Source organism: Esox lucius, chromosome 2, assembly GCF_011004845.1.
Source record: "Esox lucius isolate fEsoLuc1 chromosome 2, fEsoLuc1.pri, whole genome shotgun sequence".
Classification (NCBI taxonomy): domain Eukaryota; kingdom Metazoa; phylum Chordata; class Actinopteri; order Esociformes; family Esocidae; genus Esox; species Esox lucius.
The window spans coordinates 24,835,174-25,078,966 of NC_047570.1; the positions used below are offsets into that span (position 1 = coordinate 24,835,174).

General features: G+C 42.1%; 3 protein-coding genes across 14 annotated transcripts; all 3 read right to left on the reverse strand.

Moving 5' to 3' along the window:
- Positions 1 to 110,927: 110,927 nt before the first annotated feature.
- Positions 110,928 to 132,181, reverse strand: LOC105023450 (retinoblastoma-like protein 2). Of its 4 annotated transcripts, none has more exons than XM_013137739.4 (14): positions 131,978 to 132,177; positions 119,997 to 120,144; positions 119,744 to 119,856; positions 119,198 to 119,301; positions 117,955 to 118,098; positions 116,254 to 116,418; positions 115,778 to 116,075; positions 115,483 to 115,649; positions 115,204 to 115,380; positions 114,248 to 114,307; positions 114,054 to 114,129; positions 113,741 to 113,931; positions 112,450 to 112,626; positions 110,928 to 112,219 (listed from the first exon to the last, which is right to left on the reverse strand). In XM_013137739.4, the coding sequence occupies exons 2-14, from the start codon at positions 120,068 to 120,070 to the stop codon at positions 111,992 to 111,994; spliced, it is 1,974 nt and encodes a 657-aa protein (XP_012993193.2). In that variant the 5' UTR covers positions 120,071 to 120,144; positions 131,978 to 132,177; the 3' UTR covers positions 110,928 to 111,991. The 4 variants fall into 4 exon arrangements, with proteins under 4 accessions (XP_012993193.2, XP_012993190.2, XP_012993195.2 ...); XM_013137736.4 differs by having other exon boundaries at positions 114,236 to 114,307; XM_013137741.4 differs by lacking the exon at positions 114,248 to 114,307 and having other exon boundaries at positions 131,978 to 132,176.
- Positions 132,182 to 132,638: 457 nt separating this feature from the next.
- Positions 132,639 to 218,409, reverse strand: chd9 (chromodomain helicase DNA binding protein 9). 9 transcript variants are annotated; one of them, XM_034297656.1, is made up of 41 exons: positions 218,285 to 218,395; positions 217,479 to 217,793; positions 208,720 to 210,436; positions 187,611 to 188,044; positions 168,088 to 168,196; positions 166,245 to 166,394; positions 165,805 to 165,873; positions 165,614 to 165,669; positions 164,852 to 164,969; positions 164,513 to 164,599; positions 164,002 to 164,139; positions 163,216 to 163,337; positions 160,849 to 161,092; positions 158,855 to 159,031; positions 158,547 to 158,690; positions 157,723 to 157,821; positions 155,962 to 156,118; positions 154,520 to 154,730; positions 153,035 to 153,230; positions 152,510 to 152,683; positions 151,676 to 151,861; positions 151,337 to 151,447; positions 150,961 to 151,157; positions 150,559 to 150,758; positions 150,178 to 150,337; positions 146,880 to 146,969; positions 145,925 to 146,028; positions 145,164 to 145,281; positions 144,811 to 144,868; positions 144,561 to 144,609; positions 143,969 to 144,212; positions 143,623 to 143,828; positions 142,381 to 143,256; positions 142,103 to 142,269; positions 141,700 to 141,960; positions 139,937 to 140,138; positions 139,550 to 139,698; positions 139,103 to 139,336; positions 138,508 to 138,657; positions 138,297 to 138,401; positions 132,639 to 137,684 (listed from the first exon to the last, which is right to left on the reverse strand). In XM_034297656.1, exons 3-41 carry the CDS (start codon positions 210,310 to 210,312, stop codon positions 136,647 to 136,649), a joined length of 9,183 nt encoding a protein of 3,060 aa, XP_034153547.1. In that variant the 5' UTR covers positions 210,313 to 210,436; positions 217,479 to 217,793; positions 218,285 to 218,395; the 3' UTR covers positions 132,639 to 136,646. The 9 variants fall into 9 exon arrangements, with proteins under 9 accessions (XP_034153547.1, XP_034153551.1, XP_010890962.3 ...); XM_034297660.1 differs by lacking the exon at positions 217,479 to 217,793 and having other exon boundaries at positions 164,002 to 164,136; positions 218,285 to 218,409; XM_010892660.5 differs by lacking the exon at positions 217,479 to 217,793 and having other exon boundaries at positions 139,937 to 140,120; positions 141,751 to 141,960; positions 218,285 to 218,409.
- Positions 218,410 to 218,945: 536 nt separating this feature from the next.
- aktip (akt interacting protein) lies at positions 218,946 to 228,728 on the reverse strand. The gene is made up of 10 exons (XM_010892663.5): positions 228,539 to 228,728; positions 227,588 to 227,712; positions 224,142 to 224,362; positions 223,950 to 224,014; positions 223,116 to 223,216; positions 222,871 to 222,959; positions 221,563 to 221,661; positions 220,842 to 220,949; positions 220,670 to 220,730; positions 218,946 to 220,499 (listed from the first exon to the last, which is right to left on the reverse strand). Exons 2-10 carry the CDS (start codon positions 227,633 to 227,635, stop codon positions 220,392 to 220,394), a joined length of 900 nt encoding a protein of 299 aa, XP_010890965.2. The 5' UTR covers positions 227,636 to 227,712; positions 228,539 to 228,728; the 3' UTR covers positions 218,946 to 220,391.
- Between the last annotated feature and the right edge of the window lie 15,065 nt (positions 228,729 to 243,793).

A 243,793-nucleotide genomic window follows, 5' to 3' on the forward strand; every position in this document is an offset into this window, starting at 1 on the left:
CCAGTATCATTTATGCTTGCTCTTCATTTCAACAGAGAGAAAAATTGGTATGCCTTGTATTTCTTTGGGCAATAAATGATTGCTTAAGGGACCACAAAGCATGTCTATTGATACAAATATTTTCTCAATTTTACCCTACCAATGCTACTCAGTCAATAAGGAGTCACCACTGCTTTTTGGATAGCCCCATTAAAAACAAGGGTTGTCAACATTATCACAAAAATAGATGGGGTATTTTGTTGCATTATGCTTTTAAATAAAACAATGAAGTGATATAGAAGAGCAATGTTTTTCGTGTTTGAACAACATGTGGAGAGGGAAGAAGGACGTTGATCACCCGGAGCATGTGGGAGGTCCACAGCTCTTCTCGCATATGGCCAATGACAGACATGTATTTATCAGCCAACAATACAATTCTGTAAAACTTATGATAAAATGCAAAATGTAGTAATTATAGTCAATTGGGCTCTGCATTTTCCATAAAGAATGTGGGTACTGTTAATTATTAACAAGCGTAAGGAAAGTTTCTGGAAATTGTCTGATGTGATCCACAACCAGAACTGTTGACAAGCAACTCTATTAGCAAAGTCATGTCAGTTTCATACAACTCTATTAGCAAAACCATGAATAAGTCTTACTGTAACCCAACCAAATACATCCTAAAATGTATACTAATTTGTTGCTTGTGAATTGCAGGACAAATACATTTTCAATGCAATAAATCAGTGTTAGGTCAGCAAAATGTGGTGTTAAATTATTTGTGTCCAGTAATATGTTTCACTTGTAAGGTATTTTATCATTTTTCGGAAGATTTATTGATATGATGAGGGCTTACTTTTCTGCCCACCCAAATTTCCGCAGGCACATCCACCAACACATTTCTGGTGACTCTGGTATAGCTTCCCATAGCATTAGGAATTAGAACACTATGGTCTCTATGAGTCTGCAATCAAACGTCACAACAGTGAAACCATTATTAAGAATATAGCACTTACCTCAAAACAGTTGGCCGCAGTAGTTCAATTCTACTTACCACTACACAGTCATTTCAAAGCTAAATTCAGATAAATGTACATACGTTCTAGTATCTAAATGTCATTCATAACGCTAAGTTTGAAAATGATCTGCTAGCTAGAAGATAATCCTTTCAACATTATTCATTAAGAATATGAATAATAGGCCTTTCGACATCATTCATAAGGATTCACAACTACTACTACACAATGACTATGTAATGAAACCATGAAAGTAGTGCACCTAATGTGAAATTGGTTGTTTGTTGGGTTTTTTAATGTAAGTTTCATTATACGATATACAAAAAGTGTTTTAAATCAGAGTACATGTACTCTAAAACAGCCAAAGCGGTAAATCAGTCTGAATTTTGGTGTGTGTTTATGAGAGTGTTGCGAAAAAACAGCATAGAAACAGCAAAATGTGTCTCTTATTCAATAAAATTGTGCCAATGGTTAAAGCCTTTGATTGATGATAAGTGCATGTGGACAATATTTTCTCTACCTCAGTGCAGACTGTTATCTTCAATATGAGCGTATATTCATCCAAATTGGGCTAAACCATTTAGAAAGGACAGTGCGTTATGTACATAGTCTCCCAATTTTAAGGTGACAAACGTTAGGATGAAGTCACAAATGTCAAAATCATAAAAAACACCTGTCCACACAATTCCTCCTTAAAAAAATGCCTCTTACTGGAATCAAACTTGCAACCACCCTTTACTGAAAGTTGGTTGCAGAAATGCTCACCCACCATCCCTGACCACAAAGTTTTTCTGGTTTTGTAACCTGCAGTCCAGGCTCTGTTTGTCAGCTGTTGAAATCTTCTGAGCATGGTAGTGGCTGACATCCATAATTACATCCTGGAGAATGTTCCTGATCGGTCAGACAGTTGCGTTTCTTCTTCCGTATAATGAGCATTCTTTGGTTATCAATCAATCAATCAAATTTATATATAAAGCCCTTTTTACAGCAGCAGTTGTAAAAAGTGCTTTACAGAGACACCCGGCCTTAAACCCAAGGAGCAAACAACAGTAGTGTTGAATTTCAGTGGCTAGGAAAAACTCCTTAAGAAGGCCGAATTTTAGGAAGAAACATAGAGAGGACCCAGGCTCAGAGGGGTGACCAGTCCTCTTCTGGCTGTGCCGGGTGAGATATTAAGAGTCCAATTGGAATAAATAATAAATTCCTCTGGGCTAAATCCAGAGTCTATTTGATTTTAGACTAGGTCAAAAGTATGACCAGGTGGACAAGGACAGGGACAGCAACAAGCCCCCCCAAACCAGGTACTCCGCAGGTGTGGACCAGGACCTCATGTCCTCTTAAAGTTTAAAACTGGAGGAGACTGAGAAAAGTTAGAAAGTGCATTCCTCATATCCCCCAGCACAATAGTATAGCAGCGTAACACCGTATAGCAGCGTAACACCTATCCACTGTGGAGATCCTCCTTGGTCTGCCCGGTCGTTTTCCATTGCTGTGCTCACCCAGTGCTGTCTTTCTTCCTAAAGGGTCTGTATACTTTTTTCCTCTGCAGTTTTTTCAGAATTTTCTTCCTCTGCAGTTTTTCAACCTACTGGCATACACTTAATCCTCATTAAAATGAATAACACTTTGATGTCAAACAATCGCAAAAGGCAACTGTCAAAAAACAGCAGTGAATCAATGTGCACGTTACTAGTCTTTAGACTACTAATTTTGACTCAGAACTAGTAACAACTTTGGTCAAATTTGGCTAATAATGGTTAGACCTGATTGACATTTTTTAAAGTCAGTGGCATAGGTTTCATTGTACATGAATGGGACATGAATTTTTGAAAATTGCATTTTGCCCCTCCCACTTTTTATCAACAGAACTCTGTTATAGGAGAGGCTCCTCTTTTTAAATGGTGCGGAGGCAGGACAGTAAACAATAGCATAATTCCAAATGTGTCATTCAGACTGGCGTTAGGACCACATGCAGGCGTTAGGGCAACAGAAAAACGTAAAACTGTAATAATTTACATACTGGGATCAGGCTAGATAATCTGTAAATAAGCACCAGGTTCAAATATATCAATCATATTCTTTAAGTTAAACATACTAGTGTTTTTTTATGTGTAAAGACAAATTGAGTTCTACAGCTAGCTAGCTTTGAGACATTAGAAGATATTGCTAGCTAACTAACTAGCTTAAATAGTTGATCTCTTGAAATGTTAGCTAACATTTCATGCAGCTCCCTACACGGGTAGCTGCATTGGACATTTCAACCTTATGTGGATCTTATAGATCAAACATTGCCATCAGGTTCTGCAGGCATCAATCTAGATCAAGCTGTTCATGTCATATTCTGTACTGCATTTTAGCAGGATCAAATGGTGACCATGACAGAGTTCCCTGTCACAGCAGGATCAGATAGCCTGGGAGAAAAGGTCAACCGTGGAGCTGAGGTGAAATGTTTATACATAGCAGTAGTCTATGAAATACATGTAAAATTATTTATGTTAGATATGTGTAGACCATATCTTGAAAAATATTTTTTATTAACTAAACCAGGAGGAGCTTGGGAGGTGAGGGTGTCAAATGTAAGTACAGTACAGTCAAAATGTACAGTTGTGCTCATAAGTTTGCATACCCTGGCATTGATTTTGAAAATAAGACTGATCATGCAAAGAAAATTAAAAATTAAGAATAATGATCATTTGAAGCCATTTATTATTACGTAGTTGTTTGGCTCCTTTTTATATCATAATTATAAAATAAATCACCCAAATGGCCCTGATCAAAAGTTAACATACCAATATTTGCCCTTGTTACAGACACACAAGGTGACACACACAGGTGAAAATGGCAATTAAAGGTGAATTTCCCACACCTGTGGCTTTTTAAATTGCAATTACTGTCTGTGTATACATTGTTATTGAGTTTGTTAGATTCAGGGATCTCTTGATACCAAGCCAAGGTCAGGTAGACCAAGAAGGATTTCAGCCAAAACTGCCAGAAGAAATGTTCGTGATACAAAGAAAAACCCATAGATATGCTCAGAGGAAATACAGGCTTCTCTGGAAGAAGACTGCCTAGTTGTTTCAAGGAGCACATTACGACGATACTTGAACAAAAATGAGCTGCATGGTCGAGTTGCCAGAAAGAAGCCTTTACTGCACCAGTGCCACAAAAAAGCCTGGTTACAACATGCCCGACAACACATTGACACACCTCACAGTCTCTGTCACACCGTATTTGGAATTTGGAGTGACAAGACCAAAATAGAGCTTTATGGTCACAACCATAAGCGCTATGTTTGGAGAGGGGTCAACAAGGCCTATAGTGAACAGAATACCATCGCCAGTGTGAAGCAAGGTTTTGGGGGTGTGTGAGTTCTAAAGGCACAGGGAATCTTGTAAAAAATTGATGGCAAGTTGAATGCAGCATGTTGTCAGAAAATATAAGAAAACAATTTGAATTCTTCTGCACGTAAGCTGCACATGGGACGCTCTTGAACTTTCCAGCACGACAATGACCCTAAGCACTTGACCCTAAGGCCAAGTTGACCCTCCAGTGGTTACAGCAGAAAAAGGTGAATATTCTGGAGTGGCCATCACAGTCTCCTGACCTTAACGTCATCGAGCCACTCTGGAGAGATCTCAAACGTGCGGTTCATGCAAGACGACCAAAGACTTTTCATGACCTGGAGGCATTTTGCCAAGACGAATGGGCAGCTATACCACCTGCAAGAATTCAGGGGCCTCATAGACAACTATTACAAAAGACTGCACACTGTCATTGATGCTAAAGGGGTAAATACACAGAATTAAGAACTAAGGGTATGCAGACTTCAGTTCATTTTTTTCTTTGTTGCCATGTTTTGTTTCATGATTGTGCCATTCTGATGTGACCTCTAAATGTACAGTTGTACAGTTACAGTTGAATGTGAATCCCATATGAAATAAAAGACATGTTTTGCCTGCTCAATCATGTTTTCTTTACAAATGGTACATATAATTCCAATTATCCAAGGGTATGCAAACTTTTGAGCACAACGGTTTGTGTAGATCACATCATTAGCCACACACATTGAAATAAAGAGGTCTGCGTAGTAGCTCTTCACTAAGCACACATCACAGACATTATCTTAATTTAGTCATTTTACATTAGATGGCAGAAGGCAGTATTTTTCATATTCTAGCAGAATCAAAGAGATGTTGTGGTCACCAGTGCACATACATCATAATGGCCAAAGTGTGTGGACCCTCACCCATCACACCTATATGAGCTTGTAGGACATCTAATTTGCAAAACATATTTGTCCCCCTCACATCTGAAATCAAACCTATGCCCCTGTTAAAACTGCTACCGTGTCAGTAACACAAATGTCAGACGAATTTGTGGCATGATATACAACATAATTTGCAATAGGTGAAGAATGTTTTAATTGGTGAGCAACACTGTTTTATAGGTCCATGTTTTGATCACACTTAACAAGATCACAGACGTGTATTCCTTGTGTTGGTTAGAGCAGAAAGTCCTTTAAAGTAACAAACTTTTAGATTTCGGCGTGCAATATCGGGGGACCATGTACAAATCTTGCTGTAGTTTCTTAATGGTTTATCCAATATGACTACAAATAAACTCTGTAGTCAGTGTATCGTTTTCAAATATGAAGTGCTGGAGCCAGAACAAGAAAACATTGTCAGTGTGCAAATACCACTAATTGTTTGAAAACAATATAATGTTTCAGTAACTATTGAGGCCACCCCTACAATTGAAGAAAGGCATATTTCCAAACCTATGGAGTTGACACACTCATCCAATGACAGTTACTCAATTAAAAATGTTCTGTGACCAATTCATTTTAGCTTTGTTGTATAATGAATGGAAGAAATTGCATGCAAAACAACACCATCTACTAGACGGTGAGCCCTGCATCACAAGACTCCCATATGTATATAGACATGCTGATAGCCAGACTTAAATAACCACTTTAAACATTTACCCTCAATGTCCAACATTTTCAATGTCAGCTTCAATAATTCATGGACTAGGAAGGACAGATATACTTTCAACTTAGAAATATTTCCACGTTGTTCAGAGTTAAAGTTAAGTCTGTTTGGCTTATAGAAGACTCCTGGGGCAACATGTGTTGGATGTATTAGTAACAAACTTCCTTCACCATTACCTTCCTTATAATGTTATTCCACATTTTATGAGATTGTTGACCTGACTGAGACCCAGTGGAAATGTGGAAGCCTCTGGGGTGAGATTGACTTGCACAAGCACTTTTCCCATTAGTATGGCGAAGGGCAAGTGGAATTTGTGCAGACCCATTCCTATATACATTTATAGAATAAAAAAGAATCTGAAATGGTCCAGTAGTAAAGAACTAATCCAATGTGGTACAGTATAATATCCATAACTGAATATTGCGGGAGCGTCTTTTCCCACTGTACAACATACAAAATGACACAATGTTCTTGGGAAATAATTACATGAAAGCTACGTGTGTGTTGGCTGTCTGTGGAATAAAGGAATGGAGATGTCCCCCCCCCCCCCAACCTCTCCAACACACTAATTTTCTCATGCTTAATTGAACAGAATAGTTTAGCATGCAATTAATTATGATGTGTTGAAATGATGTATGAGCCTGACAGGGCATTGTGGGTAATAATAAGAGAGATTTATTTATTTATTAATGAATACACTTTTTAGATACAAATTATGGAGGAAAATAGGCAGGAAATGTTGTCGGACGGTACACACACCTACAGTACTTCCATATACACACACACCAACAGGGAGGGAGTGAATCAATGTTTTTCTAGTACGGAAACTGTTATCGTAAAATGGCAGAAGTAGTAAATGTAGAGTATCATGTGACAGAATGGTGACTTATGACAGGTGGGCGGGACATCCAGTTTGTATGGTGGGACGTCCTGTATGACGTGTGTTAGGGTGGGACTTCCTGTATGACGTGTGTTCGGGCGGGACTTCTAGTGTGACGTATGCGTGTCCGGTGACTTTGTCATTTATGATTACATTGATGTGTCCGTGTTTGATGTTTTACAACGCCCAATGAGCAAACCAGACTAGTGTTATAACAGGTGGGTTATGTTTGCTGATTGACAAATGGGACTTAGGGTTCCGTAATGTTAAATTCCCAGGCAATAAATGAGTGTTGTGTCATCGGTAAGGTGTTTGGTGTTTAACAAATGGTGTTCGGCAAATCTATAACCCCTGGGATTTTATCTTCTGACAAGTGGTGCAACAGATGGCCTACAACCGGTGGTTGTTAACCTTTCATGTTTTATGGGACAATTGGCGTGGTCTGTGTATTTAAACCACGCAGACATCGATGATGGTCATTCAGTCTTGCCTGAGTGAACTTACCTACACAATACAAAACATGGAGGATTGTGCTGCGATCAACGTTTTGGTTGAAACACCATTGAAAGTTAACGCAGCTCACCGATTTGGTAAGAAATTACAAATGGACCGCAGAGATGCAATCAAGATGCCAGCCCTGAAGAAACTGATGCAGAGTTACCCCGAATCCATCAACTACACCAGGATATGTTGGCACAGGAATGGAAATTGGACGATGGTCGGATCGGTGGATACATCTTTAACCCAGAGCAACCGGAGGTGGCATTTTATGAATTACCTGAAGGCCAAGTGTTTAAGGCTGGTGTGACTGATCAAATGGTTTTTAATGCCGGATTATGGGGCACCTTTCGAAAAGTGTTTTATTTGGGGCCAAAACAAGGCCCACATAATACGGTAGATGTACTGTTTAAAGTTGTTGAGGGGCTGAAAGAGTATGACTCTGTTAGATTAACACAGTCCTCAACACAGCATAAAAACAGACAGACCGCGTGTGACTATCAAGCAGTCGGAAGAATTTACAAAACATGTCTCAAGATTACAACCAAGCAGTGATTGAAGAACCCAAGGCTGAGGACTGGCTGTGTGATGCTTGGGATGACAACGCTGAAGCCTTCTACGGAACCCCTGACCCTGACAGCTCGATTCCTCCGGCATACCCAGCAAGAAACTACCACTGGATTGACCGGATTGGTGATCAGCTAGGTCCTCTTAATCTGTCATACCTTTCAAAACACAAAATGGACAAACACCTTGCACCAAAAGTTTTAAAGATCATCAAAGCAACATTGGGTATTCTGGGTATTGGGTATTTTGTTTGGGCTATTCTTCACAAAGCATGCATCAGATGTGAAGTGGACCACCCAAGCCAGACAAGACATTCTTGTCTCGATCCGCCTGATAATGTTTTTGAGACCTATTATGATGACATTGTGGAGACAGTTTTAACACTGCGACTGAAACATGTTGGTCAAGGCTTTGAACGCATCGGGTTTTCACGCACTGATGACTGATGTTCACGCGGCCGCTGAGAACTTTCTGCATGAGCTCAAGTTAGAGCCGAACATCACACAGAGACTGAGTGAGAACTGGGATGAATACATGGACACTTTTAATGAGGATGCTGTATGCGATGCAGTGGCATCATGGTGCGACGAAAGCGAAGTCTGTTGTCTAAGGCCGGGTAACTTCAGTTCTCATGTTAACATGTATATATACAAACCCTATGAGAAATCTGAATGTTTGTGTAACTTTTCTGAATATCTTGGGTGTGTAATTTCGAAAACTCAAATAATTTTTTTTTTTAAATGTATTACTTCTCATTATTGCTCGAATGCTCTACGATGTTTGAACAGGTTATGAAAAGTATTTACTACGACCCGGCAAACCCTGGTGCTTATGTGGGTCGAGAGGGTTTGAAAAGAGCATACTTGGAGAAAAAAATGGCGTGGCCAATGACTGGCTGCTTGCCCAGGATACATACACGCTACACAGGCCTGTAGCCATACATTTGTATTGTATACATACATTTTCAAAGAAATAGAGTTATTGTTCATGATATAAATTCACAATTCTAGCTGGATTTGGTAGACATGAGTGCTTACAGTGTGGAAAACGATAACATTACATTTATGTTAACATACATAGATGTATTAAGCAAATACGCATGGATTCACGTGCTTAGAAATAAAAGCGATATCGAGGTAAAGCGAGCATTTGAAGACATATTAAAAGAAGGAAGAACACCACAACAAGTCCAAACAGACAAGGGGAAGGAGTTTTTTAATTCACAAATGTTAATGAAGAAGTACAACATAAAACATTTTGCAGGAAGCCTGCTGACGTTTGTGAAGAAAATGTTGGATTAGTTCTCAAGAACCTGTATGGTACAACAATAATGAGAAATGGTAATCCAAGCTTCCAGGTTGGGGAGGCTACATTTGAAATGATTGGCCCTGTTCATAGTGATATCTTCTTTCAAGAGAAACTCATGTTAAACGGTGACATAAAGTTTAGGATGGTCCACGGTAAAGATGAGTTCTGCTTATGGGGGCTGGGGATGTGCGTTATTGTTTGCATATATTATCTGCGTCACTATTTGTTTCGCCAGCCATGAAACTTGGACACGCTCAAGCGCTACTCTCAACCAATTACTCTCAACCAATTCCAAGTTCCCAATTGTAAGAGTGTGTATGAAGACATGTAGTTCACCGGCTGGGGGTCGCGTTTGCAACCAGGAAAACCAATTTTTAGGACCTATGCCAAAATGTGTTGTCATTGGTGGTTACATTATAATTTAATTTCAAACATTATAATTTACAGTTTATGGCTATGTATGTACAAATCCGATTCCAAAAAAGTTGGGACACTGTACAATTGTGAATAAAAACAGAATGCAATGATGTGGAAGTTTCAAATTTCAATATTTTATTCAGAATACAACATTGATGACATATCAAATGTTTAAACTGTGAAAATGTATCACTTTAAGGGAAAAATAAGTTGATTTTAAATATCATGGCATCAACACATCTCAAAGAAGTTGGGACAAAGCCATGTTTACCACTGTGTGGCATCCCTTCTTTTTATAACAGACTGCAAACGTCTGGGGACTGAGGAGACAAGTTGCTCAAGTTTATGAATAGGAATGTTGTCCCATTCTTGTCTAATACAGGCTTCTAGTTGCTCAACTGTCTTAGGTATTCTTTGTCGCACCTTCCTCTTTATGATGCGCCAAATGTTTTCTATGGGTGAAAGATCTGGACTGCAGGCTGGCCATTTCAGTACACAGATCCTTCTTCTATGCAGCCATGACATTGTAATTGATGCAGTATGTGGTCTGGCATTGTCATGTTGGAAAATGCAAGGTCTTCCCTGAAAGAGACAACATCTGGATGGGAGCATATGTTGTTCTAGAACTTGGATATAACTGTCAGCATTGATGGTGCCTTTCCAGATGTGTAGGCTGCCCAAGCCACACGCACTCATGCAACCCCATACCATCAGAGATGCAGGCTTCTGAACTGAGCGCTGATAACAACTTGGGTTGTGCTTGTCCTCTTTAGTCCGGATGACATGGCGTCCCAGTTTTCCAAAATGAACTTCAAATTTTGATTTGTCTGACCACAGAACACTTTTCCACTTTGCCACAGTCCATTTTAAATTAACCTTGGCCCAGAGAAAACGCCTGCGCTCCTGGATCCTGTTTTGATCCAGCTTCTTTTTTGACCTATAGAGTTTTAGCCGGCAACAGTGAATGGCAGTGGATTGTGTTCACCGACAATGTTTTCTGGAAGTATTCCTGAGCCCATGTTGTGATTTCCATTACAGTATCATTCCTGCATGTGATGCAGTGCCGTCTGAGGGCCCGAAGATCACGGGCATCCAGTATGTAGCTAAAGATGGCCTAGCACTGTTTACAACAATGTTTTCCTTGTCAAGCTGCACACCCTCCTTCTCATGATATTCACAGATATACTGGTCTTTAGCCTCATCGTCAACCACAGATGGCGGGAAGCCGCTAGCTTCTTGCCTGTTCTTCTGGAATGTTCTCATGTAATCTGCAAAAAGATCATCTGATCATGTAATTAAACTTAGACAGCTCAATAGAAACCCAGGTACCGGTTAAAGATCTTTCTGAATCAGTATGTGAACAATCAGTTACCTGGTTTTCAGACTCTGCACATAATCTACACAAGGGAAAGAACAGCTTACCACTGGCCCTGTGTGGTAAAACAAGGTGATAAAGGCCTTTCAGTGGACATACCTTAGCCTTAACAATACCAAAGTAGGTGTCTAACGGTTTGAAATCTCGAAGGATTATGTCTGGATGCCCAATCGGATAAGTCTTTGTCTTGTTGCAGAATTTAAGACTACAGACATCGTTATACTGAATAGTCTCCCCTTCTCGAGCTGTAAACTTCAAAGGAATTGCGTTGGTACAACTGCCATAAAGAGCATCCCGAGGATCAAGGTTCTCTGGAGCATCAAAGGTCTTCAAGAAAGCTTTGACATCTGCGGATGTGTTTTCAAGCAGATTCCACTCACACTCCCATATGTATTGAACATGTACGTTGTGTTGTATTTTTTAAAGCCTCTGGCTTTGTCAGCCATTGCTGGTGCATCAACCCGTACTGAATCTTTGTCACTGGATTGATGCTTGCTGAACAATGACACTTTGGGTGACCGTGCCAGACACAGCATAGAAATTCATAGACCGTGCTCAACCCATCGCGTTCAGCATATCCATCAACGTAGTAGGCACCGATTTTCACTTAACCCCTGTTCAGGTCATGCTGTATTGATATATTCTCATCGGAGGCCACATATTCAAGCCACTGGATTGAGCTGTTTGAGAATGTCTTCTGACAACGGTTGTAGTTGTCTGAGGGGACCAATGCAATGGTGTCCTTGGTGAGGAATCTGCTGCAAAAGACTTTCATGCAAGCCGAAGCAATCGTAATTGACCAGAATGGGTCAACACCACCACACTCCAGGAACTTGAGTCTGTAGAGCATACAACCCTCTCTCAAGATGACCACATCATTCACGCAGTAAGCCTTTTTTTCATCCTGCATGACAAAGGGGTCTGCGGAAACAGTTGCATACCATTGCAAAAACTCATCTTTTTTTTTTGCCATCATGGTATTCACACCGTAGTAATGCGGTTCCGGTGAGGGGCCAACATAGTTCTCATTCTGCTTGTTGTTAAACTTGTAAGGAAAGTAGCCTTTTTTCAAATCCTTAAAACCCATAGCACGTGGCAAGGCCGACAGCTTCATCGGTAGGAAGCAATGACTGTCAATATATCTTTGATTGAATGTGCTGCCTGTAAAAATCCTTAGCTTGCTACAATTGGCAATAAGTGTCATGCCAATACCATTGTTAGCAATGTACTGCATCAAGATGTAACCATCGAAAACTTTAAAGTTGTGTCCTATAAATGTAATTATATTTGGGTTGCCCAAAATTTTGGAAAAAATCTGCGACACAACCATCTCCGGCTGAACACCATGTCTCGTAATCAAAGCTTATTGCACAGACAAAATTTGCAGTGTGTACACCATTCACCGGATTGGCAATTGTCTCAAAATCATAACATATGTAGCGCTCACTGGGGTCCTCGGGTATGGAGGGTTTTATAAAAGACTGATGATTCATTTCAATCGCCAGATCCACGTTACAATTGGGACACATGTTAGCCGTGCACCTGTGCGCTTTATAGTTGGTAATGCTAACATTGTAATAACGGCCGAAATCGACACAATATTTCTTCTGGTCACACCTGCTAACCCAACGATCCACACTTTTGTGGTGCTTCAAGCGTTTATGCTGGATTTAACAAAAACCTGAATAACATATCCGTTTACAGTCAGGGCACTGCCTTGTGTTACGGGGTTGGGTATGACAATCTTCAGACACTACAGCTATGTTTACATCCATGATCACCACGGGTGTTGAAACCGGTATAGCACCAGTCACAGACATAAGACACACCCAGAAAACCCTTCAGATTCATGATGCCATAGAAATGGTTATTGTGTAAGTACATAAAGACGGTTCTAGGGTGGGTGTCCTCACTGTTTGGAAACTTGGTAAAGTGACCATCCTGTGTTCGGTGAAAGACAACAATTTTACACCCTGTCATTCCTTCAAACCGAACAATATCTGTGAATGCCACACAATCATCTAACGCTAAACCAGCGCCCTTATGTAACTCACAACCATTACCAGGGCCTCAGGATATGTGTACTGCGGGTTCAACATACCCATCAAACAAACAGAAAAACATGTAGAATCATTATTCACAGCCACATATAAATGCCTTATTTTTTTTATTGATAATCTGCTCTATCAACAGTGTTTGAGCTTTACGTCGCGGGGCACCACCCTCACGGTTTTTGACAATTTGTACCACCAGTTCTAGTGATTCATCAATCATAATCTCAGCACTACTCTGCATAACACTTTCAAGTAAATTACCAAACGTGCGTTCATTATATTCATCCGCTCTCATGGTCACATGTACAGGGTCTATCAGAGATTCATCATGAATGATATGGCACAACCTATCTTTCTTATTTGCATGGTAATATTATGTGAATTTACAGATTGACATGAACTGTTTTGACAATGAGACAGCGGTTTCCAATAAGCTATCATCTCTTCCCTAGCCAGACTTATTGCTTAACATTCACTAACTACAGACAAAAGGAAATGGACATTTATCGTCAGGGTGCCATTCAGACTGGGTACTTCTGGATCAACCAATGTCCAACTCTATACAGTAATAACTCTGATAAGGTCCAGTGCCTCCCTCTACTCAATACCCATCATATCTGCAAATGGTTTGTGATCAATGTCAGTATGGTGCAAAGTCAGGCTGATAGTGCTTTGTGGATAAATTAATATGGCATAAAGCTTGCAATGCCAGTGTTTTTGCATTTGATTCCCCCGGGGGACCAGTAAAACAAGAAAAGTTTAAACTATTTTAAGTTACTCTGTAAAAGGCTTGGAGACATTGATCCGTAGAGAATTTAATAAAGTGAAAGAAGGATCAATTACACTTGGGGAACACAGTGTTTGTTGAGTTAGATCTGACACTTTGTTCATGATAAATTTTGGACTCTGAATCTGAATTACATCAACTTTTTGAGCTACAGAATTTCTGAATGTCAGGTAAACCATTCCTACTGTTTAAATGACCCACAATTGACAGCCTGGGTTGCTGTGGAGAAAGTTGGATTGTGATTAACTTGTGATTAATGTGTTTAAAAAGAGAGGTTTAGCTAGCGTCACTAACTTTAGCTAGGCCATTGGAGTTGGTTGCAGACAAGAACTGACAATGTCATTCATTACAATGATTACATGTAGATATGATTGCAAAAATATATATATGCGGTTAGCGCATCCAATGGAACTGCAACGATCTGGCATTTTGAAGTATAACTAGTGAAAGTTGTGGAGTTGTCGATAGAGGGCAATGGAAGAAGAGTTTTGCTCGCCAAGTGGGCGTTCCCCTATGCCGTGATGACACGTGAAAACTGTCAATACAGACCATTAGGGCTGTATACAAGGGGTTAGCAGACCTTATGTACGTTTTTTTTGTGACCGTTTAACTTATTTTTTATTCACATACTTGTCTCCTTTTTTCAGATCATAGCTGCCTCTGTTAGTTCTCGTCGTAAGTTCCTAAACAGCCCTGAGACAAAGCGAGAGTATCCTGTAGCTCAAGTGTCAGATCTAAGCGTCAGATCTAACTCAACAATAATTGTGTTCCCCAGTGCAATACAATTTTGCCTATTCCGAGGGTAAGCTGTAAAGAAAAAACTTGACGTTCTAGTAGAAAACTGACTATATTTTTTAAATCAGCATACCAATTTTAGTCTAAATCAAGTGAAAAATCCAACTCAACAGAAATTATGAATTGTTCCCTAGTGTTATGATTGGAAGTTTACTGCTTTTTTGAATTGGCTAACTGATCAGTATGCTCATGAAATGTTTATCTCACTGTACCTTTTTGTCTGTGAAAATGGATGGACATTTTCTCGGATAAGGAAGAGTAATCGCTGTCCATCAGTAAACAAAATCACAGATAAGGTCATGGTGCCAGTGTAGGAAGCCCAATTATTTATTTTTTATTTCAATTCAAAACGTCATGTGAATGTTATATGGCCATTGCTCCCTGTTTAGTAAAGAACAAAAGTCCACATGACATGCATAAAATAACAGCAAATCCAATACCAGAGAGGGATAATTAGTTATTGTGATGGTAAAGGTTGGGATGTAATAACTTTGAGCAAAAGGACATTTTATTTCTGATTATTTTAAATGTTTGTATGGTTTCAAAGTTTACTTTTTTAGTGTGATTTGTCATATATTTCAATTGGATATTTTAGTTTAAAGTGAATTTCCTCCCTAGCAGTTCTCTTGCAGCATTTCCCTGTATTTTGCTCCATGCATTCTTCCTTCAATTCTAACACAATGCCTTGTTCCTGCAGATGAGAGGCAACCCCATGGCATGATGCTGCTACCACTATGCTTTACTGTAGGGATGTTGTGTGTTGAAGCATGGGCAATTTTAGGTTTGCTGCACAAATATTGTTTTTGAGTTTTGCCCAGAAAACTCTATCTTGATGTCATCTGATCAAAGTAGGTCATATTTTGCTTTCTGGAAAAATCCAGATGTGCTTTTAGATGGTACTTTTTGAGAAACAGCTTCTTTCTTGTAACCCTCCACAGTAGGTCAATTTTAGTGCACCATTACTCTACTCCTGGCCACTGAACTCTCTAGCTCCTAATTGATTGTTGGCCTCCACCTCCTTGTTTGATAACTGAGTTTTGAGGGACAGCCTTTTTGTGGAACTGCCTAGGTGGTGTCATGCAGCTTCCACTTCTTGATTATTGATCCAACTTTGCTCACTTGGATATCCAAACACAGATACACTGCTCAACCAATGGTCCTTTAACAGTGAGGACTTTATCCATAAACATTGACAGCTACTTTATCGGTTCACCGGAGTCCAATGGTAAGTTAATTGTGTCTTTGTTACGGACATTTCTTTTATCTGTGTTAACTGGGAGCTTATGCAGCACAGGGTTGAATAAAATATTTTTTATGATATTGACATGATCACTAAGCACCTGATCATTTGATTAGCTAAAAATAGGGATTCTATTGCCTGGAAGGACAATAAGAAGGCATTGTTCATTTTGAATACACCATTTCGGAGAGGGTAAACGTTGGTGGTGTCTGTAGTCTCCATAAATCACCTCTTTAAAACTGATAAAAGCGATATAAAAATACTATGTATTAAATACAGAGTGATGGGTTGTCTGTGATTTCATCCTCACAGTCGAATACAGTACAGTATTTTTATCAGCATCACATACCGTATGTCTGTGAAAGATCTGACAGAGGGTAGAGCTGTTTAGTAAAAGCTGTAAGGATCTAAGTGTTGATTATTCCCCTTTTCTAATATTTCTTCTGACACATTTTTATATTCAGTCTCTGAACCACTCACTCAATCTCTCTCTCTCTCTTTTTAGCTGTCTCAATCTCTCTTTCTCTCTCCCTCTCTTGCTCACTCTTCTCTCCATTTTTTAAAAGCTCCTTACTCCTTGACAAGCTCTTTGCCTTTACTTAGGGGGAGGGTACAGTGGCATAGTAAACCATATATACAGTATTAATAATGGGAACGTAGATATGGTCAATTTCAAATGTTCTCAAATTCATCGAATTTTTTAAGTTCAAAAGGCACTTGTCAAATTCCCATACCAATATCCAATGCCCAAAATAAATAAAATAAAACCTCACAAAAATAAGTCAGTCTTCCAAAAATACTGGTGAACGGTAGGCCTACATGCAAATAAGCAATTTGGTACGCAAGCCTTATCTTTCACTTTCAGCTGAAATATGTGATTAATTGTGCACTTTTAGACAATTACAAACAACTTGTAAAATACACTAAACATACCTGTTATATTTTGATACATGTATTTAAGTCCTGAACATACCAGTCCTGATCAAACAATACATTTTGTTGTTTAGTTTGTTTTGTTTTCATTAGGCTATTTATTTCATCATAAATAGCATTGCCAATGACCCATAAAAAAATAGCTGGAACTGGAAGTATGTTGAGTTTCTACTTTTGAAACCATCAGAAAGATGTCCAAACTACTTAGATACTGTAGTGCTTCTACACAATGCATTTGAGGAGTTACCAGAACAGTGTGACTGTCTGAGATGACTGGGGTTCTATACATAGCATTAGCCATGGGGTAGCTAATGCAAATGTTTGCTAAAGAATATCATGGCTGCAAAGTTAACTGAATACTCTCTTTTTACCTTTTAATGCATGTGTATTTCAGTTTAACGCAAACAAATTATGAATACCACCACTGTCACTAAATCAATTACTTTTGTAAAGATTCATGTTTGTTTTGATTTACGGATGTTATTCTTTTGTTGGATTTATCAAGATCAACTGCTAGACATAGATAGAATGCACATCAACAATCTTTTCAACTTCCACATTAACACGGGTGCATTTACATGCTAGAGTTTGTTTGAGATTATTTTGTTAACAATCCATCAAGCCTCCAAATTACTAATGAAAGCCTCCTTAGTATATTCCTTGTTTTTCCATGTTTAGCAATGCAATACTGAACTTTGTTGCTCCTCTATGTATACTGATTTAGTTTTTTACATGTAGATTCTTGAACCCATTATTTTCTTACAAAGCCCTGCTAATTTCCTCAGCTTTTTCTACCTCTGTTTTTCTAATGTGTCCTTTCAAAATGACGCTGTATGAAGCCAAACAGCCTGGCCCTAGTAAAAAAATCTGTATTCTTTGGTTCAAGTAGCAATAAATGAGCTGACATTTCTTTTCTATGCTGATGCCATTTTGGCGCTGAACTTAATAAAACAATGAAATAAGGTTTGCCAGCTGCTAGCAATGTGTAAGCTTGACAGCCCAGTTTAGTTTCAAATTTAGTGGAGAGTTTTGAATTTAGCAGGGAAGGAAGAGACAGGTTGAGTGGAACCAATTACTCCAACATCATAAAAATGCATCTCAATCAAGACAGACATTTTGTGGGAACTACAGGTGGTAGACAATATAACCGAAACACCACATGGAAAAGGACTGCTACTTTGAAGTAACCAAATCACACTTACAAACGCAGCTGCAGAGGTCACATTATGTTGATTGCCAATCAGCAGTACATGTGTCAGCTATAAAATAGGTCTGACAATTAGGTCTGAAAATTTGCACTTTGATATTTGAGTTTTCAAAGCAAAATGAAGCAACTAACAGAGATTCAAAGAGACCAAATAGTCGGTGTCTGAATTGCAGGTGCATCGTTCAAATAAATTGTCAAGTTATTGAATGTGTCAAGGGGAACAGTGCAAATATCATGACAACATTTGCCGAACATGGACAAATTGCATCCGCAAAGAGGAACAGTGAGGAGATGAATGGGGCCAGTGTTATCATTGGAGAATGGTTCAGGACCTTTTGTTTGTAATCACAAAAAAGACAAAGCAGAGAGCAATTTTGTGAGATGTTGGGGTCCTGCGAATTCAAAGTGTGGAGTGTCGAGTTCACCAGCGCCTCTCCTCTCTGCCAGATGAGGTCGGGCCGCACAGAGCTTCATCAACAGAATGTTCCAGACCAAAGGGAGTGTTCAAGATGAGCTTGGGGAAGGTCTAGAATATTCCAGTGGGAGCTGGGAGTGTCAGGCCCAGGCCTAATACACTGTCTCATGATTTGTGTATTCTGGCACCCACTGCTGTCACCCCACCTTATTGTTCATGTCCTTGTCCACCTGTCATGCAGCTGACTTGGATTCTATTTATAGACTCTGCCAGAAGTGGACTGGTCACCCCTCAGAGTCTGGTTCCTCTCTGGGTTTCATCCTAAGTTCTGACTTACTAGGGAGTTTTTCCTAGCCACTGCATCAACTCAGTTGCTTGATGTTTGGGGTTTCAGGCTGGGTATCTGTAAAAGTGCTGATGTAAAAAGGGCTTTAGAAAATAGATTTGATTGATTGATAATGGGTCAGCAGCTAGGAATCCTATTTTGTTTATACTTTTTTGTTTGTGTTCAATAATATCCTTCGGACACCTTTTGTCTGCCCAATCTCCGGTGCTGTGCTTCCACTCACTACAACAATTGAATAAATATTGTCATAAAAGCTACTGTGTTGCTATAAAAGTTGACTATAGAGAAGAAATGACAACCACTGTTGAGAATTACACCAATAAGCCATAACAGCCCTGACCCATCGAGGCATGGACTCCACTAGACCTCTGAAGGTGTGCTGTGGTATCTGATACCAAGTCAGTCATTAGCAGCAGATCCTTTAAGTCCTGTAAGATGCGAGGTGGGGCCTCCATGGATTGAACGTGTTTGTCCAGCACATCCCACAGATGCTCGATTGGATTGAGATCTGGGGAATTTGGAGGCCAAGTCAACAAATTGAACTCGTTGTTGTGTTCTTCAAACCATTCCTGAACCAGTTTTTGCTTCATGGCAGGACGCATTATCCTGCTGAAAGAGGCCAATGCCTTCAGGGAATACCATTGCCATGAAAGGGTGCACATGGCCTGCAACAATGCTTAGGTAGGTGGTACATGAATGTCAGGACCCAAGGTTTCCCAGCAGAACATTGTCCAAAGCATCACACTGCTTCTGCCGGCTTGCCTTCTTCCCACAGTGCATCCTGGTGCCATTTGTTCTCCAGGTAAGTGACGCATATGCACCTGGCCATCCATGTGATATAAAAGGAAACATGATTCATCAGACCAGGACACCTTCTTCCATTGCTCCATGATCCAGTTCTGATGCTCACGTGCCCATTGTAGTTGGTTTCAGCTGTTGACAGGGGTCCTCATGGGCACCCTGACTGGTCTGCGGCTACGCAGCCCCATATGCAACAAACTTAGATGCACTATGTGTTCTGATACCTTTTTATCAGTACCAGCATTAACTTGTTCAGAAATTTGAGCTACAGTAGCTCGTCTGTTGGATCGGACCACACGAGCCAGCGTTCACTCCCCACGTGCATCAGTGAGCCTTGGCTGCCCATGACCCAGTTGCCGATTTACCCCTTTTACTTCCTGGGACCACTTTTGATAGTTACTGAACGCTGCAGACCGGGAACACCCCACAAAGGCTGCAGGTTTGGAGATGCTCTGACCCAGTCGTCTAGCCACCACAATTTGTCTCTTGTCAAAGTCGCTCAGATCCTTACGCTTGCCCATTTTCCCTGCTTTTGACACATCGACTTTGAGGACAGAATGTTCACTTGCTGCCTAATATATCCCACCCACTGACAGATGCCGTAATAACCAGATTGTCAGTGTTATTCTCTTCACCGGTCAGTGGTCATAATGTTACGGCTGATCGGTGTATAACCACTGATCTACAGTATAATAACCTCATTGTACAGGCCCAATGAATATTATTTGTTTCGATATTGCAGTTGGATACTAACAATATGAAATCCAGAATGTTCTCTCTATGTTTGCCCTTTATAATTAACATTATTTTGAATCCCAGTTGTAAAATTTTGTTTTGATAGTTTGATATCGTGATTTATCCATTGACAATCAAAGAAACTTTAAAGAAGACTTAATCATTTAAGGCTGCTCCTGCATCAAAAAGAATTTCCAAGTTGACACTTTGACATGACAGAAAGAAAGGAGAAGACCTACAAAATTGGAGATGACAGGACATATCTTGATGATGTCTTTTGTTGTTTTAGCTTGTTACTGTTGCAAAGCAGCATGAGTTTTGGCAAGGACTATGGTCACTATTTCAACCTTAACTACTTCTCCGCTTGCCTAATCAAGTCAGGGGTTCAATGAAGACAGACTGTTCCTTCCCAAGAACATTTAAAGCCAAAAAGAAAAACGTGGTTAAGCACTCTCTCACTATTATTTTACAAAAAGTCTGTTGGAATAATCAAACCTTGCTTGCTTGCCACTACTGTGGACTTTTAACTTCAAGAGGTTTATATTGTATACCATTTCATCTAAAAACTCAAATTCTTCATTATAATATATAGCTGAACCAAGGCCTGAAAACTTGAGAGAGAGGCAGAATAGAATCACAAGGTTGCAATTTGGAGTACACTGGAGAAATAACTGCGTGTTTACCAGTGTACTTTCATGGTAATCTTTCAGTTTTATGTTGTAAATGCCAGTTGCTCTCCTGTTTTATTGGGTATTACTTTTGTTTTATGGAGCAATTTCCTCCATGCTGCCCAAATGATAGTGGCCTGCCTCCAATACAATACCAGACAGAGGCAGGGAGAGAGATAGAGAGGAGACAAAGAGAACGAAAGAGAGAGGAGTGGCGAGCTGATGAACACACAGCATGAAGGGGTGATTATGGAGTGCTAACCTAATGATTGGCGATGAGAAGCTGTTCCTGCCACTAGAACAGATTCATTTCTCTGTCACTATGGCTTAATGGCTCATTTTAAGTAAGATGAAATCTAGTCACCAGGGAACACCTTCCTAGAGGACTGAAGGTAGCTTTCCTAGCCTGCTAAATTTGATCTCTAATCCTTGTTATAACAATATCCTCTTGCATATGGAAGCAGAAATACATTTATGTACATAATTGGTAGTGCACTGTGGCAGAGATGGGCAATATTATTCTGTATATGTGTTTTAATTAATGTTGAGTCTTTTACTTCTCTGGTTTGAAAATGCAACATGTTTAATAGAAGATTAAAATACATTCCTTAAAAGGTTTACAAAATTGGGTTTACCTGACCTTTAAATACCACCCATAGGATGAAAATGTAAATACCAGGGAAATCAACGCGTGAGTGAAAAAACGTAGCAAAGACGGCAACACAAAAACTAGAAAAGGCGCAGTGATTTTCAGATTGTTAGCAGGCACAAGTGTGCCTGTAACAGTCGATACAAAATGGCTTTGAACGCTGCCCAGCATTCAGGATCCTAATGACCAGTTTTATAAAGCCAATACAAAAAAATCCAAATGTGTCTATTATTTAAAGATGAATACATTCAATGCAATCTTGGTGTGACTCTAATGGTCTCTGCCCCAAACAAGGTGACATTTAATTAAAATGTAATAATATCAAATATGTGTCTAAACTAACTGCATACCTGTCTGTCAAAGTGCAGATAATTTCATTCAGGGAGAGTGACATAGAGCTGCAGTGAGGCTTACGACACAACGCCTTTCAGCTTCTCCCACTGAAGTGCTCAATAAGGCTTGGTGGAATGACAAAAATACTTTCTGTCACAGCAGAAAACTAAAATGTTGAAGCCCAATAAATTATGATTAATGGCATAGACCATTTTCAGGGATGTAGAACTGAGTCACGGATTCATTATAGCTATTGATGTTTGACTGCTCAGTAAAATGATACATAATGATGCAGGTTTTTCAAAAACAAGGAAGATGCTGAATGTTATTTGCTCAATTCTTAGCAGCTGGATTTTATTTTTGTACAATTTTCCTTCAATTCCGGAAGAACCCATCTACAAAACCAAACTGGTATTGGAAAGCCATTGGGGTAGAATACAATATCCATCACTGTTAACTATATTGGGATTTATGGAACATTTCAAGGTGGCTATTCGGCATGTCAACAGCATGTGAATATTAAATCTATTCTCAAAAAAAAAATATTCAGAGCCCACAACGTCTAATGCTTTTAAAGGCCACATTCAGCAGCCCTGAGCATTCTAGAAGAAGGATGTTAGACATAAAAAGTAAATTATTCTAATCGTTCAAAAATAATGGACCAAAACTCTGTGAGACATCAATCCCCCAAAACCTATATGTGAATAAAGACTAAGGGCTCTAATGTACTATTTTAAGTTTATTTACATTATTTTTATACATTTCGGTCATTTAGCAGACGCCTTTATCCACAGGAACTTAGAGGAGTAATTTGGGTTTAGTGCCTCAAAAGAGGGTTCAACTTTAAAGATTAAGGAGCTGAACCAGCAACCTTTCCGTTATTGGTCAAATGCTAATCACTAAGATATTTATCCAATTACGTCAAACTGGTCTAGTGTACTGTAATCAAACCTACAACTTCTACCAATGGGCTTCCCCACTTGATGTATGGGGTGAATGTCATGGGGTGAATATTGTTGATACAAACACTGTGTAAACATTGCTATGGTGGTTGGAATAAATCTCAAGGTCTGTGTAGTCCTCCAAGATCAGTGTCAGTGATTAAGTAGGGGAGTGAGTTTCCTAAGACCATCTTTTTGTATTCATTATGCCTGTAGTGATCACTGGGTTCATATTACAGCAGCCTTTTTTATTCACTGCACTCTTAGGCTCCTAAACCACAGTGCTGGAGCATATTTAGTGCATAAAGTGCTGGGTAGACATTTATTAATGATGCAGGATGGTACTGTACAGTGAATCACTAAAATTGCAGGTTATGTTTTTTTTTTTCTGGACTGTGAATCTCTGACTTCTCCAAGAACTCACACTACTTGATTCTCTGTATGGCAAGTTTAGGGAGTTTGTTTAGTTATGTGTGGTAAACTTCATGTTCAAGTGTATTGATGTGGGTTACTACACTAAAGTTGAAAAGTGAAAGAAATTGGACCAGATGTACAGTATCTCACAAAAGGGAATTCACCCCTCACATTTTTGTAAATATTTGATTATATATTTTCATGTCAAAACACTGAAGAAATGACACTTTGCTACAATGTAAAGTAGTGAGTGTATTGCTGTCCCCTCAAAATAACTCAACACACAGCCATTAATGTCTAAACCGATGGCAACAAAAATGAGTACACCCTTTAGTGAAAATGTCAAAATCGGGCCCAATTAGCAATTTTCCCTCCCCGGTGTCATGTGACTCGTTAGTGTTACAAGATCTCAAGTGTGAATGGGGAGCAGGTGTGTTAAATTTGGTGTCATCGCTCTCACACTCCCTCATACTGGCACCTCATGGCAAAGAACTCTCTGAGGATCTGGAAAAAATTTTTTTGCTCTACATGAAGGTGGCCTAGGCTATAAGATTGCCAAGACCCTGAAACTGAGCTGCAGCACGGTGGCCAAGACCATACAGTGGTTTAACAGGACAGGTTCCACAGGCCTCGCCATGGTCGACCAAAGAAGTTGAGTGCACTTGCTCAGCGTCATATCCAGAGGATGTCTTTGGGAAATAGACGTATGAGTGCTGCCAGCATTGCTGCAGAGTTGAAGGGGTGGGGTGTCAGCACTCGGACCATACACCGCACACTCCATAAAATGTTTCTGCATGGCTGTCTTCCCAGAAGGAAGCCTCTTCTAAAGATGATGCACACAAAAGCCCATAAACTTGCTGAAGACAAGCAAACTAAGGAAATTGATTACTTGGAACCATGTCCTGTGGTCTGATGAGACCAAGATTAACTTTTTTTGGTCCAGATGATGTCAAGCGTGTGTGGCGGCAACCAGTTAAGGAGTACAAAGACAAGTGTGTCTTGCCTACAATCAAGCATGGTAGTGGGAGTGTCATGGTCTGGGGCTGCATGAGTGCTACCAACACTGGGGAGCTACAGTTCATTGAGGGAACCATGAATGCCAACATGTACTGTGACATACTGAATCAGAGCATGATCCCCTCCCTTCGGAGACTGGGCCGCAGGGCAGTATTCCAACATGATAACGACCCCAAAAAGACCTCCAAGACGACCATTGCCTTGCTAAAGTATCTGAGTGTAAAGGTGATGGACTGGCCAAGCATGTCTTCAGACATAAACCCTCATGAGCATCTTTGGGGCATCCTCAAACGGAAGGTGGAGGGTCGCAAGGTCTCTAACATCCACCAGCTCCGTGATGTCGTCATGGAGGAGTGTAAGAGGACTCCAGTGGCAACCTGTGAAGCTCTGGTGAACTCCATGCCCAAGAGGGTTAAGGCAGTGCTGGAACATGATGGTGGCCACACAAAATATTGACACTTTGGGCCCAATTTTGACATTTTCACTTAGGGGTGTACTCACTTTTGTTGCCAGCGGGGAGGGACAGCAAATTTACACTGTTATACAAGCTGTACACTCACTATTTTACATTGTAGCAAAGTGTCATTTCTTCAGTGTTGTGACATGAAAAGATATAATCAAATATTTACAAAAATGTATGGGGTGTACTCACTTTTGTGAGTACACCCCAAACATTGTGATTGTTACGGCCAATTACATTTTTAAAATGTGAAAGATACGGCCCAAGGAAATGTAAGAACAATTCTTTTACATGGACCTGAAAGAAGGCTAAATTGTGCTCTGCTTTTACGAATTGTTGATATCCTGTACTGTATGCTAGCTGAAATGTTAATGACAGCTGATTGGCAAGAGTAAAGGATCAGTAACCTCTTTATCCTGTTTGTCAATTACCCTACTTTAATAGTTCACAGCAGTTGATCAAGCAGGACTCAATTTAATAAAGTATGCCATGGGCCTAAACAAAAATAAATCTACATAACATCTGTTCTTTAGATCTCTTTCCACTGACAAGATGTGGTATTTGGAATTGCAAAGACCTAAAAACCTTTCCAGTCCTATGATCTACTCATTAGTATGATGAAAACACCTCTACACTGGTTACTCTTCAGTAATTCCATCATACACATATTATGGTAGAACTTTATAGTCTTTCTACATTATTTATTGCCTCTATACTGCCTGTGTAGCTACAGTGTCAGGGATTCACTCACTCATTACCAGAATAGCTGCACACTTTCAAGCCTTGAAGCAGCACTGATGCTTAGATCCCAAAAGACATGTAGTGCAATATATGATACATTATTAACAAGTATTGATCTCTTTTATTTAAACAATCATATGATGGAAGTAGGACAGAAATAACTGCTGCTGATCATATGGAAGCATGAAAGCCTTGCCTTGATTCGCTAGCTTGGAGTCCTCTCCTCTGTGACTCTGTTTGAAGTGTTGAGTTTTCAGGAGTACATCCGTTGATCAAAGGCAGAGCAAAGCCACTGAGATGGAAGGTATCGGTGGATGAATGGAGAAATTCCTATGAAGGGATTATTCTAAGGTCCTATAGTATCAAAGGGCAAGATGGGAAGATATGGGGACGTGCTCCCCAATGTTACAGTAGTCGTCACTGCCAAGGCTATTTAAACAAGAGATACCTTGATTTCTATAATATTGTCTAACTTACACCAAAAGACAAATTGTGGGTCTGAAATAAAAATAGGTGGTTACTGAATTTTATGTGGTACCCAACTTTCTGGCACCCAGTGCTTCTGAGTAATTGCAGTGGGGAGGAAAGTGAGAGATATGTACCATTTAGCATTCAAGCACTTGGATTCTATGAAAAGTGCTATACGGTAGAAGCTTAATGAATAATTACTGTATTTTTATAATTATTTTGTTCAATTTCTCAGGGGTAATTTCGGTCATGTAAAACAAGGCAGTATATAACTCAAGTGCAATCTGAACTCAAGGTGGGGAGGTTTCTGTCATACAAATATCTCCCATTTTAATAATCATATCTTTCATAATAATATGAAACCTTATTAAGGCCTAAAACAATCCCTGAAATGGGCATAAATACTATATAGGTTCTGTGGATTTACACCAGATCTGAGAAGTTACACAGTGAAGTTTCAAACCAGCAGAAAACAGCAGATACACGGATGTAGTGTCTTTAATGTAAGATGCAGTTGTTAGCTATCTTTATTTACAACATATTTAAAAAAGGGGAGTGGACACTCACAGTCCTTTCCTATGCAAAATGTTTATTGACAGTAAGAATGAGAGGAAGACAGGTAAAGTGGAGACAGAAAGATGAAGGTTGGAGACGGTGATCTCAATCTGGCACACTGCAGTGGGCTCCTTGTATAAAAGGACCACTATGCTTGTCATAAGCATAAACGATGTCTGATTTTGGACAGATAAAACATGATGAACAGATATAATGTTTCCTTAAATTGATGCACAGTCATTCGGTGGCAAAAACAGGTCATGCACAACCCTACTGTAGAGAGATCAACTTTAAACAGAATACATTGTCTATCATGGTGTCACCCTGACATGGTTTTCTTATTATTGTTTAGACATTCAATATGTGAACTCTCAGCAGACTCTAGGTCAAGATCTGAAGATAGACTTGATTTTACCTTATGTTTTTAGGAACAGAGAAATGTCATGTATTGTTTTCCGTAAAATATACTATTTCTCTCCCAATATTACGGCATCCTTTACAGCCAATTTGAAAAACATGTTGGCACTGACATTTATCAAAATCAAGAGAATTTAAAATGTGAAACATATTGTAGTTGTCAGATTTTGGCCATATCACCCCACCTTAGTGTGTGTTGCTCTCCATACAAGCACCCAAGAATATAGAATATAGACTGTATCTTCCCCAAGGCCACACTCACACAAGTACACACATATCCAGTTATTATGAGATTTGTACCACTGCCTACCTCACAGAGAGAACGGTCGAACTATACAGTATTGATCCAAATCTATCTATGGAAAATGCTTTATAAATTCTCTCTCTTGCGGTTTCTCAATTTCTCTTTCTCTCATTCAGTCTGGTGGCTAATGTTAAATATCTTTCTCGTGTCTGTACATACAGTGGGGAGAACAAGTATTTGATACACTGACGATTTTGCAGGTTTTCCTACTTACAAAGCATGTTGAAGCATCATAGGTACACTTCAACTGTGAGAGATGGAATCTAAAACAAAAATCCTGAAAATCACATCGTATGATTTTTAAATATTTTATTAGCATTTTATTGCATGACATAAGTATTTGATCACCTACCAACCAGTAAAAATTCTGGCTCTCACCGACCTGTTTTTCTTTAAGAAGCCCTCCTGTTCTCCACTTATTACCTGTTTGAACTAGTTACCTGTATAAAAGACACCTGTCCACACACTCAATCAAACAGACTCCAACCTCTCCACAATGGCCAAGACCAGAGAGCTGTGTAAGGACATCAGGGATAAAATTGTAGACCTGCACAAGGCTGGGATGGGCTACAGGACAATAGGCAAGCAGCTTGATGAGAAGGCAACAACTGTTGGCGCAATTATTAGAAAATGGAAGAAGTTCAAGATGACGGTCAATCTCCCTCGGTCTGGGGCTCCATGCAAGATCTCACCTCGTGGGGCATCAATGATCATGAGGAAGGTGAGGGATCAGCCAGAACTACACGGCAGGACCTGGTCAATGACCTGAAGAGAGCTGGGACCACAGTCTCAATGAAAACCATTAGTAACACACTATGCCGTCATGGATTAAAATCCTGCAGCGCACGCAAGGTCCCCCTGCTCAAGCCAGAGCATGTCCAGGTCCCGTCTGAAGTTTGCCAATGACCATCTGGATGATCCAGAGGAGGAATGGGAGAAGGTCATGTGGTCTGATGAGACAAAAATAGAGCTTTGAACTCCACTCGCTGTGTTTAGAGGAAGAAGAAGGATGAGTACAACCCCAAGAACACCATCCCAACCGTGAAGCATGGAGGTGGAAACATCATTGTTTGGGGATGCTTTTCTGCAAAGGGGACAGGACGACTGAACCATATTGAGGGGAGGATGGATGGGGCCATGTATTGCGAGATCTTGGCCAACAACCTCCTTCCCTCAGTAAGAGCATTGAAGATGGGTTGTGGCTTGGTCTTCCAGCATGACAACGACCTGAAACACACAGCCAGGGCAACTAAGGAGTGGCTCCGTAAGAAGCATCTCAAGGTCCTGGAGTGGCCTAGCCAGTCTCCAGACCTTAACCCAATAGAAAATCTTTGGAGGGAGCTCCACTCACATTTGAAGAGTAGCTATGATAAAAATTACGGACTTCTACATGCTTTGTAAGTAGGAAAACCTGCAAAATCGGCAGTGCATCCAATACTTGTTCTCCCCACTGTACATTTTATTAAAAATACATTTGTCGATAGGAAATGATAGTATGAATTCATTTTTAGTGAATATTTTTAGTGAATCAATTCAGTGAGTTTCAGTTCAGTTTCAGTAATCACTCTTAATTTCTTAGCATGTGCCTTTACAGAAGCCCACCTTCTCACATCATTTGCATAGATTTACTAGCACACACCCATGCTGCCCCTCAAACTCACTGTGTCAGGACACCACATATCTTCTGTTCAGACCCTCTTCTATAGCAACATGACTCATAGCCAAAAGACTATGACCAACGTACAGCGCCTCTAGAAAGTATTCACCCCCCTTGGATTTTTATACATTATATTTGATTATTGCATATTATTTGGATAAGTCAATTAGATTTGTAATTCATTTAGATTTTATTTTGCACTTCACTTTTGATCAGTGGCAAAAACTCAAAATGTATCAATTTAACACACTAAAATTTGTAAAAGTCCACATGGGGTGAATATACCACTGCATATTGGCTCTAGGGCAAGTTGTGGCGCTTTTGCCCCACGAGGCATTCACCCCACAAACCCCCACCCATATTTCGTTTGGAGAGGGAGGAATCAGGAAAACTGAGAACATTTACCAGTACAGGAATGGAACATTGCTGGCCAATGGAAAGTGGGTTCACAGCAGAGATGGGGGCAGGACTTTCGAGGCAGCCGGGCGAGGCTGTACCATCGTCACACACCTGCCTCTCGTGAGGGATGACTCAGGACTCACACAAGAAAGACAAGGGTAGAACTAACGTCTGTCTGTCTGTTTTTTATGTTTGTGTTTCTTTTCCAGACTGTTGAGCTCCACCGCTCCCGGAACCCACAGGACGAGAGAACTCCTCTGCCCGAGTTGTTTAGTCGTTTGTTTTTACCTTTGTTTTTTGTTTATGTTACCAGATATTTCCCCTTAGTGTTGGTAGATTTTTGTTTGGTTCTCTGTGTGCACAATAAACGCAACCACCGCCCTACACCTGCCCTCTGTGTCCCTGTTCTGCCCGTTACACTTTTATTCCTAGTAAATATAGTTTTTTTGCTTCATATATTTCTACTAAGAATATCAAATAATTAAATAGTATTAACATTATTTATTGCTAACTCAAAATTGTGCAAGCACACGCAAATGAATAAAATAGCAGTCATGGAAGACCTCAGGCAGGTTTTAATCAACTTCAATTTCAAAAAGATTTTCTCTGCGACAGCCACTGTGAGAGGGAGAGAGATCCTGTGGGATACCCACATATGACGATAGATTTCCTTCTAAATCTTCTCCTGAAGAAAACCAAGGAGCTGAAGATTGGTCTTGTTGGTTGATGGCAAATTAGGAAAATTCTTCAGTTCCAGGGCTAGTTCCTTTCAATCCAAATCTGTCTGCCTGCCACAGCATACTGTGCCGCAAAGCTCAGTCAGATCATCATCATTTGAGGAGCTTATGAAGTTGACCAGCACTCCAAACTTGTCACTTACATCCCCTAAGGTAGCGGTTCCCAATTAGGGGTACTGGGACCCCATGGGGTTACTTGGTTATCCACAGGGGCTACTTGTGGCAGTCCATGAGGCCACAGAGTTACTGATAAAATGAACATGAGTGTTTACTTCAGGTGTATTCCAGGCAGTGCCAAATTCTGTGCCCTAAAACGGTTGGGAACCACTCAAGGTCTTGAACCTGTCTTCAAGGGATGCCAGGGCAACATCCATCACTACACTGATGAATCTAGTCTCCTTTTCCTCAATGCTTCGCTGACTGCCTCATGGGCATGAAAACTGCCTTCAGTACAGCCACATTTATCTCTTCACCCTTGTACCGCTGCAAAGCCAACATATCTGTAGCTGGTTAGGAAGGCTATTGTTCTCCTGAACAGCCCAGTTGTTACATCTAACTTCATTGTAACAGATCACAGGAGTTTGCTCACCTGTTGGACACTGGTTAGGATGTCGTACAAGCCCATGTGCAGATCTAACTTCCTCTGCCAAAGACTGAGCTCTAGTACAGGATCTGTAGCTGTTGTATGCTATGTCATAGCAGATGCACATACAGTACATAAAAAGAGCCACTGCAGTGGCTGATCTATTTATGATATCATTGCCTGTAAATTGCAATAGTAATTATCTTGCCTGTGCAATGCTGGCTGCTGAGTAGCTGCAGACAATGTCCACGCAGACAATGGACTCATTGCCCATCTTCGGGTATGATCATTCAGGCACTGTAAAGGCAAGCGCTCGACTCGCGAGGAAGGGTGATCATTTATCCAGATTGCACCCAAGGCGACCACCTTATTTGCCGGTGCCAGCTGCCGGCCCTGACTGGTGCACATAATGTAACTGAACCTTGCATTATTAACCCGGCGGGTTCCAACGCTGAATGCTGATTGACTGAAAGCCATGTATGAGACTGTGCGTCACGTCTACATGACATCTCTTCTATTTGCCAATATACCACGGTTAAGTGCTGCATCCAGACACTCGACACGATGTGTCACACCTGAAAACAGCCCGTAACCATACCCCACCACATCCTTGTCCTAACAATGGTTTTACAACAAGTAAGTCTCCGTCACAAACACTCTTTTATTTGTCTCTGGACAACTACATAACACAGTCAACAACCAAACAGATGATCTCCTTACTTGATGCTGATGTGGCTATTGGGGGGCAAGGAGTGTCATTGCCTTTATCAGGTCCTACATAGGAATGAACCTTCTCACCTCAAGAGGCCCTAGGCCCAGATATGTGTACTTTGATGCTCCCTTATGAGGGATGACCGGAGTACTGAACCAGGCGAATGACCCACATGGATGGTGGACTAACCAAGCTCTGTCCTCTTTTACATCATTTTTATTTGGTCTGTTTGATCTTCACAGTTAATTTGCCTGTAGGTAATACAGAGAGGACTGTTTGGGTTTAATACACCAATCTTTGAGGTAGGATTCAATTTCCTGTGAATTCAGATGAATGCCATTGTCTGAAAACAGATATTTTGGATTAGCAGTTGACTGATTGATCGGCCTGGCTGATTAGTCTGGGCTGATCAGAGGCTTTGAAACCAATCTGTAATTTCTGTTATGATTGCTGATGATGGACAATACTTTTTTGGGAGGGAAGAAATTAACCCTCTCTTTTTCTTCCTATGTTTCGACCCTGCTAGATGTTTTTCACTAGCCACTGTTGTTGTTGCTTGCCCTTTGGGATTTGAGGTTTGATATCTGTGTAAGCACTTTGTGACAACTTATTATGTAAGAAGGGCTTTATAAAATAAATGTGTTTGATTAAATAGCATGTATCAGTAGCTAGCTACACAGCTAGTATGCATATAACAAAAAATGCAGTGCTTGTTACTTAATCATCAGATACCTGCTAAATCATTACAACTTTGCCAAAGGAGTGCTGGTTCAAAAGAACTGTTAGAAAACAGGCTGCATTGCAGTGTAGAGAGTATGAGTGAGACATAATTCATTAATTCATCATTTCCACCGCAGAATGCATAACAACCCAGGGTAATGGTGATAAAAAATTAAATTTTGACCTGTGATAGAAAACAAGAAAACGAACCAGGCAAGCCTAGTTTGGCTGGCCAGCGATTAGAAGGGATACATGTTGCCCTCACTGCATTAAAACCTGAGTCTCCTATGTGAGAGGCTCTGTCTTTAACCACTACGCCACAAAGCTATACGTATGCCACGAGTCAGTATAGCATCTCGACATTAAATCATTTTGTCACACATTAAAACTTTGAATATTTCACCACATACCATTACGCATTGTGTTAAACTGACTAACGTTTCTTCAGTTTACTTCCACCACAAATAGCATCTATGACATTATTAGCCAGTAATAGGCTTACTAGTAACTACTATTTTACTACTTGGAATAGTCATAAGAATTGAGCAATTGCTAACAAGAAGATTAACTTTACACTGCCAAAGCTATTTCATTGCATGGCACAACAAAACTTATTTTTCTTTCATTCGTCAATGACACAGTATAGGTGACGATAACTGAAAACCTTTCGTAAAGTGGAAAGACGAGAGAATTGTGGAAAACCCTCCTCTTTTACTGTCCAAGGGGTTGTGATCTAGCCTATATTACCTCAAAAAGCATGCATGAACGCGTACTTTGAAAATCCACCAGAAATAGTGGCAATATAACCACAAACTGTTTTATTTTAGGGTTGCCATAACGTAGCTACTGAAGGTTGTAGCCAGCAATTTTTTTCTCTATCCTGAACAAATACTATTGCATAATTTATTTTGACTGTGATGAGGTTCGAACACAGGTCCTTTTGCTTGGCAGTCTGTGTCTCTAACCACTCAGAGACATTCGCTCTTCTCAGCCGGCTCTGCTAATTCGGCAAAAAGCAGTGGCTCAAGGATTGCAACGATCATGCATGCACATTCACGAGTATAATCACGAACACAGCACAATCGCTGTGCAAATGTAACTATTTGTCATCCATCATAATCGGTCATCCTCTATTTTGGACTGCATGCAACTTGAAAACGCCCTTTTTTTAAAAACTGAATAGATGAGGGAATGGTCGCAAACCAATCCTTTTCCGTTGCACAAGGGTGTGGTCAATATTATCATACACGGTAGCATACTATGAAAATGGACTGTAAATAGTAGAGCATCTAGGCAATTTTGGAATACTGTTTTCAATGCCCTATGTTTTGGGACATACTAATCTTCCTCTGACATCCTATACAGTTGAGATTGAGCCTTAGTTTCCATATAGAGAGGTTTTTCTAAGTAAAAGTGTTGTGCCACTGTTTGCCAACATCCTTGCTCACATTATTTGGAAAAAGATGGATCATATACCCTGCACGTGTGCTGTATGGCACTGTCCTGCGACTGTCCACTGCCAATGGACGTGTTTACTGGTGTCCTGATGTGCTTCACTTGATTTATGTTTTCAAAGCTCAGAGGCAAAGAAATCAAGCTGTACACTGGCACACCACTGAACAAGGAGGAATTTTACGTGCAGACATCTTTAATCGATGGCAAAAGAGTAAAGGGATTGCTGAATCCTTTTGTAATATGTTGTAAGGCTAGAAATATTACTGTAACTTAACTGATGGTAGTAAGAATTAAATAGTAAGGGAAAATGTGTTTCTGTTTTGACACATTATGGCAGATAATGTTCACTCCAATTTCAACAGATTTTCACTGAATATTATAATAAATCTAAAGTCTACTTGCACTTATTGCACTGTGAATATTGTAATATAATCAGTCAGTCATTTTTATATAACACAATACCAATGATTTATTTCCGTCTCTAATGGCATGTACAACAGGGGATACATTTCTTTTTTTCCCAAATGGGAGTAAAAAAGTGTAATGATTTGCACCAGCTAGCATCATTTTAATTATAGATTTCCCCTCTACATGATCGATCTGAAGAAACCCATAGTAATACAAGTTATACGTTCTTCTGTATTAAATATTTGATATCCATTAAATTTTCATGATTAATGTCCTGGAAATAATCTGTTTCTCTAAGTCCTTTAGTTTTATTGCTGACTAAATTATGGTTTTGCTTCTCTTATGCCAAGAGATATAGCCATGTATTGCTCTAAAGGTGTGTCTACTCTGTGAAATGAAGCAATTTTATATTGATTTTGGGAGAATTTTAGATGGAAAGAATACCTAAAAGAAACTGATAAAGGGTCTATTTCATAGGCTACAGAGGACAAACTCCTGTGGCCAAATGTTACAATGATATCATAACTGTTTAACATTTACCTTATGATTAAACAATAGTACTCTTGACTGCCTGTTTCTATAATTTTTTGTTTACCAATTCATTATTGTTTTTTTAATACCCACTGGTAATGTCATTAAAATAATTAAATTCAATGTGTTTTAGAAAAGTCTTGTAGAAGTATACAGTTGCACTACATATTATTCTGCATTAGATATCCTGCCTTAGATTTTCTTTCGAACAATTCAGACAGTATAATATGAAAACCCCTAACCAATATTATTTCAAATTAAGGCTATAAAGTGAAATTGCATGCAACGCACACTGAGATTGAGTCATTCATGCCGGTCCATAACATACAGTGAACAGAGAAAATCCTAGATCATTACTCTAGTTATAATCATAGAAACCAGCACTGCGGCTCATTGCCTTGGTCTCTGAATTCTTGTGCATCACACTGCATTGAGAGATATGGAGAGATAATGTAGCAGTGAAGGAATTGTGGTCCTGTGTGAGAATATTGAGTTGCCAAGCTCTATTGCTTCACTAGTGCTAAATCATAATGATTTGAACTCATGTTCAACAGATTAGGCACTTTTATTTCCCACAATGCAGCATGTCGCAAATATTGGAGCTATTGGAATTCCCCCCTCATCCTCATCGTAGCAGTAAGATCTGTGTTTGCTGTCTAATCAGGAAAGGATAATTACACCAATTCAGTGCCTTTAAAGAAATGTAACTACATTTCACCAAATGTTAACATTCTGTCATAAAGATCACATGTTCATTTTTAGCTATACCCCTTAATTTTTCAATTGGGTTTTGGTTAGGGGACTGGGATGGCCATTTCAAGAATTTTCTGTGTGTATCTGGAAGAATTCTTCAGATCATTGTCATGCTTGACTGTAAAACCTACTCTCAGGGTTGTTTTGCTATCCAAAGGCTTACAGTTGTGCTCATAGGTCGTTAACATCGGTCGTTAATTAACGAGTGCTCCAGACCACTCGTTTGTCCATCTTAACCTATCTTAACAGGCATTGTACTGGTTTTGTGAAACAGCGCCCCCCTCAACATGAAAGGAATGATCGCAAACAGTTAATATCAAGGCAATAGAACGAATAAAAACGTATATAAATGTACCTTTAATTTTCACCTGTGTGTGTCACCTTGTGTGTCTGTAACAAGGCCAAACATTCACGGGTATGTAAACTTTTGATTACATAGCCTTAAGTGGGACTTTACGACGGACCTACGCCTGTTTCCCAAACCACCACGTAAGTCGCTCTTTATAAAATACATCATAAGTGCCACGTTACGGCCGTTTGGAATAGAATTAGGCCATCTTTGGGGCTTGGAATGTAATGATGCCATGAATATGTTGAAAATATGTTGAAAAAATATATGAAATATAGCCTATTGCATTTCAATAGCACTTGCTTACTTATCAAAACCATCTAAAATCGCTGGCGAGTTATTCAACTACTGCTAGGCTTGAATAAGAACATGTAAAACTCAAAGAAGTAGTGACATTTATGGTGGACGAAACTGTTATTTGCAACCAATGGGGTGGACTCCAGCCAATCAAAATCATATCTCCGGAAATCAATCATGTGACATCCAATTATCAGTTCCACCGGTAGCTATATAGAATATATGTTACTAAAATCACATAGCAATCAACACATGATTGATCCACTTTTTAATAAGTGATTTTGCAAGGCTTTCGAAATCTTTTTATTTCCTTTTCCATCTTTATAAAGTTCCATTACCTTGTTACACAGGTCTTTTGACAGTTCTTTTCTAGGGAGTTTTATAAAGACACCATTACAATTTAGACAGTTTAGACCGCAAATATTTTAGGTCCTACCAGTGCTTCTCTCTCTATGATCATCAGAAAGCTTTTGCCAATAGCCTATAGTATAGAATGTTGAATAGCTGCTGCAAGCAATGACCTTGGATTTTGCATCAGTCGGCTTACATTGATGGGATAGTCAAGAGACCACAGACCAGTCAGAGCATGTTTCCTTGAGGCCTGTCAGTCAGGAAATGTACAGATTCACTGACAGATGGAGATGTTCACGTTCATTTGGGAGAATTTGTCCTGTAGTAGTTCTGGGATGATGGTATTCTATTTCTTTGTGTTGTCAATGTGTTGGAGGTTGTAGTGGAGGCCCACTATTGATATCATCGTACACAGACCGGTTGGCTCTGTATGTAAACTTTAGTGAATTGGGAGAGCATCTGTGATGGTTTTGAGATGGGACTGAACTAAAACAGGGTTGAATGTCTTGTCTCCTCAATACTCACTGGATTATAATGTTCCCTCCCACCTTCTTATCCAATGGGTTTTATGAAAGAGGCAAATAGAAAGACCATGAGCAATCAACCAAAAGCAATTTAATTTTTGACCTTGTTTCCTCTGTTTCTCACCTTCCTGTTAAAGCACTTTGGGATAGAGGAGTGAAGGTTCCTCCCCTCAGGCTTCAATTCACTTTTATTGAGAGGCAAGGTGTGGAAGAAACAAGGACATAGGAAAATTGTTTAGAGGGCTTGAATGGTTGATTAATTATTTTCATTTCATTATTGATAATTTCAGTATAGACTAAAAGGAAGATGGTTAGTTATGGACGTTTTCCCTTATATTTAAACAAAAAACCATTAGACATTCATATTTTGTGTCATACGCCATCTGTTTTAACATTGCAGGTATGCTGTAGGTGACACAACCTAATACATATCTCATTTTGTTTGAATTTAATATTTCTGTAAATTGTCAAATGCAGACATAGACAAACAAAACACACTAAATTAGGTCTATCCAATAAGCCACTTCATCTTTTGGTTTCTGCATCGCTGACAAAATATTTATCTCACCTCTGCACAAGCAGTACAGAAATGTAAATTGCATTTTTATGTTGTTTTATTGAAAGGAGTGGCAAGGGACAACAGTGCTATTCCACAAAATCTTACTCTTGTACATTTATTACTTGCTAGGGATTTTTCACCAGATTCTTTTTTATTATGACTCTCGTGATATCTCACAATGCAACATTTTCCTGTACTGCAAGTTCATTATCATCAATAAGTCAAATATATTCCATCTTTCATCATCACATCATCCATTCCCGACCACAGCACCTGTTCTGCAATGTAAACCCAATTTACTATTTTTCTCTCCATTGCAGATAGTATTAAACAATGCCCTAAGAGTACAAGGCTGTCTGAATGGGAATGATTTATTACAAAGAGAGAAGTCTTTGCGTCGGTTTGCAGAGCTCTGCAGTGTAAAATAACCTAATTTATATTCCATATTGCCACGGCTGCCTCACTTAATATTCCTGTCAGCAGCTCTTATACCATGCCTTCTGTTGGGTTTAGCTGCAATAAAGCCAGTCCCTTTGAATAGTGTACACACAATATTAAAAACATTTCATCAGATTTACCGTAATGCATCAAGAACACCTCGGATTCAAAAGAACAGGTCAAGTGTTGCCATGAAGGCTGTTGTATGACAGAGAGTGAGGTGTTGTAACCTTGAATTGCAGGCATGCACTATCAGTGTTGTGTTAATATTTCAATAGCAACAAACGGGAATGTTACCTGCTATTGTGACACCTGTGTTTAATTTTAGAAGGACTGTTAGAATGAGAACATGTCTTTAAAAGGACATTTCACCCTGAGGGACACTTCAGTGGTTTGTATGATGTTTGAGTGATTTCTAGATCAGAGAGATTTGTTTCACACAGAATTGGCCAGAAAAAAGTATTGGTAATGGCCTCTCTGTGCTAAGCATCACACTGTAGATGGTCAAAAGGTGTATTTCAAGGGTAAGCGAGATCTGAAAAATGAATGTAATCATGTTTTGTTTTATTTAGCAAAACCTGATACAGAAAACAGCACTACATGCTGTTTTGTGTGTTGTCGCAGTTGTAGTTGTTTGTTAGAGTCATTGGATATCTTTCAGCAATGTTCTAATCAGGAGATATATTGAGAAATATACAAAATGGTCCATTTATTTCCATTATCTAAAATTCTACAACTCTAGGGCAGTGCTTCCTGCTCTGGCTCAGTCACATCCCATTCTTATCCTCTGTAGGTAGGTATCTAACTAAGTTTTCATTTAACAAATATTACCCTTTCATCAAGAATACGATCAGATTAAGAGTTTTTCTATGTTCCTTGGCAGAACAATACATGGAGTATTCTAAAGAGGATTTCTGAAAGCAGGCGCCAAGATGGGGAACTTGAATTTGTGGTGAATCTCCAGTTAAACCAACAAGGAATGACATATTAGCTGCAATAAATGAGATCGTGGACAGGACTTACTTGGAAGGGTCAATGGTAGCATGACTGATGACTATGCATTTTAGTGCACATCAATTAGAAAAGGCAACCGATGCCAGCAACAGGTCAAAAATGGCAAAAATAACTTCATTTTATTGATTTGTGCTTTCCTTAGTGCATAACAAATACCCTGTGTCTCAGGGTACATCTTCTCTAGGGAAATGCATTGGCATGCAGTTATTAAGCAACACAGAATGCCACAGCATACAGATACTAAGCAACACACAGAATGCCACAGGGGCTAATGTACATTTGCAATGAATGCTGAACCTTGTGGTATTCTATTCTAACAGACACATACAAAGGAAGTCGATACTGCTGTATTCTACCACAAAATGCTCATACCTGATTATGTTGAGGAGAGTGTATCATTGCTAACATTAGTAAACTGTACATTAGGTACCTCAGGGATGGTTAAATTCCTTGTTAAAAAGTATTTAAGATAATCCCATGTAGGCATTTAAGATAATCCCATGTAACACATGGATTTGCGGTAGTATCCACATAAGAAATCCCAATACAAAACATGTTTCTGACTATTGTTTTTTCAAGTTATTTCAAACAACTGAATTCCCGAAGCTTGCAAAAAGCCATATAGAGGTGCTAGCCATCACAGTCCCTCCAGTGTAAACTGAAATATCAAATGAACCAAATGGTATTCAGTTATTAATACTAGTTTTAAAAAAAAGTCATTCAAGCAAAAAACTTTATGAATCTGCTTTCAGAAATTGCTATATAGCCTGCTTGCGTATGGGGCTTTGCGTGCTAAACAAAGCATTCTAGTGTGTCAGAAAATGTACTGTAGGCTATCAAGATCTGAAAAACTAAATGGTAGTTTTGTTTCATTTTGCAAAGCCTTCATGTACTACTGATCATGCTACAAGTCAATTAATATGTACTCAGAGTTGTCGTTGTTGATAGAGCCATTGGATGACTTTCAATTAGGTTCCTATCAACAGATACAGTACCTCACAAAAGTGAGTACACCCCTCACATTTCTTCAAATATTTGTTTATATCTTTTCATGTGACAACACTGAAGAAATGACACTTTGCCACAATGTAAATTAATGAGTGTACAGCTTGTATAACAGGGTAAATTTGCTGTCCCCTCAAAATAACACAACACACAGCCATTAATGTCTAAACCGCTGGCAACAAAAGTGAGTACACCCCTAAGGGAAAATGTCAAAATTGGGCCCAGTGTCAATATTTTGTGTGGCCACCATCATGTTCCAGAACTGCCTTAACCCTCTTGGGCATGGAGTTCACCAGAGCTTCATAGGTTGCCACTGAAGTCCTCTTACACTCCTCCATTACGACATCACAGACATGGTGGATGTTAGAGACCTTGCGCTCTTCCATCTTCCGTTTGAGGATGCCCCACAGAGGCTCAATAGGGTTTAGGTCTGGAAACATGCTTGGCCAGTCCATCACCTTTAAGCTCATGTTCTTTAGCAAGGCAGTGGTCGTCTTGGAGGTGTGTTTGGGGTCGTTATTATGTTGGAATACTGTCCTGAGGCCCAGTCTCCGAAGGAAGGGGATCATGCTCTGATTCAGCATGTCACAGTACTTGTTGGCATTCATGGTTCCCTCAATGAACTGTAGCTCCCCAGTGCCGGCAGCACTCATGCAGCCCCAGACCATGACACTCCCACCACCATGCTTGACTGTAGGCAAGACATACTTGTCTTTGTACTCCTCACCTGGTTGCCGCCACACATGCTTGACACCATCTGAACCAAATAAGTTGATCTTGGTCTCATCAGACCACAGGAAATGGTTCCAGTAATCCATGTCCTTAGTCTGCTTGTCTTCAGCAAACAGTTTGCGGGCTTTCGTGTGCATCATCTTTAGAAGAGGCTTCCTTCTGGGATGACAGCCATGCAGACCAATTTGATGCAGTGTGCGGCAGAAATGCTGGCAGCACTCATACGTCTATTTCCCAAAGACATATATGAAGCCTAGCACGTGCACTCAACTTCTTTGGTCGACCATGGCGAGGCCTGTTCTGAGTAGAACCTGTCCTGTTAAACCGCTGAATGGTCTTGGCCACCGGGCTGCAGCTCAGTTTCAGGGTCAAGGCAATCTTCTAATAGCCTAGGCCATCTTTATGTAGAGCAACAATTCTTTTTTCCAGATCCTCAGAGAGTTCTTTGGCATTGTAGCAAAGTGTAATTTCTTCAGTGTTGTCACATGAAAAGATATAAACAAATATTTGAAGAAATGTGAGGGGTGTACTCACTTTTGTGAGATACTGTATCTGTTGATAAGAACCTAATTGAAAGTCATCCAATGGCTCTATCAACAACGAGTACATATTAAATGACTTGTAGCATGATCAGTAGTACATGAAGGCTTTGCAAAATGAAACAAAACTACATTTATTTTTCAGATCTTGATAGCCTACAGTACATTTTCTGACACACTAGAATGCTTTGTTCAGCACGCAACACCCCATACACAATTTTTTGCAAAAATGTGAGTGGTGTACTCACTTTTGTGAGATACTGTATATAGACAAATGTACAAGGTGTTTACATTTTTCTAATAAAACGCTAGACCTCTGCAGGGGCAGTGCTTCCTGCACTAGCTCAGTCCATTCCCTAAAATGGCAAATTAGAATGTCCTCTTTTTTGTTAGTTGGTTTTTATCCTCAGCAAATAGCTAGCTAGCTAAATATCTTCAGGGAACACAATGGCTTATCGTCAAGCCTGATGATATGCCATTGTAACATTGAACCATACATGCTTAAACCAGAGTTGCCTAATAAAGAGGTTTTGAGAGACAGTGGAAACTGCATCAGCTGAATCTTCCTGGTGAAATATGAATTGAAGATTGCATTCATTAATCACAATTGGACCACAACAGTTTCATCAGGGCGAAGATGGCAAATAAGTAAGTTAATTCTATCGAGTTGTGCCTTGCTTCTTGCTAAACAAATAGTGTCTGTGGGAATTAACTTACTGCTTCTTTCAGCTAGGTTAAGAAGAAGATCTGCTGCTAGCATACTGTAAAATAAATAGTCTTCTCTTAGGTATGGCGTTTCATTAAAACACCAATTGTAAAAAGTTTGGGAATAAGCCTTACATGTTGCCTGTGGGAATTAACTACTGAGGAATCTTTACTACAAAATGTCAACTCTTTTTAGATATTGCAAAACTCCTTAAAATGGCATCTAATTTGAACTTTGATGGAAACAGTGTCTGTGGTGGGAATTAACATCTGAGACCCCTGGCTAGCGATCTTTACTTGAAATGTATTTTTAGCTATGGATACTGTTGTGAAAACAGCAGGTTTATTGGCATTAGAGGAAACTAGCAAACCACTGGTGATGAATAGGGACTTGTGGGTCCATCTACTGTATAATGTATATGAGGGCTGTTAGTCCTGAAATAATGTAATTTATTTTTCATTTAATTCCTTTTCAGTGATTCCAGCTGAACAATAACGATGTTCAAAGTGCATAAACACGGATGTTGTGTTCACACACTGATTATGGATTAATGGTGTTCGAAGTGTTGTTACAGCAACGGTCACCTCTCTGTGGTACACTGTTAACTTTAAAACATTTCCCTCTCTATGTCCATTTCCAAATTATGACCATGTCTCATTGAAGAAATCTGCAGGTGCAGGTGATCCAAAGACATACGTCCTGCAAGTCACAATTTGTCAAGACATTATGTTTCCTATTACACTGCATGCTTGACCAGCATCGTCGCAGAAGGACAGCACATTTCCAGCCAACAATTATGATCGAGCTTGCCGGTAGGTTTCTTGTTACAGGTCATGTCTTTAACGTTATTCTTATCACAGTTATTATAATTATTATTTATTATCTTATACAATTGAAGCCAATAATACAAACACGTTTTGGCTAGAGAGGCCTACTGTTTTTGTCTCTTCCTGAACTTCTCTACTGTACTAAGTGTAAAGTCAGAACAATTCATCCATCACAAACCACACATTATTTTAAATGTTAAAGCAAGCCTCGGTGAATTTGTAGTTCAAATCTAGTATACGTTTTATAAATTACTAAAGTTATGATAATTACAAAAACAAATGAGGACTCCAGTACTTTTTGGTAAATGACCAGAATTCTGCAATCCTAGTAGACCCAAAATACCTCACCAGTAATTAACCTTATTTAGGCACAAAGCTGACCGAAGCTAGTTTAAAATAGCATAGCAGGGCAGAAATGTGGGGGATAACAGTCTTGCGGTCAGGCTTATAGTGTAGAACACCTTCCCTGTCATGACCGCCACAGTTCTTACATCTCATCAATCTTCTTCCTTAATTAGCAAAGTCAGATGAGGCTAATTGCTCTTTATGAACTACAAGGTTGTCATTGACAACACCCTCCCACACACACACAAACACACACATACACACACTCACACAACAACACTCTCCCACTTACATACAAATGAATTATTGTGGTTACAGTGGAACGTTTTATAATATTGATTTATTGTTGCAGATTGGGTTAGAGGAGTGAAATAGTACAAGGTCAGGAAGTTCTTCTCTTTCCCCTATGGATTGTCTGACAAAAAATAGAAGTAGTACATTTGGAAAGCATGCAGTCGATTTACAATTCCTGATGAATTTTTATCTTATGCAAATAGATACCCGTATAATGGTTCACAGCGTTGTTTGTGGGGTTCACTTGTGTTTCAGACCTAGCACCTGGCTGACAGGTGATGTGGTTGAGTGGCCTCAGAGGCAGCTGGCCAATCATAGCACAATGGTACTGTTAAGAATCAGGCAACTCAAGGAAGTTTCATTCATTCAAAAGTACACAATCCGAGGCAGGCCACTCCAGACATGTAAAAACAAATCAATGCAACCATGGTTTTGCAACTCCTCCTTTTGCAGTGCACTTCAATTTGTTCAAGGCTTGTAGGACCCAAACCAAGCAGATTATTTTTGTGTTAGTGCCATCACTCAATTACAAGGGAAAAATCTACTATAGACTTGGGGACATTTCTGAAGGGAATTGAACAAAGCCTACAATACAGTAACAAATCTGCCCTCAATAGAATGGAACAGTATTATTTGTTATCTCTGTTTCCCTCCTGTATGTTCCCATGGTTAGCATTACAATACACTTTAATTGACATACTAAATAAGGAAATCAGGGGAAGTAGCAGGAGTTTTAGTGAAGTAGTGTGTTTTGTGTTTGGCTGGGCCCTGATGTAGTTGCACTGTTCTCTTAATCAGACATGAATGCGTGACTGGGATAGAGGACCCCTCTAATTGGCTCTGTGTGTGTGTGTGTGTGTGTGTGTGTGTGTCTGTGTGTGTGTGTGTGCTTGCTTGCCAGGTGCAGAAGTGAGTCCTGCAGCTCTGTGCCAGAACATATTAATTTACCTATGTACAAACCAGTTATAACCACCGTTTGTTAATGCAATAATGGTCTAATGGTACACTTCTGATAGCATTGGATTTGATGTGCAAAACATCTACTTTTAAACAGGCACACAACGATGCAGTGCCTATGAGGCATTCTTAGTTCCCATGGTTGTTGGGGATACTTGGCCAGATTTCACAGAGCATGGGTGTCCGCTGTCACAACATGAATGGAAACAATTCTATACTCACAAACCTTCAGCAAAACTCTAGACACTAAACTGTTGCTGGGGAAAATCTCCTCCAGGGATCCATAGAGTGGTGGTTATATTTTACTGTGGCATTGTTTTCAGCAAAGGTTTGTGATAGGAGATCATTTTATAACCTTGCCCCTGACATACACGAAAAAGAACCTAAGAAATGTCCCTAAATCCAAGGATTACCCAGCTGAGGTGACAGCATCATCTCTAACTAGATTGAGACACAACTACACTTAGTTCGAAACATCCTCCAGAAACTCAAACATTCACTTGCACCATAGAAGTGTGCCGGAAGAAATGGGCATTCCTATGGTGACAAAATTAAGGCCATTCTAATTATTCTCAGCAATACTGCATATCCCAGCCTTCCACCCATTTCCAGTGCTTTTGCTGAAGTGCTTCACAAATGCCAAGCCCTGTCTGTTAACATTGGCCAGCTGCATTGCACCTTGCAATCCATTGTTGGCTTGCCTCTAAAGCTAAACAGGGTGGTTCCTGGTCTGCGGCGGATATGAGATCAGATGTTGGAAGTGGTGTTGCTGGGACAGTAGAGGACACGCTTCCCTTTGTCGTTAAAATCCCAATGCCCCATAGCAGTGGAGGGGAAACTGCTGACACACTGTAGGGTGCCATCATTCAGGTGAGACGTTCTGACTCTGTGTTCACTAAATATATTACGGCACCTAAATCTCAAGTGTAAGTGTGCTCTCCAATCAAGACATGATACCCTTATGGCCACCTCATCATCCCCAGCGTTCAAAACTATCCACAGCTTGCTATTGGCTAATTTAAAAAAATTAAATGAGTTTACCACTGATCAAGTCTCATTTGGTGTAAACCTGTGGAAATGGTACAACCACACTATTTCCCAGAGAGATCAGATTTCAACTCTGTCGAGGTAGAATACATTTATCTTGTCTCCAAAGACATTCAAGCACGTGATGTCACCTTTGAGATCTTAAAAATCACAAGGCCCCCAGTCCTTCCAAGCCTTCATACTTTCTATGCATGCCTGATTAACAGAATGGTACCTGACTCTTAGAAAGGGTATCGTAGAATGATCTCAAAAACACAACATTCCACATGATCCATCTACTGTAAATAGAGAGACATTTTACTCTATCCCTTTGTCTACAAAGAATTTATGAAATTCTACATACTCACTGGACATGTCACCCATTGAGCATGTTTGGGATGCTCTGGATCGGCGTATACGACAGCGTGTTCCAGGTCCTGCCAATATCCAGCAACTTGGCACAGCTATTGAAGAGGAGTGGACCAACATTCCACAGGCCACAATCAACAACCTGATCAACTCTATGCAAAGGAGATGTGTTGCACCGTGTGAGGCAAATGGGGGTCACACCAGATACTGACTAGTTTTCAGACTCCCCCGGACCCCCCCAATACAGTGAAACTGCACATTTTAGATTGGCCTTTTATTGTGGCCAGCTTAAGGCCCACCTGTGCAATAATCATGCTGTCTAATCAGCATCTTGATATGCCACACTTGTGAGGTGGATGGATTATCTCGGCAAAGGAGAAGTCTTCACTAACACAGATTTAGACAGATTTGTGAACAATATTTGAGAGAAATAGGCCTTTTGTGTACATAGCGAAAGTCTTAGATCTTTGAGTTCTGCTCATGATAAATGGGGGCAAAAACAAAAGTGTTGCGTTCATAATTTTGGTCAGTGTATATGTATTACTAATGTATGGCCAAATATTTCATGCATATATATACATATTCGATTTTGGCCATTTTCAAATATGTTTTAAAATGTCTTAAATACGTAAATATATTTACATAAATGTCAAAATTATAGTTGGTAATATGCATTTACTGTGAACATCTAACTGATATATTTCCATACTTGTATTGTTTCCTGTCATGTGTTTATTATGTTATCTAGTCGTTTCTTTGAAGTACTTTTACAGAGAGGAATGGCATTCATGATACTGTGTTAAAATGTATGAATAGTGTTTTCATATTGAGTCTTTTTTTAAATGTAAACTTGTAGTACAAAGTGGTTCATTATCTTGAAACTGAAAAAGGTGTTTCATGCTGCTTGACAGTGACTAAAGTCAAAACTTTGGTGTATTTCCTAAACATTTATCATTTTGTTGTGACAGAATGGCAGTTATATGATACTGTGAATAAAGGTCCTTATTAAATTAAGATGACTGACCAACCAGTTGTTTCTTTACTTGCATTTACAATGTATTTTATAACAATGATGGTAAATACATACTGTACAATTTACAAATCACCTCTTGTTTGTAAAAGATAATAATTGTCTTTTCACAGTAATTCATGTAATGCATTGAGGCCTAGACTGGTGGTTATGTTGGTTTGCTACCCATAGTTAAACTCAGTATAACAAGGAGATTCTCTGGAAAATAATGTGTTGAAGGTTGATTACATGATGTGTTGTTGATAAATGCTTAAAGTACTGGATATTCATATATTTCATTATTTTAACATAATATTTAACGTTAAACTATATGACATGCAATGTATTATGATATTTTGAGCATTTGTTATATATTTCATGAACACATTCAGGGCACATTTGTAAATACATCTCCGGAAAATATTATGTGACCACTGCACCTTTTTCTGCACCTGTTTCTCACTCAAAACTTTCCTTTTCAACTTTTTTGGAAAGGAAAAAAAAAAGGTGCAGTGGTCTCTTATTTTTTTCCGGAGCTGTATATGTTGAGAAATCCTCTACATATATGTGCATATACTCTTTGCATGAGTTTTTTGTGTGGGTGGTTACAATTTCTCAAGATCCAGGAATTTGTTTTCCTAAACAAATGAGTTATACAGGGCATGAATGAGCATTCTTTTTGCCCAACACCTGGAATAGATTAATCATAAATATACACTATGTTTTGGTACTTGCCTTTGGAGATGCCTTTGATACTATCACATAGTGTGATAATCAGTGCACCTGAGGAGCCTTATGTACATTATATCCAGTGTCTACAAAGGATAATTTCTCCTTGTTGTCATATGGTAATGAGTTAGCTAAAAAAAATCCTACTCTAGTTTGACATAAAAACAGACACATAGTCTATGAAAGATGCAGCGGAGGCCCCCGAAAAATACAATAATGAATAAAAGAAAACTAGTGTACTTTAGTCACAAACCATACAGCTCTCTTGGACATACATTTAATGTAAGTGGCATTCAAACTAGGTGCATAATAAGTTAATGGATAGTGAGGTAAGACAAAAAGTCTTACCAGCAGCAAACATCCTCAAATATTCCTTTGCAAGAGGAAGTTGGTTTAATGGGATGACGGTGTTGAACTGTGTACATAATATATGCTGTTGTTGTGGGACGAGGTCAAATGGAAGAGCTCATTCTGGAATTCTGGTGACAAATTATTTAAGTATTAGTCTCTCAAGCATGTGATACTGATATTCACTAGTCTGGGCCACATTTTACAGGTTATCAGTACAAGGTCCTCAGTTTGCAGGCTAACAGTAACTCAGTGGGGAAGTATGTAGTGAGGTACTGGTTAAATTCAGAGGTCAGGGGCAGCCTCATTGTATAGAGAAGAAGCTATTATTTATATCCCTGTGTGGATGCAAATAAAGACCTTGGGAATTTTATTATCCTACTTGAATGTAGGATGTATGTTTTGATTTGTGGATTCAAATAATGTAGTTAGTGTGTGTGTGTGTGTGCGTGTGTTTGAGTGTCTGTGTTTGTCTGCCGCGGGCTTCATCTACTTCATGGACCCTGCAGCATCCTACTGGTCTGCACCTGTGGGCAGAGTTTGCTATTTTTAAAGTGATGCACAAAACCATTAGTGAGAGATGCTAGTTTCTTTTCCATTTCCTTAGCAAAGGGGAATCTCTCTCACTGTTTTCACTGGGCTGGACCTGACCTTTCCTAGGCATGTCAAATGTCCCCAGAGCACCATTGTTTTTTTTTGTTTTTTTATAGAAAAGACACCTTGGAAATGTTTTGCTGTTAACAACTCAAATGGTAGCCCCCGGCGGTTGTGGCTTTCATATCAGTAATGGTTGTTTTACTGGCCCTGTATTGTGTTTTGCTGTCTTAGTTTTTTTGTAGAACAATAAAAATTAAAAAGAATTGTAAATTTTTCTCCCCAATTTCATTATATCCAATTTGTGATTAAGGCCCTACTTCATTGTAGCAACTCTCAGCACACTCAGGACAGTCAATGTTGAGATATTTGTCTTCCAAGTACATTCTAATGCCATTCTCTCAGCACTCCACCAGGAATCTCACCACCCTTCATGGGCCCCCCTTAACTAATCCATGAGCAGTTTACTGTGAGGCAGTGACTTTTCCACTGCCCAGGATTTATCTATTTAATAAATGTAATCTATTTTTCTATGTAATTGGAAACTTTGGGTGAAACGTGATAGCAAACCCAATTTGTTGTATGTGTGTTCAATCTTTTATAGAAAATATAAGCAAAATCATCAAATTTCAGTTAATTATTGATATTATCCCTTTGTATCCTATCAGTTTAATTGCAATGAAATGAACTCCACGTTCTAAATCAAAATGGTTCCAAGTATCAGAGTAGCTCTAATAGGGTTATATATTAGATGGTTAATGAGAATTGGAAAATATATATTCTCACAGATTTACTGACGCATAGTGTAACTGAACTACTCATAACCTAATCAAAGGGTGTACAACACATTCAGCATAATACGCATAGTCCCCATATCATACCGTGTAAAGAGACATTTTATAATTAAGGACCAAAGATTTCAGCATTTGTTTAAACAAAATGTCCTACTGACATTTTCAGCATGCTTTTTTTCTATGTCCCATAGAGTGGGTTAGAGGTGCTACAGTAGGTCCACTGGGGGTAGTTGGTCTATCCACAATGGGTACAGAAAAATTATTGGGAGACCGTAGGCTTACTGGTAAAATGCTTTAGGGTTCTTTTGGGGTACTCTGGGTAGAGCAATATTTGGTTGGTGGTACAATAATTGAATTAGGTTTGGTATCACTGGGTTAGAGGCTGGATCCCCATTAGGGATGCAGAGGTTTAGTTACAGCTCTGGAAAAAATGTTGAGACCACTGCACCTTTTTCTTTCCTTTCCAAAAAAGTTGAAAAGGAAAGTTTTGAGTGAATAACAGGGCATGACCAGACCCTGGCATTCAGGGCTCTAGCCCCAGATGTTTTTGCTCATTTGTGAGCTATTAATAATGCAGTTGGGATAATGCGCAATGAGAGCCAACAAGTTCTTTGTTTTCACGGTTATCACTTTGTTAAAGAAAAGGTTCATTTATCTGGAACTTTTTTCTGATTATCTGGCATAATCCTGGACTCTAGAAACATTTATTTGGAATTATTAACATTTTGATGTAAAAGAATGAGAAATTTTTTGTGTCCTATAACGTCAACAATTCAATTGAAAAACAAACTGAAATCTTTGAGGGGGAAAAATAAGAAACTCACAATAACCTGGTTGCATAAGTGTGCACACCCTTAAACTAAAACTTTGTTGAAGCACTTTTTGATTTTATTACAGCACTCAGTCTTTTTGGGTAGGAGTCTAATAGCATGGCACAGCTTGATGTGGCAATATTTGCCAACTCTTCTTTGCAAAAGCGCTCCAAATCTTTCTGATTGCGAGGACATCTCCTCTGCCAGCCCTCTTCAGATCACCCCACAGATGTTCAATTGGATTCAGGTCTGGGCTCTGGCTGGGCCATTCCAAAACATTAATCTACTTCTGGTGAAGCCATGCTTTTTTGGATTTGGATGTGTGCTTGGGGTCATTATCTTGCTGAAAGGTTAACTTCATATTCAGCTTTCTAACGGACGCCAGAAGGTTTTGTGCCAAAATTGCCTGGTATTTGGAACTGTTCATAATTCCCTCCACCCTGACTAAGGCCCCGGTTCCGGGCTGAAGAAAAACAGCCCCAAAGCATGATGCTGCCACCAACATGCTTCACTGTGGGTATGGTGTTATTTGGGTGATGTGCAGGGTTGTTTTTGCACCAAACATACCTTTTGGAACTATGGGCAAAAAGTTCAACCTTGGTTTCATCAGACCATAACACATTTTCCAACATGTTTTTGGGGGACTTGATGTTTGTTTTTGCAAACTTCAGCCCGGCTTGGATGTTTTTTTTTTGTAAGAAAAGGCTTCCATCTTGCCACCCTACACTATAGCCCATTCATATGAAGAATACAGGAGATTGTTGTCACATGTAGCGCACAGCAAGTACTTGCCAGAAATTCCAGCAGTTCCTTTAGTGTTGCTGTAGTTCTCTTGGAAGCCTCCCTGATCAGTATTCTTCTCGTCTTTTTATAAATTTTGGAGGGACATCCAGTTCTTGGTAAGGTCTCTGTTGTGCTATATTCTCTCCACTTGATGACTGTCTTCACTGTGTTCCATGGTATATCTAATGCTTTGAAAATTATCTTGTATTCTCCTGACTGATATCTTTCAACAATGAGATCCCTCTGATGCTTTGGAAGCTCTCTGCGGACCATTGCTTTTGCTCTGAGATGCAACTAAAATAATTTCAGGAAAATCCTACTAGAACAGCTGAACAGAGTCACTTTAAATGATGTGAGGTGTGTAATGACTTCTATTTAACATGAGTTTGAATGTGATTGGTTAATTCTGAACAAAGCCACATCCCCAGTTATAATAGGGTGTGCACACTTATGCAACCAGGTTATTGTAAGGTTTTTATTTTTCATTGTTCCCCATCGAAGAACACTGTATCTCTGTGGTGTACCACCCCAGACCCCCTGGACCTCCCCAATACAGTGAAACTGCACATTTTAGAGTGGCCTTTTATTGTGGCCAGGTTAAGACACACCTGTGTAATAATCATGCTGTCTAATCAGCATCTTGATATGCCACACCTGTGGTGTAAAGAATGCAGTGTTGCGGGAGCAAGGAACCAGGTTGCAGGCAGAGGTAGTTGGTGTAGTTCTTTTTATTTGAACAAACAAACACGAGCACAAAAACACAATGAAAGAAAAGGGCTGACTAAAGCAGCAAAACGACAGTACACGAAGCTCTAAAGAAACTTACGTTCAACAGCAACACATACCAAGACATCCACTGACAACAACAACAATGATCCACACTGTGGGGAGCAGAGGGGAAACATTTAAACACATACAAATGAGTAGATAGGGACCTGGTGTGCATGATGATTGAAGACATGTGACACAGAAGAAGTCTGGGATGCGTTCGTGTGATGATTGGAACTGAAGGTGTATGGAACGGTGGCAAAAAATTTGCATTTATAATTTTGTTTAGTGTAGGTCACATAAAAAGTTCTGATATGATTTATCTTTGTCTCATTCTTTTACATCACAAAAACCTGGCATTTTCCCAGGGGTGTGTAGACTTTTTATATCCACTGTAGACAAATGCCAAAAAGTTGTATTACAGGAGCTGCTGGTAAACCAACACGAATCTCTCTGCAAGGAGGATTTACCCGGCAACTGGCTTTGTTTACAAAACTGTAGATATTATTAGCTAGTATAGACTACTAGCTCAAAGACAAATACCAACAAGTTATATTAGCTGATGGTAAACTGACGCGATTCTGTATACGAGGACGATTTATCTAGCAACCGGCATTGTTTACAAAATTGTAGCTCACTTTAGGAGTGGGATTAATTGCTACCTAATGACATCAAGAACCTTGATGTGTCCGTGGATGAGCCTGAATTGGCTCCAGCGTGTGCAACAGATGGCATTGACTTTAAAGTTCTTATCAATCGGGCAGTTTTGGAAACCTTCCACGTCCCCAAAGAAACTGAAAGAAGAGGCAGAGGCCGGAGGGGCCAAACAGAAAACTCTCAAATCTGTAAATAGGTACTGAAATTATTACTACTATAGATCATTGGCATGATTTTGATACTGTTGGGAATAGCCATGTCAGTTATTTTCTCTGACTGATAATATTCCAGAATGACGGCCTGTCTTTTAGACAATTAGCTAGATTTAATTTTATTAACACAATAGGGGATTCTCAAAACATTTAGATAATTTGTGCATGTTCCTAGCTAGTAAACTATGATGAAGTCAGCACTGTAGTTCAGCTGTTTTGGAACAGCACTCTGTTTGCTCGAGTGCGGAAGTTTACAGATGTTATGTGGTAATGCATTCTCTACAAATAAAATAGTTTGGCTTCACATAGAACATAACCATTGATAAAATGCTTGTTTTGGCACAATTTTTTCAGGAGAACATACAGAGACCTATATCAATACAACGTGGCTTTCCCATTTAGGAAAACCGAATGTATCATATATTTTCGAACGTTACATCGGTTGCTCCATTCAGTTCCATTTTAGCCCAGCGAGACGCTCAAATGCATGAAAAATCTGAGAAACTCAAAACTGAAATAATTTACAAACAATAATGTCTCTATGAACTTGGATAATCAACTAGATAATCTGTACATAGGCCCCAGTTTAAAAAATAGCTAACTTTTCCTTTACAATCACGCAGCGTTTGTACAACAATATAATATTTCCTGAAAAACTGATTATTTGAACATCTACAAATGTTGTGGCATAGGCAAGGTGTTATTTTAAATTAGCCTAGCGTTCATATATCTGTTAGTGCCACCCACAAATGTATTTAGTTAATTTAGTACATTTCCAATTTATTAAAATAAGCGATGTGCATTGGCCATTTGAGCTGTCATTATTGTTTTTAAACTACCAGCATGTTTTGATTCAGTAAAAGAACATCAGAATCCCAATGAAAAATGTTCCTAATGATGGAGCAATAATGCACAGAGGAAGTATAGGCTTTGCTGTACTTAAAACAAACACACTTTAAAACTTACGTCCAGGTTTTCCAATCATGAGTATATCTGATGTGACATGAGAATCATGTGTGACAAACGGATATGATTACGAATACGACTATGAGATTAATTATAAATGGATTCATTTATCCATTTAATTCACTTTATGTGGATGTGTGTATCTGTGGGGAGATAGCATCAGATCTGAAAAGGGGAAGTTCAGAAGAGCCTGTGAGTAGTTGAATGATGTCTGCGTTTTTCAAAGGAGGCATGGTCGATCTGTCTGTCAAATTACTAAATTACTAAAATATAAAATATTTTAAATTCTATGAAATACAGTACATTTTGTATTCTCATTAAGCATGATCATATTATTATCTTATTTTGGGTAATATATTACAATAAGTCTTTGTTTAATATATTAAAGAAATATTTCAAGAAATGTATTGAATAGGAATGCCATGCCATAGGCAAGGGCCTGTATATAACTATTTCTGCTAGAAAGGTGAGTTGGAGACCTTTATGGAACAGGATATTGTTTCCAATCTATTATCTACATTTTTTAATTTAATTACAATTACAATATTGGTTCTGTCAAACTAAAAATGGGTAATGTCTATCACAATAAATGTCAAACTTTGTAAAAAGTATAGATACACGGTCGCATATGGTAAAATAAGTAGGCCCTCATGATGCCCTTGTGGATGACCCTGTTAAAATGCCAGGTGTTTGTGATGTAAAAGGATAAAATCATGTCAGAACTTTTTTCACTTTGAATGTTATAATGTGAACAATTCAAGTGAAAGTTCAATTGAAAAACAAACTGAAATATTCGAGGGGGGAAAAGGAAAAAGAAAAACCTTAGAATAACCTAATTGCATAAGTGTGCACACCCTCTTATAACTGGGGATGTGTCTGTATTCAGAATTAACCAATCACATTCAAACTCATGTTAAACAGAAGTCATTACACACCTCACATCATTTAAAGTGACTCTAATTAATCACAAAAAAAGTTCAGCTGTTCTATTTTCTTAGTTGCATCTCAGAGCAAAAGCCATGGTCCGCAGAGAGCTTCCAGCGCACCAGAAGGATCCCATTGTTGAAAGATATCAGTCAGGAGAAGGGTACAAGATAATTTCCAAAGCATTAGATATACCATGGAACACAGTGAAGACAGTCGTCATCAAGTGGAGAAAATATGGCACAACAGAGAACTTACCAAGAACTGGACGTCCATCCAAAATTGATGAAAAGAAGAAAAGAAAACTGGTCAGGTAGGCTTCCAAGAGAACTACAGCAACACTAAAGGAATTGCAGGAATTTCTGGCAAGTACTGGCTGTGTGCTACATGTGACAACAATCTCCAGTATTCTTCATATGAATGGGCTATAGAGTAGAGTGGCAAGACGGAAGCCTTTTCTTACAAAAAAAACATCCAAGCCTGGCTGAAGTTTGCAAAAACAAACATCAAGTCCCCCAAAAGCACATTGGAAAATGTGTTATGGTCTGATGAAACCAAGGTAGAAATTTTTGCCCATAGTTCCAAAAGGTATGTTTGGTGCAAAAACAACCCTGCACATCACCCAAAGAACACCATACCCACAGTGAAGCATGGTGGCAGCATCATGCTTTGGGCTGTTTTTCTTCACATGGAACCGTCAGGGTGGAGGGAATTATGAACAGTTCCAAATACCAGGCAATTTTGGCACAAAACCTTCTGGCGTCCATTAGAAAGACGAAGAGGAAGTTAACCTTTCAGCATGACAACGACCCAAAGCACACATCCAAATCCACAAAAGCATGGCTTCACCAGCCAGAGCCTAGACCTGAATCCAATTGAACATCTTTGGGGTGATCTGAAGAGGGCTGTGCACAGGAGATGTCCTCGCAATCTGATAGATTTGGAGCGCTTTTGCAAAGAAGAGTTGGCAAATAGACTCCTACCCAGAAAGACTGAGTGCTGTAATAAAATCAAAATATGTTTCAACAAAGTTTTACTTTAAGGGCGTGCACTCTTATGCAACCAGGTTATTGTGAGTTAATTAATTTTTTATTTTTCCCCCTCAAATATTTCAGTTTGTTTTTCAATTGAATTGTTCACATTAAAGGTGGAAAAGGTTCTGACATGATTTATATTGGTCTCAGTCTTTTACATCACAAGAACCTGACATTTTATCAAGGCTGTGTAGACTTTTTATATCCACTGTAGCTTATAGATTTAACCAGGGTCCCAGGCGAATCTGTTTCCTGATGAATATCTGTAAGAGAACGAGTTGTCCATTTTATGTAATGTTCCACATTGAACTAGTTGATTAATACAGAATTCAAGGACAACCTAACCTACAACACAGACTCATTCATTCACTCTCTCTACAATAACATTTTACTGCTGTGAAGCCTTAGTCTACCCTAAGATACTTAATGGCTCAGTGCAATGATTTAATGTTTTGAATTTACATTCAGGACTGACAGTGTTCCATAAATTGTGACTTATATCATGGGAAATCATCAAGAGACTGCCAATATCCTAACAATTCCATTTAAAGTTCACAAATGGATTTTTTTGAAGGATTATCAATCCTTGACCTTTCGATTGCTATATGTATATTTTGGAATTGGAGCTCAGTCTTTTAGTCTCTGTAATAAAGGTCAGTGCTTTTATAAAAATGTAACATGCACTAACTTCTGCGTCTACCCACTGCAGGCCAGAGTAAACGGAGCAACCAATCCCTTTTCCAATCTACTGAGTCAATGTTCACTGGGTTGTTTTTTTTCACTGGCTTCCTGTAGATTAGCTCAAAGAAAACACCACTCCAGTTTTTTTTGGATCAAGACTTCTAGTCACGTAGGTCATGTAAGATCAAGGTTTTACGTCTTACTGACCTTCTCAACCCTGGTGAAGCCTTTTCTGTTCTGTCATACAGTTTCTGAACTTTCACACAGTCTTAAAACGTCAATCAATCACATTTATTTGATTTGCATCAGCAGTTGTCGCAAAGTGCTCATAGAAATACCTCACCTGGAAATCCCTGATGGCATAAAAAACAAGATATCGATGCGCAACGGCTAGGAAAAACTCTCTGGTACGGTCGGAACCTTGGAAGGAGCTAAGAGGCGTCCTCTCCCGGGTTTAGGCTAGAGGACAGTCCTTCCTGCAAAACACATCAACCCCCAGACTACACTTAATCATAAACCCTACTGAAGATGCTAAAAGGCTGAGACCGAGTCTGCTTCTCTCATGCATTTCTCTCAGGTCAATTCACAGTAACTGAGCTCTATGGGAGAAAGCCTTGCCTCCAGCTGTTTGTTTGGAAATTCTAGGTGCAGAAACGAGGTACTCCATCTTTGTCAGGATATTTTGTGCATGGTTACTGGTTATTCTCCGTGATGCTGAGAATGCACTTGTGAAATAAAAGACTTGATGAGGCTGTCTTAGCTGTCAGTCAAATAGCAGAGTGTCCTGTAGTCCATGTGGAATAGGCAGCCACATGCCACACTTGGTGCCCCAGTACCGGAGAAGATATAAGGATGTCCTGCCCTGGCCCATGACAGTGGGGTAGTACCCTATCAGCAGCCTATCACAAGCCTTGATCAATCATCTCCCAGCTCACCACTTGCAATATGGAGCCGTTTGATTATCTCTTTCAGGTTTGGAAGAGGGATTAGATCTGGGCTTGTGAAGGACGTTGGTATTGACCTGGTCCTGCAGCTCTGAGGTCTCTGAAGAACACCAAGCACACTGTTCTATCTAATTCTGTTTGTAAATCCATTTAAGGAGGCATGTTAGGTTAATAAAAAAACAACAGCAACGGAAACAGGACAAAAGGAAAGAGCTTTACTGTGAGAAAATCCCCTCTCTCGTTTCTGCTTCCTCTGTCTTGAAGGCAGAAAGGAGTCTTGTCTCTTAATTCAATAGAACCAGGCAGACGCAGTTGTTTTCATGAGGTTTATACCACAAAACCTGGTACAGTAACTTGGTCCCAAAAAATATTTGATTCCACCAAATGTTAACATTCTACCATAAAGATTACATCTTCAACTTCCTACATTTATTTCCGAAGGTTAAATAAGCATTTCTAGCTTGTCATTCTACGGGTTATAGCACTGATGTTATGCTTGACCCAGTTGTGTTTTCCCACAGTAAAAACCTGCTTTTATACTATGATTTGATTATTCAGTGTTCCGTGTTACTTAAAAATAACAGTTTTATTGACATGACAAAGTCCAACTTAAATGCATTAATAATGAAAAGCAAGACTTCATTCATATACAACCATTTATTTATTGACTTTAATCTTAAACAGCACTTCATTTAATATAAGAGGCTTTTTACATTCAGTATTGTAGCACCATTTCTACTTAAAAACACAAAAGGCACACGTTTTTTGCGGAACGATCCATAGAAGCAGCATATACTCGTAAAGAAATAGAAGATAATCATGATCTCTGTGTCAAATGGTCTTAACAACCCAGGATAGAAGCAGTAATGCATTTGCTCATCAGCTGCAATCCCACTAAAGACACTCTATATGTCAAATGGAAGAAATGTGTTTCATGAATGTGCTACACTGTATTTGCAGTGAGATCTCAATTCAAACTACATAATTCCTGTAATGTTCTGAATCTCTTGCATTCTGCCTTCCCTCCCCTTTCCCCCACCTTCTGTTTTTCTATCTTTCTTTGCGTTCCCTTCCCCTCTCTCCCATCCCTTTTCGCCCACCCTCTCTCTCTCTCTCTCTCTCTCTCTCTCTCTCTCTCTTTCTTTCTCTCTCTCTCTCTCTCTCTCTCTCTCTACTTATATATTTAATTCTCAAAAACCCAGATGAGATCAACGACACATAATGGCATGGCCCATACAGTTGTCTCACCATCTCAAAAGAAATTAAGAGATGGTATATTTAAAACATTGCTATACATTATGAACATGAATCATACAACCTGTGCTGCTGATATACACTGCAATGTTGAGATGCAGCCATGTTCTTTAGAGAGAGAGAGAGAGACAGACTGTATCTAGTTAGTTGCCTCTAGATCTATGCTTCACATATTGTGGCAGAATAATAAGTATCAGTACACAAAGAAAAAGACAGATAAAGGAAAGACAATAAACAATTTGACATCTCTTGGGTGTAACCAGGAGCACTTGCCTTGTTGTATTTGGCTTGCATTGCCAGTTCTATGATGATTTGGCTCAAAAAAGAGAAGCAAGAGCTCAGTTAGGGGTGTGTGTGTGTGTGTGGGGGGGGGGGTTGGGTACTCACAGATCCTGAGGGTAGATGTTGATTTGAAGGGAGAAAAGATAGAATAATAGGCTTTGATGTGAAGAAATAAAAGCAACCGCTTCTCTGCTTTGATGGTCGAATGTCAGGAAACAGCAGACTAATTGGTGCTGTAATCTCCAAGGAAACACAGGCAACTGAGAGGGCTGAGGCTTTGTAACCCAGATCCACTAGTTTAAGGGCTGATAGGTGTCTATATACCCCACATTTGGGATGACAATATTCTCCATAAACTCTGTTGCTGAAGTATCCCAAGTGAAGTACAATTAGTACTGCGAATTCACTTGAGGATACTTGTCTAACATATACTTCACATTCTGGTTGAAGGTGCAACCAGCTACCACCATCTGCCTAACTACAGTAGCAAACATCTGGGCAAATGTAAGATATGATGTTACATGGCTCTGTTGCAACTGTTTTCATTTATTCACAGTGCCACATGCTTTACAATTTCTACTATGTTCACTTCATAGTAGAAACTTGGGAAGGTAGTTCACTAAAGTCGCATCCAAGACAGACTTTAGTACAGGAGTCAGAACATTGTTAAAACAAGCTGAATTTGTCAGGTCAATGCTTTTGACTTGAACAGATTGAACAGATTGATTTAAAACACAGACGTTTCACAACAGTCTACTTGTATATACTTTTCCTGAGCTGTACCTTTATGATAAAATGAATTATTTACAATTCAGATCATATAAAAAATGCAACCCAGCAACAACACAACTTCTCTCTCGCTGCTAAAATATTTATTTCAGCTTTTACAAACACCAATTCAAAACGAAAGCATCACCTGAAGAGACTGAACTTGCAACCAGGCAGACAGGGAGGAAGGGAAAAGCTGGTTGATTTGCACCACTCAGTGAGAGACAGGAGAGTAATAAAAACAAATTGATCAATTTCTATGCAGAAATTTAGATACTATAAGAAATTAAGTGTCTCTGTATTATCAAAACATTGATAGTAGTAATGAAATAAGCAATGTTACCACTGAGGCCTTGGACTCCAGGACAAGAGCTTGGAGAGTAATTGTAAATGAGGAGCCAGTTGTGTTATCCTAAATTCCATTAAAATTTCATCACCCCTTCACATTTCCCATGAATGGCATTATTCAAATTATGTTGAATCACGTCAGCTAGCTTGCTTGGCAATGCAAAGTTTCAAGTAACAATGAATGAGGCAGGATTTCTTGAAGTCAAGTATGGGCTGTATGTCATTTATTACTTAGTACTTCATATTCAGAGCACAAAATACACTGGTAATGCTTGGCCTTGGGCCTTCATGTATTTGTAGTAGCATAGAGAAAATTGACCATAGAAATTCATTATAAGACCTACCATCCTTTTCATTATCCTTCTAAGACAAACATTTCTTACTAGAAATGTCGTAATCACAATGGCAGATCAGGAATATTGTATTTACATTATTGTTCCATCCTCCACTGTCACCTGCTCTAATCAGTGAACAAAATCAATGATGCTGCATTCAAATATTTGGACAACCTATGAGTACAGATTGAATGCATTCCTGTCTGTAAATCCATTTGGATGAAACTGTCTCCTAAAAGGTATATATTCAAATAATTAGGAGTAAAGAGATGTGGTATATTAGCCCTTTGTCAAGCCTAGGAACAGCCCTGGAATATTGGTCACACGTTGCCAGTGTACCATGGATAAGTGTTAAATCAAAGCATTCCAAAATGCATGGTATAACAGCCATGTAACACATCCTGTCGTGTTCTGTTGCTTAAATGTCCCACACCTTTCAGCCAATGAGCATCCAGGACCCAAACTGCCCGGATTATTATAATATTATTATCCGCCATATAAAACATACACCTCCAATGCCCTTAATCTATTGCTACTAAGTACTGGGCACTTGAATGATCTATCAGAAGATATCAATGCCAGAAAAAGTCATATCAGATGTAGGGCCAGCTTTAACATTTGATCCAGCCCTCCAGCTTTGCTATGCACTGTACAGCCCATAGGCGCTGCATGTCCTAACCCTGGTCACGGGAATATCACTAGGATTTTAGTTAGTGTGATTTCATGATACTTGGCCATTAATAATGTATGATAAATAGCAGTGAGGAGGGAACAAAGCAGTGTGTAATATTAGGTGACCCCATATTATTAGTGCTGAGAGAAACCATTAGTGAGTTGCTTTAACCTGTTTTAATGAGGTCTCTGCTCAGGGAGAGAGAAGGGCTGATTCGTGCATATGTTAAAGGAGCCAGCAGACACAGCTCAGGCATGTTTAATGTAGTACTAATGTCTAGTAACAATATGGCCTCTGTCTCTGTGTCTCTGCTACTTTATTGCTATTTCAACCCACATCATGGAAACACGGAAATCATGGGTGTCTAAGATTAGATTTTAAGAGGACCAAAACTGTTGCTTGTCTCTATGTGAAACAGGGCTGGTTTCAAGTGCTATTTAGTGTATTTTGAGAAATTCTGTGATATGAACCTGAATGTATTGGAGCCCAAATAGCCAGCTGTTGAAGAAAGTAACAACTCATGCTACTACACTGTTTATATTCAACCTGCAGTACCAGAATTAATTCAGCACTGTTTCACAATGTCCTCACACTACACAGTCTGCATACTACTCCATGCCACTCTCTGTTGGTTAAGACAGCATTGAATAGATGATGCTTTATGGTTTAACAGAGTCGTTATTGTCAGCGAAACGATACAGCGTTTTAAATACAGTATGCAGACAGAAGCTATAAAGTTAATTAAGTGCGCCAAGTTAATTAACAGTGTGGCCCCATGTTATGGTTGTGTTTAAATGAGTGGCAGGGGGACAGGGAAAGACTGGCTGATGGAAATGGATGAGGTAGTGTGGTAGACTGATGCTATAACAGAATGTCCAGCAGTGGGCCAATTGGCTGAAGTGACAGCGTACATGAAAGATGTCTTACAAACTGTGTGCTGAATGAATGTGCAGAATGTGCATGTGTGTGCATATGAGTTTGTTTTTTTGTGTTTATCTGGGTCTGAACATGCACCCCTCAGTAGTTCTGAGTATGTGTGCACATACACTCACCTAAAGGATTATTAGGAACACCATACTAATACTGTGTTTGACCCCCTTTCGCCTTCAGAACTGCCTTAATTCTACTTGACATTGATTCAACAAGGTGCTGAAAGCATTCTTTAGAAATGTTGGCCCATACTGATAGGATAGCATCTTGCAGTTAATGGAGATTTGTGGGATGCACATCCAGGGCACGAAGCTCCCGTTCCACCTCATCCCAAAGATGCTCTATTGGGTTGAGATCTGGTGACTGTGGGGGCCATTTCAGTACAGTGAACCCATTGTCATGTTCAAGAAACCAATTTGAAATGATTCAAGCTTTGTGACATGGTGCATTATCCTGCTGGAAGTAGCCATCAGAGGATGGGTACATGGTGGTCATAAAGGGATGGACATGGTCAGAAACAATGCTCAGGTAGGCCGTGGCATTTAAACGATGCCCAATTGGCACTAAGGGGCCTAAAGTGTGCCAAGAAAACATCCCCCACACCATTACACCACCACCACCAGCCTGCACAGTGGTTACAAGGCATGATGGATCCATGTTCTCATTCTGTTTACGCCAAATTCTGACTCTACCAGCTAAATGTCTCAACAGAAATCGAGACTCATCAGACCAGGCAACATTCTTCCAGTCTTCAACTGTCCAATTTTTATGAGCTCGTGCAAATTGTAGCCTCTTTTTCCTATTTGTAGTGGAGATGAGTGGTACCCGGTGGGGTCTTCTGCTGTTGTAGCCCATCCACCTCAAGGTTGTGCGTGTTGTGGCTTCACAAATGCTTTGCTGCATACCTCGGTTGTAACGAGTGGTTATTTCAGTCAAAGTTGCTATTCTATCAGCTTGAATCAGTCGGCCCATTCTCCTCTGACCTCAAGCATCAACAAGGCATTTTCGCCCACAGGACTGCCGCATACTGGATGTTTTTCCCTTTTCACACCATTCTTTGTAAACCCTAGAAATGGTTGTGCGTGAAAATCCCAGTAACTGAGCAGATTGTGAAATACTCAGACCGGCCCATCTGGCACCAACAACCGTGCCACGCTCAAAATTGCTTAAATCACCTTTCTTTCCCATTCTGACATTCAGTTTGGAGTTCAGGAGATTGTCTTGACCAGGACCACACCCCTAAATGCATTGAATCAACTGTCATGTGATTGGTTGATTAGATAATTGCATTAATGAGAAATTAATGCAGGTGTTCCTAATAATCCTTTAGGTGAGTGTATTGCATAGGTACAGTAAGTGTGTAGGCTTTACACTAGGAAAAAGGGGTTGGAGGTAAAGTGTATGGACATGGATCTTACAGGGACTGGGTTGCCTTGTCATGAAGGAGAACACACACTTGACATTATACGACGGCATGCCCATGTGATCAACGCATAGCGTTTTATCTAAACAAATACGTTTTGGTAGCCACACAAAATCACTGCCTCCAACTTGCCTGTACAGCTATATCCAACGCTTTCCAAGCATGTTACAAGGGGCTGCTATTTAAGAAGCTTGTCAGCTAATGCCTGCTTGTTAGGGGTGTTGTGATAGGCCAGTATTGACGATAACCATTATATTTAAAAAAATTAAACATTGATATAATGTTAACAATACACATATACCATCATATTCACTAGGCGAAAATTATATTGTATTTTACGAAAAACTCCTATGTACTGGCTTTGAAATCAACTCGTTAGCCCCACTAGAACTAGTAAACAGCATGCACACACAGCCTTGGATTTCTATTTTTGTGGGGATCAGAAAACAAGAAATCCAAATCGTAACCTTAACTTTAATCTAACCCTAATCTTAACCATAATAGCCTAACATTTATGCCTAAGATTAAACTTGCCCTAATGTGTAAGCGTAACTCTAAACTTAACCTGTAACACCTAAACTTAAAAGTTACACCAAGTTTAACCCTAAAGCTAACCCTTAAACGAGAAATGTACTTTGTCCTACTAGGGACCTGCAAAAAGTCCTAATAAGGACAGATGTTCTTTATTATCATTATAAGGGCTTCTGGTACTAATCTGATCAGTGAAACGAAAACTCATACAGGCATACACACACCAATAAAGCAGAGTGTTAATTGCATTGGGCTGACAGCTGCTTAGGGAAGTTACTTGTACATGGTGAGACTGTAGACACCCAAATTACAGTTTATACACAACACCACAGTGATCTTTTATATGGCATCACTAAAAAGTTGTGATTATTAGCTCATACTTGGCTAATAATCGCACATATACAGTACCTCTCCCACAAATAAAGGCTTCAGCATGGAACAGAATGCTCAATGTCCTTTGATATCTAATTATTTTTTTTATTTACCACAAATTACATAAATGTCGATGTCACCCTAAATTGTATATTTAGGACAGTGTATATCTTTCCTGCAAGTAAGAATTCAGTTGTGTAGTTTATCGTGTGTATTCTATAAATATTATACTTAAAATCGCTAAAACAGGTCAACACACATTTTACACATTACCAGTGGGACATTCCAATTTACTAGCCCCAATAGTTTCTACAATGCATACTAAGAGCCTATTTAGACTACATCAATTGTCGTGAACCCAATGTCATTTAAATAACATTGACACAAAATGTAATTACAATCTTCAACTCACACTAGCGTGGAGTAATTCTTGCTGCACCACAAGGTGTTACACTTGCGCGTGCAGCGCTTGACCAGACCCCTGACCTGTAAGGCACTGACAATGTTGTTTACAAGTGCTGTTGCTGGCGCCAATGTAAGATAAAAACATTTGTTGGGAAAAATATATATTTATGATTCTGTTTATAGAGTTGGAAGGGCTTACCGAACCAGAGTTTCTACATCACCACTCATTCCACTCCATTACACAGTGAGACATAGTCTTTTGAACTCAGTAGACACAGGGCATATCGGTGGAAAAGGTGGCACTTGTTACCTCAGAAGTTGACATGTAACGATCGCCATTTTCATCTGTTTACACTATAAAAAAACTTAGCTCCAATGCAAATCTTGCTAATCGTATTCATCAAAATAAAACGATTGTAACGTAAAAAAGACATAACAGATGTTTTTCAGTATTAAGGCATTACATCTATTTTGTTACATTGAAGCTAAATAACATAAATTGTAATTACAACTGAACAGTTATTGACAACACAGTACACTGTTGTTTTTTTTTACACTGAATTAATAAGTATTTAAACAAAAACAAAGATACAAAGAAAAACTTAGTGTATAATAGAATAAGGGCTTTAGGAAGAGAATAGGTGCTATGATACCCATTGTGGCATGTCCGGTAGTGTATGAATGCCTATTTTTCATGTGCATGTAAACATTATACAGGTGGTTAGAGTTTCTGTAATGGACAATGCAGGCTGCTCTGTTTAAAGGCAGTAACAGTGTTGCTAGGTTTTTGCTTCACAGGACCATGTTACAGGACATTAATTAAGATGTGTATAGACCAGAGGACATTTCAACCAGTAGTACAGCTGATATGTGTGTGAAAAATGTAGAACATCTTTTTCAAAAGACATACCTCTCCCCATTTCCATAATAACTTTGTAAATATGACATGACCATGATAACTCACCATTGAAGGAGTTAATTTCAACATGCTCAATGGTCACAAAACCTAAGTTCTTAGCAAATGTTTTATACAAAAAATATTGCTCTTTTATCTGGGAGCTTAAATAATCCCCATACTCTACAAGGAACTGTTATAATTGAAGATAATTTACAGAAAGTCTAAATAATATTTTTTTTTTGAAAATGTCAGTTGGAGAACAGCACATTGTTACTCACTGTTACTCAACTCAAAATGTAAGGAACACACAATAATTATCTGTCAGATCCAAGTTCAGCTGGAAAAAAGTTACATGACAAGGTATCAGCAGTTAAAAAAAAGGTTGTGCTGTTCGCCATGTTCCCTGTAGGTGCATAATGCACTTTCCATAAAGCCAACCAGTAAAACAAACAGCCGTCTCTCTACATCCATAGTGCACAGACATCTATACTATCACTTCTACTACCACTCCTATCTACTACCAGTGTTGTCATTCTCTGGTGTGTGAGTGCATTCAGGGCACAGTAGACTAAAGCTATTTGTTAGTTTTAGTGCAGCCATTGTTCACTGACACAAAAAAGCTGTCTGGCTTTTCAGGCCGGCAGGACTCCAGAACACTTTAATGGCTGCCAAATGTTTATCATTGTTTTGACAGCACATTGGATAAGACAACATGAGGTAGGTATACCTATAGATTCTGGGAGAGGGAGGGAGGGCCTCTCCTTCGGCACATCTCTCTATGTCTATTTAATGTGCAAAACGGGCTTGTGGCTATAACTAGAACCCGTGTTTTCACTCTTATGTGTTTATGCGGTTTTGCATTCTCTCTCTGTCTCCTCCTCTCTCTGTCTCCTTCTCCCTATTTGCAGCATGTGACATAATCTCAATGCCTTTACTACTGAGTCTGACTTTGGCTGAAAAGCATCAGCATCATACGGCAGACATGAGAAGTGCTAGGCTCAGGCTTCAGTAGGCTGATAATAACCCTGATATCATGTTCCTCCCTTTATCCCTGCTCTTTTACTCTCCTACGTATGCAAAAAAAAAAGAATTCTCATCCTCTAGCCTCTGTCTCGCTTTCTGTCTCTCTCTCTTCTTACGCTTTTCCTACTCCCTCTTTTTCTCGATGTCTTTACCCGTTTTGTCTTTCCTCTATGGCAGTATGTGCAGCCAGGACAGTTCTGCTTCATTCTAATTGCATCCTTTCGATTAAAAAAGCTTGTTTTCCTTGATTACTTTGATGTTGAAATGGGAGCAAGGGAGCAATTCACATTCACTCTGCAGTATGTTTCCCCCCCTCCACTCTTTTGTGCTAACAGCAGAATTCCTATTCATATATTGGCACTGGAACTAAATTACTGCAAACATCTCTGTGTGCCAGCCATGCAGAACGGATCGGGATGGGACTGCAACAAGTCAGTGCCCCCTGCTGTTCACCACTGGAACAGCTTCATGCCCTGTCATTCCGAGCACGTATGGCATGACGGCCAAAAGAAACACATTGGAATGGGTTCCAGGAATCTTTGCCAAATAAATTCCTCATGGCTAGATTCTTGACTGTGATCTCAAGACATCACACATTTGTGCTCTGATATTCACTGAGAAGTGGAGGGGTGTGAATGTCAACGAAGCCCCAGCAGAAGAGTAAACTGCCAGGGTATAAGAAGTCAAAAACAATATAAAGATTAGAAAGTTTGGATTCAGCTCCAAATATGTCAGAGGCAGTATCCATATACAGTATTGTACAGTTAACCATTTGGTCAAACTGGATCTAGATTGAGACACTCTATTGCGCTCTTGCTTTTGAGAGGTGGACTGGCCTCTTTGAGGGGTCTCTTCTAGAGATGATCTGAAGGACAAAGAATCAGATGTCCTTCTTCAATGACACTCTATTACAGTGGAGAGGAGAAGCATGTCACACTGCAGCCTCGCTGCCTGCTGTTGTGCACCCTACTGGGATCTGAGAGCATCTCCCCAGCCTCTACCCAGTCTTATCACACACTGGTAACAACACAGGAACACATCAAGGATATTCTTTACCGTTAGCAGGGTCTCCATTTCCCCAATACTGAATTTTATGAGCCGTTTTCTGCAGCCCAATGTCAACTGTGTGGAGAGTGTACTGTATAACTGTACACAAAATAAAACAAACACTTTGGCTAATTAGGCTTTTAGCATTCAGATATGGGTCAATTCAGGGTTTGGTGCTGCTGCTGAATGCCCAGCTGGAGCCAAAGCCCAGAGATAAAAGCAAAGATAAAAAGGCCCCTTTCCCCATGTATCTGGGGCTCAAGAGGAAATCACAGCATACATCACGCTGTTACAACGATTCTATTACACAAGAGTAAAGCTGTGCTAGACTGTGATACAACCTACACTATTGCTCAGTGTAACTGACAGTGCAGAAGCCAATGGTTAAAGCCAATATAACTATGATATGAGCCACAGCACCCGGGGAACATTTTAGTTTTATTAGTATGCCATCCTGTGTTCTTTCCAGTGTCGTGTTGTTTCACCCAGTTGAGATCCCCCACGGTCTGCTCAGTTCAGTTCAGCCTAGCGAAAGGCCACAGAAAACAACAGTATGTAGGTCATGGTTTAATCGTTGTCATGGTATCTCTGCCACTTTACGAGGTGTTTGTTTTCTATTAGCCTGGGTGAATTGCGGAATGGGGGATGGGGGAGGGGGGGGTGGAGCAGCTGGTATGGCACCAAACTGCTGTCTGCTGTGAGAATACTAGTACTGTACTAGGACAGCAGGTTTCCCAGGAGCTCCCTGCACACCTGGATGGACTGTACGTTCTCAGACAACTCAGTGGTTCCTGTTGTACAGAACACAACACAATATGAAGACATCCTGGCCTGACAGGAACATGTTCCCTTAATCTCTCTGTGATTTACTTTCATCTAAATGTCACTGCCAAAGCTAAACATGTCCGACCAAATTGTGTTATTGATACTGCATTGCACTTTCCTCAACCTTAAAGGCATATACTGTAAAGATACTTAAACCTTTATACACACAAATATATACACATACAGTCAAATAGGTCTACAAACAGGTGTGCAACACATAAGCCAACACACACTATGCACCAGTGTGCACAGAAACATGCACGCATATAGACGCACACACATACACACCAACAGTAATACCTTCAGTAATATCCGAATTGGATTAACCTTTATTATGGCTTCATCCGTGAAGCAGATGAAGATAGGAGGTCTGCATAATCATTTAGCGTTGCCTACTTGATTCCGCCTGCTGCTGAATATAACTAATTAAGTGAAAATGTATGCATAACCATTATACAATGTGACCTCTAATTAAACCAATAGTGAAATTGTTTCATATAGACTTCATTCAGATGTACTACAACTCAGTCATGAAAAAAGAATACATCAGGTATTGTCAGCAGTTTAATGATTTTCCACTTTCCTATGGGGCTGTATCTGTTCTCCTTCCTTTCATCAAAACCGACTGTAGGTAGTTTGCTACTGTTCTGCTCCCCACATAGAATTCATAGTGATTAGCATTTGTGATTTAAGCTTATTCGTAATTAACCTTGTTCTTAATTCTTTCTTCAGCTAATTTTGATAGGAGACAATAGAGATACTGCACTGAAGGCTCATGGGATTGCCCATCCCATCATTACCACTAGCTGAGTGATAGCAAGACAATGTGTCTTTATTTTCCATGGAGTAAGTCTGCATACTGTAGCACATTATGGCATTGCTTAAAGTGCAGTCTTGTACAAACTACAAAGGATCAAGTATGTGATCACAAAGAATATGCAATAGGCCTGGTAATGTCACTTAATTTAATATATTTATTATATATATATATTTTTTTCAACCATCCCAATTACATAGTGTCCAGTTTCTGATTGTTGCCATGAGGTTTGTTTATCTAAAGAAGGGATGGGCAACTTGGATGGTGGTGGGGGCCAGAGAATGGATGTACTGCTCATCAGGGAGCCGCAGATTAACCCTTTGAACACTATAGGTTTTTTGGCTGTTTTCACTACTTTGATGTTTTGGCTTGTATAGATACTTCTGTAATCGGTAATTGGTTCAAACATTAGCACAGTGTTTTATGGCTCAAACATTAGCACACTACACTTAGAATGACATCACAACAGCTTTCTGAGACCCAGAAATTACTGTTTTATGTGTAAACATGCAAATAAGATTTGAAGTCTATTTCATGTTTTGTTTCTAGCATAGATTTTGGTTCCAAAACTAGTTGTACATTAAATCTAAGGTTTAACGTGATATACATATTTCTTTGTATATATGCTTTTACTGTTTTCTAAATTCATCTAAGGGCATCACAAAGAGAGGGTGGGGTACGCATGCGGCCGGTGAGCCGCCAGATGCCCATGCCTGATCTTAAGCAAACATTAAACACAGTACCATCTTTAACATACATTTGATCAGCACACCTTTAAAAACAATATATTGTTGTAGCTTATTTTATATTTATTTTACCAAGCAAGTCAATATTGTTTTTATGAACCCCAGGCACTCATTAAGAATGTTTTGGAGAGCTTATACTTGAATCTAACATACTGTGGGAATGTTAGATTAGTCTACATGAACTATAATATACAATAAATTACTATGGTACACACAAGTCGGTAGCCTATACTGATCATGGAATCGTGTGTCAGGTCTCTGCTTCGTAAGAATTTCATTAACTATGTGTGTGTTTTTTTAAAGTATGATCAACCATTATTACTGATCCTCAGCAAAAACCACGCTACAGTGTTAGCATTCAAAGAGAAAATAGATAAAGGTATAACAAAGCAATGGAATAAATGTAAAATATGAAATGTAGTCTACCTTAAACAGGACATTTCTGTGGCCTAATTTTCTCTCTTTTCGTGCTTGTATCTTGATACCAAGAAAAGTATTTTTTCTTCCTATGTTGTTTTGTTACTGAGAAAATTGGTTGTCACATTTACTGAGTCATCACTTTGAGTACATTGCATTATGAAAATGTGTTTACAGTATGCTGTAAAACACTCCAACCAAATAATTTTATATAAGAATCTCATTTTCGATCATCATTTTGCACTCAATGTTTTCCCAAATGTGCAATAAATACATGGTTCATTCATGCAGCTAAATACAACAGTACTAATATACAAATAGTGGATTTTATTTGCTACAAAAAACATTTGTACACAGTATGGGTTTTGTGATGCTTTGCATCATTATTATCACATGCCCTAGGCTGCAGTGTGAATTTACCCCTTCATAACTAAGTTTCACTAAAGCATTGTAATATGTTTATATGCTTCACATTGCTGCCATGTGACTGGTTTCACAGTTTTATCCAGCGATAAGGTGAAAAAGATCTAATACAACTGTAATTTATTTTTGCATTCCCCCTATCCATGCAGATTACTAATTTACCTAGCTTTTAGCAATATTTCTAGTCAATTTGTAAATTATGTATCTATAATGGATCTACCGATAAAATTGGTAGGTGTTGTTTCACCTTCCAATGACAAATTTCTAAACATTATCGTTTCATCAGGCATGAAGATGGTGGAATTATGAGGTTCAGTCAAGGTCAGAATACAGAATATCTGTATAAACACTTCTACCTCACTAACATCTCCACTCCAAATTAATTACGGTCTAAAATATGTCCTACCTAATTTCTACATTCAATGTCACAATATGGTTAGAGATAAAAATGAATAAAAAGGAATGTTACATTTTTGCAAAAACAGGGTCTGAATCGGCACCTACAATTTTGTCAGAACAAACTATATTTCAATGTGAGAAGCAAGAAGAGAAAAGGATGATTCTATAGCCCCATTTTTTATTTGCAGTGTGTTCCTTATTATAAATGATAAATTACTGATATGAATTACATTATAAATATTATAAATGTTTTGCATACATTTTTCCTAAGAGTAGTCAATCAATCCTAATGATACCCACTGAACCTCTGTACTGTATGAGATCTATACTCACATCATTTACATCAGCCACCTGTTTTTTCTCTGGACATGCTTGTTCTCTTTACCCAGATAGAAGAAAGATGGAGGAGTGAGGCAGGTCCAGTTAAACCCAACGTGTAATTACTTTCAGAGTCTCAAATGGCACCCTATTTATCTCCATAGATATAGGGTTAGTAGTACATTACATAGGATAAAGGGTTGTGTTTGGGATAGAGTCAGTGAGTGTTATTTCAGCAGGCCTGCTGGCCAGAGGCAGAGGCCACAGAATTAGGTCATCCTATTTACCAAGCTGCAGTGTATTCCTTCATGCCCCCAGAGATCCACTGAGCTAATATTGTTGTCCAGAGAGGGGGGCAGACTGAGAGGACCATAGACACCAGACATCATGTACCAGCTACCACTCAGGATCCCACTACACAGGCCTTTCAAATAGACCTTGTGACATGAATCCCATTCACTTTATGTAGTGTACCACATTCCTTTTTGGCTGATAACATATTTCACCCTAAATGTAATTACATGCTCTAAATGGTGATGATGACTGATCAGTCACTGATTTCTAGTATAAGAGTTTTCATATGCCTCCTTATTAGGAGCACAAATACTAGCCTACAGGTAAACCAGCATGCAAAAGCCGTCATTAAGGTGCAATGATGATAGAATGATGATGCAATGATGCGCTCACATCCCTTCAGGCAGGAGTTTGTTCTCCAGCAGTTTATTTTCTTTCTTTGGATATATGCACTTATCCTAGGCTTTCCAGGTAAATGTATGGTAAGTATTGAAAACAAGCAAATTTGCTATCAGTCATGTTGTTAGTTACACAGAGCCAAAGTAAACCACTTACGGTATAAATCATGTTGGTGCTACATAGCTTAAATAAGAAAGACATTAACCTGTCTAGTGCAGGAAAAAGTGTGAATATTTGCAATTGTTAACATCCTAAAATTATTTGCATAAATTTCCTTTTGACATTAAATTACTCACATACAAGGGCGTAGGAGCCGAGGGTGAAGCGGGGACATGTCCCTATCAATATTAGAAACGGGTTAAAGTGCCCGTTTATTTAGAAATAAATACACCTTGTCATGTCTCCGTCACGGCCGAATCCAACATTCTCATTCATTCTTTCATGACGAGCAGTGTGTATAGGCTAGCTAAGTGGATTACTGTAGCTATACGTTTTGTTTTCACAGTAAGTACAACGTGTATAAACGTCATTACACTTACATAGCTATAGAACGAACAAATGTGATAAAATATAAGCTTTCTTCTGGCTAAAACATAGTTAAGGCGTAGTTAGCTAGCTATCTTTATTTTAAGTTTTAATCCAACAAACGTTATAGTACTAGTAGTTTGCTTTCTAGATAACACAGTTCCTATGGCTGTGTGAAAAAGTGATAGTGAATGATTTGAAAGGAAGAACGCCTGCTAAAATGATTTGCACAATCTGTCTTAGTCTTCACCATAGGGTCTGCAAGTAGCTAGCTAAGTAATGGACGTGCCACCAAGAATGGAGTGTAAGTAGCTAAAGTTCTTGGTAACAATCTCCACACAACAGCTGGCAATTGTTTTAGAATCATCTAGATATAGCTAAAGTGTGTTCAGTTTTTTAAAAATTAGGTTTATGCTATGTATGATCGTGGCAGGAAAGTGATAGACATTAACAAACTGGCACAAACCAACAGGTAAATCAAGTGCCCCGCCAAGACAGACTGCTGATCTGTTATCATGTAAATCAATCAGTCATTGAATAGGATCTCTTATAAAAGGAAAGCAACTGAATTTAGGATTGTACCATACTGTTTGTGTTTACTTTATGCAGAAGAGAGGCTGTCATAACAATAACACTGGTCAGAAAGGTAGCCAGAGTGTGGGAGAGATAGAGGCCACAAACCAACAGGTTGGAAAACTTAAAGCTGGACTAACATGCCTGACTGAGATGTTACCAACATCACTGTAGTATTAGTTTTTTTAAAAGATGCTACTCTGGTTACATTATCATCTATCTGAAATGACTTTCCAGCTGAAAAGTCCCACCTTGCAAAAACATCTCTGTACAGAAAGACAACATTATTTGGTCTAACTATCCACTTGCTACACCCTTTCCAGACATAATGATGTTGTTGAAACAATGATCATCCCCAGTATTTTCAACCAGACTACCTCAGAGCGAAACTGTGTCGGTCGTATTGGTCCTATTCACACTTCATTGGTTAATCATGCCAATGACTTTTTTAAGCAGAGCATGTCTATATCTAACATAGTCATGGACAAAGAGAATCAAACTAGAAGTGTATTCTAGAAGTGGAAAAACACATAGAACTACATATTAAATAGACATTTTGGTAAATACAATAACATTCCCACTGTAGTCAAATGTGTCCCCCCCAATATCAGAGTCACTCCTACGGCCTTGGCTGATAGAGAACTACTTAGAATTCATAGAGACCTGGTCATTCATTTTAATGGCCCAAAGTGATCCATTAACACAGTGATGTGCGAGTCATGTGATGAAATCCCTAGTATCTCATTGGTGCAGCCCTCAGCCATAGGCAAGCAATTGATATGGGTGTTTGACCCATATAAATATATCAGTTAGATGGGGGTTCGACCCAACCAGAACTGCTGCTGGCAGTAACACAAGTGGGTCTCTTCCCATAACTGCTGTAGTGCCACTTGGCTTTTGCATGCCATGCATATTTGGTGTATGCCACGTTTGAGAAAAAAATGTGTTTATTATTTCGTATGTCAAGTTATGGAACACTCCATATGGGTCTCCATGGGACATTAAAAAGTGCCTTTTGACACATTAAACAAGCCTATTGGACTAAATTACGACTGCATGGCACTTGATAATGTAATTTGTCCTTTCAGCCCTTAAGGGGCTCTGTAGAAATGAATAATGACATAAGAAATTTAAATCTTAAAAAAGAGTGTGCCCGTAAATATTGCTTAGAACTAATATGCATACGTGGATGTATGTATGCCCATGTGATTACGACCATGTGTGTTTCTCACTGTAAAGGTGCTGATTATTCATATTAGAAATGTGTTGTGTTCAGGGCACTGTAACAGCACAACAAGCAATGTCATCTGCCAATGTCATTTCACGCTTGGTCAAGTGTGAATCAATTTCATTCCGGGGAACAATTACTCAAGATTGCAAGAGTTTTTTTTTTCTTCACTACAATCACAATCAAATAATTTTGCATAACTTTAACATACAGTGTCAGGTTGGGAACAATCAGGCCAGACACAGTGCTTTGAAAATATAACCATGACAGTTCATTTCCACACCGCCAGAATTTGCAGAATTTTGTGTCTCAATGTCATTTCTTTATTTGTCTTTAATCTGTAGTGGCAGTGAAATATATATATGTTTAAATGTTTTACTTTTCTCTGGCCAAATAAATAAACACCAATCGTGACCCATGTGAACTCTGAGATTCCTGCAACTTACATTGTGGAGGCAGGCTATTCAAACAGTACATTGGATAGCTGGAAGATAAAGGCTCTCATTTTCTTCCATAACTCAAAGGAAGAATAGTAGCCTCCAACTTAGGCAGACAAGAAAGGCTGGGGGTTAAGTCACAAATATACTCTGCATTTATAGTCTGCTTCTTTTGACTAGCGCATGGGTGAAAAAGCTCCAAAAATGTATGCAGTACATAAAGGAATTGGGGGATTTTTGGGAGTTATCTGCCTTCCTTCAGCTTTTAAATAAAAATTATATAGCAGAATTCTACACAGAGAACAAAATGCTTATGCAGATAGAGAAGTTGATCGGTTAGAGGATATATGATGATTGGTTGCTAACCTGAGGTTCTTAGTGCTATTGAGCAAAGGTCCATTCACGGATCAGTCTACTCCACCACTGGGCTATGCAATTAGATATGTGGTCAATACATTTCTGACACATTTGAGACATGTCATTGCTTGTGGTTGGACATGGATGGAGACTCCAGTAGCTGAAAATGTTACCCCAGTAGCTGAAAAAAATGCCCCTTTCTTAAAAAAAACATTTTATTAAATGCAAATGAATCTGTCAACTGTTGCCATTTATTTTACTGTATAATCCATTACCCTAAGCATAGCCGTCTTCAACATACAAAAATTCACTTTACTCTTCTTAAATAGACATTGATCTTGGGGGGGGGGGTGATGTCCCATGTTACCCTACAATACAAATGAACACCCGCAAAGCGCCTAATGCGGGTAGATCTTGTGTTTTAGGCAGACGGGAAAAAATAGAGCAGTTGTCTCTTTTTTTTCCTTCTCCATCACGGAAAACCAATCAGAGCACAACGCAAAACCAATAGGAAAGCTTGTAGGAAGTACTACAATACTTAATAGTCCATAACATGAGTTGGGGAGTTACATGTAACGGATTACAAAAAAAACAGTAACTGTAACCAAACAACAGTCCTTTACCAAGACGGATATTGTAAACGATTACAGATACTTTAAAAAATATATATGACTATTTTGGATTACTTTAATTGAAAAAGAATATTTTCGCGAAATAATTATGACACGTTGTATGTTTGAGTTTATTATTTAATGTTACAAAAACATTGTTATTTGAAATGTGAATTGCGTGCTTCAGTTGTGTGTGATCATCATGCGCGCAAAGGTGGACCTGCATAACCAGTTTAGTGACGGAGGAAGCGCCAGTTTAAATTTCTCCTGTTTTGTTTTGTTGGATGGCTGGCTGGAAAAACAGAGTGGGGGTCATTCTGGGTCAGTTGTAACATACCCTGGGGTGAAATGTAACATTATAATATATCCTGGGGTGAGTTGTAACAATATACAAATATAATTCTGACAAAAAAATTATATTGAAAGCTTTTTATAAAATAATTGGTGTGTGTGTGTGTGTGTGTGTGTGTGTGTGTGTGAAGTATGTTAGTTACTGTCGGTCATATTAGTGAGCCATTTGAACATAACACATTTGAACAACATGAGCATTACTGAATATTAGTTTGTGTGTTTGTGCTTGTTTGTTACAGTCAGTCTAGTCATAATGAAATTCAAAGAAAACTACATATATAGGCCTACCATAAAAAATGTGCATATAGTAGGTTGTAACATTTTAATTGTTGTTATAACTAACCCAGACTCTTGTTGTTACAACTAACCCAGACTACTATTGTCATGAACTAGCTTACCTTACAGCTAACAGGTAAACATTATCACTAACAACTTGCATGAAAGATATCTAGATAGACACACAATAAACATGATTTAAGTTTGAAGAATTTAATTACATAGCTGGCAATACTATCACAAAAATTTGTTTTTGTGATAGTATTACCTCAAAATTAGTTTTTTGATGATTCGTAACTTGTTCCTAATTAGAGAAATTGGAAATGTTACAACTAACCTGTGTTACAACCATCCCCTATATCTTCGATAATATTAGCAGAGTCATATAAAATTTTATTTAGTTATCTACTCGACACATGATTCTCAGAACAATGAAAGGCAATAGGCCTACCTGGTGTTTTATCTTATTCCAGTGGCATTTTTATATGTAAAAAATTGGTGGGCCACAAACCATTTTAAAATATAGGATCCATACCAGTAAAGCTACAAAACTCCCTCTTGCTACTGATGTGTTTATTTAACACATCAACAAACCACGTGGCTCCACAAAACACTTTTAACGACAGAGCGGCTTGTTTATACCAGGTGTTGTAGTACACATACTGGAGAGAGAGACCTTCTTGTTTAATTGCTCTCCTTATCTCTCACACACATGTAAAATTACCTCTGTCACATTTACAAACCTAAATTAGGAACGCAACCAAGCTCAGAACCAATGTGCCTACAGGGCCATACGCGAACCGCAATGTGCTCAACACCACTGAATTCCACAACGAAGCGGATATTTAGGGATACAGATCCATTCTAAGACAACAACATTAATAGATAAGCATGGACACACTGACACTCGTCACCATATATATCAATCGATCCAGCACAAAAATATGATCAATGCACGGACCAGCAACACAAAGGTAGGATGATAAAATATGTTTTCACTCACCAAGGCTGAGGGCTCACTTGAAGATAAAGGTGGCACAGCGGTTCTTCCTCTGGGCAAACTTTTCGATGACTTTGGGAATGAAGTCATGTAGCTGCTGAATCAGCTGGCTTTCGATGGACAACATGGCCAATGCATTGAGTCGCGGCTGTCCCATTTGTGAGTGAAGGTTTTTACCCTCTTCAAGATGGAAAAGTTCCTCTCTGACTCGGATGTCGTCATAGGTGCTGTTATGATAATTTTCAGCAGAGTGACGGTCTCAGCAAAAGCCTTCTGTAGGTTGTTCTCATGGATCGATCTTAACAGAGACAGGGCCGTCTTTCCAGTGTGAAGCTTAGTGTGGCGGTACAGTGTTCAGCTCAGACTTCAACTTTTCCTAATTTTCTAGAGGCCATAGTTTCACTGCACAGTCAAGCTCAGATAAAGGGAATGACAGGACAAATTGTGGGAATAGCAAGCTATCAACCAGCTTGGCAGCGATCAGATGGTCACTTTGTGAAAACCTTTGCTCCACCTGGGAGATGACCGTGTCGCATGCCTCCTTCATCACCGGCACTGTGTTGGTTACTCCACGGCCTGGCTTGTCTATTCCATCGTGAACGGTGGCAGCCCATTCATCAGTTTGCTTCCGCATATTCTGGACATTCTCCTTGAAACGGGTGAGCACACTGCTAATCCCAGATGCATCAATGCTCTGTTTTTGCAGTGTTGTATAAAACATCAACTTATGGCATAAGGAAGAAGAAAAAAACCTTTTAATGATGGACAACATTTTGAGGGCCGTGACGTCGCCCGGTATGGCGCAGCCGTAGCCCCACCCTGGAGCCAGGCCCGGGGTTGGGGCTCATATGCGAGCACCTGGTGGTCGGGCCTTTCCCCACGGGGTCCGGCCGGGCTCAGCCCGAAGGAGCGATGTGGGGCCGCCTTCCCGTGGGCTCACCACCTACAGGAGGGACCATAAGGGGTCGGTGCATAGAGGATCGGGCAGCACTCGAAGGCGGGGGCCTTGACAACCCGATCCCTGGACACGAAAACTAGTTCTAGGGACGTGGAACGTCACCTCGCTGGCGGGGAATGAGCCTGAGATTGTGCGTGAGGTTGAGAGGTTCCGACTAGAGATAGTCGGGATCACCTCTACGCACGGCTTGGGCTCTGGAACCACACTCCTTGAGAGAGGATGGACTCTTCACCACTCTGGAGTTGCCAATGGTGAGAGGCGGCGGGCTGGTGTGGGTTTGCTTATAGCCCCCCAGCTCTGCCGCCATGTGTTGGAGTTTACCCCGGTGAACAAGAGGGTCATTTCCCTGCGCCTACGGGTCGGGGATAGGTCTCTCACTGTTGTTTGTGCCTACGAGCCAAACGGCAGTGCAGAGTACCCAACCTTCTTGGAGTCTCTGGGTGGGGTGCTGGAAAGTGCTCCGACTGGGGACTCCATCATTCTACTGGGGGACTTCAACGCCCACGTGGGCAACGACAGTGACACCTGGAGGGCCGTGATTGGGAGGTACAGCCCCCCTGATTTGAACCCGAGCGGTGTTCAGTTATTGGACTTCTGTGCTAGTCACAGTTTGTCCATAACGAACACTATGTTCAAGCATCAGTGCACCTGGCACCAGGACACCCTAGGCTGTAGGTCGATGATCAATTTTGTTGTCATTTTATCTGACCTGCGGCCATATGTCTTGGAGCTGTCAACTGATCACCACCTGGTGGTGAGTTGGATCTAATGGCGGGGGAGGAAGCTGGACAGACTCGGCAGACCCAAGCGTACTGTAAGGGTCTGCTGGGAACGTCTGGCTGAGTCTCCTGTCAGAGAGATCTTTAACTCCCACCTCCGGCAGAGCTTCGACTGGATCCCAAGGGAGGCTGGAGATATTGAGTCCGAGTGGACCATGTTCTCCACCTCCATTGTCGAAGCGGCTGCTTGGGGCTGTGGCCGTAACGTCTCTGGTGCCTGTCGAGGCGGCAATCCCCGAACCCGGTGGTGGACACCGGAAGTAAGAGATGCCGTCAAGCTGAAGAAGGAGTCCTATCGGGCCTGGTTGGCTTGTGGGACTCCTGAGGCAGCTGACGGGTACCGGCAGGCCAAGCGGACTGCAGCCCGGGTGGTTGTGGAGGCAAAAACTCGGGCCTGGGAGGAGTTCGGTGAAGCCATGGAGAAGGACTATCGGCTGGCCTCGAAGAGATTCTGGCAAACCGTCTGGTGCCTCAGGAGAGGGAAACAGTGCCCTACCAACGCTGTTTACAGTGGAGGTGGGCAGCTGTTGACCTCCAATAGGGCTGTCGTCGGGCAGAAGGAGTACTTCAAGGATCTCCTCAATCCCGCCGTCACATCTTCCATTGAGAAAGCAGAGGCTGAGGGCTCAGAGGTGGACTCGTCCATCACCCGGGCTGAAGTCACAGAGGTAGTCAAGAAACTCCTCAGTGGCAAGGCACCGGGGGTGGATAAGATCTGCCCTGAGTACCTCAAGTCTCTGGATGTTGTGGGGCTGTCTTGGTTGACACGCCTCTGCAGCATCGCGTGGCGGTCGGGGACAGTGCCTCTGGGATGGCAGACCGGGGTGGTGGTCCCTCTTTTTAAGGGGGACCGGAGGGTGTGTTCCAACTACAGGGGGATCACACTTCTCAGCATCCCCAGGAAAGTATATGCCAGGGTACTGGAGAGGAGTATACGGCCGATAGTAGAACATCGGATTCAGGAGGAACAGTGTGGTATTCGTCCGGGCCGTGGAACACTGGACCAGCTCTATACCCTCTGCAGGGTGCTGGAGGGTTCATGGGAGTTTGCCCAACCAATCCACATGTGTTTTGTGGATTTGGAGAAGGCATTCGACTGTGTCCCTCACGGCATCCTGTGGAGGGTGCTTCGGGAGTATGGGGTAATGGGTCCTTTGCTAAGGGCTGTCAGGTCCCTGTATGACCGCAGCAGGAGCTTGGTTCACATTGCCGGCAGTAAGTCAGACTTGTTCCCTGTGTATGTTGGACTCCGGCAGGGCTGCCCTTTGTCGCTGGTTCTGTTCATTATTTTTATGGACAGAATTTCTACGCGCAGCCAGGAGCCGGAGGGTGTCAGGTTTGGGGACCACACTATTTCGCCTCTGCTCTTTGCAGATGATTTTGTCGTGTTGGCCCCTTCATACCAGGACCTTCAGCATGCACTGGAACGGTTTGCAGCCGAGTGTGAAGCGGTTGGGATGAAAATCAGTACCTCCAAATCCGAGGCCATGGTCCTCAATCGGAAAAGGGTGGCTTGCCCACTTCAGGTTGGTGCAGAGTTCCTGCCTCAAGTGGAGGAGTTTAAGTATCTAAGGGTCTTGTTCACGAGTGAGGGAAGGATGGAACGGGAGATTGACAGACGGACCGGTGCAGCTTCTGCAGTAATGCGGTCGATGTATCGGTCTGTCATGGTGAAGAAAGAGCTGAGCCGTAAGGCGAAGCTCTCGATTTACCGGTCAATCTACGTCCCTACTCTCACCTATGGTCATGAGCTTTGGGTCATGACCAAAAGGACAAGATCCCGGATACAGGTGGCCGAAATGAGCTTTCTCTGCAGGGTGGCTGGGCGATCCCTTAGAGATAAGGTGAGAAGCTCGGTCACCCGGGAGGAGCTCAGAGTAGAGCCGCTGCTCCTCCACATCGAGAGGGGTCAGCTGAGGTGGCTTGAGCATCTGTTCCGGATGTCTCCTGGACCGCTTCCCGGGAAGACGGAGGGGGAAGTCTGGGCATCTCTGCTTAGACTGCTGCCCCCGCGACCCGGCCCCGGATAAGTGGAAGAAGATGGATGGATGGATGGACGTACAGCGGGTGGCCTTGGAATGCATCTCTGTGTTGCTTCAGCAGGTGCCGCAACACGTTTTGGAGCCCCAGAGAAAAAGGTGGCAAAAGCAGTTAAATCTGTACAACACACCTTCAGGATGCTCATCCTTACTGAACAAAGTTGCTGCAAGGTCCTGTTCAGCTGGTGAGCACAGCAATGAACAAACTGGGCATGTGCGTCTGTACCCCTCAGACGTTTCCACTCATTACAGCCGCACCATCATAAGTCTGAGCGATCAGCTTTTCTCCCAGCTTCAGTGGTTCCAGCACACCCCTTGATGCTTTTAGAGAGGCCAAGTCCAGTTTTATCTTTGACTTCCAAAAACTCCAAAAACCTCTCTGTCACTGTATTGTCAGGCAACATGTATCACAACACAACCACCATTTGTGATGTGCAGGAGACATCAGTTGTCTCATCTTCCTGTATGGCAACAAATTATGTCTCGTCCACTTGCTTGGCTATCTCCTCCCTGTACACTTCATACATACAGTCTAACAGTTCGTTTTGTACAGTGCTAGATGTCCCTTTGAAGATGGGCTGAGCGTCATAGTGCCGCTGAAGTCTGGAATTGCCCTCACACATGTATCTGAATATTCCAGGATTCAGGGAGTCCACCGCAGTGCGATTTCACATTTTCCACACAGTTTAGTACATATTATGATCCGACAGAGAAGGTACCTGTTTTCATCCACCTGTTGTTATGCTGCTCAATGTATTACCTGTATGCACTGTAGTGGGGCTACTGGCTTTCAGCCCCACTTGGCATCAGATTTGTGTGATCTACATTGATCACACTAACATTCTGAGCATGCGTATTAATATTTTCACACGTACAATGCACATTGCATTGTGAGAGAGGTGCAAGCCCCACATTCACGCTTAGCCAATGGCCTACTACTGCGAACTTGAATCGGCAGAACGCAGTCTGAAGCAGCAAGGCAGGGACCAATGAACATTAAATAAAATCCTAAGACAAATTATATGCTATTTAGGAAGATGCTATATTCATAGATAATAAATTATAGGAAGTAATCTTCGAGAAATAAAAATAAAATAATTTTGTTGCAGTTCTTTCTGTTGACAACAGGTGTGCCCCACCTGCACCTAATGACCAGTCATCCTGTCTTTTTCAAGTTTCAAAGTTTATTTGTCAAATGCACCGAACAACATATCCAGGAAGAGTTGCACCGAATAACTTTTACAGGAATAGTTTAATAAATTAGACAACTATTTGATAGATAGCTGTAACATGGCATTGCTTCAAGATGAAACATTTGGAATTTACCACGACATTTGAAGAGAAAAGGTGTGTTGGGAAGCACTCTGCCAAAGGATGATTATTTGCATTTGACGTGGCCACATCAACTGCATCCAAACAGGTAGGCCATGTGATTCTGCTTGCTTTGCATCTCTGAAAATTGTGTTCATTGGTTATCATTGGCTGCTGACGTAATTTACTTTAAGCTAAGAGTGCAGGTTTATAATAACAGATTATTTCTTTCATTTGTGTTTTGAAAATCCATCACCAGTGGTAATATAATAATCGCAGTTTCTGTTCACGCTGGGTAAATCTTATTTCTATGTTCACAATTGCAAACTTGCATTCCCGTGCCGGGGGTTTCAGCAACATTTTGACAATTTTAGATGTTGAGCAAATCATCAGACTACTGCAGATTTAGTTTATGCGCGAAAAGCTACGGATATCTTAATTTTTATATACAACAATGTCAATACCCTTTTTCGAGTAATTGCCATTTATTTTTCAACAATGTTTTGAAGCAAATAAAAACATGAATAAAACACAAATAACAGAACAGGCTTAAACATCATTAGATTTTGGGTTATGTTCAGATAAAAAGTCAGATTCTGGAAGATCGAGTTTTATTGGATTAATTGGAATGACCATTTGTTTTCCAATGCCTCTTAAAATTAAAGTAATCAGATTATGTTACTGAGTTTGAGTAATCAAAGATATATTACTGATTACAAATGTGGACAGGTAACTTGTAACTGTAAAGGATTATATTTAAAAAGTAACCTACCCAACCCTGTCCATGACCTAATCAACACGTCGGTCAACAGCTAATTTTACTAGTACAAGAACAGGAGGAAATCTATAACGTCACACTTAAGGTCTATCCAGACTATATAAAAAACAATATAGAGTGGCCAAGGATCACTCAGAATCTTGGACCTATATGGTGGCAAATGGGTGTCACACCAGATACTGACTGGTTTTCGGACCCCCCCGGACCCACCCAATACAGTAAAACTGCACATTTTACAGTGGCCTTTTATTGTGGCCAGACTAAGGCACACCTGTGCAATAATCATGCTGTCTAATCGGCATCTTGATATACCACACCTGTGAGGTGGATGGATTTTCTTGGCAAAGGAGAAGTGCTCACTAACACAGATTTAGACAGATTTGTGAACAATATTTGAGAGAAATAGGCCTTTTGTGTACATAGAGAAAGTCTGAGATCTTTGAGATCAGCTCATGATAAATGGGGGCAAAAACAAAAGTGCTACGTTTATAATTTTGTTCAATGTACATTGGGGTGAATATAACCCTATAGCTGGGTATATAATGACCCAGTTTCAATATTATTAAGTTTCTTCTATGCAAAATGTCCCCCCAAAAATGTATGACCCTTTCTTAACAGAGCTAACATACATAAATGTTACCCCATTTAGCTCAATTGGGGTAGAGCATGGACCTTTTATTTTCTTATAGACTTGTAGACTTAGTTTATAATTGAGTACAAAAGAACCATAATGACAAAGCAAGAAAATAAAAATAATGTTGTTTTATTTTAATCAAACTGAAGCATATTCAGCTGTGCAAAGCTGGTAGAGGCATACCCAAGAAGATTGGAGTCTGTGATCGCTGCCAAAGGACCTTTTATAAAGTACTAAGTAAAGGGTCTGAAAACTTATGTACATGAGAAGTTTTTCTTTTTCAGTAAATTAACAAAAAATTAGTCATTATGGGCTAATGTGTTTTATTGCTTTATAAATTATAAGTTAAGTGTCAAAAATAACAAAATGTAGAACATGGAACGGCATCTGAATACTTTCTAAAAGTGTAGTTTTAACTTCAGTTTAATGCCCTTGTCTCCTGAAATAATTAGGTAAAATAAATCTGTAAACTATTGTCATTTACATTTCCAACTTCTTATCCAAACAAATAAGACACCCTACTTACTGTGCATTGTGTTGCCACAGAAATATTTCTATTTATCATTGAAGACAGCTCAACAAATAGATGAAGTACAACAACATCACATTTTCTGTACTTCAATTACTTTGCAGGGCTGGGCCACATGGGTTAAAAACCAACAAACCATAACTTTCCCTGACACTTCCTCCCTCCATGGTGACCACTGATGGATTCTCCCTGACAAAGCATTCATTATGGTACAGAACAGAAAGTGCACTAAAATCTCTTCTCCTTTTTTCACTTTCCTCTATCCTCGAGCTCGCTGTCCAAATCGAGATTAACTCTGTCTGGTTGTAAATTGCAGAGGATTCACTGTACCATCCCAGAAAACCGTTCTGACACTAGTCCAATATAATGGATATTCTATGATAATCTGGGAATGATATTTCATTGCAGTAGCTACCATCATTACATTTTTTATGCTGCATGGCCAGTAGTACAGATGAAATGGAAAGAACTGCTGAGTGTCAGTTAAGATGTTATCACGCTAAAATGGGAGAGGCTGCTATGGAAATGAGCATGAGGGGGCATGATTCTGTGCTATTGCAGATTAGGCACTTTAACAATCTGGATAGATTTAACAATCCATCTCTGAATTCAATGCTCGGGGTCTGAATGGTATCGTGACACACACATTAGCTCAATACATAGCAGGGAACACACCTATCAATTGATCAGACATTGGTTGAGCCAGTTCGAAGACATCATGAAAGAAAGAAATCATGTGAGAAAATAAACATAATTTTTTTTTGCTTTATAAACACTTAAATCACACGTTGGGTATCGATGAAGGAAATTTGGTAAAAACCTTTACTCTACATATATAATTGTATAATTCGTTGTAAACAAAATGACTTAACAACAATTAATGGAAACCAAAATCACCATCCGTTTGTGGGCTGGATTCAAAATCTAATTAAACAATTGAAATCACAGGCTGTTCCAAATTACGTGAATTTCATCACGGCAACTCATAATGTGACTCAGTAGTGTGTATGGCCCCCACGTGCCTGTATGCACTCCCGACCACGTCTGGGCATGCTCCTGATAAGACGGCAGATCAGGGCATCAGTGAGCACCTGGACAATCTGTGGCGCAACTCAGCGGCATTGGATACACCGATACATAATGTCCCAGAGGTTCTCAATTGGATTCAGGTCTGAGGAACGTGAGGGCCAGTCAATGGCATCTATGCCTTTGTCATCCAGGAACTGCCTACACACACTGGCTATACACTCTGGCCACATGAGGCCAGGCATTGTCCTGCACCAGCAGGAACCCAGGACCCACTGCACCAGCGTAAGGTCTGGCGATGGGTCTGAGGATTTCATCCCGATACCTAACAGCAGTCAGGGTACCATTGGCTAGCACTTGGTGGTCTGTGTGACCCTCCAAGGATATGCCTCCCTAGATCATCACTGGCCCACCGCCAAACCAGTTATGGTGGATGCGGTTGCATGCAGCATAACTCTTTCACGTCTGTCATGTGCTCAGTGTGAAGCTGCTCTCAACTGTGAAGAGAACGGGGCGCCAATGGCAGACCTGCTAATTCTGGTGTTCTCTGGTGATTGCCAATCGAACTGCACAGTGCTGGGCTGTGAGCACAGGTCCCACTAGAGAATGTTGGACTCTCAAGCCACCCTAACAGAGTCTGTTGCTGGACTACTTGTGCAACCTGAATGGGCTGCAGATACCGCCTCATGCTACCAGTAGTGAGAAGGACAATGCAAAACTACAGAAGAATCAATCAGGAAGGATAAGCAGAGAGCAATGTCTGTGACCAACACCTGAAAAACCATTCCCTTTTTGGGGGTTGTCTTGCTGTTGCCTCTCCAGTGCACATGTTGTCACTTTCATTTGCACCCAACAGGTGACATTGATTCACAATTGTTTATGCTTTCTAACTGGACAGATTGATATCCCTGAAGTTTAATTGACTTGGTGTTATACTTTGTTGATGATGTGCTTTTTTTTAGCAGTGTTTTCGTAAGGAATCGGTCATGACATTTAATTTAATAATTACTGCAGTGCCTTTTTTCCCAAGGACCTTAGTTTTATATGGTTTCACTAACATTCATAAAAAAGTTAACTGTGGTTGCATCATGTCTGTTCATAGTTAATAGAAACATATTTCCACATAAAGAACAACAAAACTTGTTAATAGCCTGATTGGAAAAAGTAATTATGTTCGTCTGAATACAGTTCACTTGAAACCTTCCTAGTGTACAAACACACTTTCAAGCTATCACATACTGTATACTAGCGACAGAAGTATTTCAGAATTGAGTTCTTGCCAAACATTCCTGACTGAAAGAGCCAGAGTAGGAATCAAACCTACTTCAAGAGCTTCACGTTGCAGAGAGAATTGTCCTAGATCATTCCTTCACTATTGAACAGCTAATAAATAAAATAGCATGTCTGTGGCAGTAACAAGCCTGCTAAGTATGGCTATGTTTTACAGGTTAAAGGATGGTTATACCTTGCAAACCAGTATTGCGTGCTTTACAAGGCCCGGAGTGAAGTGAGTTTGTCCAGCAGAGTTAAGTTATGAAGTGTCAGATCTGGATGTGGATTTTACAGTTAGGTCCGGAAATATTTGGACACCGACACAATTTTCATATTTTTGGCTCTGTACGCCACCACAATAGATTCAAAAAGTGCATACTTGCAGGTTTTATTCAAGGGGCTGAACAAAAATATCATATGAAATGTTTAGGAATTGTATCCATTTTCATACACAGTCGCATTATTTCGAGGGCTCAAATGTAATGGACAAATTAACCCAATCATAAATAAAATGTAAATTTTTAATACTTTGTCGAGAATCCTTTGGAGGCAATGACTGCTTGATGTCTGGAAAATAAGGACATCACCAAATGTTGGGTAACTTCCTTTGTCATGCTTTGCCAGGCCTTTACTGCAGCTGTCTTCAGTTGTTGTTTGTTCGTGGGTCTTTCTGTTTTAAGTTTTGTCTTCAGCAAGTGAAATGCCTGCTCGATTAGGTTGGGATTAGGTGATTGACTAGGCTTCTTTGCCTTAACAAAAACTCCTGAGTTGCTTTCGCAGTATGTTTTGGTTCATTGTCCATCTGTAAAGTGATGTGCCATCCAATCAAGTTTGCTGAATTTGGCTGAATCTGAGCAGACAATATATCCCTATACACTCAGAATTCATCCGGCTGCTTCTGTCTTCTGTCACATCATTAATAAACACTAGTGACCCAGTACCATTGGAAGCCATGCATGGCCATGCCATTACACTGCCTCAACTGGGTTTTACAGATGATGTGATATGCTTCGGATCATGAGCCGTTCCAAGCCTTCTCCATACTTTTTTCTTCCCATAATTCTGGCGCAGATTTATCTTATTTTCATCTCTCCAAATAATGCTGTTCCCCAACTGGAACAAAATCTAATCTGGCCTTTCTTTTCTTGAAGCTTATGAATGGTTTGCACCTTCTGGTAAACCCTCTGTATTTGCTCTTATGAAGTCTTCTCTTCATGGTACACTTGGAGAGTGTTCTTCACTTTGCTTGATGTGGTGAAGTGGTTTTTCTTTTCCATGGAAAGGATCCTACGATCATCCACCAGTGTTGTCTTCTGTGGACATCCAGGCCTTTTTGTGTTGCAGAGCTCACCAGTGCGTTCTTTTTTCCCTCAATATATACCAAACTGTTGATTTGGCCACTCCTAATGTTCTCTCTGGTGGATTTTATTCATGCAGTCTAAGGATGGTCTGTTTCACTTGCATTGAGGGCTCCTTTGACCACATGTGGGTTCACAGCAAAAGCTTCCAAATGTGAATGGCACACCTGGAATCAACTCCAGATCTTTTACCTGCTAAATTAATGAAGAAATAACAAATGAATAGCCCACAACTGTCCATGAAACAGTCTTTGAGTCAATTGTCCAATTAAAGCTGAGAGACTGCACTTTAAGCCTATATTCATTACTTAACTTGAAAATATTTTGGTAAATTGCCAAAACAACAAAACTTGGTGTCCAATTATTTATTGTCCAAAACTCAGTGTCCAATTATTTCTGGACCTAACTGTAAGTATGTACTTAAGTATTCAGACCCATTAACATGACATTCAAAATAAAGGTCAGATGCATCATGTCTTTTTATCATCAGAAAGATATTTCTAGAACTTGTTTGGTGCTGAAAGAGGTTTGGAACCACCAAGACTCTTCTTGGAGTTGGCCACTCAGCCAAACTAAGTAAATGGCAAGAACTGCTTTGGTCAGGGAGGTGACCATGAACCCAATTGCTACTCTAACATAGCTTCAGAGTTTCTCTGCAGAGATAGTATAACTGCCAGAAGGACAAGGATAACTATCTATCAGGCCTTTATGGTAAAGTGGTTACACTGTTGAGTAAAAGGCATGCATCCTGATGTAATCTGAGAGCATCGTGAAAAAAATTGACTGGTCTGAATGCCAAAAAAAAATTGTGCCGATCATTACCTGACTAATCCCATCCCTAAAGTGAATTTGGGCTGCACGATTTGGATGAATTATTGAATACAGATTTTTATACAAATAATACAATTACGGTTATGGTTTGCGATTTTCAAACATGGGTGTAAAGGACGTAGATAATCTCACTAAAATAGATCATAGTCTACATAGTGTGCTATTAAAGTTCAGTGTTTTCCATTTTACACTTACCACCATTTTAAAGGTGCAGCCTGTGTCGAACTATTAATTTAACTGCTCATTTTATGCAATGGCGTTTGCAGCACTTGCTATGTTTGTGCCATTGCCATAACTGGTTGGCAACATTTCTCAACCCTTGAGGTATGCTTTCTTCCATATTAAGTATATTTGTAGGCACCGACATTGAAGCGAAAACTTTTAATAACCATGCTTTTGTGTATGTGGGACAATATCTTGGTGTCACTTGCTAGCTTGAAGCAGACATTTTTGCTAGCAGTTGCAGTGTTAACTCAAACTAACATTGAAAAACCATCATGTATTTAAACACATTTTGAAAATGATGGACACACAATGTGTGCCTGTAGCCCCGCGAGACGCGCATCTCATTCACGTTTTTTGGGAGCTGTTAACCTGCGTAAATTGGTACATGTCAATATCACAATTTCAATTGTAATTTGATTCATCGTGCAAGCCCTACAGTGAAGTATGGTGGTGGAAGCATCATGCTACGGGGATGCTTCTCAGTGGTAAATACTGGTCAGCACTGAGGGAAAAAGGAACAGTGCTTCATACAAAGAGGTCCATAAACAACCTGATTCAGAGCGCACTGGACCTCAGACTGGTCATCTTTCAGCACAACAACACAACAATGCACACATTATTAAAGTATTAATGTAAAATGCGCTTTGCATAATAGTATTATTATAATGGATTTAAAATTTGTCATGGATTAGGCATTGTTAACAGTGATTTATCAAACATCAAACAATCGATAGCATCCCAAATCATGTAATTGATCAAATTCATTATATACGCTTTGTAAATAAAAAAAACTGTGTAAGAAGCAAAAAAAGTCATCTAAAAAGAAAAAGTCATACATCCAAGACAATAACAGAACCAAAAGCAAAGATGATCCATAGATATCGCTTGTCACACAGAACTTACATACTGTCCCTCTGCTCACTGTATTACAAGGCTTATTTTACCAAATGCATAGGAACAACAACGCAATCATGTCGACCTAACTCACAGTCCTCAATTACCAGGAGCCGCTCAGCAGCCAAAACACTGGCTTCATCATGTCAACGTTACCCTTCCATAGTCCACTGAGATTGGATTCGCCAATGCACAACACAAATATAAACACATTAGACTTAATTAGATCATGGCCAGTGCTTTGACTCAATCAAATCTCATTCATATTACGTTGGATTTAATCCAGTTCGTTGCTATGGTGTTGTTGCAATGTGTGGGGATTGAGGCAATAAGGGAATGCTGTACTGCGGTGCTAACAGCTGGGCTGAGCTTTGCTTGTGTCTGTCTGGTCGTGATGCAGCCCTTGCTTGGTGTGCGTGTGTGTGAGTGATCTTGCGTGCACATACATGTACATATGTCACTGTGAACATATGCTCCTCACCAACTCTCCTCTTAACTATTTTGAACAGTGACCTCTACATTAGAACATGGCATAATGTGAGTTGATCTAAGGGGACACCCCTGGGCTGGGTCCCAGAGCTAAGGGTGATGGGTGAGAGTCCTCAGGGGGCTGTCACAGGTTACTCTATCTCCCTCCTCTCTCAGCCAGACGATAGAGCTGTATTTAGTTGACACCATAAGGAGAACAGACGAGAGGGGAGATCACCATCACTAGTGACAACATACGTAGGACTAATTCACACCAATCGCCACTCCCTGCGTGTGACTGCCAGTGTCATGCCAGCGTTAACTTTGCGTGACACCATGGACCACTCACAGGCTTCAGTGGTAGTGCTCCTGACAGAGATCAGCAATCATCTTCTCCCATTAGAACAGCAGGCCGAAACCAGGCACCTCTGTGTCCAGACCATGGATTCATTTAGACACCTCAGTCTGCCATGGCACCGGGCCAGGTCCAGAACAATAACACATCATCTTCCCCATCAAATCATTATTGACATCTGGAGCTTGGACTGGAGGGGAGCGGAGCGGAGTGGAGCACAATAATGATCGACGTGACAGTGATTTCACTAGCTACACTAGTTGGACACCGTTTCAGAGGCCAATAGTTCATCCTTCCCGTGTTATCTTCGTGGACCTGCTTGGCCTTTCTCACCTTGAATAAGAGCGAGGTGTATCTGCTGCTGGTAATCTGACCAGAGCTGGAGGCCGGCTGTCCTCTTTCCCACACTGTGAAACCAATCAAATGTCACAGCCGCTCCCTTAGCAGCTCCCTGGCCAACAGACACAATGAGTGACGTTAAGAGGCCCATTGCAGTAATGTGCAAACATCAGTGTTTGGCTGGCCCCAGCCATTCTTTCCCCCCAGAAGGATTCTCTGAGCAGAGCAGGACCCAAAGCTGTGTGCAGTTACACATCTCTAATCCTGTAATTACTTGCCCATCAGCCCCTTGTAAAACCATAATTGGAAACAGCTGTCTTTTTGTTTTTCCTCTTCCTCCTCCAATCTGCAGCCATGACCAATCTGACATTTGCTAACGCCTATTGGACCTCCAGTAGAGGGGTTGGGGTTCTGAGATCCGGTCCAAATTACACTTGGCCGAGTCTGCATGCCAAGGAAGGTGTGTGCAACCTCAAGAAGTGCAGCCGTTGTACTTGAACATTCTATTCCATAGGGCAATGTTAGCTGGAGTCAGCTATATGATTCAGCTGCAGAATGAGCTCTGAGAATGCGGATTATTAGACTAAGCTGAATGAAGGAGAAACAAAGCTAGACAGACAGACGGACAGACGGAGAGGCAGACAGACGGACAGGCAGACAGACACAGATAGATTGATGGTGTGGTATCCCAGGGGCACTGCTAGACCCATATAATCAACAGAGACAGTCTAACTTCATTCTGTTCAGTTTTTTTTCTCTGAGAAGGTCATTGTTTGCTTTTCTCTCTCTGTATATGTTACATTTCACAGTCTATTGCTTCACTCTCACATGATGACTTGCAGGCTTCTCCATCTCATTTGCAAGAAATAAGAGCAGACATGACAGACCAAATGACTTCAATTCAGCTCCGAAGTAAGAAACACATTACACAAGTAGAGCATATAAATAACAAACTGAAAAGCAGACAAAATCATCAAGAAACATCCAATCAAAAAGTAATAAAACCAAGTAATACAATCAGACTACAGAGAAATTACAAGATCACAGTTGTTTGTGAAACCAGAATGGATTTTTCTTTGTCTCAAATAGTTTTTCTGCGATATTTCGTAAGTAATTCTGCACGTGGCCCTCATGTCAACGGATTTTATGCTTACATAAAGGTACTGTAATACACCTAAAAAAGATAATGACATCCAGTAATGTATAGATTCCATGTACTGTACCCTGTTTTAGGCTACTACAGCCTACCTTATCCAACATTGCCTCTGGGTTCTTATTTCAAATGCTACAAATGTTCTGGCAACACAGGATCATTTAATGGGTTTCATTCCTGCCAATCCCCAGGAGTCAGCGCCAGACTGAGACAGGAGAGAGGCAGGTATTCTAATGTGCTTCTTGTGCTCGGCTCTCTGTCTTCACTCTGCTGTAGCAACACTGATAGAAATGATGTTTTTTTTTATATGTATCTCTCTGAGTGGCAGCAGATGTTTCACCATTCTACCAGCAGCTCTCTTTTCCAGAGGGAAATCAGGGAAAACTACACACTATAAAATTAAACCACTGACACTTCATCAGCCCTGAAAGCAAATGGGCCTGCAGCATCGGCAGGCAGCAAACTGGAGCAAATCCATCATTTCTCATTTTAGAGCTGCTTCTCCACTCCCATCTGCAGCTAACATTCATTAACATTGTCAGGATCAACAGTGGACTTTTAACATATACACTTGGTCCATTGTATATGATATCCCAAAATAACATACTGTATCATATATATATATATATTCCAAGATGGGAATCCTGGCAGCTGCACACTGTACACACACACACTGACTATTTGCATTAGCTGGTGCCACAGCTGATTTGCTGCTTCTATACCCAAAGGCAGTTGTGTTTAACATCCGTGCGTTCCAGTTCAAATCAGATGTTCCCTGGCTCTGAACATGTTGGATTGTCATTATACAGTTACTAATGCTGTAAAACTCTTTGAAGATGTGGGTTTTTATAATACCACAAACAATTGCACAAACCTAGTCTAATACTTAGTCTACAGGAGACTATTTTCTGGCTAAAAAGAAACTCCTGTCAACCCAAATCGCGGTCTGACATTTTGCCAACCAATAATTCACAACTCTGCCTCTGTTGTTGATTTTAAAAGATACAAATGCTCTTGGTCAGAATGATATATGTCAGTGGCATTTTTATGTTTATATGTATTGTATTTTCTGTTATTACAACAACATATTAAAAATATTTTGGCCAAGGGATCCTTTGAATAACAATACAATACATTTATATTAAACAAATCAGAGATATTTGTATCTATATCACTCCATGTTATTGAGTACTGTAGATACTTAATTCTCTCTGACCCATCACAAAATGTGTAGAATTTCTGGAAATCAACTTGAATACTTCAACATTTCTCTTCTATGCCAAGGGGGAGGCATTTCAAATATACCTTCATGGGGCTTAACTCTTGGTTCATTCATTCATGCACTGCCAAAGTCGCAAGAAAAGTCCTGCTATTTATATCTCACTCAAGTTGGGTTGTGATGAATTTGCTATCATAAAAGTGGCCCTCATCTAGGTGAACATGGGACTGAGAACATCAAAGGAATGAATCCTTTATCACAGACACAGATCACACAGAGGTGTCTCACAACATTGTCACCCACCACCAGTAAACAGTTTTAATCATTGAAGACATTCTCAGTCATAAACGTTTATTTATATAGTCAAACTCACGCTATGATTAGATTTTCAATCAGCTATCAAACAGCTGCTCGTGGTTAACCGGCCTCGAGGATGCTCCTGTTTTAATCAGTAACACTGGTAAAACATATTTGTCAAATATCCTTAACTTGAGGTTTAGTATTTTATACAGTTTGGTTAAGTAAACGGTTTTTACCCTCAAAACCATGTAATATAGATAACTTTGTGAAAATGACATTTGCTTTACTTTCATTTGATTGATATAATCTATTCAAATTCATGAAAACACCTTTTTTTTATGTATCTTGCAATTATCATAGCAGGTCAGGATGCATTAAATCCCAATTCTAAAATATTTTGGCGTGTCATATACAGGCAGAAACATAACTATTGCTGGGTAATACTAAAAACGTGTTTGGGCATGAGCCAGTTAAAATTTAAATAACATTTGCATAGTATGTAAATACACATTTCTATTTACATTTGCAAGATGAATGTATTTGAAAGCTCGGCAAGAAGCAATAAATGTGCGTGCGCCGCCTTTCCCTGTCAAAATATAATCTGTTGCTTTGGGCACATAGCTTGCTTGTTTAACTTATTATCTTTTTAGTTATTTTTATGAACTGTAGTTAGATTTCATTAGAACAACAAGTGACTATAATAATTTCTAATCATACAATATTCCCTGAAAGTAAGTAATTAAGGCATGCAGCCAACCAGTTTAGCCCATTTCATGTTATTACAGTAAATATTCCATAAAAGATAGCTAACTAGCTGCTGTTTCTAAGGTATTAGCTAGCTAGGCTGGCAAATGTTTGTTTTCATGAATTAGCAATTGACTCCCACAAGCTGCTGCAATGTGCACATCTCATCAAAATGAGCTGGTGGTGAAACTTGCTGACGTATAGACATACCGATATGTGGTCATGTTTAGGGCGTTAGCCAGTTGGCTAAACTTATGTTACCAGGAAGCATCTTTGACCTCCTAATCCATTACTCTCATGTCTACAGACTGTGATCCATTGTGTTCAAACTGAAGTGGTGTCTTTGGGGAAAGTGTCACATACTAACTCATAAGATGAAGGCACACAATCTACATTTGAACCTGTTAATTTTAGTTAATTTTTTTTAAATACAGTTGAACCACAGTCATGTTGATCTAAATAAAAATGCAGTAGTGTAAACAGGCCCTTCGATCCTATCCCCATTCATATACATGGTATGGACAAAATAACGCCAACACCCAACTTTGTATTAATGTTAAGGAACACTGTCAAACAAGTACTGAACTATGTGTAGTGGGATATTGCACCTATTCTTCAAGACAAAAGTGAAAATGTACTTCAGAACTTGATGTTCAGATCTGGTGATTAGGGAGGCTGTGGAAGGTGTTTAATGTCATCCTGATGTTTGTAAAACCACTCTTGAATTCGTTTAGCAGTTTGTATGGGGGCATTATCATCCTGGAATATTGGAACCTTATGAAGAAACTGTGTTTGCCCCACAGGGTGCACCTGGTCCTGTAAAATGGCTTCACATTCCTTGGCCATTATACGACCATTCAGAGCAACCATCAGACCCAACGACTCCCATGAGATGGCTGCACATACCATTACGGATCCTCTGGGTCACAGAAGTGTTGATTCAGTTCTGTGGTCATTTTTGTGGCTGTGCTTTTGGGGCATTGAGCAACTATCCTGTTAAGTCTTTGTCTAACCCTGTCATCAACTTTGATTAGGGACCACTGTTCCTCTTTGCCAATATAACTTTTCTATGTTCGGCATATGCAGTCATAATTGTTGAGACTTGAATTATTTTGCTCCCATTCAATTATTTGGCAGTTTATGTGACCGACGCACCTGCAATTCAGGCACAGAATATTTGGCCTTGTTTTGCTTTGAAAACTCAGAAGTTTAGAGCTGACACATATGTACTGCTAACTGGCAATCATACTTATGTGACCTGTGCAGCTACGTTTGTAATTGTGATTGTGTTACTTCAAAATAACTGTCCTTTTCCATGTGCTGTTTCCGTTATTTTGTCCACCCCACATAGTTTCATTATCCTAATAGTATTATAGTAACCCCCTACGTTCTGAACAAAACTGTTCAATAGATACTCTATACATAGATACTCTAGCATTCATTTGAGAGGATATCAGATCATATCAACTGACTGATTATTATTATTCCCTCCACTCCCCCACTACCCTGGTTCTCATTTGAACCTTGATAAAGGGATTAGACTGAAGGCACAATGTAAATACTCCACATCAGAAGAGGCACAGTAATGGCCATGCTGTTCACATAGGTAAAGGAGTGGAACAAAGCATTTTAATTACCCTTTTAATTGCCCTTTTAACTCTACGAATTAGCATTTTAATGATGGCTATGTAATTAGGGGTGAAAATGGCTGTGAGAGGTAGCTTCAGGCAGCTATTACTGCCTCTCGTTCCCTCGCTCTCTTTCTCAGCCCAGAGATCCCAGTTACCACTAAAAAGATGGTATTTCTCTCTCTGCCCAGAGATCACAATTAGCACTCAGCAACAGGAGCCTAGAGCCTACAGCAATCCGAACTGTTTGACAACACACACACCTGCAGTGCTCAAAGATGACTCACTTTGCCCCTGGAACACACAGCTCCGTTACTATTACTGACAATGGGGTCTGTTACATGCTCTTTTGTGGGTCCGGTTATTAATGTCAAATTGTATCTAATCTGCTCTCACCAAGCATATACACTCACTTAGACCTGCGAGGTCAGTTGAAAACAATAGTTAATTATTGACAGTGTTATTAGGGAAAGTGTGGCTGCTGAGCTCGCGAACACCTTCCTCTCGAAATGTCATCCATGCAATGCCTCTGATCTATATCATTGCATTAGTCATTTTGTGAGTGTGAGTGTGAGTGTGCGTGTGAGTGTGAGTGTGAGTGTGCGTGTGAGTGTGAGTGTGAGTCTGAGTGTGAGTGTGAGTGTGCGTGTGCGTGTGCGTGTGAGTGTGCGTGTGCGTGTGAGTGTGAGTGTGCGTAGGATTTCCGACCGTCTCTGTTGCTGATATTAAGTGTAGCTCAGAGAAGCCAGTGTTACTCTCCCACACACATCTGTATCAGTGTATTAGAGCTTAGGGGATTGCCTTAAGGATGTGGATATAACATAATTTACAACAAGTTACAACTTCTCCTGGCTGTAACAGATTAAATACACACATAGGAGTAGCAGCCTGCATAAAGGCTTTCTAGGTCATTACAACACCAATATACCTTGCAAATGATTCTTATTTTCTATTCACGCACAGCCCAAAACCCAGCCGATTTGACCTTGCCGTGAATTATATGCAAAAAATAATAATAAATGTGTGAAAGGTACACAGAGGGTAATGGGAGCATCTCTTCATGTCAGTTGGCCTAGTATTTTGTTTACCATATTCTGTCGCATGCTTAGTATGAATGTAGCAGTAATGCGGCGGCAGCATATTTCTACACACCATGCTTTACGTGTTATGACTTTGAAGTCCTGATGCAGGACACTCACTGGGGCAAACCAATCGCAAAGTTTCACAGTTTGTTAAGACTCTGCACTCAACAAAATTAAATAAGTTTTCCTCTTTCTTGCATAGCTGACTAGCTGGTAAAGTTAATACAAAATGGTGTGAAAACACATTAATTAGCGATAGCCCAAACAACAACGCATTCAATTATGAATGAGTCATCCATGTGCTGGCACAACTCAGGAAAAAGTGTGTATATATATATATATATATATATATATATATATATATCCAGTATATTTAAATGTTTCATTCATACTCAGAATTACTAATTATTAAGCCAGTGACCCTTTAGCCACTAGTAGAATATGTTTCTTGTTATTAAGCCAGTGCTTTGTTAGCCAATGCAGCAATGGTCTAAACATATCATTAAAATGTGATGCACTGATGAAAGACTATCCGCTTTCCACATTCTTGTATACCTGTCTAGCTAATTAAGTGTATAGTTAAGATCAAACACTATAACAAGACATGCGTTAAACAAGCCAACGATCCTTTGCTGACACCAGCCCCAAACACTGGGCTACATCCCTGAATGAAGGGTAAATGTACCTCTCTTGTCTACCACAATGTCTGTATAAAACACAAATGCCCCAGACATTTAGTAGATTGAGTAAACATTTCTATGTATCAGCAGTGACCATAAAAACATCACAGAATTATTTTCAGAAAAAATCCTGGAAAAAGTCCTGCCACTCCTATCAGGAAGAGATTCTAGAATTCTAGTTTTACCAAATGAAGATGCACTTTGACCATTGCCATTCCTGCTCCCTAAAGCGTCTGAAACCCTTTCTTTGCCTCTTCCACTAAAATAATGCTTTCAGTCAGGAGAGGTGGGGACCCATACTATAGGGGAGCTATACCGTCCTTAGGGAAAATTATGACATAGCTCGAAATGATCCCTTTCAGTTCAGAGATTAGAGACTACGTAAGAAAAAAGTTTTGAAAATCACATTGTGTGTATTTAATGATGAACATTTGTAGAAATATACATACACAGCCATAATTATCCCAGATGATGTCATCAGTCTAACCAAATCACCCTTGTGATGTCATTAAGTAAGCCAAAGTTCCAATTCTGTCTGGACGGGCTGAAATTAAAAGCATTTTCTTTTTCTGGTACAGACATAATGGACTGTGGTTTGTCGAAGGGGCTTCAGTTATAGCATAGTTATATGTCTGTAAGGACAAATTACAGCTTTTTAAATGCAGACTCAAAACCTTAACTGGAGATAGTTTCAAAGTGCTACTAAACAGTTTCATTGTTCTGTATAGAAATGCTTATTTTCACTAACGTCCATCATTAGGTAACGTCCATCATTAAGTGTCAATCAAATAAACTTGCCCTGCATTTGCATAGCCTTCCTGCCTCTTGCCTGGGAGAAAACCATTCACTCCTATAAAAGTATGTTACCAAGATATTTATTCATTAAAAAACAAAGTTAAATCAATACTTAGCACTTCAAACCATAACTTTTAGAATTGTCTGGGAAACAATATGGAAAGTTCGATGCCAGAACAGAATTCTACTTTCTGATATGGTACAGGCACTTCTACGATGCGTCACTTTTATTATATATAATGTTATCATGCCGCTATCAATACGTTACTGTAGCAGTGTCATAATTTACTAAATGGGCACTATCATCATTTACTCAAATTCCGAGGGTATTACATTTTGGCGGGGCGGTGAGAAGGTAGAACCATTCCCCATGGTCGTAAGTGTTCTGTTATATTCCAACAAACATAGACTACACTACTCCTTTTGAGGAGAAGGTAAAGTTTGTAACTACCATATCCTGTTAATATCCTCCGGTGTGTGAATACAGAAACCTAAACAAACATATGTTTAAGAAATGTAGTTTACTGCTCACATCAATGATTTTTAACTTGCTCAATATCCGACTAGCTCTCCTGTAAAACTTTCACGCCCAACAATGGTTGTGAAGGCTCAATATAGTTTATGCACTTGTGGGGCTGGATCTCTGCTCACAAGTCCAATCCTCTGGGATGGATATACTTGCTCACACGAACCATACTGTGCATGCACAACATTTGGCACTAATCTGACACCATAAATTGTCAGTGGCCCGTTCCCATAACACTATAAATTCCTTTAATAAATGGGTTTAGGTTAAAATAATTTGACGATTTGTCAAACAAGCTTTGCCATCTGTGGGGTCCACGGAGTTCTGTCCTCAGAGTTTCAAAGCAATCATACTCACGTCCCTCATGAATAATCTCACTGTAATTCTAGTCACCAGTTTACTGGCCACAAACTTCGATTTAACGCTATCAATAATATTATTTTCCTGAAGGGAAAACATATATATTGAGTGGGACTAATAGTCAAAGAACAATGGTGTCTCTGTGTTCAGGGCTGCAGCTGGAGGGCTTCCAGTACACATATACACTCGCATGCACGAAGACACACCAACTCACCCACCCACACACACACATACACTAACACATACATACACACAGCTTTAATTATTTTCATTGAGATGAGGTCAGACCCAGCAACCAGGGCCCAATCATGAAGAGAGGACAAGGGTTGGTATCTTCAATCTAAAGACAAACAAACATGCCCTCTAGTATACAGCCTGTTCTATTCAGCCTTCCAGCTTTTCATGTCCCTGTCAAACTAAATGCAAATCTAAACAAATTCATGTGCAAGCAGAAATACATAACCACAAATATGAGCTTTTCAGACATGATGATGGCTTCATTTCTATAACATTACGGAATCTTGGTTTTTCTTCTACGTACTATAATATGCTGTGCTGTTTCTATTGCATTATGACACATTAAGCAGTGAAGCTGTTATTTCCCTGGCTGTCTTCAAGGAAACCATTATCTAAATGCCTCACTAATGTTCACTGATGGTTGGCCTTGGCCGGTTGTCATGGTGAAAGCTATGAATGTTAAAGCTGTAATATGGATGGTTACGTATGGTGAATACCCAGTGAACTGTGAACATTCCCAGAACATTATCTAGGATTTATCTAACATTATGGTGATTACATCCTCAAAACATTTCAAAATGTTTTTGCATTAGAAAATAGATTGTTTTAAAGAAAACATGTTGTGCACATCTGTTACACCCAGCCCAGAACTGTCATTAAACATTTTCATTAGGTTTCACGGTAATGCAATAACAGTGCACCAGTAATGGTTTTATTACATACTGTCATTAAAAAAAATGACAACAATATAGATTATGAGAAAATGAAAACGACAGACGAACAATGTGCTGTAGAAAAAACTCTTGAAAGGTATGGGCTAACCCAAATTCATTAGCAGAGATGCTGACTAACGGAGGGCGAACTGTGGCAACAACAATAAAGTGTCATGTTCCGTGTTAAAGATCCCAGTGATGTATTTGGCATCAATGTGCCTTCAAACATGAATGTGGAAACGTTGGTTTTTGTCCAGTTAATCACTAAAAGCTCAGTAGCAACCATTCTGGACATTTTTTCTCCCCATTTTCTTCTCCCCTTACCATTCATGATCATGGCCTTGCCTCATTGCAGCAATGCCACGGCAGGGGCTGGAGAGTCGGAGTTTCAGATAAAACCTAACCCTAACCCTCACATTCAGTTCTTCCACAAGAGCGGGTCAAAACCAGGAAGCCTTCTCCGACACCCACCCATACACCAAAGGCAACGCAGAGCCAATTTGCATCACCTTCTGCTGGGCCACCGAGGCGTGACCAGGATCCAAACAACTGGCCACAGCGCCACTCGGGGGCCTACTTTTCTTTTTTTTTGTTGACTACAATTAAAACGCCAATAGCAAGAAAAAAAAAATCCCATATGGCTGTCATAAAGTTATATTGTGGTGTTATGACATGAATAGTCCCCTTTTCTACTGCCATCATGTCTGTATAAATTCTACATCACAATCATGTCTGTATAAATTCTACTTCACAATCATGTCTGTATAAATTCTACTTCACAATCATGTCTGTATAAATTCTACATCACAATCATGTCTGTATAAATTCTACTTCACAATCATGTCTGTATAAATGCTACTTCACAATCATGTCTGTATAAATTCTACTTCACAATCATGTCTGTATAAATTCTACATCACAATCATGTCTGTATAAATTCTACTTCACAATCATGTCTGTATAAATTCTACATCACAATCATGTCTGTATAAATTCTACATCACAATCATGTCTGTATAAATTCTACATCACAATCATGTCTGTATAAATTCTACTTCACAATCATGTCTGTATAAATGCTACTTCACAATCATGTCTGTATAAATGCTACTTCACAAGCATGTCTGTATAAATTCTACTTCACAATCATGTCTGTATAAATTCTACATCACAATCATGTCTATATAAATTCTACTTCACAATCATGTCTGTATAAATTGAAGTATTGTTTGTGGCAAGGCATTTCTACTAAATGTCATTGTGAGTCACAGTATCAACAAACCCTAATGTACTGTTTTAGATTACTGTGGTCTGCACTAAAGAAGCAAGCAAGCTCGCTGTGCCAATGCAACTTGAGGTTATTTAACTTAAATATAATGCCCTAGGAAGAATTATTTTCACCCTAATACGAAATGAATAATCAACAGTGGAGCTCAGTGTAGTATGCCTCGAAAAAGTACATTGGGATGATGGCAGCACCCCAAGGCAGATCAAACACACCACCACTCTGACCAGGAATCATTATCATATATGGGGTGGTGTCCAGTATTCTGGAACATTCTAGGGCATATTTCCTGGACCTGTAATGATACACACCTCCCGTCTCCACATTCACATGGTCAAGACCAGAGAAAAGATAAATGGAGAGGCTCTGAAACCGGTTCTCATTCTCTCATATCCACTATGCACTACTCCACATCGCAAGGCTAAGTCACATGCACTCCCTTTCTTATCAGAGTTGATATTTTGCACAATCCACTTGTTCGCATTTACAAAAGAGAGAGAGATGATTTTCTATAAGGTCACCTTGACACGGGTGCTGAATGAATGACATTTAGACTACATATACCTATTTTTCTCCATTTGCTTTGAAAGGACTCTCCCTCTCTGTCTGTCCCCCACGCGCCGCACAAGCAAAACAAATAGGGAGAGATGAATGGCTACACCTGCCACTGAAACCAGTTCTTCTGTTTTGTACTTCACTGGGTCTCTAATAATTACACAGCAGCTGCCTGCCTCAGCCGCGGCCCCCCTCAACCCACTCACTCTCTGTCCAACCCTCACCTTAAAGAACATGAGGCTCAACAACAGAAACAAACTATAGGGGATCTAAACCTACAGCGGGGCTTCGCATCTCTTAAACTACTGAGAGAGAAATATGACCCTCCTAGGGGTAACTTCTTTAGGTATTTGCAGGAGACTACATTAGTAGACACCTTCTTGCAATCCATGTTTGATGGACGCGTTAAACTGAGTTCAGGGTCGTACAACATGATATCACGCCTACACAACGCATAGCTGTCTGTCGACCCACCCTCAACAGATGCTATTAAAGCAAAGTGGGAGGATGAGCGGGGCACTGGGTTGCACATGGCAGACTGGGAGGATTGCTTAGAATACAGGTGTGGAAGAAAGACACTGAAGAAGCAGAGCAATCTGTTTTCCCGACTAGTAAAGGTTTATTACAGGCATATATGCAGGACGGCGGCCACCCAACGCAGGTTGGATGAGTTTCTTGCCATCTTGAAGTCACATACAATGTTTGATATCCTGCATAATGACATGAGTCGATACTGCTGAGACGGCTGTGGTGTATCCTGTTATTTTAACTGACTGCTGCAACATGCAGAAAGAAATGCAGGGCAGTACCAAACTGACAAGAAGTTGAATAGATTAGAAACATCCACGAAGGTAAACCACATTCTTTGAACATGTCTACTTTTCATAAGCCAACCATCTCATCAACCATCCAACACATACATACTTGTTCAATCAACTCTTGACATTGTTTCAATTTATGGTCTTTCGTGAGTTGCATACGATTTTCCCCAGTAATATCTAAAACCAAGACAGCAGAGTTTGGTTTTGGTGGTATGGCTATGCAACACTAGATTGTTCCTGATGCCGCTTCGCTGTATGGCAAATTTCTGTCTTAGGAAAGTAGATTTGACATTGGTCTGGTATTTTTCTTACTTTTCCAAAAGACACAGACCCCCTACTGACCATTTTTGGAGTTTTGGAATCACTGGAGAGATTAACCACAGGCCAAAAATAATGTATTTTTCATTATTTAAAAATATATATACTTTAGACATTTTGGGTAAAATATGGCTCATAGAATTGGCAAACTGGCAAGCTCAGGGATCTGTCAGAGGGCAGTGCAAATTGGCTGAGCACCATCTGTGGTTGGTGGGATGGATGTCGGACAAAGCTGCCTTGCCTCGTCTCACTCTACCGACTTCTTGTGGCAGGTTAGGAGCCGGCGAGGGCTGTCATTGTTGTCGGCCGGAGAATCCGCCCTACTCCAGGCAAATAGCTTCTATCACATACTGTACTTCCTGGTTGTTGCAAGCAGTATTAAAATAAGCAGCAGCTTGGCAAGTAAATAGTATGCATTGGAAGACGTGTCTCTACCTTCCCAATCCGACTGGTGGTTGTGGTAAAGCAAGACCATTATCACAACAAACTGGGGTTGGGAAAAATAGAACAGGGTAAAATGGGACCTAAAATAATATATATAGTATCTGACAACATCTACTCTTCTATTTATACACTGTATTGTTTTGATAGTGTGTACCCTGGAATGGAGGTAGTGATTATGAGGTCCTAGACTGAGCTCTTGTCTTTTTAACATACTCAACAGTATTTGTGGCTTCTGAAAGATGAACTGTCAGCCAACATCCAACTCTTTAGGTGAACAAAGCAGAATGAAAAGGCTGGAAAGACGTTCAATAATGTAATAATATGTCTTTAAATAAGGTCCATCATTAGTAAAGGGCTTTGCATCATCACATACATTCTGTAGAACAGGGGTGGGCACTATGGCTGGCTCTATGGGCACATTTGGTGTTAAAAATTCAACATACGTTCTTCAGGCAACTGATGATGTGATGCCCCAGGACATTTCCTGAGATGCCTAATGGCAAGTCTGCCCTGACTCTACCTAGACTCACCCATCTTAGCATGTTACCTTAATATACTGTTTTGCCCTGTTGTGAAAAGGACACGTCTTCTTGTGTTTCCCATCCAGGATAATCAAGTCGTCTTCGGCCATATGTCCGTGCTTTCTTTCAGCATCCTGACCTTTATCTCAGGATAAATCTAATTTGCCTTGAGGATTTTAAACATATTTTCTACTTGTTCAAAATCTATTTGCAATGTCCTACAGATGCTTCATTGGTATGACATTTAGGACAATTGTATCAAAAGCAGCAGTAAGCTACAGTAGCAATAGTATTCATTCTGAGGTTGACTGAATGAAGACAGTAGGAGTACCTCTGAGAGTGTGCAATACCACTCAGGGTCTCAGGCTCCATTTCTCTAAAAGTCTAACAAAATAACCTTCTGGACACAAGCTCTATTAAACAGCTCTGACTGACTTCTTCTCAAAACACATAACATGTTCTGGGCAAACAAACTTAAGCTAGTTTCCATTGTTCATTGTCCACTAAAAGCAGTGTGTAATGGACTGCATTAAAGTTGATGAATCACCTGTCCTAAGGTTTCTCTATCCGGGATTTATTTTGTATTCTCCATTTTGACCTTTCCTTTTTTACAATTACTTTAGGAAAAAATAGAGACAAATTGAGAGGGATAGAGATTGAAAGAGAGAGGAAGAGGAAAGGAAAGAGAGAAAGAAGGTAGGGTGAGAGTTCAAAAGAGAGGGAGGGAGAGTAGAGCTTACATTGCATGATATGATGATTCAGATGTAGTTTGTATATATTCAGAGAAAGCATGACACACTGAGAACATGGTGATTAGCTTCTGTTCACATTTGTGTAATTATTCATTGTGATGTTGTTGTTTTGATAACCATCCATCCACCAAGCAGACCAAATAAAGACCAGATCAAAAAACATCAGCAACCCAACTGTTGCATCAAACGCATGTCTTCAACACCTACAATATATGTGGTAGTATTTGGAGGCTATATAGCTATTCCCAGAATGTCAATGACTGGGTTAAATGCTGTATCTGACTGGTTTTCAAATGGAGGTTGACTTCTATTGGCACCTGTGGAATTTTATGGTCAGGTGTTGAGTGTATGGGGTTTAATGTGTGTAAAAAAAAGACTTTCAATTGCCGCTTAATCACCTGCCGATGTGAACAGGCCACTCCAAGCAACCGCTGTGACTCTTCAGACCAGATGGCTTTGACAAGCAATTATGAATATCTGGGTGATTTCATGGTGAAATAAATAGGTCCCTATAAACAATCAGTAGAGTTGATAGACACCCCCCCCCCCAGAAAGACACAAACAATGTGGTTTAGGTCAGCCCAAATGCAAACACACACACACACACACTGTGTATGTGATCAGCCATGCTCCCTGCAGTTACAGGGAGATCAGTGACATTCTTCAAGGCCAGAGGAAGATTAAAGAGACTCTGTCAGGGTTCTGATCATATATTCACAAACGAGTCCTATGAAGAACACATCTTTAAAGAGCAACTTGCAGAAAATAACAGGAATACCTATTCCAATGGCAGACCATTATACATATAATATAAATGGTCCGTGGGGGAACAGGATAGCACAGAGTGGCGGTGTGATTCTCTGGGTTGACCTGGGCAGCCTGGCTCACTGCTATTAACCCAACATTCATACGTTTTACTGATTAACCCTCCCGGAGTTTTCTCAAGCCCTTAATGTCATGGTCATTCTTTATAATGACTCATTTTAGTCATGAATAACTCATTCTAGTGTACACCTATAGACTCGCATAACAACATCTCCTGCTAGGGGGAATGGGGCTCAAACCATTAAGATATACAGTTAATGACATTGTGCAATGTGCATAAAACAGCACATACGTTGTGGACCATTTACACACAAATGCAAAGATATCCAGAAAGATTTGTTTCTATAGGACTTCATACTTCACTGATATTACAATATGCACTTGGCAGCGGAACACTGACGACCAGGACATTAATTCAAGATGAATTTAACTTTCACCTAGGTTTATGCTTCAGTGGGTGGAGCCCTCGGAAGAGCGAATCCCTGGAAGAGCTGGAATACGAAGCTTTGTCCCTTATGCATGTCCTTCAAAAAGTTCCATGTGGGTCTTTAAAACATCTTTCTTTGTATGTATATGACGCACCTAATGGCTTTTCACAAAGATACTGTACCACAGAATATTTGCGCAAAGACGAGTAATAAATCAACATTTGATGCACAAATTTATAGACTGACCTCTTAGATGTGAATGATTGAATATTTTCTGAAAATATTAAATCTGTTATTTTCTTCCAGTTCCTTTTTTTTGTTGTGGCAACAATCAGAGACAATGTCAATTGTGTCTTATTTCTCCTTAAAGCAACAGAGCATCCATTCCAATGTCATTAAAACATCAATGTCTCGTTTCTGCTAAATGGTAGTGGAAGGATAATTGGCATGTGTGTGCATGCATATTAATTAACTGATAATGAGAAGAGCCCTCCTCTCTGCAGGTATGGAAACACTAATCAATTGCCAGTGAAAATGGGGTAGAAATGTGCTTTCTTTTATCCTGAATCAGAAATTAAAAAGCTATTTAGCACCACATTTTCCAACAAAGTGCTTCTCATTTATCTTCTCAAACACATTATTCAATCACACTTTCCATTTGTATAATGGTAATATTTTCATGTAATTTCCCAGTGCGTTTGTGATGAGTATGTGTGATATGGGCTTTGTGAAATGGCTATTCCCTTCTAGCTTTATTCACTCACTGGTAATAAACTTACAACATATATTTTAGATTAAATGTCTTCAGCAAATGGAGCCGGGGTCTTGGATAGCCCACCAAACACGGATGGATCACTTCTGCACCCTGCTGGTGACAGACAGAACAACTGGTATTATATGCCCCCTGGTGGCAAAAAAAAGCATTAGATTGTATTGTATTTTGAATCTATGGGGACAGTTTAATTGGCTAGTAAGCTTGCTGCTGTCTATCCAAACTTCCTGATTCAGTGTTACATAGAGCTGGAGCTTAGGGTGTCTGGAGTGCTCAGTAATAAGCAGTACAGCTGCAACAGCTGCCCACAAAGCTCAGTACAGAGTGTTTACTGAACTGGCTGCTCCTTGGTTTAGCCTTCGGCAAGTTTGAAAGCATTTGAAAGAAATGATTGCGACTACCGGCTTAGGACATAGGTGTGTGTTAGGGAGAGAGAGAGAGCGATGGAGGTGAGAGCACAGAACTTTAAACAATCAGAAAAATCGAATGACATTCATCAGGTTGATTATACACATTTACTATAGTACAATGTCTCATTGTAGCAAATTCCCACATTGGCACATGAAGAAGACATACACCATTGATGTTGATGGAGCAGCAATGGTAGACCAAGCAAGGCGGGTGTGTGTGTGTGTGTGTGTGTGTGTTGGGGGGCATTAATGGAGCAGGGTGTGTGAATGGCTGCTGTCCCAGGTGACACAAGGGTGATGGACAGTTATGAAGTTGCTGTCTTCCCCTCTAGACAGGTCCTCCTCCCCCGCAGACAAGCCAGTCTGTATACACACACAGCCACACACACGCATAGAGAGAGAAAGAACGTGTCTGATTTATTGCTGAATCACTAAAAATAAACCCCACATGTATTTGATAGAATAAACATTGTTGTTGGAGAATAGGAGATACCTAAAAGGGTCATACATGTAGTCATATTGCCATAAATTGGGCTCATAATTGTAACCGATGAAATCCCAGAGTCTGTCTCTTACTTTGAGGAGCGTTTGGGTGTAGAAGAAAAATGGACATCAGGCACCGTCTTTTGTTTCATCTTTGTCCATCTCTGTGTGTTCAGTCTCCTCAGCGGTGGTGTTGCGGGTTGAGCTGGCTGAACCTGGTCTGGTCTCTGGCTTTTTGGAAGGGTCCACCACTACAATACCCCTACTAGTGTTACACCCCATGGTTTGGCCCAGCAGGGGACTAATTAAAACCGACGTCTCGTTGGTGTGCTGAGGTCTGAAAAGTGTCTGAAGTTATTACCAGACTCGCCTTTACCTTAATATCTCCAGAACTGTTGTGGAAGCAGGTTCCCCAGGTTACCATAATGACCAGCATACTTCCTGTAGGGCTCTGCCTGCATGGGCACCTGTGAAAAGCTAGAAATAGAATCCCTAGAATGGACACCATGATTCAAGTCAATAAGTCTGAGGGCCTTCCCCATCCTTGTGTTTCTATGTGTACAGGCTTCTGGGATTGTATTTCTAATTTTGCAGGCTAAGACTGGTCTTTCAGGGTTTTAGTACACGGACAGAATTCTTTGTTGACTGGTTTTCGCAGGGCTTATTTGCTTGCCAAGCAACATTGGTTGAGAATTAACTTCGCATAGCATGTCAGGACCTGATTACTGATAGAGAGTATAGGCATTGTTTGTCAAGCACTAGGTTGTCTTGGAAACCAATTTTCCCTTCTATGAGAAGTGAACGTCTGTTTGTTTCAATGTTTTTCCAAATATGCACCACAAAAATATGAACAAAGGAACCATTGCACTACACCACATGGCACTAATAGACCAGTATTAAGGTGTCATATGATGATTTTACAGAAAATATCCAAGATGGCAATATGTTTATTTTCAACAGTAGCATTCTCCATTTTGTGGTAATGTAGATGGAAGGGTATGCAGACGTAAACACTGAGTTATGTTTATCCAACATCACAACAAAGAAGAGTAAAAGATTTCTACTAGTCAAAATGGAATATTGCAACAGAAACACAACATGTGAATATTGCATAACTGGCGCTGTCAAAGCACAGTATAACTCGTTTTTTTAACACCTGAACAAGGCTCAACTACACTCACCTAAAGGATTATTAGGAATGGAAATGGATGAGGTAGTGTGGTAGACTGATGCTATAACAGAATGTCCAGCAGTGGGCCAATTGGCTGGAGTGACAGCGTACATGAAAGATGTCTTACAAACTGTGTGCTGAATGAATGTGCAGAATGTGCATGTGTGTGCATATGAGTTTGTTTTTTTTGTGTTTATCTGGGTCTGAACATGCACACCTCAGTAGTTCTGAGTATGTGTGCACATACACTCACCTAAAGGATTATTAGGAACACCATACTAATACTGTGTTTGACCCCCTTTCGCCTTCAGAACTGCCTTAATTCTACGTGGCATTGATTCAACAAGGTGCTGAAAGAATTCTTTAGAAATGTCTGCCCTTATTGATAGGATAGCATCTTGCAGTTGATGGAGATTTGTGGGATGCACATCCAGGGCACAAAGCTCCCGTTCCACCACATCCCAAAGATGCTCTATTGGGTTGAGATCTGGGGCCATTTCAGTACAATGAACTCATTGTCATGTTCAAGAAACCAATTTGAAATGATTCGAGCTTTGTGACATGGTGCATTATCCTGCTGGAAGTAGCCATCAGAGGATGGGTACATGGTGGTCATAAAGGGATGGACATGGTCAGAAACAATGCTCAGGTAGGCCGTGGCATTTAAACGATGCCCAATTGACACTAAGGGGCCTAAAGTGTGCCAAGAAAACATCCCCCACACCATTACACCACCACCACCAGCCTGCACAGTGGTAACAAGGCATGATTCTCATTCTGTTTATGCCAAATTCTGACTCTACCATCTGAATGTCTCAATCGAGACTCATCAGACCAGGCAACATTCTTCCAGTCTTCAACTGTCCAATTTTGGTGAGCTTGTGCAAATTGTAGCCTATTTTTCCTATTTGTAGTGGAGATGAGTGGTACCCGGTGGGGTCTTCTGCTGTTGTAGCCCATCTGCCTCAAGGTTGTGCGTGTTGTGGCTTCACAAATGCTTTGCTGCATACCTCGGTTGTAACGAGTGGTTATTTCAGTCAAAGTTGCTCTTCTATCAGCTTGAATCAGTCGGCCCATTCTCCTCTGACCTCTAGCATCAACAAGGCATTTTCTCCCACAGGACTGCCGCATACTGGATGTTTTTCCCTTTTCACACCATTCTTTGTAAACCCTAGAAACGGTTGTGCGTGAAAATCCCAGTAACTGAGCAGTTTGTGAAATACTCAGACCGACCCGTCTGGCACCAACAACCATGCCTCGCTCAAAATTGCTTAGATCACCTTTCTTTCCCATTCTGACATTCAGTTTTGAATTCAGGAGATTGTCTTGACCAGGACCACACCCCTAAATGCATTGAAGCAACTGCCATGTGATTGGTTGATTAGATAATTGCATTAATGAGAAATTGAACAGGTGTTCCTAATAATCCTTTAGGTGAGTGTATATGCAACTGTGTACTGTATGTTTTCATTGAAACACAAACAATACACAACTGTATAATAATCCTTAGGGAAATTGTTAATGTTAATAGAGAAAATGCTTGACAGCAGATGACAGATAAGTGTAAGTACTTTATAGAACATGATAGGTATCTACAGTATATTTGATAGAGCCCTAGTTACCCTGTGATTATTACATTAAGCTCATTATTCTTACCTGTCAGCTTTTGTTATCATACACCTTTCTTAATAAATTAATGTTAATAATGTTAAATCTTTGTAACATGTTGGATCCATAGCAGCTAAGTAAGTAGTCACATTTTACATGTTTGTAATAGAAATGTATGGAATTGTGTTTAATATCATAACGGATTGAAATTAGGAACTACATAGTCCAAAGTAAAGGGCTTGTAATAAAGCATGTTATGTAACCTGTTTTCACAATCTTTATTGTGTTGAATTCTCATGAGAAAATGGGACTGATAAGGGACGATTGGGCCATTCTGACCTCAAGACAATAAAAGTCTATTAAGTCTAAAAAAACATATGGTTAGGTTAGCAAGCAGCTAGCTAGTTAATATTTGGTTGCCTATAATTGACACATAATAAGCTCAGCGGAAATTATTCTCTATTTTGATAAAAGCGGCATGCCACATCTGTAGAGAATCAATGCATTCTGGATAATTGCGTTGCTGCCCAAAATGTTCAGCAAACTTTCTGCGAGTCGTGTCCAATGGTCTAACGTTGACGACGGTTCAGCCATCGCATGGTGCTCGAAAGAATTAGGTAGTTTCTATTTCACAACAGCAGTAGCTCACCTTGAACAGGCGCTGATATGCCAAGCTAGTGCATGGTGTGAAAACAAAGCACTCATCCTGTCCCGTTGCGTACGTTTAATAACACCAGCAGAGTTCATTTCTAGCTTGCAAGACACTCCTGGCTAAACAAAAAACATCCTGATACCCAAAAGCTGGGTTTGATGCTGCCCCTGTTTTTCAGGCAATTGTTGGTTTGATTTTCAATTTGTTCTAGACTAAATGCATTACATTGGCCTACACAAATAGCTGTATGTATGTAAAATTCAAACAGCTTGTATTTATTGCTGTGTAGGCTATATGTGTATTTCTCTATTAAAAATGTATGATTTGGCTGTGACTATGCAATAGGATTTTTTGGGGTGCCTCCAATATAATGTTATGTTGTAAGAACGTCTTTCCAACAGTTTTATCCATCTTGGCAAAATAATTCTGGAAAATAAAATGCTGCCAGTCACATTGTCTGGCAACAGGTTTTTCTTACGGAAGCCTTGGTGCTAACGGAAGGCGAAAATATGACACATGACAGTAAGACAAAGTAAGTGACATAGCATGAATGTGTCCCATTGTGTTGCTGTTGTCTAGTGCTGTGCTTTGGCACTGGACTGGGCGTGTTGCTGGTTCTGCGCCCTGCTCCGGGCTTGGACATTAACCATGTCCCTGAGACGTCGCTGCCAGGCTGACGGCCTCTTCTGACAGGGTCTCTTCACCAGCGGACCACAATCCTCCTCACCCTCCTCATGCTGGGTTCTACCGCGCTTAGTGGAAGACACGCCTGTCCTGATCATGTTGTTGATCTCTTGCAGGCGCTGCGGAATACAGTTGGGATCCACTGATTAGCAGCACAAAGGACTAAGTGGACACTGTGTTCTCCTCATTATTACAGAACCAGCCCTATTGCCTCACTTGTTGTTATTGGTATCAAACATATGTAATGTTAAATCTTAACATAGTGCAGCCAAGATTGGCTTCAGACATGAAATATAGAAGGCTCATTTATTGGACTGTTAGAATGGTTGAAGAGGCCAAGACATCAGACCTCTGAGGGGCTCCTGCTGATGTAGTAAAGGACCCCAGGGCAGGGGGAGTGTGGAGTGGAGGGGGGCGTGCTGGGCTTGTAAGAGGAGATGTAAAGGGAATGGTGGTTGTGAGGGCGGAATCTGCGCGGGGCTCCAATACATTGGCAGGGGTATGGCGAAAGAGGAGGGGTTTCAACCTGTAGAGAGAAAAAGATATAACATAACAATTTCTTCACAATCTACGCCTTGGAAAAATAGATTGAATTATTACCCTATACTAATAATATACTGAATTATTACAATGTACTAATAATACACTGAACTATTATACTGTACTAATAATACACAGAACCATGACACTGTACTAATAATATACTGAACTATAACACTGTACTAATAATACACTGAACTATAACACTGTACTAATAATACACTGAACCATGACACTGTACTAATAATATACTGAACCATTACACTGTACTAATAATTCAGTGAACTATTATACTGTACTAATAATACAATGAACTATGACACTGTACTAATAATACACTGAAACATGACACTGTATTAATCATGTACTGAACTATAACACTAGTAATAATACACTGAATTATCACACTGTACTAATAATTCTCTCAACTATTATACTGTACTAATAATTCACTGAACTATAACACTGTACTAATAATACACTGAACCATGACACTGTACTAATAATACACTGAACTATTACACTGTACTAATAATTCAGTGAACTATAACACTGTGCTAATAATACACTGAACTATTACACTGTATTAATCATATACTGAACTATAACACTGTAGTTATAATACACTGAACTATCACACTGTACTAATAATTCAGTGAACTATAACACTATACTAATAATACACTGAACTATTACACTGTACTAATAATTCACTGAACTATTACAGTGTACTAATAATTCACTGAACTATAACACTGTACTAATAATACACTGAACCATGACACTGTACTAATAATTCACTGAAGTATTACACTGTACTAATAATTCACTGAACTATTATAATGTACTAATAATTCACTGAACTATAATACTGTACTAATAATTTACTGAACTATTGCACTGTACTAATAATATACTGAACTATAACACTGTAGTAATAATACACTGAGTTATTACACTGTACTAATAATACGCTGTACACTTTTACATACAGCATCACATTACTTGTAACTACCCAATAAGTTTAGTTTGTACATATCTGAATGTGTGACTATTGCAGTACTGACTCATATAGATAGTTTAGGAAAGTATTCCTTCACCCCAGCTGTGGTCAGAGAGCTGAGGGAGTAGCGCAGGGCAAAGTGTTTCATCTGTTTGCTAAAGACGATGTTGTAAAAGCAGATCAGATGTCCTCTCTCTTCCTGGCCTGGTCTAAATAGAGTTCTGGGCACTGTAGGTTGTGTTGGAGGGGCCTGGGAGATAAGCAAGCTACTGCTAGAGTCTTCAGAGTCTAGAAAACAGAACATCCAACATTGGCTTCATTTCTATTATGATGCAAACATATCAATGTGATTGCATGCATTTGTATGTATAAATTTGCTAATGTTTTTTGGTATATTTATATTTACTTACTGTTTTCCCTGCTTAATCCTCCAGGAGAATTTTGTGAACTGCTTGTGTTTCTGCCTATGAGAACACTCCTATATACCTGATGAATGAGGACAATACAGTATTTCTCAATCATACAGTCCAAAGACAAACCAGCTAGATGTAACATAAACTATCTATATCTATCAAAGCACTGATCTCCATACACTTTTACTTGCATGAGGCTGAGCCTTGTAGCACTTCATGATATGCTTGAAGGTCATGTCTTCTTTGGTTACCTGCATGAGGCCGACACACAATACTCATGACAAAAAACGACATAACAACCTTTGTAACTACATCAGTTACAAAGGGCCGGATGCCTTGCCGTCATTCACCTATGTCAAATATACCCTCTGTTCTAATTTAAGTACAGGAAAGATGTACAGGCAAAACACACAGTGTTACCTTGGTGATTATATAAATGGCACACAGTGTTACCTTGGTCATTATATAGATGGCACACACGGTGTTACCTTGGTCATTATATAGATGGCACACACGGTGTTACCTTGGTCATTATATAGATGGCACACACAGTGTTACCTTGGTCATTATATAGATGGCACACACGGTGTTACCTTGGTCATTATATAGATGGCACACACAGTGTTACCTTGGTCATTATATAGATGGCACACACAGTGTTACCTTGGTGATTATATAGATGGCACATACAGTGTTACCTTGGTGATTATATAGATGGCACACACAGTGTTACCTTGGTCATTATATAGATGGCACACACAGTGTTACCTTGGTCATTATATAGATGGCACACACAGTGTTACCATGGTCATTATATAGATGGCACACACAGTGTTACCTTGGTCATTATATAGATGGCACACACAGTGTTACCTTGGTCATTATATAGATGGAACACACGGTGTTACCTTGGTCATTATATAGATGGCACACACAGTGTTACCTTGGTGATTATATAGATGGCACACAGTGTTACCTTGGTCATTATATAGATGGCACACACAGTGTTACCTTGGTGATTATATAGATGGCACACAGTGTTACCTTGGTCATTATATAGATGGCACACACAGTGTTACCTTGGTCATTATATAGATGGCACACACAGTGTTACCTTGGTCATTATATAGATGGCACACAGTGTTACCTTGGTCATTATATAGATGGCACACATGAGTATTTGGTCCAGGTGTCGATCCAGCATCAGGTCGGTGCAGTGAACTAGGGCGTATTCAAAGCAGGTCCAGATCTTCAGCCGTAGCTCCTCACAGATTCCCAGTTTAACACAGATGTCTCTGAGACGCCTGCTCGCCAGGTGGTAGACCTGAGACACAGGGAAGAGGGGTGGATCTCACAACTAAACGTATAGGCACCTAGCATTCACACATCAGCCGGCAGGGAATGTAGAACACAGGAGAAGGCTGACCTTGCGGAGGAACAGTGAAAGAGAGCCGCCCCTCTGAGGTTTATTTGGAACCGAGGCCTGGGGCTGCTGTTTGCTGGCGCTGGACATCTGCTGTAGATGAACGGGCTGACGTACAATGCTGAGATGCACTGGGATCAATGTAATGCCACCCCGGTCATTGACAAGGCCTGTGTGTGGAAGAGGATTCGTTGAACATATGTCACTTGGCTGTTAGGGACATTTTGTGATTTCAGTATCCCATTAGGTCTGTAGTTTTTATGGGCACACTGACGTTTGTCTGAGGGAAAGTCTTAACCTTGAACAGGTATGGTGACCGACTGGCCGTTGTTGGTTGTGACTGTGGCTGATGCCACGGTGACCACAGTCTTTGCGGTCACTATGACGGAGGGGGGCGGCGGTGGCCTGACTGGTGTGGCACACCCAACGACTACGTCGGAGCCAACAGGAGGTGAGCCGTAGCGATCGTCCAGGGTGATAGGGGAGTTGAGGCGGTCTCCATGGGGACCACTCACACAGCTTGGGGTCGGGTGTGAAGGGTTAGCAGATGCCTTGCTCTCCTTGTCTGTGTCCTCTAGGTATTGTGGTGGCATCACCTGAAACACAAATAATAATACGTTACCTGAAGGTTGGGATGTTTTGGTTTTCTTGTTTTAATGGTCTAACCGCGATGGCATATTTGACCGATTTGTTTTAGTGTGTCAGCTAGAAAAGGTGCCTTGTATTACTTTTCCAGTTCATTAACAGGCAAGTTTTGAACCCATGCCCTCTGACCTGTTGGCAGGCTGGTACGTGCTCTTGGGTATTTCTGATGTTTTCCCACAGTGGAGAGTCTCTCCTCCAGGCCAGGCTCTCCAGGACCTGCTCCTCTATATCATTCAGGTGTCTGACCACACGTGGGGGCAAGCCCTCCTCAGCTCGCAGAACTGGCTCAATCACCTAACATACAGCACAAAACACCCAGCGGACTCTTAAACAGGAGATCACTAATTAAAAAATACAATATGTTTTAACATTGTTATTGTATGTACATTATACAAGTATTTGATACACTGCAGATTTTCAGGTTTTCCTGCTTACAAAGCATGTAGAGGTCTGTAATTTTTATCATAGGTACAAAAAATCCAGAAAATCACATTGTATGATTTTTTAAATAATTAATTAGCATTTTATTGCATGGCATAAGTATTTGATCACCTACCAACCAATAAGAATTCCGGCTCCCACAGACCTGTTAGTTTTTCTTTAAGGAGCCCTCCTGTTCTCCACTCATTGCCTGTATTAACTGCACCTGTTTGAACTCGTTACCTGTATAAAAGACCTCCACAATGGCCAAGACCAGAGAGCTCTGTAAGGACATCAGGGATAAAATTGTAGACCTGCACAAGGCTGGGATGGGCTACAGGACAATAGGCAAGCAGCTTGGTGAGAAGGCAACAACTGTTGGCGCAATTAGTAGAAAATGGAACGAGTTCAAGATGACGGCCAATCTCCCTCGGTCTGGGGCTCCATGCAAGATCTCACCTCGTGGGGCATCAATGATCATGAGGAAGGTGAGGGATCAGCCCAGAACTACACGGCAATGTCCCCCTGCTCAAGACAGCGCATGTCCAGGCCCGTCTGAAGTTTGCCAGTGACCATCTAGATGATCCAGTAGAGGAATGGGAGAAGGTCATGTGGTCTGATGAGACAAAAATCTAGCTTTTTGGTCTAAACTCCACTCGCCGTGTTTGGAGGAAGAAGAAGGATGAGGACAACCCCAAGAACACCATCCCAACCGTGAAGCATGGAGGTGGATACATCATTCTTTGGGGATGCTTTTCTGCAAAGGGGACAGGACGACTGCACCGTATTGAGGGGAGGATGGATGGGGCCATGTATCGCGAGATCTTGGCCAACAACCTCCTTCCCTCAGTAAGAGCATTGAAGATGGGTCGTGGCTAGGTCTTCCAGCATGACAACGACCCAAAACACACAGCCAGGGCAACTAAGGAGTGGCTCCATAAGAAGCATCTCTAGGTCCTGGAGTGGCCTAGCCAGTCTCCAGACCTGAACCCAATAGAAAATCTTTGGAGGGAGCTGAAAGTCCGTATTGCTCAGCGACAGCTCCGAGGATCTGGAGAAGGTCTGTATGGAGGAGTGGGCCAAAATCCCTGCTGCAGTGTGTGCAAACCTGGTCAAGAACTACAGGAAACGTATGATGTCTGTAATTGCAAACAAAGGTTTCTGTAGCAAATATTAAGTTCTGCTTTTCTGATGTATCAAATACTTATGTCATGCAATAAAATGCTAATTAATTACCTCATCCATCAAGTACTAACGCCACACCATGTAATCCCTGTCAGCCCCAAGGCTAGGCATTATCTAACGCTTCAGGTTTCAGGTAGGATGACTAGGAAAACAATTCCTTTTTACATGCCCGTAATATTACGGCGCAGTGAGACATGCGTTGTAGGTGATCTGTGTAAGCTTTACCTTGTAGAAGTAGTATGGAGCCAGGCTGAAGATTTCGATGACCAAGGGAAAACAGAAACTGTCTGTTGGCTGATGGGAAAACATGACCATCTCCAGGCAACAGGCCACTAGAGAGCGCTGGAACAGGTCATGCTCCAGAATCCCCTGACGAAGCATGTCACCAATTCATCTCTTAATCTCTTATTCTATTTGATTTACATATTCTTGAAAACATATATGAATTTAACGCCATATTTAACACAATATATTACATTTAAAATATTTATTGAACATTGTGGCTAAGGTATATACATTATAAAATTAAAACAACAGAATATCCAAAGTCAAAAAAACATAATCCTAACTGTACTTGATTGCCATCATTAAGTCATCAAATACTTAATGTATGTGTTAATATTTTAATAAGAATTCTTTAGCCATTCAGAATGCTAAAAAAATGCATGCTGAGAAATAGAGGGACTCAACAAAATATACCTCATCAAAACTCTCTAATAGATACAAATATTACAAATATTATCAAATTAACTATTATCTAGCATACAACCCTCAATTGTCCTCAATCTCCCCTACAATCACAGAGAGAAAATTCCGACAAAAATATAAAATCTGTTTTATTTATTGTATTATTCAATTAAACTCTACCCAGTTTCAGCCTTTGTCCTGGCATTTCCAATATCAATGGATTCACATTCATTTGTACCAGGTGTCAGAGTAACAACACCACTGTAAAACTCACCCTTGAGAACTGACAGAATCTTCAAGGTGCCTGTACATCAGGGGTTGGCTAATTCAGATTTTTCATCCTATCTGGCACAAAACTAGTGTCCCAGGTCTGAACTGATCCATGATAACATATGATTAGCAAGAAAGACTGAAAACCAAAAGTGTTAGGGCTTCCCTAGTCTCGCAAGGCCACACCTCCGATCTCGTCAAATTGGATAAACCGTCCTCCAAGCAATGAATTTGATTGGGATAACGTGTTTTAAAGAACAATTACCCCTTTGCCACAAAAATCCTATAGGTGTTCCCCAGGCCCAGAGACATTCTAGGCCTGGTTGAAGAGCCTGGGGCTTCCCAGGAACAGAGTGGCCTGGTTTACATCGCAACATTTAAAGTAGAAAACCATTTTGTAATAAACTGTAAAAAAATGAAGATAATGAATGTGTTTCACTTTAACTATGAGTGAAACTTTGAACCAAAGAGTGCAGTTCTAGTTGTACACAGCAGAGGGAGACAGACTCACTGAGAGATCCTTGGCCCTCAGCCTCAACCTCTCTTGATTGATGACAGCCTCGAGAACCCTGTAGTACAGAGCCCCTGCCTGGTGGGAGAACCTCACTCCTCTCTCTACAAATACAACAAGCAAGCAAGTTTATTTACATACCACAATTCATACATAGAAGCAATTCAATGTGCTTTACAAAGAAAAATATATGAAAGTACAATTACATAAATACTCAAATGAAAACATCAAAACATATGAATACATCATAATAATTAAAAATCCAATAAGAAAACATATAAAGATTAAAAATGGGATAAAAACATAGGGAGCTATAAGGCTAAACAGTGTGGTTATGTTTAAGTGCTCTGTCATAGGCATGTGAGAAGAGAAGTGTTTTTAACCTGGATTTAAAAATGTATAATACAACAGGAAGTTGTATTAATGCACGAAACACAGCATGCAGAAACTCACACACACACACACACACACACACACACACACACACACACACACACTCATACACACTCACTCACACACAAACAATGTGAGAATGTATGCTTCCACCTCTGTCCAGATAACAGTTCTCTTCCCCTGGTTCCTTGTAGTGCTGGTAGAACGTGTCCAGCATGCCTCTCAGTCTAGTGGAGATGGTCTCACTTGGGTTTCTGGCACAGGACCTATAACACAATAAACCTAAAAGATCCATATCCACTTATAAACCCATAGACCGCTGAAAGATATCCACCCCCCGCCACAAGCGATAACCTTCCTCATAAAGGACATTACAGTCTAGTGTGGAATGAGGCAGACAGCTGACCTGAATGTGCTGGCCAGACTGTCACTGGGTCCATGTCTCGAACCACTTAGCAAGTCCTGCAGCAGAGTTGCCATGGTGACCTCCGCACACTCAGAGCACCCTGCTGACTGAGTGTATCTCAGCTTGTCAGCGGAGTGGCAGAGAACACCTGCAGAATGCACAGCGGCAGAGGTTTGAAAACCCGCTCAAATTATACATGACAGTGCAGAAACAGACTAATTATTGTATTCCTGTAGATCCTAATTATGGACCTTTGATTTAAAGTGATATCACAAACCGCATTGGAATAATACCATTCCTTTACGAGATAATTGGGCTTAAGGGATGTGTACTGTTTTATGAGTTAGTGGATGCGTGTGTGTTTGTGTGAGTGTGTGTCACGGCTAAACACATGCTTAATCTCAACCGTACAGAGACGAACCGCTAGCCTTCTTCTATCAGATGACAACACTGAGACATTTCCCATTAAAGAGGAATATTTTCAGATTACGTGTTAATTAATCAATTTCTCTGTCTAGCTGTTCAACAAGTCTGCTGTGGGAAAGAGAGGAAGAGGGGGCAGGAAGAGAGGATGAGGGGGGCAGGAAGAGAGGAAGAGGGGGGCAGGAAGAGAGGAAGAGGGGGCCAGGAAGAGAGGAAGAGGGGGAAGGAAGAGAGGATGAGGGGGGCAGGAAGAGAGGAAGGGGGGGCAGGAAGAGAGGAAGGTTGTGTTGACTCAGTGGAAAGTGTCTCTCCTCCACAGCACTAATCATTTGCACTTGTTCTCTGTTAAAGTCACTGTCCCAAGTCAGAGACAGACTGTTCTCTCCTCATGAGTGTGCCAAGAAAAGGAAGAGTTAAACTGGGGTTGAAAATAACAAGGATGTGTCATTGAGTGATGAGGTGCATGCTGATTCTGGACACGTTTAGACTGATTTGAAAAGGACTAAGTTATACGAAGTCAGTAGGATAAGCTGGATGTGAATGTTGGGGAGGTATTAGAGGATGACACTAGCAATACCAGTGTCTTTAAGGGTTGCAGATGTGTAGAGACCAACATATAGATTTGGAGGGAGAGTGAGGGAGGAAATAACAATGATGAAAGACACGAAATAAAGGAATAAAGGATAAGATGTAAGGTCACACCAGAGGATGGTACACATAGGTATGTCTTCCATGACTCATAACTGTACTCAAGTTCAGAGTTCAAACAGATTCCATTCGTTTATGGTATTTACCATGCTCCTGTTACAGGCCACTGTCACTCCATGAGCCACCATCGTCAAAATCTAATCCAGCAAACCCATTGACCCCATCTTGGTGTTTAGTTCAAAGTTCAAAAGGTTTATTTGTCATTTGCAATAACAAGTTACGGCAATGAAATGCTTGGTTTTCCTACTCCCGGCAGTGCAGTTAAAAGTTAAAGTAATTATAATTAAAAAAAATAAGGTTACACAATCAATCAGTAAAAACACACATCAATAATCATAACTATACAACCGTAGTGCAATGTAAAAGTGACTGGTGTGCATAACATAAGTGACAGGTGTGCATGGACTACGGATGGAAGAGAAGAGGGGTTCCCGAGTTGAGCAGCCTTACAGCCTGTGGAAAGAAGCTGTCCCGTAGCCTGTTTGTTTTGGACTGAATACTCCTGTACCTTCTGCATGATGGCAGCTTGGTAAACAGTCCATGACATGGGTGGCTAGGATCTGTAATGATCCGTTTGCTCCTCCTCCTACACCCCTTTGTGTAGAGATCTTGCAGGGACGGCAGGTCAGACCTTGTGATGCTCTCTGCTGTTTGAATCACCCTCTGAAGTGCTTTGCGGTCGAGGGCGGTGTAGCTGCCATACCAGGCAGTGACACAGCCGGTTAGGAAACTCTTGATAGTGCATCTGTAGAAGTTGGTGAGTATCCTGGAATCCATGCCAAATCTCCTAAATCGGCGTAGGAAGAAGAGCCGTTTCCTGGCCTCCTTCCCCACGATGTTAGAGTGATGAGACCAAGTCAAATCCAGATCAAGTTACCCGAGGAACCTGATGTTTTGAACTCTCTCTACTGCAGAACCATTGATGTGTATGGGGGCTTGGTCTCCCCACCGCTGCTTCCTGTGATCAACAATCATCTCCTTCGTTTTGCTGATATTGAGCTGGAGGTTGTTATCCTGACACCACGAAGTCAGTGACCTTACTTCGTCTCTATAGGCTGACTGAGATCAGGCCTATGATGGTGGTGTCGTCAGCAAACTTAACGATGGTGTTGGAGACCTGAGTTGCCAGGCAGTCGTGGGTGAAGAGAGAGTACAGGAGCGGCCTCAACACACTCCCTGGGGGGAACCAGTACTGAGAGTCAGTGAGGAGAGGGTGGCGTTGCCCATCCGCACCACCTTGGGTCTGCCCGTCAGGAAGTTCAGGATCCATCTGCACATAGTGGGGTCGAGACCCAGATCCCTGAGCATTGGTGTGAGTGCTACAGGGAGGTAGTCATTCATGCAGAGGACTCTTTGTTTTTTTGGCACAGGAGTTTTTGAAGCAGGTGGGGACAACTGACTGACGTAGCGATAGGTTGAAGATATCAGTAAAGACATCAGCCAGTTGGTCAGCACAGACCTTGAGAACACGGCCTGTGATGTTGTCTGGTCCAGGAGACTTGCAGGTGTTAATCCTTTTTAGGGCTTTACAGACGTCTGACCTGGTCATTAGGAAAGGGCAGTCGTCCTGGTCCATTTGAGTATCCATGCCAGGGATGATGTCCTCTAAGCGAGCGTAGAAAGAGTTCAGTTCCTCTGGGAGAGAAGCTGACACTTCCCCCACACTTCCTGTATTGCCTTTATAGTCAGTGATGGTTCTCAGACCACTCCACATGTTCCTGGTATTGGAGCCCTGGTAGAGAGATTCTACTTTGACTCTGTATTGACTTTTTATTGCCTTCCTGAGATCATACTGGGATTTCTTATAATTGTCCATGCTGCCAGAGTTGAATGCTGCAGTCTGTGCCTTTAGCATGGCACGGATAACACTGTTGACCCATGGTTTTTGATTAGGAAATGATTTGTAGTTGTACATGGTACAACGTTGTCGATACATTTGCTAATAAAACCGGTCACTGACTCTGTGTATTCATCGATATTGCCTCCAGACGCCTCCTGGAACATTTCCCAGTCTGTGGTGAGGAAACATTCATGTAAATCAGTGTCCAATTTGTCCGTCCCTCGTTGAACGGACCACGTCACTGGCTTCTCTTGTTTTAGCCTCTGCCTGTCAGCAGGGAGCAACAGTATCGACGCGTGGTCTGATTGGCCGAAAGCAGGAGGGGGGAGGGACTTATATCCGTGAAAATGGAGAGTAGACATTGTCCAGAGTTTTTCCCGCATGTCGGGAAGATTATGTGTTTTTTAACACATCAGCCCAATCCCACACCAGCCCAACATGGGCCAGCCCAACATGGGCCAGCCCAATCCCACACCAGCCCAACATTGCCGTGCGCTTGTTGCTTTCTCTCTCTTAGTGTGCAATGTACAGGATGTGGGCCAGTGGCCTGTACTGGCAGCTGCCAACTCCTCCAATATCCACTTACCCTTTACCATGCTTCTGTTCCAGAGTTAGCTTCATGAGTCTGCATTTTCTTTGCAACGGATGGTAAAGTGAGGATAGCCTTCAAGACACTTTTTGCTGTTATTCCTGGGCATAAACATTGTCAATACATTTAGAACTAAATGCTTTAGATATAAAAAAAAAAAAAAAACTTCTGAGAAATGCAACCAAACTGTTATTACACTTGAAACGCAACCGAGATGTTACACTACACCAAACACCCGTTTCATAGTCCTAGTCATCTTGACACCTCTTACGAATGTTGCCAATTCCAGGCCAGTCATGAGAACTACAGTCTTTAATTACTCAACACTCCAAAGCCGGTTTATGTCTAGACTTTTCACAAAGAGGAACTGCAAAGGGACTATCAATAGTCAAAGACAGATAGAATCCCGACTGGCAACAGCTCCAGCATGGGACATTCTTCTACTTTTCCATACTTTTAAGGAAAACCCACTAACTGGCAATGATTCCAGGCCTCGACTTTTAACGTGTCCGCCAGTAAAGACATTAGGATATATCGCGACTTTTACCCCGTAACCACCCCCCCCCCCTTTCCTACTCCCCCATATTTATTCAGCTACAGCGTATACCAGTAAAATGCTTTTATTTTTTAAGTGCAAAAAAGACCATGAATGTGTACAAATAAACAGATGCACAATTGTTAAAGTAGTGTGAACAAGTTCAACAAGAAAATGCTTGTATGTACCCTCAGAGCGATGTAGCAACAGAAAGTTCTTTAAAGCATACAAACAATTGAACAGGGTTACAAGAAAATATGTATATTAATTCAAATGAAATAAATATTGGGTCACATTACTAAAAACAGCAAGGTAATTAAAGGATCAAATTGTTACATTTTAAGTGGAAATGCTTGCTTGCAGTTTCCCACACAGCAATACAAGAATCGAAATTTCTCAAAAGGGCAGCCAAGAGTTTGGAATAATGTACAGATTATTCCAAACAATAGAAAATGTATTGTCAATGTGAATAAAACCACACAGCAATGCACCAATAGAAGGGCTAAAAACAAGTAGCAAAATATTTTAAGTATTTGGAAAACCAAATAACTACACCCTAATAAAGACACTAAAAACAATATAAAGTAGAGTGTCTGGTAGTAGCAATTGAGGTGTGCGTGTAACAATCAGTCCAGTTCAAGTGACCTTAGCTGGTCAGCTAATTTGATCAGGAAACCAAAAATCCAGTATCCACACCAGACATCAGGTCATCAGTTGCCCGGTAAACCACAGCTTCACTTCTCTTTAAATGGTGTCCAGAGTAGGGCTGTGGTGGTCATTTTGGTGACGCCTCTTCCCCCCATAAGAGCGGTTGGCTCTCCTTCATTCGTCAGCTGATTTGATCAGGTACTCAAACTCAGCAGAGCCCCAGCTAGGAGAGGAAACCAGAAATACACCGGGGTCAGTCTCCATGTCCTCAGTTGCCCGGGGAAACTGCAACTTCTCTTCAGCCAACTAGCCAAAGCCTGTGAAAGTACAGTAAACATTAAATTGACAATGTCAAAATGGTACATTGTCAAACTGTAAAAATCTAGAGCGGTCCAAACATTACAGAAAGTTATACTCTTCACATTTAAGGAAGCTAAAGGTGTTAGGATAAATAAAATAAAAACATTAAAAGGTAAAACAGCGACATACGTTTTTTTATTTGTAAAATATGGTTCATACTTGTAAAAAACATCTCCAACCTAGTAATTACTTTAGTAGTTGCATAGAAAAATGGGCATACTTGTAACCAACTTGACATTTGGAATCATGCTACTCATTAATAACACTTGCCAACATAAAACACAGGCGCTCAGAAGTTTGTCACTAAAATCTTGCTAATACTATGACAAAATTATTTTTATTTGTAAATCGCAGTCTGCTGTGACATGTTTCACAGCATTTGCAAGCGGATATACCCATAAGGACTGATTGGCAGGCCTTAGCTTTTTCTGACCAATGAACAGAATGCATTGTGAACATAACATATTTTCACCTTCTAAACGATCTGAGTACATTCTGCCCGAGTTTCAACCGGTTTCAACTCATAGTGATGCAGAGGAAGCAAAACATGGCTAAGCACGGTCGGCTTCTCGTATCTCAGTTTTTGATGGGATTTGCCCTTTGGATGATTTTTCCACCTAGCTAGATCAATGCATAAAGGTTTACTGGAGTATACAAGCTAAATTACTAAAATGTTAATCTAGCAACTAGCAAGGAATTTACATGGCTACTTAACATTTTGCCTTTGACATGGATATGTATTTGCCACAAGAATAATATACATTTGAGAATATAAATTCACTTTGCAAGATTCATATTTTGTTTTAGACTAGTTTGGGCATATACATATCAGTTGAATATGGTTCACATCATAACATGTAGTTTTTGTTTATCACGTAATGTTTGCATTTGTTCTACACATTTGTTTTATCTGCTAGGGCTGTCATCACGGTTTGGCAAAATGTTCAGAGTATTTTATTTTTTTTGTAGGAATGTCTGCTCCAATGAACAAGGTACAGTTTCAGCATGAGATATCATGTGCAAAATGTCAATTCCTAGCTAATTACTATTTTTTCATTGTAGTTATTTAGCATGTTATTATTCCTATAACGTTTAGATTTTTTTCAAACAGTTTTTTCTTACTTTTCAAATTCATTGTCACGTTGAACTAACTGGATAAAAGGTTTAGTATGTATCAACAACTGAGGTACGAGCGTGTAGCAGAAGCTAACCATGCTGTGACATATTTCCTCTTCTGCATTACATCACTATGAGTTAAAACACTTGTGTTCCACTTGTGTTACACCATGAAAACGTGACGGACTCACCATGCACTCAGTTCATTGGTCAGAAAATGCTATGCCGTGCTGATCAGAGTCCTGATGGGTATATCCGCTTGTAGACGCTGTGAAACATACTACTGCAGACTGATTTACAAATACAAATAATTTTGTCACAGTTCTAGCGAAATTTTAGTAACAAAACTGTTATTTTAGGTTGGCAAGTGTTATTAATGAGTAGCAAGATTCCAAATATCAAGTTAGTTGTACTATACAAACGTTTTATACAACTACAAAAGTAATTACAAGTGTGCAAATCTTATTTACAAATGTAAAAAAAAATATGTCGCTGTTTTACCTTCATATTAAAAGGGACCCATTTAAGATGTGGCCTTATTTTATTTCTTTTGTAAGAGAAATTAGGCCCCGGTCCTTCCGTCAAGCAAGCTGTTAGAAATAATCAGTCTGGCTACTTTGCTAGGCATGTACTGTATGTGTATAAATATTTCTATATTTTTTACTAGGGTTAGTTATCTAGTTACAATGCGCTTAATATTGCTTTCTGTGCCTAACAGCGGCAAGCTAGATAGCAGTAACACAAAACAACTCGTTACCGAACGTACTGCTAGCTAATACTGTAAGCACTTAGTCGACTCGTCTTACCTTGATTTGTAGTAACAAAATTACTTGGACTGCCTTGAACTGTTGTTGCGTTTGAACTGTTCAGTAGCCATTTCCGTGGCTTGGCGAGTTGAATAGAAATTGCTGGAATGCACTCTCGACGCTTTACTGAAATGTTACACTTCGATTACAACCACCAGTGAAACACAGTTGCGAAGTAAAATGCTCTTGTGAGTTTAAAAAAGGAGCGGGGTTGTAGTGAACACCAGTCCTCTTAATTTCACTGGTCATTGAAAATCGTCACGCCCTCACTCCTGGTTTTCTTCTCCAGCTTGGGTTATTCAGTTTTCCATCACTACGTCATCCTACTTCCATTAATTTGATTGGCCATCGAAACATATAGTCTGTGCCGAGTCGTGGGTCATCTCCGCTCTTTTATTTAATAACACCTAAAATGTAATGTGCTCTAAAGGTCTTGAGTCCAGTCAAATGACAGACTTGAGTCAAGTCGCAACAATGTCAAAGCGCAAGGCAGATGATCGCCGCACCAGCAGACGCTCAAGCACACACAATGCGAGGGTCCTACTAAAAATCGCACAGGCACACCGGAGCATCTGACGGAACCATGTCAAATGCACCGTCCCAGCCGCTCAACAGACATCACTCACACCCCAGCCTCAGCCACACTGAGCACAGAGTGAGCCAGCATGCCCGCAGCCATGTCACGCAAGTGCAGCAGCGCGTGTCTGATTGTGTCCAATTCCAGCCAGTTGATGTGGCGCTCCAACGGAGACCACACCCCTTTGACTGAATGCGACTGGCACATCCCGCCCAAGCCCGTCAGGGACGCATCTGTAAACACTGGGCCCCGAACCGACACTCTGCCCATGGAAACCCCACGTAGTAGAGTGTGCGGGTCTCTCCAGTACCCCAGGTCCGACTCCAGACCTTGACCAACTGTAGCCGGTGACACACCGGATCCAAACAGAGACAGGCGAACCAGCGTTGTGGCCCCGCATGTGCAACAGGCCCAGTGGAACCACCGAGTGGGCTGAAGACATCAAGCCCAACAGCGACATGACCACGTACACCGACACCGTGAGCAATGGCCCGACGTGGGCCAGGCAATTGCTCCTACTTCCCCCCAAGGGGACTGGAACCCTTCTTGGTCTAGGCAGAAGAACAGATGGTCAAAGTACCTAGTGATTCTGATATTTATACAGACGTGTGTCACAATCAAAGAAAATAGTTACATACCAGGCAATAGAAAAGCAGACATTTCTCAAATGCACCTTAGTTCAGAATTTCCATAACAGCGCCCTCATAGACACGGTGGATAACGGGAGCCCCAGAAATACCACCAGTTGCCTGGGCTGACCGCAACCACTGACCGCACGCTTCCTCTGCCCCGACCGCCGCGCGGCTTCAGCAGGTGGCGCAGTCGAGCACAGCTGGCCTGAGACCTCAGTGGGGCGAGCGGAAAACTCCTCCTCGCCCGACAGAACCCTGCCCGGGTTCCCACACCCGCCAGCCACCCCAGGGGCGGCAGAAGGGGGAGCCACAGACTCATGGAGACGGAGACCGCTGCCCACTGTCAGAGACTGAGGGCAGGAAGACCGCTCACTAACCCTACCCGGGCCTGCAACAGCCGTCTGCAATGAAGGCTCACTCACTGGTAAATAAGGTGCACACATAGCTTTATTTATTACAACAGAGGAGCTCCCCACCAAATGCACACAGGGTGGGGAAGCGTCTGAGGGACACCCCCCCCAAGGAGTCAGGTCCGATGTTTCTTGAACGGTGGGACCTCCCGGGCCCCACTCATTCTGCCAGTGGTAAGAAGGAGGAGAGGACGACCTCGGGTGGCGAGGTTCCCTCACCTCACGCTGCACTGGTGGAGCCGCATCCTCCCCCTTATACCTGGAACGGCGATGTGGTGGACGGCGACGCGGCCAACCCCCAGGTCTCCACGAACCCGAAGCCTCAGGGGGGCCAGCGGACGCCCCAGAGGAAGCAGGGACCGGCAGAAGGGGACCCAGTCGGAACTGCTCCTCCCTGTCCTTCTTCTGGCGCACCACGGCCTCTGTTACCGTGGCGCCGAAGAGCGTGTCTACCTGCAGCGGAGCGTTGAGGAACGACATCTTCTCCGGCTCCTTCAGGGAGGTCAGCGCCAGCCACAGGTGCCTGACCTGCACTACCGACGTGGCCATCACCCGACCGGCCGAGAGGGAGTTAGCCCGGGTGAGTTTGAGGATGGCCGCCGAAGCCCTAGCCACCTCGCTCACCTCAGCCGGGGATAACGAGATGCGACCCTCAGTCATCCCGGCCACAGCCGCCGCCAGGAGGCCCACGTTGTTGCAGGCCGCCAGGGACTGAACAGACAGGTCATACTGCTTCTCCGCCAGGCTGGCGGAGACACGCTCCTCCACGGACGGTAGAGCCGGACGCTTGTCGCTCCAGGTTCTCAGGCCCGGGACCAGGGAAGTTGCCAGGGCGGGGTCTATGGGCGGAATGCCCCTTCTCAAAGTCTCCAGCTGTCCCTGCACCATGGTGAAGGCGAGGTGGGACTTGACCGTACCCCGGGTCATGAAGGGGGCCCACCAGGCCTCCTCCGCGTACTTGCGTAGCGAAGGGACCTCCGGCGTCGCAGTTGGCGTCGGGGGGCGAGCCCGCGTCCAGCGGGCACCGGCATGGGAATGCGCAGGCGCCGGGCAGCAGCAGAGATGGCGGCGAAGAAGTCCTCCTTCACTGCTGGAGGATCAATACTCCTGTCCTTCGGGGAGGCGACCACCTCCCGGAATGCCCCTTCTCAAAGTCTCCAGCTGTCCCTGCACCATGGTGAAGGCGAGGTGGGACTTGACCGTACCCCGGGTCATGAAGGGGGCCCACCAGGCCTCCTCCGCGTACTTGCGTAGCGAAGGGACCTCCGGCGTCGCAGTTGGCGTCGGGGGGCGAGCCCGCTACCAGCGGGCACCGGCATGGGAATGCGCAGGCGCCGGGCAGCAGCAGAGATGGCGGCGAAGAAGTCCTCCTTCACTGCTGGAGGGTCAATACTCCTGTCCTTCGGGGAGGCGACCACCTCCTCCTCCTCCGAAGAGGAAGAGTCGAAAACAACTCCACACCCGTTCAGCCGAGCCGGGGGAGAACAGTTCCGGAGGTGGGTGGAGCCGCAGCCGGGCCGGGCCGGGCCCCTCAGTTTCCAACCCCGACGCCTGACAGGGGTATTCCTCAGAGATGAGAGGGAGGACGTTGGCGATAGGGACCTCCTCGGCGAAGTACGTCAGCCTGTCCATCCTCACCTGTAAAGGGAGGACAGCGCAGGCGGTGCACACTGGCTCGTCGATGGCGCCGTCGCGAGCATGCAGCAGTCCCAGACACGCACAGCACAGTGTGTGTGCGTCGACTGCCGGGTCCAGCGCGTTACACTGGCAGGCCGGCAGGGAAGTCGGCGGCCCGGGGCGCCGGGCTAGAAGAGGTCGCTCCAGCAATCAAAACTGGTGAAGCCATCCTTGGCTTGTTGGAAATCACAGAAGAATGCATATTAAACCTTTCTCGTGAAGAAAAAAGGGAGACAGAGCAGAGTATCACAACCTCTTTTATAGCCACGAGAGGTGTGATTTGCAAGTTAAAATTTTCAGTGACTGCCTATTGGGCAGAGGGGTAAACCAATAGGAGCGAAGCCCATGTGGGCAAATCTTCACGATATAGAACTGGCCAATGCAGCAGTGTGCACAAAGTGCAAAGAAGTTTGTGAACACAAGCTAAGACAAAAGCAGAGGAAATCAGTAGAGACTGAAAAGAGTGAGAATAACCAACTGACCAGTGTTTCATTTGCAATTTCTTCTGATGTTATTTGCCTTCCCCGTATAATGCTGTATCAAATGAAGATAGAGAGGATCTGCATAGGGTTTTCACATTATTATATCCATTGAGAAACCAAACTCCCACACACAGTCTGCGTAATTTGAAATGAGAATTTAATAACAACATTTCGTTACCAACTTTAGGTTGCCAACAGTGTAAACTGTTGAAATTTTGGTACTGAAACATTGTTATTAAATTCTTATTGCATGTTAAGCAGACTGTGCGGGAGTTCTCTTGTTTACATTATTATATTCAAACAAGGATCTTGCCATTGTTCAGCTGACATTGTTTCATGAACTTTGCAATATAACATCAAACTTCTTATAAGACTGAATCCTCAACCAGCCTTTTTATAAAGGCTTTTATTCAATGACTCCTTTGTTATTTCATTTTTCCTTTGTTGTCATGGTAAACAGCCACACAGTTGTAAACAATAGAAATATTATTTTAGAACCATATAATGTACTATATATATATTTCAGTGTGTTAAAATGGATACACTTATTGGATTTAAATTATATTATACACAAGTATACAACATTTTAAAATAACTGGGTCCATTTTCACTCAGTTATCTATTTCTCTACTACTTTGTGTCCAAAAGTACAACACTTTAAGTATACTGCATTTTAACTTTAGGTTGCCTGCTGAGTGTAAACTGTTGAAATTAGAATGAGGACAAAAGACATGTAATAAGAACCAATTTGCATGTGCAAAGTTTAAAGAGTTTCCGGAAATGTCAATAGCTGACTTCTTACGACTGGTTAAAATCGTTTTATATCTCCACTTCTCTGTACTGGCCTTTTACCTGTCACCATTACAAAGATCTTTACTTGTATGAACACACTCCAAAACAGGCCTTTTCATGCAGTGTTATTGCACATCATTTTGGTGACAGCAAAAACTATTGTCAGTCAAAAATCATATAGTTTCTTAGTCCACATAACAGGATTCATAATGGAATATTAATCTAATGGTACAAGTCTTGTTCAGACGTCAACTCAATAAACAACCCCCCAGTACACACAACATCCTGTGACATGTTATTTCCTGCAGCTTTAAAACCATTTCCTTTTCAAGAGAGAGAGAGAGAAAAAGTGAGAGAGAGCTTCAGTAATACAGCAAGTGTCTTACATGTTCCATAGAGATCCTCCAGAGAAGGATCTTTTTAGTAGAGGCTTGGAGTCCCAGCTCAGGCTCTGGTTGGGTGAGCTGCAGTGAGCGCCACTCCAAGTCCACGAGCAAGAAGCAGCAGCAGTGGTGTAACTGCACTGAAAAGGAGAGGAAGTTGAAGCTCAGCCCATATTGCCTCACAACTGACACACAGACATGCCCTAACTTGTCATCTGCAACAGGTTGCTATGATAAAGACGCATGAAGTCTGAGGAAACTCACACTGCAAAAAGAGCACCCCCATGGGGTGGAATGGAGCATAAGAAGTCACAAAGGAAGCAAACTGTAAAATACACTTTACGAATCTTCTCGTTACCATTATTCATCACAAGTCCACTGCTATTGTATTGTTGTTTTACTATATCAGACTAATTCTGTAATATGAGCATTTTTCCTCACCTTGGACTACTTCATTTGTTTAACACATCGAAATGCATTTCATAAATATGAATTAAATAAAAATGTATTGAATTTGAATATTGTAATCATCAATGCTTTACAATGAAATACTGAATCAGTCTACGAATTGACTGTGTCATTCTATATTCATATCACAGCAATATGAGATACCTTGACACAGCTGTAACCCAATGACAAATAACAGACCAAGGAAGGCTTCATGGATAGTCAGAATATGTTTAATAAAAATAATTAAACCTCCATTTCCTCTATATAACTTCATAGAAAGTAATCCAATAAATTACAAATGACTGTTTAAGACGCTTATCCTCTCCACTACAATAAAGCATTGTTTGACTACACAGACCACAACTTGCAAATATTGCAACTGTTCAAAAACAAACGAAACAAAAACGGACTTAATGATGACTCGTAGGATATTATCGAGCTTGAAACAAAAACTACAAAGGCAAGCCTATTTTTTGTAATTTCAGCAACTACTTTACACAAAATAAAAATGTTGAATGAACTTGTAGGCTAGTAGTGTGTGGTTTCTTAGTTTCTCTGTCTGTTGCATATTGATCATCTCCTTGTGTCAGTGAGGAGAGTCCATGACTGCTTCTAGTCAGTCCAGTCATGTAGATCTATGTGACATGGTGAGACCTATAACAAAGTACCAGAAATATCAAATCAAAATACATAGTAAAACAATGTTTTTGTCCAAACTCTTTATACACATACAGTACATCTCCCCCCCCTCAGGAATTACAGGTGAACTTTAATGGAGCTATGTGCTGTGTCTGATGCTACAGTAGGCTCACCATCAAACTGGTAGGAATCATTCAACGTCTCCCTGTCTGAAAATAATGCATGACAATCATTTTTGGGGGCGACCTGGAAGCAACAGAGGCTGGGCTTTTGCCTAAGAGCACTGGTAGTTGTAGGGATAGTGTAGGTACAGTAAGTAGATGTACAATGAATAAATACAATTTCAGTTTAGGGTTGCAAGTTCGAAATCATCAGGCTTGTGAGGCCTAGTTGCTGAACCAGCCAAAACCAAAGTGGCAATGTGAGGCCATTTAGGTTTGCTTTCAGGAAGAGTAAGGACTTGGCTTTCTGAGTTCACACACACACCAACAATGATAAATGACATTATTGGTGCACTGGGCCAAAATCAGTCTCACTTTAGACAACAGGACAATGTTGTCTGGTGGGCTTGTATACGTTTAATGGGTTCAGTATAGCTTCACTGAAGAGCAAAATAAAGCAGAAAGACTAAACGGAGGTTTCTACCACAGGTGTAACCAGTCGTGACGTTTCATTCTCCCTGCTAAATATGTCCCCTTCAAGATCATTTCTAAATGTATAGCTGCTTAACAGTCCAGCGTGTACCGACAGTTCACCTATAAAGTGCTGTATCAATCAGTGAAGCAGTTAAGCAGCATTCCACTTAAATAATTACAAAAGGTACTTAGGATATAATGAGTTCCAGTGTCAGAGTCTCCCTTGGTAACAGTTCGGATGAGCAAAGATGAGCCATATGGTCATGAATAAATACACCAGCATAGAACCATAAGCAACCTTAACAATAATCTATCTGTTAAATCAGATCAGATACTGACTGGGAAATTGACTGAGGAAATGAGGGTGTGAAATACCACGAGGTACAGCGAGTGTAAGGACACTTCTACATCAACCTTTTAGTCTGCAGGTTCAGTCATTAGTGGATTGACCAGTAAAGACATATGGACTACGGAGAAATGAACTAGTATGGTTGAACACTGCATTTCAGTTTGGATTCCAGGCTAAAGATGAACACCCAAAAGAGCATAATTCCCATGAACGGGCAGCTCAGTTCTACAGGAAGGTCTGGATATTCAGCTTTTTTTTAACCCCAAGCTGAGCCAAACATAGACAGCCCAACACTGAATACTATTCTGATACTTAGTCACTGCAATCTATGTATAAACTATCCTTTACACATTAAATGAATGAACTTAATCTAGATTACTCAGTAATCTACAATTATATTGGAGACAATACAAACCCTGGTGGTCCCCCAATATACAAATGTTAATTTAATTACTAGGTCATGGGGTTGGAAGGTATTCCCACACAACATACAATCTGTGTTCAGTTACAACCTACAGGCATCAGTATTCACGGACAGAGCTCATGGGAGATTTTCTTCACAGACAACACGGAGTGGGATGAGTGGAATATAGACTCGGATGATGCTGATTACACTTCACTACTGGTTGGCTCAAGCCCCGTGAAGACACGCCACCATACCCAACAGACAGACTGACACTGAATGAGTACACGGCCTGAAGAACACGCTGAAAGGTACCGCCATGCAAACAAACACAAACGCATTTACACACACACACACACACAGTCACAACACAGTGAGTGGCGGTCTCTTCCAGACTCTGGGCGCTTGAAGAAACTAAGTGGAAGCTGTCAAGAGTATCCCATGAAAAAGACCCACAATCCAGTGGGGATGAGTGAACCTGCCTTGCTGAAACACACAACCACAGTGTGTGTGATCCCTTTTAAAGTCAGTTGAGGTAACGATGCAGTCAAGAACACTGGGGTGGAAACTGTACCATGTCAAGAACGATACTTCCTGAATCGGGACTCTGTTGAACATACCCAGGTTAGCTAATAATGCCACCAGGAAGCTTTTAAAAAATACAACAGATTAATTGGGCCAGTGTCATTATTAACTACCCATTGTTTAGAATTATTCCTTATTTATGCAGAGAGTTAAGGGATATTAGAATTTTTGTCAGAACCTTTGTTATTTGTAAGTCCACTACTTCAGATTTGAAATTATACAAAGACTATGAGGTTAAAGTACAGACTGTAAGCGTTGATTTGAATCGTGAAGAATGAGTGAGAAAGTTACATAGACATGAACAACATCCCCCTCAAAAACCTCTCGGCAATGCTAACCTCCCGTTTCTGTAAACGGTGACAGGTAAGCATAACTCGATCTTTCTGACCTTCTCAAATGACATTCAGAGTTGTTTGTATCCACGGTAGCATCCTCAAATCAACTATATTATAATTCTATTTACAATAAAGCATACTTCAAAATTACAAACAACAAAAACAAACTGCAAATACAACCATCCCGCTTCTACAGTCGCTAGTCACTGTGGAACATGGGATCAAATACATTTATCTTGACTATCTTAATACACATATTGTAAATGTGTCCAAAATACGTTTGGTTCTCTAAGATGGGGGACTATTTACAGAAAGTGCTGCAAGGGTTCAGCTGCTATGGATGTGTAAGCGGACAGTCTGCACTTCAATCCACTTCAACAGTCATTGCATCAAAATGAGTCCCTGTCCAAATAACTGTAAACATGACCATCATCACTGTGTGTGTTAGGTGATCATCTCCAGTCTAGTGATATGTGAATGCAGTGGTATACTGGGTTGATAAAAGGCTAAGGATAGAGGCGGTATTCATACCGGAGAATTAGGAATTCCAATGTAATTAGGATTTCTATGATCCGCAATAGGATGCCACTGAACTGGGAATGCACGGCCAATACTTCATCTGTAAGGAGTATGTGAGTGTGGCTATTGGAACAGAGACGTGTGTGAGCAGCTTGGTTGTTATGATGTTGAATTGAGACATCTACAGCTTCAGTGACATTCATTAGCTGCCCAAGTTATTGCTGACTTTTCCTAAGTATGATCTGCAAAGTATACTTAAGTGTCAAAAAAGAAAACCTGTAAAGTTATTTACAAAGGAAACCAAAATATTCATCAAAGTTATTTTCCCCCCACTCCAAAATATATTAATAGTACAGCTCAGCAGAGAGCGTTTTGTATTTCCTCTTTTTTAATAAAATTAAATCCCAACATGATAATTACAATAATGCCATTTTGATTTCTTTTTCTAAATGTCTGCAATTGTACATCATTGTGTGTAATACAAGTTCACAAAGTTCGGAAATCTACTAAAGTTTGACATGCAAAATGTCTCTCAAAACAAGATTGTACCTTTTGAACAAATACTGAAATGTTATTTCAGTTTCTCCTAAGTCATGGTTCTTTTTTCAGTTTTGTAGTCTTTATTACACAACATTTTAGTTATTTTGTATTTACATAAAAAGAAATCACAATGTAAGTGCAGGGAAATCCATATGTGTAATATATATGTGTGTACATTTCTAAGAGATACATAAATATATTTTTATATTCATTAGTTTCAGTCTTCATCGCTGGAGTCTGATGACCCATCAGATGTTGAAGAGGAGCTCCCCGATTCCGATGAAGATGACTCCGCTATCCCCGAGCCCTCTGGACCACTGTTCTCCTTCTGCTCCCCTGACTCCTCCCCCTCATCACCAAGACCCTCCTCTTCCTGCCGTTCTGGTGTTTCCCGGGGCGAAAGGGGTTTTGAGGGGGCGGTCTTAAGGGACTTAGATGTCTTGGTGGATTTGGGGGCTTTGTGGTCACTGTTCGAGCCACTGTTTGGCTGCTCTGTGGTGGATACAGGAAGTTTAAGGCCTGGAGTGAGAAGCATCCCTGGATAAAGCATATTGGAGAGTAACAAGGGGTTTACAGACAGCGGGTGACTGGAGGCCGCCTGGGCAGCAGAAGCACTTAGTGGGGTGTTGGAGGTGGCAGCAGCGGAACCAGAGGTGGAAGGGTCACTGGGGGCACAGGACTCCCCGACACCGATTTGACCTTCTGTCCTTTCACCTTTGGTGTCAGAGGTGTGGGATGGACCCTGGGAGAGGGAAGAGGAGGAGGAGGCGGTTTTGGAGGAAGCAGATGAGGACTCCCCTCCTCCTCCTTCTTCTCCTCCTCCTCCTCCTCCTCCTCCTCTGTTTCCCTTCTTCCTCTTCCCTTGCTCCGGTCCAACAGTGGCGTCCTGTGGGGGCTTTCCCAGCAGACCCCCCATGCTCAGGAGGTTGGGGAGCCCGGCCATGTTTGAAAGCATCATGGGAAACATTGAGGCAAGGTTGTTAGCATCAGTGGGAAGGCCCATAAGGCCAGCGGTGAGCTGCAGGGATTGAAGACTCTGGAGGTTTTGCTGGAAGGCCTGGAAACTAGACAGGTCCATGCCAGAGAGGAGGCCGTTGGCAAGCAGGGGGTTGAGGCCCAGGGAAGAGGCCCCCTGGTTGGCTGCGGCGGCAGCTTTGGCCAGGGCGCTCTTGGGCCTCCGTCCACGTCGACTCACCTCCTCTGGTACAATTGGTCCTGTCAGGATCCGGTCAAACATGCTCTCTGGGAGGTAGCCCTGAGGGACAGAGACACGAGTCAACACAGAGCAACTACCTCTTCAGAATCATGTACAGAACCACCCCCAATGAATTAACTAATTATAATTTTTGATATACCCTCAAACAACCAAGATAACTCTTGAGACAAACGGAGATGAATTAAACAAACATCCTGCATACGCCAATGAAAAGAGTGGAGGCGGATGGTACAATAAGAGGTGGGAGCTGAGCTGAATTATCCAAACTTGTTTTTTATGAGAGGCTCTGTCTACTGATCGTTGCCAACCACAGTGAAACCCATACCAGCAATCAACTGTTTGATTTTAACCTTGCAGGCTGTCAATCGCGAGCTTCCTGACTGACACAGCTACTACATGAGCGCATATTTGTGATAAAATGAAAATTTCAGCAAAACTAAATGAAAACAAGCTCCTTGTTTTTGTGAATATAATCCATTAGTTTGTGTAGTAGTCCAGTGAACAGCAAAAGAAACAAGTGGCTTGGTGGAGAGGGTCTTGCTACGCGTCTCTCCAAACTCTCTGGCGCCCTCATGGGGATGCACGCCTCACTTTGACAAACCCTTTTCTACAGCCAGGAAGTAGCTGAACAGGAGAGGCTGTCAGACTTACTGACTGTTTGACGACATCGGCCCACTCTGGTGGAACCCCATACTCTGGGTTCTCCTGAAGAAACCGACACAAGTCCTTCAGAGGGGGGGCGAAGGCACCACCAACCTGGGGACAGGAGCAGGGAACCAGGTGAGCCGTAGAAGTTGTAGAACCGTGACATTTTGACCCACGTACGTACACAGGTGCACACAGCAACTTGGCGAGGCCTCACCTTCCGGGCGTTTCTCCTGTTGATGATCTGTACCCTCTCTTCTCCAGTCAGACTGTTGACATCGATCTTGTTGGGGTTTCTGCAGCGATGTCTCTTCTGTTTGGGCCGACCGTCCTGCTGAAACTGTTGCATCTGCATCTTGGTCACCCCCTGTGGAGGAAAAGAGGGTCAGGAGTACAGAACCAGGAATGAGGGTTGCCTTGCGCCAGGGCACATGAACATATAATGAGGGTCGCCGTGCGCCAGGGCACATACATATAATGAGGGTCGCCTTGCGCCAGGGCACATACATATAATGAGGGTCGCCGTGCGCCAGGGCACATACATATAATGAGGGTTGCCTTGCGCCAGGGCACATACATATAATGAGGGTCGCCTTGCGCCAGGGCACATACATATAATGAGGGTCGCCGTGCGCCAGGGCACATACATATAATGAGGGTTGCCTTGCGCCAGGGCACATGAACATATAATGAGGGTCGCCTTGCGCCAGGGCACATACATATAATGAGGGTTGCCTTGCGCCAGGGCACATGAACATATTTCCCTGGGTGTTTCAAGGGGTGCTGGAAGGCAGAGGAAGGGATGGACTTACAGGAATGAAGGCCCCCGTGTCAGCCACAAAGCCTGGGTGTTCTTTCAGCCACAACTCCAGCTCACTCCTCCTGGGGGCGTCATCTCCAGCAAGCCTGGTCCCATCTTTCAGATTGATGACAGGGACCCTGCTCTCTCTGTCCATTGGGCCCTGGGCATGGCCCCCCGGGGGGTAACTCTGCCCAGGGGCTGCAGGGAGTCCAGCCTGGGCCATACCACCCCACGCCGGGGTCACCTGGAGAGGCACAGGCATTCATTAGCCAGTGATGACAAGTGGCTAGTGTGCATCAGCATGAACCGCACATACATCTCAGATACATCAGCACCAAAAACGCATCAAATAACACAAAATCTCACTGTCTAGGTGAACACATTCAGACATGTTCCTTTCAATTGTAAACATCCCACGAAACCATGCTGTCTAATCTAGCATTAGCAGAGATCTTACATAATCTGGCACGGCTGGGACTCTGCTCCTGTTCATGAAGAGCAGGTCCATCCCTTCAACGTTCTTCCTCCTTCCCCTCCTCCTTTTCACCACCGGTTGGCCGTCCATCGCTCCGTTCAGCCTCATTGGACCAGCCATGTCTGCAGAGGCTAGAAATACACACACACACACACACACACACAGGTTCAATGTGCCAGGTTCAAATGAAAAACCAAATCAATCATGAATGTAACAAAGTTAGATGCTTTGCTGCCACCTAGTGGGAGAAAATAAAATGCATGCTGTTTCGATTTTCAATTTGTAATGAAAAGTTTAAACTAAGCAGAGTAACCCATGGGTCATTGTCGTATGAACAGAACCATGTGGTCAGTTCTATTTTGTATGTACCATGTGGGAAACTGGCAGCTTGGGGCTTGGTGAAGTCAGCCAGACTTGTGTCTGAGGCACTCTGAAGCTCATGGAGCCTGGCCAGGTACTGCTGCTGGCCCAGGGGCCCTTCCTCAGGCTCCAGGGGCCTCTTCAGGGGCTGGCCGGGCCCCTGCTTCTGGAAGGTCAGCTTCAGACTCCCCTCCTGCTGCAGGTAGAGAGGCTGTGAGTCAGTAACACAGAAACAGAAAGACACTGTCAAGTAGCCTTCAGGCTCAGCTTTAGACGGAGAAACATAAGGCAGATGAGAGTTCCACCAAGCCAAACATTGTCCTCTATGTCACTGTAAATCAAATACAATGAATCTTTAGATTGTAAAGTTTAACCGTCTAAAGATGAGCCTTTAGTTTTAAACACTGCTAGTTTATACAGAGACGGTCTTGGTAGTACCTCTGTAATGAGACACTGGGAGGAAGTGTAGGCCTTTTGGAGGCATTTCAAAATCTACATGATAGTCTCTTTATGTTCCTCTCCAGATCCTTAGGTTAAAATGGCTGTAACTGCCACCAATCTACAACGTGAGGGGCTGTGCAGACTGAATTCGCAGAGGCTGGATATTTAAATGAAGTGGGTTAGCTTTGTAAATCCGGATAGTGTATATTTAGTCCCCACGTTCATTTGAATCCTGCTGACATTATTTAGAAAAGGCTGATGCTGTCAATCACCAAAGCAACAGCACAGTTCTGCTGTGGACCAGTACCTCAGGACTCTACTGAGCAGTGGCCACTACCTGATCACGGCTGCGAAGAAAATTCTATTCACTCTAAACGTAATACTCGAGCTTCTGAACTATCACGGTGTGAGCATTTCCCACAGAATGGGCATGCCTTTAGAAAATGTCATTCAATGCATCATTTTATGGGGGAACTCTACCCTGTCTGACGCCACTGGAGCCCTTATCTACCGATGTACATTTCAGCTAAAAATGGAGACAGGTCAACAGTAAAGGTTCGCTTTCATTTTAGTGCACTGACACACTACTTTCTTCTCTCAAAGAGCCCATCCTACTGCATGATAGTTTCATCGGGGAGAGCTGGCAATGGGTAGGGACACGGCATTCAGCAGCTAGAAGCAAGTGGGGGAGCTTCCCTGTGTCACTTCTCTAGGTTTACTGAAGGACAGCGTCACAGGGGAGGCTGCGGCATTCAGCACATTCCTTATTAAGGTCAGGATTTGACCCTGGAGCAGAGGTCAGTGGGTCCGTTTTACCGAAGACACTCGGGAGCGTATCTGACACAGATCCTCCTCTGTTGCTGAGGTAATGCAGGCTCATGTTGTACAGCAGTGAAACAAGCAGGAAGCGACACTGCATGGTAATAGAGCAGCACCCACAGAACTGAAACTCCAACTCAAATCACCCACAGCGGAGAGCCAACCCCGTCGCGATCAGATTAACAGGGGAAGACACCCTCTCAAACCAGTGTCTCTTCACACTAAGCTTCTTATTAGCTTCTCATCCATGAATGACTGATTTCTGTAGGCATGTAATTACAGCCTCAGAGCCAATCCACATGGAGTGGGTAAAAATTAAAGAGGGTATTACTATTAAACAAATCAGTGCTGTAGGCAGCCCAGCAGAAACAACAAAATCCAATCAAAACCCCAAACAAAACATGCTGAAACGCCGCAATTAGGCTTTGGAGAGGAGGTGGTGGTGATGGGGGGGGGTCCTACAGAGGGGAATGGGGGTGGGGGGGGGGGGGTGGGGACGGAAACCAACATACTTCATTGATTTTCACTGAGAACTCCTTTTCTCCTGCAACATGCTTCTTCACCTTTGAACCCTGAGGGGAGGCAGAGGGCTCCTCCGAGGCGGCTGGGGCAGAGCCCAGGTTACTGCTGATGCTGGCAGCATTGTCCAGCAGCTTGGTGGTGTAGAAGGAGGCGATGGCACCTCCCGCCTCGTATGCCCGCCTGGCCCCCGGCCACGTCCCCTTCAGCACGGCCTGGCAGATACTGTCCAGGCGGTTGATCATCACACGGTCCTGCAGGGGGGACAGGGGCCGGTTAGTCACAGCACCGAGGGACAGCGGAAGCCTTTATGTGACGAGGCCTGACGCATTCTCAGGAAAACTAACTCAGATTCTCAGGAAACTAACTCAGATTACAAGTGACGGCGCCATTCACCTTGGGCCAGTAGGATGCAGCCAGCATGTAGCCTCCCTGAAAGGGGTGGTGGGAGTTGTTGCTGACGCCGTTCTCCACAGTGTGACTGTCCGGTGTGTCTTCCTGAGCGGTGCTGAGGGACGCCACGCTGTCCTCGTCAAAGCCCTTCACAGCGGCCACCGTCGGAACTGGAAGGACACGCGACACAACGTCAGGAAACCTCAGAGCATGACCGTTCACCCCCACCGCCTCAGCGGAGCGGCAAAAGCACCTGTAAGAGACCCGGAGAAACGACTCACCCTTTGGCTTCCCTTCCTCCCGCTCACTTTCACTATCAGAGGAAGAGGAGGAGGAGGAAGAAGAGGAAGAGGAGCCCGATGAGCACGATGAAGACGAGGAGGACGAGTTGGACCCTGATCGTGACGAGGAGGAGGAGGAGGACGACGACGATGAAGAGGAGCGTGACGAAGAGCTGGACGAGGAGCCGTCTGAGTCCGAGTCAGACGCGGCGGAGGCGGCTCGCCTGGCCTCCCTACGACTCCTCTTGTTGGCTCTCTTCTCCTCCCTGGCGGCTGAGTTGGGGGTGAGAGGCTTGGTCCGCGCGGCCACCATGCGACTCTCGTTCTCCGCTTTGACCACGGCCGTGTCTGGCTTCTCCTCTATCCCGGTGGGGGTGAGGGGGGCAGGCTGAGGACTCCATCTCTCCTCCTCTACCTGGCCCCCACTCTGCAGAGCACCCCCCCCCTCAGAGGGAGGCTCTTCCTTTGACACTGCTTCTGGGGAGTTTGCCCGTTCCCTCGGGGCTAGGACGGGCAGTGGTGGGTCTCTACTGGCCTGGTACTGGGGGTTCAGGGATGACTGCTGGGCTCCTTTGTTCTGGCTGTAGTTTCTCTGCGCGGCCATGAAGCAGAGGTCTGGGTCTCGGAGGATGTGGTAGTCTGTGCGGCTGACGCCGTGCTTGGCGGCTCCGATCAGGAGGTCTCTGTCGTGGGTACCGACCTCCCACCACACAGGCAGGTCGGAGCCTAGCTGGCACAGGGGCAGGCGCTCGTAGAGCAGGGGGTGACGGAGCACCTGCTCCCGGACCTGCCGCAGCAGCTCGATTCTGTAGAGGGTACGAGATGCCCGCTCCTCTGTAATGGGCTGGATGGACAGAGAGGGATCCACAGCGGTGTCTACAGACACAGACCGAGAGGGGGAGGGCCAGAATAAGGTGGAGCTTGCACAGTCCAATCATTGTTTAACTACAATATCAGCAGGGCGTTCTGGGTATCATTTAACAGTCACAGAAAGAGCTATAGTTTGTATGATATTCAGAATTGTCTTGATTGTAATATACATAATATACTTGATGGTATGATAGTCATAATTGTCTTGTTTTTATGATGAATTTATCATAATGCACCTTAAACCAGTACCTATTCATACCCTAAGAAATGAAACACTGCTTGGCAGGAAGGAAAGGTACTATTGGGTAAACTACCACCACACCCCCCCTCCCTACAGGTGGCATGGATGAACAGCATTCATATCCCTCTCACCTCCTTCTCTAGGTGGCAGGCGACACACTCTCCTGCACATGGCTGTGAAGGCCCACAAATACTTCTGCAGACTCTCGTCGGTCTTCTTGTGCAGTCGAGCCATGGCTCTGAACTTTGTCCAGTCGAAGCGGCCCAGGTCCGGATCAAACACCACTCCGAAGGTAGACACCACACGGTAGAAATCAGCTTCCTCTCGCCTCGTCCACCTGAAGGGAGAGCGAGGCAGGGAGGAATGGGGGAGGGGGGGAGGAAGAAAAGAGAGATGCAGACAGTGATAAGTACTTCACCAACCTCACTGATACATAATATCAATGAGACGGAGCTTCACTGATGCAGCGTCACTCACCTCTGCTGGCGTTCTATCTTGGCGGCCATCTTGGGGTTAATATTGTGATTGAGTGTGGGTGGCAGTGGGCAGAGTGAGGGGGTGACCGGGGAGGTGTGCTGGGTCTGATGGATGTGGAGGATCTGTCTGGATTTGGTGTAGCGCTGAGAAGCCGTGATCAGACGTCTCAGTCTGGCTGTCAACACTGAGGACGAGGGCCAGTACGCAGCGTCTCCTCCAACTTCCATTGTCAGCGGTACGCCCTCTGGAGGACCAGGGAGGAGGTTCAACAAACACGCGGGCGTGATTTGGAAACCTAATGTGTTTGACGGCTTAAGCTACCTTAAGGTTTTTATAAAGGTGGACAAAGTAATTGTTTTCGGCAGCAGCAGTGACTGGTAGTCAAAATCTTTGTGTCACTGTATTATAGTAAGGAATCAGTAGTTGTAATATTTTTATTAGAATCATTAGTAGTATTAGTATTAGTGCTTAATGGTAGTAGAGGTTTTATTATAGTATTATTATGTGTAGTACTTTTTGCAGTAGATATACTAATGTGCTGTGTGTTTGCTACGGCGTAGAAAGACTGGATAGTAATGAAGACGTAGCTGACCTCCAGGGTTGTCTGTGATAACCAAGTCTCCAGGAGAGGAGGCATCATCCTGTTGAAGAGACAGATCTCTGTTAAAACACGACAATAACAGAATGAAGACAGATTTCAAAATATATATGTATGTATATAATATATATAAAAAATGAAATGAGCTGCCTGGTCCCGAAAGAGCAGAGAAAACCCATTGCCAATCAGTGTGTACAACAGACATATCAGTTGGCTGGTACTGCTCTGCCGTCTGTGGCCTCACCTCCATATCGTCCTTTAGCAAGGCTGGGGCAGGTTTATATTCTGGGTCATCCACATCCCTGCCAACACGGATAACAACTGTTAGCCAGTCACTCAGCAAGGGACACACCAGGAGAACATTCTGGAAGCTCTTAACTAAAACCTCAGATTCACTTCAGAAAAGGCTTTCATTTGTCAAAATGGCACTGCCGCTTCTGGTTTCCTTCTTTTCTTGCGCGAATATAAGACGGATTATAAAAAGTGTTTTCAAGAACTAAAACTCTTTGTGCGATGTGCTTTAAGTCCTATCTGGCTCACAGACATAGAAGCTAGCTGGTCCAGCCAGTTGGCCAGTCGGCCATGTTGTGTACCCACCCATCCATGAAGTCATTGGCTCTTTGTTCAGCAGCGATGGCCTTCTCGTCTGGCCGTCCCACGCGTTCTAGGAAACAGAGGGCAGGGTCTGCGCGGACCGTGTTGTACTTTTCATAACCTGTATGAGTGGCACGCAGCGAAGAGATAAGCAATCGGAGGTTAGCTAAACATGCACATGGAAATGTCAAAACATTAAATAAATACAGCTGGCTACATTCCCACTGAGGCAGGTGTAACCAATGCCGTTTCAACTATAGTTTATTTCCCCCTTATTTTACCAGGTAAGTTGACTATGTAGACATCCTGTTTACAGATACCTCCTGGAGAATAGTTACAGAGGGACAAGTGGAAGGAAAGGGGATGGCTTGGAAGCTAGGGATGATTACATTCACATGTGTCCTTAAGTGAATTTGACAGTAGAGAGCGTTTATAATGTTTACTTTTCGTACTAGTCCCCCACGGAAATAAAAGCAACAATTGTTGCATTGCAAGAGCCCTGCTCTAGCAACTCGTACACATGTGCATCCAATATAAACTAAAATCCTTACAGCACATAATCCACGTATCACTAGTGACTCGACATGCTGTATCGAACTCAACTCCCTCCTGACTTCTTCGGCCTGTCTTCATTTAAGGACAATATTGACTCTAAGAAACCCACACAGAATAACCGCCCGATTTAAGAACTCATGCAAAGTGGTCTGTCAGGACCTGGGCCTGGGCTCCGGTCAGTGCATCCCCGGTCTCTCCTGTCCACTCACCGTGCTTGTACACCCCCAGCAGCAGGCACTTGTCTGAGATGCTGTCCCACCACAGGGCTGGCAGCTCACAGTGGTCCGGCTCAGGGACCCAGATCTTGATCTCACTAGGGAGGAAGGGGAGCGTGGACAGAACACACAACGTGAGGTATATATTCCGCGTGGGTACTTCTGGGTCCTGTGACAGGGTAAGGCTACATTTCAACACTGGTTCTCTGAAAGGTAACAGCGTGGGATACGTATAATCCGGAGCTTGAAACGGAATCTTTTAGTACCGCATCAGAGACGAGAAGTCTCATGTTAATGTTGTATTTCGGAACCTAAGTCCCTTTTTTCTATGCTTGACTGTTGATTACTCTTTCAGTTTTTATCTTTTTGGTTCTGAGAAGCTGCTGATCCTTCTCTGAACAGCAGGTGGAGTGCCTGACAACCCATTCTCCTTCCCTGACTTGGTGCTTTCCTTGGGGCACAGTGACAAATAGAGACGTCTCTTTTAAGGAAACCACCTGTCGTGCTTGGAAATGGAAGACCTGACAAACAAAGGCTGGAGAACAGACAGGGCTGAAAAAAAAGTGAAAGTCAACAGAACTCGTCGATGGAAAGTCTGCTTTTGACTTTTAAACCATGAGTCTGCCTGTGTGTGCCAGCTGCTTACCAGAAATAACACACTTAAACAAATAATGGCAAAGGGCTGGAAGCAAGGCTCAACAGGCTGGCATACCAGGGAGTCTAGCCTGGATAGTCAGCTATCAATCCAACCATCTACATAAAAAACACTGGATTTATATCAAGTAAAAACTGTAACCCTCATACAATGCAAAAACTGAAATAACAAAAAACACAGGATGAACACGACGAATCGGCGGGCGTGCGCCTGGAAACCTAGTGTGGTGTCAGTGTGGGTTGATGTTCGGAGCTGTTGAAAGATGTCGGTTGGTGAAAGAGGTGTTCAGCTCACCTGGAGTCCACGCCGTCTAGAACCTTCTGGGCCTGGCTCCCTATGACCTCTTGTTTCAGGTAGTAGAGCATTCTGACCCGCAGCAGCACCCTGCACAGACACAGCCCCCAGTCACAACAAAGACCCAGCCAGCACAAACGCTGAGCGAGCAGAACCGCTTCTACTTTCACTAACACACCCTGACTCACCTACACACACACACACACACACACATGCACGTGCGCACACACACACACGCACGCACACACACACACGGACCAAGGAGAGAGATGCTGTTCGTGTGTAAGGTATGGTCCAGTGAGGGTGGTGGTTAGCTGGGGTACGGTAATACTTTGTCGGTGATTGGCAGGCAGACGTTCCGGTATCCTGTCACCTCTCAAGCCAGGCCTGCAGGAAAACCGGGATTTTGACAAGGACTGCTGATCTGTCTAGCGGTGTGAAAAGGTCAAAAAGTGGAGGTTTCTTCACATGGCGTGACTTTGCTTTACACATCCGTTATGACTGATTAGTGGAGGGTGAGTGACATCAACAAACCCTCTCTGCGTGGAGAGCTTGGAGCTCCAGGCCCCCTTCCTCTCCCTCTCCCCCTCACTGTCCTGGGGTGTGCCCTGGGGCTCCCATGAGCAGCTGTTTTTTCCTGTGTCTGTCAGCAGGCCATCCACCTCCCTCTCCTCCACTCAGACAGACAGACTGGAGCGTGGGAGGCACCTGACTGATGGAGCAGGGAACATATGTGGATTCCAAGGATGTTTTTTGAACGCCTCATCAAGAAGGGGAGTGATTCTAAGTATGTAACCAGGCATCAACGTCATCCTGCTAGACAACATGACCTTATCATGGTGAAGATATGCATGCCGTCGGCAGATGATAATCTGAGCCACTTGAAGGAGAAACTGGGCTCAAATGTCTTGCTCAGGGGCACAACAGACGTTCACCTTGCTGGCCTGGGGATTTGATCCTGCAACCTTTTGGCCACTGGCAGATGCTCTAAACACTAGTCTATCAGCTGCCCATGACTACTAAAAGTGGGCAATCACAGTGACAATGTTCCCTTATCCACACTGAACACACGGGTATCAACACTCCTAAACTAACCACACATTTCCTAATAGGCCAGTACTAAAGCCACACACACTGTGGAACCTTTAGTGTCTAACAGTCATTGGGATAGTTTTTTAGGTGTCTGTGAGGGATTGTGGGCTGCCATGTCAGTTCACACCCCAGCTCAACATCAATCCACATTCCGCCCAGGGGGGGAAAACGCCGAGGTCAGCAAACAGCCGCCCAAGCTGTGTCCCAGTTAGGCCTGCGTGTCACCCATCGGACGATCCGTGGCTTCAGCACTACTGCTTTGGGGAACAATGGGGAACTTTCTGTGGATGCCCTGCATGGCTCTGTGTCTAATGCTGGACACGGACCAATGCCCAGCCAACCCCCTATTGAACAAGACAGCACAGTAGTCTACGCTTATCGAGCGTAGCTTCATATCCCAAAACATTCACCATCATCTAATTAGCTTTAACAGGCTGTCAGTAAAAACATCAATGGCAAAGATTTGTTTTGGTTTCAATCCCAACATTAAGACGATTATCATTCAGCAGGCTAATCTGTAATCTGATTTATGGTCTTTAATACAGGAAGGCAACAGAGAGAGAAGATGGATGCTGCAGTTTGTCTTAATTACGGTACTGGTGTTGAGATGCACGAGTGAAATCTCAGCTACCGCCAAACATACAATTATTTATTTTTTTACACAGGCTGGTGCTAAGAAAATGTTGCTATATTTCAACAGGGACTTTTCATACATTTTAGCACAAATATATGCAAGACATATGTATTTCTTTTGTTTGGAGTTGAACAAAACCAAAAATCAAAATTATTTACAGAATCTAAGCTTATTCCATAAAGAAATCTTAAAATGCCCTGGACAATATTATTGGCACCTTCTAAGGAGTTAGAAATAAGGAGATCTCAAGCAGGTGATTCACCTTTTTTTATCTCTGTGAAGAGTTACAGGTACCTACAGTATGAACATAACGCATTCAGCCAGATGGAATAGAGAAAATTATTCATTCTCCTGTTTTGTATCACTATGTACCGCAATGAGCATGGAAAAAATTACGTTTTTGAAAGATGTCACCAAGAAATAAGTCTTTTAAATGCCCTTTGCTAATTGGGTTATCTGAGGAAGTCAGATTGTAGCCAAGCATGGACAAGCATCTCAAGAATACAAGTTCATCTCCAAAGATATTCTGATGTTCCTCTCTCCATTGTACATAATGTAATAAAGACGTTTTAGGCACATGCCACCATAGCTAACCTCCCTAGGTGTGTCTGCAAGGCAAAACCTGCAACTGTCGCAGTGGACTATTGTTCGAATGGTGTGGAAAGCACCTCGATCAACTGCTCCCCAGATCTAAGCTAACCTTAAGAAACTAGGTACAATATTTTTCACTTGTGCCATCTGTGGCCAACTCAGTGAAGCCTGTTTGTAAGGTAGGAGGCCCACTGCTGAGAGAAAGATGCAAGAAAGCCTGACTGCAATTTGCCAAAACACACCTGAACATGCCGGAATCATTCTGTGATAATCTACTGTGGAAAGAAAGGACCAAATTATAGAGTTTGGGTAAAGCACACCATTTCTATGTTCACAGAAAACCAAATGAGCCCTTCAAAGAAAAGACCACCGTACCCAGCGTCAAACATGGAGAAGGTTAAGTGATGTTCTGGGGTTGCTTGGCTGCCTCCGGCACTGGGTGACTTGAACATGAAATCAGGAGAATAACTAGGCTCATTGTCAATCCCAGTATCAGAAAGCTCTTTAAAAAGCATCCAGGAATGGTTCAAGACAAGGTGCTGGACTGTTCTGAAGTTGCAGAATCTAAATCTGCCACCGTCCATATCCATATCTGACTGAAAACCAGTGGAAAACAGAAAACAGCAGTTGGGAGGCACCCTTCAGATTTGGGAGAACTGGAGCTGAAAGGAAACTGGGCCAAACCACCAGTACATAGGTGCCGGAAGCTCATCCGTGGCTATAGGAAGCACTTGATTGTAGTTATTTTGTCCAAAGGCCAACTATTGAGTCTAGTTTGTGAAAAATCGGTTCACTTTCTGATTGAAAGGGATATATTAGGTTCTGAATCAAGGTTCTGTACAGTAAAATAAAGAATTGTGGACACCAAATACTTCAATTTCAACAAATAAATGATTTGAAGAAAGTGCAAGGACGCCAACACTTTTGTCTACTACTGTATTACATTCTACAGACCAATACCAAAAGAAATCGGTTTCTTACTTGTTGCAGTGGTGTTTAAGGTGTTTCTTGTATCCTTCATCCTGCAGCATGTGTTCTGGGTTGTGTTTCCTGATCCACTCAGCCTTTTGAATATCAAACGTGCTAGACTGAGTCTTCATCTTCTTCCCCTTCCTTCCTCTGGGGACTGGGGTTGACAGGCCTGAGAATAACACGACACACAATGTTGTAACAACATGTATTACAAACACCCTCCTTTTAGTGTTGGCTTCACTGGCCGGCTGGTTAGACAGCGTGTTAATAGGAGAGCTTGTTCAATGAAACATTCTTTCACAAACAGTTGACCTGTAGCGGTGACTACGGTTACAGGTTCAGTTCATACCTGGTCAAGTCATTCGTGGTGCAACTGCAACTTGAACTCACCCAGGTGGTTCTGCAGCTCCTTGATCTGTCCGTCCTCGGAAGGGGCGATCAGGTCCCACATGAAGCTCTTGATCTTGTCGTCACCACGGTAGTGGACCAAACAGTAGGCAAGCAGGGCTCTACAGATGGACTCCACATCACGCTCAGTCAGCTGCTTCTTAAATCGACCATGAAGGAGGATGTCTTTCCAACGACCCCACCTGGACATCAGAAGGAACATGAAGATTAGTCCAGATGACTATAGCAAACAACTACCACCACCACCACCACCACCAACAGGTTTCATTGCAACGATGAAACACAAGACAATAGTTAAATCACGCAGTCTCTCAACACAGTGACATTAGAAAAGCTGTCTCTTTCAGCGGCCTGGGCATTTAACGCTAACCGGCCGAGTCTCACCCGTAAACCAGCAGGTTTTTCTCCACTCTGAAGCACTCCGTCCTGCCGTAACTGTTGAGGCGGTCGTGCGGCCGGCGGAGCTTGGGCTTCTCCTCGTTGTCACTCTCCCCCTCGGACAGCTCCGCCAGCTCATCCTTGGTGGCGCTGAAGGGACGCGTCTGCTTCCTCACCCTCGGCGTGTCAATCACAAGGCTGTTCTGTCGTAGCAGAGGGAGGGGGGCGGGAAAACGAGCAGAAACCAGAGTAAAACAAATGAGGAAACACACACGGTCACCTGACTGGAAGTGTTCAGAAAAGCCGCATGTACATAAGACAGACATAGCGTGGTCTTACCACGGTCAGGTTCTGTGGTCAACTGAACATAGAAGTCACTTACTCTGCCGTTGACAGTGTCCATGTCTATCTCAGCCTTCTTGGCCCACTTGTCCCAGAAGTTGGGGTCGTCCAGAGATATGTCCGTGCGGTTTCCGGATGATACAAAACTGGCCTGAGAGAGAGCGCGATATAAATACATCAGACCACATCAAACCTTTATAATTTGATTCACGGTTCCTTCCTGAGTGCCCTTCACTGAGATGTCTCGTAATACAGGCCGAGAGTGTGAGGTGAATTCGAAATACACCGGGCTGGTTACTGTTGGTAGCCAAAGTTAAAGGTGAGCAACATCCCCCCCAAAACAAGTACCCAACCAGGCATATCATTTTCAGTGGGTTACCTTGGCGAAAGTAGACCCCCGTCCTTCAGACTCAATGGTGATGGTCTTGGTCCTGCGTTGGAGGATCTGGTCGATGTCTTCCTCACAGAACTTAGCGCCCTCGTCCTCCTCGTCCATCAGCGCGCCATACGCACCCTTCCTCAGCAGGTCCTCTATCTCCTTCTTGGACAGCTGCTGCTGTGTGGGCTGGGGACAGAACAGGGCATGATGGGAACAGCACAGAACTGCTGTTAGGGAGCGACGAAGGACAGCAGAGAATCACAGGCCGGACTGTTAACACGTCTCATCACTGCACACACCGTATTTATAACACATGGATAAACACCACTCAAACGGTCAGCCGCACCTTGTTTAGGGTGAAACATGCAGATGACAGAAACAGTCAGTTGAACTGCGGCTGGACCGGATCACATGCTAGATCTTTGTTTGATTTTTGAAAGCGTATCAGCGACCTCCAGCTGACCCTTTTCGTGTTAGTATGCAGAAGGCACTTATGGACTGCTCAGACTCGTCTTTTTGCAGGAAACACTTTCTTCATAATAGTTCAGCTTCCTCAAAGCTCTGCTAATCCTGAGAAGGAGGAACGGCTAAGCTCCTCCTACACACGGCACACTGAGAGGTTATGTCAAAGCCTCACAATGTTTTCTATGAAAACTACCTGTCTACACATGAGATGACTGTGTCGGTACAGTCATCTCATGGACCTACCACAGATGGCCTCTTACAGCAGGGTGTGTGTGCGCGCTGCTTTTTAGTTGTTGTTTGGGTGTGTGTGTGTGTGTGAGTGTGCAGGTCCATACATGTATGAGAGAGCAACCAGACAGGCAAACTCACCCCTCCTCCAGGCACACTGTTCTCCCTGCCACTCATGCTCTGTAGCACAGCCTTGTCCAGGCCCAGTTTTAGGCTGGCCCGGTCGAACATCTCCCTCTCATACGAATTCCTGGTGATCAGACGGTACACCTTCACCGCCTTGTTCTGACCAATTCTGTGGCAGCGAGCCTGGGCCTAAGAACAAACATTCCAAACCAGGTCATATTTAATAAACAGTCCAATACATGTAATATCTAATAAACAGTCCATTACATTCAATATCTAACAACCAGTCCAATACATTTCATATTCAACTTAATATCCAAATTAGGGTCATCATTAAGTCAGTTCATTTAACTCAATATGTCTCCACATCGACAATTAAACTACTTTGAGTTAATGACCTTGCAGAAATTAGAAACCCTATTGCTAGTTCCATAGGACAATAACCCCCAATCACTGCGGAGCAGGGCTCAGTCATTAAATACAGGTGGTGAAAATCTTCAATAACATCAAGGAATTAGTTTAGTGTCTGAGTGTCATCACCTGCAGGTCGTTCTGTGGGTTCCAGTCTGAGTCAAAGATGATGCAGGTGTCAGCGGCAGTCAGGTTGATGCCCAGGCCTCCAGCCCGGGTACACAGCAGGAACACGAAGCGGTCCGAGTCCGGCTTACTGAAGCGATCTATGGCCGCCTGGCGCATGTTCCCTCTAACTCTGCCATCAATACGCTCATACAGGTACCTGGGACACAGGAGCAGGTCGTTAACAGACACGTTCCCAGGGACCGCACTGGTCGACACTTACATCCAGTACCACAGGATTCATTTGTACAGGAGCTTGTATAACATTGACAAGAAGAGATTTGGTGACTTCCTATTTTACACTATAACACTGGTCTGGGTCCCTTCTCCTTACCACCTACTTCCCTGTCTCTAGGTTCCCCTCTCTCTCTCTCTCTCTCTCTCTCTCACTGGCAGAGAATAAGGTGGTTAAACTCCCTGATCACATACAGGCTCTTTCCCAGGAGTCCTGGCATCACCCCCTCCCCCCTTTTCTCTCCCCTCAATGCCCTCTCACACCTTAACTCCCCTCTTTTGCCTCCCATCCACACATTGACCTACTTCACCCCCACCAACCAACCCCCCACCCACAGAGAACTCACTCTCTCTCTCCCTCGCTCTCTCTCTGTCTCTCTGATGTGAGATCGCCCAAGGGGGTCTGTGACCTGTCGATGAACCCTGACTAAGCCTTGCCTAGCTACTGAGCTGAGGGCAGCGCCTACGTCTTGTGTGTTTACACTGGTTCAGCCTTGTTCTTAGTGTCAGAGAGAAGCAAGGAGGGTAGAGAAACCCAGGAGGGTAGAGGAGGGAGAGACCACACAAGGCCAAGCCAGTCAGCCTCCTTTCGCAGCTCACATGGCTACTGAGATAATAGTCTTTTCATTTACCGTGGAAACAGGAAGCTCATTAAGGCAGGAGATTAAGACCTTGAATCAGGGGGTCTTGGTACAGTCTTCTGCTGCTGTCACACAGTCTAGATTATTTCCAGCCCTGGACTCTAGATAACATTAAGGAGCGATGAGCATGGTGGGCTTTAAATGGCTCATTCTCTGTCAGGCACTGGTTAGAGAGAGACTAACGCTAGGAGATTTAGCATTTCTCTGTTATCACATTCAATTTTATAAGGGAAAATTGCTGGAATGATTCAGTTCTTGCTGCACTGCAGACTGTTGGGTAGCTAACACAAGATAATCTTAAAACATTTCTCTTAAAAAAGAAATGGAGCTAAAAAAAGGGAAATTAAGTCTGTTAGGCTAAAACCTAAAGCATCATTCCTGTCTTTTTCCAGATCATCCTAGCTATACCTTAAAGCTTAAACTGCAGAAGAGGTTTTCAACATTCAACACAAAGTAATGAACACTATGTCATCTCAAACTAGCTGATCTTACTATAACTAAGGAAAAACAACACGTATTTCCAGGCTTCTAGTTGAGTATAGCGCTTAAGAGCAGAGACAGAGGAGAGCAGTACCTTCTCTGAATGAGGTAGTCCTCCAGGATATCCAGGCAGCGGACCATCTGGGAGAAGATGAGAACCTTGTGTCCCCCGGCCTTCATTTTGGGCAGCAGTTTATCTATGAGGACCAGTTTACCAGCCGACTGCACCATGGCCTGTAGGTGGAAGTCAAAGGCAACCGGGCTGTAGACGTCCCGGAAGTCTTCCAGAATCTTCTCCTCAGCGCCTGGAGATCATCAACAAACGGTGTCAGTGACGGCATTAGCCTCTACAATTGTACAAGCAAGCAATACAAGACTAAATGGCACTGAATCTTGTAGTATGATACATTTACATCCAAGCCAGGCAAGACACGGTAGTGCATACATTATGAGTAGTGTTTCATACTGGCCCTGTGGGAATCCAAACATAACCCTGGAGATGCCCGATGCTCAACAAACCCAGCTACACAGAATACCAATGTGCACTAACCTGTACCTTCTGCATGTTCATAGACATCCAGGACAGATAAGAACAACAACTGAACCATGCAACAGATATTGTACAATACTGGACAAGAGAGAGGTCCACAGACAGAGGTGACGGTACAAGCAACTATAACCATGGGGACGGGCTACATGGATAACGACAAGTGACCATATCCTGAAGCCCTTAGCCCTCTTTATTTCCTATAAAGTCTTGGGGAAATGCTAAGCAACTCCTGCTGAAACCATTCCTGGAGTAGCAGGTCCAAGGTATTGTGACGAGCACTGTGACCCATGTAGAACTTTGTACAAATACGTCTCATAGCTTGCTATCGTCATGTAGAACGTGTTCCACGCCAGGGAAGCACATTCTAAAAGAGAAAACGCCATGGGGATAGCTTAAGAAACGCAGACAACTGCCTCTAACTTACAAATCAGGGTTGATGAAGAAACAGTGACAGGTACCATAATTACACTAGCCAGGTCAAAGACAATCTGTAATGCTTAAGTACAACACCCACTGACATTTTCACTTGATAAATTCCCCATTACTGGATAGATATTAGAAATTACAGCCACAGTAAATAGGGTAAATTGGAATACACATCATGGTTTGGCAGGGGTCAGTGCGAAAACTGATGAATGAAGGGATATAGTGAAATGGACAGTATGTGAGGTTTGGTTAGTCTGCCATCTGCTCCAGAGCCTCTCTGATCTACGAGTTCTAACAGCTCGGGGAATCGGGGGAGCTTCTCATTCTGCTCTGAGGATTCTATAAAGGAAATATTCTCTTTACTATCGGTATGTGCAGGAATGACTTGCATCAGCTTTTCCCATACTTCATACACCCCCTGCAGAATGGGTAGTGTACATACTGAATTTCATTGCCTGTTAGCTTTGATAAGGTAGGGCTGGCTGCAGTTAAATAATGGTGTGGACAAGTTAGCTAGGGTTAATTGGGGGTCAGGGGTCAATGGTGGTGTGTTCACTGACCTTTAATGAGGTAGGGGTGGTTGCAGCACTTCCTCAACTCCATCATAGTATTAACCAGGTTGGGGACGTTGGCCTGGCCAACTCCTTTAGATAGGAAGGAGAAGTTCTTTTCTAGGATGGCTCTGTAGTACTTCTTCTGGATGTTGGTCAGCTCCACCTGAGGACATCATATAGAAACCATGTCCACATTATAGTCCGGTCAAGCCCAGTCAAATGCTTGTGTCTCGGCACTTCAACGATGCAGTCGGAAGGTTAATATAACAATAAAACAAGAAGGAAAGTCCATACAGATAGAACTGACAATGACGAGGTATATATATATATATATATATATATATATATATATATATATATATATATATATATAAAAACACACCGATCAGCCATAACATTATGACCACCTGCCTAATATTGTGTAGGTCCCCCTTTTGCGGTCATAATGTTATGGCTGATCGGTGTATATATATACACTGACCTAAAGGATTATTAGGAACACCATACTAATACTGTGTTTGACCCCCTTTCGCCTTCAGAACTGCCTTAATTCTACGTGGCATTGATTCAACAAGGTGCTGAAAGCATTCTATAGAAATGTTGGCCCATATTGATAGGATAGCATCTTGCAGTTGATGGAGATTTGTGGGATGCACATCCAGGGCACGAAGCTCCCGTTCCACCACATCCCAAAGATGCTCTATTGGGTTGAGATCTGGTGACTGTGGGGGCCATTTCAGTACAGTGAACTCATTGTCATGTTCAAGAAACTAATTTGAAATGATTTGAGCTTTGTGACATGGTGCATTATCCTGCTGGAAGTAGCCATCAGAGGATGGGTACATGGTGGACATAATGGGATGGACATGGTAAGAAACAATGCTCAGGCAGGCCGTGGCATTTAAACGATTCCCAATTGGCACTAAGGGGCCTAAAGTGTGCCAAGAAAACATCCCCCACACCATTACACCACCACCACCAGCCTGCACAGTGGTAACAAGGCATGATGGATCCATGTTCTCATTCTGTTTACGCCAAATTCTGACTCTACCATCTGAATGTCTCAACAGAAATGGAGACTCATCAGACCAGGCAACATTCTTCCAGTCTTCAACTGTCCAATTTTGGCAAGCTCGTGCAAATTGTAGCCTCTTTTTCCTATTTATAGTGGAGATGAGTGGTACTGCTGATGGGCTGCTGTTGTAGCCCATCCGCCTAAAGGTTGTGCGTGTTGTGGCTTCACAAATGCTTTGCTGCATACCTCAGTTGTAACAAGTGGTTATTTCAGTCAAAGTTGCTCTTCTATCAGCTTGAATCAGTCGGCCCATTCTCCTCTTACACCTAGCATCAACAAGGCATTTTCGCCCACAGGACTGCCGCATACTGGATGTTTTTCCCTTTTCACACCATTCTTTGTAAACCCTAGAAATGGTTGTGCGTGAAAATCCCAGTAACTGAGCAGATTGTGAAATACTCAGACCGGCCCGTCTGGCACCAACAACCATGCCACGCTCAAAATTGCTTAAATCACCTTTCTTTCCCATTCTGACATTCAGTTTGGAGTTCAGGAGATTGTCTTGACCAGGACCACACCCCTAAATGCATTGAAGCAACTGCCATTTGATTGGTTGATTAGATAATTGCATTAATGAGAAATTGAACAGGTGTTCCTAATAATCCTTTAGGTGAGTGTGTATATATATATATATATATATAGTAAACAGGGTAGAGCATGCAGAACTCACCCACCCACCCCACCACACATACCTCAATAATGGTCTCCTCTTTAGGAGCCAGCTTCTTCTCAACGTCCTCCTTGAGACGACGCAGCATCATGGGCTTCAAGATGGCCTGCAACTTCTGGACCTGAAACACACATTAACATTGGTTACTATATGGAGACCAATCATCCACACACACATAAAGATACAGCTTAATATGTGACATGAGACACACAGGGAGAGATTGAAGATACAGGCCTTACACACACACACACACACACACACACAAACTCACAATCTTTGAGTTGCTGAAGGATTAGTGAGATTATAGGGTTTAACCATGGGGAAGTCAGTGGTCCTATCTTTGTAAAACCTGGTACATGTGGCAGTACAATATATGTGGGTCCAATAGGAAGATACAGTGACCTAAATAAAACAATACTAGAGTCCAGGGGTCTTCATATAACACATTACATCAGCATAATGCTATAACCATATAATATGCTATAATAACAACCATATGGAGGTACGTCCAAACTACGACTTCAGCACTGTGTCTGTTGTATATCAGAAGGACCTAGCTGGAGAGCTCAGAGATCCAAGTGTACCCACTGGACCTTTAGCTCCCGACACTGACACACTGTTCAAACACCAGGTGGGGTGAGTGTCCCTTCTGAAACAGCTACACTGTCCTAATAATCCCATCCATTGTGATGGGTTGATGGTGGAGGACACGTTGTCCAGGGAGCACAAAGGGACATAGCACACCGTTTATCTCACACAACAACAACCCAATGGAATCACATTCTCCCGGCGACACAGACGCACGTCAAACGAACTCAACAACATCATACAGTCAAACAGCCTGACCTGTTCCTCTGTCTTAAGGTCTCCAAACTCCTGCATGAAGGTGTTCTCTGAAGGGAAGCGCTGAGGCTCCAAGAAGTGCAGCAGGCTGAAGAGCTCCTCCACCGTGTTCTGCAGGGGGGTCCCTGTCAAAAGAACTTTGTGTTCCTGCAGAGAAGGATATCAAGAGGGGACACAGAAACAATAAGGATAGAAACAGCCTCTGGGACGTAGTGTTGCTTACGATAGGCGCACTGTTTCTCTACACTCCCAAACGCAACACTTAAAGACCCACTAGGTGAGTTGTGTACTATGCTTTGTGCAGTTCATACCAGATTCATGAGCTTGAATCCCTCCAACAGTTTGCAGTTTTTGTTCTTGAGGCGATGAGCCTCGTCGATGATGATGCAACGCCACTCGATAGCGTTGAGTTCGGGACACCCGCCCAGGATCATCTCAAAGGTGGTGATGACAGCATGGAACTTGTAGGCGTCCCGGACCACACGGCCCTGGTGGGAAACAGGCACACATTACAAGTCAGTCTATTCATTGAGTCCTTCGAATTCTCTGTATCATGACTTCTAAAGACATCAATGGTGTACATCCCTGGGGACAAGCAAATATGAATACGGCCTTTGAGGAATATTTCATTGAAATCTAGTGAGAATATGGGTCTTGTTCCTTATGTGCTACAGTATGAGCTCTAGGGCGATGCAGTGACATCACATCCCTCCAGTGAGATTTCCTGGTCGCGGCTCCTCCTACCCCATTAATTCCTTCCCCTCCTCCTAGTCACATCAGCATACCAATCTCGTAACTGCTGTCTGTCATGGCAGTGTGCCTACCACCAAAGCAGAAGCCAAAGCCCAGGGCTACCGTCAGACATGGCTCCCTGCAGACCCTACTTGACATTAAATTGAGTCCTGATTTCTCTATGGCCTTTGACAAATCTCACTTTGGAGTATCTCTGATATTATTTCACTAATCTCTGATCCATAACAGAAGAAAGTGTCATCACTTAAAAGTAACAAAGACACCAGGTCTTTAACAGCTAATGATAAGTGCATCTCATTATTTTCTCCATTATTATATTAGTCATTAGGGGGCTACCAGCATGTTTCTCCTGCAGGTTTCTTGCCAACCACAACTTCCCCTCATCAGATGACAACTTTGTATTTAATGTGAAAGGGCTTTCTGATGAGGACAGTCATAATGTCATCTGGTAGGGCTAACATGTGTCAACTACCATAATGCCTTCTGGTACCGCTAACATGTGCCAGCTGTCATGGTGTCATCTGGTAGAGCTGGCAAATAACAGCTGTCATTATGTCATCTGGTAGGGGTAGCTAGCATGAGACAGCTGTCATTATGTCATCTGGTAAGGTAAACATGTGACAGCTGTCATTATGCCATCTGGTAGTGCTATCACGTAACAGCTATCATTATGTCATCTGGAAGAGCTAGCATGCGTCAGCCGTCATTATATCATCTGGAAGAGCTAGCATGCGTCAGTCGTCATTATGTCATCTGGTAGAGTTAGCATGTGTCAGACGTCATTATGTCATCTGGTAGAGCTAGCATGTGTCAGCTGTCATTATGTCATCTGGTAAAGCTAGCATGTGTCAGACGTCATTATGTCATCTGGTAGAGCTAGCATGTGTCAGCTGTCATTATGTCATCTGGTAAAGCTAGCATGTGTCAGACGTCATTATGTCATCTGGTAGAGCTAGCATGTGTCAGACGTCATTATGTCATCTGGTAGAGCTAGCATGTGTCAGCTGTCATTATGTCATCTGGTAAAGCTAGCATGCGTCAGCCGTCATTATGTCATCTAGTTGATCTAGCATGTGTCAGACGTCATTATGTCATCTGGTAAAGCTAGCATGTGTCAGACGTCATTATGTCATCTGGTAGAGCTAGCATGTGTCAGCTGTCATTATGTCATCTGGTAAAGCTAGCATGCGTCAGCCGTCATTATATCATCTGGTAGAGCTAGCATGCGTCAGCCGTCATTATGTCATCTGGTAGATCTAGCATGTGTCAGACGTCTTTATGTCATCTGGTAGAGCTAGCATGTGTCAGCCGTCATTATGTCATCTGGTAGAGCTAGCATGTGTCAGCCGTCATTATGTCATCTGGTAGAGCTAGCATATGTCAGCCGTCATTATGTCATCTGGTAGAGCTAGCATGTGTCAGCCGTCATTATGTCATCTGGTAGAGCTAGCATGTGTCAGCCGTCATTATGTCATCTGGTAGAGCAAGCATATGACAGCCATCATTATGTAATCTGGTAGAGCTAGCTAGCGGCAGCTCTGTTGCCTTTTACCTGTGTATCTCTGAAGTACATCTCGTACTGCTGCAACATCTGCCGGCTGACCACGGAACCATGGTAGACTATGACGTTGAGATAGGTCCAAGTTCTGAACTCCCTCTCCCAATTCGCTATGGTGGAGAGGGGGGCGATGATGAGGAAGGGTCCCCGGATACCCACACGCCAGATCTCCTCCAGAAACGTGATAGACTGGATGGTCTTCCCCAGACCCATTTCATCAGCCAGGATACAGTTCCGTCTGACAGGGAGGGGGAGAGACACATACACGGGAAGAGAGCTTGAACACTGCAGTTCTGAACATTTATCAGAGTGCTTGTGGTCTGATGTTCATTCTAAGCTAACCTCTTTCCTGCAGTCTGCGGGATGCAGACAAATCATTCAACATCTGGTTGTCCAGAAGGGGGGGGGGGGGGGGGGGTTTAGAGTTTTGACATTAATTGCAATGAGCAGATCCTCCCACTAACCTTCACTATTTTCTTTAAACTTAAGAGCAGTCAAATACAGTTACTGGCAGAAGTAGCACAGCCTACACAAAGACGCTTTAGGAAGTTGCTTCTCTGGCACTTTCTCTGTCTCCTTCCCTCTCTCACCAGCAGCGCAGGGAAGAGGTGCAGGATGTTGAGGATGTTGGTGGAACAGTGAACAGCTATGTGGGCCATTCCACCAGCCTCAAAGGCACACAGGCTAATAATGTTAACTCAGCCATATCACTACATGGCATGCCGCAAAAACCCAACACAGGAACAACATCGAGACTTCGATACTGCCTTTATGCAGACTCCATAACAACCAAGACAACACCTATGATGTAAATGCCCTCTCCGAGAACCATTTTCAAATGAAAGCATCCAGTCAACCTTTGATTATTTTCATATAGCCAGTGTAATGCAGTCCAAGGTGTCCCAGTAATCATTTAGCAAGTTCATGCTGTTGTGTTCAGCCCTTTCAAACAATATAAATCACATTCTCTTCAGAGTTTCCATGCTAAACCAAGCAAAAGCACAGACAGACGTGTGTCCCACTGTCTCTGCCTGGGCAAGTGTGTGGACTCTGGCATGGGTATGTGTACTGAATGGCTGTCGGCTCATCGCTTCACTGGCCCCTCTTCTGTACTACTGAGAATCTGACAGCCCAGCCCTTGTCTCTCTGTCTGGCAGACAGCACGCTACAACCACAGTCCTGAAGCCCAGGACCTGGAGTCTGAACTGTCCCAGGGATACTGCCTTGCCAGAGGGAATACTCTCAGGTCAGTAAAAACAAGGTTATGACTGGAGAGCAGGCTGCCGTGTGTGTATGTGTGCGTGTGTGTGTAGTGCCTTAGGTGCTGTTGAACTCTTGTGAGACAATGTTTGTGCGTATGTGTTTGTATGCCAGGGCTGGGATCAATTCATCATTTTAGAATTGACTCCCATAGAAATCTGAATTGGCCACACCCTACATAGACGGAGGATATGACTTTGAGTGACAAGTGGTATTATTTAATTCAGCTTGTATTCTAAAGCCATAATGCACAATTGGTGCCAAGATGTACTTCTAGGAAATAATGTATGTAAACTAGTGATCATCCTAATTACAACCCACCAAAATAAACAATGCTTTCACATTTACATTCTCACAAACAATACAAATGTCAACAACACATTTAAACGTGATTGTTAGGGAAATTGCTCTGTCACTAGTCATTAGCCTAGCCTAGCCTTGTTTAAATCTTTCTAGCTAAAACTCTAGCCTTAGCTGCTTAAAAGGCAGCTAAGGTAATGACAGAGACAATTGGGCCCAAGAGTTCTTGCATTCAAAGACCTGATAGTGAATTAGAGGTGGAGGAAGAGTCTGGGGAGAGGTAAGTCTGGGCATCTCTGCTTAGACTGCTGCCCCTGCGACCCGGCCCCGGATGAAGTGGATGGATCTATGTATGTATGTATGTATGGATGTATGTATGGATGGATGTATGTATGTATGTATGGATGTATGTATGTATGTATGTATGTATGTATGTATGTATGTATGTATTTGTGTCAGATCTCTAAGGTTTTTGTGACATGCAGCAATTTTGTGATGATTTTCAAAATGTGAATTGACCTTCAAATCTACAGTACGAAATAAAGAATTGTCTGTCACCCAACAAACCTAAGGGAAGAAGTCGGAAGGACTGACGGAAAGACCTTTGTGAGGACAGACTGAATTACTTCTAAATGCTTGTGGAGACATTTTGATGCTGTTCTTTACTTTCTCAACCTTAGTGTTAACCTGCGGATATTCCCAAAACAGGTTTTGTCTCCCTGGTGTGTGCATAGGAGTGTGAATATAGGTGTGGTGTGTTTTTTGTGTATGTGATCTATTGCCGTGGGGGGCTTTACTGACCTGTTGTACCAATTGAAGAGGAGCCAGTTGACTCCCTCCAGTTGGTAGTCCCTGAGGCCATTACCATTCCTGTACTCCCTCGATTGATCCCTCTTCTTCCACAGGCTGGCTGGGGGACGCTCCTGAAGAGGGGGACAGAAAATTTGAGGTCTTGCGTTTGAGAGAGGCCACTAAAAGCAGTCCTCACATGGATGACTGGCTTTAAGCCTCTGCACTCAAATGAAATAGAAACTACATGACCTGAAATTAGTTGGAAACTGAGCTGCACTTCCTAACCTTCGGCAAAATAACCACATATATCTAGTACAGTAAGTAAAAAACCTGCAGAAAGATGTGTAACATGTTGTTACATAAAACAATAATCAGATAAACCTAATTTTAAATACATCCTATGATAATCTGATTGGTTATTTACCTTTTGTACTTCAACTACTTGCACAACACTATACACAGTCGATAATCATTTGAAATGCCTCTGTTTTTGTGAACAATTTATAAGTGTTTACCATTCTTTGTTTATTTTTTACTTTCACAGCAAGCATTGAATCATGCAGGCAGTGGAACAATGAAGCTCCCAGGAGGGGGAACTTCATAGTTTTAGAGCAAAAGACACCACCCAAATCCCTTGCTTCCATCGAGGAAAGGATGATCGATAGATTGAGGCATAGAGAGTTAGGCTTTGGCAATGTAAACATTTCCGGTGCCAATAAAGGGTGAGAGTGAGAGAGACAGGAAAAGATAAGCGAGGGGCAGATAAGAAAGAGGAGGTTGAACAGAGGACCTTACCATCCTGCGAGAGTCTGGCCTCACTGCCTGCAGCTGCTCAAACTCCTCTATTTTACTCTGATCAACATCCCCCTTCAGTTCCCACGTACTGTCCTCGTAGGGCAGGGAGCACCACTTCACCAGGTAGTACACCACCTGCTGAGGAGAAGAGGGACAGGGGAGGGTGAAAGGGATGAGGAGAGACAGAGGGGAGGGTGAAGGGGATGAGGAGAGACAGAGGGGAGGGTGAAGGGGGTGGAGGGGGAGAGAAAGACGTGAGTTAACACTCAAAGATGCCTCAGCGGTGAGCAGAAACACGGTCTGGCAAACCAAACAAGACAACCACCAGGTCCACCTGCTTTATAACCGTACCTCGTGGAAACAGGCAGAAGAGGAACTCACACATGCGTGCACACAATCTGCCTTCGTCTCTCTCTTTCTCACGCCTTTCAACAGAAGGTGGGCTAATCGTCTCTCCGTTTAAGGTCATTTATTGTGAGCAGAAGAGGCCCCCCTCCTCCCTGACTCTTACCTCTCCACTGTCCTTGTCTTCACAATAGGACACCTCCAGTACTCTGTCTACCTCCACATAGTCAGGGTTAAAGGGATCCTCTTCCATCTGAAATCACACAAGAAGACCCAGTCAGCCCGACTAAACGCCCCCACACCATCTGGCTTCAGGAGGGGAAATACTCTCTGTATGACTACATGAGTGGGTGGAATGGATGAACATGTCATGGACTGAAGCACAGAGATGCATGCAAAGACATTGGGGGCAAAATAGGAAAACAGCCACATCGGCAAACACACACACACACACACACACACAGCCACACGTGCACACACACAAACTGCTGTGAAAGGGTCATACATCGGCGAAGAAGTGGGCCCTCTGTGCCTGTTTAATCTTGAAGCGTTTGATCTTCTGCTGAATTCTCTTGTCCTTCTCCAGCTGCTGCTCCGTGGCCCACTCACAGTGGAGGTAGGAGCTGGGAGAGATGAAGAAATCTGTCAATCCTCACAAATGGAAGAGCTGCCTAATGGGGTACAATACTCCGCTTTTCAGATTTTACCACCCGAAAGAGAATTGTGTAAAACAAATTGAGCGATTGAGCAATATTATGTTGACTTTCCGTGACTGTTTGATTTTTTGACTGGATGTTTGTTTAGATTATTAGCAAACAGTTGTGTGTCTCGCCATTGGGGAACTCTTCCTGTGACTAGACTGCTTTCTCTTTTCTCTTCATGTAGTTTCTGTGTCAGTGGGTTTACTCCCCATCGATATATTAACTTCAACACATTTTAAAATGCACTATTTCTGACTATTCCAGGCATGGTTTTAACGCATCCTGTCACACTTTCACCAGTCGTCCAGGTAAAATGTGGTTTGCAAAGATAACTGTGTGAACACTCAGTTTAGAGTTTGAAATGAACTGGTGAAGGGGCAATTGGTTGACAAATGGATTATCCACTTCTAAAATAAAGCCAAATGATGGCAAAGAGAAGTACATTTTCAGGTGGCTTGAGCCTCGCTAGTTTAACATACTGCATTTTGCTCTTTTTTTCCTGCTGACTAAGATCCTTTCAAAATTTGCATTCAATTATCTTAGCTGGAATTGAAATAATGCCTTACTAGTTTTTGTATTTCACAAAGAATTCCTCCACTTCCACAATGACTCCTGGAGAGACCTAGAAGAGGAAACAATATTTGAAAAGGGAATACAGACTGAAAGCTGCAGAAGGTAAGTTGAAAACATTACTGTACTACTACTAAGAACATTTTGACTGAACGTGGCATGAAAGATGATGTGACTCTAATCATACCTCGTTCTTGACTATCCGTGATGACAGAATCTTGTCAACAACAGCAGCGTCCTCTTCACTGGGGTTTTCCTTCAGCAATAAATAAAACACTTTAACATCCCCGTGTGCAGCCTTCAAACGCCACATACCGGTTACACAGATTCTCAATAAAGAACCAGAACACAGGACAGGGTTCTCAGGACAAAACACACAAAAGTCACACACACCTGCGCCACCGCCACCTTTCCCCCACTAAACATAGTCTTAACCAGGGGCGTGTCACCCATATGTGGAATGAGCTTGACCCCTGTGGCCTCGATATACAGTACATAATCTTTCTGGGCAACGCGTGGCTTTTAAAATGGCTTGAATATTCATTATGATTATATGTTGTGGTGATCGTAGCATTTTCCAGTTCCGGAAGTGTAGTATGTCAGCATCTGATATCAGTGTCTCCTCACCACAAACAGCTGCATTGCGGGTGCTTTGCGTGCTGCAGTACTGTTGGTCTTCTTGGCTTTAACAATGACCTTCCCCTCGTCATCAGACACCCTGGACTCGCCTTCCTCGGCGTACTTCTTCCTCTTTACCTGGCGGTTGGACCGGCGCTTCTGGGGGAGGGGCAGAGGGGACAGGTTTGGAATGACTGGGGCGAGGTACCCCGTCTACACACCAGAACAGCCCAAATGACACATTTCAAAACATTCCAAATGTTTTATGGGGGTTTTATCCAGCCGTCATAAGTCTTCTATCAATACGTGTGTGTGTGTGTGTGCGTGCGTGCAGTGGGACGTACGCACACTGGAGTAATATGGGACATTGAGGTATGCGTAGTGTTTGTAGTTCCATCAGATAGACCCTGCCAAATCCACCGTTTAATGAATAACATTCAGTTCAAAGTAATGAGGTGTCAGTGGAGGAGAGCAGTCGGTGCTGACCCTGAAAGACCTGTCCTAGGGTGAGACCTGTCCTAGGGTGAGACCTGTCCTAGGGTGAGACCTGTCCTAGGATGAGACCTGTCCTAGGGTGAGACCTGTCCTAGGGTGAGACCTGTCCTAGGGTGACCGTGCTGTTGATCTTCTCTGCTAACGTTAACGCCAACAGTTCCCCAGACAGGACCGAAGGATCACGCTGACTGAGTCAGAGGGGAAGGGTGAACTCACTAAAACACAGGAAGCGGGCGAGACAGAAGTAGTCCCCACCCACTACCTACAGTCAGTTGCGACAGGGCCAGTAGTCCTTCACTCCGCTCCATTGTCTATGGTAAAAACTGTGTTCATGGAATAGCCTGATAATCCCTAGATATTGAATGTCAGCTCCACCAACAACTGCCATACACCGAACCAACCAGGCCCTGACCTCCAAACTGGGACTCCACCAGCAGCAGCACCAGCAACGAGGCAGAGGCCAAGGACAGGGCCTCCCTATGGCAATAACTATCACAACACAATGTGATAACATAAGAGAATGATAACATGGTAACATCTAAGAATTAAGCTATTAACAGCACAGAGAACCCTCTAGCTTATATAACATGGTAAAGTACTAAAGATGAGAAGGCACAAAACATTACATTGAATTGCTTTATTTATTTATTTTTTCTACAAATGATTAATATATATTTTTATAAAAAGTACCTAATTTATTAACTACCATGAAATTAATGCAAATTGACTACAGATCTGACTTGCTGTTCAAAATAGTGCAAGCAGGGAGGGACTCCATGCCTTTAACCTGAAGGGTTCTGTATGCTGCAGATAGGAGCCTTGGGGAGGGACTACCTGCCTTGAACCATAAGGGATCTGTATACTGCAGAGTGGAGACAGGAGGAAGGACTCCCTGCCTTGAACCATAAGGGTTCTGTGTACTGCAGAGTGGAGACAGGAGGAAGGACTCCCTGCCTTGAACCATAAGGGATCTGTGTACTGCAGAGTGGAGCCTGGGGGAGGGACGCCATGCCTTTAACCATAAGGGTTCCGTGTACCACAGGGTGGAGCTTGGGGGAGGGACACCATGCCTTTAACCTGAAGGGCTCTGTATACTACAGAGTGGAGACAGGGGGAGGGACTCAATGCCTTGAACCATAAGGGTTCTGTATACTACAGAGTGGAGACAGGGGGAGGGACTCAATGCCTTGAACCATAAGGGTTCTGTATACTACAGAGTGGAGACAGGGGGAGGGACTCAATGCCTTGAACCATAAGGGTTCTGTGTACTACAGAGTGGAGACAGGGGGAGGGACTCAATGCCTTGAACCATAAGGGTTCTGTGTACTACAGAGTGGAGCCTGGGGGAGGGACTCACCGAGTCATCGTCTTTAGAGAATCTTCGAGGCGGAGGTTCGTCATCAGACCCATCCTCTGACGATTCGGTCTTCCGCTTCTTCTTCCCTCCAAATTTAATGACAATTTTCCTGAAATGGAGAAAAACAGGACAAACAGTCAGCATTAGTGGGTTTGGCCTCCATTTTCTCATCTTTTCTTCTGCTTTGTCTCATGAAAACTGTCTCTGAATAATTGATTAATGATTACATAGATATTGTCCTTGTTGTGCAAAACAAATGACCTCAGGAGCATGTGCTGTGTGGTGCTGTCTGGTGTTCACTCTCTTTTTTTAAAACAAAAATATGTTCTAATTAAATTGAATAACTATTTCTATATTATTACCAGTCTAGCTCTGTTTATTGTGGCCTACATAAAGGGATTATGTTACTGTTTCCATGGTTTCTTAATATCTTATTAAATGGACTTTCATAACCTAGAGACAACAAGAATCACATGACATGACAGCAGATTCAGTGGGATATGATACATTTACATTATAGCAGGTCAAACGGTCATTTTCATGGGAGGAAAGCTGCTATCTACTAGCACAATGTATTTCACTAAGTTCTATTACATAAAAATAGAAGTTCTTATCAACATGACAGACAGGACTTCAACTGCTCCATTTGTCAAGCTCTTGATTGGATCAAAACAGAGATATGGATAGTGACTGAGCCTCCTCCCTCTCCAACTGTCTCTAACCCTCTTCCTTTCTGTGTCACTCTTTCTCAAGCTCTCTCTCCCTGTCTGTCAGTCTCTCTCGCACTTTTTAGCTCTCTATGTATGTCTTGGTCTTTATCGCTCTAACTCTGTCCCTTGCCCTCTTACTCTCTCATTTCCTCCCCTCTCTAAATCAGAATGTCTCTCTCCTTCCCCCTGTTTTCCTCTTATAAGCTCCATGGTAAAACAAGAAATGTACACATTGACCAAATACACCACATCTGCTAGGCAAACATAGAGCACTGCTTCTGAATCCAACAGGTTCATAAATTCATGCAAATACAACCGTTGTGTCTCTACCCCATCCCAAAAAATTGCTAACTAACAACAGGAAAGGAAAACACAGGGCAGTGATCAATACAAATGGAACACCCACCTCATTGTCCATTACAATGAAGTGAAGAAGGGGACTGTGACACACGATAATGCAGACCCCATGGCCCGATGCTGACGGAAAATACAGTGATTGGCCAGATGGTGGCACAATCAATGAGTAATTAGGAATGAGTGGGCGTAGTCTACAGCCAATACACCATGGCTAAGGGGTGTTTTTATGCATGACAACACGGCGGGCCTTGGTATGGCTCTTCACATCGGTATATTAGCCACATAACCAGGAACTTCAGAGATGCCTGATTGCTATTATAAACCGGTTACCAACACACAGCAGGAAAAGGTATTGTGTCAAACCTGTGTTATACAGTCTCATATCATAGCTTCCCTCCAATCAGCATTCAGGGTTTGAAAAACGTGGTCTATTATCAGGGATTGCAAGGTCATCCAAACCATTGTTTTAACAAACAAGTTATTATTTTAGGAGTACCTGAAAGAGAATGGCTGCTACGAACCAAACAGCACTCACGTGCGTAAATGCACACAAAATCAGTCAAGGGTACCCACATTGTACCAGTACGCAAACGCTGTTAATATGTCAATATGCAAGAGCATTCACACTGGCCAAACAACAAACACCGTGTTCATACATTTGGAACACACGCACAGGGATGTCAGACATCTTGGCAATTACTACATAACACTGATTGGCCCAAGGAAATGTGTTACACTCAATAGCAATGAGCCAAAGTGGGTGCATCACTGTGGTGAGGTGCTCACTGCGAAATCTTCGGTCTAGATGTGCTCTGTCAACTGTGTGTTTGTTCTCTTGGTGAGGGAACAGGGAGCCGGTCCTCCATTCAGAACAGGTGCAGAGAGGTTGGGTGTAAAGTGCTCCAAACACACGATATACGCTGAGATCAAGCAGACATCATCAAGCGGCAGCTCCCTCCTGGGACAGTGCTCCTGTCTCCTCTGTGTTACTCATCCTCCCTACCTCATTCCCTGTGTCCCGGTCTTACCCGCCCCATCCCACCTCACAGCCAAGGGCACAACAGGCTTTCCAGCTGTTGACCCGGCCATACAGGCAGAACAGCCAGTAAGTATGACTCTTAGGTCACACAAACATTAACCAGGCGCACACACCGAACGGCATGTCATGACATGGCCAGCCTGTCTCGGGTGAGGGAACCTACTGGAGCGGCCGTTCTTCTGTTCAACCAATGAAATAAATGCAAGGGCGGAGTTAAAGGTTCATCATCTCCCTCGAACTCCCTGATGGACTGTCAAAGTGCACAGCTCACTCATGAGGAACATTGAGGTGGGGCTATAACAAGGCATCCATATTGTATGTCACATGGTCATACAGATCCTCAGCACTGAAACACTAGAAAGAGCTGGTGGAATAATGAAACCCAACAGAAAGTAACAATTGTGATATATGGCATTACTCTATGTGATACTTTGGAGTCTTGGTTTCAAAAATCATACCTTCTCTGCCATCTCTACAATGACCTGAGGTAAAAGCATGCAGCCCGTGTTCCTGTTTTGATAAAATTAGCCAGCATCATAATGTAATGGATTTCTGTGTCAAACTGCGTCAGCTATCGTTAACAGTAACGCCGTTCCAAACTAGTGGCTGAGATTACACAAGCTCTAAAGGATCAATGGATACAAGGCCAAAACACCTAAAACACTACGTGGTATAGACAAGGTAATCTTAAGGGGTTGTATGGGGAGCTGTGTCTTCGCAGATAATCTGCCTAGATCAGTCATAGTCATCGCATGAGATGCATGTATCCAGCAGCAATTCAGTCATCTACCCAATTAGAACAGGCACTCAACCAGCCACCTACCCAGTTAAAGCAGGCATTCAAGAAATTATCTACCCAGATAGAACAGTCATCCAGCCAGTCATCTAACCAGTTAATGCAGGCATTCAATAAATCATCTACCCATTTAAAACAGCCATTCAGTCAGTCACCTACCCAAATAAAACAGCCATTAAGCCAGTCATCTACCCACTTAAAACAGCCATTAAGCCATTCATCTACCCATTTAAAACAAGCATTCAGCAAGTCACCTACCCAGTTAGAACAGCCATTCATCTACCCAGTAAAAAGCAGATATTCAGCCAGTTATATACCCAATAAGAACAGACATTCAGCCAGCCTATCAGTTAGAGCAGCCATTCAGCCAGTCAGCCTTCTATCCAGTTAGAGCAGCTACTAAGGCTATGATACACAGCACCATCTGGACACGTCCCACTAGATCAAGACAGATTTAGGATGTGGTGCTTTAGACAGACCCAGAGAGAGACGGCGTAAGAAAGACTGCAAAACCCACACACACACAACCACAATTATCAATAACACATAACCATGCATTTGTGTTTACACTCCAACAATGTATCTGTGAAGTGGCAGGTTTCTCTCCCTGTCTCTCGAACATGTTGTGTTGTTGTTGTTTGGACATAAGCCCATCTTTCTCGCTTTACTCCTCCGGATGATATTACACTTCCATAATCCTCTCCACAATGAAACTTTGAGGTTGCCTGGCAACACGCCCCAGGGAATAGCCTATCGTTGGCAGCGTGGGCGGTGGCTGTAACATCACTTCCTGTGAATGCCACCGGACAATGTGTTACTCTGCTGTTTAGTGAGCAGCTGGGGGAATGTCAGGCCTAATATCCACCTTCAGATAGAATCAGGGACTTACAACACAATGTTCTTCTGAACACATTAAGGACTGGACTCGAATACTACTTTATCATACCACCTTATCGACAGATAATAACAACATTAGCAATAACAACACCATCTGGTCGGCTGTTATGATATAGAACAGAGTAAAAACACCTCCCCTTCAATCACCATATCTACAACCCAATCTCCAAATAAAACCTTTCTGCTTGGCAGATCTGCTGCAACAGAATTATGGCATGGCTTGACGTTTTAATTACACCATGTCGTAGCATATCTGTCATTTCCTCCTGGCTTGACGTTTTAATTACGCCGTATAGCGGGGCATCTTGAGTCTACATTCAAACCAAAATGGGTTTAGAAATACAATTGAACGGATATGTTTAGGTATTGATTCTGAATGGTTAGGTTCAGGGTTAAGGTCAGGAAGGGCCTTACAACAGTGAAATACATGGAGATGTACATTAAAATAAATTCATTTAAGAGAGTTGAGAGAAAGGATTTTATAGGTGGGCAGACGTGCAGGCTTCAGACAGTGTTGGTTTAGCAGGCAGGATAGGAGAACAGGAGAAGAAACACACAGAGTTCATCACACATAACATCAGACAACTGACTGGCCCACCCACACTTAACTAGTAATAGACCACCACTGTTGTGGTGTCCATTTGGTATCATAGTAAATACCCACACAAGGACAAACAGGCATAATGACAGACCAATACCACTGTCAACCGCACTGGAACATGTACACTGCAGGCCAATACAGGGGAAGCAGCTCTGCTGTCTCATGTCCATCTGTCTTCTATTTAGAAGGTGACTTGCTCTAAATAGAACATTTTTACTAACAGTACTGACTCTAGTTCTCATGTCGTCTCATCTCCCCTGTCCTCTCCCTTCCTCTGTCCTTCCTCTCCCATCTTGTCGTCTGTCGTCTTCTCTCCCCTGTCCCCTGTCCTCTCACCTGTGCTCTCCTCTGTCCTCCCTTCTACCCCCTGGCCGGTGGGTGAGTAACACTACCCTCCCTACAAGAGGCTGGAGCTCTAGTTCTGGCAGTGGCCCTGTTTGGCTCCCATGAGCAGATCCCCATCCTTGCCTAATAACCCAGCATTCTCCTCTTCATGCCCAGCCCCCCCCAGTACTGTCTTGCCCTAGTTGGCACAAGGCCCGCCGTTCTGTATGGAGGGGGAACAGAGTGTGACGGCATTCTGAAGGCTTGAGGACACCGTGACGTGCTCCAGGCTCCCCGTGTGGAGTGGCTATTGACCTATGAGGACAGACTGGCTCACAACGCCCACTGTGTTTTGTGTGTTGGTCTTTGTAGTATTTCTGCAGCGTAGTATTGTGTCTGTTTAGTTTCTGTGGTGCACTATGTGTTTATGTACAATAGTGTAGTGTGTTTTAATGCGTGTGGCGCAGTGTTCATGCGTGTATTGAGGGTGTAGTGTTTTTGTAGTGTACTACGTGTTTCTGTAATATGGTGTAGTGTGTTTCATGTGTGTAGTGTTTGTGCTTTGTGTAGTGTGTAGCGTACTATGTGTGTGTTTTTATGCGTGTATTGTGTGTGTTGTATTTCTGTAGTATAGTGCAGTGTGTAAGCTTGTGCGTTTGGTCAAGTGTGTGTGTGTGTAGTGTGTAACAGTGTACCTATCCCGAGGGGATTACAGTGACAGTGGCGCTGTGGCGCTGTGGCACTGGTCCTGGGCTCCGTGAGAAAATCCCCCTGCTTATGAACGAGTCTGTAATCTGTCCCGCACACATACGCACACGTTTGTTTCTCTATCCACGTTTGTCTTGACCTGAAACCCAAATATCTGTGTTCCCTATCCCCTAAACATAACCATTACCATAACCTGAACCAGTAATGGCTTAATTTAAAAGTAACCCCATTTCTAAAACCTGCTCATTTGTAAATGTACCCAAAACCTAACCCCTAAGCCAGAAATGAAGACATCCATAGTGGGGGCCTGCCACAAAACCTTATCGGGAAATGTTCAGCTTTGACAATCTTTGTGGGGACTACACATGCACCTACCCTCGGCTAATGGCAAATATCAGCAGAGTGCAGTGATCTGCACAAAGGATTTCTGCTTGGGTACACTTGCAGTCAACTCACACACGCTCTAACATAATCACAAAAAAACACAGACACACATGCACACACACACCCTTATTCATAACACAAAATAAACAACACATAGACACAATGAAAGACAGACATACACACGGATAGACAAAATATTTGTTGTCATAAAAGTCATTAAAGAATAGCAGGTTTTGGATTTTCTAATCAGAAAGTGAGTAAAAAGGATTAGATAGGAGGGCAATGCAACATGGCAGGCAGACAGGCAGACAGACAGACAGCAGACAGAGACAGGCAGGCAGACAGACAGGCTGGCAGGAGACATTAACCCAACTCTCTATACACTGACACTGCCGTAAGGCTCCCCTAAAGCCCATTTCACCTAATTGATCTCACTTGCACCATTTTGTTAGATTTCTCACAGTAGACAACAATGTAGTATCAGCACATTTAGATGAGGCCTGCTGCCCTGTACACTACACCGCCAGGGAGCTTTCTGTTAACAGCCCCCTGGCACCTGAGGAAGGACACAACCCAGGGGAGAAGACCTGGAAAATGGACTGCTGAGAGGGAAACGGGCCGAGGGAGAGAAGTGGAGAGAGTAGGAGGTGTAGTAGAAAGAGGAGGGGAATGAGACTAAGACTAACAAGAATGGTGCTTTACTGAAATGCTTTCATCTCCTGAGCCTGTCATTTTTCAGCAGGTAGGTAGCTATCATTTTAGAAAGCAGTGTGTGATCAGGCAATCATTTAGGATGTACCCCTCATGAGCCTTTGATTTGGAGCTTTCCTCATCCTTACCACCACCTGCCTCCAGTCTTTCCTCATCCCTACCACCAGCTGCCTCCAGTATTTGACTTAAATATTTCCTCATCCTTACCATCCCCTGCCTCCAGTAATTGATTTAGAGTTTTCCTTATCCTTACCACCACCTGCCTCCAGTCTTTGACTTAGATATTTCCTCATCCTTACCACCCCCTGCCTCCAGTCTTTGATTTAGAGCTTTCCTTGCCTTTACCATCCCCTGCCTCCAAGTCACTTACTGAAAGTTTTCCTCATCCTTACCACCCCCTGCCTCCAGTCTTTGGTTGGGAGCTGTCCTCATTCTTACCATCCCCTATCTTGAGCTAAGAGCAGTATTCAGGCACTCTGCAATGTGTTGTGCTTGCAAACAGCTCTTAGCCATGGTATATTGGCCATATACCACACCCCCTGGGTGTGTTATTGGTTAAAAATAAACATAGGAAAACCTCATTTTCGAGCTGATACCTTCCACAGTACTTTCTCAAGAGAGCTCACCCTCTGAGTACTGCAGTGTGAAAAGCAATGTATCGTGTAGGCTACTTATTAACAAGGAACATGGCTCAAGTCTATCATTCCTGTGGTTCGTAAAAAAGGATAATGAAGAATGAAGAAATGACATATGCTTATCAGCAGACTCGCGACAAGAATGGACGGCTGATGGCAGGGACATGTTCATTCTACTGGAGTAAAGAGGGTTATTGTGGCAGAGGAAAAGTAAAGTTCAGTTAAATTGACTTGATAACCTCATGAGAAGACCTACAGACCATCCCTGCCATTTCTCTACTCGTGTCTCAGTACATTCCAGTGTTTTGAAACAATATGTAAATGATTATATAAAATGGGGCGTTTTTTCCTCTGGATTCTCTCTTGTTTACTCTCTCTCTCGTAGTGTAAAACTGCTCATTGACTATTCCTCCTCACAGGCTCCTTCAGTCAGCTCTCACTCTGGTAATATTATTAGCTCAGTCCCAACCCCCCAGTCAAACAGGCATGCTGGTCACATAGCAGAGAAACAATATATGAACGTATGCACACACACGCGCGCACACACATTTAAATGTTTAAAGCTAATGTTATGCTATGTTTGTGCTACATGGATCCCATCGTGCTTGAATACAGCATAGCTGTGCAATAGCTGCACATAACATTTGTTGCAGTTGAGTAGCACACTGTTTAAGTATTCCTCTTACAGTCACACAAAAAATGGACAGATTGACTATGGGAAGTCGCACTGGATAAAAGTGTCTGCTAAACGACTGGAATGTCGTGTAAATGTAATCAGCCAGGCACATCCCCTTCCAGCGATCACTCTCCTGCCTCTCTCTCCATCATGTCTTTTTCATATATCATATAGCTGTGATGGTGAGTCTTTTCTGCGGCTACACTGGAGAGCAAAAACCAAGTTTTCTACACATTGTATGAATGAATCGCCTGAACAGACCAACCCGAGAGATCGAGACAACCCAGACGACCAGCGCTGGCCTGGTTAGACCAACTACTTATTTGTCATCTCATTTGATTGCATAGTAACATTCTTGACAACTTCAAATCATATTTTTTCATTTATATTTCAGGGCTGTCAAAGTTATGTGTGCGATTCTTTTCAAATGCTTGAATGCCTTTTCTGGAACAAATCAGTCAGTGCCAGGCTTGAGCAAGAGCTTTCCGGAGTGTGATACCAACACATATCATTTTATAAAGACAAGTATTTGGTTGTAATATTACATTTAAGAAAGGTGGCCAACAATCCATCAGGTCAGCGACTGTATGCAAGCCTACTGCCAAGCATCACTCTAACCACATTGTAAACATCAGCTACAGGAGAATGCCTTGGAAAGCTTAGGTATGATTCAGGGTTGGGTCAAATGCCTGAATTTCCAGCAGCTCTGCCGACAGACAGAGAGACTGTTGTGTTTCATACAGTAGCCAAACATAGCAGTTCTTCTACTCAGTACCTTGATCACGAGTGCCATTCCAGTCCTTTTAAATCAAAACATTGTTTTATTTGGGGCCAAATATAAAAACTGGGATTAATTGAGATTATGTATACAAGCTTTTGAGATTCATTGCAATTAAATAATTTCAGTTGTTTGACAGCACGTTTTAAAAAATATATATTTTATGCTTTACTGGACATCAATGTGATGAATGCTTGGGGAGACGTTTCTGTTGAGTACTGCAGCAGTACATGAGACCGTCCAGATCCCCCTACCTGTTGGCTCTGTGTCACAGCCCATTCTTTTCATCGAACTGTGTGTCAGTTTAACCTTCTAATGATTAGCCTAGATAACTGCTACTGGCCTGTAACTACTGACTGTAGCCTAGTGCAGTTTGGATGACTGGTGAATGTACAACACCAGTACGTTGCATGTGACACTCTTGGGAAATAAAGAGCAGCAGCATCACAGATCATTAAATGTTCTCTTCTTCAAAGTGCAATATAGACCATCTACATTATAATTTTACATGGAACCTTTTTGCATTCTCTCAACCAACACACTCTTTGCATTCTCTCAACCAACTTCATGAGGTAGTCACCTGGAATGCATTTCAATTAACAGTTGTGGCATGGTTAAAGTTAATTTGTGGAAATTCTTTCCTTCCGAATGTGTTGAATCTAATTAGTTGTGTTGTGACAAGGTAAATTGGGTATACCGAAGACCATCATCATGTCTGTGCTGTAGTAGTCCTTAAAACAGCAAAAAAAGCCTAAATAAACAACAGTCAAGCATTAATTTAAGACATCAAGGTCAGTCAATACAGGAAACATTTCTTCAAGTACAGTCTCAAAAACCACCAGGTACTACGATTAAACTTCAACAGGACAATGACCCAAAATATACCTCCAGACAGGAGAGAGATGGTGCTGCATCAGATGATCTGTCCTCCACAACCTGAACTCAATTGAAGTCAACAAATGCTCAGCATAGTTGGGAACTCCTTCAAGACTGTTGGAAATTAATTCCAGGTGACAACCTATTGAAGCTGGTTGAGAGAATGCCAAGAGTGTGCAAAGCAGTCATCAAGGCAAAGGGTGACTACTTTTTAAGAATCCAAAACTTTTTTGGTTACTACTTGATTCCATGTGTTATTTCATAGTTTTGATGTCCTCACTATAACAATTTTGGAAAATAAATTGGAACGGTTAGATCAGATATAACTTTATTGTCATTGCACAGTAGAGTACAACGAAATGCAGTTTGCGTCTAACCAGAAGTGCAAATAGAAGAGTGCAGAAAAAATGTACAACAATATGTATTTACAAGTGGAATGAATAAGTGTGCAATTAATGCAAATGTATTACATACGGCAATTATTAATGTGCAGTGGAAAATGTACAAATTGACAGACAATGTACAGGAATTAGATATAATGTATGTACAAGTTAGATAAATAGTTGTGGCAGTTTATTTATTATTCCAATTGGACTCTTAATATCTCACCCGGCTCAGCCAGAAGAGGACTGGTCACCCCTCTGAGCCTGGGTCCTCTCTAGGTTTCTTCCTAAAATTTGACCTTCTTAGTGAGTTTTTCCTAGCCACTGAAATTCAACACTACTGTTGTTTGCTCCTTGGGGTTTAAGGCCGGGTGTCTCTGTAAAGCACTTTGTGACAACTGCTGTTGTAAAAAGGGCTTTATAAATAAATGTGTTTGATTGAAATACATTTGATTGAGGCAGTCTGAATTTGCAATTGAGGCAAATTGAAGGAGTATGTGTGCATTGTGTTCCAATATTCAGAAGTTCTTGTCAGCTATATACACTGTATGCTAGGCTGTACCAAATTAATAAAGTAGAAACTATTAAGTAAATTATAGCTAGTTCGCAAAAACTGGGTAGATGCTGGGCCTCGCAATGCACACGCGGCGTATGTCCAAACTTTTGACTGGTACTGTATAATAATTCAGTTAAATAAACTTAATTAACACGGTCAACGTGAAATGGGACAGATGGGATTGCCAGACATTCAAAACCACCAGGATGGGCGCGTCATTCCTTGCATGTTCTGTACTGAAAAACAGTAACCTACATACATGGTTATATTTCACTGTATAACTGCCCTATATACACACACACACCAAGATAAAACGTTGCGCGTGCAGCCAGACACACACAGCAGAGGCTGTGAAAAGAGTAATGACTGTTTCGGGAGTTCAGCTCCTCTGCAGCGGTGCAGGTGCTGACAGGGAGAAGGTTGAGCATTAATATTACATGAGAGGAACCTGGAAGGGTGTTGCACGCATGCACGCATGCACGCACACACACACGTGCACACACACGTGCACACACACACACAGATAATGGTTTGTCTCCCGTCATGAAACCAGCCTAAAGCACCATGTAGGCTATTCTTGCCAGTTACCTGCACAAACATGATCCTTCACACTTTACTGCACCTCACACGCAGACACACAAACACAGACACCCACAGACACACAACAGACACACAACAGACACACAACAGACAGACACACAGAAGTACAGTGTTCACATTGGCACACCAAGACAACAGAATTCACCAATGCCTATAAGTCAAACAGCAACAATGATAGAACACAGAGGACACAGTTTCAAAACACAGAGGCTATGCTACTGTACCACAACAATAAAAAGGGAACTCTCATATGCACTTTGAATAAAATAACTGCCTCCAATACACAAAAATCAAAGGCCTTTGACGGGGATAGGTCATGGGTCAAAACATAATTTTCTCTCCTGCATTGAGTCCAGATCCGTACACCAAACATCAGTAAAGTCGACAGCCTGGCCCTGGGGTGTCAGCCCTTCTCTGTTCTCTTAAGACACTCACCACAGTATAGACACTAAAAGAGCATGGCTTTCTGACAGGCTGACAGCTTGAATAGTGCAATGCCTCTTCATTTGTTAGATTTGAAATAGTTTTAAAATGAGTGTAATATTACATTCTTCACAGGCTAAAACACTTAATCCATGTATAATCTATGCATCCTAGTCTCAGAAATTGTCCATTCCTGCATTAATAGAGGAAAGACATTCTATTGGACAACAAAACAGGCCTCCTTCATCAAATAGAAAAGATGCACCTTCCTCACTTCCACCTGTGTCCATAAGAGACCTTGTAATAAATGTATACAGTTTATAAAGCAGTTTGAAGCTGGTCGACCTAAAGTGAAAACAAAATAAATTTGCGCAAGTGGGAAGTGGGGAGGTTTGCAACTACAATACAAACAGAGTGATATAACTAAAATAACTGACAGCATTGTTCTGCCATGCAAAACGGTGCCTTGTTTTGGTCCCATGGCTACAAGGCCGTAACAGCATCAAGCCAACCTGGGAACATAAGAAATCGGTGGTATCAGATCAAGGTCTTGCATCATGCTCATCTGTAGCATGTGACTAAGTCCTGACACTGAGTCTACCCCTCAGTTGCCTCCAATTGAGGAGCCCAAAAGGATTAGAGGTGGCTAAAGGCACCACCTTATGTCCTGTCTTGACTACCCCACAGGACCTCTGGGCTAACCCCACAGTCAAGTCACTGCCTCTCCGTTAGCTGCATCACCGTGAGACAAGGGTCTGGTTCCTGCTCTGGAATTAGCCCAGAGGTTCTGCGGAGGCCCGGGGCAACTGGCCAGGGGGCTAAGTTTTCGGGTTCCATTTGCTTTATTTGGTGTGTTTGGTGCAATGTGCTATAAGGTAAAAGTTCTCCCGAACATTATTACTTTTTTGTCGTCCTTCATGGAAATAGTGAAAACCTTGTGTTTATCCTAGTTTCAGATATCAGAACTTTTTAGTCTACATTGAAGTCATAATAGGTTAGGTTATATATTGTAGCACTGTGGCTATAGAATACTATTAACGGACTGATTCTGGAAAGACAAGACAAAGAACACAACTCCTCTTAATCAGAATAGGGAAATGGTAAATGAATGGGCCCGAGAAAAAACAAGTAGGTCGACTGTGGATTGAAATGCTACTGTACATTTAGGACACCACCATGGCAAGTACCTGCCATACTAGCTGGCCACATTAGGCCTACCAAAGCTGTCAACCCACACCCGTTCCTGAGGTTGTGCAGGCTTACCCAAGGTGGAGCAGAATGCAGCAATTCAGACCGGGTTCAGACCAACTCTTCCCTAACTCTTCCCAGGCCTATTCTCTCTTGCAAACACTCACACCGAAATCCATTATCAGTTAGAGCCATTTCCACATGAAGCCACCAAGCTTATAAAATCATTAATCAAAAAACAGGGAAGCAGGCAGGGACATAATGGTCTGCCATTGTGTGTTTCTCAGTAGCGCTTTGAATGAAAATACGAATCAAGGGACTCTCCCTGCTTGGTGCTTGTCTCTGCTGCCCTGACCCCCTGCTGATGACCTGACTGACATCACACATGGCTCCTCCCTGCCTCCCAGATGCCTGCCCGTAATCAGTCTGACTGGCGGCCTGTTTTTATGCAACCTGGGTCTATACAGTACCACCAGATAATACATGAGCTCACACTGGGTGTACCCACGGTACAACACGATATCACCATACAATGCCTGTAATCATTAGTCTCTGTCATAACAGAGACAGAAAGCTAGCCTCAATGCTAATAGCAGCTGCTGTAGCTTCTCCCTTTCTGTGTCATGAGTATGGCTGTTGGTTTCTAGCATGCCATAAATAAAATTGAACTTTGAGCTGCTATCTTGGCAGCTAGATTATATTTTTTTTTAGCAAAGTCTGAAACGGCAACTGATAGCCAACTAGCTATTGTATTATATTCCAGAAATGAATGGAACTAAGGAAGCCAGGGCAAGGGTTGACAGTCTGACACGATTCCATTTTATTTGATTTCCTCGAAGGGAACTTGCTATGCAGTGACGAATGGTGCTTACAAGATACAATAATATCAGAACACAAATACAAGCTAGACAAGCATAGACATATACATCTATTTAAATACTAAGAGTTAAAAATCTACTTTAACAGATGTAGGCACAACACTAAAAGATGCTCTGTTAGATATTAATTAGGAGCTCTATACCCATGCCCAGACAGTAGGAGCTTATACTTCAGTATTTAGTATGCCAAAGGTTATTTGGTCCTGAAATGTTGTTGTTTTTTAATGCCAGGGGGTCCTATCTTGCATTGACAGCTTTTACAGATTTTGTGGACTTTTTGAATATATAGGCTGAGTGGACAGCTTGTTGTAGTTCCTAGTTATACTTTCTAGATATTTGTAGTGCTCCACTCGCTTCATAATATATGCAGCACTACGCTGTAAGATTTGTCTCTTCTAAAGCCAGCAAACAGATCTTTGTTTTTGTTTCCATTGAAAAACCTGTTATTTCAGCCAGGAAATGCCCCCCTGAAATGTCTGCCTGGGTACATAATTACAGAGTCATCAAAGTATTTAATGAATATCATGGCTATGTTCCCTTTACAGGTACAGGGCATACAGTGGAGGATTTCCATGAGCATGTCCACGCTGCTTACAGGGCCTACAGAAAAAGAAAACGGTTGCTTATGACAGACCTATATTAGGCAGCCAGTAAAGTAGTCTGGCCTACATGCTATGTTTGATGCACTGGGTGCTGTTAAGGACTGCCTGCGTAGTCACACCCTTCCAAGCATCTCCCAAAAGAGCCTCTACTCCTTGTAAAACTCTCCTGGCCACTTTCAACTGCTTATTTAACTTAAATTGAAACCCTAAATCTTGTTTTCAGCAGTATTTTCATTTCATGTAGAGTAGTTTTTAGATCCTTTGTTATCTAGGAGGGGTGGTGCCTTTAGCCACCTCTAATCCTTTTGGTCTCCCCAATTGGAGGCAGGTGTAGATCGTTGCCTCCAATTGAGGAGCCCAAAAGGATTAGAGGTGGCTAAAGGCACCACCTTATGTCCTGTCTTGACTATGGCCCCAGCCCAGTGCAGAGATGGCTAGGGGCCTTGTACCAGATCACTGGCTTCCCTGTCACCTTTTTGGACCACTTTCTTTCACACCTTCCAGTTTTATTGTAATTTGTGCTACTAACGGGAGATTTTTAGATGAATGTCTTAACATTTCCATAACAACGACCAATGGTCTTATATTCTCTGGAAGCTCAAGTAATGTAGTGATGATACACTGCAAAGAACTCAGTCTACACCTTCTAAAGTCTCAGAAGATTAGAATAGAGAAATCTGGAGGCAGACATAACAAAAAATTGTATCACATAAAACATCAAATGAGAGATTAATTTTCTATTTTATATCCACTTTGCTTTGAAATAATTGTGCACTATACATTAGAAATGTCTAAAAATAGATTTTGGGTGACTTAATTGGTTTGCTTAGCGCAGATTTACAGTAGAATGAACTTCAGTAGATAGCCTACTATACACCGATCAGCCTAAAATTATGACCACCAGCCTAATATTTTATAGGTCCCCCTTTTGCCGCCAAAACAGCCCTGACCTGTCAAGGCATGTACTCCACTAGATCTCTGAAGGTGTGCTGTGGTATCTGCCACCAAGTCGTTAGCAGGATATTCTTTAGATCCTGTAAGTTGCGATGTGGGTCCTCCATGAATCGGACCCGTTTGTCCAGAACATCCCACAGATGGTTGATTGGATTGAGATCTGGGGAATTTGGAGGCCAAGTCAACCCCTTGAACTTGTTACTGTGTTCCTCAAACCATTCCTGAACCATTTTTGCTTTGTGGCAAGGTGCATTATCCTGCCGAAAGAGGCCAATGCCATCAGGGAATACCGTTCCCATGAAAGGGAGCACATGGTCTGCAACAATGCTCAGGTAGGTGGTATGTGTCAAAGTAACATCCACATGAATGGCAGGACCCAAGGTTTCCCAGCAGAACATTGCCTAAAGCATCACACTAACTCCGCCGGCTTGCCTCCTTCCCATAGTGCATCCTGGTGCCATGTGTTCTCCAGGTAAGAGACGCACAACCACACGGCCATCCACATGATGTAAAAGAAAACATGATTAAATAGACTAGGCCATTGCTCCGTGGTCCAGTTCTGCTGCTCACTTGTCCATTGCAGGTGCTTTCGGCAGTGGACAGAGGTCAGCATGGGCACCCTGAATGGTCTGTGGCTACGCAGGCAAATACGCAACAAACTGCGATGCACTGTGTGTTCAGAAACCTTTCTATTTGTACCAGCATTAACTTTTTCAGCAATTTGAGATACAGTAGCACGTCTGTTGGATTGGTCCACACGGGCTGGCCTTCGATCCCCACATGCATCAATGAGCCTTGGCCACCCATTACCTTGTCTTTTGATAGGTACTGACCACCGCAGACTGGGAACACCCCAAAAGCCCTGCAGTTTCGGACATGCTCTGACAAAGTCATCCAGCCATCCCAATTTGGCCCCAGTCAAAGTCGATCAGATCCTTACGCTTGCCCATTTTTCCTGCTTCTAACACATCAACTTTGAGGACAGAATGTTCACTTGCTGCCTAATATATCCCACCCACTGACAGGTGCCATGATGACAAGATTATCAGTGTTATTCACATCACCGGTCAGTGGTAATAATGTAATGGCTGATGGGTGTATACTGTATACCTGTCAAAGTTAACAGCTGAATATTGTGTGATCACATTGCATGTTTACTGTTGATTTTTATTTTGACCATGGATGAGCTGATGAGGGATTTGACGATACAAGGACCTTTCCACACTTGTAAGCAGATTCACATCCATTAAAGTTGCAGTTTGAGTTGTTGAATTTTACCTTTTAAACTAGCTGAGACACTATATGTTGTTTGATAACAACATAAATAATACATAATTTCAATCACAATAAATTTGACCAATTATATAAATCTTTATATGTATATATTTTTTCCAGGCTTTTCAATGCTATACTTTTAATTCAATTTCATTCCATAATGTTTTTTTTATGCTGTTAATTAATGGTATGTTTCAGTACCAATATTGAGCATATATATTATCTATCTAAGTGTATTAGTGTGTGTGTGTATATATACACACACACACACACACACACACACTAATACACTTAAATAGATAATTATAAATGAATGGATAACTCACCCCATAGTGGATGAGTTACAAACCTGTTTGGCAGGGATTACATCTGTAAAAGCCTTGCGAGGCCATATATCCAAATCTTGCCACACGTGATTTGGAGGTATGGTTTCTATTGCACTGGCAAATAGAACTAAGATTTCTGTTGGATGCTATGTTTTACCACACAAGGCATGGCTTGTGTGGTAGTCTGGTTTGACACTGTTTTACTTTCCGATATAAAATTAAATTCCAGAGAGTTGTTAGTTCCATTTTCTAGTTTGCAACATTGCAGTAAATGGAAGAAAACACGAAGAAAAATAAATGTTTAATTCTGTTTTGAGATGTGTGCTGTATTTACAAAAAGAAGTCAAAGAAACCATTAGAACTCCACTGCTTAAACACTAAGAATGTTTTGGCATGTCTTCATACTACAGAAAAGAGAATTAGCATTAGCATATTTTACTTTTATTGTGCTGGAACCAACAGCATTCTAAAAACATTCACCCACAAAACATCTTACCATCACCCCACTGGCTACCTGACTATCAATCACCAGCTATCTGACTGGCTACCTGACTATCAATCACCAGCTATCTGACAGGCTACCTGACTATCACCAGCTACCTGACAGGCTACCTGACTATCACCAGCTACCTGACAGGCTACCTGACTATCACCAGCTACCTGACAGGCTACCTGACTATCACCAGCTACCTGACTATCACCAGCTACCTGACAGGCTACCTGACTATCACCAGCTACCTGACAGGCTACCTGACTATCACCAGCTACCTGACAGGCTACCTGACTATCACCAGCTACCTGACAGGCTACCTGACTATCACCAGCTACCTGACAGGCTACCTGACTATCACCAGCTACCTGACTGGCTACCTGACTATCACCAGCTACCTGACAGGCTACCTGACTATCACCAGCTACCTGACAGGCTACCTGACTATCACCAGCTACCTGACAGGCTACCTGACTATCACCAGCTACCTGACTGGCTACCTGACTATCACCAGCTACCTGACAGGCTACCTGACTATCACCAGCTACCTGACTATCACCAGCTACCTGACAGGCTACCTGACTATCACCAGCTACCTGACTGGCTACCTGACTATCACCAGCTACCTGACTGGCTACCTGACTATCACCAGCTACCTGACAGGCTACCTGACTATCACCAGCTACCTGACTGGCTACCTGACTATCACCAGCTACCTGACAGGCTACCTGACTATCACCAGCTACCTGACTATCACCAGCTACCTGACAGGCTACCTGACTATCACCAGCTACCTGACAGGCTACCTGACTATCACCAGCTACCTGACTGGCTACCTGACTATCACCAGCTACCTGACTGGCTACCTAACCACCACCAGCTACAGTGTGGGAAATGTTAATATGAGTCATCTAATATATGGTTTTATGCGGTGAGAGGGATTTGACACCATTCCTACATAAAGAAACTCTCCGGATCCATCAGTCCTTGATCCTTGCTTGTGGACACTCCTGGTCAGCTCACCCAACAAGCTTTCGGTGGGATTTAGGTCAGGGGACGATGTTGGCCACTGCAAAAGCTTGATTCTAGGCTCAGTGAACCATTTTTGTGCGGATTTGGAAGTATGCTTTGGGCTATCGTCCTGCTGCCAGATCCAATGGCAAGACAGTTTTAGCCTCTGGCAGAGGCAGACAGGGTTTGGCCTAAAATTTGGTACTTGATGAAGTCCATGTTGCCATGACTCCTAACAAGTTCCCAGTGCCTTTAAACGTAAAACAGGCCTACAAGATTACAGATCAACCAACACATTACACTGCCATAGTTCACAGAGCAACATTAGCTAACAGAGGCTACATCCCCTCAAATGTCTTTACATACCCATGAAAAGCCCCTCAATCTCACCAGACACAACAGCGAAGCTCTAGATGCTCATACCAGCATGTTGTTATGTATTTAAGGGGCATCTACGCGATAGCTCATTGGCATGTCACTAAGAGACTCTGAGTCCAGAGTAAGAAGTCACTTTGATACTGAGCTGTAGACCTGGGAATCCAACCGTATATCTCAAGAATTACGTTCCCTGGGAACGACTGTAAAAACCGCGGTAATGCTCTACGCCAACATATCTAGTGCCAATACGTCGGTCCTGAACATTATATATCAATCCACATTTTGAATGGTCACACACCGCGCTTTCCATACAGATTTCCGTATTGTATTCTTCTTTTAACAACAACTGATTTGGCTTGAGTGGAGATGTTGAGTGGGTATGGTCTACATAAATTGCCTTATTTGGATAGGTGAAGTCCTACAAAACTCTTGGATTATTACCATACACACATTTTTCAACATATATAACGTGCTTGACCGACGTAATGGCAACTAGATTAGTTGGCATAGAACGTAATTGCGTTTTTTACAATAGTTCCCAGGGAACACAATTCTTGAGATATACGATTGTGGAACAAGACCATATTTAGTGAGCAGCTCCACCCAAGCAATTTTGATTGGTTTTGATGTGTTGTGAGGCGGTAATCATTTTAACTGGGTTCAACCTCTATTAGTTAAATTCTGGCAAATTTGTCTTAGTTATTAACCAAAACTAATGTAAATCCTTATTTTGAGTCAGTGTAACTGATGCTATTGGTTAAGAGCCATTTTACTGCTGAACTTGCCTAAAGAAATGTGAATAGTTATAATCTGATTTTTCTTGTTACTTTGTGTGGGGGGATGATAATGCCTCAAACCACATACAAATACAAATAATACATATAATACCATAGCTATCACACGCTATAGCTGTGATGTCATTAGAACATCATAAGGCTTATGAGAGCACGGTGAGTAAGACACTTACCCAATCTTGGTCTTCTGTTTGGGCTTGGACGAAGGTACAATGCGGGCCTTCTTGGAGGTCTTGGTTTTGCTGCCTCTTTCCCTCTCTCTGCCCCTGTCCCTGTCCCTCTCTCTCCGGTGGGCCGAAGAGCTGCCTGAGGGAAAGCTCTCTGGACTCATGACCCTGGGGATGTTCTTCTCCCCCCGCTCCCGGGCCTTGACGATGGCCTCGTGGATGATCCGGTTGGCCTTCTGCTGTTTGTCCTCTCCGGCCAGCTCCATCAGCTGCTGCTCCCTCTGCTCCAGCACCAGCCTCCGCTGGGCCCGCTTCTCAGACGATGAGCTGTAGGAGGACGAAGACGAGGAAGAGGAGGACGAGCTGCTCTTCACCGGGGGGCTGAGGACCCGCGCTGCCGCGTGGCTGTTGGGACCACTGGTGTTTTTGTTCTTGGGAGGCTGGAGAGAAGCGGAGAAAAGGAGAAGGGTATGAATCACACCGACGGAACATGAATACCCAAGAGGTGATGTCATTGTAACATACTGTACATATGTATTAATGGTAGAAATGGAAAGAGCTGGCCTGAATAAAGGTCTCCGCGTCTGATATTCATGTAATTTTCAGCATAGACAATGATTTTTTACACGCACACGCACACACGCACGCAGCTCATGTTCTGCTGTAGCCGAACCAAACCTACATTCCTGAATCCCAGACTGAATAGTTTAATCATTTAGCTCCTCACAGGCTTACAGCACAGCTCACATCCCCCCTTCGGTCAACCTTACACAGCCTCTATCACACATCATCTCTCTCAGAAATAGACGTGTGAAATGTACCATATTAGCCTTGCTGCCTGGAATGAGAGTCAACCCACACCAGCCAGCCCCAATAAGAACATGTAGAAAAAACAAAGAAATGGGGTGACACAGTAAATCTGTGAAGCTCTGAAAAACCAAGCGTGCTTCGCACTCAAGTTTCATAACAGACACTACTGCTTGGTGACGTGAGAGATACAGAGAGAAACGGAAATGATGAAATAAACTGCCAGGACCTATAACAGCTTTGTTTTCGTACCATTTAGCATTATCTAACAAAGGAGGGATATACTCAGAAACAGGCCTTCTCAGGAAGCTCAACATTTCAGATAAATTGCAGGGGGTAAATTAGTCTTTTACTTTTTGGCCACGATCAAAATGGAACTGACTGATCTTAAACTAGGAACAGCAAACAGCAGCCATTTTATTTATGTTGAAGCCATGGTTTATGAATGTATTTTTAAAATCTACACAGACAGTCAGCAGGATATTCCAGGTTGCTGTTGCGTCTTCACCACAGTACTTCAAACATGTTGAAATGTTCCTCTATTCATTCTACTGGCCACTCACTGTTCTCCCCTGCTCAGATCTGTAGCCCTTGTTAAATGTGTCGCTCTGGTCAGATGTGTTCCCCTTGTCAACCTAGATTCTAGCACACTTTCAATAATACAGCCACCAAAAAAACACAGCTAGACCAATCCGGCACTGACATTCAGCCAAATTGCCGTGAATAATGTAGACAAAGCGTGTTGATTTGTACATAATACATGGGCTCAGTTTAATCTCAAAAACCACCCGCTTCCAAAGAGTCAAGAAATGGGTGAGCTAACCTAAACGTGTAGCAGTCAGATTGGAAGGTTGAGCCACAGCACAGCCAGCCAGTTGCTTTCCTGACTGCTAAATAAAGAGAATTATCTCGAAACCGCCACAAACAAAGTGGGGGGATGGGAGAAATAAATAGCAGTTCATTTGGAAGACAAACAAGAGCTGGAGCTACAGTTTTATAGGTTTCACGTGTGCTGTGATGCTCAAGCCATTATCGGAAAGAATTGCTCAGAACTGAAGTCTTCTCATTATTCCAGTTCAATGTAAAACAGGCGAGAGAACAGGGAAAGTACAGCCACACAACAGGTAAGTGAAAGGGCAAAAGGGGGACAACACAGAGGAAATGAGAGCAAGAATGAGAGCCTGTATGAAAAGTGAGAGAGAGAGGATGAGAGAGAGAGACGAAAAATGCACCAAAACCAAGTGCACTGCAGCTGTGTAATACATCTATAAATAACTAAAATTACAGGCTGCCAGCACTGCAGTGATTTCAATCTCTCTCTCTGCCACCACACGCTCCCATGAAAACGCTCCGCTCCATTACTGTGAGTAAAGGTAGAGAGATAGGAAGAAACAGCAAGACGTTCTGGCCAGGCTAGCTACTCACTCACTTCCTACCTCCATCAGTCCCTCGTGCAGGGAACACTGTGTGACTGACGTATAGTACACAGCTCATGTGACATTCACACACGCACACACACACACACACACGCACACAACAGAAACACATTATCTACTGTATGGAACCAGACGTGGGGAGAGGGGTCCATGGTGGGTGTGTGTGGGGGGGAAGACCACAGGGGAAGAGGGGAAAGGAATGGGGGGGGGGGAAGAGGAGGGAAAGCATGTGAAAGAGCAAAGCACGCCGCTCTAACAGCCAGCTAGCACAGCTAAGCAAATTAGTATGGGGGGGGGGAGCAGCAACAACGAGTTCAAGATGGCGACGGTGGAGGCTGCATCAGGCAGGCAGCATGAGCCAGTAGCAGAGGAGGTTGTTCAGTTGTTCAGTTCCTGCCGTCCGGCCCCTCCTCCCTCCTCCCTCCCTCCCTCCCTCCCCCAGCTCTCTCTCCACTCTGCGCGGCTCACTTACCCTTCCTCTCGGCCTCTTCACTGTAGACATGTTTTTTTCTTCCTCCCCCTCTCTCTCCAACCACCTAACAAAAGCCTTGCCCTTTTGCCTGTTTTTTTCTCTCTCTCTCTCTCTCTCTCTCTCTCTCTGTGTCTCTCCCTCTCGCTCGCTCTCTCGCTCTCTCTCTCTCACGTCGGACGGCTGTCTTCCTGGAGCTGTGTGTCCACCCCCACCCCCGTCAGCCCTCCACAGGCGGCAGCGTACGGGCGGGCGGTGGAGCCTCCTCTCCCTTCACCTCCTCCTCTCCTCCCCCGGGCGGGCAGGGCTCAAGCTCAGGAGGAGCGCATGGGGCTGAGCTGTTAGATCAGTGGGAGCTCTGGAAGCGGGGCTGTTTGTGCCTGAGGAGGTGCGTGGCAGTCCAGGAAGCTGGTCTCATTCTGCTGCTGCGTGCTTCCACTCTGTCCGGCTCAGGCGGGCGGTTTGTGGTGTGGGTGTCAGCGTTGCTCTCTCTCCACCTTCCTCTCTTCCCTCCCTTCTCATTGATTCCCCTCCTCCAGCGATCGTTCGTTCCGCCGTTCCCTCGCTCACTCCGTCTCTCTCTTTTTTTTTCGTCTTTACTCGCTTCTTTTTCCTTCTTCCTTCCTTGGAGCCTCTTCCTCTTACCTCTCGGGGTAAGGTAAGTAGGTAGGCTACTGCTCCGCAGTATACAAAAGGGTTTTCTGCTAGCTTGATTGGTTGGTTGTTGTCCTTTTTCCACTGGTTTTTCCCCCTCCTCTAGCCTCTCGCCTCCCCTCTCCCGTGCTGGGGCGTGTATAGCGAGGAGCTCGAGTCTCCGGCAGCAGAGCGGTGGAAAATGAAAGCAGCACAAAGCAGCAAAATGCATTAGCATGAATATTAGAGATGTCGTTAAAATCCGGACTCGTTTTTCTCTCTCTCATTCACTCTCTCACTCACTCGCTCCTCTCTCTCTCTCTCTCTCTCTCTCTCTCTCTCTTTGTGAGGAAGTAGGCCAGCAGATGGTGCTAGCAGTTATTACATTAACTTTCGCAACTTAACCCCAAATATTCTGGATTTCTACACAGACAAAACCAAGATTGCCGACCTGAACGGAACGTACCCTTTCACCCCCTACACATGAACCCTCTGGTGCCAGTGGTCCTGAATGATATAAAACACCTACAGTCGGCTGCCGAACCATAATCGATTTGCTGTGAACCGACCGAACGGCAGGACATTATGGAAACAACGTGCCTACACAGCCACGGCGCTGCACGCTCACACAGCTGGCCCACAGTGCTGGTTACAGTGCTGGTTACAGTGCTGGTTACAGTGGAGCGGTGATCTCAGACACACTCTGGTGGGGAAAGCGAGACACAGACAGGCGGGACCGGAGGGGCAAGAGGGCGGGCGGGGCCTCCTCAGAACGTGACGCAGGGGCCATGTGCTCAGTCTGGCACATGGCGCTGGGAGAGGAACTGAGACATGCCTGACTGACAGGGTTAGGTCAGCCCAGACACACACACACGCACGCACACATACCTCACCAGACAAACTCACTATGCACAACATCAAACTTAAAAAGGCATACATCCTGTTCTAGAAAAAACCAGCGTGTTTCCACGGATAATCGACTGGGGTTATTTGGATCCTAGTGCCCAACATATACATCTTCTCAGGTTCCGCAGAGGCCCACCGGGCCGGCCTGGTTGTTATCTCCTAGCTGCAACTCAGCAGGAACAGGTCTGAAGCTATAGGTTGATAAGCTACAGGTTGAAGGCCTCAGAGCTACATGGCTAAGGGATTGGCATGTCCAGAATAGAAGCTATGCTTCTGTTGTCATAAAAATGACAATATAAAATACAGGCCTAAACTTTTGATGAGAGTTTTCGATGAAGTCATGTTGCAATTAACCTTTCGGTTTCTTCAGGCTTTAGGTCCAACCCAGAAAATTGCCTTAATTCTACATCGAGCTTTGTTAAGAATCATTTAAGGATTAGTTTGAGTACATTACTTGATAATGTGTTACTTGCAGTCACACACGTTACTTCTTTAGTCACTCATGAACCTGCTCTGATTTCTGTTACTCTATGAAAGTGCTGGTCTATGTGAATCTGAATATGTAGCTATTAATATATAAAACACAATCAACAGGCATAATAAAAGAATGCAAGGCCAAGGTATTAGCATTTTCATTTAGTCCTTTATAACTATGACTATGGAGGCTTATGTAGTAGCCTAGGTCAGGTTTTATCAAGTTAAGTGTCATTTCAGCACGATCATCTGGGTAAGTCCTCTGTTTCTGGCTATTAAGCAAATGTATGGCGCAACTAGATGGGCGAAATTGATTCGATTCATATCTGTGATTTCCAATGGACGTTGTACATTGACTGTTAGCAGGCCTGATGCGTCACTTTACAGATATGGATATGATCGGCACGCCACTAATTCAGCATGAATACTTTTTTGGACATTGTCTGTTCTGATAGAAGTCTAATGTTACAGCTGAAGTTTCAACTCAGATGCTGCCTTCAATATAATTCAATATAATTGGGTACAGTAGCCTGGCTGTTGGCGCTCCATTTGCATAAAGTGGAGGACAGCTGAACTTTTTCTACAGTTTAACTAGTAGGGTTTTACTGGGTGGAAATTTGCAGTAGATAAATGTGCTGTAAATGTAGTACTATAATGCTCTTAAAAAATATATTATAAATGTTTTATTGTTGCATTTTACTGCTACTGCTTTAGATGTAATTTGCTCAGTAAGGTCAAAGCTCACCATGGGGGAGAAATAGGGCTCCTATTAGGAATTACCAATAACCCAAGGGACGTTCAAGGGCATTTTTACATAAGTGGCAAGTTTCCACTGAATGCTCCCTTCAGTGCGAGATGCACACTGGTGACTATACATGGAGGGTGTCTGTAGCATCTCCTTATCCAGGGTAATGTGATGGGTTGTCTGTTACTGTCAGGTAAGTGCAACTCAGGGTACATTTTTTCAAGTCACATATAGTGGACACTCTTGTCCAGAGCGACTAATACATTAGTGATTGCATACATTTTAACACCTACTTAAAAATAAACATTCTTACAGAGGGGAGGAGAGGGGAATAATGGGCCTGTTACTGGGGATGATGAGGTGGCCATGATATTATGAGGGCCAGTCAGGAAATTTAGCCAAGATACCAGGATTAATAGCCTTCCTTTTACCCTAAGTACCATGGGATCTCCAGAAACCACTGAGAATCAGGACAGGGTTTAACATCCCATCTGAAAGAGTCCTACAGGCCCTCTAGTACCATGTGGTCTCCCGTCTACGTTCCCCCAACCCTGTTTCCAGGCTCTATGTTCCCCAGCCCTGTTTCTTGAGCCCTATGTCCTCTCAGCCCAATGTTCCCTCGGTCCTACGATCCCTCGGTCCTACGATCCCTCGGTCCTACGTTCCCTCGGCCCTACGATCCCTCGGCCCTACGATCCCTCGGCCCTACGATCCCTCGGCCCTACGATCCCTCGGCCCTACGATCCCTCGGCCCTACGATCCCTCTGCCCTACGATCCCTCTGCCATATGTTCCCTCTGCCCTATGTTCCCTCAGCCCTATGATCCCTCTGCCCTATGATCCCTCCCAATGTGTGCTATTCATTGACTGTCCCTTGTGTCTTATTTCACCTCACTTATTGTTGCTGGATATAAATGGATCTCAAGTGACTTAGAACAGTGTGGTCAAAAGGCTGAAATCTACAACAATAACTGAGTAAACACTGTTGACATTCTCTGATAAACCCATCTAGTTGTGACAACTAGTTCAATATTTAACAAAGTAAAATATCTTCCACATAAACTAGCTAGCAATTGTTAATATGTAGCTGCTAGATAACATGAGATTTTGCTAAGCTAGCTGTTGGTGCTGTGATGACTGCATGTTATGGTAGACTTCTGTGTCAGCTACTGAGGTAGGCAGCTGACTTAAAGTTGCAAAGGAAAGATGTGGATTTAAAGACTGATTTCAAACAGCCGTCACTCCAAAATGTAAGAGCAGAATGTCAACGACATTATGCTAAACAAAGGTTTAGCAAGCTATTCATATCAGACAATGAAAATGGAGCTGTCTAGTCTAGCTCGGTATCTAAAGTTATTAACTACAGCTAGCTAGCTGTGGTTAAATTATCTTTAACTTTGACTTAAGTGTCATTAAAACTAACTAGGAGCAAAACAATGTTTTTCAATTAAGTCAATATTTCTTTGTTCATCTGGATTAGTTAGAATAGCAATTTTAGCGTGTATATAGGTGAGCCCCACTCATGGTGATGGCCATTTCTTAGACATTTACACAGAGACATACTCACACACCGATCTCAGATGCTCAGCTACATTTTTAATGGAAAATAAACCTTTTCCATCTGTTGAGGCTGGGAACAAACATCACAATGCAGGTATGAGGAACAGATAGAGATGCACCGAGAAAAAGGTAGTGGAAATCTACAGAGATTTCCTACGGTACACATGAAAGCTTTTAGCAGTCTCTCTAGACAGTGGACATGCAAGTGAAAACGGGGAAAACCGGAACAGCGAACACAGGCAGCTAGACACTTATGCTTGACTGGTCACATGGCTTGGTGGAGCTGCAGCACCTTGGCAACCCAACGGTTAAAATGCAAATGATTTGCTTCTTTGGCAGAGAAATGAGTGCGTGCTGCTAGGAGGAGTGGCTTCCCCCGAAAGAGAGAGAGATGAAGTAAAAAAGAAAGACGGGGGGGGGAGAAAATGAGAGCAAGCAAATGAGATAAAGAACTAGAGTGAGCTAGAGGCACAGGTGTGTGTCTCTGAACTGATTTAGCGCCTGTATTAATGCGGACGCCACTCTCACTTTACTTATGCCTCCCTCTGCGGGCCTTGGAGTGGGACTCCACTAACACACAATTAGGGAAATAACTGAACGCCTACAGTGACATCATCATACTGGGACAGGATGGAATTAAACATTATAGCCACTAAACAATCACAAGGAACGCCAGGATTCACGTTTGTACCCATAGCCTATATTTTAACTCAATGTTCAAGTCACATGCACACGTTACAGCAGCGCAGACTGAGTGTGTGTGTGTGTGTACACTGAATGAGAGTAAGTGTGTTTGAGGGTGAGTGTGAGTGAAGAGAAGCATCCATGATTCAAATCTGTGAATGGTGAGATTGGAGTTCGGCATTGTGCATGTGAGTGTGTATATATGATAGTGTGTGAAAGTGTTCTGACTTTTTCCTCTTTTTTTTTTTTTATAAATAACCCACGAAACTAAAATATACATGTGACATAGAAAGATAGACTGTGAACTCTTGAATATATCTAAATATTGTTATGCTTCATTTGAAAGAAGCAGTGGAAACATGTTGGTCAGAAGTGGAGTGACAGTTCACTAACGCATTAACCCTGTAAGTAGTAGGGTACATTGAGCAACCAACAGGTACGCTGTTGTTCAATCTGAAACGGGTTGTGGGTGCAGTATGTTATGTTACTAGCTAGTTTCTCCAAAACAGCCTGGCTACTACATCTTCCCCCTCCCTCCATTGGCTTTCTCCCCCCACTCATACCAGCAGTACATTTAAAGCCCCAACATCACCCCCTCCACAGCAGTACTTAGCTCAGTTTAACAATGTAGTGCAAAATGTACAAAAAATAACATTAACAGTTAGCATAGTAGAATGATTTCAAACAGTGGTGTAGGTGGGGCTGTCGCGTTGCTAAGAACAGCCTAGTTCCTGGCCCTATGTTCTAAGAGTGATAAATACCTCCAGTATACAACACTACTCACCTTCCCAACTATAGTCTAAACAGTCCAACACTATGGCCTGGTTAATGGAATATAGATTAACCTGAGGGAAGAGATTAGGCCTGGTAATTAGGCCTGGGGCTACGGGATCATTTAAAGTAATACACGCAGAGTGACGGGGGGATAGAAGTGAATAGTCGAGGGGACGGGGACGGGGGGGGGCGGGGGGTGTAAAGAGGTGCGATTGATAAATGAAAGGGTGATAAATGAAAGGGTGCACACTGCAAGGCAATGCTTCCTGAACCCATTAAAAACAGCGTCATGCCTTAATGATCCCTAACGGGGTATCAGAGACGTGTGTTGGCACCAACCGCCTCTTGTCCCAGGGAGAGGCTAATAACACGAGTGACTCTCAGCGGGCTGACAGGGTTCACAGGTCCTCAGCCTTCACTCTCAGACCCGGTCTACTTTGACCCGCTCCAACTAAGCCTGGCACACAGCTTCAGTAGGCTGCAGAACAGCACCGGGGTGGTCCTGGGTCGGATTCAGACTAAAGAGTGCACCCGACCTTGGTGTGTTGGCTCCGGTACAACCACTCCAGATTTCCAACACCTATGGGGGGCGTGTAACCACGCCAGCCCAGCGGAGCTCGGAGTGGTCTGGCTCTAGACTGTAGAGCAGGAACTCGTAGCCTGGATGGAGGAGTGCATTTAGATATACTAAGGGTAACATTAAGAAAATGTACAAGGGCAGTATTTCTAGAAGGGCCGTTCCGGCACTTAAGTATGTCTCACAGAACGGACGAAAGAAATACAAATAAAACTGTTCGTGCGCATGTCTGTAGTGGAGTGTATACCCCATCTAATCGGCATCTAATTGACATGTTGGATATATAAAGCAAATGAAAAAGTAATAAATGTGGACTTAAAAAATAATGTTTTAAGGCGGTTCCATGTTTTTGCATGCTGTACCAAAATGTTTCCAAAAAATACAAATGGGTGTAACATTGTATGTGCCCCAAACAGCTGAGTGTTTTATGATTTACTGAATGCCTTATTTAAGACTACTCTGACATCAATACTGTAATGACCAAAATCCATACACAACACACAGTGGTAAAATTAAGTCTGCATTCCCAAAATATAGCCCCTAAGGATAATAAGGAATTAAAAGGTTTGGGAAATAATTAATTGTATGTTTAGATGTTCAGGTTGATCACCCACACACACACACATCTTAATATGTTAATTCCTTGCAATCGCCACCATACCATGGGATATCATTAGCAGTGCCTGAGAGAGGGCTACACCATCACACCCATAACACACCCTTAAATAGCTCACAGGGAAGAAGCTTTAAGCACAGGGCCGTATTAGCTTACCATTAGTAATTTAGTTGACTCCATTTAATTTGCATCTATGAGAGCTCTGGTGATGGTGGCTGAGTAGATTAATGGATGATTGGGGACTGGAACTGGGGAGTTGGGGTCCACCAGAAATACAAAGAAAAACTGAGAGAAAAAAAGAGAGACAGAGAGAGAAAGACACAGGCGCATACACACCCACACCCACATACAGACACACACACCTACATAGACACACACACCTACACAGACACAACCCTACACCCACACACACAAAGCCAGAGAGCCCGTCAAGCTAGACAGGATCTCTCCTCTACAATCACTAGATCAAATAGGGGAACTTCAAACCCCTCCTTTCTGCACCCGACTGACAAGTTCATTTCAGCACACCTCCAATAAGAAGACCGGACTGACCCTCTATGATACACTGACTACGTCTCAGAATTAAGAATCACCCCCAAAATAATTGAGCAAAAATGTCAAAGTTAAACAACAAAGGAAATGAGCTACAACCCCTCTCCCAGTCTCTGAGTTGTAATCAGTGGTTAGAGTCATAAGGGACAGAAGACACAACGTGCTCTTGCTGCCATGGGCAGTAGAAATGGATCAGAAAGAAAAAGGGCAAAGTTACAGAACTTGGTTGCATCTTGGTTGCATTTCGGTTTGACCAACTGACAAAATGTTAAATTGTATGCGTTCACCATGCTCATAGTCTATCTGGTTGCCAGAAGAAAGTCTGAGGGCAAACAAATGAATAAGTGCCAGCCGGCTCCTTTATCTATTGTACTGTGTGTTTAAAGCATGCGTGCGATTGTGGGATTTATCAATATGAAAGTTTGTCCCAGCCGTGACCATGCGCACATACAACGCCAAGTGGCGAAATAAGGGAACTGCTTCAGAAACAGACCAGTTAATGTGGACAGTTAATGATCCCTACAAAGCAGTCCTTGGTTAAATTACAGCCACATGTAAAACCATTGTTGATTTATAATAACAGATTGGGATAATGGGAAATCGAATGGGATGTATGATATACCACACACTTTCAGGGAGTGCATTTTTGAGACAGGACCTAGTTGCAAATAGTACAGTGTTTCTGTGTTTTCGTTCTTTTAAACATAATTTGAGAAAGGCCAAATAAGATAATAAATGATATTTCAGTGGACATCCAAATGCCATCCCCCATAGGTTTAGTGCAACAGCCACTTTTCATTAGCAGCTCGTCAGCCTGGCATCTCACCCAGGATGAGCCAGCCAATAAATGCCCTCAAAACAAACGGTTTCATTCACTTTCCATACATTATCACTGTGTAGTTCAATTCTCTCTTTTTTCTTGACATTTATGGGTTCCTAAAACCATCAGAGGAATATAAGGCATCCACATAAAAGCAACATCCCAAGAACAGTGTGTGAAAAGAACAGCCTTTCATTTTATTTATAGGTGATACTGTATGAATTGTTGAATGTTTAAACAATGATGCCTGATGTGGGGCCTTGGGGTCAGGTGAGCATGATGTATGTCTTTTTATATTTCCCACAGGCTTACAGGGATAATTCTGATCATATATGGTTCATTAAGGACGTTTTGAAACGCAAATGGACAAGTTCGTGCACGAGGAGCTGAGGCTAAGAACTATTTATATTTACACAATTCACAGAAAATGATTGAGAAAGTAGACAGGAGCCTGTGGGATTTGGTGTCAGGGTTTCTCTCCTCCAGAGCAGAGCGGGAGACAGGTGCCTGGAGGTGGGATGGCTCACAGGCAAGAAGGAGAGAGCAAAGGAACCATCACAGGCACAGACATCTGGCCGTGACCGTGTAACGTGGACAAAAAGTACTTTCAGATTTTCAAAATGTAGACCTATCCCTCATTTCGCAAGTGATTAGCGGCAACAAAGCAGATGCCAGTGCTGCGACTACAGACTAACCCAGAACTAAGGCACTGGTGAGACCAGACGACAGGGTCACCAGAGGACATGGCCCAGGGGACAGCCACACACGTTGCACTGAGGGCCACAGACACACAGGCAGTTCTCTCTGCTCCCCACCACAACACTCATTTCATAACAACATTTCAACAGGCAAGCAGCTTTGGCGAAGTAGACCTACAGGGAGTTTACATGGTTTTTCCTTTTTCTTATTGTACAGCATTTGTATGAGTGTATTTAGGACCCGTTGACCTTTCAATTTTTTATATTAATTATACATATTCAACCAGGTGAGTTGTTTAAGCGTGGAAACACATTAATGTCACTACAACCTGAACAGCATGTGCTACAGCGTGCCTGTGACCAATACCACATTGAACTTTGAACACATAAAACAAGTAAAGAACAGTATTGTGTTTGTGTGCGTAGAGTATGTTTTGGAGAGGCTCCCACAAGGGAGTGTGTCGCAGTCTATATTGCAATGGGAAGGGTTGTTTTGTCGGTTTTCATTTGACCGATTTTACTGGCTTGACTTAGCAGGTGGAGTGAGTTCAATGCATTAATGCCTTTACATAGGATTCCTAGCTTCTGTTATCGACTTGGTGAAACATAAATGTTCCACTTAAAACACAGGGAGATCAAGTTTTGGACTATGTTTGGATGGTTTCTTCTTTTTATTGATTCCTTCACGTCATTTAAAAACACTTTTATGCCAATTAAATGTGCAATTAGACTAATTAGCCACTATTTTTGCTATATCTCCAGTCCCAAACAAATATTATTTCAATATATTATGGATCCAAGGCACCTTAACAGGTCAAACAATCAGTTTCTACGTTCCTAATAAAGCCCAACAAACAAATACAGTGTTTATGCTCCTAATCAGCTCAACAAACCTTCAAATCATCCACACAGGAGTCACATTATTTTTGGCTAAGCCTTTGGAACTTTGGCTTTTTTGTATATAACCATTAGCCTATGTTATAGTCAGCATTAGAAAAAAGTACCTGGAAACAGCAGATTTTGTATGGAATTTCTACATAGGCATACAGAGGCCCATTATCAGCAATCATCACTCCTGTGTTCCAATGGCACATTGTGTTTGCTAATCCAAGTTGATCATTTTAATGGCAAATTGATCATTAGTAAACCCTTTTGCAATTATGTTGGCACAGCTGAAAACTGTTGTGCTGATTAAAGAAACAATAATACTGGCCTTCATAAGACTAGTCGATGTGAGGTAAGTAGAGTATCTAAGCCTTTTGTGGGTCCGATTAATGGCTCAAAATGGCTAGAAACAAATAACTTTCTTATGAAACTCATCAGTCAATTCTAGTTTTGAAAAATGAAGGCTATTGCCAGAAATTGCCAAGAAACTGAAGTTCTCGTATAATCCCATCACAGAAAATCGCAAACAGGGTCTAACCAGAATAGAGAAAATAGCAACAGGACAAATACATTGGACTGTCTAGTTTGAGAAACAGATGCCTCACAGGTCCTCAAATGGCAGCTTCATTATTTAGTCTCAACGTCAACAGTGAAGAGGCGACTGCAGGATGCTGGCCTTCTAGGCAGAGTTGAAAGGAAAAAGACATATCTCAGAATATTTCAGACAGTAAAAAGAAAAAATTAAGATTGGCAAATGAACACAAACACTGGAAAGATTGGGAAAAAGCGGTGTGGAAAGACAAATCTACGTTTCAGGTGTTCGGATCACAAAGAACATTCGTGAGACGCACACCAAATGAAAAGATGCTGGAGGAATACTTCACGCCATTTGTCAAGCATGGTGGAAGCAACATGATAGTCTGGGGGTGCTTTGGCGGTGGTAAAGTGGGAGATTTGTACAGGGTAAAAGGGATCTTGAAGAAAGAAGGCTATCACTCAATTTTGCAACATTATACCATACTCTGTGGACGGCGTTTGATTGGAGTCAATTTCCTTCTACAACAGGACAATGACCCAAAGCACAGCTACAAACTACGCAAGACCTATTTAGGGAAGAAGCAGTCAGTTGGTATTGGAGTGACCAGCACAGTCAACGGATCTCAACCCTATTGAGCTGTACTGGGAGCAGCTTGACCGTATGGTAGGTCAGATGGGCCCATCAAGCCAATCCGATTTGTGGGAGGTGCTTCAGGAAGCATGGGGTGAAATATCTTCAGATTACCTCAACAAATTGACAACTAGAATGCCAAAGGTCTGCAAGGCTGTAATTGCGGCAAATGGAGTATTATTTGCCAAAACAAAGTTTGAAGGATTATTACTTCAATTAAAAATCATAATTTCTAACCTAGTCAATCACTACATTTCCAATAACGGTTCCTATATTTCCTATTCAAACTCATTTAATGTATGCAATCATGGAAAAAAAGGAAATTTCTAAGTGACCCCAAAGTTTTGAATGGTAGTGTTTATGGGACACAAAAACTGGATATAGTTATCCAACTTTTCACATTGTTCACCTAAATAATCCAATATCACAAGGATCTGTGTTCACTTGAGTAAGAATGTTATTCTTACTCTAGTAGCACATAGAACAATCTAAGAAAAAGGAGCAATCCCTCAATGTTGTACCTTAAAACATTAACCTGAAACGGTTGGTAGAAAAATTATAAAATGACTCATGGTTGACAGGTTAGTGACGAATCTTGCAAACCAGACAGTTTAACCGACAAAAGCAGAAGACAGTGTTAGCCTGCATTTTGTCATTTGCCAAAGAGACAGTGTTATGTTGTGAAATAGGCCTAAAGAGTTTCACTCTGTAAACAAACCCTTGACTCAGGGCCCAGCACCATGGAAACCAACAGACCTCCCCGGTAAGGAATCAGCAGCTACCTGAGAAACCTGTTCACTGAGCGACTACTTACCTCAGCTCTGTGACAAATCACTAAATAGGCCTAAATGTCTATCATTCATATGCGTACATGCACAGACAGACAGACAGACAGACAGACACACACACACACACACACACACACACACACACACACACAGTAAACACACCAAGCAACTGCCATCTACATGGACTGGCTAAAGTAAACACTAAACACAAAGTGGAAAATGTTGGGCAGACATACAGACAGATGAGGCACAACGCCATTGGGTAAGTATATACATGACACAACGTCACGGTCCCAACTCCACCTTCCTTTCCCCTCGTCCTTTTAGTGCTAACCCTAACTGAATTTCAGTCAAAGTGACTCCTTGTATACTTTATAAATCTGTTCTCCTCTCTATCCTTTCCCTCCAAAGAGACAGACAGACCGAGTGACTATGCTAGTTTAGCAGGCTTCAGAGTGGTTCAGTTCACACTGTCCTGTCTGCCAGTGAAAGGTTAACCTGACTGTAGCTCAAGGAGGAGGTCACGTTGGGTTGTGTCACCGCAAAGCCCTCACATTCCTCTCACACAAAACCCCACGTTAGCGCTCAACTTGCCGGCTACCACATGCTCCACTCCAAACCCTAGCAGGCCAACAGTCAAAGCTATTTAATCCCCTGTGAACAGAGGAAGGGAGAGAAAAAAAGCAGAATAAAAGAGAATGGGTTTTTATTCAGACCTACTGTGCAGTTTGGGGCTGGCAGTGTTCCCACATGCTCCTCAGTCTAGGCTAAATCCAAGTACAATTCTGTCACCCCTCCCTCTACAAACTAGCCCCTCCTTTTCTACTCCACCGTCCCCCACAGCCCGCCCTTTCCGTCCACAGCCAACGCCACCCCCGCTTTATATAGAGATTACTTCCTGTACACCTATGACCTCTGCTAAATCCCACCCCTGCTGGCAGGGCTCTTCTACTGACAGGAACAGAGGTAGAGTGAGAGAGGAAGAGAAGAAAATGAGCCAGAGAGAGATAGAGACAAAGGCAGTCAGTCAAAACGAAAGGTAGTCAGAAAATACAGGCAGTCACAAACTGTCAGAGAAAAAGACAGTCCAGTCAGAGAGTTGGTCAGAGACACATTCAGAAAGAGAGTTGTTCAGAAAGACACACAGGCAGAAAGAGGGAGGGAGAAAGAGACTGGCAGACTGATAGCCAACTGCAGCCAGAGAGAATCGTGTACAAGCCCCACAGAGGGCAGGTTTCCCAGCGGCAGGGGGCCCCTCCCCTTTCAGAGCGGCAGAGCAGTGACATGGTGTCAGGTTTCAGTGCCTGGCTGGCTGAGAGTTATATAAACCTCACCCAGGAAGGTCAGGAAGCAACAAAGACAGCAATTCAGTTGGGGCCCAAAGCCACAGACAGCACAGACACTCTCGGCCTCACACACACACCCACACACACACACACAGCCCCCCCCCCCCCTCACCATTCTGGTATCTATAGCAGCCAGACAGCAGGCACCTGCAGCACATCAGTTATTCAACTACCAGGGAGCCCAGATCAACACATTACATCTGATAGTATGGCACTGTCTAGCAAGTTCCTTCTGAGACGGCATCGTGTGTGGGGACAGATAAGGGCAAGCACAAGCCATGGTCCTCAGCCAACTACATCTAGACCAGTACACTGGCTGTCCATAGAACAGAACAAAGATGTTGTGCCTCAATTAAAAAAAAAGGATAATTTATCGGACCGATTCAGGTTGTCACTCCCCCGACAGGTACGGTATCATGTGGTTACATGCTGGCTAAAAATGAGGCCAAAATGTGAACAGACCAAGTGAAGTCTAATTCCAATAGTGTTGATCCTTCCCCCCTGTATCAGAATGCTCTGCCTTCACAATGACTGGACACAATGGCCCTCTGTTGAGAAGTCAGTCTCTCTCTGACACTCACAGTCTGAACAGAACCAGCCAGTGTCACAGCCAAGCCCTAGGTCCCGACAAATGAAAAGAACTAGGCTGCTGCAATTCAACAAACTCGTCCTCTGGCTAAAAGGTAGTTGTACTGTAGCCTAATCTTTGAAGTGTTTGAGTGAACACATCCAAAAGCACACATAATGTGCATGGGGAAACATTGTCTGGCCATCTTGGTACAGTAAGACAACCAGGGTGACATTATGCATGACCTGGCCTTCAGAACAAGACAGGTGTTGCACGGGTATGCTTAATTAAAGGGTAACTGCACTAAAATATGAACAGTTCTTTTACCAGACCTTTAAAATGGTCTCTTGGTGCAAGTATTTTGGTGTATTCTGTAGTAGCCTGAAGGTCTGTCAATCTGAGGATTAATAATATATTGTTTAAACATATTGTTTCACGGTGCTGACGAAACTAAGTTCCATGTACAAAAAGGTTGGTACCATGAGTCAACCGTCACACTCAGTGATACCACATAAGATCATAAAGGCCAGTTAGAAATCCTTATTAACCACAATTCAACCCAGAATCAATTAATTCTGTCTTGGATTGTGGAAAGTTGTGGTTTTACCTGGCAGTCTAGACAGGAGGATACAGGGGAAACAGCACCAAGGAGTCAGGCTAACAGAGGATCACCGAGTCCCCAGAGTCAGACAGTACCAAGAGAGTCAGACATTTACAAAGTCAGACAGTACCCAGAGAGTCAGACATTTACAAAGTCAGACAGTACCCACACAAAGTCAGACATTTACAAAGTCAGACAGTACCCAAAAATTAAGTCAGTACCCAGGGAGTCAGACAGTACCCAGGGAGCCAGACAGTACCCAGACCCAGACAGTACCCAGGGAGTCAGACAGTACCCAGGGAGTCAGACAGTACCCAGGGAGCCAGACAGTACCCAGGGAATCAGACAGTACCCAGAGTCAGACAGTACCCAGAGTCAGACAGTACCCAGAGTCAGACAGTACCCAGGGATTCAGACAGTACCCAGAGTCAGACAGTACCCAGGGATTCAGACAGTACCCAGAGTCAGACAGTACCCAGGGATTCAGACAGTACCCAGAGTCAGACAGTACCCAGAGTCAGACAGTACCCAGGGAGTCAGACAATACCCAGGGAGCCAGACAGTACCCAGGGAATCAGACAGTACCCAGGGAGTCAGACAGTACCCAGAGTCAGACAGTACCCAGGGAGTCAGACAGTACCCAGAGTCAGACAGTAGCATGTGTAAAAGCCTGAGTATAGATCGGCGCATTGAACAATTTATTTTATGCAGTCACACAAGGTGTGCTTACATACTTCTAATCTTTTGCTTCTAAAAAAAGAGGGTGGAAGTGGGTGAGCAGTAACATTATCCCTGTACAAAGGGAGCTGAGCAAACTTTTGACCAATAGTTTGCGTAAACTCCTGAAATCCCTTTTCGGAACACAAACCCCCAAATCAAACCAAATGTACGTAATCCATGACAAATGGCGACAACGCACCCCATTTTCAAATGGAAGTATAAATAAACCTAAAGACAGCACCAGAGACAGATGTGGGACACAGAGTGAGACAGGAAGTGAGAACGAGCTATGGGGCGGCATGGCTCTATTCCCTGATGCCCTGCCTGTTCAGCAAACACACTGTTTGGTATCTGTTGGCTCTTCACACACCACTGCACATGAATAGATCAGTCTACCCCTAAGCACTAACACAAGGCTGGATGTTGACTCAGACTAAGGATTGCTGGGCATTTTTGCTGGTGTTTCCAATGTCCAATTTCAATTAGGAACGTCTGTGGATGGACACATTTTCAGGATCAGTTTTGATGGACAATTGGGCTCCTGGCCTGAACTTCCACTCTGTTCTGTCCATGTACTTTAGCTGGTCTACATCCTAGAGTCTAGAAATACAGATATTATCATAAGGCCACAGAGCCCTGAGCGAAGCAGAAAGCCCACGGCCCTCACACATCAGCCTTTAAATGACATTCTATATCGTCACATCCATGGACTTTAAATGTTGCTTACCTAGGCTCCATAGGCTTCGTTTTACTGCACTCGTACTGTTCAATTACAATTAAATGTTATCTAATCTAAGCAAGCAAGAGGGAGGGTCAGAGAAGCATGTTGGAAATCTTGAAATATGGCCAAAAAATACCCAACAACCAAAAAGCTATTGCAAGGCAACACAGCAGTTTTGTATCTAGCAAGGTACGGTTAGCCACAGCAGCGTAGATATATAAACAAAAATAAGATTACGTAGCTAGTTAAATAGCTAGCATCATTTTATAGGCAGCTCATTCGGAGGAATGCAGTCGTGTTGATTAAATGCGACCCTCTGTGGGCACCAGCATTAGAGACGTTAAATCAGATTTTCCTATAAAGACTAACATATAATAGTAATTGCTAATATTTCAGTATCAATGGTACATATATACAATATTTTTTTTTATGTTACTGGAGAGTATTTAGCCAATTCGAGGCTGGAGATAATTGGGTGGAATGGGACAGGCAGGAAATGTTCACCAAGACACAAGGGCTAACGCCCATATTTTGGCCATTTAATATTTAGTGGTCACAGAAAGAGGGCATCCTGTAGAGAGCAATGTCCCAAATAAATGGCCTGAGGCATTGGATCTCTTTAGACCAGACGGAAGAGTGCCTCCTACTGGCCCTCCAACACCACTTCCAGCAGCATCTCTTCTCCCATCCAGGGACCAACCATACTATTATCACTGCAATCTGGTTGGAACTGGGATTAACTGATGGGTTCAGTGACGTGTGGATAGATTCTTACACTGGTGGCCTGCTCTGTTCCAGGATCAGACTTTCTCCCTCTCTGCATCTCTACACTCTACTCCCGCCCCTTCCTTCCCTCCCTTTCCCATCCCTCCCTCCCTCCCTCCTAGACTCCCCTATACTTATTCCCTATGCATCTCCTTCTCTCACTCAAAGACACACACACACACACACACACAAAAACACACTCAGAAAACCACACCAGCCAACCTCAGAAACAACCCCCCACCATAGCTAGCCATGCAGTGAGTGCAGTGTGCAGTGACAAGACAGACAGTCAGAGCCTCTAGCCTGCCCTGACCCACATCTTGATATAGCCTTAAGTACGCTTAGCAAGCTACTGGAAGTCCTGGTGACACTACTGCCAGTCTTAATCAGGCCCTGGGCAGGGCTTCACTAGTTACCTGCCATGTGCATCTTCAATGGCACCGTACTTCACAATTTAGCACACACCCTTTGACCAGGGCTATGATCGGATCTAGGGAGTAGGATGCCCTTTGGGACACAAAGTCTGGGAGGATGTAGAGACTAGGCCGGATTATTGGCATGTAAAAAGCTGAGCCTCTCTCCCCTCCCTCACTTCCTCTTTGCATCCCCCTGATTGCAGGTTTCCAGCAGCTACACCAAACATGCTCCAGCTCTTCCAGGGCTGGTTAAATATTACATGGGTGTCTGGCTGACGTCTGGCTGCTGAGAGCAGGGGAAAGCTTGTCGAGGCTCTATGTCAGTGCAACAGATTTCCATGTCCCACTGTGATGTAGGGCATCATAATAATTGTTATTATAATAGGGTCAACAATGACCGTTAAAATAAATGGTGTCAAAACGTGCAGGCATAGTGGAACATGTTTTTTTTAGGAACTGGTTCATCGTCGGTATTGTGGTATAATTATAATGTTATGTTGTTTAGGTTGAATGGCTACAGCTGATCTGAGATCAGTGCAGCCGTTCTGATGATCGGATAATTATCAACGCTTTATCTAACGACGTACTGGCAGTGCACAATATGTGCAGGAAAAACATACAGTTAAAACACCTAAGCCTAAGCCTAAGTTCCATCTCTATCAGGAAACCAGCTTTAGAATAAGATATAAATGGGAATATACAAACCAGAAAAGAAACCAGGCAAGCCTAGTTCAGCCGACCCACGATTAGAAGGGATGAATGTTGTTGTCCCTGGCTGGTTTTGATCTGCGGTTTTCTATGGGGCAGACTGTCTTTAACAACTACTAGATGCATACTTTGTTTACGTGTGCAGTGTTGGTATAGCCTCCCAGCATTAGATCATGTTGTCACGCGTTAACATCACGCCAAGTTAGAATATTTAGCTAGACAACATTAAGCATTGTGTAAAATTGTCGCAATATTTTGGGCTTACTACAACGTAGCTACTGAAGTAGAAACTTTTTTTGTCTTTCCTGAACAAATCCTAATGCATCATTTGTTTTTTGTCGTGCCTCAAACACCAGCCTCTTGCATGACAGACCGAGTTGCTAACCACAACGCTAGTTAACAAGGGGTAGTCAGTCAGTCAGTCAGCCTCTGTAAGAGGCGTTCGCTCTTCTTGGCCTGCTCCGCTTACGCGGTCCGGCAAAAAAGGAGCAGACAATTTAATTCACCAATCCCCTCATGGCCACGTGGTCAGGTGGAAGGAGAAATATCAGCAAAGATAACTTCCTTTTATATACATCCACAGTGTGATTTTCTTAATCCACCCATGTCATCCTTTCTGTCAGCTTGACCTAAGCAGACTCACACTCAAAGCCAACAATTAATGGTACAGTGGGCTTGCCTTTATCTCGTAGTCTATGGAAATGGTGTTGTCTTCTTCCACCATCTTTTCCTCTTCCTGAACCTCTTCATCCCTCTCTCCGTCCCCACCATTGGTCCAGGAACAGCTGGGGTGGTGGTGGTCGTGCTGACTGAAGGCAGCCTCCAGCTGGGGCAGAAGCTCATCAGCCAGTAGGTCTGGGGCCTCCAGACCTTCAAATCCCCCTCCCTGGGCCTCCACCTCCCCCTGGAGACCTGCCAGGCTGTCTTCTAGGGCTGCAAAGCCGTTACTGGTAGCAGTGCTGGCTGGAGGTCTGGTCACTTCCAGGTTGGATCCAAAGCCCTGGGGCTGGTGCTGGTCTGGGACGAGCTGGCTGGCTGCACTGGGGTAGCAGCTCATGGCCTGGCCGAACATCTCAGACGAGTTGTAGTTCCCCTGGTTCCCCTGGGTCTGTCTGGAACAACGCAGGGCCCGGAAGGGACATTCCTCCTCAGCCTGGCTGACTGGGACCTGCTGGGGCTGCTGTTGTTGAGCCATCTCTGGGGTGGACGAAAACGGACATCCGGTCCCCGAGAGCGTGAGCTCAGGCACTAAGGAGGGCAGAGGGGCCGTACTGGTCATGGACACTGGGGCTGAAGAGAGAGGCTGGCTCAGGCCGGAGATGCCCGACTGTCCCTGGCCAGGGAAGGCATACTGGGAGGGAGGGTAGGCTGCGGCTGAGCTGACTGAGCAGGAGGGCAGGTTGCGGGTGTGAGCCATGGGGGAGAAGGTCAGGCTAGAATCCTCCGGGCCCACCCCAGGGAACGCCCCCTGAGGCCCCCGCACCAGCTGGTAGCTCCCCTGCTGCGGAGGAGCTCCGCCCAGCGTGACATTGGGGGTCTCTGCGTAAGCTTTGGCCAGAGCCCCCGAGTTAGGCACGGTCCTGGGGTGGAACTGGTTCCCCCCGATGGTGAGCTGCTGGTTATGGTGAGCTGGCGGCTGGCCGGCCTGGTGGAAGGGGAAGCTGTGCTGCTGCTGGGCCAGGAGCTGGTGCTGCTGTAACTGCTGAAGCTGCTGCTGCTGACAGGGATGCTGCGCTGCCGGCCGCTGCTGCCGGAGGAGTTGCTGCCGGTCGTGGAGCTGCAGCTGCTGCTGCTGATGTAGTTGCTGCTGCTGGGACATCGGATGGTAGAGGTTCCCGTTCTGGTCCTGGTTGCCCCACATCGGGCTGCTGTTGGAGAACAGCCCGTTGGACTCGGGTGCCGGGCCCATCGAGCGTCCGTGGAACTGGGTATGCTGTGCCGCCATCATCAGACCGGCTCCGCCGCTCACGCCCTCGGGCCCTGCAAAGGGCTGGCCTAGGGTGTTCTGTGCCTTCATGCCCGCAAAGTGTCCCATCGGCTGGCCATAGGACATGCCCCGCTGGGTGGAGGTGGAGGCGGGCATGGAGGTGGGTATCATCCCGGTGTGTTTCCCCGGCCCCATCGGGTCCACCTGCAGGGGCTCAAACCCGGCACTGAGGTTGAGCTCGTCCACCAGCGACGGTCCAGAAGAGAAGCCGTCCTCAGCCAGCCCGTCCAGCCCCGCCACGAACAGGTTGGGGTCATCAAAGAAGTCCATGATGGGATCGGTCATGGCCCAGACAACGGGGTCAGTCTTACGGAGACCAGTTCTTCGCGTTGGACCTCCGCCGGGTTGTAGCTGGTCCTGAGGAGCGTCACGGGTTACTGAGCTAGAGTATGTCCATCACAGACAGGTTCTGTGGAGAGGGGAAAAAAAGTGAAATTTAACAAAGAGGAGAGACATAACAAAGAGGTCGCACTGAGAATGTGTGCGGTCCGCGCAGTAAATGAGATTGTCAAGAAACGTCGCTCGGCTCAACCTGTGTTCTTTAAAACAATACCCTTCTCAGTCCGTTAAAATGCCTCAAGCATCCCCGTCTCATACAGTGTAATTAACAATGTATTGCCGTGCAGGCCAAATAGCTGCTCCAGCTCTGCCACATGAACAACAACAGTGAATACAGTGGCTGCCAGAAAGCCAGGTAATGGCTAGGTCAGAAAGGCCTGGGATTCATTTGGCACTGTCAATTATCTCTGGTTGGCAGCGGGTAGTTCTGTGGTAACACATCTGATTTGAACCAACTGCCAGACAGCCCAGCAGCCAGGTGCCTGTAGTCTTCGTCTGTTCAAAGCCCTCTGATCCCAGCCTCAGCCCAGCTAGCTACTGAACCGTCTGCCTGCTAGCAGCTACTGAATGTGTGGAGGAGGGGAGTGATGTGCAGACAGACAGCTGATGCTGTTTATGTCAACAGCCAGGAAGGCTGTCTGCAGAAGCATTTAGCCACAGGCCGATAGAAGATGACGGACCACTGGGCTCAGTCACAACCTGCTGACTCACTACACACACTCACTTTCCTACACACGTTGAAATGCCTTCCTGGCTGTGTGGTCATGGCTCTCACGCCTTTTGAGTCAGTGTGGGACACGCAACTGAGGCTTTCTGCATCAGTTACAACTGAGACACTCTGTGTTAATTGCAAAAAATAAAAACCAATTAATTAAAACTTACACCCACTGGTTCAATTACAACTGATACCCATTACTTCAATAACAACTGATACCCATTACTTCAATCACAACTGAGACTCACTGATTCAGTTACAACTAAGACTAATTTGCTTCAATCACAACTGAGACCCACTGCTTCAGTTCCAACTGTGAACAAATGCTTCATTTACAACTAAGACACACTGCTTCAGCTCTAAGACCCATTGCTTGAATTGCAACTGAAATCCACAGCTTCAGTTACAATTAAGACCCACTGCTTCAATTACAACTGAGACCCACACCTCTAACTAAGACACATTGCTTGAATTACAACTGATACCCAAGGCTTCAGTTACAACTAAGACCCACTGCTTCAATTACAACTAAGACCCACTGCTTCAACTGAAACTGAGACCCAATGATTCAATTGCAAGTGGGACCCAGTGCTTGAATGTCTGTTAAGGTTGAGTTGGGTAGAGGGGTTGGAGATGTCGCTGTCTATAATTTATGACTTTGATGACTCAGTTTGGACTCAATGTTATAGAGGTTCGGTTTGTCATATGACTCAAGCCAATACACGATCAACATTCATAAAGGAAGCACTGAGACTCCAAACTAACCCTAACCTGATTACAGTGAATCATTCATGTAGCCTTGCTTAGGGCCTCCAGAACCACAGAATCCAGCAACTGAAATGGTATTCAACAATAATAATGTATATATAATTAATGAATAATCAGTAGTAGTATTTAAATAAATGTATTGAACGTATTAAAATGTAGTACTTTTCACATGAATATAACATACACAAAACACATCAGTGACTCATTAGGACATTTAAAAAGAAAGCATCGGTGATTCATTGTTTATGAAAACGTTCTGTAGCAACTTGCCCATGTGAGGATCTCTTATTTTCAGCCGCCTATTTGCTGTTCACATGATACACAAACGAAGCTGGACTGATTGCTTTCATTTAACTTGTGCTACTCTTTCCCACTGTTGCCGGTTTGTAATGACCTGCGAACACTACACTGATGGTATGGACACTTACTTCACAGGGCAAAGAAGTAAGGTACAATACAATGTATTGTAGTGGGTTAAAGGATTCACAGAACAAAATGAAAGCAACTTTTGAATATCTACACTTGACACGCTACAGTGATATTATGTCTCAAACGCAATGTAAAGTATGTAGCTATAGATAGGTCAAATCTACAGATAGGCATTTAGAGTGTCTTGTTCTTGACACACTTCGTGAGGAAGTCCAGGCAGTGCGAGTGAGTTCTGACAGACCTAGAAAAAAGCATGTTTTTGGTTATGGCAGCTCTGTTCCTCATGGTTATATTAAAAGAACTACATGGAAAGGATTGACATTGTAATTTAAATAAAATAAAGAGTTCTAAAATGCAGTCTTTCTATTTAACAACAATAGCTGGGCTGGCATCTGTTGTCAAAATAGACAATGTGCACACTCCCTCTCTTCCCTCTGCATCCCTAAGAGGCGTGGTCATCTCCTCCTCAAGCCCAATGAACAATGGAAAGCTGGGAGCCAAATAAATGTCACTGATGCGATTCAGTTGGCTACATTGGCAAGTCACTCAATTAAGTGTCACACTGTGTAGCAGGTCCAGACATGGGCTTTTTATCCTAGGAAAACATTAATTAAAACTTTGGGTAACTATCGTATCATATCCCGTTTCAATACGATGGACACTCTATAAAAGAGTCATCACTTGCTGTTCAGTCAATCAAAGTGCAGTACATCAATGCACGCAAAATAAAATAGTGTGCCAGTTAAGCTAAGTGGACTAACCGTCACAACTTCAATTAGGCTACATGGGACTTAACCACTCACAGAGACAAAAGGAAATGAATGGGGCCATTACCCCCCCTCCCCCCCCCCCATATCGCCCCCTAAACTGTTTGTGCAACCAAGGTACCAATGGACACACAAACAAACCAGGTAGGCCTGAACATACACAAAACTGCTACCAATCAACACAAAAACAAAACATGTAACTCCGAATACAAACAAAATGGGTACCACAAATAAAACAGACCGCACCAAACACAAACTAAATGGATAACACGCAATCCAAACATAAAGGATATGACCAAACACACAAACAAAACCAGTACCACTGAAAACAGAAAAAAAAAAGTACCACCAAACACAAACAAAAAGGGTAACACCAAACACAAACAAAACAGGTACCACCAAATACAAACAAAACAGGTACCACCAAACATAAACAAAACAGGTACCACCAAACACAAACAAAACGCGTAACACCAATGTGACAGTTCTCCTGCTCGGCCTATGGCTGTCCTTTGTTTTATTCTAGGAGAGTGTGGGCGGAGCCATGAGGACATGGCATTGAACCAGTTTGTGACACCAAACGCAAACAAAATGCATAACACCAAACACACAAGAAAAAAGGGTATTGGGAAGCAGGACAGACAGCAGACATTTAAATGGCTGCGCTTCTCTGTTAATGAGGAAAATAGTAATCATTATTTTTGTGACCAACATGCATGTCCTATGAAATCGATCACTAATAGAACATCTGGAACAAGCCATTACCCATTTATTATCAATTTCATTAACGATGTATCCAATCGACTGACACAAATGCTGAGTTATATTTATAAAACAATAACACTGATATAAGAGCAATAAACCCATACACACCAAGTGTTGTGGGTTTCCCAATGTTTAATCAAATATTTGTGCATAATGTCACATACCAGCACTGATCAAAGTGCCTTTAAATCTGAAAAAAATACACATGCCCAAAGTAAGAACCACCGAAGATCGGTTACAGCGTGCTGGAAGCTTCCGGGGATTGTGAAATAAGCGTTTGATATAGCTTACATTTCTATTTGATTGTTTCGTGATGGAAGTGCACCTGTTACGGCAGAGTGACTTGCGAAGTAAGCTCATCGGTAGCGCCAATAATGGACAATACTGAGGCAACAACAGGTGAGGCTGCAGCCAAGTGTTCACCAAAGAGCTGTTACAAAAGCACCCTTTCACCACTGTTGTAATTCTTGCTTTAAAGAAAGCTCTGGCAAACTGTCTTAAAGAAGATGCAACAATTACACCAATGATGTAGACTAAACAACAGATATTAGACTTTTACAGTGTGATGATTACGTCACAACCTTTGGTTATTATTGAGTCCAGACTTGCTGAATACAGTAGGAAACTTTCTGCCACAGGTGTGTGTGGATTTGGGCAAGATTAATAGATAATTATGAATTAGACAACTATCTTATTAAAAGAAAACTTCAGTATTTTTAAGCCTATTTAAGAGCAAGCAAGCAATGAACTCTATTGACCGGCTTCAAAGATTTATATAGCTACTCCGCCCAGGCACTCCAGTATATGCTACTGTAGCATCCAAACCAATTTGAAAGAAGAAAGGTAGACAGTTTGTAACACAAAGTAAACTAGCTAAAAATTCTATCCAACCATACAAAAACTTCTGATGTTTTTTTCTCTGCGTAAAAATTAGATAGCATTCCCATCGTTTTTTAAAATTACCATCACAGTCCTATATAGACAATGTTATTTTAGCAATGGAGGGACACAGTGGCCGAATGCCAAGCTAGCTAGTTGTTACATTGTTATTAAATTGACACTAGAGGGGCTGAACCTAACAATTCCTCATTTAACTACAAAGTAGACTAATCCTACTTGAATCCAGTAATGATTGTATTTGTAGCAAACTCTGCACTACAGAAACACTGCTAACCAAACAAGTCTCTTGACGGTGCAGACCGGAATTAAAGGATACCTAAAACCCAATTGTTTAATCTATCCTGATGTGGTGAAAATGTTTTTTTAAAAGGTGTCATTTAAAGTGAGAAGAAATAGCCCAAAAAAAGATAGCAAGGGCCAGATCATGAAGCTGTGACCAGCTCTTGGCCGCACTAGAGCTCTGCACACGTATGATTAGCAGCCAGCCCACTAGTAGTTGAAAATGTTCTTGCAGCACTGACCTACAGCTGAGGGAAGGCCAGGCATGACAAGATAATTCACGTCTCTCTAAGCCACTTGGCAATGCTCCAAGGCAACTGACAATGGACAGAACGGCCAGGTCTAATTCTCCCAAACTGACAGGAAAATCTGATCACTCAATTAGAGGTAAGATCAGTCCCGAATCCTACCCCGGCTGCTGTACAGTCTGAATGGATCCTACGAAGAAGGCTAGGTAGTTTGCCTGAGCCCAGGTTTTGCAGCGGCTGCCTCTTCATCTCAAGTAAATTGGAACTAAAGTCAAATCATCCAATTAAGATTATGTAAACAAAGGGGGGGGTGGTATATGGCCAATACACCATGGCTAAGAGCTGCTCTTATACCACAAGTATGACATCACATCACTTTCATATTTCCTGAAATGTCAATAGGGAGTCACGATGTAGATCCTAATCGCAAAACAGATTCATGCATATTACTCAATAGGACTGCATGCATGCATTGAGGTGTTGACCAGGTTTTAGCTGATTTCATGGCTCTATAGATTACAAACAATCCCTTCAACTGTTATAATTGCACTGATCAACTAGCCTACGTTTGCATAGAAGAGGCAATCTGTTATTTTATACAAGTGAGTGCTGTCTCTAAGAAAGTTATGAAACGATTGAAGCACTGTCCACTCAAAGGAGAAGAGACAGGTGGCCAAGCATGCAAAGTGAAACTAAATATTTTGTTGGTGGGGGGGGGGGTGGGGGTAAGTGAATGAATAAAGTTTTAATATTTTATAATCTGCATATTCTGTGTTATGGTTGCATATTAAACAGCCTATGTGGGATTTTATTTTAAAAAGTAATCAAAGTGAAGGCACATTATATTGATACTCATATTTTCAATATTTTAAAGACCTCACAATACAACACTGTGGATGGATTAAACCCACAGGTTTTCAGTGTGTTTTAACTCTTGAGACTGAGATGGCCAATTTATAGCTCAGTTTTTTGTCTTGCTCAAAAATGTAACTGAGGCCAAGTTCCCACCTCGAAAAAGAGGTAACCACGTTTTGGGGGAAAATTGCCTGATATTGGGTAAAGTTCAAGCCTCAACCGCCCAGGGCCTAAACAGCTACCGATTTCCACGTGATCTGATGAAAGCACAGGTTCCAATTCAGGGGCCCAAGTTGTTTAACAAAATTCTGACATTTTCAGTTGTTGGATGACATGAAAATGGAGCCATTTGGCCACACACACCATTCACCATCTTCTAAATGTCTTTGTTTCCCTGTAGTACAAGGGCTGTCAATAAATTCACCTGTGCCATGAGTAGTGAAATACTTGTTGAAATACATATTTTTATTTTAGCAATTGTACTCATATGACATTCTAGAATTTCATATTTGTTGAGTGTAATATGTAATTGCACCAACACTAGATAGATTGGCTAACCAGAGTGTATTGAAACTGTACACAGAGACATCCAAAATGTGTTGGTTTATCTATGAATAAAGCAGAAAAATAGCTTAATTTGCCAAATTCGTACACTGGTAATCTGGCGCGAATGAGACACCGCTTGCTGCTAATCAACCCCCCCCCCTCCTCCTAAGCAAAGAACCCCCACTGAAAACGGATCAAAGACCATAACAGAGCACAATCAACAGGTCCCATCATATTGAGTGCTATATAAACGCATTCGTGATTGTGGTGCGCTTCCTGCTTACATTTACCTCTTGCTTCTTCCTTTGTTTATCAAGACTATATGCCTGTAATATTTACAACCTACACTGGCAACTTCTACCCTAAATAATAAGGCGTCGTTGATTTCCCAATGACCTAATCTAGGCACTTAACAAAATACAGAGAACAAGTGCAGAGCCGAAAACGACAGAGAAATACCGAAATAACCTATCCAACTGTACAAACTCAGACACCGACGTTCGTCGACAATAGATTCATCATGGATTCTGGCTTCAAAATGCAATTTGCATAAACTACATATACGCAACTGACATATTTGATAATCATAAAGACAATAGGCATTAATAAACTGGCTGCTGATTACACTAGTTTGTGAAGTCGCCATGATGAACTAGGAATAATCCCAGTGGACTAGCGTTAATACAAAGTAAGAACGGTCACAAGTAGCGTTTAACGCATTCGTTAAATGTACTTGGCCATAGCTTCCACAATCGCTAAATGATCTACAACTCGTGTTGCTTCGCAAGAACCGAACGACAATGAACACGGGACAGAAGCCCGACTGTAATGGCCACTAACCTCAGCATCCTCTGAGTGCAGCTAACTGGCTCGTGGCTATCTGAGCATCGAATCTTCACAATGGCCTTGTTGCTTCTTTAAAAGGCTGCTTGACACTCGATGTGTTTCCCATGAGCCAACAAGGTACGTAGATAGATAAATTATCTTAATATTAACTTTATGAATACAAAAGACAAGTGCCAAGCCTGAAGTATTTGTTCCACCATTTGTTCTTCGAGGCTCGAATCGCACACGTGTTCTCTCATCACCACTTCAATGTCTTCTTTCCTTCCAAGCCCCTCTCCCCTCGACTTCAGTGGTGTCGTGACGCCTCGGCTGAGTTAGAAGAGGGAGGAGGTGGTGGAAGGGGGTCGACAGTCATTCAGTCAGAACAATGCAATGGATTGACCACAATTAAACCATTTATGGACCTGAGCGAGTTTCGTTTTCGTCTATACTCCCGACTGATAACACTTTATCCTCTGCTTTCCGATGGAAACGATGCTGTGCTGGTTCGAGGCTCGTACCCTCACCGCGGGTCGCTGTCAGTTCAGGACCACCATAACGAAACGCAGTCAATAACTTTAGCAACAAGAAGGCAATATTTCGAACTCTGACAAACTATTATTGAAGTGGAATAATTCCATAATCGCGAGCCAGTTCATATTCTAGCCATCTGGTTGATTTCAGAGCGAGATTCCCACTGCTAGTGACCACAGCTGAGCGTCACTGTCTTTCAGTCATAAGAATGACAGCTTGGTACCTGAGTTGAAAGCTCTTTGTGGAGCCAATACTTTATAATTAGGACAATAAATAATATTACTTACCGAAGTGAAGCAAATTCCGTAGACAGAAAACGACAGTTTAGGAAGATTTATAACCGCGAAGTTGTAACGTAGTTATACCGCTGCTGGCGACCACAGCGGTTCTGCTGCTGACGTGACGATGATAACACAATTTGCATATCAGTTACTTGCGTTCTGATTGGACAGTTGAGGATTCGTCGATTTTTGATAATGTCAGATTACATTTGGAGCCGGTTCACATGGCCAAAATTACAAATTAAAAGTTATGCAATAAGACATTCATATTTTAAAGAAAATGACAAATATCTGAGAAAGGTGGTTGTAAAGTCAATGCACACAAGATGGCCGCGGTGAAGCTAAAGCCAATCGGTGAAGGTTTTACTTTGATTACACAAAACTGTAGTCTCCCGGATACTAATGTTGACTCTGACAGGCGAGAGATAGTGGGAAAATAAAATTGAAACCACTAGTCAGTCTATGGCGACCTCCAGTGTCTCGTCGCGGTACTTCTAAATCCAATCCCATACGTTGTACCAACTGTATAGGCTTATAAGAGCGCAAGTTTTTTTTAAAGTACTAACATGAAAAGCTAATCAAAAATGCATTTAGTGTTTAACAGCAAGTTTTGATTCAGGGCTTATATTTGATAGATTGAACAAATAAGATGAATACATTTAGAGGGTGAAATATTAACAATATTTATTGGTAACCCTGAACAACTGTGGGCATAAGAGGCTAGGAGAGATATTGATACACACAGTAATCCACCAACCAAGATTTAAACATAATACCACCTGTATTCCCCTTTTAGTTTTACATAAATTACTAGCAACTCAATCTTTAAAACTTTTGTGTCACCATATATTGTGAATTGCAAGAAATTAGCATGAAAACAGATTCTTGTCCTTGTAGAGGTAATTTAAAAGACTTGGTTCATTCGGGATTGCACGGCCAAGGTCATAGCAAAACAACCTAAAATACCCCACCCAGTCTACATCAAAAATAGTCATTGGTATGCGATTTTTTATTCCTTCCACAAGCAAAAATTAAATGTTCAAAACTCACACTGGATATAGAGCATTTTCATTCAACAGATGAGGTTTTTCTTCCATATGGGAAAGATAAAACGGTGAAATGAGAAAACATTGTTTTGCCAAATGCAACAGTCCAAACAGCAGCATGTGTGTGAAGTAGGAAAAGTATGCATTAAATTGACTTCATTTCACAGCAATATAAATATCACCAGGTAACAAAACACTGCATCCCTGTCTGTGAAGAGGGTAGCCATTTCCACTGCAGATAACTTTTTATTTACACTTCAAACTTTACACATCAACCGGTTAACAGTAAATAGAGAATTCAAAATGAATTAAAACCAATGAAAATATTAATAAATCATTATGGAATTAAGCATCCGAATTAAAATATTGTCTGCATAATATATATATATAACCTATTTTCCGAAACAATAGTTTAAACAATAAAGAGGGATAAAAAAACATATCTAAACCTTCATTCAAAAGTATAAACAAATCAAAACCAAAATAAAAAGTGTATCTATGTTTAATTTGACAAAATGTAAAATTCTTGGGGAAAACACTAAACAACTCAAGGTTTGTGACCATCCACATTGAACACATTTAAAGCAAGTCCAAAGTATGAACAATAACTATCATGAACCCATCCTAACAAGCAGTTAGGGATTCACGGTGCACCCACCAAATAGAATATATTCTACCCATCATTAATGTAGAATATTATTCTTGCCTTTAACCAGCTTTGAGTGCATGTGTACAGAACAAACCCAAAGCATGTGCAAAGAGCAGAGAAGAAAATAAAGTAAAAAATTTTGATTGCATTGCAGCCTTTGTTAATAAGACATCCAGTTGTCATTGTTGATTTACATAGGATACATATTTTTAGTTCTAATGAGGTCTGAGCACAAGATGTCTAATGCTTTTAAAGCTGAGCGTATCAAGACAATAGTGTTTCAATGTTAAATTAAGTCCATTCAACAGGTTCAATTGCTATTCACACAACTTGCTGTTTAAGCCCATCTAAGGCGTGGCATTAAGCCTGCATCTCCCTCTACTGGCAGCTGACCAATATTGCAGGCAGAAAGCACAGTTCAGCTCTGTTGAGAGTTTTCATCTTTGCTGAAGGGCTGTGTTGAACCGGGCTTCACCCAAGACAGTCCTGACACCTGCAGGCCCTTGTGATGATCCTCAGGCCGTCTCTGCGACAACAGAAACACATGACCACACTGCCCAGCTAGCATAATGGAACAGCCCTGCTGACTGTCAGTCAGGTAAAATAAGACATTTTGGAAGATTAAGACGCTTTAAAGGCACATGCTCCATTTTACAGAACTCGAAAAAGCTCACTGCTAGGGATTAGAAAACTCACTTTGTGAGTGAACATCCGTTCCTTCGCTTCATCGTGGACAGCTGGGTTCCATGGGGAGAAACTAGAAACAGACAAATTAAGGAGAAGCAACCATTTACAGCATCAAAAGGGAATGTTTAGATGTGTTTTTGCACTATGAAATCCCAGAAACAAAAATTTCCCGACAACCAACCTTATTGCATAAGGATCATCTATCTTCGGTTGGTCGAAGAGGTGGCTGTTGCATAGTTTGACACTTTCTACCACCTTGCTTTTGAACAACTGCACATCCTTGTCATACCTGAACCCAGATATACAATGTTTAATTACACAAACAACCAATCAGTACAGTGTTTGTAGAGCAGAGAAGATTGGGGGCAATTAGGTCATAAGCCTAAGGAATGATTAAAAGCTGACTCAAAGATTTGATTGGAGCACAACTACAATGCTAGTTGACCTGTATAAACCCTAACACAGGCCAACCGAGACATTACCCAGTAGAGCAGGGCTTTCCAAACCTTTTCCCCCAAGGATCCCTATTTTTTGAACGTGATCTTTCAAAGCCAATTTCTTGCAATTCTATGCAGTTCAACAACACTCATGGCATCTTTTATGTAGAGTATTTTCTACTACTCTTAATGCTAAAGAGCCTGCCTGATTTTCACAAATGGCATTCAATTAACCAAATATGTTTTATGATAAAATTCATAAGAACCCTCTAATAGGAAATATTTAACAAAGTGATTAGATCAATTGCTATAAACAGTAATGTGAAAATTACATCCCAAGTCACACCTACGGCATTTTAAAGCTGGTTTCTAATCTAAATCATCAGCTGAGTGGTGTAAAAAAGATTTAATAAAAAGCTGATGCCCCCAAAGTTGGGAACTTAGGCAGTTAAGGAGAAAACGTACAAAACTGCAGCTTCCGGGTTGAGCGGTTCCATGGTGTTGATCTTGTAAAACACAGTGCGAGCGTACATCAGGACCTGCCAGATGTGGTTGTGATTGCGCCTTCAAGTGCAAAATGAAAGAGGGGAGACAACAAATACAGCATTAAGTGATGATTGTCAACATAACGTCAAACCAAATACAACTCCTCTGACAGAAACATTCAGACCCTAATGTCAAGCCATTAGTGGTAAACAACATAGAAAAAAACCCAAATACATTTGACATTATAGCATTGTTTTGAAGGAGTGGAAGCCTTCGACCAGAATAATCCTGAATGCACCAGGCGACCCATTGACAAGATACAGGTAACGTAATCAATGGGTGTTAATACGATTCTAGTGATTTTACCAAGTCTATTTAGATTACTGTACTTGTCCATGGTTGAATAGTCATATTTTCCTTAACCTTATAATAACCCTAACTTTCACCCCTGAAAAAAAAATTTGCCCTGATGTGCTATGGGTTACTACACTTGTGATGACTTGTGGTTCTATAATGACCATGCATTTAGGGAATGTAGAAATGTTGTGTATGTATTTAACTTGGAAACTTAAATTGTATTTACATTTAAGTTCTCAATTGCGCTCGTCCCTGGGAGATTTTTATTTTGTAGGAATAACACGATTTCTTTTTTAAATTACAAATAACAATTATTACAACTTCAGAGGCAGGCAATATAAAATTAAACTATCCGTTTAAAACTGGATTTATTTATTGTTTGAATGACAGATACCTGACCTTGTATTAATGGACACCAACATCCAACCACAGAAATGTACAGGTAATAACAAACTAAAGACCTAGCTGTATGCCACTGAAATGTCTTATTTAGGCAATCAAATATACATTAGGACATTAAGAAACCAAAGGCATAATCCTAAACATAACGTATTATAAATCCATGGTAGTTGTTGCATGTTTACATATTCTACAAGCGTAATGGATACCTGAATCGCTTTCTAATTAAACAGCTTGCATGATTGCTGTGATTTTGAGAACGTTTTTCTTCCAATTGCCCTTTAGAACATTCATGTACCTGAGACACTGCTGGATTTATAATCTAAAGACTTTATTATCACTATGGGGATAAGCAGATTGACGGCAAGTGATTCTAAAACATTGTCCAAGCGTGTCTTAAAAATGTAAAAAGTATACTTTTTTTTGTCATTACCGAACTCCATCCTCTCCAGGATGCCTGTGAAATCAGTCCAAGCTTTAAAACTTATGTAGCAACCGGTACATCGGGGACCAGCCCAATTATGTTCTCACCTCCACTTGGTGAAGGCTCTCCTGACATCAAGCTCTCCTGAAACAGGGTCCACCAGTGGGTGAAACACTGGGATATCAAACACCACCCTCTGAAGGTTCGTACAGGGGAGAGAACAAAGCACCATTAAGAAGAGGAACACTTTAACGCACAAAGTCTTTCAAGCCCGTGCAATAGAAGCAGGAAACGCTGAAAGAAGGCTTGTGCGTAAAGAGCTGTGTTCTAGACTTAGAGCTGAAGTACTTACAGGACACTCCCCATCAGGGTAGTTATCTGGAATGTACACTGTGAACTTGAAGACTCCATCCTGATACAGGCCATGTCTGATGAAGATGACCCCAAACCACACTGGAAAGTAGAGAAAATGTTCAAGCGGACCTTGTCTCCTTGTGTCATTCCGAGTGTTCCCTACGCTCTGCGCTCGTGGGGAACACGCTCTGCGCTCGTGGGGAACACGCTCTGCGCTCGTGGGGAACACGCTCTGCGCTCGTGGGGAACACGCTCTGCGCTCGTCTACTAAGGCAAAAGGGGACTGTTAAATGAAATTACATCAAAGCTGAATGAATGTCTGCAATATCAAATAACCACATCATTTTACTTAACAGAACCTAATACAATAACATAGTATTACATTTACTGTGACACAAGAACACAGCATTCTCCTGAGGACAAAGAGACAACAGTATTAAACTCACTGTACATTCCATGGGCTCCTGACTATACAATGGGCTCCTTCTAAAAACCATCTCAACATAGCTAAACACATATCCCCCAGGAACTGATTCTGGAATCGGCAACTCACAGTTAAAACAATCCAAGAGGGTAGGCCAGTAACATCAGAGTGCACCAGCAGAACATCTTTAATGACCTATCGGTTGAAATGTGTAATGTTTTGCTTAAGGTTTACGGTTCAGCCTTGTGTGCGTGTAGTACCTTACTGTTGTTATAAATGGAATTGCTTACCAACAGGAAAACAAGAAATACTGCTGCGTCTTTAATAACCAAATCCCTGTGATTATTTTGAACAGATTACATTGAGATGATGTATTTTAGCGCGGGCATACAGCTTGTGGGCTCTTACTCAATGCTGATTTGTAGGATGGCTGGACATAGATTCCTGGCAGCTTCTGCTTGATCACTAGCGTGCTGTAGGTCAGAGAGTCACATGGTTACAATGAATGCCTTTTGGGAAGGACACATTCAGAAAGATTTCAGAGTTGGCATACTAGCAGTACTAAAACCAACCAAAGTCTGATCGAGGGCCAGTACTTACAACTCGGCCAGCAGCGAATACTCCAGGTAGAAAGGGCCATAGGAAGCGTGTGTCCCGTTGATTGACTGGGTCGTGGTGGCAGGAGAGGCAGGCTTGGTGATGGGGGCGGTATTCTTGGGGATGGTGGGAAGCTGCTTCTTCCCAAAGCTTGGCCTGGAAGGACTGGCTCTCTGTTGTTGCTCAGCAATCTGCTGCACACTCTGTTCCTCACTGTCAGATCTCTGCTCAGCAGGATGGACAGAAAACAAATAGCATGTTCATAGGTCAAGATTTTCATTGAGGAAGTAAAAACTGAGCACTGATGATTCCCAGGGAATAGGTATTGACCGCTTAACATGTTACTGTATAATAATCATAATTAGCCCTACAAGGTGAAATTAAGTTACCCAGCAAATTTAGGGTTTTTCTGACAGGATATTAAAAGTTAGGTAAGTGGGTATTTTTGTTGAGACTAACATGCAAATAAATAAACTGGTGCACAAGGTTTGAGTTAAATTAATAAACTAATCATATGGATTTATCCATATTGCTCAGCTCTCCTTTAATAATCCATTATATTTTAATGGTAGGTTCTACAAAGAAAACACTAGGATCATAAAGCTCCTGATTTTAATTCATGATTGTAATAAATTAAATAATATTGGTAAACAAATTAAATAAAAATAAATACACTGTTGTTTGGGAGTTCTTTCAACATCTTGTTAAACGTTGTTTTTTTCCCCCGGCACTGACTAACCCTGAAGGACCCCAGTAACCTCATGAGTCTTCTGGAACCCTCTGTGGATAGACCAATCACCCCCAGAGGCCCTACTACGCATGGATGGGAACAGCATATTCAAGGGGTTTTTACACTATAATAGTTTAATTTAGATGAAAGAGACTTGATGCCAGATTAGCAACAGACATACAAAACAGATGAATACAGTAATTCCCCAATTTAAATAATACTGTGTTCACAACAGTTGATGTTGTCTAAATAGGCTCTATGATCATATCAAAGTACCAGTGAGACATCCACTACTACCGGATGTGTGACAAATTTTACAGAAGGCAATCTAACCAATCACAGTCCTGCCTTTATGCCATCTCAGATCCTTCAAGTAACTAGCCAAAGGCAACAATTTCAAATCAAATTTCACATTCCCTGTTTTGGTAATGCTTAGAAACTGGATCATTTAGAAGTAGCAGAGATCCCAACCTGTAACTTCTATATCCCCATAGAGCAGGGCTATAAAACTCTGGCCCTGGAAGGCTGCAACACTTCTGATTTTAATAAGTCAATCAGACCTGAGGAACCTGTGTGTGCAAGTAACTACCATGTAGGAATAGAAATGTCAAGTGGTTTGGCCCCCCAGGACCGGAGTGTTAGGATGCTAAAAATATACAGTTGACTCCAATCACTGACGATCTTCACGAAGATGACCAAAAAAGCCTGTATGACATAGCAGGTAAAGAGATGTAAAAAAGTATGGAAAGTACTACTGCTCAGGAAATGTTTGCTGTTTAACAGGGCTATAGAAATGTGGTAAACTATGCCAAAGTTGGAAAGTTAGTGAATGTGGATGCATCGTGGAGTCACCAAGACTCCAAATCCACAATTAGATGGGACCTCCATGCCAACAGCCTACTGGAAAACATTTATTACAAAGCCTCTGTCGTGAGAAAGTAAAAACCTGTGTTTTTTTTATTTAAGAGAACAGTCAGAAAGTGCAGAACGAAGGAACTCAAGAATCTGGAAAGATTTTTAATGAAGGAACAATCGATGTGTTCTCTAATCTTAAAGTACAAGAAAAGTCTGTGCCATTATTCTGGCAAAAGTAGGGTGCATAAAGCACTAAAAACAAGGTAGACTTTTTTTGGAGTACTTTTTTTATATTCAATTTAAGAAATTTTATTTTAGCTGATTCGATAAAATCATTAACAAATACAATACATTCCACATGTAATCCATAATAATCACTCATAGCCTGTGTTTATTTAATTAACATTTTGTACTCATCAAGGGGGCCAATAATTTGAAGCGACCATTTTTTTCTGTATTAGTAAAAGGTCGATAAAAAAAACAATGGTTTGACAGAGCAAACCGTAAAGCGTCATATGACACTAAATTTGGCTCTGTAGCATCAACAGATGAAACATTATAAAAACGGAGGGTACGGCCAAAACAAATGAGACAAATTAAATGATATCACTTTAGAAATATTTTAGTAAATATAACTGTAAAACACAGACAAGTCTTGTTAAAAAAAAATATCGTTCTATGGATTATACTCACTGACAATCCAAAACATCAGTACATTTTCGTTCCAGATTTTTTTTTTTAAACACATAATTGAAGACTATCAATTGATAAGAAGCATATGTTGGTTAGTATAGAGAGCTCTTGTCAAGCTATAAGTCAAAACACAGATGGTAGCACAGCAAGTATTAAGCCCTGGGTGGCATGTCCGGCGACATCTCAAGTTTCAGAGAGTCTCTTATGGCATTGGTTTCCTTCTTTCACAGAGTATGAGAGCAAGTCCCTACAAAAAGCACCTCTACAAGAGACTAGACAATCATATCCTACCAAATCAAGCTTTGTGTTGGGCAGAGGGGTGAAGGGTGGTTTCTCTCACAGATATATGACAGCAGGAAGTTCCAGAACACATCAGCAACCATCCCATTCCCTCTAAAGAAAACACGAAATGACTGAAAGTCCTGAGAAGCCATTATTCAGACCTATGTTTCAATACTAGACAGATTTTTTTCCAAAGTGACATCAGTAAACTAGTGTTATAGCAGTTCACCAAACCCACAGGTCAGTACATATTGCCTCATTTGGTTTATAATGGGAGAGTCACAAATATACATCCCACTATAAAAAGCTGATTGTTAGTACCTCTGTCAAATCAAATCAACATTAAACATTTCCAGTTACAATTGAAACTTGCAGCACGATTGGAAGGTGCAGCACAGCTGAACGGTTTTACCATCACAATCTTTAAAGTATAGTAGAACATCAAGGTCCAACTTCGCAAGTAACAACAGACTCCTCCCACAACTGTCATACGTGATGTTATTTGTCTGAAGTCACGTCTGACACTATCTGCAGCTGTACAACGCGAAGACTGAAAAGCCAGTAACCGCAGAAAGCTGTAGAAAAAGGCGTGACTAGGTCTAGTGCATTACGAGAGCTCACTGCACCCATCAAGTTAAGACATTACCATGCGAGAATTCCTGTACTCCAACATTCCTCCTAACCTCAAGTGCTTCAAGAAAGGCATGCAGTTAACTTAGCAGGGAAGTGTTAGTGAAACACATTTTGACCACACTAAGCTTACTTTCAGTGTGCGGATGTCTCTTTGGAAATTTCTTGAGAAGATCCAGGGTTTGTCTCGTTCATCTCGCTTGTGTGTCGAGTGAACTTGAGCGAATTCGGACCTCTGTGCAGAAGAACACTCCCTTACCTTGCGACCAGTATTGGTAGACATGCTCCAGAATGGGTTCAGGTTCATTACTCATGGAGGTTAAACTTTTGGTCCATCTATGTCGGTACCACGAGAAGTGCTGCCTGCGCCATCCGACTGTGTCACTGGGGATATAATTGACAGAACAAATGACTGATGCTCGCTCAACACACACACGGCAAGATGACTCTGGGTGACAACTGTGGCATTCCGACCCGCTGACGCTGCAACAGCTCGGACAAGCGAATCTCAGTGACGACATGTCAAAAATGCCTACAGTCTCTGCCAGGTCAAGCACTTTAAACCTCACACGTAATAGCGATGCCATTATTAACAGGTAATGTTGACAAAGGTTTTTTAAACATTTAGGTTACTTTAGTGTCACTATCGAAATAACATCGAAAGCTACATAACATACAGCCGGTATTTATGATGTTTGGCATTGTGTCTGCATTTGCTAATTTTACTAGCCAACGTTACTCGATAGCTTGCGAACCAGAAATGTTCACATTATTTTCATCAGTGTTGCCGGTACAAATTATTACATGGTAGTAACAGAATTCTGTGAATTTACTTTCAAACGCAGATATACAACATACATTACACAGTACAACGTAGACAGCACATTAGAAAGTGAGCTAGCATAACAGTAACTGGCTATCAAACATCAACGACTGTACGTACAGATTAATTTATTGTATGCATCGGAAACGCAGAAAACCTGTTACAGGGCATCCTAACTAACATTACCGATGGGTTATTGAGTCTACCGACACTGCATAACGTCACTTCAGGAGTGTAGTGTAGCCAAGGACAAAAACGACATCTCTGCTAACGTTAGCTAGCTACTATCTAGTTGCCAACGTAGCTAACTACAGTAGCTACTATATAGTTGCCAACGTAGCTAGCTAGCTAGCTGTCTCCCAAACAAATTCAGACATGTAACATTACCTGTTCAGAAATTAGCCATTTATGCAAACGTTTTAAAAACAATTAAGATACGCTGTCCTTAACTAAATTAGCCTATTAACGACGCTGTTACAGTCAACATTGATCAAAACAAAAAGGTGAACCGCAATTGTTTGGGTTACAGGGTAGCTGCATAAGTAATCTCACAGACACCGAGAATCAATCAAACCCTTGCTGCTGATGGGCGTTTCCTACTCACAACGGAAGATTCCTATTGGCTTTTGAAAAACCGTGGGTGAAATTTGATTAAGTTTTTTTAGTGATTGACTACGTTCAGTTGCAAAACCAAATTGGTTCGGTAAACCACACGTGGTTCATAATTCTAAATGTTGGAGAGGCGTTTTCCTATCTGCATAGCTAATCATAATCTGAAAGTTCCAGAACTTAAAAACGTCCTGAACTCAGCTTCAGACGAAGTATATTATCATGTCTGCAATAAACCATCGAGGCTCACTGTGTTCTCTCTGTGTACATAAGCAAGAACGTCGAGTGAGAAGTATTGTTTTGAGGCACCTTGACCACTCTCTGAAATGCAATGGCAGTCCAGAGAGGCTCTTCCAGGATAAGAACAGCCCTTGTGTCCTGTCTCAGAGTCGGATGTCTTCCTATCTGCACTGTCTCTTTTATCTTTGCTCAAAGTCGCTGGTGACAAGGTCATTCACATGAGAAGCACAAGAACAGGGGCGATGCTGGAAGTTGAAAGATTTTTTTGGAAGGACTCCATAAGCAATTGCCCTATCCATTCCCTCTGGGCCTTATTCAGTTTTGAATACCATCTCAAGTGTCAGTCCAATTTACAATAGCTACCCCGTGCCTTTGATTTAGCTTGAGAGGAAGAATGAACAACTTTGAAGTTTTGAACTCACTTGAAGGGTTGATATGACCCAATTCAAAGCAAACTGTAGTCACGTGTGTAACGCTGGAGGTGGTAATGCATAGGTGTAAAACAGATTCCACGGAGGGCCTACTGTATGCTGGTTTTGACTTTTAATTGGTGCTCAATTGGAACCTATACAACCAGGTTAGGGCAGATCCAAACAAATCTGTGACCTAATTTATCAAGTAGAAGATAAGAGTGAAAATCAGCAAACACTAAGCCCTCTTTGGAATTGGTTTCACACTCAGAACATGTATTGAAGGACAAGTGAGATCTAAAAACAAATGTCGTCCTCTTTTGTTTCATTTCTCAAACCCTCCGTTCTTCAGCTGCACAACCAGGTGGACAAGGACAGTGATCATCAGGTGCGGTGTGATCAGTGCCAGCAGGAATCATCAAGCAGCAACTTGATCTGCAACATAACCAGGAGGACTCTGCACAGGGACTGCCACAAGTGATTCGGCCAGGCAGTCCCAAGTCGGGGTCAAAGGGCCCACTCCGCCTAAGATTAAACAGGACACCAGGAAGGTATCCAAAAGGACACCAGAGCATGCCTTTCAGACTGACCCTTGTCCCTTGTCACATAAACTAATGCAATGTAAACAATTAGGACTTAAGGCAGGACAGACTGAACCTAGTCCACCAGAACAATAATGAATCCAGGGTCTGAGACAGAGGGGTCTAGAGACACTGTGGCCCTATCTGAAGGTAACCCCGGACAAAGCCAACCAGGCAGGAAGTAACTCCACCCACTTTGTCAAGAATTAGACTGAAAGGGACACCAAACAAACGCGACTACCCTGAAAGAGGCCAGATTACATCCCACAGTGTTCACTACGATTACTAGTACTGCCTGGTGAAGACAATGTATTTGGTTTAAATGTATTTTTCATTTGGGAGCTTATCTCACCTGCTATCACCTTGGTGCAGTCTGTTGCTCCTCAGTCTGTAATGGCACTGAAAGTGGCATGTGTAAATCACTTCTGGGTAAGTGACCAAATTAATCATCCCAAGCTAAAGGCTGTATGCATTCTGATAGGGAGGGTGAGAGTGTTGAATCATGTAACTTTAAGGTATTTGGCATTATATATAGTTAGTGTAACCGAGTTGGATAGGTGAGCCCTTCTTAAAAGACGTACCTGGTTATGGTCAGGTGGGGCTGGCAGTGTTCCTGGATTCCTCTCAGTGTGGATTAATGGGGTAAGGCCTTGAGAGACATTGGATTTTAAGTGTTGTTTTGAACCTTTTAAACGTGGGAAAGATTTGTCAGCACAGTAGTTTGGATGTCTGCCAAAAAGGAAACATGCCAAAATAGAAACACTGTTTCTGTTATGATTTTCCCCCCACTCTTCTGAATCCCTTCTTTGAAAAGCAATACACAGAATATTTGACAAGTCTGTATGATTTGTGGGAACTGGAAAGATTAAATCTTGGTGCCTTAAGAAGTATTTGATGGATATAGGTATTTCTTCATGCAGGGGTTCTAGCCCTTATTTAAAAAAAAAAAATAGGTTGTGTAGTACAGTCTGTCGTGTGAGAATAGTCAGAGTGCTACATAATTATTGTTCCTAGCTAGCATGTCTTTCTGTGCTGCTGATGGCTAACTGGGCTGCTGATGTAGGAATGCTAGTGCAGCATCATGGGAGAGGTAGTTTTAGCTCCATTGTTTCTCAGCGCAATACAGACGATTTTACATTGTAGCTTGTTTATGAAAGTGTCTGTTGAGTATGTTAACAACGCTAAAAGAACCAAGCAATGTATGAATGATGCGAGACAGAATATGTGTATTACTTTTCTTCATGCACCTCGACAGAACCACAACTTTTCAGGCTGGCGCATCGGAGGCTGATGCACGAATATTGTCAAAGAGTAACATTATACATTATAGGCTATAGTCTTGGTATTGAAAACAAAACAATTTGGTATGAGATGAACACCATGACGACGACGACGACAACAAAATCAAACTGAAATGGCATTGGTTTTAAGTCCAGAGGTCAGCGACGGCGGCGCTGAAACATGAAAATATGAGTGCGCAATATTTGAACTTTGAGTTCGCTCGATCAGGGTTGAGCTGTCAGGTTAGCTTTGTTGCTAGGTTGGGAATAAATAATTAACCCATAACAAATAAATGTCACAGCCGGAGCAAAGCATTTTTGACGCTGATCATGTATAGGGGGCTTTAGAGTTGATTTTAGAGGTTCCCCGTCCAGGAAAACTAGGCGAATGTGCATAATCTTGATGCTTTGTGATTGTTCCATTCAAAGTCGGTTACCATATTTCAGCTTTCTTCCCGCGATTCCCGTTCCGTACAATTCATTAAAAAATAAATAAATAAACCTTGCAGGTAATTCACGGCATGGTCACATTTGAAGCGTTTAGAATTGTGTATGACGGAATAACGGCAGATTTGTCTGAAAGGGTAAGACGAAAAGCTGTTACTAGTGAGTCTGGCATCACGTGTGCAGTGAGTGCCAGTTCACAATAGTGTAAAAATTACAGTGATGGGTGATGTAGGGGGCACTACTGACAAAAAAAAGTTCAGGACTAATGGGATGGTAATTTTTTTCCTAGTGTATACTTGTGTGGTGAAGGATGCTTTAATACAAAAAAAGAAAACAATTCTGGTTTTCATTTTAGATTGGAGGTGGGTATGTGGGTCTAGAATCAGAGTTACCCGGAGTTACCAAAGCACTTGTAAGTATTGACATATTAATATATTTCGTTTATATGAATTGAGGAGTGGTTGGAGATCAAGGAAGGGATGTTATTTATTATGTATGTATGTATGTATTTCAAGCAACATTGAAAGGTGTTCAGCGGGGGTTTTCAATAAGAGGCAGGAAGAATACCAGACAATGTTGTCTGCATAAAAGGTGGATGAATCAGAAAGTACAAGGTCACTGTTAACAGGTGCAACAGTACTGATGTATACTGAGAATAAGATCAGCCCAAGAATGAAATCCTGAGGAACTCCCATTGAAACTGACAGTGATTTAGACAGCAGGCCCTCATATTTTACTCACTGTACACTGAGAAATAGTTTTTGAACCAGGCTAGGCAGTTCTCTGAGAATCCAAAATATATTGATAATTGACAAGAGTCAAAGGCTTTGACCTTAATAAATAGTGGGACATAACTGCTTGTGGTCTGTAGCAGACATGATGTCATTTGGTACCTTCAGTGTTGCTGAAGTACACCCATGGTCAGCAGTGAAATCTAAGTGGAACACAGAGAGAACACAGTGAGCCTCGATGGTTTATTCCAGACATGAAATAACTTTGCATAGGCCGGGCAGTATGGATATTGGCCTATAATAGTTTGGGTGTAGGTTGTCACCCCCTCTGAAGAGAGGAATGTTAGCTGCAGCTTTATATTTGTAGTGAGAGGTTAACATGGCCGGCAGTAGGGACTGCAATAATAGATGCACATACCTTCAGGAAGAAAGGGTCCAGATTACAGAGTGCAGATGATTTGTAAATGTCCACATTTTGGAGCTCCTGCACAATTTACTTGTGCTATAAGTAGGTTCCTGGAAAACCATTCCACACCCTGTACACATGTGCATGTCATCTGTCAAATGGCAAGGAGTGGCACGAAATGGAATGTTGGCTAAAGTGAGTGTTAGTCAGACCATTACAGTACAGTGTCTGCACCAACCCGAAATGGTGGGAATTTGAACTAGGTATAATTGTAACCACACCTAATTAATTAAATTTGAAGGTCATTAATTACTTTTGATGGACAAGGCAATGCATTACTTAGAGGTCAGTTTACGGTATAAGATTTATTATGAACACCAAAATAGAGCAATTAATTTTTAAGATCAATATACCAGTGACAGACTATGGCAAAGTCAAAATATGGTAGGTATTTAGACACAGAGAAAATGGTAAGATAGGCAAGCCACAATTTAGGATAAAGCAAAGGAATTAGTTTTCGAAAGTCATAGTGTAGCTCAACTAGAATGTGAGGAATGAAATGAAAGATCATGAGTGAATAAATCATTGTGCTTGCATAAAATCCCTGCTTTAAAATGATTTGGCCGTTTTGTTGATAAGAGCAATGTGGATCTTGGATAAACAGCTTACAAAAAGTGAAGCAGGCCCCTTTCTATAGGCATTAATACATTTGGGTTTTTTGCGGGTAATAGTTCGGTATTTGGAACCAAATCTATGCGGGTGCGGAGAAAAATCTGTTCTGTTTTTGGTGGTTCCCCAAACAGATTTAGCCACCACGTTCTAGGCACGGCTCGAAGGGGAAAAAACAGACCTGTGAAGGACTTCCGTAGACCAAATGTGCCAGGCAAGCTAAGATGACATCAAAACGGTCAATAATGAATGCGCGGCGGCCCAGTCCGAAGTAGCTCTAAATTACAGCCACAGACAAACCTTTAAAGAGCCCTCGGGTGCAGTCAGTGTGCACCCTGGGAAGCAACGTGACCTTGGGAAAAGCAGTTGCATATTAACAGCCATAATGGCCACTGCCAACATGGAGTGGGAATGCCCTGCCTGTTGATATGCACCACCGTCATCCTGATGTCAGTCCAGATCAGAATATGCTGGCCCAACAGGGTTAATTGAAGCCTAAGCGATTGATGTAGTGTGTGCTCTGTGTCACTGAACATTTCCCCCTGACCTAGTCTCTGTCGCACATAGAGACCATAGTGACACAAGACTCAAGATTTGCATTAGGGGGCACAAAAGGGAAACCCTGAGCAACTGATGGGGGAGAGATGTGTTCAGGCATTTGGCCAACAGACAACACTGGACCAGCTGCGCCCATAACAGCCAAGGTCGATAATGGATACTTGGAAGGCCATAAAACCCAAGGGGTGAAAGCAGTGGTGTAGCCTGGACTAGTGCTTACAGATTAAACAGGCAAGGGCACAACTGAAGGGTCTTGTGATCCAGTGTGAACGTGCAATTGAGGATAGAACCCAAGTCCAGGATGCTCACGGCGTGCCAGAATACCTCTGGAGTAAAGGGAATTAATGACCAAATATTCACGCCATCAGAAATGTATTTCTCCATGCTGTGGCCATCAGCAACTGGCCATCTATTCCACAGAGACTAACAAGACTTTATTTACCATCTCAAACTAGCTCCCAACTGGTATCTGTTAAATTAGTAATTGCACTACTGCTTTAAATGGATGCAGCAAAGTACAGAGAAATCCTGGAAGAGAAGTTTGCAAGAGACCTGACACATGGGAGCTAATTCAGCTTACAGCCGGACAATAACCCCAAACATACAGTCAAAGTCGAACTGAAGTGGCTTGAAACTTACTGGTCTGTATCCAGTCAAAGTTTAATTTCATTCAGGATGTGGACAAACTAAAGTCGTTTACGGTTCCCTAAAGGTCCCATCTAACTTGACAGAGCTCGATCAATTTCAACTGTACCTCTCAGGAATTACATTTGTATGGAACAATTTTGTAAACTTCGATATTGTTCACTATGAACATATGGGCGCAATTACGTTCACTATCAACATATCCCCAGTGCTATTGTTCCTTAATGACTTGTTTTTATGCTCCTTTTTAATGTTTCGCTATTATGTTGGTACTTAATGTAAATTGTTTCAAAATGAAAAGTTATTCCTTTCGAATAACTTTTATAGTTAACGTTTAAGGTTTACTTAGGTAAGGAAAGGCATGACAGTACTGAGGTACTTAAGAGTAAGGTAACAAAGTTAGAAAATGCTTGTCTAAACAAAACAATTCTCCAACAAATTTGTTTTGCCTCTGATGGAATTGAACTAGCAAAAACTGAAAAACACCTGTCTAAACACAACAACTCCCCAACAAAATAATTCTTTCTCAATGGAATCAAACTCGCAAAAACAGAAAAACGCCTGTCTAAACAAAACAATTCCCCAACAAAATAATTTTCCCTCAATGGAATCAAACTCGCAAAAACAGAAAAACGCTTGTCAAAATAAAACAATTCCCAAACAACTCATAACTGGCTCTAATGGCCTGGTGCCAACAGTAAACAGCACTTCTCATACGGTGACCCTGAACGTAATTGACAACTATGAGTGCAGAGAGGGAAACGGACAAATTATGTTTCCAGAAATGAATTAAAGTCCATAAGAGGGAGTGTGTTGCCTTGGTGTTATAAACAGAGCCGTCCTGTGAGGTTGATACATCCAAGCCTCTTGTTTGTAATCGCATGTTTTTTTTTTGGGTCCATGCTTCAGTAGCCAATGCTGCATGGGATGATTGATTGATTTCCTGACAATTAGCTTAATTATGATTCACAAGGGAAAAAAAGTAATTTAATGCATCAGTGATTAAATTAATATGAGGAAATTACATTGTCCAAGTTTGAAACTAAAAACAAATTATTGACTTCATTATTGTTATATTATCTTATTCTATTTTGTCCTCAACTTCACTTAAGTGCTGAAGGCAATTAGTGTCCAGTTTCTTTATTGGGGCAGTCAACAACACAAGGTCACTGACTCCTTTGACTCATGCAAATCAAAGACCAGAGCATACACAAATAACTTGATGTCTGTTTTGCCTTCCCCTGACATTGAGATTATCTGTCAAACATGGAAGATGTCACACACTATTCAACTCATTGATTTCATAATGACTTTTTTGTCTTTTGCTTTCATTCTTTTTTATGATCAACTATTGTGACCTTCATTTGATTGGACAAAAACATTAGTACATTCAGAGACTGGAGATCCTGTACTGCCTGGACAATGGTAAAGGAAAGGACTGGATAGTTATTCTACAGTATGAGCAGTGTTGTTAATATTACATTGAATACAATTAAAAAAGTTAACTGAGAATCCCCTTTTGACATGTGTTGCACTTTGATATAAAATGTATCTTGACTATATACACAGACAGATTTTAACATTTATTTACCACATTATTGGTATTTCAATGTTATATAAATACAATAATACTTCAAATACCTAAGTCTGTAGAGCTAATGTTAGGCTAGCCTTTAACCTGAGTAATTCATTAATCAAGGTCCATGACATCTTCTGCTGTGTCAACTATGAGCATCATATTATGATACCTTTTTTCACTGTGGCTAAAATTGCAGCTAAGTTACAGACATCATGGGGATTCAATGCCTCGGATTTCACATCACAGAATCATTTTGATTTGACTGTTCAATACAGCTTTCTGAAACCGGTCCATTGGCACATTTTAGTCACTATTTGTCAAACATGTTATAACATAATTGTGGCAATCTTCTTTGTTTTTATACAACATTTATAGTTATGGTAACTGTAAACCTCCAACAAGAGGAGGGGCAGTATATGTAGGCCCCAGAATTTGAATTTGAACTCAGGGTGAAATATGTCCTATAGTTATGCCTCCTGTCACTCCATTCCTTCAGAGAGTTTGAGGCCTGCCGATTCAGATCTGCAATTTGGTTTAAATGACAGTTAAAAATTGCAATTGGCAGCCCCCGGTGAAATGTGCCTTGACAGCACAGACATAGAGAAGTGAGAACGGATGACTCCACGTCCAGATAATAAGTAATAACAATGTTAGTTTGAATAAGAAAAGCCAGAGCTGGATTCAAATGCAATATTCATTTTAGAAATATGAGCAACTGGGGACCAGAAAAGGCGCACACACACACACACACACGTACACAAAAAAAACACATCCTTCATATAGCAATAGTCTTGTCTTATCCCTCAGGCTAGGGCCAGGCTAACACCTCAATGCAGCAATTATTTGCTGTAATGACTGCAGTTCAAATAAGCCTGGAGATTTTATTAAACCAAATGAGAGAATCATCTGTGTATTATCACCTCATGATTGACAGTGACAAGTGTTGGGCAGACACGGATGTGAGCATGATGAAGAAGCTCCCGGCAAAGCTCTCGATAATGTTACCCCTGATAAAGTTGCCCAGGCGGCAAGAGCCTCAGCCAGCAAACAGAGAAGGAGCTCCACGCATATTAATTCCAATTGTCAGATCCGGCCGTGGCGGTGGTGAAGACGGGCGGGGGTAATCTGATGGGCCAACCCGTGATACCTAACACTCACCGACTGGCATTTCACACAACTAATGAAAAATAAAACCATTGTGCTGATCATGTGCATAGATTTCACAATATACTACTACTACTACTAATAATAAATAATAATAATGAAATATACATATTCATAATAGCGGTAAAGGTCACTGTGAAACGGCTAAGCTTCCTAAGCTGCAACCTTTACATGAGCAGTTGTCTGTTTCCACTGATAAAATGGGAGCGGAGGGGGCAAGTCAATGCTTCAGCCCTGCAGGGGCAAAGAGGGAAACCAACATTCAACTGCTCTGGTTCCTTCACTCAGAGGGGGTTGATATCTCACTTCAGCAAGTAGCATTGAGCTGACTAATGTCCAGTTGATGTCACCACAGGGCAGAGCCCCTTATAGTGCAAATTATATAAGGGGCAGAGCCCCTTATAACTGCTTTCTATTGTGTCGTTTTTTTCTTTTCTTTCAAATGCCAATACAAAAGGTCTCAAAGGTCAGGAGTTGTCTGTTGCACACATTTCCATGTCAGATATTTGTATTCATTTGAGAGACAGAGAGAATCCCTGCCGCTGCCCTGTCTGGGTGCGAACATCACGACCCGAGCCATGTCCAGGCACAGCAATATTTGAAATAATCTACTTCCATGTAGACACCAGCTCTTCCTGTTCATGTCACCTGGGCTTCTTGAGATATATAAAGGTGAGGAGGGGACTGAGGGGCGGAGGGGTGGAGGGAGACATCAGCCCAGCGTGATCAGGCTGAAGGACACCCTGAGTATTATTGCCTGCTGTGACTCAAGTGTGTATATGCATATGCATCACAGCTAGTCTGGCATTTATTAGTGCCAAGCACTAAGTACAGGCCATGTTATTGGATTTGAATATCAGCTCCCAGCCACATTCCCAGGCCCTGGAAATATATTAAGATGAAGCAATCTCATTTAATAACACCCAAACTAATAAAAGGAGAGCGGATTGGAAATTAAATTTATGAATATTGCTCGGCAGCAAGAGTGATCCAAAAAGCCCGGCTTCGGTGGTCTGTCATCTCCAGTGCAGACATCTCCTGTGCTTATACGCCCGGATGCAAAACAATCTTTGAGTTTGATTGTCTCTCAGTATCCGAAAAAAAAAAGTGATATCTGAGAGACTTTGGGAGGTCATACATATGCTGTATATAAAGGCATGAAGGTTAAGCCTTACCTTACTGGACTAGAGGTTTTTGATGTGATAGAGCTGGTAGATCTTTATGAATAGAAAATGTCACTATTTTTCAAGGCACTACAATAAGCATCTAAAGAAAATGTGCAATACAGGTAGGCATACGTTTTAAACACATCACATTTCAATGTTACATGTCAAGGCAGAATGCAGAAGAATATGGCCTAATGTAGTACAGTACTCTACATGGCCAGAGTACCTCAGCTAAGGGCCGTCCTAAGGTGAGATACAACACAGCTCTTAGCTGTGGTAGATTATACCACAAACCACAAAAGTGCCCTTTTTACATTGCTTACCAGAATAATGACAGTAAACAAGTCATTTTGTGTCCTGCGGTCAGCCAATCAGCATTCAGGACACAATGGTTGGTCTGTGTAGGTGTACATCACTGCTGTTTTATTAGAAGGCTGAGCACATAGTCCAGCTGAGTGTACAACAGTTGAACATTACATCTGCATAAGACTTTTCATCAAACCTCTTTGACCGGCTATGAATGTATTTTCCCGAGATGTGCTCCAGCTTCTCCTCGCTGCGTTGTCAATGCACACCATTCTATGGACACAGTGTCCGTGTATTTTCACTGTACTATGGACACACTGTCAGTGTATTTTCACTGTACTATGGACACACTGTCAATGTATGTTCACTGTACTATGGACACACTGTCAGTGTATGTTCACTGTACTATGGACACTGTCAGTGTATGTTCACTGTACTATGGACACACTGTCAGTGTATGTTCACTGTACTATGGACACACTGTCAGTGTATGTTCACTGTGCTATGGACACACTGTCAGTGTATGTTCACTGTACTATGGACACACTGTCAGTGTATGTTCACTGTACTATGGACACACTGTCAGTGTATGTTCACTGTACTATGGACACACTGTCAGTGTATGTGCACTGTACTATGGACACACTGTCAGTGTATGTTCACTGTACTATGGACACACTGTCAGTGTATGTTCACTGTACTATGGACACACTGTCAGTGTATGTTCACTGTACTATGGACACACTGTCAGTGTATGTTCACTGTACTATGGACACTGTCAGTGTATGAAACTGAGTGACATCTGTTTGTGATGTTGTGCACGTAATGCGTTTGACTGCCAAGAACTGCTAGTCTGTGTGCGTAATTGTTGGGTCCCGGTGGAGCCGTGACTGTCACTCATTCTATGGTCGAACTCCCAAGCATCGATCTACACATAGGCAATATCTTACTATGCACTTCCCCAAACCTTCATCAACAGATGTGGCTGCTACAATTGATTAGTTAACAGGCAAGTCAATGAGCAAGTCTCTTTGGAAACATATTTATTTATGTGTGTATGTAGATAACTTAGAAGTCCATTACTGTGATTACCTTAGAGGGGTTGGCTAAACAACAGATGTTCAAGGACAACTCATTCCATTTTACTTAGCTAAGAGTGAGTATTGACTGATCACTGATGTCAACACAGAGAACATTAGAGAGAGAGGGAAAGTGAGAGAATATGTTATAACACATAAATGAGCAAGACATAAGTTGGCTATTTTACCTGTTTTGTATATGTAGGCCTGCCTGACAGTTGCAGCATCCAGTATCACTGGAGGGCGCCCTAAGTCAAGACAAGGAAGCAAAGCTGCAGTTATCATGGGACCAGTATTTCCAGAAATACACAACAGTCAGCTATAACAGTAAACAGAGAATAGGCAACATTTCAGTTATACTGTGGAGAGTAGGACAATGGCCTGTGTCACAAATTAACTGTTGTAAAGTCAAGCATTGTCTTATGTTTTTATCTTTTAATTTAGAAATGGGCATGTTTTACACTCTGCTCAAATGAAAATACTACAAACTAATCAATTAGTGTATTGAATTAGAAATAAGGTATGATTTTTCCATAGTTATGCTGTAATTGTTACATGCATGCACATTTTTTAATAATTTTCTATGTTACCAGAATGCAGGGCAGATAATACATTTTTGGTGAAGTCATACTCAAAGAAAATGCATTAGGTTTTTGAATTTTACAAGCATCAGTGTTTAATTCAAACGAACTTTGATAGGGTTATTGCTATTGATTAAATTACGTCCATTCACCACAAATGGTAGCTAGGCTTATTATTCTTATTTTACTGAGATCCTAACACAATTCATTCTTTTTCAATTTGCTAATTTTCTCTTGTGAATCAATACATATCACAAGGAAATGGGTGTTGTGGATACAGTCTTCCCATTAACTTCACTCCTTATGCTTCTTATCTGAAAGCGGTTTTATTAAAATTAAGTCAGAACACAAAATGGTATTTAAAAACTTTAAGTGAAACAATTTGCATTGGGAGTGGGTGAAATGCTAATTCATTCTCTCACTAAGCCCCACAATCATTCTCATCCATTTTGGTCGTTGATTGTTTTCCACATGGTTGCCTTCATTCATTAAAGCAAAATTATAAACATAAAGAATATCTCAGTATTAATATTTCTGCTTTTTGTAAAAGCTCAATCAACCATAATGTCCTCATTTTTTCTCTGTGAACCTCATTTCACATTATCTCACTACTCAAGAAATGGGTGTCCCAAAAGGGATTTGTTTCATTTATCGGAATTATTGAATTAAATTAAACCAGACACTTACCGCAGGCAGAACAGGGCTACCCTATCCACTTAAAGGTAGGCCTACTCTTGAGTATGATTTAGGCAAACACATTAGGAAGCAAATGCTTTTCATTTGTAGAGGCTACTCCATAATTCATTCATTAAGAAAAAGCATTGAAGTGCCTATAGGTAAACCAAAAGGTCACATGTTGAAGAGATCTTTAGTAATTAATTTACAACCATGTTTACACGACATAGGACATGGCCAGTGTGTTGTTTGTGTACTAGGCTACATAGCATTAATAAATTGAAAATGAGGCAAATGAAGGTGGCTGGTTAATTCATAAAACATCATGTCATTACAATGCCCATTCGAAGTAACAGTTGTTTGCTTAATTAAAGCTACCTAAAAGTTGGAATTCTAAATACAGCCCCATATATCTCGTGATATATAAGCATATGTATTTTAATGTATAAAACCAAGCCAGATGGTCTGCCTGAGTCAAACAATGCTAATGTTGTAGTGTCATTTTGCATGTTGCAAGAGATGTGTCATACATTTCAACCTATGTTCTCTATAGTCCACTATCCCTGGACGATAATATGTATCTCGTGATATATAAGCATATGTATTTTAATGTATAAATACATTTGTCAGAAACAGGGATTTCAATGTCTAATGTAAGTTGATTGAGATCATCTACATTCTAGTCTACAATTGACTGTTTTTAACAGACTGTTCACCATAATATTTAAATTTTTCATGCAACAGTTATCACAATAAATATAATGCCCACTATAATTTCTACATCAGTTAAAAGAAATATTTAACAAACAGAAACATGCGGATCATTTGCCAGTTGAAAAATCCCTCGTTGACATTTTTATTAATCACCAGTAGGTGGCAGGCTCTCTACATGGCCGGAGAACCCTCCATCCTCCAGTTTGAGCTGTGAGCTGAACCCCTGTGCCCCAGAGGTGCTGTAATGTCGGTTTCCCGAAACCTTCCAGCTCTTGCCTGTGAAATGCTTTCCCATTAATAGCCCTTTTCAAAGCCAGCACCGGTGCTATAACGATCATCACCGTGTAGCCTGGCCCAGGACCCCACGCCTGAGATTGTTCTGTGTGCGGTGGGCAGGTACACACGCAGACAGGAAGGCTGTCAGACAGACAGTTAGGCCGTTAGGCAGGTAGAGAGACAGACAGGCACAAGGCAGGACAGGCAGACAGAAAGGCTGTGCACAGTGCCACACAAGCCGACATGTGGCAAGTGCCACAAACAAAGGCATGGCACTCTCCTCCTCCCCTATCCACACATTACGGGACGGGCCTGCCAGAGGCAATTACACCCACAACCCAGTGTGAGGTCTGAGAGAGCCCAATCACCACTAACAAGATCAAGGCTAACACTCACCCTTCTCACCCTCCTCCAAACCCACCCCAACACCTCTCTCTCTCTCTGGCGCTCTCTTTGTCTCTCCATTTCTCTTGCCCTCTCTCTCTCTCTCTCTCTCTCTCTCTCTCTCTCTCTCTCTGTCTCTCATGGGCACACTCTGAAATTATAACACCTTCTGAGTGGCTGTGAAAATGATACCGCTTGGTTTAGTCACTGTACGCCCACAGAAATAGTGTCAGAGATAGAGTGAATAACGTTCTCCAGAGAAATGGCATCTAATCTCATCATTAGGTCACTTGATGAAGTTCTAAGTGCCAGGGAGCAATGATTGCTACAATGACACATATAATGGACAAGATTAAAATATATGATATTAATAAATCTGATATATATATATATATCCCTGTTATTACTGTATCCAGAAGTCCAGAACACCCTGATGGGCAGTCCTACTGCAACAGTATACCTCACTAGTTAGTCTGGTGTTTTGAAGCAATGGTTCACATTGAACTATTGGACCTAATGGAAAACTACAACCTGAAAATGCAACTTTTCCCCTCTTCAAAGTAGCCAGGGTTACCAGTAAAAGGCACATGACTAGCTAAACTCAGTAGCAAAGTTTATACTTAAAGAGCAAGTCTCACGGTCTGAATATCAATCGGATCAGGATTTGTTGTTATTTACTTAAAACACTAACTGTTGCTTACGAGAGATTACACTGTCCCGTCCTCTACCATTTTATGGTGACAAAGAAAACTGTCCCCGAACTGGAGAAACCCGAAAAAAAATGTATAGTTTGGGGTTTGCATAAGTAAAAGCATGTTTTAAGGAGAGTCATATTTGGTGTCCCCATTTTAAAAACGAAGTAAACGTGTTTGTGTGTTTGCATGTTGGGACATCGGTCAGGGAGGAAAACGATTACTGTGTACACTGATCTGATCCGTCCCATGAATACACATGAGGTCCGCTCTCTGTCACGCTGCAGCCTATGTTAATGTCACTGTGTGTGACCGTGTGTGTGTGTGTTTGTCTGACTGTGTGTTACTGTGTGTGTGTGTGTGTCAGCTTTAAGCAGGGCTCACATGTCTTTTCTGACACCTCAGTCCGTGGGAATGGATGCTTCATTCCCTCACACCAAACGTCGATCC

Excerpts from the sequence above, each read along its gene's own strand:
- LOC105023450 (XM_013137736.4), bottom strand. The coding sequence starts at position 120,070 with ATGGCAACTCTGCTGCAGGACTTGCTAAGTGGTTCGAGACATGGACCC. Across the intron at positions 116,419-117,954 it reads CTCCATACTACTTCTACAAG|GTGATTGAGCCAGTTCTGCG; the intron begins GTAAAGCTTACA and ends GCTGTATGTTAG. Across the intron at positions 115,381-115,482 it reads TTTCACTGTTCCTCCGCAAG|GTCTACCACCTGGCGAGCAG; the intron begins GTCAGCCTTCTC and ends CCTGTGTCTCAG.
- chd9 (XM_034297655.1), bottom strand. The coding sequence starts at position 210,312 with ATGACCGATCCCATCATGGACTTCTTTGATGACCCCAACCTGTTCGTG. Across the intron at positions 161,093-163,215 it reads CTCTTCAATTGGTACAACAG|ACGGAACTGTATCCTGGCTG; the intron begins GTCAGTAAAGCC and ends CCTCCCTGTCAG. Across the intron at positions 142,270-142,380 it reads GGAGGAAGGGAAGCCAAAGG|TTCCGACGGTGGCCGCTGTG; the intron begins GTGAGTCGTTTC and ends GTGTCCTTCCAG.
- aktip (XM_010892663.5), bottom strand. The coding sequence starts at position 227,635 with ATGAACCTGAACCCATTCTGGAGCATGTCTACCAATACTGGTCGCAAG. Across the intron at positions 224,015-224,141 it reads TATTCGCTGCTGGCCGAGTT|CACGCTAGTGATCAAGCAGA; the intron begins GTAAGTACTGGC and ends TCTGACCTACAG. Across the intron at positions 223,217-223,949 it reads ATCCTACAAATCAGCATTGA|TGTGGTTTGGGGTCATCTTC; the intron begins GTAAGAGCCCAC and ends TCTACTTTCCAG.